We start from the raw sequence: 286,641 nt of genomic DNA on the forward strand, positions 1-286,641 counted from the left end.
TCAGAAGAAGCAAAGGTAGTACAACAGACCATTGCAAATGATGGATTTTGGAAGGACTTGGGGAAAGTGGTTGGCATATTAGAGCCAGTGGTGGCAGTACTGAGGATGGTTGATACAGAGAAGAAGCCTACTTTGAGCCACATTTATGCTGCCATCCAAAAAATGAAGGAAATGGTTAGAGTTGCTATACCTCGAGTGCAAAGTCCTACACTAACATCATTGATGAGCGGTGGGAGAAGCACTTGAGTCATCCATTGCATAAAGCTGGTGAGTTCAACATACTTTATACTTTAAATGTTATAACTTTTTTACATTTACATATTCAAAACCCTAAAGGCATTAAAGCCATTAAGTCACTAACAAATCATATTTGTCTTGCTTTTACCAAGATACTATTTGAATCCAAAGTATCACTACTCCCATGATCTTGGGCTAGACATAGAATTGTTAGAGGCGTTCAAGTCATTACTCGAAGTTGGAGCCCCATCCAAAGACACAAGTCGCTTGCAATGATGAAGTGAGAGTATGGGACTTTGGCACTTTGGTAGTTAGTTTATGAATGTAATTACTAAATAGGAAATACTAATGCCTCAAATTGAAAATAGATCAAATACTTCAGAGAGGCCTCAGCAAGTTTCGGTCGACTAGCTGCAGTGGAGGGTAGACAAAAGTCAGACCCTGGTAGGTGGCATGATATCACATTTATGAATTATAATTTTATCTCTTTAGAATGTACATATTCTTACTATTCTATATTTGTAATGCAGCCGACTGGTGGGTGCTTTATAGTACAAGTTCACCCAACCTGAGGAAGGTAGCAATGAGAGTGCTCTCACAAACTTGTTCATCCTCCGGATGTGAGCGCAACTGGAGTACATTCTCATTGATACATTCAAAGAGGCGGAACAAGTTGGGCAGCAAACGACTGGAGCAGCTTGTGTATGTGCAATACAATATGAGATTAAGGATGAGGCACATACGTGAAGGAATTGAGGCCAATGATAAAGAACCCATTGAACTGTCCAACATTTTTCAAGAGGACTCTGATGAAGATGAGGATCCCCTATTCCAGTGGGTGAGGGATCGTGGTACACCTGATATGGATCAGCCTGAGGGTAGGCCCGACCCCACCATTGCGTCTGTAACCGGCACTGATGTTGATGAATATATGTCGACGCAAAAGGGGCGTGCACATGCAGAGTCACCGAAACCTTTTGAGCCTGCTGTAGGAACTCCTGTTAATGATGATGATGGTGGTGATGATGACACTGGTGATGATGATGGTGATGGTGATGGTGATGGTGATGGTGATGCTGGTGGTGGTGGTGGTGAAGCTGCTGCTGCTAGTGGCATGCGGAGTGGCGGTTATTATGATGATCGTCATGAGGGGATGCGCGAGCAGTACGAGCAAGAAGTTGGAACGCAGGAGGACCCTATGCGTTTCACCGGTGAGTCTCAGTTTACGCATGCCACTCAAGATCAAGACCATGGTGGCCACCCTAAAACATACAACAGAAAGAAGGGTCGCAAACACTCACATCAGTCATATGCTCAGGAGGAGGACAACAGCAGTATGAACACCATGCTTACAAGTTTCGGAAGCATGAGTATAGATACTACTAGCGAGCATCACCATGGCAATCATCTCAAAGATCATCATGGCTATGACTATGGCCAGCAGAGTAATCGGTTCTCGATTATAGTGCCTATGGTCGGTATGGGCCGTCGGCCGTGAGTATGACAGCCAAAGCTCAGGTCGTGTTGGGTACACATTCCTAGTCCCAAACCAGCCATACATGCCTCAAACTCAATATGACAAGAGCAAGTGGATCTTACACCTCATACCAACTAGCCTCCCATGTACCCTAAGATAGGGAAATTGGTATATGTTGATCAGAAGACTTATATAGAAACTGTGTCACACTATTTGCAACACTATAGCAATTCCATGACATGGGAATCTATGTGGATCAATATGGGGATGAATTTCTTGTTCAATCTCATTTTATGTAACAAATTAAGTGAACATTGATGTAATGTACATTTTATTTCAATGTTTTGATTGATGTGTACTAATTAGAATGTTTTGATTGCTAATTTGCTATGTTTTACTAAATTATATGTAGATTAGGTTGTTTTAGTACGACTCGTCGCCTACCAACCTATGGTCCAAAGTGAAACTCATATTTGGACTTGTTTTTTGGCAAATCTGGGCATGCCATTGTGTTTAAATGGCCTGAAATAGGCTGGATACCAAGTTTCAGACCCAAAATGTGTACAACCCACTGAGTTGGGGTCCGAGTCCAAAAAAAAAAAATTGCATCAACTCGCCGAGATCTCGGCTCGACTCGGTTTCTGGCCTAGCCGAGATGCCACCGAGACCCGAGTTCTCGAACCTTGAACAAGATTGTCAGGCAGGACATCCCTGCTATATATAGGCTTTGGTTTATTTCCATTTTTCCATGTTTCTTCTTTTGCTAAAGCAGCTTCAATGTTATGTCCAAAGACATGATCATATATTCTCCGCCCATACTTCTCAAGATCATCACCTTCTCTTCGTTCAAAGACATCTTCAACATTTTCTGATGAGCAAGAAGCATCATTAGAACGCACATAAAGATCGTTCTCCAGATTCTTGTTACCAAACAACTTCGCAAAGAGCAAATCCTTTGCCCAGACAATACAATGAACAAACTGCAAATTTTAAGCAATGATGTCAATGTCAAAGCCTCATGAGCAGTTCTTAAAAATGAATTTCATTAAAAAGTATCCAACCACGGAATGCCTGCCTAGATTATATTATTGACCATAGATTCAATAATTGATGAGAAAATTACCCTCTAATAGAGAAATGAGAGTGAAAAAAAGGCCAAAACCAGAAAACACAAAGCAGTACAAGGAATACAAAGGAGAAACATAATTACAAAAACAAACACACATTAAGAAGTAACCAGAAAGGCCAAACGTCTGAAGGCTACCCTCAATATCAGCCAAATAATCAAAATATTATATATAAAGAAGTATTAAATCTAAGAGCCAAAAGAATTCCATTAGGAATTGCAAATGGTTATGGAGTTTTGTCATGTATTCAAGCCTGGCCTACCAGCCAGAGGAAAAAATAAATAAACAGAATCTAACCTACAAGCTGGCAGGTTTTATATTATTATAGTGAAAAACAAATAATCAACCAAATAATCAAAATCTGTCTGCAAGTCATCTCCTTAACCAGAAACTATCACTTGATATGACATATTAAGAGTACCACCACCACCCCCCCCCCCCCCAAGAAAAAAAAAAAAAGAAAGAAAGAAAAAAGATATGACATATTAACAATCTCCACAAGAATAAGTGGACATTCAACTGTAGAATTGATAAAAGAGACAACCCTACTTTCATCTATCACTAGAATTACATGCAGAGCCTCAATTGAACTAACAATAAGAATCTATTCTTCATTCAGTGATGAACTTTGAGATTTAAATAACAATACCAAATATAATAATTGTCAGAAATCCAAATGACTATTGCAGCATGAAAATAGATCACCCAAATTATTTGATGAAATGTGCAATCAATAACCAGGCATAAGAAGCTGCCTAATATTACACTCCAATACATAGACAATCAATTTTTAATAACATGAAGGAAAGTACAAGTAAATCAATGTGATTTTTCCACCAGTGAATACCTTTGATGGAGTACTGGTTATTGTGCAGACAGGATATGTTTTTGGAGTGGGTTTTGGCTGGCATTCATAGCGCTCAGTTTAACCTTTTACATGAACAGTAACCTGATCTCCTTACATTGGAAAACAAAGAATATCATCATTAGAGCCAGTTAGTCAAATCAACATAGCATGATTAACTTAGAATGTCAACAAGAAGTGCAGCAACATTTGAAACAATTACACCACAGAAGTGCAAATTCTAGAGTATTAAAATTGAAATCAGAGAGAAAAAAATGAGGGAGGTGAGAGGACTCTCTTCTGCTCTAAGTCAAGATAAGTATTGTTTAACTTGTAAGTTTTCCTCATAATGGATCGACAAACCAGATAGCATACGTGAAAAATTGAAATAGTAAAAATGAAAACCGAAAAAGAAAACTGTAAAAAATAATTTAGATCCAAGATTTTCTTCTGACCTTGCAAGAATTTTTCTTAGGCGGCCAAATCAACCCACTGGGGCCCCAAGACCAGTCACCAGCTCAACCAATCCTCCTGGTTATTAAAACACTGTAAATTATTTTAAAAATATGGCCCCATAAGGAAAATCTTTTCCATAAAAGAGTATGTTAACTATGATAATTCAACAGAGGAAGAATTTTAAAAAATATATAAATAAACATTATATACTGATCATATCTCACAAATTCACTAAGAAATTTATCAGTTCGCTAAAGTAGCCACAATGACTGGACAGTCAGCAAGTGAGTCCATTAATTGGAAATATGAGACTCTGATAATTTATTTCGACCCTTTATTTCTCCTAAAAGAAAAATAAGAAAGGTGCATAAAACCTCATCATTAATCCATTAACAAAAGGAGAAGAGGGCAGAATGATGAACTAGAAACACAAAATACAATATGAACCATCATCACCTGCCCTAAAAACCCAGTTGTGCCACTTTCAACTAAAGGAACCTCAGCTGCCAAGCAAAGGCGATTCACATGTCTCCTTGCATCTAAGTTATCAAGACCATTCAAAACAACACTTAATTGCTTAAAGAACTCCACATTGAAGTCAGGATTCTTGACATTTTGCATGGTAGGCTGTAATATATATATATATATATATTTATTTATATATATGGTGAATAAAAAAATTCATTACTAAAGAAGGGAACTAGAAGGGCTCCACAAGAAAGTGGGAGAAAGAAAAATAAAAATACAAGCAAGTCCCAGCTTAATCAAGAGGCAGCATGTGAAGGAATCAAAGAAACAGGGAGACCCTAGGAATCCACGATTAGCCTATTCTGTGGGAGTCCCTGATATTATTGGTCAGGGATGAAGAAATAAAGACGATTCCTCATCCAATATTATAAAAATAAAGAAATACCAGTAGTCTCTTAATTTAATTTTAACCCCACTCCCCTCCCCCCGCCCACTCTTTCATTTCATTGACACAATATGTGTTAGAAGTCATGTAACAGGGGTAGTTTAGGAACTAGTCTCATTACTAGTTGCCTTATTATGTAATTCTGTTTTATCTTCTTTATTTCTCTTGTACCTCCCTAGGGAGGTGGATGTAATTCTCTCCTTATTATGTTTGAATTAATATAGGTGTATGGAGAAGTCTCTCCAACACAATCGATTACAACCTAAATATTCTCTTGCTATCTTCTTCCTCCTCCACCTCCTTCCTTCTCTCTTCTTACCTCTTCAACCTAAAATCTAACTTGGTATCAGAGCAAGCTCAAGGTTTGAGAGTCGTGTTCAGTCCTGTTTCCATTCTTTCTCTTCTCTTTGAAATCCTTTGTGTCTAAGGATTCCAAAGAGGAGATTCCTGTGTACAGCTTTGCTTAAAGAGTATGGAATAGGTTCATTCTAGCCTCTTTTGATGATTGAAGGATCTACTTGAGCTGTTTTGAAGCTCTTTTGAAGATTTGAATCTCACACAGCTGCTGCTTCAAGTTCCGCCAGGTTCAGGTTGCAGGTTTTCTCCTTCCTTTTCTCGGACTGTTTTTGGGCCTTGGTCTGGTTCATTTGCATCGCCCTAGGACAACTATTATGATGGCTATGTTCTTCCTTGCTGTTTGAAGAAGCCATATGAGCAGATTTGTTTCTTTTGTGGGATCCTCTGTTCTGCCCAGGTAAACTCGAGAGAGTCTAGCCTTTTTTTTTCTTGCCTGTGAGCTGCAGTTTGATGCTCTCTTGGTTGAGGGATGTGTATGCACACCCTTTGTGAGGCCTTTCCTCTTGTTTGAAGTTGATACTACTCCTTGCAAGCGTTGTGGTACAGTATTATCAGGGACTGCCTGTTGGACTGATGTTGAAATGCACTAGAAGTGCTTGATTTAAGTCCTCCTTGAGATTTGCTACTAGGACTGCTTCGGCAGTGTGCTATCCTAGGCTGCTTATTAGACTTCTTACCTGTTTGGGTTGAGTGTGTACTCCCCACTTATCTTTGGTGTTCTTGTTTATTACCAAATTCCTTCCATCATGCCTAATTTGGATACATCTGTGCTTGGTACTGCTGATTCACAACCCCCTACTATTGTACCTCAGTTGGCTTATGAGAATACTCACCAACAGATTTCTTTTGTAAAACTTGATGGTACCAATTACCTAGATTGGTCACATTCTGTGAGACTTTCCCTTAGGAGTAGGGGCAAACTTGGATATATCACAGGTGCTATCAAAGCTCCCACAGCTGGTTCACCTACTTTTGATAAATGGGAGACTGAAAATTCTACAGTTATGACATGGTTTATCTTCTCCATGAAACCCGAGATTGGGAGAGGGTTTATAAGGAAGGAAACTACCAAAGCTATTTGGGATAGTGTCTCTGTGGCCTTTGACAGAGTAGGTGACACTGCCAAGGTCTATCAGCTCCATAAAAAAATTCACTCATTGAAACAGGGTGACCGTACTATTTCTGAGTAATACAGAGCATTCCTTAGTCTTGTGGAGGAGTATGATCACTACAGGGACCTTCATTTGACCAACCCAGAGGATGAAGCAAAAGTGTATCTGACTCTTGAAAAGGAGCGTGTCTTCTCTTTACTTAGTGGTCTGAGACCAGGCGGCTTACTATGGCACCACCACCAGCATCATCTGAGAGGTCAGCCCTCAATTCCAGTTCTATTCGAGACACCCGTGGAGGTGGTAGAGGCCCGGGGCCTAACCGTGAGGAAGCCAGTACTGTGGAGACAGTTGGTGCCAGTGGAGTTGGGCGAGACAGATTTAAGTGTGATCATTGTGGACGCACTGGACACACCAAGGATCGGTGTTGTCCCTCCATGGTCGTCCTCCTGGTACGTGTGGTCGTGGTGGCCGTAGAGGGGGGGCTCGAGCTCATTCCGTGACGACTGAGGCTGATGCTCCACAAGATGACTCTGCCTTTATGGATACAGTGGTTCGCAGGGTTGTGTCACAATTGAGCACATCTTCTACATCTAGTGTGACTGGCTCCTCATCATCCTCAGCTTTACAGGTCTCCACCTCAGCTTCTTCTGCTGCCCAGTCTTGGGTCATTGACTCTGGTGCCACAGACCACATGACTGGTACGTCTCATTATTATGATTCCTATACCATTTGCTCTGGTAAGGATAAGGTTAGGGTAGCTGATGGCTCCCTTTCCTCCATTTCTGGTAAAGGTAATATCCCTGTGACATCATCTATTTCCCTAAATTCTGTTCTTCATGTCCCTAACCTTACATTGAACCTTTTATCTGTGAGTCATCTGACTAAATCTCTCAACTGTTGTGTCACCTTTTTTCCTTCTCATTGTCTTTTTCAGGATTTGGTGACGAAGAGGATTATTGGTAGTGGACATGAGGAGCATGGCCTCTATCTTTTTTACCCTTTTTTGCCCACAGCTCAATCCTATGTGTGTGGCCGTAATGATAGTAGTTCTGTGGATTCTGTTATGTTATGGCATCGCCGTCTCGGTCATCCATCTTTTGTTGTAATGAGGAAACAATTGCCTCACTTAGTTTCTTCTATTGCCTCTTCTCATGTTTTTCAATGTAAACCATGTATGTTTGCCAAACATTGTCGGTCTTCATATCCTTATCATGGTAATAGAACTTTTGCTCCTTTTCATATTGTGCATACTGATGTTTGGGGTCCTTCCCCTACTACTTCTTTATTTGGCTATCGTTACTTTGTGTCATTTGTTGATGATTTTTCACGTGCCACATGGACTGTTCTTCTGAAGCACAAGAGTGATGTTTGTGATGCCTTTCAGAATTTTTACCAAATGATTCTTACTCATTTTGAGACTCGAATCAAAATTGTCCGATTTGACAAAGGGGGAGAGTACGTGTTTGGTGGCCTTCAAACCTTCTTTACTACTCATGGCATTATCCATCAGCTAACGTGTGTTGACACGTCCCAACAAAATGGGGTTGCTGAGAGGAAAAATCGCCATTTACTGGAGATCACCCATAGTCTCTTGTTCGGCATGCATGTCCCCAAGACCTTCTGGTCGGCGGCTCTTCTCACTGCCTCCTTTCTCATCAATCGTATGCCTACCAAGCTTCTTAATTTCAAATCTCCCTTGGACATCTTATCTCCCAAGGTCTCTGCTTTTTCTCTTCCTCCTAAAGTCTTTGGTTGTGTTTGTTATGTGCATGTTAACAAATCTGCTTGCACTAAACTTAACCCCAAAGCTCTCAAGTGTCTCTTCCTTGGGTACTCTTTTACTACCAAGGGCTACAAGTGTTATCACCCATCCTCCCGCCGCTGTCTCATTTCCAAGGATGTTACCTTTCTTAAGTATGTCCCTTTCTTTGTCCCTTCTCAACATCCTCTTCAGGGGGAGAATTGTGGGAGTGAACAGGCTTCTGATAATTTCTTCCTTTCTCCTCTACCTACATCTTCTTTTATGCTTGACATTGGAAAACACAGGACTGTAGATGTGGTTGAGATTAATGATCAACCAGGGGGGAATACTGAATTGGTTGTTGAAAGTGGGTCTGGTAAGGAAAAGGATTACCACATTACATACCAAAAATGTAAAGGCTTGCATAATACAAGAAAGAAGACCTTCCAAGAGTCCTCCTCAAATCCAGATCCACATCCTGAGATTCATTCCTCTCAATCAGGTGACACTCCTTCTCCTCCATTTGATTTGGACATTCCTATTGCTGTTAGGAAAGGGAAAAGAACTTGTACTAATCCTATATCCCAGTTTGTTTCCTATGATGCACTTTCTCCTACGAGTCTTGCCTTTATTACTGCTCTCTCTACTGCTTCTATTCCCAAGAATGTCATTGATGCTATGTCTGACCCAAAGTGGAGACAAGCCATGTCTGAGGAGATGATGGCACTTGAGAAGAATGGTACTTGGCAACTTGTGGATCTTCCCAAGGGACGTGTTCTAGTTGGATGCAGATGGATCTACACAATCAAGTATAAATCTGATGGCAGTATCGAGAGATAAAAAGCAAGGCTGGTGGCCAAGGGGTACAGTCAAGTCTATGGAATTGACTACCAGGAGATATTTGCTCCTGTGGCCAAGCATAACTCAATAAGAGTTCTTTTATCTTTGGCTGCCAATAAAGATTGGCCTTTATATCAGTTGGATGTGAAGAATGCCTTCCTTCATGGTGACTTGGAAGAGGAAGTGTACATGCAAACCCCTCCAGGCTTCAAGATGCCTTCAGCTGAAGGGAAAGTGTGCCTCCTTAAGAAGGCTCTATATGGTCTCAAACAGTCACCAAAAGCATGGTTTGAGCGTTTCCAACAGGCTATTCTGAAGAATGGATATTCCCAGAGCCAAGCTGATCACACTCTCTTTACCAAGCGAAGTAATGGTACTATCACAGCTCTTATTGTCTATGTTGATGATATCGTGGTCATAGGAAATGATACTGCTGAGATAGGTAATTTGAAGAGCTGCGTGGCACAGCAATTTGAAATCAAAGATCTGGGTCCCTTGAAGTACTTCTTAGGAATTGAAGTATCAAGGACCAAGAAAGGAATCAACATATGTCAGAGGAGGTTTATTCTTGATTTGTTGACAGAGACAAGGATGTTAGGCTGCAAACCAGCAAGTTCTCCTATTAAGCAGAATCACAAACTAGGAGAGGACTGTGGTCCTTCTCTTGTTGATGCGGGGAAGTATCAAAGGCTAGTGGGGAAGCTTATCTATCTCTCTATGACTCGGCCAGATATCTCTTATGCAGTGGGAGTTGTCAGCCAATTCATGCATGCTCCCAAGAGTGGCCATTTGGATGTTGTGTATCGCATTCTAAGGTATTTGAAGTCCTCTCCAGGGAAAGGACTGTTCCATGCAAGACACAATCACTTGAGAGTGAAAGGTTTCACAGATGCCGATTGGGCTGGTTCCATTACAGACGGGAGATCTACCTTCGACTATTGTACCTTTGTGGGAGGTAACTTAGTCACATGGAAGAGTAAGAAACAGCATGTTGTGGCCAGATCTAGTGCCGAGGCAGAATTTAGAGCTATGGCACACAGGGTGTGTGAACTCATCTTGCTAAAAAGACTGGTTCAAGAATTGGGATTTGACACTGAAGGTCCCATGAGGTTGTACTGTGACAACAAGGCTGCCATCAGTATTGCTCATAACCCTATTCAGCATGACCGGACTAAACACAATGAGGTTGATAGGCATTTCATCAGGGAGAAGATTGACTCTAGCTGTATTTGTACTCCTTTTGTGAAGACTGGTGATCAGTTGGCAGATATCTTCACCAAGGCTCTCGACTCTCCTCAGTTAAGTACTCTCCTAAGCAAGTTAGGAATGCACGATATATATTCTCCAGCTTGAGGGGGAGTGTTAGAAGTCATGTAACAGGGGTAGTTTAGGAACTAGTCTCATTACTAGTTGCCTTATTATGTGATTCTATTTTTTCTTCTTTATTTCTCTTATACCTCCCTAGGGAGGTGGATGTAATTCTCTCCTTATTATGTTTGAATTAATATAGGTGTATGGAGAAGTCTCTCCAACACAATCGATTACAACCTAAATATTCTCTTGCTATCTTCTTCCTCCTCCAACTTCTTCCTTCTCTCTTCTTACCTCTTCAACCTAAAATCTAACTCTATGTCCATATTTTGAAGAGTCTTCAATAATTTAGTTTAGACAGTGAAGTTGTATTTGTTCCATGTCTCTCAAAGAAAGAAGTGATATTATGAAGAGTCTTCAATCATTTAGTTTAGACAGTGAAGTTATTGACACCATGTAGCTGAGATTTCCCTGATTTTCTGTGCTATCCTCTTTCCTCTTTTTTTTTTTTTCATTTTCCATTACTCTCTTTTCTTATTCAATTTCTTCATTTTTCTCTTCATCCTCTTACTTTCCTTTCCCTTTGAGAGAACCTCAGTTTTCTCTACTTTATTTTGAAAGGATCCATGTAACCGACCTAATTTAGTTGGGATAAGGCTGAGTAGTTGTTGTTGTTGTTGTAGTGAAGTTGTATTTGTTCCATGTCTCTCAAAGAAGAAAAGTGATGGGGGGCCGGATGGGAGAAGGAAAAAGTTGCAGGGGAGGGGAAAGAGATCACACAATCACACACTCCCACAGAGTAATCCCAATAAACTTCTATTCAATTCACTGTTCCCAATTTTGGGTTAAATGCAAGTATTTAAAGAGAGCAATAACAAGACTCCTAGTTAGACTATGAAACTAAAAATAACAACTTGCAATTCAACTCTAATTCCTACGTATTCAACCTAAAACAAATAAAATACTTAAAATAAATAACTGAATAAATAAAGTAATTCCAACCCTTGTTGGACCAAAAACCATTGGACCGGTTCTGTCTACGTTGGGGTCTCTAAAGCATATCATGCTGGTCCAACCAGCCAAGTGATATTGCATCAATTCTCATCCTCTGAAAAGAACTCAACTTCGTCGAGTTTGGAAAAGGACCAAGGAGGCCGTCTAAAGCAGCATGCTGGAGGAGGAACGATCCCACTACTTTCTTGAGTTTAATGTCAAGGAGATCCTTACCAGGAAGAAACTTCATGGTTTTGTTGTTGTGCTTGAAGGAGTAGGTATTCGCATATCCGCAATGTTGTGCCTTCTTATCAAACAACCACGGTCAACCAAGAATAATATGACACACCTTCAGAGGGAGGACGTCACATTGTACAGTATCCACGAATCCTCCAATACTTATCTGTAACCTTGAGATTAGTGTTGTTCACCCATGCGGTTTTGTAAGGAGTTGGATGTGGCTTTGTCTACAAACCCAATTTACGAACGTCTTCAGAGACGACATTAGTGTAACCACCTCCATCAATCACCAAACTACATAACTAGTCGTTGCGCCTTCACACGGATGTCACTCCTCATCACTATCATTGTCATTGACTTCACCTAGTCCACACTTTGGGGGTAAATCAATTGTCTCAACACCAAGGTGCTCTTTTAGAACATAAAGGATAAAAGAATCCTTATCAATATAAGCCACCAAACGGTTGGGACACTGAGCAATGACATGTCTATATCCTTTGCAACTGTGTTGTTCAAGGAAGAAATGAGATTGATGGAAAGGGAAGAAAGAGAAATGAGATTTATCTCAGATCTGATCACAAATTTGATTATTGGGCCTACTTGAATTTGAGATCCTTAATCCAGATGTTTTGCACCAACAAGATCTCTAGTTACCTATTTGAAATTAATTTCTTACACGAAGAAAACTCAAATTTAAATAGAGTTCGTTCTTTTCCTTTTCTTTTCTAAAAATCTTGTGGAGAGCTTTTATATAATGGATTAGTAGTTGAAGTTGTTGGGCGGTTAAGCAGCATCACACAAATAAACTCAGTGCAGCGGAGATGATGATGTTGAGATGGATGAGTGACAAAACTAGGAAGGATAAAGTAAGAAATGGTCATATTAGAGCTGGTTTGGGAGTAACTCCGATACATGATAAGCTACGAGAAAGTAGAAAGTAGTTTGAGGTGGCATGACCATGTTCAACGGGGGCCATTGGATGCTCCAGTACGAAGGAGTGATTTGATTCAGATTGAAGGAACTAAAAGGGCCAAGGGCAGACCTAAAATGACCTTAGGAGAAGTGGTGAGGAAAGACATGCATAGCTTAGGCCTTATATCAAGTATGACCTCGAATAGAGTTGATTGGAGGGCAAGGATCCATGTAGCCGACACCATTTTGTCGAGATAAGGCTGGGTTGTTGTTGTTGTTGTATCAGTAGTTGAAGTTGGAATCTAAGGCAAGGAAACGAGCCCTCAAGGTTTAAAGTATCGGTATCGGGTATTGTATCGGTCAGGTGATTTTAAGAGACGTATCGTATCGTATCGTTTCGTTTCGGAGATACGTATCGAACAATACAAATACGCATCGAAATTGTCAAGATACACATGGAAATACACTTTTGGAACAAAAAACAATATAAATAAGCAATATATAATAAGTGTCATGCATAAAACCTAAAATGGTGAATAATGTATAACCAAACAAGTGCATTAAATTGAAATTGTTATAAAAGATGAAGTTTCTCACATGTTGTAATCGTCTATAGCCATGAAGAGTATTCGATAATGCAAAGGATGATGTTGTAGCACTCCTTGATTCATTTTTTAGTTTAAAAGTGTGAAAAACCAAGATTAAATGCAAGATTTTAGACTCTTGATTGAGAGTTTTCCTTCATTTTTTCGTTAAATTAGGAATTGTATCAAGTCTGTGAGTGAAAATGGATTTTTTTATGGAATGTATCAATGGTATCGGTATGTATTGGTGTGTATCCGTATGTATCGGTGTGTATCAGTATATATTGGTACGTATCGGTGATGTATCGGTATGTATCGAGCCGTATCGGCCGATACGTATCAAACCACCCACTGAACCCTTTACTGGACGTATCGATGGTATCGATACGTATCGGTTGTATCGTATCGTATCGGTCGATACATTTCGATACAATTCGAGACAGTTCAAATTTTGAAAAAAAGGAGACGTATCGGTCCGTATCGTATCGTATTGGTCGATACTTTAAACCATGCGAGCCCTAGTCTTAACTTTCCTCCTCTTCCTCTGCGTTTGCAATGCTGTCGTCTCTCTCCATGGATGGGCCAAATTAAAAGACACCCCCTCCCGAAAAAAAAGAATAGTACTAAGGAAGAAAGCACATGGAGAGGCAACCAATGACCCTGACCTATTTATTTTACTTATTACTAGCTAGCAACTTGAAGCTCTTTCTAGTCTCCACAACAGGAGATAATTTTACTGAAACAAGCTGTGACTATAACAGCATATAATAGGTTAATGCATAGTAACATAATGAATGCTTAAGATTAGTCTAGAAGTAGATCAATGGTTGAGATTAAAATAGGTGAGTATAACTTCTCAGCACTATCGAGCTGCTACCGCTCACCCATATATATATATATAGAAAGAGAGAGAGAGAGAGAGAACCATGACACCAAATAACACCCCCAAATAACCAGCTGTTTAGTAGCAGATACAGAATTTATAGTTCAACTTTTTCCTCTTAATAAAAAATATCAATGAAAAACTAAAGGGAAACCAAAATTAGAGAGGGCCCTCCAAGCACTCGTTTTGGAAAGGTCATCCACCCTTGCTTGCTCATCTAAAAACCCAGAAGGAAAATTCCAGTGGAGATTTTTGCCCCCTAATTCCTCTCCGTCAGAATTTTTACTTGGTGTTAGTGCTAGCGTGGAAGGAAAAAACCCACATGAATCCTTGATAATTTAAAGCATGCAGCACTAAATTAATGTCAGCAGGAAAAACAAAAAACAATAATAAAGCACTAAATTTCCGTAACCCACCCATAACACTTCCCAACACCCTAACGACTGTGCCAATGGAAGAAAAACAAAATTTCGTTCACTAAACCCTAGAACCAGTCAAAATTAAAATGTTAACCCAACACCCTCACACCCCCCCCCCCCCACAAAAAAAAAAAAGCCGAGACGGAGAGGAAGCAAACTCACTATATGGATGTCTCCGAAACCAGATAAAGCGAGAGTTTTAAGAAGCTCGCAACCGATGCCGCCTGCCCCAACCATCAGCACTTTCGCGTTCTGCATGATAAAGGTTCAAATTTTTTAACTGGGTCGACTAATAAGTCTTATCTGATACTCTGATTGATACATCTCTGTAAGGCGAAAACGAAGCCATTAAGGTGAAATAAAAGAACTATAGAGCGAGTACCTTGATTGCATGACGCTGTTGCTCCGACGCCCGCCATTGAGGCAAGTTTGAGAAATGGGATAAACAAAAACAAGCGAGATATGCCAACTGAGAGTTGAAGAAGTAATCTAAAAAAAAATTAACGTTCAGTTAATATAGTCAAAGTGAAAAGAGGGGAGAGAATAGAATCTCAAGGGTCGTTCGACCAAATGCTTCGCAGAAAGCGCGCCTAAAAAATACATAAGAGCCTCTCTCTCTCTCTCTTCTCTTCTCTTCTCTGAGACACCCAACGCACTTCCTCTCACTTTCGTATTTCACCCATTTTGTGATAAAGCAGGAAAAAATATAGAGATTTATTTGGAGGAAATTAGTTAGAACCGATTTCTCCCTACCCTATCACAAAATGAAAAACTTAGGTGTTTCCTCATGGTATTAAATGGATATCCCTAATTCCATTATATTGGATTTGACTGGATTAGCTACTACCATCATCGTGGGTTTAAAAACCTGAAATTGGGATCCGGATTGGTCCCGGCAGATTCTAAATTGATCGGCCGAATCAGAATCAGTCAGGAATCGGGTCGGGTCAGTGAGGAATAGATAAGAACCAGCCCAAATATAAAATATGCCCTAACCCTAATTTTTGAAGGGAGATGAGCCAAGTCAATTTGGCCAGAACCGGGATCAAACAAGGTAGATATCTTTCTCCATTAATTACTTGATTGAGTTTTCTTTTGGATCATCTAAGGTGAATGAGAATCTATTTACCACGACCGGCTCAGAAGGAGAATATTTTGGAGAACATATTAAAATCATATAAGGGTTTGTCATTTGTGAATCCTAGAAGGCCAGAATGGTGTGGTGCACATTCCAACGGACCAGTCCAGTGAAGGAAAACTTTCTCATTAAGTGAGTCAAGCCAGCCAAGCACAGCCCCATTCTATGCCAATTACCAAGCCTGACACATTGGATATACTCGCTTGTTGATGCTTGATGGCTCGACTAAGTCACATGTATGATTTGGTATATAATAATAATGGAGAAAGTTTTGGTGCACAGCAACCCATCAGAGAAAATGGTGCCCACGTGATATATCTAGTGGGGCTAAAACTTTATAGACAGCTTAATTTTCCGCGTTGAAGGTGTAAGGCCAGCAATGTCTTCAATAGGGCTTCGAAATCGTGCCATTTGATTTTTAGTTTCATTTCTTGATCAAATTAGGTTTTGAAAATTAGTAGTCTAACTGATTATTAATTTTTTTGGGGAAAAAAGTGTTGCCTGGTCATATAGCCCCCTGCCTCAGCACAAGGACCAATGATATTACACCTAAAGGCACTGGTATGGATGAGATACTCAATTTCATCGGAGGTGGAATGGTCTTTTCGTGCACTTATCTATCTAAGCACAAGAACCACGCGATCCATTAGTGTTCTCCTACCCAATTTTTGTTAAAATATATTCACCAATTTGATTGTTATTAAATGTACTCCATTACATATCTCAATTTCTAGATTTAGGATTTATGCATTGTTAATCATGTTATTGTATTTCCTTACCTTGTTTTCATTGCCCTCCTTTCTAGGTCAAACCCAATCTTTCTCAAGTAAAAGCTTTCACATATTTTCTCAAGAAGAGAGAGTGAGAGAGGGTGTTGGAGCATCAATTAAATATAACCTGAAACCAGACAAGCTTCAAGGGGTGTCTATGCAAGTACATGGATGTTCAAATGCATGCACGAAGCTTTCACTAAACTTTTTTTTTTTCCAGTAATCTCACAAACCACACGCCAATCTCAAAAGGTGAACCAATTTTTGGAACCATGGAATGGCGGATAGACACAACACACACCACACTCACATCGGACTAAATCTTCTGCAGTGCAGGCATCTGGCAGTGCACTACAATGCGGCCCTAAGAGCTCAACACATGGAAGAAGCTTCATCCCATGGTTCGAGCTCGATGCAAGACAGTTTTTTTTTTTTTTCATTCTTCTCAAGCTTGGCACCATTGGATGTCGCATCTTCCACATGTCAAGCTCTCAAGCCAGCATTGCAGTGCACCGCCAGATTAGGGCACTGCGGAGGATTTTTTTCCCACTCACATCCAATGTGGGACTAAATCCACGCACACAATGCACACAATGCAATATTTTTTTTTTTGGTAATCACACAAACCACACGCCAATCCCAAAAAGGTTAACCAACATTTAGGACCGCAGAATGGCGGATATACACAATACACCACACTCACACACCCGATGATCCCACCATACACATTAGTAAATATAGGAAGTTATGAGGAGATCCTGAAATTTTACCAAAAGAATAAGATCATTAGAAATTACCCTTTTTTCCTTCCTCCTACTTTTCATTTGGAAAATCCCAAAATGGTTTTATTTGGAGGTTTATTGCCATTTACTATGAAAGATAAATTAGAAGACCATTATAGATCAAAATTGAACAATTTTTATTAAGTGGGGGTCCAACAAAAAATACATGGCCAATCTTAGTTGAGTACAAGGAGAGGGAAGGTAAATGAATGAATTTGAGTTTGGAATTTTAAACATGGCCAATCTTGACCATTTCCTAGATACTCTAGGATCAGATTTTCCACATCATCCTTCCATGTGGCATAACAGGTTTGCAGTCAAGAGATTCCCTCTTGGCGATGTTGTCAAGAGAATATTTTTCTTTTAAATTTATCATTAAAAAAAAAATTAAATTATAATAATCATAAGATATAGCACAGTAACCAACAACCTTTCTATTTATAGATGACAATAAGTCCCTTGGACAATATTAGGAAACAAATAGTTTAGAAGGAAAAACACATAAATGTTAGAGAGAGAGACTTCACAAACTGTTATTTTGAAGTAAACCCAACAATTGATCTACTTTTAGTGGTTTGGTTAAATGAAAATCCATTCCAGACTGGACAATCTTAGTTGCTTCCTCCGCTGTTGCATGGGCTGTTAATGCTACAATGGGGATGTGAATACCATACCTCCTCTCCTCCAAGCGTATCATTGTAGTTGCTTCATACCCATCCATTATTGGCATCTGATAAATAAGAAAGTAGTGCAAAAATATTTTAAAAAAATAGTTTATATAAAAGAAATCAGATAGGAAAGATATATATAATTTGCAACAAATTCAATTACAAATATACAATCAATAAATTTAAATACAACCAATAAATTTAAATACAACAAGAAATTAGAAAAATAAGTGTATCTATTGAATTCTCTTAATAATGAAGAACCTAACAGCATTCTCAAATTTTCCCTAAAGGAGTTACTGATAGTGACTGATGGAATCATAATATATTATGAGAAATGAGTCATTAATACTAATTCTGATACTCTAGAAGATAACCTATAGAGCCCTCAAAGTATATAATTCTCATTTGGCAGACTACTATTAAGAAAAGAGAAAGAAAAATATCAATTACTGCATATGAATTAAAAGTATAGGATTGAACTTCCATAGACGAATACTAAACATGCACAGATAAAAAATAACATAGTAAATTATAGCGAAAATGATTAAAGGAAGAATTACAGAAGGAAAGAAGCTTTTGTCCTTTTTTTTTTATCATAGGATTTGAGAAATTTTTTATTTTATGATTTTAATCATAATTTCTCTTCCAACATAGTAGGTAACTTCTTTTTATCCTATTTAGCTTAAATAACCACTCAACAGATTCAACTAATTTTGTTTGGTGTACCTATTTTACAAATGACACCAATCACTTTAAGTGTTTATATTATCTTTTTCTATCAACAGAAGGAAGCATATAAATATTTACCTCGCAATCCATGAATATCAAATCATAAGGAAGAATTTTATCAGCTGCCTTTGTACTTGAATTTGTTTCAGCTAGTGCCTTAGAAACCTGTTCTAATGCCTCTTCCCCATTCACACAAGAATCAACCGTTGCACCAAGACGAAAAAGAATAGCAATAGCCACTTTGCGCAAAACCTCAACATCTTCAGCAACCAATACTTTCTTTCCACTCAAGGGTTTGTCATTTCCTTCTTGTGAGTAATACTCATGTTGGGATTGCATAAGTTGTGATTTAGATTTGCGATAAGGTTTTCCAGCAGATGGACCAGGATCCAAATTTATCTGTGCGACTAGTTCCTCTTTCGGTTTCACTAAATCACCTTTGGCATTTCCCCCAAATTCTGGTAGAATTCTAAGCAATTGATACAAACGAGAACCGTGGAGTGGTTTTGATACCACATATTCATAATGAACTAGTTTATCCTCTTGAAGGCCTTGCGCATGAGAGGTACCAGTAATTGGTTTGTCTAACCAAATAACCTTACAACGTGTATTATAGAGTTCTTCATTAAAATTAGCAATAACTGAATGCATCTCTAAAAAGGGCCCTGTATCAACATCAATCACAAGTAATATGAAGCTGGTATTTCTGAAACTTAACTTTTTGTGTCGAGTAGGGATAAAATCACTTCCATCTTTTGCTAGTACCTTAGATCTGTAGTTAATAGGTGATCCATACTCAGATTTTCCTGAAGAGCTAAGATGGTTGAGGTTTAATCTGTGTTTAATAGTCTCAAGGGTAGGAAAAAGATGTTCCCATCGATTAACAATGGACACTTTTATGCCGAGGCTTTCAATTATCCTTTGAGAGATTCTTCTCCTTTCATCACTTTGAATTAAGAGTACCACATGAGAGCTATCAAACTTAGAAGTTTGGCGCCGAATATGTAGCCCTGAATTTTGCTTTAAATCATTTGAGATGTGACTACTTTGTAATGTATTCTCTTCTCCGGTACTAGTAACAGTTGTAGCTCCACATCTAGTAAGAAAGACACTGAATCTAAAACAAGTGCCTCTTTCACAATGTTCTTTATCCATGATACGGATTTCACCACCCATTAAACGTACCTGTTACATAAAACTAGAAAAAATTAAGCTCAAATAAATCGAAATCAAGTAATAATTTACATACCAACTTAACTAATAATCAAGCATATTCAAACATTTCTCCGTTAAGTGTTGCAAAAATAATTCAACAAATTTATAAAGTAAGAGTAATCCATCAAACATTTGAATAAAAGAGACTTAGTTCATACTCATAAATAAACTATCAAATTATATTTCTTTTGACATACCAATGACTGAACAATGCCAAGTCCTAGTCCATGGCCTCCTTGTCCCAGTGCTGTTTCTTTAACTTGGACAAAATTCTCAAAGACATAGCTCTGCTTCTCCTTCGGAATTCCCTTACCAGTATCATTCACCTCAAATACAAATTCCATTGTATTTGGATTCTGCTGCATCGGATGAAGAACATTGAAGTCATTATAAGCCTTCCTATTCTTGTAAACCAACTGTGACAAACACCTCCACATGCTATTATGATTGGAATCAAGTATGGAGTTTGCTAAGCTTGCTTTCTTTACCCAAGCCCGAAGTGAGACATGCCCCTCAGTTGTAAACTTTACAGCATTGCTAAGTAGGTTACTTAGGATTTGCTTATGTTTTCCACGATCACCTTTAACGATAGAGAACTTGAAAACGGAGTCATCACAAGGATCAAAAACCACATCAATGTCTTTCCTTATACCAACATTATAGTATACATCTACCACATCTTCTAAAAGTTCTACCAAATTAAATTCATCCTCCACAAGTTGCATTTTTCCAGCTTCAATTTTACTTATATCTAAGATAGAATTTAATATTCCTGAGAACATAGTAGCCACAAAAAAGTCATCATCAATATGTAAGCTTCAAAAAATTACTTTATAAATAGAAATGTTGGAAAGCAGAAAAAAAATAATGTATGACTGACCAAATTTGTGTTTGTTGTTAAGCAGTTATGAAGCGGTATATAGCCAAGAAGGGATGATGCCCTAGAGTTTGTGTAAATGTTATATGCCCCGTCCCACTTTTACAGTTTACTTCTTTATTATTATTCTACTGTTTCTTCTAGGATCCATGTAGCCGACCCTATTAAGTTGGGATAAGGCTATGATGTTGTTGTTGTTGTTGTGTAGGTCTGTGCATGATTCAATTACATTGGATTGTGTTAAGTAAGTGAAGCAGATCTTATCTCCTATAACAATCAACAACTAAATAACATATTGTTTGAGGATCCTAGTAACAAATTAACATGTGTGTATAATAATAATAAGGGCGTACCCAGTGCACGAGGCTCCTGCCACTGCAGGGTCTGGACTTTGGAGAGGGTCATAGTGCACGCAGCCTTACCCCCGCTTTGCGGAGAGGCTGTTTCCAGTAACATGTGTATAATATAACAAAAAATCCATTCATAAACTCTATTTATTAGATTTTTTTAGCAAATTATCATCAATAAATTGAACATAAAATCTTGGTTGAAAAATATAGAAGATTTGGTCAATAGACTTACCTAAAAGATCCTCTACACAATTATTAATTTGCACCAGGTTCATCTTCAACTTTGATCTAGGATGAACCTCTTCATAACAAAATTCAATCAAACCAGTAATGGTTGCCAAGGCAGCACGTACATCATGGCTTGCACTAGCAAAAGCAAGGCTCTTGTTCATACTTTTTCTTTCTGCTTGTTGAGTTGCCTCCATTTGCTTTATCAATTTGGCACGTAATAAGATTTCTCGTCTTGCTGCTCTTATAGTTAAGAACAAAATAAAAGAAATAGAGATAACCATGGATAGGAGCATCACTAACAAAAGGGGAAGTGCTAGTTTGAAATCCATACGAAAAAGACCCATTAATCTCTCACGAGAAATAGCATATAAATACACCTATAAAACAAAAACAAGAATATCGTAAAAACACTTGTTTTTCCTGCATGGAAAGAAATAGTGTATAAATCTACTGTGAATGAATTTCAATTAGTGTGGATTTATACATTTTCACTTTATTTCAAAGAAAAGTAGAAAAAACAAAAGAAACTCTATCTACTTTAGTAGGCTTCATTTTTTGATTAATTTTGAACCAACCAATCTCTTAAAATCACAAATCAAATTGAAGTTATCATTACATGCAACTCATCAGGCAGGCACAATAAAATGTACAACATGAGTTTTGTATAGTTTGTTGCATTAGTTGAGAATTTGATTCCATCTACAACACATTTAATATAGAAATCAATCATCTAGAAGATTATGCTTTGATAATTTCTATTTATCAGCTTTATACGTATATGGAATGGCACAATACAACCATGGAACAACGTCTTGCCGAGATCTCCGAGATATCTCGGTTTTTTGAAGGTCCAAGATGAGACAGAAGACGAGTTAAGGAAACAACATTGACTCGAGATCTCGATATAATCTCGGTATTTTACATTAATTATATGCTTTCTAATACTAAATTATGTGTAGAATAGGGCCTATTAGTACGTCGTAGACTACCAACCTAGGGTGTGAAATCAAACTCCTATTTGGTCTTTGATATTTCAAAATTTGAAAGTGCCATTGTGTTTAAATGGCCTAAAATAGGTTGTATACCAAGTTTCATGACCTAACTAGGTCAAAAACCCACCAAAACCTGGCTTCGACTTCAAAAAAAATTTGCACCAACTCGCCGAGAGCTCGGCCCAACTCGATTTTCTGCCTGGCCGAAAACCAGGTCTGAAATCGAGACCTTGAACCATGAATACAGCAAGAACTCAGCCTTATCCCAACTAAATGGGATCGGCTATGGAATGGCACAATATGAAAATAAAATTTACCAAAATTCTTATATAAAGTTATCGAGGGGTTTTTTTTTTTGGGGGGGGGGATAAATTTCAAAAGTGGAGACCCAATGCCATGGCTCAGTTCTAGGGATTTCTACGCAAGGATCTGAAAGAAAATAACAACGTATTCTAGATAATAAGAGACATTAAGCATCCCCATCCAGCCTCCTCTCTCCCCCGTCCCAACCCATCTCTTGTTGCTCTATCACACAACCCATGCCCTCCACTAAATATAGCCACCACCCTCCCTTGAGCTCTTCTGCCCATAGCCACCGAGATGCCTTCTACCCTATCAGATGGCCAACAAGTGCTAGCGTACAAGATTCTATTACACCCTGCTAGTGTGTAGGTCCTCTCCTCTAAATAGTTACAATGTCAAAAAGAGTAAATGATGAAGTCAATCATTACATTTATGAAAGTAAATAAATTGAAGGAATTGTCTTATGAATAAGAAAGCCCAATTTGTTCAATGCAATTATCAATGGCATGTGAAAGAAAATCAAAGAAATAATTTTAATCAGTATAAAATTCTAACAATGACATGACACCAGAATATTCTAGTAACTAAAATCTAATTGATGCTTTAAAATAACAAATAGATTGTTTGATAAAAGAAAAAATATATGCATGGAATCTTATGACAAGAAATCAATAGATTTACATGAAATATTAGCAACCTGACTTATCGAATCTCCAGTTTGTTTCATAAGTTTATTGCTTACAGGTCCACTATGAGCGGGTGCATCCCCATATTCAGTGGCCAAGTACAACTCCCTATCATGAAAGTAGATACTAGAGAAGGAACTCATGATATCCATTAAAGAAAAGCCGAGAGACACCACGCCTATTCCATCCATAGTAGCAGTGTGAAGCAAAAGAAGAGTTTGATCTTTGTTCCATTTTTTCTCTAATTTATACCCATATGCACTACTCAAGGCTTCTTGAAACCAACTTCCGTTAACATTGACTACTGAATTCATACACTTTGCTTCTCCATATCGCTTCCCAGTGTGACTATTTATAGGTTGCCTATACCAGCTTGTGACTGCAGCATTTGGAGTAACCACAGTTGAACTATGTGAAATGTTAAAATATATGGCGAGAGTTTGATTGCCTTCATGGAGATATGAGAATACAAGACCATCTCTTCCAATGTATGAAATTTGAGATAAGTTTGGGAATGTTGAAACTGCTAAAAACAGGCTAGGTGCCACCTACAATAAGTAATAGTAGTTGTTATCTTCATTGCATTTACATATAACACAACTTATATTATGAAATTGGAAGTGATACTAACCTTAGTAATGTAGTCCTAGATAGGTAGGAGACCTACTAGGAGCCAGACAATAGGATCAATAGCAAAAGGAGTTGTTGGTTTGGACAGCCCTAGGATTTAGGATGGGAATTTGGGAATGGGTCTTATAGGGCTTTAGTATGCAGGTCTAGGGTGTTATTTTGGTATAAAGAAGTTAGGGTTTGGATGAGTTACGAAATTCTACAATTTAGGGCAGAATTGGATTTAGGGTTTTGATGGACATTTTGGGCTGCAACTGAGATCGAGTAGAGGGATAAGGATGGACAGATTTTAGAGTGAGGCTAGGGTTATGGGAATCGATTAGGGTTAGGTGGAGGATTAAAAAGAGGAATGAAATTGCAGAATTATAAAACTACTTACTTGAATTAACACTGATCTCCAACAGTAGCAGATTGAAGAAAAGCTAAGAGAGGACCTCCCAATCTATAAGATGCAAGGAGTCACTGGGGATTCCAGTCCTTCAACCTTGATATTACTCACAAGGGGGGTCTTGATATGACACACAAGACAGTCTCTGAAGAGAGAAAAAGCAGTAGCAAAGATAGCAGCAAAACAATATTTTTTATTAATCAAATTCGTATTCAATTCTAGTCTCCCTTACAAAGTCGCAAACCTTCCAAGTTCAAAAACCTCAAATACTGTGACCCAAATTATGAGATAAACCAACATAATGAAATCAAGACTATAAGCATCGAGGATTCACTGCATTAGGTTGTCTCATCCCTGTCAACAATTACTTCCCTTGAAGCTGAATTACAGTGTCAAAGCTGAACGCTTCACCAGGTTCAAATGTAGATTCAAGCTCTTCGAAGCTCTAATTAACTCTCAAATCACTTGTGACTTTCAGACCTTTCTTTTCTACATAATCAGCAACAGTTGAATTGATTATTTTCTTGATTACTTCCATGTATACTTTTGAATGTCCGAGTATGTGAAGGAGGACATCATTGGGAATATTGGGAGTTTTTCCTCCTTTTACTCTTTGGAAGCCAGGAATAGATTGTGTTGCAGAAACCATCTCGGAGAAAACATCGTCAAATATAGCTTGTGTTTTGGCTCCATATACATCTACTTTTATCTTTAGCTCTGTAACCTTAGAGGTAGCAGTGGTTGTAACAGAGAAGTCTTCAAAAGGAGCAGTGGAAACATTTTCTGCTGATACAGCAGAAGCAGAGGCAGAAAATCTGCAACTTGCCCTTGAAAAACATTCTAGGACAATATTAGTCATTCCAAGAGAGCAAGAGGCTCGTCGGGGAAAACACCTTGAAATGCCAATGTCCATTATTTTCTTTTGACATGTTGTCTTAGGGCTTATTAGGGAATTGAAGGAAAGGGTCTTAACGGCTAACTCCATTTGTTCATAGGGACAGACCCCATTCACACCTCTTTTCGTAAACTCCTGATGCCTCTGTCTATCAAGTTCTCTCTCTCTCTCTCTCGCCCCCACCAACAATTAATTAATACATTTTCTTTATTTGTTTCAGAATATCAAGTGTAGGTGTTGTCCTCTCACTGTTTATAATCAGGGATTGGAATGAAGCCTAAATCATCAGTAATTCTGCAACCTATTTGTTTGCTCACAGCTCTAGTGCTTCCTTTATAACCATTATTTTTCTTTCTTTAAATATTTGAGTTATTACCTTTCTATAAGATATAAAACTGAAAACTAATTTGGCTACACTCTTTTAACATTGAAATGAAGGTATTGGTGATTTTCTTGATTCCCAATCTACTAATTACAATTTGTTATGTTATGGCTACTTGAACTGAGCACACCATTGAGAAGGTCTTTGAGAGTTTTCAAAATGGTTCATTATCAGAAATTAGAATTATAGAAAGATCATTTCACCTATTTAATTCTTCAGCTTTGGATTTGGTTAGAGTGCTAACTGCGCCACTCAATGGGACCGATTTTTCGTTTTCCACAGTTGAGACTAAGTGATGCAGGTTCATCAAAGAAATTGGCTCATTTCTTTAGAAATAGACCTAAGGTTGGGTTATATATATGTTCGGCCTTTATTCCCAAGGGTTTTCTATGTATTAAGCCACTTTAATGAGCCTAAACTAGAGGTACATAGGTTGCATACGGGATTAGCCCAATACTTAGTTTATTTTTATGTTTTTTAATTAAACCGGTTCAAATTGGTTGCATCCAATTGGTTCAATTTAAGTGATCATGTGACTTGGTTAAGTGGTCATGTGACAACTTAAGTGGTCATGTGACAACTTAAGTGGTCATGTGATGTAAGTTGGGCTGGATTAGGACTCTATAAGTCCAGCCATGTTTTGAGTCTATTTCTTTTAGTATTTCAGTTTTCTAGTCAGTTTAAGTTACCTAATAGGTTAGAGATAGGGTTAGGCCTTTCCTTTTTAGTGTCTAAGTTTATTTTTGAGTCTTCTATATAAGTTTGTAAGGGAGACCAGCATTGAATACGAATTTGATTAATAAAAAATATTGTTTTGCTGTTGTTTCTCTCTTCAGAGACTGTCTTGTGTGTCATATCAAGACCCCCCTTGTGAGTAATATCAAGGTTGAAGAACTGGAATCCCCAGTGACTCCTTGCATCTTGTAGATCGGGAGGTCCTCTCTTAGCTTTTCTTCAATCTGCTACTGTTGGAGATCAGTGTTAATTCAAGTAAGTAGTTTTATAATTCTGCAATTTCATTCCTCTTCTTAATCCTCCACTTAACCCTAATCGATTCCCATGCCCCTAACCTCACTCTAAAATCTGTCCAGCCTTATCCCTCCACTCGATCTCAATTGCAGCCCAATCTGTCCATCAAAACCCTAAATCTAATTCTACCCTAAATTGCATAATTTCGTAACTCATCCAAACCCTAACTTCTTTATACCAAAATAACCCCCTAGACATACATATTAAAGCCATATAAGACCCATTCCCAAATTCCCATCCTAAACCCTATAATTAACCTAAATCCTAGGGTTGTCCATTCGAACCAGCAACCCCTTTTACTATTGATCCTGTTGTCTGGCTCCTAGTAGGTCTCTTACCTATCTAGGACTACATTATTTGGTATCAGAGCCATGGATGAATAGGGCCAGCCCATTACTTTCGTCTCCATCGACTCTTTGAACAAAATTCTGGAGATGCTTCAGCAGTTTCATGATGGTCAAAGGGCTATAAGTGAAACGTTGCAGTGAATTGAGCAACATCAAACTACTCCAGTAAGGAACAATAACATACCAATGGAAAATGACATATATCAATTACACTCTCAAGTTCACCGACCTCATAGAAGGCACAGGGAAGAAAGGTATAGAGCTCACAAGGAATACAGGTATAGAGAATACAAATTTGCATTGCTAAAGGAAGTGTAAGAACCATGGATTCCAAAAATCCACATCCCCCAACAAGGGGTTTCCACGTGCAAACCGAATCCCGCCGGTGAACCCTAAAGCAAGGACCCTGATCCCTCCTAAGAGGGGAAATGGGTAATATTGAAGCTGCCACCTAGAAGGAGTCTAGGACCCATATATGTTCCCACTAGGGGAAAGACTAATGACTCAATGGATAAAGGCTGAGGTCTAACCAGGTTGTTGGGTAAGTGTCAAGTTACGGACTGGGAAGGTGTTAAGCACCCAGTTCGCCCGGCCCAAAGCCGGTCATCCTTCTTTTGACCAATTGCTTGGAGAAATCTTGCTTGCAACGCTAAAACTAATTATTCTAGATCCAGGTCATACTAAAATTGGGCACCTAAGACTAGGTATCTATGTACAGACCGGGTAAACCTACACCAAGTTCCTATATCATCCTACCCTAGAGTATTTAAAATGATTAAATCGACATAACAAACAATTAAGCTAATTGAAAAAGGTGAATATATACAATCTAATCACATTAGCACATGCAATATATAGCTAAATTATTCTAATTTGGCTAGACATGGCATGCATGGAACTCACATAATTGAAACATGCAAATCTACTTATCCTACTCATGTCAAATAAGCAAAAGGAATTTCTAAACACCATGGGCTAGATGAAGGGCTAGCCCAAATCCCATCCGACACATTCGCGTCCCAAGAAGTCCCAATACATTTCGTGTTTCAACTCATGGCCACCGGACAGGTTCTTCCCTTCTCACACGTTCCAATTCTAAGGCCGACCAAAAGGCATCGAGTGGTACAACCGCGAGATCCCACTTCAAATGGTAACAAGCACTCAAACCCAAGTGTGGGTTATAGCCTCCCCACTCTCTACCTAATCTTGGCCGATTGACCAATGCCCAAACCAACAAAGCCAAATGACCCCAAGTCAAAATGGGCCTAAGTTGGAAATGCGGCCCACACCCAAACCATGTCTTGTAATTTCAAGCTCAAACCCATTTCTTAATTAATTGATTTATCAATATTGGAGGTCCAACCTGATCCTAGGCCCAAAATCACACTCAAATTCATTCACATTGAATTAATTTTTTTAAAACCGAACATGGTGGGCCCAATCTTTCATGATGCAGCCCATTACTTAACCAGATTCAAACTCTTCCATTTTAAAATCCAACCCATATTTGAAATCTCATAAACACATGAATACTGATAAACAAAACAAAATTGGCACATCAGCCTAGGCCCAAACACCAAGGCAGGCCCATAACCTGATTCAAATCAGTTCAGCCATATTTTTTTCATTATTGATTTTGTCTGCTTCATATTATTGCTAAATGCATTTAAAAAAAGGTTAACAGAGAGGGTCAAAATCAGGGGGGTTGGGGGATGGCAGCAGCAAATAACAACATTTCATGGATTCAAGAATGAGCAAAAACAAAGAACATGAAGCAGGGAAATGGGGACAGATTACACATATGAATTAGAATGAAATAGAGTAAATAAAATGGGGATAAAATATACCTGAGGGTCTTCATGTGACTCCACGATGCAATCGACAGTGAACTCGAGATCAAAAGATAAAAACTTATTACAAATTGGGGATTAAAAGGAGGGAAGGGGGTTTGATTACAATCCAATATGAACAAATAAAAAGCCAAACAAAATGAAAACGACAGTTAAAGTAGTGCTAGTAGGATCACTTGAATTACAATAACCCTTCACGAACTGCTCCATTGTCCTCTTCATAAATGCTGCAGACGTATCTTCCAAATGAATTGACAAATACCAGAAATGGAAGTGGGTAAAGGGATCGTTAACCTCAGGGAGAATGGACAGAGAATAGATGGGTGGGGTTTGATATGGAATAAAAAACCAGAAAATAGGAATGGAAGATAGAGAAGTGGGTTCGGTGGAGACTAGAAGAGGGAAATAGATTTGAATGGAAGGAGAAGTGTAAAGGAAAGTGGGGTTTGAAGATAGGAAATAGGAAACGGATGAAAAGAAAGAAGAAAAAAATAAATAAATAGAAGGAGATGGGTTCGGCTATTGCAGATACAGGTGGAGGTTAAAGGATAAAGAAAGAACAAAATAAAATAAAGAAGAAGAAGGAGATGAAAGGAATCGATGCAGCAGTTCCCCTTGGCTCGGCGAGGTCCCACCCTCCCTATCTCAGACCTGTGTTCTCCCTTCTTGTATTCCGTTATGTTTCTTCAAAACCAGTCAAGCCACTCCCTCCCGAGTGCTCTCTCTCTCTTTTTTCTTATTTTCTCACTCCGTTTTTCTCTCATCCTTTCACTCTCTGTTTTTCTTTCTTTCTTTCTTCTGTTCTTTCCTTTTTTCCACTCCCTGAATTCTCTCCCTGCTTTTTCTCTTTGCTCTTTTTTTGTATTTTTTTCACTCTCTGGTTTCCTACTTAGAATGACGATGACCCCTCTCTGTTTTCTTCTTTCCTTCTCCCCCCTCTGCCTATCCTTTTCTCTCATTATTCCTCCTCTCTTTTTCCGTTCCTTTCCTTTTTTGGCAATCCTCCCTCTCCTTAATGACGGCTGTCCTTTCCTTTAAAAATTCCCTTCTTTTCTTGCTTGATTTTTCTCTCCCCTCGTCAATGACGGCTGCAATCCCCTCCTATTCGGATTTTTCCATCTCTTTCCATTTTAAACCTCTTTCTTATCCACTTTAGGGTTAGGTAGTTCTTTCTCATTTTACCCCTCTTTTAGGTTTTAGATTTAGATATCTCCTTTAAAATAACTTTCCCATTTTACCTCCTATTTTAGGTTTTAGATATCTTTTTCTTAAAAACTTTCCAATTTTACCCCTCTCTCTGTTTAGGTTTTAGATATCTCTTTTTTAAGAGCTTTCCCATTTTACCCATCTTTTTTTTTAAAAAAATTTTGGACTTGGCACCAATGGGCTTTTCCTTGGGCCAAGTTCACACATTCTCTCCTTTTTTTGTATTTTTGATGTGTCTGAGATAGAAATCGCCGGTCCTCCGTATATCGTTATTGCCAAGGGGTGAAAAAAATCAAGTGTCTACACCATGCAAAAGGGATTGACTGAATATACTATAATGCCGACTGCCTACTTGACGCACCACTATAGGAAAATAGATATACAATAGATAGGACAATGAACAAACAGAGTGGTAATTAAGGCATTCAAAGACACTCACAAGCAAATATATGCATAAATAAAAAAATAATGTTGAAAAGTATTGGCATGTAATTCAAACGCAAACACAAATATGTCGTACCTCCACACCAAATTAAAAGATATTGCTACCACTACAGTCGAGTAAATTATAATAAAGTTGGTGCCCTGGTAAGTGTAGGTATGCAAGTGTAGTCAATTCCAGCTATCACTACTACATATAAGAGTTGACCTAGCCAGATATATGAAGTAGGTTGTAGGCAAGTAAATAAACCACTAATCTGTAGAAAAATACAAGATAATGCCAAAGTGACAATTAAGTGTAGAGTAAGTGTGAATAAAGGTGTACAGTGATCAAGAAATTGCAAGTGGTAATTTAAGTGCAGGTGTCAGTGTATGTGTAACTATAAATATAGGCTAAAGAAATATCCCTTATTGCTCAGGTTATTCGAAACCAGCAACCGAGCACCAAAAAGAGTGGAGCAGAGGCGGAGGGTCCAGCGTATCACAGGTGGTGGGTATAAGTCGAACAGGAAGGTTCGAACAATAAGATGAGATCGGCTAGAGAAGTAGGGAGCCAAATCAGTAGGTGTGAATCTGTTCACCTCTCCCAATTTTCTAAGAGTGCAAAATCAGAATGTTGGTCAAAAGAGGGTTCGAGGGTTCGATGTAAGAAACAGAGAGGGTCGATGGTTAGGGGGAAAACGAGGTAAAAGAGAGAAAATTGATGGGTAGTCGCGTGAGGGCAAAGAGGGAATATGAGGGTGAGTTGGGGTCAGAGAGACGAGTGAGGCCAAGAAAAATCTGGGGTAGTTGATGTTCTGTAAGAGAAAGGCAAAGGGAGTGAGAGGCGATGGGTATAGGGAATGGATGTGGGTGAGAGCTGATGGGTAAAGGAGATGGATGGGAGTGAGGTCAGGGAGAGTAAAAAAGGAAATCGTATACAAGTTAGTAGCAGTGGGCTCAAAGACACACTCACTATTAGAATCGTAGACAGGTTAACCATCGGTGGGTTTGTAAAAAAAACAGAAAAAGAAGAAGAAAAAAATGAAAAGAAGAAAAGAAATAGAATCGTATACAGGGAGCGTGATACCGTGGTGTGCTGGGATCATAGTTGTCATGGCATCACCATATCGCCGTCATGGCGTCATATCGTTGGAGAAATTGGCATATCGACCACCGATATGGATGATGTAAGAATATCGATCGATATGGCCTCCATGTCGTCGCCTTGACGCCGCCATGGACGCCATACCACGACATATGGCCATATCGGGCGACATGGTTGTTTCAAATTATAAAACTTAATTTTTTAACAATAAATTTTTTTGACCATTTTTTATTTTAATGTTTTTTCCTTAACATAAAAAAAAATAAAAAAAAAATCAAATAGAAAACACTAATACACTATTGACTAATACACAATCACATATTCACATCAACAAATTTTTTTTTTCATTTAGCTGGGTTGTTTATTAGCTTTATTCACTCAATATAAATTACATTCTTGTAATTGTTTTTTTGTTTTATTACTTTTATAGTCACTTTCATATGAATCATACTCAACTCTCATGATTTTTCAACTTTATTATCAGCAAGACTATTGCTATCAATTATTTGATAATCCATGATTTCATATACACTAATGGATATTACACTATCATGAATTAAACCATAGTAGATTAGTAGTACACTTTCATGTTAATTTTTGATGTTATAGGGTATATATTATAGCATACTAAATGACATTAAAAATAGAGAAAATAAAAAATAAAACATGGTCGATATGATCGCCATGGCGGACGACATGTCGATATATCGATATGACACCCCTCCACCGACTTGGATTGCCGTGACGATGTGACAACTATTGCTGGGATTAGGATTGGGTTCTGGTAGTGAGAGATACTGTGGGTGGGTTTGGGAAGAAAGGGAGAGAATCGTGGAAAGGGATAATCCGGCGGTGGGTTTGGGGGAGAGAGATCAGTGATAGAGCCGAGGGGGTTTAATGGGCAAAGTCAAGGGAGGAGATGAAGGGAGTGGGGTATACTTACCTGCGAGAGACCTCGTCGACCGCTGCTGCCTGAGGGGATGGGGGTGGGATTCAACCGTTCATGAATGGAATATGCATGATCAAGTATTGCTTGAGTTTGAATAAACCAAGCTATGCCTAGAATAATCAGTAAATAAATACCTGAAAAAGGAGAATCACAAAAAGAGGGTTTTGGAGGTGGAACTCGACTCAGGAGAAGGAGAAAAATTACCTTTACAAATCGTTTTCCAGAAGAAGAACGGATATTGTTGCAGGAAAGAGTATTCAAAAGTCTCCTACCTTCTTCCTCTTTTACTCTCTTGGCATATCTTTGTTCCTCTATAATCTAGATTTTTCTGCCCAGGTTCATTTCCCCTTAAAAAATTGTGAAAGCCATGAAGATTTTGCTAAGATCTTTATTTATTGTTGAGATCTCAGGTCTCAGTTTCCTTATCCAAAACAAATCCCCTTTCTCCAAAATCATGATGATCTTCCCTGCCATCCTTGGAGAGATTTTCTCTATATGGTTCTTTTCCAGATCGTGAGAGATCACTCTCTCTCCCCCTCTCCCCTTTTCTTATAGGTTCCATCTCCCTCTTTAAAATCGGATTTTGGCGCGGTGAAGGGAGGATAAAAAAAATCAGGAAAATTACAAGATTACACAATATTGAGTTTCTCATGTATGTTTTTTTTTGGACCATTTTACCCCTAAGTTCTACCTTCTCCAATCACCATATCTGTCACACTCCCATCCCAACAAGGGATAAAATACTATAAAAGGGGTTTGACTATGATGCTTTCCCAACATCCTAACCACTTTCAGGATCTCGATGCAATGGCTTACCTCACAGTCCCACAAATGAGAATCAGAACTAATATCAGAATAACGGAAGACTCAAAATAAATACCGCTGATTCTCATTTAGGGGATAACTACAGTGATATTACACATATAAAAAGTTATCTTTGAGTACAATACTTGGCCTAAAAGTTATTACAGTAAAAGATGATTTGAAATACAAGGAAGAGAGAACATTACATTAAAATGCAATAACATATGCAGCATGAAATAAAGAAAATATTTAAAGTATCAACATCCATAATCCAATTTTCGAATCCGCATCGACCAAGTCTTCCATCGCACCTCAATATAGTACTACCTGCAACACATTCTAAAAAGAAGGGTTCCCCGAGGGGTGACCTTCCACTAACCCAATGAGCAGAAAGTTGAACTACACACACAACAAATATGACATTAAAGAATATTTTAGAAGATTTGAGAAGAGAAAGGTTGACAAGGAAAGAACTGTAAGAGTTTCTCAATTCCTTGACTATGACATTGAAGAATATTTTAAATATTTGGGTTGGAAAAATACCTTAGTTTATGTTGATCCCTGCTATCCTGACCTTGCCAGACACTTTTACTGTAATCTTAGAACCCAAATAGTGAATGATAGGCTTGCCATCACATCCCTAGTAAAGGATGTTCCCATCATGTTCACTTATAAAGATCTAGGAGAGATCATGGGAATTCTCACCTTAGGAGATATGAGATATCTTCCTCCCAAAGGGGATGCCAAGACTTTTATGAATGTAGATGAAATTTATAGTGCCATCATGAAAGACTATGTTGGGTTTGAACCAACTGTTAAAGCTATCCAACTTCATGAACTACCTAGGATGATCAGTTTCATTGTAAGCTACAACATCTTGCCTAAAGGAGGCCATAGAGACCAAGTCAATCCCTTTCAAGCCTACATTACTTGGTGTCTTATCACTACCAATCCTATCAATCTTCCATACTTGATTATGAAGACCATGAAACACTGTACAGTACCTCATTACAGGGGAAACCTTCCATATGCCAGACTCATAACTGCCATCCTTAAGTTCCATGAGGTGGATCTCTCTGGGGAATTCATTGACCCCAAGATGCTTGACATTGACTCATCCACCATCAAGAAGATGAAGCTGGGTTTTGTTGCGGCTCCTCCTTCACACCAAGCCCAAAGGAAGCAAGCTACCCAACATGTCACAGGTGAAGAAGCAGAGTCACAAGAAGAGGACGACAGTGAGGATGAAGACTATGTTGGTGAACCCTCAGGAGACTATATCACCAGAGGAGAATTTTTAAGTTTTTGCCAACAACTTAACACCCGCCTGAAGGGCTTTGATGATCACTTCACCTCTCTCCACAAAGATCAAGAAGAGATTCTTCGCATCCAAAAGGAGAACCAAGTGATCTTACAGCGTCTCAATCTGCATTTCTTTCCTCCTCCTCCACAGTAGAGACAGTTGACATCACCGACTTTATATTAGAACTCTTGATATGTACTTTTGTGGCATACTTTTAAAACATGGAACATCTATTTTGAAGCATGTGATACTTTTAAAATTAACACTTTATTGGGCTTCATATTATTTGCTCTCTGTTCTTCTAACCATGCAGAAAGTCATTTTCTTAGGGGGAGCCACCCTAAGATTGTTTTTGCTTGTTCTTGGTTACTAGCACTGGCTCAGGGGGAGCTACTCATGCTCTACACCTCCTTTTTGCGTTGACAAAAGGGGGAGAAGTTATTATGATTCAAATATTCATAATATGTGATAATGCATATATGATATGCATATTTATCTTTACCTTGAATTATGATTCAAATAATCATATGATGTATGATAATGCATATTCATCTTGAGTTACATGCCTACATAAGTAATGCATATATTGATCTTGAATTACATGCATACATGAGTAATGCATATTTTGAATCACATGTTTGTCATCATCAAAAAGGGAGAGATTGTTGGAAAACACATTCCTCCATAAACTGATTTTGATGATAACAAACATTAAGATTAATACTAATATTTCAATCTTTAAGCAAGCTTCATAGTCAGACGTTGGAAGCATCAAGCATCCAGGAAAGACTTGATCAATGGAGCTCACAACAGAAGGTTAAGGAAAAGAAGAAATTTGAAGATTGAAGAACATCTTTTAAAGGAAGCCAAGAATTAACAAGACAAAGACTCTCCAAGAAGATTCAAGTGCATTAGAACACATTTCTTTACATGTGCATATCACATTGCACACACATTGCATTCACATGTAAGAGACCCTAGGAGGAACTCATTCCCATACCCTAGACTCAAGAAACATGGCCATTAAAGTGTTGGACAAAAACCTATGAAGTCCCAAGCAAGCTGGACCAAAAATCCCCTTGACAGACAATCAAAAATAGGACAACTGTCTGTCGGTCGACCTACAGACTCTGTCGATCGACCTACAGAATATAAAAAACACACACCTGTTTTCAGTAGCCTGTCGGTTGCAACCGACAGAATTATAGGTCGATCGACACTTGTAGGTTGATCCATAGGTCGACCGACAACCCCAAACTTGGCCTTAACGGCTAGTTTTTGATGGTCGATCGACAACCTTTATAGGTCGATCGATAGTCTAAAAATATGACTGTTTTATATCCGTTGGAGAACAAACAAACTCTAACTTTTGGCTTTATAAAACACATCCAAACAAGAAACAAAACACATCTTTTAATAGAAAAAGTGCATAGTATATTTGTGAAAGTACAAAAGTGAAAACTTGTCATTGAGCTAAATTATTCAATTCAAGCTCTTCAAAGAGATCTTACCAAGCTCTTAACTCTCCACTCTCTCCAACTCATGATGTCAAGAAAAATCATCTAGGAGACTCAAGGTGCATCATTGTCATTCATATCATTGAGCACCATCACTCAAAGGGTAAAAGTGTCACTATTCTTTGATAAGTATTTATACCATACTTCTATTGTATTTACTTGTTTGTGCTTTTGATTTGATAAAGCATTGTTGTATTAATCTAGACCGTACTTAGATTAGTACAAGGACCCTCTCATCCTTAAGAGATTGAAAGGATACTCTTGTCCTGGAACTAAGATTGTAAGGATCCTCTTATCCTGTTAAAAAGAGTTGTAAATGTGTCATTTTCCCACCTATTGTATTGAAAGGGAAATACTAGTGAAATTCTCTCAAGGTTGAGAGGAGTGGATGTAGGCTAAGTTAGTCGAACCACTATAAATCTTGTGTCTCATTTAATTTTGCTTTTTATATTTAATATAAGTGTACAACCAATCGAAAAAGAGGCAAAATCCACTAGAGGTAACCTAGTCACCCCTCTCTAGGTTACCCAACAATTGGTATCAAAGCGGGAGCTCAAAACTAAGATAATATTTGTCTTTATATTGTGCTAAAAATGATCCATGACATCATCATCATCTACACACCAAATTGAGGGGCTCAACACTTCTAGGCCACCATACTTTGATGGTGAATGATTTGTCTACTGGAAGTGTAGGTTCAAAAATTATGTGTGTGCTCATGATATTGATGTATAAACTGTGATTGAGGAAGGTCCCTTCCAAATCACAAAAGAAGTTGGAGGAAAAATTATACCTAAGGAGAAATCCGAATGGACATCATCGGATAAATGGATAAAACACACATACAACAAAACTACAAAGCTATTGTATTCCTACAATGTGCTCTTAGTGAAAAGGAATTCAATAGAACTAGTATGTGTAACACGGCTAAGGAGATGTTTGATACTCTTGTGGTTACCTATGAAGGAACATCACAAGTTAAACAACTCAAAATTGACAAGCTTATTCATGAATATGAATTGTTTAAAATGCTTGATGATGAAAGTGTTTCTAACATGTTTACTAACATTGTTAACAAGTTGAAAAGCTTAGAAAAGGAATACACCAAAGCAGAGAATGTAAGAAAGATCTTGAGATCACTACCCTCCAAGTGGAGACCAATGGTGATCGCCATTAAATAAGCAAAAGATCTAGAGGTCCTACACATTGATGAATTGATGGGTACTCTACAAACCCATGAAGTTGAACTCCTTGAAGATGATAAAGTCATAGAAGTAAAAGAACCAAGGAGAAAGTCCATCGCACTCAAGACCTCTTGTGAATCCAAAGAAGAAGAAAGCGATGAAGAGGATTTAGAGAAGAAATCTCTCTAATCACAAGGAAGTTTCAAAAATTCCTAAGAAAGAGAGGAGGAAGATTCTACAAAGGACAACCATCAAAAGAAAACAAAGGTAAAATATACACAAAGGAAAAACCTTTCAATACTAATAAGGACATTGTGTGTTATGAATGTAGAAAGTCCAGACACTTCAAAACCGAGTGCCCCAAGCTAAAAGGAAAGGAAAGTAGAAAGAAAAAGGCTTACACCGCCGAGATATCATGGGATTCAAGTGATAGTGAAGAAAAAAATAATGAATCCGATGAAGAGACCGTCAATTTGGCACTAATGGCTCACGACAATGATGATGATGAGGTAAACTCTCCCTATCATAGCTCCTTGTCGGTTTACAATGATGATTTAGAATATGAAGAACTTCAAGAGGCCTTTGAAGAACTTTATAATGTAAGTCTCCAAGAGGAAGCTTCTAAAAAGGCCTTAGAAAAAGAAGTAGCCAATCTTCTTCACAAAATTGATGAGTTGACTTCACATGCCCACAACCTAGAAGAAGAAAATAAGAATCTAACATCCACATTGCACACCTTTACTAAGGTTCAAAAGACCTTAGATACATTATTAGGAAACCCACAAAAGGGACCTCAAAATAAAGAAGGTCTAGGCTATGATGGTAAAAGACCACATCAAGCCAAAGGAAAGGGAAAGATGAGAACTCCAAGACGGAAAAAATCAAACCAAGGCCAAACCTCACATCCCATTGTATGTGAAAAATGTCATTTACCCGGGCATGAAACTTGCATCAGTGCCTATATTGATGGTAAGGTGATATATAAAGAACCTGATACAAAAAGGAAGCATCATGCATTCTACTATACTTCTCAAAAGAGGACCAACAAATCTCAAAGAGAATTTGTGCCACAAAGGCAATATCCCAAGCCTAAGCCATTTCAACCATATAGGCAAAATACTTCATATATGTCATATGCACCCCAAAGACCTCAAAATCACTATAGACCAAACACATACACTAGGCCCCATGATCACCAAATGGCCTATATCAACAATAAGTCTTACACATCACAAAATTACTATATTCCATATAGACACTATGAATTTCAAGGGCCAAGAAGAACCCAAAGATCATATGGACATCAAAAACCTATATCTCTCACACATACAACACAAAATCAAAATTCTAGAAGAGCTTGGATCCCTAAGGGTATGATCGATCCTAACCTCAATGGACCCATGAGATTATGGGGACCAACATATAATTGATTGCTTTTGTAGGTATGCTTGAAGAGCAAGGAAGCAATTGAATGGTATATTGATAGTGGATGCTTCAAGCATATGACGGCTAACCCCAATCTATTCACCAAGCTAAACAAGTACAATGGAGGAATGGTGACATTTGGGGACAATAGCAAAGGAAAAATCATTGGCATCGGTGAAATCACCATTGGAGGTACAATCATATCCAATGTATGCCTAGTTGACAATTTAAAGTATAATTTGCTTAGTGTGAGTCAACTATGTAATATAGGATATAGTGTCATTTTCAAAACCTCTCATTGCTTAGTAAAAAATTCAAATGATAAGACTATCTTGAAGGGAATTAGGAAACATAATATCTATATCTGCTTATTGGATGAAGAAAATTCTAGTAATACATGTCTTATGTCAAATGATGTTGATCACTACCTATGGCATAGAAAATTAGGACATGTTAATGGAAAAGTAATTAAGACCATTGCATCTAAGAATTTAGTCAGAAACTTATCCAAACTTAAATTTGAAAAAGACAATGTATGTGATGTTTGTCAAAGAGGAAAACAAACCAAGGTATCTCATAAATCTAAAAATGAAGTGTCTACCACTAGACCCTTAGAACTACTACACTTGGACTTGTTTGGACCTATTACTACACCTAGCCTAGATGGTTCAAGATACACCTTTGTAATAGTTGATGATTTCTCTCGCTTCACATGGACTCTATTTTTAAAACATAAAGATGAAGCCTTTGATGAATTTGCATCTCTATGTAAGAGAATACAAAACCAAAAGGGATATCTCATAACAACCATTAGAAGTGATCATGGAGGAGAATTTGACAATCTCAACCAATTTGGGAGTTATTGCAATGAACAAGGCATAACCCATAACTTATTCGCTCCTAAAACACCTCAATCCAATGGGGTGGTTGAAAGAAAGAATAAATCACTCCAAGAGACCGCTAGAACAATGATAAATGAATACTCTCTTCCAAAATATTTTTGGGCCGAAGCAATCAATACGGCTTGCTATGTGTTAAATCGTGTATTAATTAGACCTATATTACTCAAAACACCCTATGAACTCTATCATAATAAATTACCTAAAGTTGATTACTTTAAAGTGTTTGGGTGTATATGCTATATATTGAATACTAAGGATAACTTAGGAAAATTTGATGCTAAAGTCGATGATGGCATTTTCCTTGGATACTCTTCAAATAGTCGAGCCTATAGAGTTTTCAATAAGAAAAACTTGATTATTGAAGAATCAATGAATATAAAATTTGATGAGTCTCTTCCTAAAGATAGACACAAGCCATTGGTTGATGATGATGATACATTTGTTGAGATTAGGGAGAGCATAGAAAATTTCTCTCTAAGAGAACCCGAAGACCAACCAAAGGATCTACCCAAAGAGGTTAGACCTTGGAAAGACCATCCCTTGGATCATGTCATTGGAGACTTAGACAAAGGAATCCAAACTAGATCTAAAACTCAAGACATTTGCAACAATGTTGCCTTCATATCCAAAATTGAACCTAAAAACATAAAAGAAGCATTGGAAGATAGTGATTGGATAGTAGCTATGCAAAAAGAGCTCCATCAATTTGAAAGAAACAATGTTTGGGAGCTTGTCCCAAAACCCAAAAATCATTCTATTATAGGAGCCAAATGGGTGTTTAGAAACAAACTTGATGAAGATGGATCAATCATTAGAATCAAAGCTAGATTAGTTGCCAAAGGATATAATCAACAAGAAAGGATAGATTTTGATGAAACCTATGCACCGGTAGTAAGACTGGAATCTATTAGAATGCTACTTGCTTTTGCATGCCATAAAAATTTTAAGCTGTACCAAATGGATGTCAAAAGTGCTTTTTTAAATGGTTTTATCATGGAGAAAGTATATGTTGCACAACCTCCCAGATTTGAAGATACAAAATATTCGGATCATGTCTTCAAACTTAACAAAGCTCTCTATGGACTCAAACAAGCTCCTAGAGCTTGGTATGAGAGATTGAATGAATTCCTAATCCAAAGTGGATTTCATATAGGTAAGGTTGATATAACTTTGTTTGTGAAACATAAAGGAAAAGACTCTATTATTGTGCAAATATATGTTGATGATATTATATTTGGATCCACTAATGAAAATCTTTGTGTTGAATTTAACAAATGCATGAGTGATGAATTTGAAATGAGTTTGATGGGTGAACTAAATTTTTTCTTAGGACTTCAAATTAAGCAAACCAAAAATGGAATCTTTATATGTCAAACTAAATACACTAAAGAACTTCTCAAGAAATTTGATTTTGATGGACAAAAGTCATCTAGCACCCCCATGAGTAAAGCTATCTAAAGATGAGGAAGGTACTCCCATAGACCCTACACGCTATAGAGGCATGATTGGCAGCCTTCTATATCTCACTGCTAGTAGGCCGGACATCATGTTTAGCGTGTGTGCTTGTGCAAGATTCCAAGCCAACCCAATGCAATCCCACTTTAGTGCCGTTAAAAGGATCTTTAAATATCTTAAAGGTACTAAAATGTAGGATTATGGTACCCAATGAACCAAAATTTTAATTTAATAAGCTTTTCGGATGCCGACTTTGCAGGGTGCCATCTTGATCGCAAGAGTACAAGTGACACATGTCACTTCTTAGGATCTTGCTTGGTTTAATGGTTTAGCAAGAAACAAAACTCTGTTGCTCTTTCCACTACTGAAGCCGAGTACATTGCGGCCGGTAAGTGTTGTGGCCAAGTCCTTTGGATGAGGCAAACTCTCATGGACTATGGGATACATTTTGATTCATCCCTAATTAATTGCGACAATACAAGTGCAATCAATTTAAGCAAAAATCCCATTCTCCATTCAAGAGCCAAACATATTGATATTAGGCATCACTTTCTTAGAGAGACAGTTCAAAAAGGGGAAATTGTTCTAAAATACATTGAAACTGAAAACCAACTTGTAGACATCCTCACCAAGCCATTAAGTGAAGAGAGATTCTGCTATTTGAGGAGAGAACTCGGGATCTGCAACCCTTTTGAGTAAAGTGAAATCCTCAAAAAGGCCAAAAATTAGGCTGCTAGAGAATTCGGGCTAAAATCCCATAAAATCCCTATTTTTGACCTGCGTCGGCCGACCGACGCACTCGTGTAGGTCGACCGACACGAAAAAAATTCGTTTTTAAACAAGAACCGAGAGGATTCTTTTCATTTCCCTCTTCTTTTGTTCGAGAACTCTCCTCTCCAAAACCCTTTTTCTCTGAACTCCAAGGCAAAACCCTGTAAAATTCCTTAAGATTTCACCAAATCCAAGCACCAAATCACTCTTCCTACACAATCTACCCACTTCTAACCCAAAAATCTCTATTTCTCTCAAATCTCTAAAGCCCTAGGTTTCAAATGGCTTCAAAGCAAAGCAAGGGCAAGCAACCAAAGAAGAAAACCAAAGTTGGAGAGAGCTCTGCAGCATATGACAAGTCTCTCTTCATCTCAGAAGAAGCCTCCATTCTCTGGGGAAGATTTGAGAAAAGAAAGGTTGACAAGGAAAGAACTGTAAGAGTTTCTCAATTCCTTCACTATGACATTGAAGAATATTTAAAATATTTGGGTTGGGAAAATACCTTAGTTTATGTTGATCCCTGCTATCCTGACCTTGCCAGACACTTTTACTGTAATCTTAGAACCCAAATAGTGAATGATAGGCTTGCCATCACATCCCTAGTAAAGGGTATTCCCATCATGTTCACTTATGAAGATCTAGGAGAGATCATGGGAATCCCCACCTTAGGAGATGTGAGATATCTTCCTCCCAAAGGGGATGCCAAGACCTTTATGAATGTAGATGAAATTTATTGTGCCATTATGAAAGACTATGTTGGGTTTGAACCAACTGTTAAAGCTATCCAACTTCATGAACTACCTAGGATGATCAGTTTCATTGTAAGCTACAACATCTTGCCCAAAGGAGGCCATAAAGACCAAGTCAATCCCTTTCAAGCCTACATTACTTGGTGTCTTGTCACTGCTAATCCTATCAATCTTCCATACTTGATTATGAAGACCATGGAACAGTGTGCAGTACCTCATTACAGGGGAAACCTTCCATATGGCAGACTCATAACTGCCATCCTTAAGTTCCATGAGGTGGATCTCTCTGGGGAATTCATTGACCCCAAGATGCTTGACATTGACTCATCCACCATCAAGAAGATGAAGCTGGGTTTTGTTGCGGCTCCTCCTTCACACCAAGCCCGAAGGAAGCGAGCTACCCAACATGTCACAGGTGAAGAAGCAGAGTCACAAGAAGAGGACGACAGTGAGGATGAAGACTATGTTGGTGAACCCTCAGGAGACTATGTCACCAGAGGAGAATTTTCAAGTTTTTGCCAACAACTTGACACCCGCCTGAAGGGCTTTGATGATCACTTCACCTCTCGCCACAAAGATTAAGAAGAGATTCTTCGCATCCAAAAGGAGAACCAAGTGATCTTGTAGCGTCTAAATCTGCATTTCTTTCCTCCTCATCCACAGTAGAGATAGTTGACATCACTGACTTTATATTAGAACTCTTGATATGTACTTTTGTGGCATACTTTTAAAACATGGAACTTCTATTTTGAAGCATGTGATACTTTTAAAATTAACACTTTATTGGGCTTCATATTATTTGCTCTCTGTTCTTCTAACCATGCAGGAAGTTATTTTCTTAGGGGGAGCCACCCTAAGATTATTTTTGCTTGTTCTTGGTTACTAGCACTGGCTCAGGGGGAGCTACTCATGCTCTACACCTCCTTTTTGCGTTGACAAAAGGGGGAGAAGTTATTATGATTCAAATATTCATAATATGTGATAATGCATATATGATATGCATATTTATCTTTACCTTGAATTATGATTCAAATAATCATATGATGTATGATAATGCATATTCATCTTGAGTTACATGCCTACATAAGTAATGCATATATTTATCTTGAATTGCATGCATACATGAGTAATGCATATTTTGAATCACATGTTTGTCATCATCAAAAAGGGAGAGATTGTTGGAAAACACATTCCTCCATAAACTGATTTTGATGATAACAAACATTAAGATTAATACTAATATTTCAATCTTTAAGCAAGCTTCATAGTTAGACGTTGGAAGCATCAAGCATCCAGGAAAGACTTGATCAACGGAGCTCACAACAGAAGAGTTAAGGAAAAGAAGAAATTTGAAGATTGAAGAACATCTTTTAAAGGAAGCCAAGAATTAACAAGACAAAGACTCTCCAAGAATATTTAAGTGCATTAGAACACATTTCTTTACATGTGCATATCACATTGCACACACATTGCATTTACATGTAAGAGACCCTAGGAGGAACTCATTCCCATGCCCTAGACTCAAGAAACATGGCCATTAAAGTGTTGGACAAAAACCTATGAAGTCCCAAGCAAGCTGGACCAAAAATCCCCTTGACAGACAATCAAAAATAGGACAACTATTTGTCGGTCGACCTACAGACTCTGTCGGTCAACCTACAGATTCTGTCGGTCGACCTACAGACTCTGTCGGTCAACCTACAGACTCTGTTGGTCGACCAACAGAATATAAAAAACACACACCTGTTTTCAGTAGCCTGTCGGTTGCAACCGACAGAATTATAGGTCGACCGACACTTGTAGGTCGATCCATAGGTCGACTGACACTTGTAGGTCGATCCATAGGTCGACCGACAGCCCCAAACTTGGCCTTAACGGCTAGTTTTTCAACAGCTAGTTTTTTATGGTCGACCGACAACCTTTATAGGTCGACCGATAATTTAAAAATATGACTATTTTATATCCGTTGGAGAACAAACAAACTCTAACTTTTGGCTTTATAAAACACATCCAAACAAGAAACAAAACACATCTTTTAATAGAAAAAGTGCATAATACATTTGTGAAAGTACAAAAGTGAAAACTTGTCATTGAGCTAAATTATTTAATTCAAGCTCTTCAAAGAGATCTTACCAAGCTCTTAACTCTCCACTCTCTCCAACTCATGCCATCAAGGAGAATCATCTAGGAGACTCAAGGTGCATCACTGTCATTCATATCATTGAGCACCATCACTCAAAGGGTAAAAGTGTCACTACTCTTTGATAGGTATTTATACCAAACTTCTATTGTATTTACTTATTTATGCTTTTGATTTGATAAAGCATTGTTGTATTAATCTAGACCGTACTTAGATTAGTACAAGGACCCTCTCATCCTTAAGAGATTGAAAGGATACTCTTGTCCTGGAACTAAGATTGTAAGGATCCTCTTATCCTGTTAAAAAGAGTTGTAAATATGTCATTTCCCCACCTATTGTATTGAAAGGGAAATACTAGTGGAATTCTCTCAAGGTTGAGAGAAGTGGATGTAGGCTAAGTTAGCCGAACCACTATAAATCTTGTGCTTCATTTACTTTTACTTTTTATATTTAATATAAGTGTGCAACCAATCGAAAAAGAGGTAAAATCCACTAGTGGTAACTTATTCACCCCCTCTAGGTTACCCAACAATGTCAACCTCATGTTACCAAGAAAACCCGCGAGACCGGACTTACTCACCGAGTTGTCGCAGCCCTAATACAAACCCTGTCCTAGCGTCACCTAAGTATGGCGATGACTTCACGGTAGGCTACCCGAAATACAATCGGGACCCATGGGTTTGCGCGACACCTACACCCCTGTCGGAAGGGTCGTAGTACTGGGTACATCACTTCCTAGCCAGCAAACAACTATTGAATGCAATATTTATATTTACAATCCCACACTGTGCAAGTATAGCCTGGAGATCGAGTCCATAGTGCCTAATTCGGAGGTCACTATCCTCTCATCTCTCCAGCTTACACCCAAAGTCAGGTCAAGTACTAAAATAACACAGGTAGCATCATCAATAAACGGTACCATAATTACAAATAATGGTGTCATAAACAGATGGTATTCTGACAATGTCAACCCCATGTTACCAAGGAAACCCGCGAGATCAGACTCATTCACCGAGTTGTCTGCGAGCCCCCAATACAAACCCCGTCCTAGCGTCACCGAAGTACGGTAATGGCTTCACGGTGGGCTATCCCAAAATACGGTCGAGACCCATGGGTTTGCCCGACACCTAAACCCTTGTCGGAAGGGTCGTAGTACTGGGTACATCACTTCCTAGCCAGCAAACAACTATTGAATGCGATATTTATATTTACAATCCCACACTGTGTGAGTGTAGCCTGGAGATCGAGTCCATAGTGCCTAATCCAGAGGTCACTATCCTCTCGTCTCTTCAGCTTACACCCACACCAAATAACAATACGGTGGGTGTGATACCGAAGTAACGGTCGGTCGGTCACCACCCAAATCAAATTCATCAATCAATCAATAAGGAGAGTTATAAACATAAAGTATTCTATAATGTCCATATTTTATTCTCATAAATATCAATATGCATAGTGATCATGTTCCTTCCTTATAATATCCAATTCCATTAATTTAAACAAATAAAGGTGAAGCAAACATGCATACCATACACACATTCAACCAACATGCACATCTAGTTGATGCCTAATGAGAAACACGCAGTAAAATAGTTCAAGTGTTCGATCCACTCACTATCGTTGAAGCATAGGTAATCTTATCTTCCATGTAGTGTATGGTCCTCCTGTACGCGTACGCTAGCCTAGCATGTCATCATACAAGTGTACAATAGGTGAGAGAATGTCAGGGTCCAAGGTTTGAAGTCAAAACTCCAATTTAGTACCAATTTGGCCTAGGCGGATCATGCACCTAGTGGATGATGGCATCATCCGCCAGTCTGGCGGACTATACAGGCAGTGTGGCCTTTAAATAAAACAGGCGGGCTGTGCTCAATTTTACCCTGGCGGACAATGGCATCGTCTGCCAGCTGTATCGTCCACCAGAACCTGAAAGTATAGAAAATGTCTTGGATTGATTCCAAACCCTGGTTAATGGCCATGGGATTGGTTGGGACCTATGGGTTAATGTATTAGGCCTCCAAATGAGCCATTAAACATGTACATTGGATCCTAATTAGGCCCCAAGGCATAGATTGTGTGTTCAGTGCTCAAAACCTCAAAATGAAGGTCTATAGAAGGGGGTTTCATGGCATCTCAGCCAAAGGCAAGGGAATGGGGTGTTCAAGGGTTCCAAATGGTGCTCTAGGCATCCAATTAGGTAAATAAACTAATTAGAAATAGAAACCCTATGGTTTGGTAGGTGATTGGATGGATTCCAACATCAAGAATCCTCAAATTGGAGGTTCTTCAAGAGGGTTTCATGGCAATTAAGCCATGGGACTGAGGATGGGTGATTCTAGGTCAATAGTTGATGTCTTTAACATCAAATAGAAGGGGTAAAGCATTTAGAGCAAAAATCCCCATGATCTGAACTAATATTGATCATTAACTCATCTACAACTAAGAGAAAGTAATAGAAATAGAGAGGGAAAGGGTTGCTTACAATGGGGAATCAATGGAACAGCAAAGGGGAGGTGTTCTTGAGCTTGGAATGGCTCAATCTTCTTCTCCTCTTTGAGCTCCAAGGTTGGAATGGGTTCCAATGGAGCTGGAAAGAAGATAGACCTCATAAATGGTGCAAAGATGGATTTGGGACAGCAAGGGAGTGATCTTCTTCCTTCTTCTTTCCTCTTTCTCCTTCTTCTTCCTCCTTCACTCTTTCCTTCTTGCTTCCCACGCTCTCTCTCTTCTCTTAGGTGTTGGAGATAGGAAAAATGAGAGGGGGGGCTGCGGTTTCCACCTATTTTGATAAGGATCCAAAGGTGTGTTTGGTTGGGGGTTGATTTGGGGCTTGAAATGGGTTTTAAAACACCATAGAATCCAAATAGGTCTTAGGTCTATGGTCTTAGGGTTTAGTTAGGTCATTTGGACCACAAATAGTCTAAATCAAAGCAAGATGAAACTAGACCGAAATAACATCATTTTTGTACTTGGCGGACTATGTGCATCGTCCGCCGGTTTCCCAGGCATGAGCCTCTGGGTCAAAATACAACAGACCTCTGCCCACTATTTTGGCCATAAATTTATCGATACATAACAAAATGATGCGATTAGAAATGCGTTGTAAACTAGACTTAAAGGGCTACATTTTTCATGAAGAAATCATTGATCAAATCAGAAGGGAAGGACCTCGAAATTGGGTTCAAATATTTTTTTAGTGCGTTGACAGCAGACCAGAATTTGAATCGACTCCGACGATCTTCTCTACTTCCAGGATGTTAGGGTAACGGTTTAAAAGGGGTTCAAATTGGGGTTGTTATATATACAGGGAGGACATAAAAGAGTATCAATAATACACATAGAAGCCAAGGCAATGATCAGGAACCAAATCATGTAAAATGAGCAAACAACAAGGTACAAGGTCTAAGTCTAAAGCTTGCCTAGTCATGGTCTTTCTTCGAGACTTTGAAGAGCTGTATAAGCTACGTAACAACACATACACAAGTATTATTAGTACGAGTTGGGCCACGGGTGTAACACGTGAGATCAAAGAGGGATTATGGGGGTGAGTTGGGGTCAGAGAGACGAGTGAGGCCAAGAAAAATCTGGGGTAGTTGATGTTCTGTAAGAGAAAGGCAAAGGGAGTGAGAGGCGATGGGTACAGGGAATGGATGAGGGTGAGAGCTGATGAGTAAAGGAGATGGATGGGAGTGAGGTCAGGGAGAGAAAAAAAGGAAATCGTATACAGGTTAGTGGTAGTGGGCTCAAAGAGACACTCACTATTAGAATCGTAGACAGGTTAACTGTCGGTGGGTTTGTAAAAAAAAGGAAGAAGAAGAAGAAAAAAAAAGAAAAGAAGAAAAGAAATAGAATCCTATACAGGGACCATGATACCATGGTGTGCTGGGAATCCTAGGATTAGGATTGGGTGCCGGTAGTGAGAGACACTATGGGTGGGTTTGGAAAGAAAGGGAGAGAATCGTGGAAAGGGATAATCCGGCGGTGGGTTTGGGGGAGAGAGATCAGTGATAGAGCCGAGGGGGTTTAATGGACAAAGTCAGGGGAGGCGATGAAGGGAGTGGATTATACTTACCTACAAGAGACCTCGTCGACCGCCGCTGCCTAAGGGGATGGGGGTGGGATTCGACCGTTCATGAATGGAATATGCATAATCAGGTATTGCTTGAGTTTGAATAAACTAAGCTAAGCCTAGAATAATCAATAAATAAATACCTGAAAAAGGAGAATAAAAAAAAGAGGGTTTTGGAGGTGGAACTCGACTCAGGAGAAGGAGAAAAATTACCTTTACAAATCGTTTCCAGAAGAAGAACGGATATAGTTGCAGGGATGAGTATTCAAAAGTCTCCAACCTTCTTCCTTTTTTACTCTCTTGGCATATCTTTGTTCTTCTGTAATCTGGATTTTTCTGCCCAGGTTCATTTCCCCTTCAAAAATCGTGAAAGCCATAAAGATTTTGCTGAGATCTTGGTTTATTGTTGAGATCTCAGGTCTCATTTTCCTTATCCAAAACAAATCCCCCTTCTCCAAAATCATGAAGATCTTCCCTGCCATCCTTGGAGAGATTTTCTCTATATGGTTCTTTTCCAGATCGTGAGAGATCACTCTCTCTCCCCCTCTCCCCTTTTCTTATAGGTTCCATCTCCCTCTTTAAAATCGGATTTTGGCGCAGTGAAGGGAGGTTAAATTCATATCCGACCAATATGCATTACTTTAAATAAATGCCACTTGGCTTGAATAGCCTTTAAATCATGTCACTTGGCTTGAACCGTCAATTAATTAGAATAAATTAAGTCTTATCAGATCTTATGGATTTAATATCCAAGTAAATCAATAAAATAGAAAAATCTCAAATATTCCATTGAACAAATTATCAATGAATAAGATGCAACATGCATAAAATTAAATTGCCAAAATGTCAAATGAGCTGGTTACAAAAACATTGCATCACAGAGATAATATTAGAAAAGCTAAGGCCATGTTGCCTTATACTTGGTCTACTTAGATAGACTATACCACCACCTAGGTTGGACGGCCATTCAGTCCAATTTAATCTTGGTCTTAACTGTGATACTTGATCCAATCTTTAAATAACTGGCTTGTACATCCAACTGAGACGATCAATTTAGGTCTCCATTGGATTACTAATTTGAACTACTCAAATAAGCCTTGGTTTAGTCCAAGTGGATCAGGCACAAGTTTAATCTCAATTATTTAATTGGATAACCATACTTAGATAAAAAATCCAATGTCGAGTTCTTACCCAATGGTATTGCCAAATCCAAAACCATGACTAATAATAATCAAAATGTAACATATAAAATATTCAATTTTCATTTTGAAAATCAACTTGATCATAAGCCCTTGCACTATAAAATATTTATGAACAAACTCATGTGAGTAAATTTGAATCCAAATGAACCGCAAACAAATTTACCGTCCAAATCTTTTACTTGCTGCTCATGCTTATAAGATAAAATTCAACTCACATGGCCTTGGTGTTATCCAAGTTTCAATAACTTTTCCTTAAACAACCAAGGAGACTTATCATATGTAAATTCAAGAAGCAATCACATGAATTATATATATATATTTGCCTTTGCCATCGTACCTGTCCAAATTTAGACAAATTCAATATACACAACCATTAGATCCTCTTTGTCTAACAATCACAATGTTAGAATTCAAGGTAAACCACCATGGTTAGCCATATCAATGATTCAAGTTTACTTTTAGGTAAGCCTAAAGGAGTATATGGTTAATATTCCAATTAGAAAATTCAACAAAATCAATTCCATCACAGATTGGGATCAAAATAATTCGTTGAAAAACCTTACACCAGGTGCACGATATATTGGTTTAAAATAAAAATTTTCCCAACTATTAAGCAAACAACACTCTTTCATATTCAACAATACAAATATATACAGTCACTCTAAGCAATAAAGCTATGGCCATAGCTATTAGATAAATTATGATTAGGTCAGTGGCCTGGGCTGTTGAGAAAATCGTCATCCTTGAAAACATTTGGATTTAGAAGCTATACTTCATATACTTTTTTTTTAATACTTGCATTGTATATGAAAGACAATCCTAAAATCTTAATGATCAAATTTCTTTCAAACAAATCATGTATAATAAATGATCCAAAATTTGTTCCATAATGACCATTACTATGACTGAAATAAATCCAATTTAATGACCAAAGTCTTTCAACCATTGCAACAATCTCAAATCCGGAGAAAGATGATCCAATTGATGAACATCAATTGAGTTACCAATGATGGTATAAAAAACCGAAACCCCATATATATCACATATATTTTGGTCTTATTTTTATTTGAACCATCAACTAGTTCAACGTATCAATGTCGGTGATAAACTTTAAATTATCCACCATTGACACAAGGGTACTAACCATATAAAACTTTTAGTCTCTCAGTAAACTGTCTCTACAGTCTTAAGAATTATAGGAAATTATATGTCAGAATATTGAGAGATCAAACATAAATGAGTTGAAAGTTATTTTTACCGCAAGAGCTTTCAAACAATTATTTGAACTGCCTCTTTCAGGAACCTGTAACAAAAAATTATGTTAGAAAATTTACGGGTTGAGTCGTGTCACTTGACACTGTCCTTAAGACCGTAGATGCCCATATGGTGCAACCGGGAATATGCAAATCGGCCTCCAAGATAAAACAGCCCATTGGCTGCCCCAGTAATCGTGCACTCGACTACTAGACCCCTTCGAGTACTACAGGACTGTGCTCAAACTAAAAGGAAAATACTTATAATAGTATTACTTCCAAAACTCAACAAAATAATGAGAATAAATAATACCATGCAATACATGCATGCACATAACACAAGGGGAATTCATCCCAAGAGAGACTTGATCAATCTCCATAGGGATTTGATTAATCTTAAGAAGACTTGATTACTCTCAAGAAGGACTTGATTCGTTTATTGCTCCTTAAAAAGGATAAGCCCTTCTCTCTATTTATATTGGTAGGAATATACATTGAGAAGGAAGAATAAAGAGATATCTTTAAGAAGAGGAATTAAGATGAGAATTAAGAGTATGGATTTACTAATCTATTAACATAATAGAGTTTTCTTTTCTCAAGAAGCTTCAAAGGAAAACTACGTAGCACCTTAAGAATCAACATGAAGAGACATAAATGTCTCCAAAAAGAACTGAAATGATAAGTAAATAAAGAGATAAATATAATAAAACTGATTTTGTATTTAAACCTATTGTGAATCTTAATTTATTTTAAAAACTTCATTTAAAATCAACATGCAGTCTATGACAGATGACATATTTGCTTCTCTTTTTGTAGCAGTTCATGTGTAACAATTTGTAAGACACCCATAAGCACATAAATGACATGCAGAGGCATAATGTATATAAACGGGAAAAGAAGAGCAGTGATGGATGACGAGTTTATGATTTAACGTCAGATTTCACCAATGGATCAACCACATTGACAAACTAATGTCGTCGGACCCCTGAATTGACATTCTTCACCATTATTTGACTTGTGGGTATCTACTAAAATTTGCAGCCTCTTTTTGTTTTCTATTAAATAGCTTCTGATAATTTATACTTAGATTGATAATGAAGTACATAAAAACTGCCCTGAGAAGCTGTGATTTGTTTGACATGCAACACTTGTTTCACTTCCTTCCCCCCCCCCCAATACCCCTTTTCCCCATCTTTGGCTATTGTTTTGCAGGGAATTGATTCACAGATGTTTTGGATTAAACTACTTATATGGCCATGCTGTTGTGCACAGGACGAGGTAGTGAACTAGTCTACTGGAATCAAACCAAACTCCTATGGTGGGTCATGATGATGGTAGTATCCCAGGGTACGGGCAGCAGGATTTTTACGTAGTAACAGTATGCTTTCTCAGCAGAAATATCATCTCATTATATTAGAACAGTACAGGAGAATCTATGGAAATTGGCAGGTAACCATTACAGAACAAACACATTAAAAGCATTCAGTCATTTATAGAATGATTTTTGTTTCAAAAACTACAAAAGGATGCTGTAGAAAGAATACACGTCCTTTGGGTATCTACAATGAGCCATGAAGGTGGGAGACCTATACAAAAGCTGGGAGGAATCAAGAAGCAGGTGGTTTACCAAATGAATTGTTAATATGGGAGTTACAACATAGGTTTCCATTTCAAACGATTTGTGGTAATGATTTACAAAGTTGCCTCATTGGTGTGAGTTGTCTCGCTAGTGGAAGGGGCGCATGTGCTCTGATCAATGTCCCATTCTCTTGATATTCCTAGAAATACAAAGTGTTTCAGTGGAAGTTATAATGCAACATAATTTTGAATATAATAGCAATCAATGTTAAGACATATTTTGGTGATACAGTATAGGAAAGACAAATTAGAGATTTCAATGTTGATTAAATTCCATGGGACTGTATGTCAACAGTCACAATTATGAGGAGCATTCATCTAGCTGCAAAGTCGGCCTTTAGAATGTAATATCTTCGCTTAAATGATACATTATAGTCATTCATCAAAGGATATAAATAGATTCACAATGTGATGCAGTCACAAATTAAAAACGAAGGTTGTTCTGCTATTGGTTGGGCATGGATTTTCCTTCTAATGGGTTTTGACTGTAATGGGCATAATTTCAAGGTCAAAATATGAGGTATTATGAGGGAGCACAAATTTAGATTACTTTCCAAACCTTGGGGTCCTTGATAAGTATTAGGAAGTCTAGTTTCCATTCTTTTCTCTAAGAATGGAAGTTAAGGTAGGAGCGCTTAAGTAGATAGGAATTTTTTTCCCCTTGCACACGAGTCCATCTATATAAAGGGCATAACTATTATAGTTTTAGAGGATCAATGGAGTGGTTTCATGGAATTGTGGAGAGGGAAATGGGTCTCTTATCCTATGGTTTGATGGGCAAACCTCTGATCTGTTTGTGGCAAACAGACTCTCTCCTTCTCTTCTCTTTTCTTCATCTTCATCAAGGTTCTGTTCACACTCCCATGACTGTATCTAACAAGTTGTTAATTTCTTTCATTGCTTATAGTTAACCTTATTCACTTCTAAACTTTTTCTTCACCACCTTTCCTTATAGTTCAGCTTTAAAAATCCAAAACCATAGGCTATCCTACATCACAATATTTAAGGGGAGAAAGGTACAAACAACCATCACACACACACACACACACACACACATACCAAAAAAAAAAAAGAATACTAGATAGTGTTGTGGAGAGCTAGTACATGCATCTATAAGATACTCAATTTCAACATTGCAATCAATCCTGTTGTAATGGTTCCAAAAGGGACTATGTCAAACCCTGCCCCTGTCTGGCTGGAATTTTGATTGAAGGACAGGAACCCTTGACATGGCATCTAAGCACACTGTGGAGTATCACCCTAGTGATTGAATTTAATGGAGAACCCCTAAGGATGTCCTCCTACATACCTGTCCGAAGATGGATTGTTGATCCTTGTAGTTGCATTGCCCACAGCATAATGTACTGCTTGGACTCCAGGTATTCTCTCTCCTCTCCATGAATGTGGGTCCCACCCCTAAAAATTTATGTAAAAGGCCTTTGGTGACATGTGGGTGCAAGGCCCTGACCCTGGGTCAAACCCCTGTACAAGCCCATAGAGAAACAGCCTTGCTGTAATCTCTGGGCGATGCAGACATCCCCAGAGACATCGCCCAGAGTGGAAAAATGCAATATTTTAATGATCAGATGTGTGGGGACCACCCATAATGGACATGGGCACCCTCCATAGGTTGAGGGGAGTCTAGGGGTCACCTCATACCCTTGGACCCTTGTGGACCCCACCAGAGAGCCCAGAAAGACTGAAAAACAGCTTAAAAATGCATTTTCAAAAGAGGCCTAGGCAGCCAAACAGGCCCCAGTGAGAGGCTGGCCTATAAATAGGTGGCCTTAGGCTCATTTTAGAGCTTTGGTTACTGTTGAAATCGTGGGGAGAAGGAGAAGAAAGAAAAGAGAGAAAAGAGAAGGAAGGGAAGAAGAAAGGAAGGGAAGGAAGAGGAGAGAAGCAGCCCTACCTCCAAGGCTCAGTTCGAGCAGCCCCTCTGAACATTCCAGGTATAAATTCATACCTCTGAGAAGCTGTTCTATTGCTGCTACTGTTCACCACCTTATCTCTCTGTGTTTTTTAAGCCTTTTTGGCCATTGGTAGCCCAGAACAGCTGGGGGCTACCATGGACCATCTCAGATCCAACATGCAAGCATGGTGCATGAAGGATCTGAGCATTTTGACCCTGTTTTATTGGTTGTTCGTCACCTGAGACCAAAACCCAGGCTGTAATACCCTGATTTTGGACTAGGGGTAATTTGATCTTTTTACCTAATGCAGGATTAGAGTAAGCTGAAATGTAGGAACTTGGACTAGCTGGAGGAGCACACATGCATGCATGGTAAGTAGGGTGCCCTAGTGTAACACCCTCATTTTGATTTTATTCTTTGCCTAAGTGTAGAATTAGGGTTTTGTTTATAAAATATATAATTTGATTTGGAAAATAATTCATAGTTAGTAACCTAGCCTAGTGCTTAGACATTTAATTCAATTTGTTAAAGGTCTAAGGTTCTATTCTTTAGAGGAACAATTAAATATTTTATTTTTTTTATAATTTTATATGACTTAGAATGGGCTTCCACAATTCTAACTTGGGAGGTCCTAGATTTTAGCTAGGAATGTATTATGGACTGATAAGGAAAGGTGAAGTGGCAATCTCCAATTGATTGGAAACTCAAACTTGTAGAAAGAAAGTCTTCCTAAAATAAAATTCCAACACAAAAAAGAACTTTAACTAAAATTAAATTACCTAATCTAAAATTTTAATTTAAAAATCTTAAGTCAAGATTTCTTTTAAAATATTTTCATTGGAGGGCAAGTAAACAGATGTAGTGAGAGACAAAATTGGATTCTTCCCACCTTCTTTCTTGTTAGGGTTAAATCCCCATAACTAAATCTCAATCCTCATTCCCTTTATCATAAATTTAAGAGAGAGAGCCAGAGGGAGAGAGGAAAATTCGTGCACTATAGAGAGGAAGAGAAGAAAAAGAAGAGAGAAGAAGAAGAAGGAGATTCGAACTATGTAGAACCAACAACTTGGCGTTCAATTTCGTCCATTTTTAGGGCCGAATTAGAAAAATCTTATTTCCCAATAAAACGTAGCCCCATCTCTTATCTTTGCAACTCAACTTAAATCAGCCCAAACGGAGATCGGAGTAGAGAGATATTACTGATTTACTGAAGGTAGATCATTCTATGAAAAATCTATGTTTCCCAAATCCGAGTTTATGCAATATAGTAATGTTGATTTCATCATTACCTTAATCATAGGACTCCATTAAAGTGGTTCTAAATTAAGAAGACATATATCAACAGTATTGAAGCATTGATTTGAGGCCACTTATAGAACCCCTAGTCGCTTCACATAAGGTGAGTAGATCTTCAACCATTATACTTGATATTTTGTCTTCATATAAAAGTTGTTTTAAAACATTGTTTTAATATTTGGAATTTAGTTTTAAATTGAGATTTATCATGTTGAAAACATATTTCATTCATGCTTTTACTCAATTAAATTGTTCACACATGATTGCTTGCAAGGAATGGTGATTTCCTTATGATTTAATTCATATATGTGTGTGAAGAATTTTTAATAATGTCATGTTTATAGACTAATGAATCCAATGCCTATTTGTTGATAGTATGATGAAGGTCTATGAATGATTCTTCATGATTATAACTTAATGCATGATATTTTTGGATGATGCATAAAAATCCGATTTTGTTTAGGGTTTACTTTTAAATTTTCATTGATGTTATTGTTGGATAAGTGATTGCGAAGATTTTGTTCCCTATTATTGTTCTTCACTTTATGTATTGATATGTTGATGAAAGTTACTGTTTTCAAATTTTATTTTTATTCTTTTCAATAGCATGTGTTAGGGTGGAATTGAGGAGTCATGACCCTAAGTTCCGAACTTGGATGTATAGCTTTAATTATAAGCAAACCCTTGATTGTTATTTTATTATTTACCTTACCGACATTGATGGATATGTTGGGGCAAGGATAAGTTGGCAAATTTTTAAGCTACGGACTTACCCTTATTGGAGTTATATGGGCTACTAGAAAGAGGAGTGATGATAAAAAAACTCTCCAAGAGGGCTATGGCAAGTTTGGTCACTAATTTCTCCATTAATTTCTTGATGTTGAGAGGGGATAGTGTTGTTGTGGTTGATCATAACTGGAGTTCATACGCCGCTATCATGAGGGCCTTGACTAGTGTATGGTAACTAGCTCACACTAATCTATTAGGGAGTAATGTATTTGTTATTTTACATTCTTTTGATATATCTTTCATTGATTGTTGTCATATATACTTTTCATTATAGTAGTGGTGATAAGCAAATATGGTTATGATCATTTTTTTTTTTTTTGGATTTATATATACATATTATTGTATGTCTTCACATTTTGTATTACTTGTGCATGTTTTTCACACCTGTATAGTTGTTGTGGATTTACTTGCTAAGCTTTTTTTGAAACTTACCCTTACCACTTTTCAGATGAACAACTTTATGAATGCAAACCTGGATGTGAGGATGAACTAGAGGAGGAGGTCCAAGGAGACGAAGCGTTCAGATTAGAAGAAGACAACTACTATTAGAAACTTTACACTTTCTTTCAATTTTAGAAGAACTTATTATTTGTTTAAGTTTAATTTAATTTTGGGATTGTAACCTTTATTTAAGAATTTTAAGTTTAATTTGAAAGTTGTAATAGCTTAGTTTGACTACCCTATTTTAGTTGAAGTCTTAATCTATATATTTTAGATATGTGTTTGTGTTTTGGTTCTACTCCGGTTTATATCTCCTTGACATAAACGATCTTGTGGACCATCAATGTCCCTAAACCGTTAGGGTGGTTTTAGGGGCGTTACACAGTGGTATCAGAGCACATTAGGTTTGACTTAGGATAGGATATGAACTAGAAACATGAACATAGAACACTAAATTCAAACACATAAGAACTTAGAAACACTGAAACTTTGGATTTGAACACTAGCAGAAAATTTTCAGAATTCACTGTGTAGGAATCCAAAATTTCATAACATTTTAGACACACTTAGAAATTGAAATTACACCTGAAATGTTTACTGTAAGTACCTAGATATGCCTAGGAAAAGTCCACAAAATTTCAGCTAAATTGTAGTTATTTTTCTAGGTCAAATAAATTTTGTATTTCAGACCGTACAGTTGCTATCAAAACCTAAAAACTAATAAAGATGATGATAGCAGAGAGACTTAGAAGTGGAATTTTAATTTAAAATTTTTACAATAGTTTCCTTAATGAGTATACTTTCTACTATAAAAAGATTGGAATCTATTGGATTTGGAGAGAGTACTTTACACATTGTTTATCAGGGTTTGGTTAGAATCTGCCAGATTTGGAAACCTGATTTTGGAGAGACTAGAAACCTAGGTTAGGAAAACATTCTTAAAGGGATTTTTAGATATGTTTTAAAACTCTAAGTTAGGTTTCTTAGAAATTTGGTTTCATCAGGTTTAAAATCTCAGAAGTATTAATTTCCCAATTTCTACTATGAATGGACAGAATTGGAGAAGACAGAAATTTTAATGAGTTGGAATTTGGGGGTGAGTTGTTGATCTTTTGTATTTGGTCATAATGCTTCCGTAAAAAGCAAGACAGAGTGCTGAAAATCTTCCACCACCACCAACTAAGGATGAACATTGATTTTTGAAATCACATGAAAATTATTGGAGATGACTTCTAGTGAACCCTGAACTTAGAAACTGGTGAGCATAGAGACATTAAACATAGATTGAAACTCTCTGGTATTTTGCAGTGGACTTGAACTGTGGAGTGGGAGTGATATATTTTCTTTACCATTTGAGGAGACTTTTGTGGTAGACACTGTAGATTCATCTTGTCAAGTATAGATAGAAGGTGAAGTTATGTCAGTCGATTTGATCCTTTTTTTTTAAGTGACAAAATTTGATGTCTTACTTGACATGAATTGATTATCTTCCTTCTATGCTAGTGTTTAATTTTTTTGCCGGAACAATTTTGTTTGGTACGAAGGATAAGTTAAGGCCTAGAGTTTTGGAACCCTCCAAGATTAAAGAACACATAATTTCGAGGATGAAATATTTTTAATGGAGGGGAGGATGTGATACCCTGGAAATTTTTGAAAACTTATTAGTGGAACATGCAAAAATAATAAAAAAAATAATAATAAAAAAAAATAAAAAAATAAAAAAACTGACTTATATTGTGGGGTGCATGTATGCGAGATTAAGTGATTTATGATTCTGGTTGGTTCACACAAAATAACTTGAATGGTTTCAGCTTGAGTGATTCCATATGGATAAATATCGAATGGTTAAGGACCAAGTCAATTATGGATCAATTTATTGGTTAGTCCAACTCAAGTGTGAGTGATGCAGGTATAGCAAAGTTTATTTTGGATCTTTGATATAGACTATGATTGAATAAATAAAGATATAGAGATAACCTCCAAGAAGCTTAAAGTTTTATTTGGCCGAATTTGCATATTACATCAGTGGTTCAAGAATAATAAGATTGATTTTGGTTCAGTTTAGTGATACAAATGTTTAACCAAGAATCAAGTTACCATGTTGGATATTATTTATTTTGGTCAATAGATTTAGTCTGATCAAAGTCGAATTTTTGGAGTCTGATTTAGTAAATTGGTTAAATTTCTAAACATAATGTCTTGACTAATAATTGATGGGCAGTCAGAGAGAGTGACTCCGATTTCAAGGAAACACCCATTTGCTGTGGATCACAAGGGGCAAGTCCCATATAATCGCACCATTTTATATATACTTCTCTAGAGGAATCATGATATTCAAAAGACTTTGTGGGAAAAAGGGGATGAAATGCGATGCAAGTATCCACAACTGTTTAGAGATCTAAATATTTAAATTTCAAGGACGAAAATTTTTAAGGAAGGTGGATTGTAATATCCCGACATAATGGGGAGATCCAAATATGTAAATTTCGAGGACGAAATTGTTTTTTAAAAAGGGTGGATTGTAATATCCCGACATAATGGGAAGATCCAAATATGTAAATTTCGAGGACGAAATTTTGTTAAGGGGTAGAGAATTGTAATACCTTGATTTTGAACTAGGGGTAATTTGGTCTTTTTACCTAATGTAGGATTAGAGTAAGCTGAAATGTAAGAAATTGGACTAGCTGGAGGAGGACACATGCATGCATGGTAAGTAGGGTGCCCTAGTGTAACATCCTCATTTTGAGTTTATTCTTTGCCTAAGTGTAGAATTAGGGTTTTGTTTATAAAATATATAATTTGATTTGGAAAATAATTCATAGTTAGTAACCTAGCCTAGTGCTTAGACATTTAATTCAATTTGTTAGAGGTTTGAGGTTCTATTCTTTAGAAGAACAATTAAATATTTTATTTTTTTTTTAATTTTATATGGCTTAGAATGGGCTTCTACGATTCTAGATAAGGAAAGGTGAGGTGGCAATCTCCAATTGATTGGAAACTCAAACTTGTAGAAAGAAAGTCTTCCTAAAATAAAATCCCAATACAAAAAAGAATTTTAACTAAAATTAAGTTACCTAATCTAAAATTTTAATTTAAAAATCTTAAGTCAATATTCCTTTTGAAATATTTTCATTGGAGGGCAAGTAAACAGATGTAGTCAGACACAAAATTAGATTCTTCCCACCTTCTTTCTTGTTAGGGTTAAATCCCCATAACTAAATCTCAATCCTCATTCCCTTTATCATAAATTTAAGAGAGAGAGCCAGAGGGAGAGAGGAAAATTCGTACACTATAGAGAGGAAGAGAAGAAAAAGAAGAGAGAAGAAGAAGAAGGAAGGAGAAGAAGGAGATTCGGACTGTGCAGAACCATCAACTTGGCGTCCAATTTTATCCATTTTTTTAACCGAATTAGAAAATTCTTACTTCACAATAAAACGTAGCCCCATCTCTTATATTTGCAACTCAACTTGAATCAGCCAAATGGAGATCAGAGTAGAGAAATGTCGCTGATTTACTGAAGGTAGATCATTCTGTGAAAAATCAGTGTTTCCCAAATCCGAGTTTATACAATATAGCGATGTTGATTTCATCATTACCTTAATCATAGGACTCCATTAAAGTGGTTCTGAATTAGGAAGACATACATCAACATTATTGAAGCATTGATTTGAGGCCACTTATAGAAACTCTAGTCGCTTCACATAAGGTGAGTAGATCTTCAACCATTATACTTGATATTTTCTCTTCATATAAAAGTTGTTTTAAAACAATGTTTTAAATCTGGAATTTAGTTTTAAATTGAGATTTATCATGTTGAAAACATATTTCATTCATGTTTTTACTCAATTAAATTGTTCATATATGATTGCTTGCAAGGAATGGTGATTTTCTTATGATTTAATTCACATATGTGTGTGCAAAATTTTTAATAATGTCATATTTATAGACTAATGAATCCAATGCCTATTTGTTGATAATATGATGAAGGTCTATGAATGATTCTTCATGATTATAACTTAATACATGATATTTTTGGATGATGCATAAAAATCCAATTTTATTTAGGGTTTACTTTTAAATTTTCATTGATGTTATTGTTGGATAAGTGATTGCGAAGATTTTGTTCCCTGTTATTGTTCTTCACTTTATGTATTGATATGTTGATGAAAGTTACTGTTTTTAAATTTTATTTTTATTCTTTTCAATAGCATGTGTTAGGGTGGAATTGAGGAGTCATGACGCTAAGTTTCGAACTTGGATGTATAGCTTTAATTATAGGCAAACCCTTGATTGTTATTTTGTTGTTTACCTTACCGACATTGATGGATATGTTGGGGTAAAGATAAGTTGACAAATTTTTGAGCTACGGACTTACCCTTATTGGAGTTATATGGGCTACTAGAAAGAGGAGTGATGATAAAAAAACTCTCCAAGAGGGCTGGGGCAAGTTTGGTCACTAGTTTCTCCATTAGTTTCTTGATGTTGAGAGGGGACAGTGTTGTTGTGGTTGATCATAACTGGAGTTCATACGCCGCTATCATGAGGGTCTTGACCAGTGTATGATAACTAGTTCACACTAGTCTATTAGGGAGTGATGTGTTTGTTATTTTTTGTTCTTTCGATATATCTTTCATTGATTGTTGTCATATATACTTTTCATTACAGGAGTGGTGATAAGCAAATATGGTTATGATCATTTTGTTTTGTTTTTTTTTTTGGATTTATATATGCATATTATTGTATGTCTTTACATTTTGTATTACTTGTGCATGTTTTTCACACCTGTATAGTTGTTGTGGATTTACTTGCTAAGTTTTTCCCGAAGCTTACCCTTACCACTTTTCAGATGAACAACTTTATGAATGCAAACCTGGATGTGAGGATGTACTAGAAGAGGAAGGCCAAGAGGACGAAGCGTTCAGATTAGAAGAAGACAACTACTATTAGAAACTTTACACTTTCTTTCAATTTTAGAAGAACTTATTATTTGTTTAAGTTTAATTTAATTTTGGGATAGTAACCTTTATTTAAGAATTTTAAGTTTAATTTGAAAGTTGTAATAGCTTAGTTTGACTACCTTATTTTAGTTGAAGTCTTAATCTATATATTTTAGATATGTGTTTGTGTTTTGGTTCTACTCCGGTTCATATCTCCTTGACATAAACGATCTTGTGGATCGTCAATGTCCCTAAACCGCTAGGGTGGTTTTGGAGGGCGTTACACAGGATGTGCCAGATTGCACTGCATTGTTACACCAAGAACAAACAGTCTGGGCTCAGATCTATGTGCTCTGACTGCATGCAGCCTAGACATGGATTGTAACAGCTTTAGATCACTGTATTATACATAAATCAAGCCTTGCATGCAGCCATAGCCTTGGTTTGCAGCTGAGATATGCTGGGTTACTATTCACTGGGCTGTCTGGGCAGCTCCTGGCAGCCAAGTGGTGGGCCCAGGTAAAAATCCATGGGTTCCAGTGCAAAGTGCACCCCGGGGGGGTCCATGATGACCTAACATGCATGGGAGGATGATAAGAGCACAGTCCATGGTCAAAAACCTTGGAATCTCAGCCTGTTCACGTTGTATACAGGCTCTGGGAGATGCAGACATCGCCCAGTGAATGGAAATTGGCAATTTTGCTGATCTGACTTGGGGATCTTCACCCATGGACCATAAATCAATGTAGGGAGGTGGTAAATGACAAAAATACCCCTCCCCACATATGTCTACATGTATGAATACTTTGGGTACCCAAGTGGGCCCCGTAAGGCTTGGAAACCTTGTCTGTGTTGGTTCTGCAGCACTGCTAAGTTGGAATCAGTGTTGTGTGGTTATTTGGACCTAGAAACATGTACTACTATGGTAAATGATCATTCTACCCCTAAGTCACAATCTCTGGATGATGCACCGGGACATAGGCCTAAGGCCTAGAGAATTCCAAGTGATGTTCAATTATGCACCGAGTTAACCCAGTGAGCTTAGATCAACCCTAGGACATCCATAAATAGTTTGGAATATTAAATAACGTATTTTTTATTTATATCTAGGGTTTGATCCCGCGCTCGAGGCCTACAGCCAGACTATAGCCGGAACTGAAACTACAACTGAATTCCTAGAACCAGACCCAGGTGAATGAAATATTATTGTGTATGTATGTGTAACAGTATTATTATGCCGGCAATTAAATTCTTAAATTATATTGCTTGTTACTTAATTAAATTCAATTTCTCAAATATTACACATCGTGTGACTGTTGATCAATCCTGCTTGAATATTTCATGATGATTGTGAATGATAGACTAGATGTCGTAGTCGGCTTGGAAATGAAGCCGGTGGTAGCCCGTAGTATGGGATACGGTTGACACCGCCTAACTCATACGAAGCCATATAGACATGGGGCTAGAGTTTCATCACCTGTGCTACGCACCCTTGCCAACAGGGGTTAATGTGTTGGATAACTGTGAGGACTACTGTAAAACCTCGGGCGTTTACGCCAGGAAGCCTCAGCTCAGCTGGGATGCCCCAGGGCAAATATGTCAGGAAGCCTCGAGCTACATGTTTGGGAAGCACCAATAGGTGAATTATGGCTATATGCCAAACAAAGTTTATGCACTGGTAAGGTGAATTGATATTAAATCGGTTACCTCACATGTTTAATCTAGAGGGCCGATCGGGCTGACCTGGGTAGGGAGATGCTAGAGCCGGCTGGTTCTCTCCGACAACTCAATGGGTATATCGCGGGAAAGGGTAACTAAGCCCACACCAGGGATATATGTATTGGGGATTATTGTAGCACAAACCTGACTTAGCTGTATTGTTAGGTGACTAATAATTAATCTGGACTTGCATATCATGTAGGATCATGTGGATTGTGGTTGCATATGCATGCATGATGATATGTTTTACTCACGGGCTCAGTGGGGCTCACACTCTGTTATATATGTTTTCTATTAGATGATTCTGCAGGTGGATGCCACTGTGGCATGGAGGGTCATTACCAGGAGGAGAGCCCTTGTGATTATGATGATATTGGTGTGGACCCCGACAGAGGTCATACCGATGATGCGAGCGTTCTCAGTGGTTATTGATGAAGACCAGTGAGGGGCGCTTTTGATGCTTTTTATCTTGGGGACTCCTTTTTGCTTTTGACAGGAGTTTATCCCCATTCCTGTTTCTTGTTTAGGTTCTTCTTTTCTTTTTGGGGTTGAGTTCTCTCGCCCTGTATATATATGTACTTTCTTTTCACTTATGTATATGTCAGCTTCACTTTTCAGTTTGTGGGTTGTTGATGAGCACATTTATGCGTGAAATCTTAGGGCATAAAGCATACATTTTACCACATTGGACAGAGTTACTTTGGTGCTTTCTTGTGCTTTTCAAGTTTTGGGCTATTCTGGACTATCGGGAGCTGCATGTCCCAAGTTACATGTAAAGTTGCCATTTTTCTTTCTATGGCTGTAAAGATGACTAAATTTGGAGCAAGTTGGACGTGACGGAACGTAAGTACGCATTCGTCTAGCCCACCGTACAGTTGATTGTTCTTTTTAGCCCAAGAAAGAATAATGGGTCAGAAAGGAGCTGTAATGCAAGCCCATAGTCATTCTACCACTGCCCAAGGACATTTTTGACATTATAGAAGATATTTCTAAGCAATGGTGGAGATCTACTGCAAGTACAGGGCCGTTTCGATAATTTTGCATTCTTGAAGAGAGAGGACTGCTACCTACATGGAGAGACCCACACTGCCACTAGATTCCATAGTTTTGAAGGCCCACAAGGTGTCCACGATTTTTTTGGGCTGCATTTAATGCCCCACGATTTTTAGAGGACACATTGGAGATTTTGTTATTTGGTTAAGTGGAATCCTTGTCATCACTATCCTATTCATCACTCTCTCTCTCTCTTCCAACTTTTCAAGGGCACTTTTGGAAGTCTACTTAGGATAGATTTATTTTGAAAGATATTTTCTCATGTTTGGAAGGTTGAAAAGTCAAAGATGCTTTGATCTCATTGCTTGGAGAAGATATCTACAAAGAAAAGGAAGCACAAGTTAGAATTAGAAATTTACTTTTCTAGAAATAGAAGGTTTATGTAAACAATATTCTCTTCTCTCCCTCTTTCTATTTATATTTTTTTTCTTGGGGATCAAGCATTGTAAAGGAGGAAGGAGAAGAGAATCTTCTCTTATTTTTGGATTCCCTTCTCACACTCTCTCTCCTCTCCACAATTTTTAGAAGGAGAGGAGCTCCTCCCCCTCTTCTCTCTTCTTTTATTTCTTCTCTCCTTCCCCCTATAAATACCCCTAGCCCCTCTCTTGTAAAGTGCTTAAATTTTTAGTGAAATTTCTTCTCTTCTTTTCCTTCTAAATTGTGATCTTTGGCTTTCTAGTTTTTAGTTTTGATTTCATAAGATTAGTTCTTTCAAGTTTTTAGTTTTGATTTCATAAGATTAGTTCTTTCAAGTTTTTAGTTTTGATTTCATAAGATTAGTTCTTTCAAGTTCGTAGTTTTGATTTCATAAGTCTAGTTCTTTCAAGTTCTTAGTTTTGATTTCATAAGTCTAGTTTAATGGTTGTAATAGATTTTGCTTAAATGTCTTCAATATGGTTGTAATAGTTTTAGTTTAAAACTTCCTAGTCTAAGTTCCTATGTTGATGATAAGACTTGGAGATTTAGAACAGGAAGCCACGGTAAGTTTATTTAAGTATTCATGCAAGCAAGTTCAATCCTGTTCAAGCACATCAAGGTATCTCATTCTCTAAACCCTTAATCTCATTCTCCCTCTCCTCTATCTCTCTCTATCTTCTTCATCTTCTCCCTCTATTTCTTTTATTTTTTTTATATGGTTGTGGTTTGTGGATGCACTTTTATTCCCTTATTCCTTTTTATGTTGTTATTATGTATGGCTGCATTTTTATTCCTTTCAATTTACGTTAGTTTGATAGGTTAGATGCTCATGTGTTAGGACGCCAATTTAATCCCTTAATTTTATTTATGAGTTAGGATGCATTAATTTTCATTAGTTTAATTAGTTTAATTTAACACTTTAATTTGGTTCACTTTGCATTATTTTTAAGTTAGTTAAATAGAGTGGCGTATATCTTCTCGTGTTCGACCTGTAGCTACGATTGATACGTACACTTGCGGTATTATTTTAACTCAAACAGTTGTACTGAGGAATGTATCAAACTTACATATGTATATATATATCACAATCATTTCCCGTATCGCTACGTTTTCTCTTTTGTTATTATAATTGTAGTTTATCTGCAGCACTCTGATCTTACTTGTAGTAATGTGACGAATGTGACACCGTGAATGTATTAACTGCTTCTAGATCCGTGGGATTTGGTGGATTGCCGTTATGCAATTCGGGTCACCTACCTAATCCTCCCAGGGGGTGGTTTGGGGTGTGACAGACTATGCCATGAATGCCATCAAAGACTAGAACCCTTTGTTTTTTTTTTTTCTTTTTTTTTTGGGGGGAGAGGGGGCAGCATTTGCTGTTTTAAGAAATAGAGATGATTTATAGTTAAACTAGCAGATCATTACTAGTACCATTTCTTTCCATCATTAGACTTTAAAGTGGTAATCCATATGCTTAATTTATCACTTGTTGCTTGTTAGGACTGATATTTAAAATTTTTCTTTCCTTCATTCCATTCAACATAAGTCCATCACTTAAATTAAAGTAGACATAATTAAACCATCTGTCTATCCCGCATCCATTTATTTGGCTTCAAAGCTGATTGAGTGTTCATTTTACATTATTGAAATCAATTCAAATTTTTTTCCAGTTTTTATTTTGGTTATCTACCCAAAGAGTTTGTAAATATTTAGTTACCTTGCCTGCTCTAAATAGATAAGGGATATTTTATTTTTCTTCTTCTTTTTCCCTTTCGCTCTCTCTTTTTTTTCTCTATCAAGTATAGAACCATGGATTGAACCCACCACCTTAAGTTTGCAACCAGCATGTAACTATGTTGCGTGTGGAAACCTTCGATGCTTGGTTCGCCCACGGATGAGCCTGCAAAGACCAAGTGATGAGCACTAGAGAGCCGGTGTGGCTCCGGCCTAGGACTCTCCGATGCTAAAGTTAGATCACCAGTGCAACAGCATAACAGCTAGTAAAAGATCTCGAATGGTGCTCCATACCTGGGTATTTATAGAGTGAGGATGAGATTAGGCGGTTGGGAGAGTCCTAGTATGGTAGGAGTCCTTCTTTTGGAAGGCTCTCTCGCGTAGAGCGGAGTGGAGAGCTATTTTCGAGGTCGGGCTCTTATTAAGGTAAGAGTCCATGTAAAGTATAATTTCGTATTGCGCCGGGATCGTGGCTCAATCCTTATCCCGTGATTCCCGGGATGTGCTGATGTGGCCCCGTGATCCCTGGTGGGACGTTCTGGTAGCTTCTATGTAGGAGGGCTCGGCCTGGGAGGTCGACCTCAGAGCTCGGCTTAGGAGCTCACCCCCCGGCCTGTATGACCTGAGGGTCATCACTAGTTGTGTGAGCTTGGCCGCGATATGGTGCTCCAATCAAGACCGACCTGAGTAGGCTCGGACCGTGGGGTCGACGGGCTTGCTGCTCAACCGCGATGGGGGATCTCTGGGTTGGTACTGGTCCGTCGTGCCATGCGGCCAGAGATCGGCCGAAGAGCTCGGCCCACTGGGTCGGCCTCGTCGGACCCGTACGAGTTCGGCTCAGCGTCTGTTGACTTGGATGTGTCCGACGAGCTCGGCCAATCAGTAAGGTTCATCGAAGATCGGGTCGGCCCGGTCTTCGACCGAGCTCGGTTCGGCCATGTGGCAGCTTCTGATTGGTGGGGTGTTTTATGCCTTATCATAGGCCCCCCACTCATCAGGGATCGGCTCGGCACTGATGAGTGAAGTTTCCTGGTCTGCTCATCTGAAAGATTCTTGCGGCTGAGCTAAGCTCATTTTGTTGGGGATTTGACATCGTACGATCTAACAATTGGGCGTCAGTGCCACATCAGAAAAGTCATTATGGTAGGCTCGGGAATTCGAATCGTCCTTTGATCTGGACCGTTGAATTGTGCTGAGCTCTCCTTGGCCGTTGGATCAGTTCAGCCCCAGAGTTATAAATAGGCGACTCCTCCCAGTTCATTCTTCACTGTTCCAAGTTATTGACTTCTCGACAAGCTCGGATTTCGTAGCTCTGCAGCGCTCGGTGCTTTCTGGTTCGTGATCAGCTCGGCTTTTGCTTCGCTCGTCTTCAGCTCGTCTTCAGCTCTTGTTCAACCAGTAAGTCCTCTCCGCCCAGTATGTCAGTTGGTAGTAGTCACATGGGCGAGCTGCTCGTCGGGGCGGCAGAGGGAGCGAGTCTGAGCTGAGAGCTCCCCACTCGTTCTCCCACAGTAGACTTGTTGGGCTCGACTTCAGACGAGCCCGATGTAGTGGAGCCTCGTTAGGCCGAGGTTACCGAGCCTCCGTTGCCAATGGAGTCCGGCCTCGTGGCCCAACCAATTATCGGGGACCGAGCCGAGAGCTCTGGATCGTCCTCGTCCGATGATGACGAGTCAAGTGAGGGCGATTCTTCAGAAGTAGGGGTCGGTTTGGTCAGCTCGTCCGCTGACGCCCCTGAGCTCGAAGAAGGGAGTGTCGACACCATTTCGAGCACGATCACGGATGTCAACCTCAACTATCTCAGGACGACCTATGCTATCCCCGAGGACATCCAGCTCCGAGCTCCTAACCCAGGGGAGATGGCCTGCTATATCAGGCCCTGCGAGGTGGCTTTGTACGAGCTGCCTTTCAAGTACGCGTTCAGGCTCCCCATCCTCGGCCTGGTGGACCAGATCTTGGACCACTTCCACCTGTCCCCAGGTCAGCTGGTGCCGAACTCTTGGCTGGCTGTGTACGGCTTCTACGCCCTATTTTGTTAGATGGGCCTAGGTGCAAGCGTGGCGCTTTTCTCTCGGCTCTTTTTCTTGAAGAAGTCTCCCGAGAAGGGGTGGTACTATTTCAGCCGCCGATCTGGGAAGAGTGCAGCCCTGGGTGGCCACAAGTTTTTGGTCAGTACGTCTAGCTTCAATAAGCATTGGAAGCCTCACTTTTTCTTTGCTTCCATTCCAAACAGCCCTCTCTGAGCCGAGTGGAAGGAGATCAACTTGAACTACGTCAACAGGGTACTGCCCTTGACCAAGAATGAGCTGACCTTGCTCGACTTGATCCCCCAGCGTCCTCCCCTCGATGTCCTCCAGCTTTAGGACGAGGGGTTCCTTCAATGGTGGCATATGACCCCTGGTAGGAGTCTGAGCCGGGCCTGTTTCTGCCGCCCGAGCTGACCCCTTTACTTAGTCTTCTTTTCTTTTTTGGTTTGTTTTTTACGTTTTATTTTTCTTGCTGTGGTCGGCCATATTCCCCCAATGGATACAGCTCGACTAAGGGCCGAGACCATTGCGGACCGGAGGAAGAAAAACACCGAGAAGAAGTCCTAGGGCGAGTCTTCCAAGGTCCCCAAGGGCAAGGCCGTGTTGCAAAGCCCGCCAGACGCCGTGGTCGGCCTTGAGGCCTAGAAGAGTACGGACGCTGTGGGGTCTCCAAGGAAAGGGAAGGGCCGAAAAGGCGAGAAGAGCCCGTCGAGAGATACCAAGCGTCAGAAGCTCTCAGTCAATCTGACGAGTGGTGGCCTTCTGCCCGTGGCCTCACCCCCAAACATCTCCTGATATGTCTTGGGGAGGGCCTTGGCCAGCAACGTTCCGGTGAGGCCGACCTGGCCCCTCTTCCTAGGGGACTCGGCATTGACGTCAGCCGCGCATGCCAAGGAATGGCTAGATGCAGGTCAGCTACCGACTGACAGGGAGAAGCTCGAGGCACTGTCCAACCCCGAGCTCCTCTCCACCCTGTTTCAGGACTTTAATATGGTTAGTTTCCCGTTCGGCTCTTGTGATTAGATCCGACCTGTGTAACCCGATCTGATTTTTGTTCTAATGCTTTCTTGCAGGGCTTCGCCAAGACAGTGGAGACCATGCTTCTTTTTTAGCGGCTCTTGACCGAGAACCACTCCCTAGGCGTCCAGTGTAAAAAGACTTACCAGGATGCTCAGGATGCCGTTCAGAGGCGTCGGGAGACTCAAGAGAAGCTTACTGCCACTGAGGCCGAGGTAAAGAGCTCTAGGGCCAAGGTGGCCAAGCAGAAGGAGAAGGTCAAGGCTCTGTAGGCTCAGCTCGACGAGGTGAGGGAGAAGGCCAAGGAGGACCTGGCCCTGGCTCGGGACGAGGCGATCAACGACTACCTCCAATCGAAGGAGTATGCTGACGTGTGCCATAAGATCAGGAAGCCTCCTTATGCCAAGGGCTTTGAGGCAGGCCGGGCTGATCTCTTAGCCAAGATTAAGGCGGCCAATCCCGATCTCAATCTCTCACGTTTTGACGACGATGCGACTACTTTTGCTGAGGAGTTGGGAGATGAGGAGGGAGCCGAGGTCACACAGGCTCTGCCAACTGAGGACCCTATGCAGGCCGACCCCCTCGCCCTCGACGCTGAGCCCCAAGACCTCCTTGCCGAGCATACCACCGTGGATGTCACCGAGGTATCCTCCAAGTCTACTGCCAAGGAGATTGAGATGTAATTTTTTTTTGGGGGCCGAACTGCCCACCCTGTAACCATGCCGAGCACTCGGCTTATACTGAATGAAAATCTCTTTTTCTCAAAATTTGTCCAAGTGTTTTAGCTCGGCAATTTTAGCCTGCTTTTCCTTGTGTATGTTGTTCCACTTGATGCTGTGGCCGAGCTGACGACCCGTTCCGTTAGTCGAGCTTAAGGAATTGGCTGTTTTTTAGCCGTGCTTTACTGGGTCGTCGGTTCGGCCATGCCATGTCCAAGGTCAGGATGACTTTCGCCTTGGTTAATTACTTTGCTGTTCCAAGCGATCAAATCAAATCGGCTATCATATAAGTGGCTGCGTGGCCGAGCAGCCTTCCTGGCTAAGCGTAATGCCTTAGCTTAGTTTTAGACCTTGTTCAGCTTGGCCATGGGGAGAGTTTGCTCTTGTTGGTTCAGACATCGGCCAGTCTTTGTGGGCTGGTCTTAAGACTTGGTTGCCGACCTATAAGGGTCAGTCTTTAAGGTCTGCCAGGTCTATGAGGACCGGTTTTATGACTTGGTTGCCGACCTATGAGGGTCGGTCTTTGAGGTCGGCCAGGTCTATGAGGACCGGTCTTATGACTTGGTTGCCGACCTATGAGGGTCGGTCTTTGAGGTCTGCCAGGTCTATGAGGACCGGTCTTATGACTTGTTGCCGACCTATGAGGGTCGGTCTTTAAGGTCAGCCAGGTCTATGAGGACCGATCTTACAACTTGGTCCGCTTGACGTGTTGCAAGTGCGTTAAGCAAGTGGAGAAAAGACTTTATTTCATTAAATCAAGAATGTCGAGGCCGAAGCCGAATACATAATGCTTGTCATGAGCTGTGCTGAGCAAAATACTTAAGAAAATTATTGAAAAAATTTCTTCAAATTTTCCGAGTTCTAAGGTCTCGGTATCTTCTTGCCCCCCGGAGTCTGCAAGTGATACGTCCCTGGGCGAATTTGCTTGGAGACTATGTACGGGCCTTCCCAATTTGGTGCTAACTTTCCTTGCTGCCTTGGCTGGGATGTACTGAGTTTCCTGAGGACGAGGTCCCCTTGACGGAAGGGCCGCTCTTTTACTCTTGAGTCATAGTACTTTGCCATCCTCTGTTGGTATGCCGTGTTCCGGGGTAGGGCATTTTCTCGAATTTCATCTAGGAAGTCAAAGTTGGCTCTCAGCCCATCTTCATAAGTCTTCTCATCGAAGTTGAGCACTCGGTATGACGATGCCATAACTTCGACCGGGGCGAGGGCTTCGGTCCCATAAGCTAGGCGAAAAGGGCTCTCCCCAGTTGGTGTCCTTTTCGTCGTCCTATATGCCCATAGAACACTTGGGAGCTCTTCCACCCATCTTCCTTTGGCCTCATCTAACCTTCTCTTAATGCCGGTGAGTAATGTTTGGTTAGACACTTCTACTTGTCCATTTGCTTGTGGATGAGCTACTGAGACGGGTCGAAAGTCAATGTAGAAGTGTTCGCAGAACTCTCGGAAGGCCGAGTTGTTGAACTGCGTGCCATTATCTGTGATGAGCACTTTTGGTAGTCCGAACCGGTAGATGACCTTATCTCTGAAGAACTTCTCCATGTTCTTCTCGGTGATGGTTGCTAGGGGCTCGGCTTTGACCCACTTAGTGAAGTAATCGATCGCCATCACCATGTACTTCCTATTTCTCGATGCCGGGGCAAAATCTCCGAGAATATCCATCCCCTACATAGCGAAAGGGATTGGGCTCAGCATTGAGGTCAGCTTTGTTGCTGGTCGGCTCGGAATTGGTGCAAACAGCTGGCACTTCTCGCACGTCTTCACATACCTCATGGCCTCTTCTTGCATTCTTGGCCAATAGAATCCTTGCCGAAGTATCTTGTATGCCAGAGCTTGGCCACCCATGTGACTCCCGCATTTTCCCTCATGTACTTCGGCCAAGGTGTACTCGGCTCCCTTCGGTCCAAGGCATCAAACAAGAGGTGCCGAGATTGCACTTTTATAAAGCACTCCATCGATCATGGTGTACTTGGCAGCTCGGATCTTGACCTTTCTTGCTTCGTCTCGGTTCTCCGGGAGCTGGTCATTCTCCAAGTAGTTGACAATGGGGTCCAACCAGGTCGGCCCGTCCTCTTCAATGTGCTTTATGCTTTCTTCTTGCAAAGATGGCTTCTCTAAGATCTCTATGTACACTGATCGGCTCAGATATTGAAGGTCGGCCTTGGCCAACTTTGACAGGGAGTCAGTCGCGGCATTCTCTTTTCTCGGTATTCGGGTCATCTCAAAGTGTTTGAGTTCAGGTATCAGATCCCGTGCTCGGCTCAAGTAAGCTATCATCCTTTCGTCTTTCGCCTCATAGTCTACACTGACCTGGTTGACCACGAGTTGGGAGTCTCCTTGCACCTTCAATCGCTTTACGCCCACTGTCTTGCTAACTCGAAGTCCAGCTAGGAGGGCTTCGTACTCGGCCTCATTGTTCGAGGCGGGAAACTTAAACCGTAGGGCATATTGAATCCGAAACCCCTCGGGGCTCACCAGGATCAGGCCAGCTCCGCTTCCTCCGGAGTTGCTCGAGCCGTCGACATTCATGGTCCAGATCGGGTCGGCCTTAGCCCTAGCCTCTTCTGTTGTCTTCTCTTCCCCGACTTCGAGGTCGGGCCATGTGCACTCGACGATGAAGTTGGCAAGGGCTTGTCCTTTTATCGTTGTCCTTGGACTATAGCTTATATCGTACTCACTCAGCTCGACCGCCCAGGTAACCAGCCGACCCAAAACGTCGAGCTTGTGTAATATTTTCTTGAGTGGCTGGTCGGTCAGTACCGCGATCGGATGAGCTTGGAAGTACGGCCTTAGCTTTCTTGCGGTTGTGAGGAGAGCGAATGCTACTTTCTCAAACCTGGAGTATCTCATCTCGGCGTCGACAAGAACATGGCTGATGTAGTATATAGGCTTCTGAGCTCGGCCTTCTTCCCTAACCAACACCGCGCTGACCGTCACCGGGGTGGCGGCTAACTAAACTTGAAGCTCCTCTTTTGGCTCTGGTCGGCTGAGAAGGGGCAGGTTCTCCAAGTATTTCTTCAGTTCTTCAAAAGCTTGTTGGCATTCGTCCTACCAGACAAAGTCCTTCGGGCTCCGGATGTTATTGAGGGCCTTAAAAAATGGCAGACACTTGTCGCCCGACCTCGACATGAATCGTGCCAACGCCGCCACTCGCCAGTTTAGCCTTTATACTTCTCGGATCGTCCTCGGAGGGCTCATCTCTTGGATGGCCTTGATTTTTGCCGGATTGGCTTCGATGCCTCTGACAGAGACCATGAAGCCGATGAACTTTCCCAAGGTCACGCCGAATGCACACTTGGCGGGGTTCAGCTTCATTTGGTTTCTCCTCAATACGCCGAAGGCTTCTTCCAGGTCGGCCAAGTGGTGCTCGGCCCTCAAGCTCTTCACTAACATGTCGTCCACATAGACTTCCACGTTTCTTCCAATCTGCTCGCGGAATATATAGTTCACGAGCCACTGGTATGTCACTCCGGCGTTTTTCAATCCGAACGGCATGACCTTGTAGCAAAAATTTTCTTGGTCAGTTCGGAATGCCATGTATGGCTCATCCTCCTCGTGCATCATGATTTGGTTGTAGCCGAAATATGCGTCCATAAAGCTCAGCATCTCGTGGCCTGCCGTGGCATCGATCAAGATGTCGATCCGAGGTAGGGGGTACTCATCTTTTGGACAAGCCTTGTTGAGGTCGGTGTAGTCGACACACATTCTCCATTTCCCATTCGGCTTGGGGACCATAACGACGTTAGCCAACCAGGTCGAGAATTTTTCTTCTCGAATGAACCCTGATCGACGGAGCTTCTCCACCTCTTTTTTTATCGCAGCTTGCCGATTAAGGGCGTAGTTCCTTCTCTTCTGCTAGATTTGCTTTCGGCTCGGATCCACGTGGAGTCAGTGCTCAGCTATATGCCTTAGTATGCCTGGCATGTCGGCAACCGACCAGGCGAAGACATCAGTGTTCGCCTTTAAGAAACTTCTGAGTTGATTCCTTTGATCCTCGTCCAGCAATGATCCGAGCTGGACCACCTTTGCTGGGTCTTGATCGTTGAGGGGGAATGGGGTCAGGTCTTCCACGGGTCGTCATCTCCTTTTGATGAGCTCATCTCGCTGATCCTCAGGGAGGTGCTCAATGCACATTGCCATTCCTCGGATATTGCCCTTGTTTTGTTTGACAAAAGTAGCATAACACTCCCGTGCCTTCTTCTGGTCACCTCGAACTTCACCGATACTATTCTCAGTAGGGAACTTCATCTTCAAGTACGTTGATGAGATGATGGCTTGGAGAGCGGTCAATGATGGGCAGCCGAGTATGGCAATGAAAGCCACTACCGACCGTACTACCATGAATTTGACCTGGATCATCGCCTGGCATGGAGCTTGTCCGATCGTGACCAGTAGGTCGATTGAGCCCTTGATTGTCGCGGCAGCTCCTGAGAACCCGTGAAGTGAGGTGCCCTCCGGTTTGAGCGCTTCTTCTCCGAAGCCAAATTATCGGTACGCGTCTAGCGACATAAGGTCCACGGATGCGTCGGTATCGACCAATACTTGATGGACGGGTCTCTTCACGATTTCTACCTGCACTACTAAAGCGTCATCATGAGGCAAACTTATACCTTCGAGGTCGGCCTCGGAGAAGGAGATCGTCGCCGCTGGCTTGAGTTTCTTGGTGGGCATCTCGACGACTCTGATGAACCGCGCGTTTGCCTTAGCCTTTCGAGTAGACTCTTGTCCGGGCCCTCCGAGGATAGTGTATATGGGTGCTCCCTTATCACTGCTCGGCCCGGATCCGTCCTCTTTCTTCTCAACTCGGGCTTTATCTCCATCTCGCTCGGCTCGCCTATTTTCGGGCCTCGGCTCGGCTCTTCTTTGATCGCAATCTTCAGGTCACCGACCCCCACGTTCTTCTCGGCCTCCCTTGACATATCGCTTCAGGTGTCCCGCTTTTATCAGCTCTTCGATTTCTCTTTTCAGCTGATAGCAATCCTCGGTGTCGTGACCGGTGTCCTTGTGGAATTGACAATACTTGTTGGGATTCCTAGATGACCCAGCTTGCATCGATCAGGGCCGGCGGATGTACCTGTCATCCTGTATTTGCATCAAAATCTCCTTGCGCAAGGTATTCAGTGGGGTATAATCGGGGCTCCAAGCTCGGTCCGATCTCTCAGCTCGGCGATCCATCCTGGGCCGCTTGTCCTCCTTGCGGTCATCGGTCGTTGGCCTTTTCTTATCGGCTCGGCCTTTGTTTCCCTTTCGGGCTTGGAGCACCTCAGCCATATCTGCAAATTCATTACACCTCTCCAAGAGCTCGGCCAGGTTTCTGGTCGGCTTTCGGGCCAAGTCCTTGATGAGGTCCATGTCAGCGAGTCCGTTGCTCATTGCAGTATGGGCCGTGGCCTCATCCAAATCCTTGATGTCTAAGGATTCCTTGTTGAAGCGGGAGACAAATGCTCGGATCGACTCATCAGACCTTTGCTTCACGCTGAGGAGGTTGACCGTCGTCTTCTTGTGTTTCATACTACTCTGGAAGCGCAAGACGAAGGCTCGACAGAGCTGAGCGAAGCTTGTTATGGAGTTCGATGGCAACCAGGAGAACCATGAAGTCGCCGCGCCTTTGAGGGATGCAGGGAAAGACCGACAAGAAACAATCTCGGTTCCCCCGTACATGGTCATCATCGCATTAAAGTAGTTGATATGATTCATCGGGTCGGTCGTCCCATCATACCGATCGAAGGGAGGAGGTTTGAACCCGGTTGGCAGTGGCGCGGTCATGATCTGCGGAGGATAAGGGTGTCGCCCGACTAACGAATAGGCGTCCGGGGTCACCTGTTTTTTCAATCCCTCCACCTGCTCAGCTAAGTCTCGTAGCCGCCTTTCCAACTCGGTTTCAGGTGCTCGGCCGCTCGGCTCATCCACCCGGTATAAATTGTTTTGTTCACTCGGCCTAGGTTGGCCATTTTGCTCTTCAGCCCGAGGTCGGTATGCTCGGTCGTCCCGCTGTGGTCGGCCATTCTGGTCGGCTCGGTCAGCACCATCCCTCCTTACTCTTCTTTCCACTTGGAAATTGGACCCACGGGGGCTCCTCTGTTGCTCTTCTCGAGGAGGCGGGCTTTGACGCCAAGGGATATGGTGAGATCCTTCTCCTTGTCTCGCAACACGTCTCCCACTTGGCTCGTTCCCTTGCTCTCGGACTCCCCTCGGCTGCCCATCTTCTCCGAACCATCCAGAAAATACCGACCTCCTCGCTACCGAGCCTGTTGGTTCTATTTCTTGCCCTGTCCCCGAGCTTCGATGATGCTCTTGTTCATCCCGTCGAGCGCCTCTGCTAAGGCGCAGAGGAGGAGTCTTCTGATGAGACGGGTGTGATGACGTGGCCCGGCTAGGCTCTGCCCTATGCTGACCACCATTCTGGTGCAAGTTTCTCTCTACGCGCACCAGGGCTGGAGGGGGCGCGACCAGTGGTTGGCCCATCAGCCCACCCCGGGCCATCTGGTTCATGAAAGTAAGCAGCATCTCGTTGGTGTGGAGCATCTACAGCTACAAGTCCATAACTTTCCGATTATTTATCAGGGCTTCGAGGTCCAAATTTTCCGATAAGGGCAGCGGCGCTGGTAGGCCCAGCCCGTTCAAGTTTGGCTCGACCTGTACCCGGTCAGCCGCTGCTGTGTCTAGCACACTTTCGCCATTCCCACCCTCTGGTGGGGGAATGGGATTGACCGCGGCGCCCGTGATGGGCTGCGCACCCCCTGCCCAAGGGGGTCTTCCGGTCGCACCCTGTCGCGAGGCTTCAGGGGGCGGTGATCGCCTCGCCTACACAACGGGTTGTAGCTCATCCCCACGGGAAGTCGAGCCATGCTACCCTGATCTCGTGTGCACCATTATTGTTGCTCTTAAAGTTGGTAGAAACGACGATGACTTGCTGATGTCGTTCCCACAGACGGCGCCAAATCTGTTGCGTGTGGAAACCTCCGATGCTTAGTTCGCCCACGGATGAGCCTGCAAAGACCAAGTGATGAGCACAAGAGAGCCGGTGTGGCTCCGGCCTAGGACTCTCCGATGCTAAATTTAGATCACTAGTGCAACAACGTAACAGCTAGTAAAAAGTGAGATCTCGAATGGTGCTTCATACCTGGGTATTTATAGAGTGAGGATGAGATGAGGCGGTTGGGATGAACATAAAGTGTTTAGATCACATATAAATCTCTCTGCACCTAAAAATCCTCAGTTCTTTTAAGCCATGTGGATTGACGATGTGACAATCAAACTAATGTGGTTCTGATTTAGAAGTTAAAACCAGTACCAAAACAGGATCGATACAGAGTATAATTTCCATAATTAAGAGAAAACTCAGAAAACACAATCAACAAATCAATCGGCATATAGGGCTGGTCGAGTGGCCCTCTTTATGGGTAGAACCAATGCTGAAGATCTCAGCCAGATCCAGTGGTCAGATCTGCTGATGCAGACTACTCCTAGTGGAATTAGGATAGGTCAAAACCAGTCAAACTATGAGTCAAATGACTGATCAATATACAGAGCTAATATGACCAATAGAAAATCAATTTGTGATATTGAATTCAGGCATAACAGACCAGTATTAATCAGATATAGAATAGCTTTCAAATATCAATACCCAACACCTACTTGAATTAGGACTTCAGAATTTATGCAGCAGATTCAGAAACTAAGACTAGAATACTGATTAGAAGTTAGAACATTGTCAATAAGAGTTTTTTGAAGTCAGAATTGAAATCAGGTCTGTAAAATCTTGATTTCCAACAATCCTACTGAGAACAGGAATGCTAATATTGCATGAACAAAATTGAAACAGAATGCGGAAAACAGAATAGATATCTTAAGAAGAATCAAAATAAAGAACAGCAATAGCTGGGCTTCCCACCGCAAGGTACTGATTGGGTTCACATCTTGATTCACCAGAAGGAAGGCACACCACAATAGGCAGCAGAGACAAGATTTTCCAATCATCAAAATCATGGGCTAATGAGCGCCAATTCTTTAATTTATAAAAACTGTAAGTAGAGTTGGAGTCAAGCTAGGAAACCCCCTAGCTGACTCCTTACAACTTAGCCAATCCTTTTTAGATTCTAAATAGCCTTTAAAAGAATGTTGACCCAAACTTAAAAAATAAAAGAATTGTAAAAAAGAACTCTGTGGGGGATCATGCACGCTATGCCCAGGCACAGAGGGGGGCAAAATGACCACCCCGCCCCCCATGATTCTTCCGCTCACACTCCCATTGACCCCCATCCACATGCACACATGGGCCACGCTCTCCCACAGGAAACATGTCCCCTAAAAAAAAATATCCATTTAAACTGAACCAATTGAACCACCGGTTCAACCTGGACAAATTAAAACACTTTAAAATAGAAAATCAACACTTAATCAATTAAAAAAAAAGTGGACCCAAGTCTTTAAAATAGGCTAGGCCATGCTAAGCCCAATATTTGTTGAACGTCCTATGCTAGTAAGGTCTTCAGTTCTACATCACAAACCATCCATTTGACAAACAATCCTCTAGATTGGACAAATTCAGCCAAAGTCCCCACCACATATAAAATTCACCCCAGGTGACAACTGTTAAAGCTCTAATTTTTTTTAAAGAAATCCCCTAAAAGAGGTCTTTTGTCTGGTGTCTGCTAGGGCATAATTGAACTGAAACTGGACACCTAAGGAAAGCCCAATCTGGAATACATGAAACCTTTTTGGACTTCTTGTTGTGTGTTGATATACATTATTGTAACCTTTACTTGACAGCTCGAGTTTTTGGGACAAGTGGTTACAACATGGTAACAGAGCCAAGAGGTCAAGTTATTAATCCCAAATAAGTGTGAGGGATTTGTGTGATGTGTTGTTATGCCCCTTGGTGCCACATGATGGTGTCACGTGCAGAGCTGTGTGAGTGTGTGGGCCTGCACATGTGGGGGAGTGGGGGGTGTTGTGTATTGATATACATTGTTGTAGCCCTTAACAGCTTGAGCTTTTGGGATAAGCAGTTGTAATAGGGGTTCTATGTAAGCTACTATATCCTGCATGATATGGGAGATGGGAAGAAAACCAAGCCGCTGTTGCAAGTACTTGACAGAATCTGATCTGTATGAAAGCAAGCACATCCCAATCAAGAGTCACAGATTTCCTAAGAGTTGACTCATTGACCACGTCAGAGCATAGAGTGACAGTTTATGGGGGAGTGGTGGCACTCTAACAATGATCAGCTCATTAGTTTCATTTACAGAGCTCTCTTACTTTTGGGCTTCAAGGATGTTTTGATAACATGATGTGCTGCTAGTGGAGGTCTTTTAACCTCCACTTGTTACCACTAAACAACGAAGCCAGGAGTGGGAGGAAGGTCTTAAACCCCCAACATCAGCCTTAGCAAGGCTATGCTCTTCCATTAAACTATTTCCACCAGCTCTGGTAGTGGGAAAGCACTACTGAGCCATTCACGTATCACTTGATATGGACAACTTCTGTTTTTCCACTAGACCACACTCTTGACCTTTGATCGAGCTACAAGCACAAGCAGGTAGGCAGCTAGGGAATTCCCTATTACATCAGTTGCTATAATCATGCATCCATTACAGAACCCTGAAATAAAGCAGAAACAACTTATACCCCCTCTAAACCAGTTCCAGTACTAGATGGCCAAGAAAAACATATATGTGTACCTTATTCCAGACCATCAACTTTGGAATTGATGCCACATCCAGTTCCGACAGAACTTTTTCAACATCATCTATCTGTTGCTGTACTAGTGGGTGGCTGAACATGATGGATGATAATGATCATCCTTAGTCAATCTTATCCACAGAGTTATCAAGTTTTACCTAATATCCACGACATGGACTCAAAGTGAAGACTCTGATATTTCCTCTAGGGTTGCTCTGAAAGCAGTCGCCTGTGAAAACAAGAGAAACTTGAAAGATATTCATGACTTCATACTACTAACTATAGTTTGAAACAATCAACCGAATCATCACTACAACTAGGTAACAAATTACAAAATCTATTAGAGAGAGATTGTATATTGCAAGAAAAAGGACAAAAGTGATGAGATTTGTTTTGAAATTGTGCAAGAGCTCACAAGTGTAGTTGGTAGCTTTTGGATGAATCCAACAGTATCTGTTAAAAGAAACTCCTTCCCGTTCTTCGTCTGTATCATATATAAAGAAGCAAGCATATCATGTTATTGTTTACAGAGTAATGTTGAATGTAAAATGTCATCCCATTAATAAATTGCATGGAAATTTTCAAAATGGGTTAACACTTTTGTGACGGTATCTAGGGTAAGAAATCAGCACATGCACGAGCAAAGAAAAGAGAAAGGAGAAGGATGAGAGAAACCGAGAGAGGAAAAAGGAAGCTCATAGTTAGGTTTATTCTAAACCGTGGCCAGCATATGTATTTATAGCTAATAAAATCTGAAATTACAAACCATAGATAGCTAGACTTATGTATAATTACACATAAGTCCTTAGTAAGAAAAGAACATACTAAATCCTTCTCTACAATAGACAATAACTAATAAACAACAGTCACAACTAATAACCAAAGACCACTACTAACAATCACAAGAGCAGGAAATAAGACAGATGTTGTAATAGCATCAATAGCAGCAATGGATCAAATCAAAGTAGTAGCGTCCACAGGCGGCTTTGAATCACCCACCGAAATACAGGGAATAAAATTCCAGCAACACAAGAAATGTTATATTAAAAAAACCCAAACCACAAGATGTCACCAACAATCCAAAGATCAAAAACAGCCGATAGAACAAAAGTCACGGCAGCCAACTACCAGCAAAATAATATAAAGCCACCTGGAATATAAAATTCCAGAAAAGAAGACAATATCCCAAAGGCGTAGGGTGTGAACACACCCACCACACAGAGAAGAAACTCCTTCAAATTGCTGGGAGCTACGATGATCAGACACGGCTGAGATTTGGGGGCACCTTTTCAACAGTATAGAGCAAGGACCAACCTTCTCTTATAATCTTGCTACTCTATTTAGAGAGTTCAGAGGAACAGTTGCACTGTCGTCTGATCTATCTTTATAGGGAACGCATATAGTTATAATCAAGGATTTCTTTCAGGTATTTACAAACTCTTAAAGTTATTTCTATCTTTTTTCACTCTCTCTTTATATAAAATTCTTGAGATAAACCCATATATCTTTGGGAAGTTGATTTTATCGGCATAAGACCATTTGTTGGTAGCTTACAATAGTTCCTTCTGCAACCAAAGACGGTTTTAGGTACCAACTCAAGGTTTTTATGGAGTCAGTTGATTTTTTAGTTTCTTCTGGAGGAACAGTTGATAAATCCTTATATGATCATAGCTTACATATAGTCAAAAATAACAAAAATATAGATTCTGCTTGTAATGCTATTAATATGCTGATAGATATTACTACTACTTATTTTAAAAGTATTGATAAAAAAAATCAATAAAATAGACTTCGATATTACATCTATTGGATCTATTATAGATCTAGACCTAAAAGAGCAAACCAAAGCTCAAATGCAAACTTTGTCCGATCAACTATCGGTCTTTGTTGATGGATATGTTTTCCCAAATAACGCTCATCGTACTAATTTATTTTATGGAAACACCATAAACGTTTTCAAAGAAGATACCTCAAACCATTCATTTGAAGAATCTGATTTTAATCCGTTAAAAGAAATAATGGATTGCTGGAAAAAAAGTTTTATAGATGAAAATGACCCGGATGAGAAAAATAAGCTCTTATCCATGATGCAAGAACTTTATTCTGAACATGAAACCTTGTTCAGCTTGCACGAATATCAAATCTTTTCGGATGAATTAGACACTGAAACTATTCAGGCTGAGACTGATGAATCGAAATCTAGTTCATCATCTAACGCAGAAGATGAACAAGAACAGGACCCAAAAGGAAAAAGGAAGGTCGGTTCTTCTGATCATCTAAACCAAGATGACCTATTTCGACCACAAATGGGATTACGATCCAATTTTGGTCAAAACCTATCTGAATAAGTAAAACATACTTCTGAAGACGAGCCTACCCCAACTACACAACGACGGGATGATCTAAACAAACAACATGTCGCCTCGGGAGGCACATATTTAGATTTAACTGACATTGCTTATAAAAACTATGAGCAAATAATAGATGAATGGACTCAATCTTTGGCTATTATCATAACCAATCACAAAGCATCATGGGCTAAAGAAAAGTTTATAGATTATATAGCTGGAACCGTTCAAGGAGACATCTTACAATTCATTAGAAAATGGGAAGATTCTGATGAGGGTAAAGTTGAAAGAACAGCTTTACTAGGAGATTTAATAACTCCAAAAAAAATACTTCATAATATTACTGCTATAATTAAAAGAGAATTTTGTGGAACGTCCTCACAAAATGCTTTTATAAAAGATATAAATTATATATTATCTAAATTAAAAGGGTAATTATTAACGTAACAAGGGTCTATTATTTATCCAAACATAACAAGACAGCTATTACCCTGTTCAAACTATAGTTTAGGACGCAGTTGGAAATAATTTTGTAAGGATCCTAGCGTAAAATCACATTCATTGCTGAAAAATCCAGAAAACCCAAGAATATTAGATTATTTTTTTAATAAAGGGTTTAAATGTAATTCTGCACTACCCATATCTCTCCTCTCTCACTCCTCCCTCATCTCTTGTGTCTCTTTCTTTCTTCTTTCTTCTTTCTTCTTTTTCTTCTTCGGCGAACACCACCGTCACACCTGCATCTCCTGTCACTCTCATACAACCACCCCACTCCCCAAGTTTAAATCCACTCCATTTTTGTCCTTTCCAAAATAACCTCCTGCCGGTCCAAACGAAGCCAACCCAACAACTCCCAAGCCATTTCCTCTCTCTCTTAAATTAACCCAACTCAGACTCCATGAAAATTAACTAATAATTTCTTTGCTGCTACTATTTTGCCCCCTACCATTGGAATGAGTTTCAAGCTTCCCGAAATTTCTGACTTCTGAAGATGAAGAAAGGAACAGGAGTACGAAACTGCTCAATTAGGAGAAATTAGACACAATGGTGATAGATGAAGAAACCAACAACCCATGCAAGTAAAGGTCCCGAGAGACAAATCCAGCATCTGTTTTCCCCATAGAAAACCAAAAAAAGAAAAGCACTAAAATATTAGAGGGGGGGTGGAAGAAGAAGAAGTGAAGAAACAGGGGAATAGAGCAGAACTGTGTAAAAACAAAGAAATGGAAGAGACCCGATCTTTCATTTAGTGAGATATAAACCATTTTTCCATCTTTTAATATCATGAGATTATTATCCCCAAACAAATGAGAATACCCTTCATCGAATGACAAGATGGGTAGATTTTGATTCTTAGGAGTTGCAGAAGCCAGAACCATCACAGACAAAATCAAAAAAAATCCCAAACGAAAACCCATCAATTTTTTTTTCTTTCCCCCTTACAGTGCTATCCGTAAACTCCTGTTTTCCTATATAATTAATCTCTCCCACTTTCGTCTTTTTTTCTTTTGTTCTTCACAAGGAGCTTGACCTCTATAGTAATGGCAATCAGCCCAGAAAAGGGAGTGACACCGTGAGAGATAGAGAGCGAGAGCGAGAAGGTGGGAAGTGAGAAATTGTCCTTATGTTCTATAGTGGTGTCAACAATTTGAGTGTCCGTGTTCGTCTTTCACCCCAAATCCCTCTGGAATTCGATAGTTTCTCGTCGAAAACGCACTCGAAAGAGCATAACAAAACTGGTCTTCTTCCTGTTCTTCTTCTTCTTCGATCATGTACGTAGTAAAGGAAGAAATCCCACATTCTAAATTGAAGACTCATTTGCCCCTTTGGCTGGAATTGGAGTCTTCGGTCCCAGAGAGTTGGTGGGAGTAGGAGGTTATTTTGGAAAGGACAAAAATGGAGTGGATTTAAATCAGGGGAGTGGGGCGGTTGGAGTGAGAGTGAGAGAGGAGTCGTAGGTGTGACGGTGGTGTTCGCCGGAGAAGAAAAAGAAGAAGGAAAAAAGAAAGAGAAACGAGGGATGGGAAGGAGTGAGAGAGAAGAGAGAACATTAGGTTAGCTTAGGGTTGAGTTGGGTTAAGCTTGAAAACTCTCATCCGTTAGATCAGCTAGGAAGAGAGAAATTGCATTCGTGTATTAGGGAAGCAGTGTATGTTGTTAAATGACAGAAATATCTTTTTAAAATATCATTTTACATTATAAATATGAGATTTTAATAAAATAATGAAATGTCCAAATTGTCCTTATTAATGATACTTATTTGTTTTATTTTTTATTATATAATAGTCTTTTCACCTTTTTGTTACATTTGGAAAAGTAACCCACCCTTGTTACGCTAATAACAACCCAAATTAAAACTATGTAGTATGGTTGAATTTGATTCTTTTGCTAAAACATATCAAAAGAACTATCATCTCCTCGACTCAAAGGAATCCAAATTTTGGATCGAACAATTTTTCTACAAATTAGTACCTCCTTGGGATGAAATATGGCATTCCTCCTATCCTAAATATTATACTAAATCAGGTAGTACTGATACTTTAGGAAATCGAATTAACTTTGTTCATCGACAGCTAATAACTCATTGTTTAGAAGCAAAAGCTACTAAACAAATAAAAAAGATGCTTACAGCTACCCTATGTAACTCTCTTCTTATAGATAATTGAGAATTCGGTTGCAAACCCATTCCTCATAGATCAGTTAAACCTTTTAACAAAAATAGGTTTAAAAAATTTAGATGGACTAGATATGATAAAAACATGCCAAAACCCCCTTATCATAAGAGACAAAGATTTATTAGAAAAAAAAATATTAACAAAAAAGCTACTACTCCTAAAAAAGGATGTAAGTGTTATATTTGTCAAGAATTAGGACATTACGCAAACTCTTGCCCAAACAAGGAAAAAGGGGCACGTAAAATGGTTAAATTTATTAAAGAAAATGATTACGAAGTCTGTTATGAAAATGATATTTCAGATTTTGAAAATATTTTATTTAATATAAATAGTAAAATTGATTTTGACTCAGAAGATGAGTTAATTTTCATTCTTAATGAAGAGTCAAATCAAGTTTTATCTTCTTCCAAAAAAACTGAAGAAATTGAAGTATTCAAATCAGTACCTGAACAAGAAATGAATACTATTCCTTTATCTGATCTAGTACATGAAGACTTTGTTTTTTATTTAAATACTTTTCAAAAGTTAAAACTGATTAAAAAAGAAGATATTTATAAGTTTTCTAAGTTAAACTTCTGGTCAAAAAGATATATTGATCACGCTAGTGGAAACACCACAGCTAAAGCAACAGATGAAGCCAATCTAGAAATTCCTATATTTAATAAAGAAAAATTTTTGAGATTATATAAAAAACATCCTCAAATAAAGTATATACATATAGGAGTTATTCAGATTGAAATAACAGCTTTATTTCGGTAGGGAATAGATACTCCTATTTTAATGGCTGTTTTGGACAAACGACTCATTGAAGATCCGATTTCTGCCCTGATCGGAGCATGGAATCAAATCTTGCTATTGGAACAGTTAGGTTTAGAATAAAACCAAATTATTTCATATATGTTACAGATCCTAATATTGAGGAATTTGTTGTTTTAAGAATTAAAACCCAAGGAATAGGTATGAAATCCAATAGTCATAACCTGTCCATCAGCTAAAAATCCTGGCATGAGTTAACAAATGTTATATAAACTTCTATACACCCAATTGATAAAAGAATTGTTGAAGTCTTTGAACCAAAATCATTTGACACAGAGATTTAACTAAGGCTTATTAATTGGACAGATTTAAGATTGCCAAAACAATGGCTTATAAAAGATATAATACCACCTCAAAGATCTTTAGAATACCACACCATGAATATTCAAGCTTCAGGAGGAAATCTTTATTTTAATAGAAGAGATAAAAAGTTTCTAACTAGAACTTTATCTGAAAGAAAAGATAAAGATCCGGCAAACGTTATTGGATATGAATTAGGTAAAATACTACTATACTCAAGGCAACCTAACAAATCTTCAAATATTAATAATGTTGAATAAATCAACACATTAATTATGTTTACACAAGTAATTATAGATAATGAAGAACTTATTTTTTCTGATCACCAGGAAAAAAAGAGACATACATATGTCGCTGCTTTATTTGATTTGCCAAAATATAAATCATATAAATTGGATGTCTTAATAAATACAGGAGCAACAACATGATGATGTAGATGGAATGCATTTCCAATGAAAAAATGGGTAAAGTTAGATAAACCTATGAGCACTATAGCGGTTTCTGGAAAACCAACAACAATTATATATAAAGCTAGTAATATTCCTATTATTCTAGAAAAACAAAAGTTTTTAATCCCAAAAATTCTATGTTTTCCTTTTATGCATGGAGATCTTATTCTAAGAAATAATTTCATACATGAATATTTACCTATTACAATAAATACTAATTCGATTTCTTTAACCTTAAAGAAAACTATTATAGATATTCCCCTAAACCAGGATCATAAATATCGTTGTGACACAGTATTTACACCAACTCCTGCAGTCCACCAAATTTTCCAGATCAATGAACAACATTGACTTTTTCCAAAATTAAAAGAAATTTTTGATGAAAATCCTTTAAAATTATGGGCAAAAAACCCTAGATTTTGTTCTCTTAAACTTAATAATCCTAATAAAGTCATCAGGATTAATCCTCTTCTTTATGTCAAACAAGATATTGAAGAATTCGATCTTCAATTAAAAGAACTCTTATCCAAATGATTGATTGAAAAAACAATAAGTCCACACTCAAGCTCAGCTTTTATGGTATGAAACCATGCTAAGAATAAGAGAAGTAAAGCAAGGATGGTAATCAACTATCATGCTTTAAATCAACATTTAATTTTTTATGAATATTTTATCCCTCGAAAAGATGTTCTTATAGATAAAATAAGAGATGCAAAAATTTACAAACACAAATTTTGTGTTGTTTACATAGATGATATTTTGGTCTTCTCTAAAACCATGGAAGAACATAAAAATCATTTGTTAATTATTACCGATATATTTAAAAAACATGGAATAATTCTTAGTCCAAAAAAGATTGAAGTAGAACAAACTTCAATAGAATTTCTTGGATTAATTCTAACTCAAGATGGAATCTAATTACAAGGCCACATCCTTCTCAAAATCAAGGATTTTCCTGAACATATTCAAGATAAAAAACAATTACAAAGTTTTTTAGGAATATTAAATTACGGTAGAAATTTTATCAAAAATCTTTCTAAAAAAGAAAAACCATTACAATAAAAGTTGAAAAACAATCAACCTTTTACTTGGACTGATTCGGATATTAACTTAGTCAAATCTATTAAATCTGAATCACAGATTTATCACCTATATATTTTCCTAAATCAGAAGACTATATGATACTTGAAACAGATGCTTCTAATGAACACTGGGGAGCTGTTTTAAAATGTAAACCGCATAAAAATTCTAAATAAGAAGAAGTTTACGGATACAATTCTGAAAAATTTAAACCTAATGAAATAAAATATATAATTTATGAAAAAGAATTATTAGCCATAAAAATGGAATTAAAAGATTTAAATTACATTTAGCTTCTGAAAAATTTCTAATTAGAACAGATAACCAAGCTGTTAAAGATTTCTTAAAAGCTAAAAAACGTGAAGAAAATCCAAGAAGAGTAAATTGGTATATTTACATTTGTCAATTTCCTTTTGAAATTGAATTTACCAAAGGAACTAATAATACTCTTGCTGATTTTTGTAGCAGGGAGCATAGTACATCTAGCCATGGCAAACATGCCACCGGACAAGGGAAAGGACAAAGGCAAACAACCTTGGATCCAACCAAAAAAGAATAAAAAAGGCAATTACCATTTATGCCATTTAACTCTGGACGGGGTGTCATAATTAATGACTCACCTCCACAGCAAGCTCAAAGGTAGCCAACCTAGATTCTCCTTTAAGTCATAACCAATGACTCATACTCTTGTTTTCCAGATCCAATATGCCCAAAACCCCTGGTCAAGCTACTGGCATGATATTTCCTATGTTGAAGCATTACAAATACAGAACAAATTGAGCATTCAAAAAATAGGGAAATACTTCACCTAATACTCTCCCATTCACTGAAATTTAACCAGTTTCAGATTTCTTTAACCCTAATCTTCCTATTGAAATTTACAAAGAAATCAATGGAGCTTGGAAAGCACATGTTACTGAACAGAAAAAACTGTTTCATAAACATCTCAGTTTGTTTTCAACCAAATTTGCAAATCATTTCCAAAAAGATCTTGATTTCCAAAAGCTTATTCTCAAAATTGTTAAAAAAACAAATTGGGACGATGACTTTTCTTTTGAGAAAATAAATAATTTTCTTGAAATATCCGAATCAGTCCAAGCTGTTTGAATACCCTTGAAATGCTCTTTATAACCAACTAATATTGAAATCGATAATCAATTCACTTATTCATAACCTTATACTCAATGATTTTTTTATCGGTCTCATTTGGTTTGGTTTTCGGTTTGTTATCGATTGGTTCGTTGTGGGCAGGTTTTCAACCGGTCCCGTCATACCCCAGCCCAAAACCAATCCAATAAGGATCGGTTCAGTTTGGTCTGGGTTTTTTCAATCGGTTTCAGTCGGCCTTAACAGTTCAGGCTAGGTTTTGACACCCTTATCTGTGCCAGAGCGCAGGCTGTGCCCAGGCACATGGGGGTGGGCACAATGACCACCCTGCCCCCTGAGTGGCAGGCCTATGTGCCTGGCGCAGCCTGCGCTGCGACAAAGAGAACATTCTCTCTTTTTTAATTTTCGTAGGGAATGGAGAGGTACTTTCATGCACTAGGTGGCGTTCTTTTTCCCAAAAAGTAAATATGCAGTAAGTAGAGACAATAGTGATAATTATTAACCTATTTTAAGTTTTGGGAAAATTTCACGAACACCCCCTAAAAGTATCCAATATCTCATAAACTTACTTAGTCAAAAAGGCACAAACTACCCTTATTTTATGAAGATATATGAACTTAGTCCACTCCGTTAGGCTTTTAGGGTTAAGTTGCTGTTAGTTTTATCAAAATGGCCAAATTACCCTTAAAAAGGATAAATGTACCATAATACCCCTTAAGGGTAAAACCCTCTTTTACCCAAAAAACAAAACACTTCATCGTTTTACCATAGCTGGGTTAAAGGAAGAAGACGATAGAACTGTGTAGACAATGAGCTTCGACGCCATTGCTGGACCCATCTCTATGCTCGAAAGACGAAGAAGGAAAAACACCAACACAAGTATGTTTTCCCCCTTCAATCTTTCCTATTGTTTTAATCTTCTTAAAAAGATTCTGATATTTAGGGTTTTAAATATTCATGAAACCGCAGGCATTCGAGTTTGATCATGGGTGAAATCCGTAACCTAATCGTGTCACCTTCGTCTTATCCGTGTGTAATATTCCATTGAGGTAATTTTTTACCTTCTTTTAACATTCCATTGAGGTAATTTTTTTCCATTATGATCCATGGAAGCTGAAATTCAGTTCGACTCCTATCCATTGGAGTATATGTGAAGCCCATAATCCCTCCTACAAAAATGCTTGATGACTGTTTGGAGAGGGAACTGGTTAAGATGTGAAGTAATGCATTGTTTAACAGTGGAATTAGGCACCTAGTAATCTGAGTTTGTCTTACATTAATAATGTTCCTCAAGGCCTTTAGACTTAAAGCTTTGCTTCACAAATATTGCTTCACCTAGTAATCCAATATTTAAAACCTAGTTTTCAGTTACATCTGACCATTATCTTCAGCTTGAGGTATACTTAAGAGATACTAGGGAAGGACCCGGGCATAAAGATAGCCACACTAGTAGTGGCCCGACACAAGCAGACAGCTGTGCTTGAACAGTTTGCATATTGAACCCCTAATTTCTTCCTTCAGAGAACACTGCACAAAACATCAAAGAATACTGGAATGCTTACCACAGTGGAAAGCATCTCCATGGAAACTATGTAGAATAAATCTCCTGCATAACCTAGAGGCTCCTATGCAGATAAAAAATTCAAAAAGTGCACTAAAGTTTATTGGTTTTACACATGGGCATGCAATCTCTTTTGAATGTTATTTTATCACCATTTGAAGATTGTGCATCTTGATCACTAAGTGAGCTCCAAGCTATGGTAAATTGGAAAATAGACATACTAAATTAATGGCCTTAACAAACAAAAAAACAAGCATATGTTGTTCAGTTAGTCTTGCAGCCAGTGATTTATTTATTCAAATACAGTTTGACTGGATGAAAATTGATATAAAGCATGCAATTTCAACTAATTTGTGCAGTATAGTGAGATAAGCTGTTGAGCATTAGATCAACTTGGTTTGGCTTAGTAGGACTCTAGGAGGGATAAATGGAGCATACATCCTCAAATGAAGTCATTTTGTTTCAGCAGCCTGTCTGCTGCACATCAGTTCCAGTACATGTAATGCCTATAAATGGTTGATGTAGCCTTCCAGTTCATATTCTCCTTGGAATATTGCAAATCCCTTCTGTTGATGTCCTTGAAAATGAGTTCTATAACCTCCATCCTGTATCTAATTTATTGGTAAAAAATGGTGCTTGTTGATCTCTCTGTTACAGTACTTAAGGTTTAGTGGTTTTGACTGCTTTTTATGTTCTGTAAAGTATTAATGAATGTACAAATACTATCTTATTTCATCCCCATTGGTGTTAAATGGAGGTAGCTAATATCTTCTCCATTTTCTTCAGTATGAGTACACAATACACTTGGCATTTAAAGCTTAAGGATCTTATATATACTATTCATGGTGCCCTTAAACCAGCACTTCTAAAGTTGAAATAAATAACAATAATCAAATCAATAACAACAGATTCGTGTTAGTATCATATAGACTTCACATAACAGTCTTCTATTATAATCATCCATGTGAGAGGTCCAAACACTTCTTGTTGGTATCATTACAGACTTCACATAACAGTCATAGTTTAAAATATAAGCATTCCATTAAATTTCATACATGGACTTTGCACTTCTTGTTGGTATCACATAAAGTTTTCTTATTAATTATCTGAAATAGAATAAATGTGATTAGAGTTGTAAATTTTCTTTTTATATTTTTCCTATTTTCTTTGTTTCCTTTCTGTTTGCTATTTCAGAGTATAAGAAATGAGTACAACAGAGTGGACAAGATTGATATGTTATTATAAAGGGATAACAAGTGAAAAGTTAGTAGACCCAGACAAGTATGGGTACTTAGATATGATGTCAAATATATACAACACGGTTATCAGGGATGATGCACTGGTTGGGTATGATGTCAATTTCTCTATTAAATGTATATTACCTGACCCCTCAGAAGATATGGACATTGCCTCTGATCGGAATATCATGACAATGTTTAGATTGTGTAAGGATGTGGATATGGTCAAATTCTTTGTATATGATATGGAAGTTGGCCCAAGCCCCACAGAAATGTATAAGGTCAATGGTTTTCCAGGTGAAGTGGTTCCAAGAACAAGAGATCCAAGGGGTACAGCTGGATCTAGTAAGGCTGGGAAACACCCTATTAGAAGGGGTGGTGGTAATTCTGGTAGTAGGGCTTGTGCTAGTGATATTGATGAGAGGATTATATCAGACTCATCAATGCCAGCTACTATCAATGTTGATGAAGAATCTGATTTTGGATATGATGATGAGGATATGGATTCTGAATATAGTAGAGAGTTAGAAATTGACAATTCAGGTGATGATACATCAAATGACAATGATGAGGCATTTGCTGATGAAGGGAATGAAGGGATTGAAGGTTTGAATGTAGATGAGGAGTTTGATGACAACTTGGATGAGTGGGACATGGCAGATGATAACATAGGTATTGTTGATGGAGGTAAAGATTATAACTTACATTCAGTGTTTGAAGATATCAAACAATTCAGATCTGCCCTTCAACAATTTGCAATAAAATGTGGCTTTAATATTTTGAGATTGAAGAATGAGAGGAAGAGGGTCACAGCAATATGTGCTTCTGATGGGTGTCCATGGAGGGTACATGCATCACTTACTAGTGATGGAGTAACCTTCATGATCAACTCAATAGGACCAGCCCATACATGTGCAACTGTATCTTCTAATTCCAATGTAACATCTGGTTGGATAATAAAAGTACTTTCAGCCAGGTTTAGAGAAGAGCCTGACATGACAATTAAGAGTATGATGACATCCATACAATAACAATTTGGAGTTGTAGTACATAAGCTACAGTGTTACAAAGCAAAATAGATTGCCAAGGGAGAGCATTGGGGTAACCATATAGCTGCATACTCCAAATTGCCAGCATATTGTGAGATGTTATTAAACAAAAATCCTGGTACTGTAGTTTTGTTGCATCCAGAAGTAAGGCATGACTTCAATGAAGACCCAACTTTCTAGAGATTGTTTATTTGTTTGGATGCTTGTAAGAAGGGGTTTGTGAGTGAATGCAGACCTTTTATAGGTCTAGATGGATGTCATCTGAAGGGAAGATATGGTGGAATTATGTTGTCTGCTGTCTCTGTTGATGGGAACAATTGCTTGTTTTTCCTTGCATTTGCTATTACTGAAATAGAGAACACAACAACTTGGGAGTTTTTTCTGCACAGTTTAGCTGATGAACTGCAGGGTTCTATGGATTTCATGAACCTAACATTTATGACAAATAAGCAGAAGGTATGTTTTTTAAAGACTACCTTTCTTTTTTATATTTAAGCTTACATTATATATTCAATTGAATATTACATACTCTAAATTGTTTTATATCTTTGTCTTTTGTAGGGTCTTATACATGCTATCAGCAGTATATTTCCAGGTGCTCACCATAGAACTTGCTGTAGGCATCTCTACAGTAATTTCAAAGCCTCCTTTCCTGGATTGTTATTGAAGTCACTATTTTGGAAAGCAGCACAAGCAAGCTTTGCATGGGTTTATGAGAGAGCAATTGAAAAGATAAAAGACACTAATGTGGAAGCTCATAATTGGTTGCTTAGGAATCCCCCTAGTACATGGTCTAGACATGCTTTTGATAGTGGGGTAAAATGTGATCATGTTATTAATAACATGACAGAGTCTTTGAACAGTTGGATAGGGCCAATGAGAAATAAGACTATTCTAAGCCTAATCGATGATATTAGGGGAAAATTGATGATTAGACTACGAAAAAAGTATATCTTTGCTTGCTCTATTGAAGGAAAGGTAACACCATCTGTGAAGAAGAAGCTGAAATTGATTGTGAGTGATGCAAGGTTTTGTCACGCCCAATTTGCTGGAGAAAATCAGTATGAAGTCACCGATGGAAGTACAAGATTTACAATGAATTTGAGTACTCAACATTATGATTATGGAGTTTGGAGGATTTCAGGAATCCCTTGTAAGCATGCAGCAGCATGCATTCGAGAGTAGAGGAGAGAACCAGAAGATTTATGTGACTCCTATTACAGTGTAGATAAACTTAAGCTTGCATACAGGGAGATAATTTCACCTATGCCAAATTTGAAATAGTTCACAGTTAATACATCTATGCTAAATGGTGTTCTCCAACCTCCTAAATTGAAGAGGAGGCCAGGTAGACCTTGAAGAAACAGGAAACGGGAACCGGGTGAGCCTGACCGTACAGAGTTTAGGAGGAAAAATCAGTCTGTTAGATGTGGTCATTGCAAAGAAGTGGGCCATAATAGTAGGGGTTGCCAACAAGGACCAACAGCTAGTCAGATAATCATTGATCAACAAATCCTAATTTTTTTGTAATTTTCATTCAAATAAATCTGGCTATGGATTTGATCACTTACTTGGTATCCAAACCTTTTTGAAGATAAGCCAAAGGAGTGCCACTGTGAATGTCTCTCAAAGAGTGACAAGGTTTCAAGCCTCTGCTACAACTCCTATGACTAATCAAGCCAAGAAAAGAGCAAGAATGACAACCAGGAATGAAAGGAAAAGGGCAGCTAGGAGAACAGGGGAAGGTTCAGCTGGTGCTCAAGTAAAAAAACAAACTCTAATTAGTGTAAACCTTATGCCTAGTAAACTCCATTTATTATTGTGGGGGAACACAGTGGAAGCTAGTACTTAGTATTATTTAACAATGCCACTCACTGGTCTATGACTGGTTAACTCTTTAACTCCATTTTTTTGTGAGTTATGAGTTGATGGCAGGCTGCATCATTTCTTTATCTGCAGTTGGACGGAAGTCTAAGTCTTATGGAAGTGATTCAGGTGAAGAGAACATGTCTAAGAAAGATTTGGCCCTACATCAAGCCCTGGATCAGATAACAAATGCCTTTGGAAAGGGAGCAATCATGTGGCTTGGCCGCTCAGTTTCTCCTAGACATGTTCCTGTTGTGTCTACAGGATCTTTTGCTTTGGATATGGCATTGGGGATTGGTGGACTCCCAAAGGTAAATCTGTCTGTGCCCCCTGGACTGCGATCCGTTGCTACTCAGAGTGAGGTTCTTTAGTGCTCATACCGTTTTAATTCTTCTCTAATTTATCTCTATTCCATCTGGTTGAATGCTCTCCATGTTGAATGAGCATATCCTTAAAGTATTTTTAAAGAGAAATGAAGGGATTGGATGATTTCCCTTCTTATGATTTTTAGTTATAATGATTCAGTATTTGGTATTGATCAGAGGCCAGTACTATTTCACAGTTTCGCTTCCCATGTCTTCACTTATCATTTTCTCTTCTAGTAACAAATCAACAGTTGTTTCCGTCTTAAATTCAAAACCTATTGGCTAGAATGAATAATGGCATCGCATTTTGATCTTTGCCTCTTACCATTTCATTGTCTTAAAAGGGATTTCATTTGAGGGGAAAAGGGAAATTTGAGAGCAATGCCATGGCATAGGAAAATAAAAATTAAAGAAAAGGTTCCAGCTTGTAGAGTTAATTGTTCTAATTTCTAGACTATGACACAATCCCTGCATTATTGAATTAAAGAAGGCTTTCTCACTTACAGCCGGAGAAGGGATATCCTTTTCTTACTTTTTTGGCACACCGGCCCCATAGAGAGTGAGAGAGAGACCACATGGGATCCACGGGAAATAAAGAGTAACGTAGCCGAGCCATATTGACTGACTAAGTTGAATTTATGTCTCAATTCCCAAATCCTTGTGTTTGATTTCAAATTAAATTCCTTCCGAGTAGTCCCATTCATTCTCTTGCAAGAGTTGAGCATCGAACCTTCCTTATTCCCCAACCAGAGAGAGAAAGAGAGAGAGACATGGCTGCAGCAAAAATAGTTGCACTCAATTTCAGTTCCTTTTAAGTCAAATCTAAAGCTATTCCATATTACATATAATCCATATTCTACCCAAAGGCAGACACAAAATCCATATCAATACATAAATGTGCACTGTTTGTCCCAAAAGAGTATCATTAAAACTTTACAGCTTCAAAAGCAATGCAACTATCATAGCAACCAAGAATATTAGAATATTAACTCTACATAGTAGTTTTTCTTCCAACTTCTCCATCCGCTTCAGTGCATTCTTTGTTTTGCAGATGTCTTCCTTGATACTTTGTAAGTCTGGAATTCTTTCAACTACATCTGTTTGTGGGTTGTCACTGGGCACAGTCATTGCTCTTGGTCCTTGTATGGGTTCACACCAAGAGAAAAAATTACAGCCACCTCCTCCAAGGATACTCTGTGCAGCATTGGTATAGCCTACTCGGGTTCTCTGAAGACTGTGAAATTATTACTGCTGCTCTTCTTCTACAAAAACACCTCAAGTTCACATACATCAAGTAACCCTCATTGTTGTTATTCACACTTGTATTTGACATTGTTTATCTGCAAAATAAACAAAATAAGACTCAATAGAATTGGAAATATCAATATAAATGATATCAATTTATCTGAGTAATGGGGTCTTTAAAGTTGGACAGCAATAAAGTTGGACAACAATAGTATTCTTTTCATAATATTTTTTAAAGTTGGACATCAATAAAGTTGGACAGTCATAAGTTCATACTTGTGTGAACCTTTGAATAATTTATTTCACTACAAAAGAACAAGTGTGACCACTGTCATAGTAAGCTTTTTTCACTCTGTGGTTGAGGTTCTCACGGTTCTCCTCTCATCTCACTTCACAAGTTTCTCATGACCTTCACCATGACCTAGAAGGATTCATCTTTACACTTTTTAGGTAAACAAAAATGATCCCTCACTATACAAGAGCCAGCCAATAAATATTGATACTGTGAGCTAAATTCCTACTACATCCAGATGAAGTGAACCAAGCCTTTAGCCACCAAAACTGCTGTCACATACTTAATCCCCATCTCTTGCAATCTCCTCTTAACAAAGCCAATGTCGGTGCACTAATTAACCAGCTAGCAAGTAAAGATTAGTTCTTTTCATATTTAAAACAAGGTTAATTAGTTCATCAAATCTAACTAATTTCATATGGAAATTGAGGAGATAAGCAGTGGTTTATCACTTCCCCTCCTTTCATTGAATCCTATATCCTTGTTGTGTAGATCTGTGTCAACTTCTGCTGCATTTTATGAAGAGGTCTTGGGTTTTGTTGTCATCAAACGACCCTCTTCTTTCCATGGTACTAAATCTCGTTTCGTTTCGGTGTTTCGGTCTGACCGAAATTTCTGAGATACCGAAATTTCGTCGAAATCTCGGTCGAAATATGGTATTTTTCTGTGGGTGTAAAATGCCAAAAATGTCCGAGATTTTCAAAATTTTCGAAACGAGATGATCGAAATTACCGAGATTTTCAAAATTTTCGAAACAAGATGACCGAAATTTCCAAAATTTCATTGAAATTTCCGAAATATTCGAAATATTGCATTTTTTCATTTCGGACTTGCATTTCGTTTCGGACAGGTCGAGATACTCAAAATATTCGATATCTCGACCGAAATTTCGCGAGTTTTAGTACTATGCTTCTTTCAATTTTAATGGAGCCTGGTTACTTTAACTTCAAAATTCTCTCTGATTCCAATCCAAATATATAGTAATCTTTTCTTGATTTTTATCTAAGGTTGTTCATTTATAGAGTTGGGATACACTTGCTTGAGAAGAATTCTTCTAACGAGTATGATATGCTGTTTCCCTACCCTCTGTTCTTGCCCTGCGTTTAAATCTGTTAACTTCTATCTATGAATGTCAAATTTTATCAATTAAAGGCCTGAATTACTTGTCCTACTGACGGATTTCCATGGGAAAAAAATCCAAGATTTGAGAAGCTTCCTTGATGTTTCCTTCTCCTTACAACACAACAAGATCAGATTTTGAAACTATGTTCACATTTATTTATCATGAAAAGATGAAGTTGGTATGTGGAAACAATGATGGCAAAACGTTAAATCTTGAAAAAGAGAATCAATATTTAACACTAAACATCAAAATGATTAGATTATTATGCAATACAAATGGAAATACAATAATCCAGAACACAAATACCTTTATAGAACAGTTTAATGGAACCCTAGGTCAGTAGTTCACATACAATTTCTTGTTTTCCCTTTCTACAGATGGATGATGATTAGTTGCTGCAAGCAATCGTCGCCGGAGAAGAAATCGCAGGACAGGAATTTCGACAATGCTCGAAGAAATCGCCGGAGAACAGAGCTTGAATAAATTGCCGGAGAACAAAGCTGGACAAAGTTGTTCTTTGCGCTCCAACAGGAAGAATCTGGTGCTTCCCTAGTAAATTTTCCCTAAAAATTACTAAGAGGGTAAAATAGACATTTTTTTACTTTGGGTGATACTAGGAGGGTAAAATTGACATTTTATCTTGGAGGCCACCTTGCTTAACGTTAGGGGGAAGTTTGCTATTTTGACCAAGCATGGTAAGTTTCTGATATATTGGATACATTTACATTTAGGGGGTGTCTGTAAAATTTTCCCTTAAGTTTTTAACGTCAACTGTAAACATAAATTGGGCCACATAAAGAAAAAAATGGAAAGCAAACAAAGGAAAGAGAAGAAGTGAAAAAACATCACGGTCAATTTGTGGTCTGATGATGATCGCCACTTAGCCCTTTATGCCCTAGAGGCCCAGACTCGAGAGCCCGATTCCTTCCTCCAAAATTTTCCCACACTAAAGATATTTTCTTCTGCTTTTCTCTTCCTTGCCCCTTCCGCTGCACACGAAGTATAGATTTTCTGCAATTCAACCAAAATTGGGATTTTTATTGGTTGAGGTAAGTCGGTTTTCCTTTTCCTTTTTCATCTCTCTCTCTCTCTCTCTCTCTGTCGCTTTTGTATAACCATCGATTGTTTGGAACAGAACATAGCCTAGTATACATTTAGTCTGTTGTTGCAATCGATTTGATCGATCAAGTACTATTTTTTCCTTGTTTTAGAACTGTAAACCATGCTAATTTCTTTTGAACTAAGATTCTTTCTCTCTCTTCTTCGGTGGTGGTTTCGGATTGTCTTTTTGTCTGTGTGTGTGCCCGAAAGTTTGTATGGAAGATTTTGGCAGTTGGGCTTTTAGGAAGGTTGTGTAAATGTGTACATTAATTTAATTTTGGAAGGGTCTATTGACTCTATTTTACTTGTGCAACACTAGAAGGGGATTAGCTTCAATTTTGAAAGGGTCTATTGACTCTATTTTACTTGTGCGACATTATAAGGGGATTAGCTTCCTAATTTGTTTTTTAAGTTCAAGACATTGTGATGATAACGAATAAACCGCTGATGGAAAAGTTTGACAAGGAGAAAGCTGAAGATAATTGGTCATTTGCAGAACTAGGACCTCCAAGGCTCAATCTTTATTTGATTTCCCAAAAGTTGCTTGCGAATGCAATCTTTTATTTATATATATATATATATATATATTTTTAAAATTTTCGTCCAGTACTTAATCCAACAGCTAATGAAATAATGTAGAAATGATTTCAAGTCACTGTCAGTCCACAAATGCTTAGGCATACAGTATTAAGCTAATTGATCAGTCTTAAGTAGGTTGACCCTCAACTAGTCGTAGCTTAGTTGGTTGTACTTGCGTGTTGAGTTTCACACTTCAGGAGCTAGCAAATTGCTCTAGTAAAGCCTGCTGGTTTTCTGTATCTCAAGCATGGATTAAAAAAAAAAAAAAAAAACCAAAAAAAAATCTGCAAGAAGCCTTACCCAACACATCAAAGGAAAATCCCACGTGTGGTGCCTATCTAATATCTTTGCCCGTATGGTCAGCAATAGAGTAGCGACATGGGTCTGTACATTCCTTCCCCCTGCCAGCAACCTTGTTCTCCAGTTTGGAATTCTAGAAATCTTTCTTGATGATTAATGCATGTAGCCTCATGAATTCAAGATAAGCCCACTTGATGAGCCTGTGAATAATAGAATTGTGGTGATTTTTGGCTATTCCTTCCCCTTGCCAGCAACCTTGTTTTTCAGTTTGGAATTCTGGAGATCTTTCTTGATGATTGATGCATGTAGCCTCATGAATTCAAGATAAGCCCACTTGACGAGCCTGTGAGTAATAGAATGGTGGTGCTTTTTGATTGTTTGAGAACCCAAATTGTTTGATGTTAAATGGCAACAACGATCATCATGAAACTGTGCATGGAGGTCGTTGAGAACTGTAAGCAGGCTTAGTTATAAATAGAACTTAACTATCCCTTTGGGTTGTTGCTTAGAGCATTGCTTGTCAACTTGATTTTTCATGTGATATGGCTGTAGAGCTTCACCAACCTGATGAATGTGGGGGGCACCCAGTACATGAGAAAAGGTAACCACTATAAGCAACCTTGGAGGGTTCATTCTATTAGGTACCTATAGCATTCAGTCCAGGGAAGCCAAATTACGCAGTGGTTAAGCTGACTAATGATTCACCTTGAGTATTTGTAAGCAATGATTGGGTCATTGTATTGACCATATGCCTGATGATGATGTGCAACATTCTTCTATATGTAACTTGCTACTTTGCAACTCGAAGTGTAATAACAATGTGATGTGGGACAAAACCAAAATGCCTGTGGGTACACACTAACAAAAACAATTCTGCGAACAAACTGAACTAAGAACCAAGATGGAAACATGGTCTATTGTTTTTTGAAATTTGAATTCAGATCAGAAAGTCTGATATGGAATTACAAGAAAATCCTTGTCAATTTTATTTAATCAATGTAGAAATTTGATGAAGCAACAGAAACAGATGCTTTTGTGTTGACACTGCTTGTAAAGCCAAGAAACAGTGCATGGGCCTTTTTAAAATTGTCTTTGTGTTTGTGTGTTCAGAAAACTGCATGCTGTTTCTGAATTCAGATCAGAAAGTCTGATATAGAATTACAAGAAAATCCTTGTCAATTTTATTTAATCAATGAAGAAATTTGATTAAGCAACAGAAACAGATGCTTATGTGTTGACACTGCTTGTAAAGTCAAGAAACAGTGCAAGGGCTGACACAGGCGGAAGGTTCAGATCTGTAATAGAGAGATCAGATCTAGTTTATAGGGAGGTTTATGATAAAGGGAGAAGACGAGGTTTTAAGACCAGATTCTGATCTTGGATGAAGAGAGAAGAAGGGACGAGAGATGAGAGAGAGTATCATGAGAGAGAGGAGAAGAGATGAGATTGAGAGGGGGAGAGATAGAAGGTGATCAAACACACTCGCTGATTTCCAATGAAATCCAATATTCAATTCATTCTTCAAATCTTCCTTTTATTGTTTGATTACACGAGTATATAAAGAAACTCAAGCATTAATCACCTAGAAGCTCTCTCCATTAAAGCATTAAATTACCTTGAAACTAAGACCAAGTGAAATTAATTACTTACACAAACTTTTGGACGCCTACATAAAAAACTTAAAAGACCCAACTTGAAAACTGAAAAGTCTAATTAAAGCATCTAGAAAAAAGAAATCAACTCATTAACTAAGCCTAGGAAAATGAAAAGACACATTGGAATATGAAAAGGCACTTTAAGAAAATAAAACTCGTTTGGTGGCTCTTTGGAGTTGACTTAATGGGCCCCACCAGCAATAATATCACTGGAACTAACCCTAGCCAGGTTAACCCAAGGCTGGGCTTAATTGGGGCTGGTTCTTGGCCTTGCGGTACGGGTCTAGTTTTGATGTGGACTAAAACAGCATGAGGAATCTTCTTCAGGCTTGATACTGCATCAATTCCCCCGATGTTAGAAAAAACTTGTCCACGAATTTTGGTCAAGTGAGAAATCAGCTTGATATGATGGATATCCGTCTTCAGCCCATAGTAATGCTCTGGCAACTCTCTAAAGTCGTATATATAGTCGTGCAAGCTTGGTTCACGGTCTTTGAAAGATTTGGGTGGAAAAATAAAATCAATATGTTCGACCTCTAGTTCACGTTCAGCAAAGAAGGGAGTAACTAGAGCAGTGTTTGGAGTGACATCATCAACAATTATAGTTTCTGGGTTGGTTTCAATGGTGGCTTCCACAGTAGAATCTACCAACATTACTTCAGTAGGAGCTTCTTTCACTGGATCTGCCTCAGGTGTTGACTCGGTTGGCTCTTCATGGTTTTGCACTGATGTAGTCACCTCTGGCTGTGGTCCTTTCAGAACTTGAGTTTTGGACAGATGCAAAGGCCTTAGGATACATATGTTGTTAAGAGGATCAACTTCACCTCTGCGCTCTTCCAACCAATCACGACCCACTTGGATAATTCTCTTTGAACTAGGAAAAGTTCGACACCAAGCACTGTCATAATATGTGGAAAGTCCAAATTCAACAAGGACTCGATCGTTAGGTGTGACGACTGTCTCACCTGTTTGAGATAACATATCCACCACGGGTTATGAAATAAAGTTGTCTTGTTGCTTTTCATTAACAAGTAATATACCTGTTTCCCCATTGGGCAGACCAACTCTGATTTTGAAAGTGTAGGGAGGAGAATCAAGAACATTCTCACACACAACCATAGCTTTGTTAGGTTAGGCTTTGACGCAGGCGGAAGGTTCAGATCTGTAATAGAGAGATCAGATCTAGTTTATAGGGAGGTTAGGGATATGATAAAGGGAGAAGACGAGGTTTTAAGATCAGATTCTGATTTTGGATGAAGAGAGAAGAAGAGACGAGAGATGAGAGGGAGTACCGTTGAGAGAGAGGAGAAGAGATGAGATTGAGAGGGGGAGAGATAGAGGGTGATCAAACACACTTGCTGATTTCCAATGAAATCCAATATTCAATTCATTCTTCAAATCTTCCTTTCATTGTTTGATTACATGAGTATATAAAGAAAATAAAAATGACTCTTGGACTCAAGCATTAATCACCTAGAAGCTATCTCCAATAAAGCATTAAATTACCTAGAAACTAATACCAAGTAAAATTAATTACTTATTCAAACTTTTGGACTCCTACATAAAAAACTTAAAAGATCCAACTTGAAAACTGAAAAGTCTAATTAAAGCTCCTAGAAAAAAGAAATCAACTCATTAACTAAGCCTAGGAAAATGAAAAGACACATTGGAATATGAAAAAGCACTTTAAGAAAATTAAACTTGTCTGGTGGCTCTTTGGAGTCGACTTAATGGGCCCCACCAGCAATAATAACACAGGGACTAACCCTGGCCAGGTTAACCCAAGGCTGGGCTTAATTGTGGCTGGTTCTTGGCCCTGCGGTTTCGGTCTAGTTTTGATGTGGAACTGCATGAGGAATCTTCTTCAGGCTTGATACTGCATCAAGGGCCTTTTTAAAATTGTCTGTATGTTCAAAAAACTGCATGCTATTTTGGATTTGATGGATCAGGTAATCTATTTTCCTTATTTTGGGATATAGCAATAAAGTGCTTGCTACTTTTATTTCTAATATGATTTTTTTCCCCCTTCTTGTTATGTTGTTCTTTGTAAGTGATCTTTAGAATGGGAAGCAAAATTTTTTTTTTTTCCGGTATACCAAAAAAAGAACAAAAATAGCCACAAAAAACATTAAAAAAGGAAGACAACTCCCAAACTTGCTGAACATCATTCCAATCATAGTTGTTCCGAAGCCCTTTCAGAACCACTCCACCGAAATTATGCCAATTTTGCACAAATTTTTACTCCTAATAGTTACAAAGCAAACTTGGGAGTATCAACTTGATTTCATTGCATGTGGATAATTGGATCGTAGTTACATTTAGTGAAACTTGTGTATTTTCTGGTTTTGCAATTTTTATTTGTTCTGGATGGTGCTATGTTATTTTAATGATACAGTTTGATAACTCTTAGTTATATAGAATATTATTCTCACAAAAAAAAATGATTTTCTTCTTTTCTTCGATAGGCAGCAAGTCAAATGTTTTTGTTGATATAAATATTGATGAAATTACCTTGATCAACTCAAAGATATCTACGCATTGGCAAATGTTGCGTGGTGGATGTTGAATGATTTTCTCTATGGACCTAAATGCCTCCCCATTACCTGAAGAAGATGATGAAGAGGTCTTTGAAGAACACGAAGAGGTCTTTGAAGATCACGAAGAGGTCTTTGAAGATCACGAAGACCGCGTTGAAGGAGGACTTGCAGTGGAAGAACATGTAGAGACTGCAGTTGAAACCTTTCGCAGAGTACTGCTCTTTCTTTTTCCATCTTTGTGGAGTAAGATGATATAATTATGTGCCAAGATGTTGAATGTGCTTAGCTTCCTTTCATTCTGACTCTACTGATCTAAACTTAAAACTAATGAAATGCTTGTTTAGTGGCGCATTGTATGTTTTGGATGGTTTATGAAGATTTTTGCTAATTATTAGTGAGATTATTTTGATTTTTCTGTGGATTACTACTGTAGTTGAAACTTTCTGACTAAAGGGGCATTACTTCAGGCCATTGAATGTATTTCTTCCTTACGTCTATAGTGATCTGAAATATAAAATATGTTCCCTTACATAGTATGATCTACATTATAGACCATCGGCTATTCATAAGATATATTCTTTAGTTTCAATACTGGCTATATCGCTTTGATGATTTTGTTGGTGGATTATTATTATTGGTGTTATTATTTTATTATTTTTATTAGTATTATTCTTTTGCTTGTCAATTCCCTTAATTGATTAACAATTTCCCACATGTGCCATGGTATTCTCCATGTTCATAGGTTGGTGATGCAGGAAAACAATGTTAATCATAAACTGATGTATGTGTGGGGCTAATTGAGCAGAACAGCTTCTCTTGGGGAAGATCAGCCTGTTATCCCTGAAGTAACTTTTATATATTGTACCTTGAAACAAAAGGAAATTAAGTATTTTATTGCATTATTAAAAAAAGAAAGAAAAAGAAATAGGAATATATTGCTCTGTGGCTCAAAACGATCTGAAATACAACTGAAGAAATGACAGAAAAATGTCAGAAACGGGGATAAAGAAGGAAAGATAATCATCCGCGCCCCCATAAAGATGGAAGATTTTCTATAGAAATTCACCTTTGGGGATATTTGTTCAGTAAGAATTAACTATGAATTATAATAGCAGGACGTGTCTTTCAAAGTATGGAAATTGCTAGAAAACATTCTTTTCTTGATTTAAATTTTTTTTCCTTTAATGAAGAAACATGAATACATAAAAAAAAGAAGAAAAAGGCTAGGATGTTTTCCCTTTAGACACAGAAAGGGTGAAAATTTCATCTTCCCATTATGTCATTAGAGGAGAACTCCAACCTAGTAGGGAGGTGAATAGGTGATATAGCCTTCAAACCTTATTGCTACCCAGTGCATGTCTATCTTGAACAGTTGGACTCCTAATTAAATGAACTCAAACACAGAAATCCCATCGTAGATTATATAATGCTACCAGGATCGATTGGTCTTGAGGGTCAGATTGGTCTTGACTGAACCTGATATGGATCTGTCTGGATTATCAAGCCAAACTGCAGATTGGCTGATCCTCACTTGAAGTTAGCTTGAATTGGCTGATCTCACTTGAAGTTAGCTTGATTTGCTTGTTCTCACTTGGAGTTAGCTTGGATTGGCTGATCCTAGTTAAGGCTATTTTTTTTAATGTTGTGCTACAGCTAAGGCTAACTTAGTTCACCCTTGATGTGTCCTGGTTCAGTCTGGGTGATTTCGACATGGAAACTTGGAGTTGTTAGATCTTAGTTCATAGTTGAGTATCTTTTGAAATGAAAATAAACAATGCTAAACAGGTAAGATTCCCCACTTGAAGAAAAAACCTGAAAAGAAGTTGCAGAAAGTAGTATGTAGACACAATTTAAGTTTCTGTAAGTTAGAAAAAGAGCAACTCAAGAATTAAAAAATATTACTGAAACCATCTAAGAAATAACAATAATCTGAATATATATGCCAGCCTAGAGAGTGATCTCTCCATGGCCTTTGATTGTCTGCCATGTGGCACTTCTGCTGGAACTCAAACTTTTGACCTATTGGCGACATGTGCCTCTGGTTATTTGCAAAGTGTTAGCTGAAACACGTTACCATGGATAGAAATAAATTTTATAAAAAGGTTGGGAAAGTCAATTTTTCTTGAAACCAGTTGGACCAGGTTATGAAACAAGGGTTTCTAATTTGAACTATGACCAGTAAAAATAATCGCTAAGAAAGGAGTAAGCTAGAAATGTAAACCAATAATAAGAATGCCTTGTCACTAGGCACAAGGCTGCTACCCTGGGAATACAACAACAAGGATAAATCACCTATGATTCTTATTCCATATTGTAAATGACAGAAAAGTAGAAGAAAGGAAGAAACGAACAAAGAAGAAAAGAGAGAAGAATGAGGGAGAAGGTCTGGCTCTCTAAAATTGAGAGAGATAACAGAAAGTATCTTTATATATAGGTTGCTTTACAGGACTGCTTTACAGGGGTAAAACAGAAACAAAAAGAAAGGAGGGGAAGCCACTCTTGGTATTAGCACCAGCTTGCTGACGCTAATTCCGAGAGTGGATTTATACCACTTTTACCCTCCAGTCTATACATCTAACACATGTTATTACCATACAATGGCCACCCAATGAGAGCGCTGCATGTGGCCTTCACAAGAATATTCAGCCAGATCAACCGGTTGGGTCGTGCCCGCATTAGACCCGCTCAGAAGGTCCAAACACCCACTCTATGAAGTAGGAAGAAGCTGGCATGCCTACTAGGTCAGCTAGCCTCCCTAAGGCAACTCCACATACTCAAACACCTCCTTACCCACTAAGTGTGGTTATTCAGCAAAGGCCTTAGCACATCGCCACACACTAAGCGTGGTTATGCAACAAAAGCCTTGGCACATCATCTCCCACTAAGTATGGTTATCCATCGAAGGAAACCACTCTCCACGCCTCCATGGCATTAATGAGTATTTAATGATGCTTACCAAACAAGGCTCCCAGACATGCGGGAGGCCTTATCAGATAGGGACTCTCCATATCTCCATAAAAAGAACACTCCACCTCCTGACGAGAGGAGGGCTACACCATGGGTCAAATCAGGACCGTTATGCTACCACATCGGCAAAAAGGAATCAACCCTATAAATGAGAGGTAACACCCCATGCAAGGGGATCACATTCTTGAAACTGATGCAAACCTAAAAGGCTTGCCAAGATCGAAAATTGGTAGAGAATAGGGTTTTGATCTGAACTTGGTTTGGTTAGGCTAGGGTTGATTAGGGTGATTGACTGCTGGTTCTAATGAAAGATAAAGAAAAGGCCATTGCTAGAGGGTTATAAAAAGAGGGTTATGGATGGGGTTTTAAGGGCTGAAAAGGTTGCAAATGGAAGAAGGGTGCAGGGACAGATTGTAGGATAGTTTGAAGAGCTTACTTGGAGATGGACTGCTGTACTTGATAGCCTTAAAACTGAAATAGTAGAAGGATAAATAAATCAGACAACTAGTCTCTTACTAGTGTCCCACCATATGAGTCCCACCTAGGCCACTTGATAAACTCACAAGCATGTTCACAAAGAGAAGAAGACTAAGTCTTTTTTTTTTTTTTGAAGAATTCTGGAATGCCAAAGCAGCCTTCCATGATTTGAATTTAGAAGGGAGGAAGGAGTTCCAAAAATCCCTTAGATACATGTAAGTAATTAATGGACTGTTGGTATTCCCAACTTAGGCTATCTTTGGTATAGTTTTTATTTTTGATTTTTGCCTTAAAAAACGTTTTTGGTTGTGTTTGGTATCGTTTATGGAGCCTGTTTCTATTTAAAAAAGATTGAAAAAAATCAAAAACCAAAAACGACTCTTGACCCATTTTTGTGTTTTGGCCAAAAGCTATTTTTGTTCTATTTTTTCGCTCAATGTTAATGAACATGTGCTTATATGTCACAAAAGTGGGGGTAAAAACGTCATTCGGTTTTGTTATTAGAAAGTCAAGCCCCACTCCCCCTCTCTTCTTCTTATTCTTCGTCGTCTTCTTCTCACCCTCTTCCCTGCAAGCATTCCCTGCTCATCGGCTCCCCACCCCTTCCCCTACAACCCCCCCCCCCCCCCCCATTCATTCTCCCTCCCCCACAAATGTCCTATCTTCCTCTCCCGCCTCAACCCTTGCAACCCCTCCCCCAATCTCCCATTTTCTTCTTCCTGTCCCCTTTCACTTCTCCTCCTTCGTTCCTGGGTTGCAGAGAAAACGGAGACCAGATCTGTTACTCCCAATCCGGCTCAGCTTCTCGTACGAGGAGGAGGGAGAGGACTCTCCTTGCACGGTAATGAATTGACATGTGGCTCATACAAAATCGGAAACCCACTCGTGTGCTTTGTTGTTGTTCTTTATTTTTTTAATATTCAATTCCATCTTTTCGTTCTTCCCTCATCTTCTTTCTTGAGAAAAAAAAAAGGAAAACTTCTTCTTCTTTCCAGCACCTGCAACCTCAGTCTTTCTCTCCTTCTCTGCATCACCCACACACCATACCCCATCCATTCTCTTCCCGTCTCAGTATCTTCCTCACGCCCCCATCCAACATCTGATTTCCTCTCCCTTCCTATATAGAACAGACCCTTGTACTTTGATGAAGAAAAAAGAGATTGACAGAGAAGAGATGATTAGGAAGATGAGAAGCTCCTTGGGATGGAGCTGCCTGGAGAACAAACCAGAATTGCCATTAAGAAACAAACCAGGTTTGCCATTAAGAAACGCTCAACGAAAACCTCGATCTGAATATTGGTAACAGATCATCATCCAGAGAGAAGAAAAGAATGGGTTCTGAAAAGAAAAGTTTTTCTTTCTTTCTTTCAAAGAAAAAGCTAAAAATTTGGAGAGAAATTGTATTCAAGATGGGATAAACAGTATTACAGCGTGAAGAAATCTAATATTTTGTTTGAGTTCTGAAGATTCTTATCCGGACCCTTTCTAATTTGTCCAGCCTTAAAAAGAATGACTTGGGATTGGAATTTTGGAAGCCATGGATGGGGCGGTGGTCAAAGAAGAAGAAGAGGAAGTGGAAAAATTGAATATAAAAAAAGTGATACAAACCGGTGATTTTACAGTGCAAAACAAAAAATTAGTGGGAGAGAGAGAGATGAACACCACAACCGCAGAACTCCATTCCCATAAATCCCTCATCTCGGGTCTCTATTCACTCCATTATCAATGTTCTACTGTACAAATCCATCTCTGATCCATTCATCCATGAATATGATTTTTATGCTTTGCAATTTAACTCAAAGGGCTTGGGAAGCTGAAGGAGTTATAAAGAAGGTGGGTGAAGGGAACATCTCTTAACCTTTTTTTTCAAAAAACCATTTTGTACATAGGGATACCAAACCAATTTCTTCAAAAAAACCATTTTATGTCTATTGGTTACCAAACCATTTTTATGTTTTGATCAAAAACGGTTTTCATTAATGATTTATGTTAAATTGGCAAAAATAAAACAGAAAAATGATACCAAAGATAGCCTTAGTGGAGTACCCATTACATAGAAAACATCCCCCCATGCATCTTGGAACCATAAACAAGAACCTAGGAACTAGAAACAAGAAAACAATAAATTATCTAGGAAGTTTGAAAACACTTGTACCTAGAAACATGAAAGGACTCTTAAATAAACCTAGGAAATATGAAAATAAGCTACTACTAAGCCTAATCCCGTATGCCTTCCTTGTACCCATATTTTAGGCCCATTAAAGTGGCCCATTACAAAGAAAACACATAGAATCAAAGGCCCAATGTATGCGTAACCCCACCCAAGGCTTATTTCCAATAAAATAAGCCCATAATGTGACTTCTCTGCATCAGAAACTCTTATTGTTTCATCTGATTGCTAGAGAGACCTGACTTAGGCATCAGAGAGTCCCCTGCCGGTATTCCACCGGAACTAATCTCCTTTGTTTGTTTGTTGCCTTGTGCAGGTCCCATCCTCAGAGGACCCACTGGAGGTTTCTTGACGCAACACCATACAAAAACGAAAAACATAAGGCTTAATTTCATTTCATTAACTAAACACACCAAATAAAGTTGTTTACAGTCATATATAGATCAGCCATTCCAAAATGAGTGTTGACTTTTACTCGGACAAAATCCTAAACTGACTAGAAATAGATTCTCTTTAATAATAGTCTTAATGTGAATTTGAGCACAATATCACTTGTATGTTGGAACTGTTGCATTTTTTTATAACAATTTTATTAGGTACACGGAATTTGAGTACAGTATCACTGGTATGTTGGAATTGTTGCATTTTTTTATGATAATTTTATAAGGTACATGGCTAGAAGAAAACTTTACATCTAACAGTTAAAGCTTCAATGGATCGATTCTAATGGAAGATTAAGGAGTTAACAGCAAGGAGGAAGGAGAAGGGAAGAAGAGAAGAAGAGTTGGGAGAGAATCAGTTGTGTGTTGAGAGATTCTCAACACACATATTACTTCATTAATAAACTCTTCTAAATTACACAAACCTCCCTAGGGAGGTAAAAGGAAATAAAACAAGAACAAGAAAAATACAACTTGGTCATGTCTTCTAACTAGACAATGACATACTACCCTTATACAAGATATTCCAACAACTCTAACGCTCCCCCTCAAGCTGGAGAATAAATGTCATACATTCCCGGCTTGCACAATAGGGTACTAAATAGACTAGGAGTGAGACCCTTGGTGAAGATATATGCTACTTGATCACCCGTCTTCACAAAGGGAGTACAAGTGCACCCAGAATCCAGCTTCTCTTTGATGAAGTGACGATCAACCTCAATATGCTTGGTTCGATCATGTTGAACCGGATTATGGGCAATGCTTATGGCATCTTTGTTGTCACAATAAAGTCTCATTGGCCCTTCAGTTTCAAAGCTCAAGTCTTGAAGAAGCCTCTTAAGTCACATAAGCTCACACACTCCATGAGCCATGGCCCTAAACTCGGCTTCTGCACTGGATCTAGCTACAACTGGTTGTTTCTTGCTCCTCCAGGTAACTAGATTACCACCCACAAAGGTACAGTATCCAGAAGTGGATCTCCTGTCAGAGACTGAACCAGCCCAATCAGCATCTGTGTAGCCTTTAATCTACAAATGGTCATGCTTGGCAAATAGAGGACCTTTTCTTGGACAGGATTTCAAATATCTAATGATGCGATACACTGCATCCAGATGTCCACTCCTGGGAGCATGCATGAATTGACTGACCACCCCAACTGCATAAGAGATGTCTGTTCGAGTCAAGGAGAGATAGATTAGTTTCCCAACTAATCTTTGGTACTTACATGCATCTATAAGAGAAGAGCCACATTCATCACCAAGTTTATGATTCGGATCAATGGGGGAAGTGGCTGGTTTGCACCCCATCATCCTTGTCTCTTTCAGAAGATCCAAGACAAATTTCCTTTGGCAAATATTGATTCCTTTCCTTGATCTAGATACTTCAATCCCCAAGAAGTATTTCAAGAGTCCAAGGTCTTTGATCTCAAACTGTTTAGCCAGATAAGGCTTCAATCTGTTTATCTCAGCAACATCATTCCCAGTTACCACTATGTCATCAACATAGACAATGAGGGCTGTAACTAAACCATTACACCTTCTGATAAACAAGGTGTGGTCAGCTCGACTCTGATAATACCCATTCGTTAGAATGGCTTGTCTAAATCTTTCAAACCAGGCCTTAGGGGACTGCTTGAGACCATAGAGAGCTTTCTTCAAGAGACACACTTTCCCTTCAGCTGAGGGACACTTAAAACCAGGTGGAGGCTGCATGTACACTTCTTCTGCTAAATCTCCATGAAGAAATGCATTCTTCACATCTAATTGGTACATTGGCCAATCTTTATTGGCTGTCGCTGAAAGAAGAACCCTGATTGAGTTATGCTTGGCTACAGGGGCAAAAGTCTCCTAGTAGTCAATGCTGTACACTTGACTATACCCTTTTGCAACCAGCCTAGCTTTGTACCTTTCCACTGTACCATCAGATTTATACTTGATTGTATAGACCCATCTGCATCCAACTGGAGTTCTCCCCCTGGGAAGATCAACAAGTGTCCAAGTATTGTTTTTCTCTAGAGCCACCATTTCCTCAGTCATTGCTTGCATCCATTTTGGATCGGATAAGGCCTCTGTGACATTTTTGGGAATGGAAGAAGACTCTAGGGCAGTGGAAAAAGCAATACCTGTAGGAGAAATGGAGTCATAGCAATGGGAAGATCTAATTTAGAAGGAGGGGAATTACCTGACTGAGGATGTGGATCCAAAGAGGGGTTTTGGCAGGGTTGCTTATACCATGGTTGCTTCCCTTTTCCCTTTAACAAGCATTCACCTGTTGTGAATACACCATCTTCTTTGAATCTTATTCCCTTGTATTCTGTTTTCCTGCTAGCATCACCACCACTACTAGCATCAATATCAACAACACCATCAACATTAGCATCATCAACAACATCCACTTCTTTGTACTTTCCAATATCAAATAGGAATGGGGAGGTGGAGGTAGGCAAGGGAGATAGGAAGGGAATGACATCAGTATTCTGTTCACTGCTAGTACTCTCCCCCTGAATAGAATGTTGAGGGGAAGAAAAATAAGGGATAGACTCAAAGAAGGTGACATCTTTGGAGAGAAGTCGCCTTCGGGAAGGAGGATGGTGGCACTTATGCCCTTTGGTTGAATCAGAGTAGCCCAAGAAGATGCACTTGAGAGCTTTGGGATCAAGCTTGGTACTGGCTGATTTGTTGATATGAACATAACAGACACAACCAAAGACTCTTGGAGTCAAGGAGAAAACTGAGGATTGAGGAGAAAGAAGAGCTAGGGGGGACTTGGAGCCAAGGAGAGGAGTTGGCATCCGATTAATAAGAAAGGCAGCGGTAAGAAGTGCATCAGACCAGAAAGTCTTAGGCACATGCATACCAAAGAGAAGACCACTGGTGACTTCTAGCAAATGGCGGTTTTTGCGCTTAGTCACCCCATTTTGCTGTGGGGTGTCAACACAAGCCAATTGATGGATGATGCCATTATCAGTAAAGAACTGTTGGAGCCCCCCATACATGTACTCACCCCCCTTATCAGACCTAACAAGTTGGATTCGAGTACCGAATTGAGTACGGATAAGTTGATAAAAATCCTTAAAGGCATCACAAACATCACTCTTTTGTTTCAACAAAACAGTCCAAGTAGACCGAGAATAGTCATCCACAAATGAAACAAAGTAACGAAATCCAGACAAAGAAGTAGTAGGGGAAGGCCCCCAAACATCAGTATGAACAAGAGAAAAAGGTGCAGTAGATCTATTACCACGATAAGGATAAGAAGTACGACAATGTTTAGCAAAAATACAAGATTCACACTGAAAAACATAAGATGAAGGGAAAGAAGTAAACAAGTGGGGTAACTGTCTCCTCATAACAACAAAAGTGGGATGACCCAAACGGTGATGCCAAAGCATTGCAGACTCCAAAGTACTACGGTCACTTTGACCACAAACATAAGCTGCAGCAGTAGATTGAGCAGGTAACCGTGGCTCAAGAAGGTAGAGTCCTCCTTTCTCAGTCCCACTGCCAATAACCCTCTTTGTCTCCAAATCCTGAAATACACAATAGGAAGGAAAGAAAGTAATACAACAATGTAAGGATTTGGTGGGATGACTCACGGATAATAGGTTAGTAGCAAAATCAGGAACATGAAGGACAGACTCAAGGGAAATAGAAGGAGTAACTGCACATTACCCTTACTAGAGACAGAAGAAAAGGAACCATCAGCAACCCTTACCTTGTCCTGGCCAGAGCAAATGGAGTAGGAATCAAAGTACTGTGACATACTAGTCATGTGATCAGAGGCTCCAGAGTCAATGATCCAGGTGGGTGTAGTAGAAGGAGCAGATGAGACCTGCAGAGCTGAGGCAGAAGTAGTAGATCCTCCAGAGGTAGAACCAGTAGCGGACCCTCCAAGGTGAGACATCAGCCGACGGAAAGCTGCAATATCATCCTGTGAGGGGGAATCAGGAGCCGGCTGGGGTCCAGGTGGGTCAGACTCAGATGTCACAGAGTGAGCCCGAGCTCCACCTCGCTTGCCTCCACGGGCACTAGATGAACCACCACGCATCCCAGGGGGTTGTCCATGTAGATCCCAACACCTGTCCTTTGTGTGTTCAAGCTTGCCACAATGATCACATTTGAATCGCTCACGGTGATCTCCACGAGGTGGCCCTTGGCCTTTTCCCCCACTTTTCCAGTCTCTGTGGGAACTAGAAATAAGAGCAGATCTCTTTGTGGATGGTGCAACATCCATAGTGGTTCTCCTGGTTTCCTCACTTTGCAAGTAGCTGCACATTTCATCCAGAGATGGAAAGGGATATCTGCCTAAGATTTGCAGGCGAAGAGGCTCATACTCTGGGTTAAGACCACCAAGCAAAATAAGGGTCCTTTCCTTTTCTTGGCTTCTGTAGACCTTTGCCTGATCATCAGAATTGGACAACTGGAGGTTGTTATAGTGATCATATTCCTCCCACAAGCTAATAACAGAGTTGTAGTACTCTGATATACTCCTATCACCCTGTTTCATATGGATGATCTTTTGGAGGATTTGATACACCTTTGTTGCATCTCCAACTCTGTCAAAAACTTTGGGGAAATTGTACCAGATATCTTTCGCAGTCTTCTTACTCATAAACCTCCTACCTATCTCAGGTTTCATGGAGAATATCAGCCAAGTCATAACAGTGAAGTTCTCAGTCTCCCACTTTCGATAGCCTGGATCAGTTGTAGCAGGAGCTGTGATAGACCCAATAATGTATCCCAACATTCCCCTACTGCGTAGGGACAACTTCACAGATCGGGACCAATCCAAGTAGTTGGTATTATCCAACTTCACAACAGAGATTTGGGTGTTGGAGTTATCAAAGGAAGCCATGGTTGGGAACCCATAGTACTAAATCTCGCGAAACCTCGATCGAGATTTCGAATATTTCGAAAATCTCGACCAGGGCAAAACGAAATGGTACCTCGAATAAAAAAAATACCAAATCTCGGTCGAGATTTCGATTATCTCGTGATATCTCTAGATATTGGTACATATCTCGTGAGATATCGAGATTCTCTTGTCAAAACACCTAGTACAAAAGGCAGAAACTCATTAGTCTCGATCGAAATTTCGACTGAGACTAACAAGGCTGCTCTTTTGTGGTTTGTTTCTTCTGTTTTCTTCAGTCTTCAAACTCTTTTTGTTGATTTGTGTACCGATCTTCGAATCTATGCCGGAACCACTTGGAGAACACAAGATTCAAACTTCTTAAGTTGTTAACTTGTTATTGACTTAATGTACTAAATATTATGACTTACGTTATGACTTATGAGTCATTCACTTTATGTTTCCAACTTCCAAGTCAATTTACATGTTTAAATTGCTTATTAATCATTAATTTATTATGTCCTCTAGAACTTAAAGTCTTAAACAATGTGTATGTATAATTAACTAAGTTATATATTAGGGTTCAACCATACATTGCCAATCAATGGTCCAAAACACCACTTTGGGTGACTATTTTTGCAATTTGAACATTTAAATGTGTTTATATAGCCTAAAATAGGGTTTCCATGAAGTTTAAGGCCTTAACTTGGCCTACAACCCGCCGAAATGACCTACTGAAACATACCCAAAAAATGCAAAATTTCGACCGAAATATTCGAAATTGCGGATATTTCGGTCAGCCCAAAACACCGAAACGAAACGAGTTTTCAAACTATTCAATCCAAGTAGTTGGTATTATCCAACTTCACAACAGAGATTTGGGTGTTGGGGTTATCAAAGGAAGCCATGGTTGGGAACCCACTACTCAGGCTGCTAGCTGTAGTAGGTCCACTGACTTCAGAATCTTGTCCAGACACAATAGACATAATAGGCAAACACTTCAACAATCAAAACAGTGTTTTTGCTCAAGTGGGGAGTATACTCAACCCAAACAAAGGAGGCAAACCAATACACAAATAAAGCTCAATCAACCAAATCACTAGGCTGAGACCAAGCCTAGAAAACAGCAGGCATACAGAGAGCAAAAAACAAGCATAACTCAAACCAAATCCTTCTAACAGCCAATGAACTTCAGTTCATAACACCTAACAAGTGTACCAAGATGCACACATTCCATTCTCAGCAACAAACAAGCATCCGATGCAGCAATCTTAAAAAAAAAGGTCAAACAAGAAGCAGAAACAGAGCTGCTAATACCTGTACAGCAGCAAAAAAGGCAGTAGCAGTCTTCCAATCTTCCACCTTCAAGAACAAGCTCTTAGGGCTTCAAAACAACACTCCCATACGACTTGAATGAGTCAAGTTCCAAGGCAAACCAAGCTGTCAAAGGCAGAATCGAACTTGAAATAGCCCACTGCTGGCGGAAAAAAACAGAGTTTGCTTCCAATGCTTCACAACAGTTGGGAGTTAAATACCCTTCCTCTCAACAACCAAGAGGTTAGGGGTCTGAGACAGCTTCCCTAGGCGATTCAAAAGCACTAGGTCTCACTCCAAGAGATGGAGCGAAGAAGGAGAACCAGGGCAAATGCTTCACAGGCTGGCGGTAGCTAGACAGGCATCTTCCAAAGCTTCAAAACACTTCAACAGCTCCTAAAACTCCCTCCATATGGACTTGGTTTGAAGAATACTACTCCCAAGACTGTAGGAAGTATAGTATCTCACATATACAGCCTCTAATGGAACCCCTTTTACATTTATAGGGTTCCAAAGAGAGGAGAAGACAACCACTGAGCTGAGCCGACTCTCAAACTAGAGATGCTAGCTCTGATACCAAGTTAAAGCTTCAATGGATCGATTTTAATGAAAGATTAAGGAGTTAACAGCAAGGAGGAAGGAGAAGGGAAGAAGAGAAGAAAAGTTGGGAGAGAATCAGTTGTGTGTTGAGAGATTCTCAACACACATATTACTTCATTAATAAACTCTTCTAAATTATCCAGGCATCCCTAGGGAGGTAAAAAGAAATAAAACAAGAACAAGAAAAATACAACTTGGTCATGTCTTCTAACTAGACAATGACAGAACTACCCATATACAAGATATTCTAACAACTCTAACACTAACATGAGATATACAAACACACTAACCCCTCATGCACAAAACTACCCCCAAAGGGTCCTATATCAGTGATATCTCATTCCACAATTGGATAGTTAACCTATTTACCTCCCCATATTTTTGTGCAATTGCATAATTGGAACAGTTGCAAAATTAAATTTCTTTTTCTTTATTAATTGTTGCCATTTCTGTGCTTTTTTGTTGATTTTGATCTTATTTCATTAGGAGCGTGAAGAACGACGCCAACGATTGAAAAGGGAATACCAAGATGAGGGCCCAAAACCCTCTTTACAGCAGCCTAAAATGGATCCTGTTGTTCCGACTAAAAGACCTAGATCTTATGACAGATACAAGCCTCCATCTGGTAGGTTTGTATTTTAATTGTTATTGGGAGATGTACCCATTCATATTCCTTTGTAATCCCATGATAAAATGGGGATTGATGAGTGATGCTTTCATGTTATTATTGTCTTCTGGAATACTTGATGGTTGATTCCATGTTGTTTTTTTTGGGCAGATTACTGAATATAGCTACACAGTATTCATGGTTGTGCTATATTTGTTGCAGATTTTCTCACCCAAGTTGAAACTGGTGGTTCTTGCTTAATTTTAGAATCTATGTGCATAGATAGGAGTGTGGGTGCCAGAATTTGATATTGACAGTTCTATATTTGCTTCCCCCCCTCACCTGAACTGATGGTTCTTGCTGTGGCATGTGAGATTCTATTTACATTGACAAGGGTGTGGGTGTGAGAATTGGACATGGGCACGAAGTTGCCCGACTTGACAAGCACCAAGGTGTACAATATAGGGACTTTGTACATTCTGTTGTCAATTAAAGGAACAAAATCGGAATTTAATTCCTAGAATTAATGGATTGTCAAAATTGGAGTTAAATTCCTAGTTGTAATGGATTATTTATTCAGTTGATTATGCTTCTGTTAGTGAACATAATCTTCTTCTTCATTGTTTAGCTTCTGTCATTTATTTCATATTTAAGTTATGAAGCTGGTCAACATTTCTCTCAATTTCTTTACCTACCTCAACTATAGTTTTACTCACATGTCATTATTTTACAGGTTGGGTGGATTGTCCTCCTTATGGGAAGTCCATAGATAACATAATCCCTTCTAAAGTTCCTCTTGGGGAGTCTTTCAATAGCTCTGTTGCTCCTGGTAAAAGATACTCCCTCAGACAAGTGGTTCATCTACAAACAGTGGCAGGCAGAGAGGTAATGATGCAGTGGCTCTAGAGTGGTTGGACCGATATGACTGGTTTTTGGAAATTCAATCCCAAGCAAAACCTGCCCAACCCGGGTTTTTGGACCAACAAGGGTTGGTAGGGTTTTTGGGTTTATTTTGTAATTTTTATTCTTTATTTTGGTATGTTTTACTTTGAGTAGGTTACGTAGGACGTAGAGTTCAATTCCATTTTAGTCTTAGAGTTTGAATAGGAGTGATTGTTCCTTTTGATTCCTTTCTTTATATATTTGGATGTAACCAATGAAGAGAATCAATTGAATGAACTTATTGAGTTGAGTTGCAGTACCGTGACTTATTGGAGTCGAGAGCTGACTGTGTGTGTGTTGCTTTCCCTCTTTCCCATCGATCTATTCCTTTCCTTCTATCAGGTATCTGCTTTTTATCGTATCTTTCTCTCTCTTTCCATGACCGTTTTCCTTGTTCTTCTTTGTTTCTCTGCCTGTCCTGCCTAGCATTACCCACAGCCAAATATATCCACTCATTGAACTCCCTTCTTGCCTTCTCCTTCTACGGTTTAAGGAAAATTTTCTTTACCCATGTGTGACTCAAACCCTAGAATATCACTCCCAAAATCCCCACCTGCTGAGATTGAAGACGGAACATTAGGTGGTTCTACAGGTTACCTCCAACCTTATTTTCAGTCCTTCGGTATCATCCTGGTGATTGCCGTTGTTATCTCTGTTGGAGTATAATCAAATGGTCTTCCCCTCATCGAACTACCCCTAAAATCTTGGCGCCAACAGAAAGATCCCACAGAGTTCTCTCCTTCGATGAAATCTGGTTTCCGCCTCTAAGTTTTGTCTGGAGGTAGGAGATATCTCCACCCCCCTTTCTCAATATCGTATTTCCCTTTAGTCTTTATTACCTAAATTACCCCTTCCCTTTATCCTTAATTCACTTATGTCCTTTACTTTTGATTTCAATTTTATCCCTATTTAATAAATGCTATTTCCCTTTGTGTCATTAGCCTTTTTATTTACCGAGTGACCCCTTGATGGATCTGGTTAACTACCAGATTGTCACTCCCCCTTACAAACCTAGGAATATTTATTGTTTGCTATTACACTCTTAAATTGAGTTTGCTATTATTTTGGGCCCACAGCGAACCCAAATGGTTTTCGAACCCCATGATCGCATCAATTGGTATCAGATCTGAATATCCTCCTCCATGCCTTGAATCATGGTGGCAATAGTGAGTTTTTCCAACAACTTAACTCCTAGAAAGATGAATAAGGGAAGGTATTGCCAACGTCACAGATCGTGTAGATATCCTCAACTCAACAGTCAGTTCCCTCCAGACTATGATGGCATTCATGCTAGCTTCTATTGACTAACTGTTGTCTTTAGATAAAGTAAAGACTTCCATTCAATCTGGGGATTCTTCCAACTCCATCTTAGATGGCCTCTTCTCATGTTGCACCACCACTGCTGCTGCCATATCATACACCACTACCGTCCACACTTTGCACAATCACCACCTCCAACATATTGGGTTGGCCGACATTTTGATGATGCTCGCTATGGAGCTGAAAGAGGAGCCAAATTAGATGTCCTTGATTTCTTCAAGGATAACAACCAGAGCAATACTTGGACTGGGTTCACAGTTTGACGGTATTCTTCAGATGGTACGGGTTGACTAAGACCGGGAAGATTCTATTTGTTGAGGCCAAACTGAATGGCACAACTTGAGTCTGGCGGATCAAGTACCAACAGCAGAATCAAACTCAAGGCATTGGGTTAGTCCCTATTTGGGCTGAGATGAGCGAAGCCATGAACCAGAGATTCCGGCCTACCAACTACAAGCAGTGCATGCACCTAAAAAGTTCTCACAGTTGAGACATGACAAAATAACAGTAGTATGTCTGTATCTGGCCAGATTTTAGCCACTCGATATGATTTTGAGTGGGATGGTAGGGTGTTTTGGGTTTATTTTGTTATGTTTTACTTTGAGTAGGTTACCTACGTGATGGAGTTCAATTCCATTTTAGGTTTGCGTTTAAATAGGATTCATTGTTCACTTTTATGTCCTTTTTCTTGATATATATATATATATATGGATGTAACCAATGAAGATAATGAATTGAATGAACTTATTGAGTTGAGTTACAGTATGTGACTTATTGGAGTCGAGAGCAGACACAGTGTGTTGCTGTTAGCTAACCATTCCCCATCGATCTATTTCTTTCCCTCTATCAGGTAACTACATTCCATCTTCTTCTCTCTCTTTTCCGTTACTGTTTTCCTTTTGTTTTTTGTCTCTCTTCCTGTCCTTCCCTAGCGTTACCCATAGCTAACCATAATTGAACTCCCTTCTTTCCTTCTCTCTCCTTCTACGGCTTAGGGAGAATCTTCCTTGCCCATATGCGACCCCAAACCCTAGAATATCACTCCCAAAACCCCCACCTGCTGTGAGATCGAACAAGGAACATTCACTGGTTCTACATGTTACTGCCAGCCCTAGTTTCAGTCTTCCGATGTCATCCTGGTGATTGTCGTTTGGATCTCTGTTGGAGTGTAATCAAGTACTCTTCTTCTCATCGAACTACCCCTTAAACCTCGGCACCAACATAGAACCCACGAAGGAGTTCTCTCCTTTGAAGAAATCTGGTTTCTGCCTCAGTTGTGTCTGGAGGTAGGATGCCTCCTGGAGGTAGGAGCCAACCTTCTCCCCTTTTCTTGATATCTTGATTCCCTTCAGTCTTTATTACCTAATTTACCCCTCCTCGTTATCCCTATTTCCTTTATATCCTTTATTTACTTTTGATTCCAAGTTTATCCCTATTCAATAAAATTACCAGATTGCCACTCCCCCTTATAAGCCTAGGAATATATACTTTTTTGCCACCACTCTCTTAAATTGCATTTTCTATTTCTATTATTCTATTGGGCCCACAGTGAACCCAAACAGGGTTTTCGAACTTGGGATCACATCAGGTAAGTAAACCGCAGTTCGAGAACTCGTATCTCGGTACCAACTCGGTCCTTGGAAAACCGAGTCGAGTCAAGATCTCGCCGAGTTGGTGCATTTTTCTTTTCGACTCGAAGCCTCAACTCGGTTGGTTTTAGACCTAGTTTGGGTCTGAAACTTTGTATTCAGCCTATTTTAGGCCATTTAAATACAATGACACTATCAGATTTTGCAAAAACAAAGTCCAAATATGAGTTTCACTTCGGACCATAGGTTGGTAGGCGTCGAGGGCGACGACATACTAAAATACCCTACTCTACACATAATTTAATAATAGAAAGCAATCAAAACATTCAATTAATGTAAAACAACTTTGATAAGCATTAGAAATCTTAAAGTGTACAATACATTAATCTTTAAACAAATGTTACATAAAATGTGATATGTTAATGTAATCAACTCCAACCATATCGATATAGAGTTCCCATGTCATAGTGTTGCTGTAGTTTTGCACATAGTTTGCCAAAGCACTCATATAAGTGTTGTCATTACCTTATTCCAACTCCCTTATCCTAGGGTATAGAAGAGGCGAAGGCGGTTGGGTTGAGGCGTTAGATCCACTGCTACTGTCATATTGAGGCATGTATGGGTATGGCTGGTTTAGGACTGGGAATATGGGCCCAAAACCAGACCCAGTGTTTTGATTGTCAAACTCATGTGTTGACTGCCCAAACTGACCATAGCCACTATATTCGGAACCGGTGCTCTCCTGGCCATAATTATAGTCATGATGAGGCTGAGATGAATGCCACGATTGTCGCTCACTAGTAGTATCTATACTCATGCTTTCGAAACTTGCAAACATGTGTTCATACTCATGTCATCATCCTGAGCCTATGATTGTTGCGACCCTTTTTTCTCTTGTATGTAGCGTGGCTACCAAGGTCTCGATCTTGTGTGGTATGCGTAAACTTAGACTCGTGTGACGCAGAGGGTCCGCCTGCGTTCCTACCTCATGCTGGTACTGCTCGCGCATCCCCTCATGACAATCATCATAATAACCATCACTTTGCATGCCACCACCACCACCAGCAGGGTCATCACCATCACCACCACCACCATCATCATCATCATCATCAGCAGCAGCACTTCCTATTGCAGCCTTAAAAGGTCTCAGTGACTCTAAATGTGCACGCCCCTCTTGCGACAGTCATCAACATTTGTACCGGTTATGGACGCAATGGTGGGGTCGGGCCTACCCCCAAGTTGATCCATATCTGGTGTACCACGGTTCCTCACCCGCTGGAATAGGGGATCCTCATCATCATCAGAGTGCTCCTGGAAAATGTTGGCTAGTTCGATGGGTTCTTTATCATTGGTGTCCATTCCTTCACATATGTGGCTCATCCTTAATCTCATATTGTAATGCACATACACCAGATCTCCAGTCATTTGCTACCCAATCTGTTCCGCCTCTTTGAGTGGATCAATGAGAATGTACTCCAATTGCGCTTGCATCCAGAGGATGAACAAGTTTGTGAGAGCACTCTCACTGCTATCTTCCTCAGGTTGGGTGAACTTGTACCATAAAGCACCCATCAGTCGGCTGCATAACAAATATAGAATATTAAGAATATGTACATTCTAAAGGGATAAAATTATAATTCATAAATGTAATGTCATGCCATCTACCAGGGTTTGACTTTTGTCTACCCTCTACTGCAACTTTTCGACTGAAATTTGCTGAGGCCTCTCTGAAGTTTTGGATCTGTTTTCATTTCAAATTTCAAACATTGTTAGTGGCATTAATTAGTATTTACTACTTAGTAATTACATTCCTGTACTTACTACCAAAGTACCAAGTCCCATACTCTCACCTCATCATTGCACTCAGCCTGTGTCTTGGCATTGGGCTCCAACTTCTCAATAACATTTTGAACCACCACTAACAACTCTGTCTAGCCCAAGATTATGTGAGTATTGATACTTTGGATTCAGATAGTATGCTGGTAAACTGGAAACCAAGAATAAAACTTGTTAGTGACTTAATGCTTTTGAGTTTGAATATGTAAATGTAAAAACTCATATAAAGTGTAAAGTACGTTGAGTGTTGAATTCACTAGCTGTATGCAATGGATGACTCAAGTGCTTCTCCCACCGCGCATCAATGATGTTAGTGTATGACCTTGCACTTCGGGGTATCACAGCTCTGACCATTTCCTTCATCTTCTGAAGAGCAGCATAAATATGGGGCAAGGTAGGCTTCTTCTCTGTATCAACCATCCTTAGTACTGCCACTACTGGCTTTAATATGGCAACAACTTTATGCAGGTCCTTCCAGAATTGGTCACTTGCAATGGTATGTTGTGCTGCCCTCCCTTCTTCTGAATTAGACCCATTCCAACCAAACCACTGTTCACTTGCAAACATAGACCTCAGACCTATCACCTTCGTCTGAAAGCTCTTCAATGCAATGTAATTGGTGGCAAATCGAGAGACACCAGACCTTACTAAATCGTCGTTGCATTTTTCCCTCAACATGGCTAAAGCATAACCATGGTTATGTATACAAAAGTGGTCACTTGTTTTGCCCTATTGACCACACTTGCCACCAAAGTTTTCTTCCTCATGTCTTTCAATATTAAATCAATGGAATGTGCTGCACATGGAGTCCAAAAGAGGCGGATTCTCTTACTCTTCTTGTTCATCAACTTCTCTCCAGTCTTTTTAAACTTAGAACCCTTATCCCTCACAATTTGGATAACGTTCTTTGGTCCTATCTCATCCACCACTAGCTTCAGTTCCTTATACAAGTATAATGCATCCTTTACATGCTTTGATGCATCGACAGACTTCAAGAATACTGTCTTCCCATTGCAACTCACCATGAAATTGATAATGGACTGTCTAGTAGTCCAGTCCAACCATCAACCATAAGGGTAACCCCATACATCTCCCACCTTGGGTTCAGACCCTCAATGTACTCTTTTAGCTCCTTTACCTTCTGAGGCAAATATACATTATATAAGTCATATGGTGAAGGCCCCTTCCATTCTGGGCCAACCCTCCCTGCAGCGTCAAGGAATGCATGATAGTATGTTCCGGAATGCCATTCTATAACATGAATTTGCTTAAGGCTTTCCGTGCTTCGTCTTGTTTACCACCAAACACTTGCGGGATGGTTGGCTGGTAGGCATCATGCTGCCTAAAAATAAATGGATCTTGCTAAAAAATGGGATCTGGGGAATGTGCTCGTGGTCGGGTTGGGGGCCGTGGGATCTGTCTTGTGCCAGTGCTTCTCCTCCTCTCATCTTGTTGCACTGGCGCTCCACCAGCTCCTCTTGCCTGCTCATATCTTCTTATATTTGTATAATGCAAAATTCGTCTACTCTCTTCCAAAGTCTGCTGTTAAATTCTCCACTCAGCCTTTGATTCAAACTCACTAGGTTTATGTTTATATTCAGTATCATCTCCTCCATGGATCTCTACACCAGGCCTCTCTAACACTGCCTCATCAAACTCGGTTTTTTGTCTTTCCCTCTCAGCTTTCTTTGCTCGTCCTCCACTCAAGTGTTGGGCATAGCCACTATCACTCGGCTCGGAATATTTCAGCATGAGGCAACGTCCTTACTTGTACCAGCCAAATGTTGTTTTAACCTAGTGGCTCCTCCAGATAGCAACTTTCCACAATAGTTACACTTGTACTTTTTCTTATCCACGGACATCGGGATTCCATGTTGCCGTGCTATATCCCCCATTGTGTACGAAAGTCTTACTTTTTACATTGTTACATAAAAAAGCATATATTAGTAACTATTAAAGACTTAAAGTAATGTATTAAAGACTTAAAGTATTGTATTTCATAACTATTAAACATAATGTTAAGCTACTGGAACAATCAAATAGCTATCTCTTATTTATCCCCTAACCCTAGTATTTATTTTTTAATTAAAAATAAAATTTAGAATTTTTATTAAAAATATTTATACCTTAAAGTATAAAATATTATAATGTAATGATTTATTTGACACCATTTGAAGTTGGACATTATGTACATATGTTGTGCATAATTTTCCAACAAAAACAGGTATTTTTCCTTAATATTATATATATTTTTTATAATTTCAATAATATATTTATTAATTCTGAAAAATAAAATAAATTTTTTAATGGGTGAAAAAATAAAATGACTCCATGAGGTTGTAGAGCATCCAAAGTTGTCCAACATACATGAAAATCACTTCCAAACAATCACTATTCATCCTATTTTTTTCAATTTCTTTTTTTAAAAAAATAAATGTTTTTTTTTGCAGAAAATATAATAAAAAAAATAATAACAGAAAAAAATTCGGACACCATCAAGTGATAGATCGTCCAAAGTTGTGTAACATATCTGAAAATGACATGAATCTGCCAAAGATTGAACAATTTAAAAAAAAAAAAAAGATTTGGGAAAAAATAGTTTACCTTTGAAAAATCCTTCAAATTTGTGATGAATCTTGCAAAAGTGGAGTTGAATCTTCAAATGTGCAGCTGAATCATAGTTCAAGGCTTGAAATCCATCCAAAAAATGAAATAACAAAGTAGTTTTGGGAAGAAGAAAGAATTTTTGGGGTTTTGGACAGAAATTGCCGAGATATGGTGAGTTCTATCGAGTTAGGTGGGTTATTTAAGTGGTACATGGGTAAACATATGGGCCGAAACCGAGATCGAACCGAGATCCGAGATCGCGAGATCTCGGCGAGATATTGCACTTTTATGTACCGTATTCCATCTCGTCTCGGTTTCTTAGAAAACCGAGAAACTCGCCGAGATCTCGCAGAGTCGAGACGAGTTTTAGAACTATGAGTAAAACTTGTAAGTTTTCTGCTATTGTATATTCAAAATGCTTTTCTTTGCATGCAAAAGCAATCTCGCTTCTTATGTTTGCTGCCAAATAGGAGACTAGTCACTAATCATTCACTTTGTGACTCATGATGTCACACTTTCTAGTGTGCATGTACTTAAGTCTTAGCGGCATCTTAAACTATGTTAGTGCTGCATTTCTTGACTTTTTCTACAGCTGTACTGATGATGCAGGCAGATCTACAAAACCTGTGGGTAATGAGCTTGCTCACCATGGACAAAGCTGGGGTTTTACCATCAAGACTTGGAAGAAACCATTCCCTGAACTTTAACCTGAAGAACTAGGCCATTCCTCCCAAAATATGATGTTTAAAATGGTTTATAAACAGCTACATGAGTTGACTTGACTGTTACTAGGATTCTTAACTTGATTCTGATTACAATCTTAGCAACTCCCAAAAGTTCTTAGCCACTTCCCTAAAGATAGTAATCTTGTCAGATTGACACTCCTTCAGAATGTTGGCCAAGACTTTCTAAATATGGCTCGGAAGTGTGAGATGATGGTCGCATGGAAAAGTTAGCTCAATTACCTTTCAAACAACTCCAAAATCACGCATAACAAAAAAGTTTTGACCATTCCAAATTAAGCCTAATAAATGTGATGGCAATAACCAATTTCCTGTAATACAATGCCCCAAACGCCAAAACCGATCCAATGGTTTATCGATCATAGGGAATTATCTCTCTAGGATGCTCTCGCATTATGAATGAAATCAAAGAAGAGATCAGTGCAATTAGGGAAGATTAAATACAGATTGAGTCATCTGACCATCATATTTGATGAAGAATGGTAGCAGAAGTTAATAAATGAAATTTCTGACTAGAATAAGAAGTAGATTAGTATAAATTGAATGAAATTGATAGAAGAAATGGTGAAATAGGAGGGAGAAAGTGAGGATGTCGATAGGTGTTGGGAGGAAAGAAAATAGAAGATTGCAACAAATAGGTGAGAATATTGTAGGGGAGAGAAGCGTATGGCCATGGCAGAATTTGATGAGAGAGAGACCTGTTGAACAGTTTCAGCCCCTTGTTGAACAATCGATGGGACTAGGCAACCATGCATTCAAAACGATTTAAAAAACTCAAAATCCCGTTAGCTAGTAGTAACACATCAAGATTGATATATTACATCAAAGACAATATCTAATCTAGATAGAAACTCCCACTAACATCCATATTGACTAAGGGCTCTTAATATAAAAATTAACTCAAACTGTTTGAATTAAAACTGACTGCATGTTTTTTTTTTTGTTTGGGGGGGGGGGTGTTGATGTACTCGTTCCTACATGTTAGGCCTCAATGTGATGCAAAGGAATACTCTCACAATCAGAATGGAAGAAAAGATATGGATTCGCGCAATTTAAGAATATAAGTACTTGGAAGTAATTAGAATAAGTATCCCATAAATGATCAAAATTGCAGTATCCCATTTGGTGATGGTGTTGATCAGATATAAATGGGTGGGCGACTGATGATAAGTAGTTTAATAGAGATTTTTTTTTACCAGTAACGATAATCTTAATTGCAAAGCAACCTAAGGCGTTTGATATGTGTGAAAGCACTGAGGTTGTCTCCTGAGGTTGAGTGGTTTAGAGCTTAGATAGAAAGGAGGATGATGGGTTTCTAGTAGCCCATCATGTATCATCAAGCGGCACAAAGCATAGGGGCACAACCATAGTTGTCGCGGCGACGAGGCGACCCAAGGCGTTGGAGGGGCACCTAGGCGATGAGGTGCCCGCCTAGCATTCAGTATATGACTATATGTAATATAGCAATGATAATTTTTATAACTATGTTTATATGCAACATAGAAGTCATATTAATGCAATATGGTATAATTATGCTAGTAATGACCTAATATGAGAAAATCAACATATGATAAACGAAGCATAAGATATAATATAAGCATATTCATAAAAAAACAAAACAATAAATATAAATCAATGTAAACTCGTGAAGTGTCAACAAGCCCAAGAAAGAGCATGAATGATGTAGATTTCCTACGACTTGGTTGGTTGGATCTTGGTCGGTTTGGTTCATTAAACCAGTTCTTTGACTCAAACCAAACCATGTGTGGGATTCATGAAAATCTAGATTTTTGGGCCAGTTGGTATCTTGCGGCTTCTTTTTCAGGAATATTATCTCCAGCCACAAGTTTCCTATTTTTTAGCGAACTAAAATTTCCATCTTTATATCCTGTGTATGAAGGAATTAGAGCTCCTTAAACCCAGTTGAAGACAGATTTGGCAGGATATAAAGTAGCTTATCTTCGCCCAAATATGCTCCTTGCGTGGAAGATTATTGTAGGGCCCAGCTTAGGGATACTTGTAGGTTACTCCTGATTTTTAGGATCTCATTAAATTGTAGATGTGTTCTTAATTTAGTAGTTATTTCAGTCTTTTATTGTAATCAGGTTACTATATAAAACCTGCGTTGGAATTAGGAAGTTTCTATTTCTTTGTTCTCTTACATATTATATAAAAAGAGGAAAAGGGGGTTTCAGCCATGAACAGTTTGAGTTATGAATAAATTTAGCTTTACCTCTTTGGGTCGGTGTTGATGTAGCTCCAGCCCTATTGTGGTGAAGCAGTAGGATGGGATTGGTGGTGAATCCATTCCTGTAGCCCAAGTGGTGAAGCCTTGGTCATATCTCTTTTTATTTCTTCTTTCATATGTTTAAAAAAAAAAAGAAGAGAAATGTGTTAGAAAAATTCTGTTATCAGTATTGGTCTATATATGATCCTATTGCAATTGATCTCCCACTGGTTCGAGAAAAAAGGACTCTACATTACTAAATGCCTAGGTGACTCCTTGACAATTATCGGCACAACAACACATAACACAAGCCCCTTGCACTTACCAGGGATCGAACACCTGACCTCCTGACTCTAATACCATGTTTCAACTGCTTATCCCAAAAGCTCGAGCTGTTAATTAAGGGCTACAATATCATAGTTCTAAATCTCGCTGAGATCTCCGCGAAATCTCGTAAACACTTGAGAAACTCGAGCTTGTTGAGACAAAATATAGTCCGAAATATCAAACATGCATTAACTCGACCGAAATTATGGTGAGATTTCGACACTTTTGTACCGTCTCGCTGAGATGGTACAAAGTGCCTTATAAAAAGACACAAACTCGACCAGATTTCAAAATTTCAAAGTAAACTTGACAGAGAAGGGGGAAAGCCTTGGTTCTTGTTTTTTTGCCACATCATTACTCCATACTACTGGGATACACTACTGGGGGTTGCCACATCACTACGAAGAGATCGACCATGAGTGGACTCAATCCAGCACGTCATAGTTCATATCAGTAGGCAGTCACATACTCATAGTATTGTATTGTTGAGACTTGGGAGTTGGGATGTGGAAGACTCGGGTAATAAGGTGTCTATAACTTATGTATTGTTCACTGTACTTGGGTTGGGTGTCTATGTAATATGTATTGTTCACACTTCACTGTACATTATAGTTTGCAGTAGAAACTTTAAGTCTTCAACTATTTCTTAAATAATCATTCAATATTATGCGTGTTCATCCATTATTGCATAATTTAATTGTTTTACTTGCCAATTATGTCTCATAGCACTCAAACAATGTGTAGAATAGACAATTTTATATTAATGGTTCGACGTTTACTGCCAACCAAGGATGCAAATCCAAAACACCAAATTGGCTCTTTTTTTTTACACTCTGAAGATTGAAATATGTTTATTAAACCCAAAACAAGTTCCCCTTAAAGTTTCGGAGCCAACTGTGACATCCACCACCCCCCCCCCCAAAAAAAAAAAAAAAAAAAAAAAAAAAACTCGCCAAGATCTCAGCCGTCTCGACCTCGACACCAAGTCGAGACGTGTTTTCGAACTATGGCTACAATAATGTATATCAACACACAACAACAAAAACTAAAGAATAGCAGTACAGAAATCAATGTAACAGAATAAAACCAGTAAAGCAAAACAGAATCATAGAAAATAGAAACTATAGAATGCACAGGGTGTGCAGTTCTTACCTTTTTGCAGGAGAAGAAAAAGAAATAGAAGAACAGAAAGAACTGACCCAAAACAGGGAAAGAAAGAAGAAAATATAAGATGATAATTGATTCAGGAGTCCCACCTGAGTCACAGACTTGACATCCCACAAAAGTCCTCCCTTGGACTCCGCCAAATCTCACCAGAATCTGCTGCATCCCAGTGTAAAAAGTGTTGTATCTCACAGAATCAAAGCCAAAGCTTCTATTAATCTTCAAAATCGTTGTGTTTGCTCTAGCCTTTACATCTTATGTGTAGAACTAAACTGACCAGATAAGGCAGCAAACAGAATTAGAAACGATCCCTAAAATAGAAATAAACCAAAAATGAAACTGACCTAAACAAGACTGGATTTATAGTGACCTAATCTAGCCCAACTATTATAATATTAGTTCAAGAAAATAAAGAAATAAAATCCAAACACAGTCTGATGTGAGCAGTTACACATGAATAATAGCACGTGAGTAGTAATGCGTGAAAAATAACTCATGCCAAATTTGAACCAGCGAACTGGTTCAGAATCAAACCAGACCAAACCAAACTGCAGGAAAGTCTTTTCTTCCTCTTCTTTCTGGCTGAATACTGCATTAGAGAAAAGAACGTACGCCTGCTGTGATTGTCAAGCCATGGTTCGCTCATTCTCAAACAGTAATGTACAGAACTGTTCCATTATATGACAAATGAACTCTTTAGACTGATATGTAGCACACTTCCTGGCTTTATTATGACTTATTCTTTCAAATTGGAATTCTAAATGGAAACACTATTTAATTAATAATTGATATTAATCCTAAATTGACTCGAAAAAATCCTGCTTGATTTCATCAAAACTTCATCAAATTGGAACTCAAGATCGAATCAACTATTGGTAACCTTTAAGCAGAAAAGGCCTTCAACTAGGATTCCTCTTGCCACTTTAAAAAAATCTGAATTAAAGGGACTGAAAGGAGTGGCTCATGTATGGGACCACTTGCTTTACTAAGCTACGAAAAGATTCCTCCGGTTGGGCATAAGTCTGACCTGCATCGTAATGCTTTCTTCTTTTTCACTTTAAGGGCTTTTCCATGAATCCTGTTAAATTCACTCCACTACTTTTCCAAAATTAAATTTCATTATGTGTTTTGCAATCTCTTATTTTCATTTCCTTTGGTGTCAAGTTTTTGTGGTATATTAAGAAATCTTAGTTGCTTGTAGGAATTATAGAAACTTTACTGACAAATGATGCCACCAAGATTTGTTAGCCCCTGTCTTTGTAAAAATATGTCTATGTTTTTGTTAACAGTTTGGTTTTTCTTGTAAGGCTTCTTAGTCATTTCAATGTTATTAGTTATCCTCTTCACTTTGAGATTTTACATCTCCGTTCTGTACTTCTGTTAACCTTGCCTCTATTATGCTTTCTGCAGCTTGGTCTAGTGATTGATCTGACAAACACCACTCGATACTATTCACCGGCAGATTTTAAGAAACAAGGTATTAAGCATGTTAAGGTGAGGATAAAGCGTTCTACAGATCTGCTCCTAATTTTTCTTTTTAAATCTGATCATTGTAACTGAATAAGGTCATAAAATTTGTTCTCATGTAGATTGCATGCAAAGGAAGGGATTCTGTGCCTGATAATGAGAGTGTAAATAACTTTGTGTATGAGGTGAGACTCTTTGGTCCTTGTTCTTTTATCTATGATTTTAATCCATAATTTAGCCTTTGTCTGGAAGGAGCAAGAACATGGCAAAGGCTCCAACCAACGTCTGAAATTAGCCTTGGCACATTTACTTGACCTGCACCAGCAGTTGACCACCTGAAATTGGGTGGTGACTCCTCTTTGCAATTTGCTAAAACATGGAAAGATCTCTTTCACTAGCTATGGTGCCCACTTGACCAGGTTGTTTTATGCAAATTTACCTAGTTCGGGGTAAATACTAGAAAGCATTATACATTATAGGTTATACTTGAAGACATCCTTAGACTTTAATGCAGGCAAGGGATCAAAAGACCAAATTAGGTTTGTGGATAATGGACTCAAGGGAATTTGAAGTAGAAAACTTAAACGGAACTTGAACAAGGTGTAATAGTCGAGAAAGGAAGAAAATAGCATAATGAATGAAGGGATTAATAGAAGAAAATATGCAGCAAGCTAGAAAGGCAAACGGGCAATAAGAATACCACGTCACTGGGCCAATTCCCTGTGAAAACAGCAATGAGGAAGGAGAAATCACCCATGATTCTTACTTCGTACCAAAAAACTACACTCTAATGTTCAGTCTTATTAACTCAACACACCAAGTCCATTGTTACCTCCCTTTTCAGAGAATAGTTCGGTTCATACGATATCAGATGCAATCCTTAACAGGCGTATGGTTTAACAGGGCAACCAATCTGATGAAAAGGTCTTAATTTAGTGGCAAGGAACTCATATTGAACATGCTAAATGTGAACGTTATAAATCTTTGAAGGAGCATTATCTTGATGTTCACATTGAGGACACGTTGAATTCCAAGATGAAGGAAAGATAAAAACCTCTCTATTCCATTGTACAAACCTGATTTACAAATACACGTGGTAGTGATGCAGGACAATCTCATAAATGGGCTTATTTTACTGAGAATAAGCCTTGGGTTGGGTTCTAAATGTCCTGAGCCATTGGTCCACTGGGATTTGATTGTAATTGGCCACATTAATGGGCCTAGAATAAGAGTAGAGTTAGGAATACATGATTTACTAGTTAGTTAAGTTGGAGTCAGAGTCCTAGTGTCTCAAGTATGAATCATATTTGAAGTGCTAGAGTTATTAGGAAATCTGGTTGGATTTATTTTATGGTTTATGTTATGCTTTTAGAGTCCTGGTAATGCAATCTTAAAATCCAGATTATGGATCTCAGATGCAAGCAGGGCCAATGATCAGATCATGTGATTAAATCTGAGATAAAGGAAGCAATTGTGTTGCTATTGAAAGAATTCAGATCGATAGGAGGGGAGGACGGAGAGATGAGATTGATCTTCTTGTGGAGAAGAAGAGAAGGGTGAGAGAAGAGAGAGGAGAGAGAGAGGGAAGAGAGAGGAAATTGTTGCGGGGGGGGGGGGAGAGGAGAGAGTAGAGAGATCAGGAGGGGATGGGGAGCTGTCACGCATTAATTTTCAAAATAGAATTTTAATCCATTCAAAAATTTCCTTGGGGAATTGGGTTTACAATATTTAAACAAGAATAAACCAGAATTTTGGCAAGCTCGATTAGATCTTTACACCCTCCATACCCATGTGTATGTCATATGTGACACATCTTCAGTCTCATATTATAATGCAGATACACCAATTGCTCCAATCGTTCATAACCCAAGTGGTTCCAGCTCTTGGAGTGGATGAGTGAGAATGTACTCTAGTTGCTTATATCTAGAGGCGGAACATGTCTGAGAAAGCACCTTTATTGCTATCTTTCTCAAGTTGGCTGCATCACTCCCATTGAGCACCCACCAGTCACCTACGTTAAAGTATTAAGATTATTCATGTTAAGCGATTGTACTGTGTACATATGTATACGAATGGATTGAATGGAGACAAAACGACAAAAAATGTAGTGGGCCTACTAGGAGCTGTGGTTTCTCGACCAGACTTTGTGGCTGCCCAACCGAAAGTCTCAAAAGTGTCCCTGAAGGTCTTTATCTATGCTCATTTCAAACATTGGTAATGTTTATTTTAATGCAAAGTCGAGTAATTACATTCCTTCTGAATACTTGACAAACTACGGAGTGTTGTCTCAATCTTGCACCTCGACTATATAGTTGGATTTGGCTCCAACTTGGCGACCACATTGGTGTAGATCCCACGACTGGCCAGAAGAAGAAGAAGAAGAAGAACCAGCCCATCAAACCAGTCCTGGGCCAGAACTGGACCAGCTCGAGCCAGCCCAGCTGGCCTTCTAGAAGACCCAAGTTGCAGCCCCACGATTTTGACTAGACTAGTCTTTGACCAGTCAAATCCCCAGCTGCTAGTTTCTAATTTATTTAGTTTCTATTTTAGTGTCCTTTCTTTTTGTTTTAGAAGGCTGGATTATAAAGCCTCAGTAGTTTCTAATTCTAGTTAGTGTCTATTTTCAATAAGTTGCCATTGACACTATTTGCTAGGTTTTAGTACTTTCTATTTCCAGTTAGTTTCTATTCTTCTACCTTCTATTTTGTAAGCTTGCCTAAGCTATTAATAGTCTCCCTATTGTAAGGAAGGATCACAATTGAATAATAGAATTTTGAGGCCATGATTGTCATCGGTTATGGGAGAACATTCCCTGTTCAACAGCTGGGGCAGCTGTGGGTGAGAGACCCAGGGCTGAGAAAGCCCATCCCTACCCCCTTTATCTTGTTCTCTTATTTTCTCTTACTCTACTCGATCTCCCCTTGTGCTGCTGTTACTTGTGTCTGTAACAATTACTGCTGGAGAGCCTCTTGAAGACCAGAATCAAACTTCCAATCAAACCCAGATCTATTGCTGCTGTATCCAACTTAAAGAAGGCCCTGCACACCCCGCGACTCCGCTATTCTACCCAGTTTCTCCATCAACTTCAGGTTCTAATAACTCTGCTACAAGGCTTCTGAATTAGCAGAGGCTTGGAGGGTTGAATAGGCTACAACCTTCTAATTTTGACTCCATCTCATATCTCAGTTGTTAGCCATCAGAATAGGCTGAGATTTGGAGCACAGATCCTTCACACCTCCTGCTCCACCCGATCCTTGTTGTGGTTCCTATCTCCTACTGCTGCTGCCTCTGCAACTCTTCACTTGAGCTAGGGTTTTGACCTCTTTAAGACCTGCTGCTGTGTCTATTTTATTTTCCCTGTTTGAACAACCAAGGTTCTCTCTATTACAGCCTTTGTTTTGAGCCTTCTATTTGTTGCCGTTACTTCTGAAACCCTACTTTGATTCTCAGATTTATTTGATTGTTTCCTCCTACCTAACTTTGAATCTCTTTACTGGAGTTTATTGGAGTTTGAGGACTATTATTGGGACAGTCTGCTGCATCTATCAGTACTTGATCCATTCCAAGTCAACGCTTATATTGGTAGTTGGGATTGAGAGAATATGCTGGGAATGATCTTGTCAATGCTTATAAAAATGTAAATTAAGTTCCCTAAAATAAAATATATAATACTCGCCAGCCTATGCAATAAATGCATCAAGTGCTCCTCCGATCGATCCTCAATAATCTTCAGGTATGCATTCCACCACATGGCAGCACTGCTCTCATGTGTTCCTTCATCATCTCAATGGCTGCTTACATGTGTGGCAAGGTAGGCTTCTTCTCAGAGTCGACCATCCTCATTACCTTTACCACTGACTCTAGTATAAGACTGACCTTCTTCATGTCATATCAGAACTGGTCACTGGATATAGTCTCTTGTGCTGCCCTACCCTGTGGCGAACCCGACTCTCTCCAACTAAACCAATCCTCTAAAGCAAACATGGACCTCAGATGATGCAGATTTATCACCAAATTGGGCTTCTTAGCTTAGCAATAAGTCTAGGGTTGGGTTATATACATGTTGAGCCTTTGATCCCATGGGTTTTCTATGTAATAGGCCACTTTTATGGGCCTAAAATATGGGTAATTAGGTTGCATACGGGATTCCTTAGTTTTATTTTTGTCATTAGTGGTCATGTGATCACTTAAGTGATCATGTGACTTGGTTAAATGGTCATGTGACTATTTAAGTTGGGCTGGCTTAGGACTCTATAAGTCCAGCCATGTTTTGATCTATTTCCTTTGTTATTTTACTTTCCTAGTCAGTTTAGGTTACCTAATAGGTTAAGGATTGAGTTAGGCCTTTTCTTTTTAGTGTAGGAGTCTATTTTTGAGTCTTTTATATACAGTTGTAGGGGGCCAAGTATTGAAGACGAATTTTGACATTAATGAAAAGCTTTTTGCTGCTCTTCTTCTCCATTGAAGATTTTTGTCTTGTGTTTGATCAAGGCTGGTGGGATCGATGTTTGATCCGATTGACACCTTGCAGTGGGATGCGCGGGTGGTTCGTTGGTGGGATTGGTGATTGATCCAATCAACACCTTGCGATGTGAAGCCTGGGTGGTTCTTTTGAAGCTCTCATTCAAGTTCTAGTTCAAGTTTTGACTTTTATTCAAGATCTACAATTAAACAAGCTGCTTCCAAGGAAATTCTGCAACTATAGTAAGTTTGAATCATTCCCCAACCCCTACCGTTCTTCTAATCCTCTCACAGCCCAAATCCTAAACTCCTCCTTTTTGTTTTCAATTTTTCCAAGACCTAAATCCATCACAGACCTAACCAGCCATCAAAACCCTCCCATATTTGGATCGAATTCTTCTCTCACCCATTGGGAAACTCGATCCAGGTCTGGTCCACTTTTGACCACTCTAAACCCTAGATTTTATCTTCTTCCTCTTTTCAATAACCCAAAACCCTAACTCTAACCTTGCTGCCAATTCATTCCAGCATACTTCCCCTCATCAAGGTACTAAAACTCGGGTCTCGGTACCAACTCGGCCCTTGGAAAAACCGAGTCGAGTCGAGATCTCGCCGAGTTGGTGCATTTTTTTTTTGACTCGAAGCCTCAATACGGTGGGTTTTAGATCTAGTTTGGGTCTGAAACTTGGTATTCAGCCTATTTTAGGCCATTTAAACTCAATGACACTATCAGATTTTGCAAAAACAAAGTCTAAATTTGAGTTTCAATTCGGACCATAGGTTGGTAGGCGACGACGTACTAAAATACCCTACTCTAGACATAATTTAGTAATAGAAAGCAAGCAAAACATTCAATTAATAGCTAAACAACTTTAATAAGAATTAGAAATGTTAAAGTGATACATCAAACTGTTTAACAGTGTTACAACTATCATCACATAAAATGACTTTGGATCAAGTATTCAGTCCCCGCTAGTGTCACATAGTCTTGCCATGACATAGTGTTGCTGTAATGTTGCATATAGTGCTCCACAACAAGCATATAAGAGTTCTGTCGAGTTAGGTAAGTAAATACATAGTAGATGGGTCATTTCCATGGGTCAACCCGAGATCCGAGATCTCGCCGAGATTTGTCGAGTTTTGTCAAGTTAGGTAAGTAAATACATAGTAGAATGGTCATTTCCATAGGTCAACCCGAGATCTCGGCGAGATATTGCACTTTTATGTACTGTATGCCATCTCGTCTCGGTTTCTTAGAAAACCGAGACGAGAGCCAAGATCTTGCCTAGTTGAGACGAGTTTTAGAACTATGCCCCTCATTAAAACTTAATGTTACCTTCATCAAACCCTAACCCGAATCTGACCAAAATCACCTGTTTTGACCTGATCGAACTACATGTTCAGTTCAAATCATGTTTATTGGCTCGTAGTTTGATTATTTAAAAGGAATATATTATCAGACCCACCATCTTTGCCTCAAAGCTCTTTAATGCAATCTAGTTGGTGGCTAATCAAGTAATGTTAGGTCTCACCATATCTCCACCATACTTCTCCCTCAGTAACTAAAAAACATATCCAAGGTTGTAGACAAATGTGGTAATTTGTCTTGCCTGCTCATCCACACCTGCTACCATGGATCTCTTTCCCATGTCTTTAAGCATGAGGTCAATGCAATGGGCTGCACATGTTGTTCAAAAGAGATGGCACCATAGTTGTCAAGGCGTCCAGGCGCCTTGGACGCCTTTGTCGAATTGGGCGGCTTGGACACCTTGGTTTTGGACCCTCTCCAATGCCTTGGGTCACCTAGGCACCATACCAACTATGGGTGGCGCTTTCTATTGTGCATCAATCTGTCACCAACCTTCTTAAAGTTGCTCCCTGTCCATCACTACTTGGACAACGTTTTGTATCCCACCCCCTGTACCACATCTTTAATCAACTAGTAGATATATTTTGCATCCTTCTCCTTGGATGTGTCCATTGACTTTAGGAAGATGGTCCTACCATCACAATAGTCCATTAAGTTGATGATGGACTGTCTAGCTAGTCCAGTCCAACCATCACACACACAACACTCTATAGCTCTCCCATGTCATTCGTAAAACAATCTGAAAGGCGCACGATAGGCTCTGATGGCGCAGGTTTAGGGTAGGTTTTTTTTCATGTGGTTTTGCGAATGGCGGCTCCCACCAAGGAGGAGCTGCCCTTTGATCCCCCACCTCGCTTTGGGTTTGCTGCTGGTGGGCCTGCATCCTTTGCCTCTGTGGTGGCTAAATCGTTGTCGTTGCCACCGGTGGATCTAGAAATTAAAAAACCCTCATCCTATTTCGGGTGCCCTGCGATCTTCTTCTCAAAGGAGGAATTGGATATATCGGAAAGGGCGTTCGCGACTGCACTCGTTGCCAAGTGCAGCTATGGGAAGCCATCGCTATTTGTGATCAAGGATACCATTCGGAAGTCTCTGCACCTGCAAGGGGATGTGGTGGTGTCTACCTTGGACCCTCGGCATGTGCTTTTGCGCTTCTCTGTTCAGGCTGACTTCGTCAGGGTCTGGATGAAGGAACAATTACACATTCAGGGTTTCCTCTTTCGCTTCATGAAGTGGACTGCGGATTTCGTTTCAGGTTGGGAGTCCCCCTTTGCGCCGGTGCGGATCTCGTTGCCAGGGCTGCCGGTGAATCTGTATCAGGGAAACTTTCTGAGGTCAATCGCAGGGGCTGTTGGCAGAGTTTTGAAGGTGGATGGGGCTACGGCTAATTGCACACGCACGGTTGCAGCCTGTGTGCATTGAGGTGGACTTGCTTGTCACTTTGCCGGCGAAGATTTGGGTGGGCTGTGGCGCTAACGGCTTCCATCAATCGGTCGTGTATGAGAGATTGCCATCATATTGTGCTTCATGTTCGAAGATTGGGCATCTGCAGGAGGTGTGCAGGAAACCTAAGCGACAGTGGCCGGCCGGAGTCGCAGTTGCCAAGCCGGCAGAAGCAGCGACGATTGAAGTCGTGGGGGAGGACAGGAACAGCGATGGGATTTTCATCCCGCGTGGGGAGGGAACATCCTCTGGGGCTGTTCGAGTGGGAGGGGAGCTTCCTGATCAGCGACAGGCCAGAGCTTCTCGTTGGAAAAATGGTCGATGGCGGCAGGTGGCGACAACGACAGTGAATGTTCAGCTGCAGGGGTGCTTTGTGGGCGCTGATATGGGGGAACGATTGGAGGGCCAGGTGGATTGTCCTAAAACCAGTGTTGAGGTGATCTGTCCTGAAACCAGCGAGGAGGTGGTTGGTGCTTCTAATGGGGGTCTTGCACCCAGTAGGCTAGGCGATGGGGTTGCTCTGGTTTTGGCGTCGCAGAACCTGGAGGATGAGGGTGTTGAGGAGGGCGGGACTGCGGTGGCAGTGGAGCTTCTGTTGGAACAAGGGGGCGAGGAGGCTGTTTCGTGCCGAGGAGGGGTGAGGCCTTGCTCGGTTTGGCCTTGTGGTGTCGCAGTACCTTTCTTCGAGGGGGCTCAGCTCCGGTGACCTCGAGGGACGACTGGCAGGCGTCGATCTCAGGGCAGGTTAGTCGTGTGGAGATGGTTGAGAATCTCAGGTCCTTTCATGCTACGCTCCCTAAGAGGGTGAACAGGCTGGTGGGAAGACTATCCAAGACTCATATTGGTCACACTCCTAGTGTTGTGAGGGGGTCAGAGCTGCCCACTGATTCAGCAGCAGGTGCCCACAATGGTAGAAGAAGAGTGCAACCGAGAGCTACGCTCCTAAATGCAGCCGTGGTGTACAAGCGCAAGAAAATTAAGAAAGCTGCGGCTGTTAGGAGGGCTTGAGAAGGAGCCCAACGTCGTGTCACGAGATCGATGAGGTCGACAATGGAAGCTGCAAGCATTGCCAAATGAATTGTATCTTCTGGAATGCTAGGGGGATTGGAAACAAGCCTACGTGTAGGCGTTTGAAGGCTCTTGTGAGTTTGAACAAAGTGGATTTGGTAGCAGTTGCAGAACCTAAAGCACAGGTTTCTAAGGCGCAGGTGGTGCGGAGGAGGATTGGAATGGACTCAGTTCATTGTTCGGATAGGTTTTGGATTTTTTGGAGGTCGGCAGTGCAGGTGAGAGTGGTGGAAGAACATGGTCAGTTCCTTACTCTGGAATGTGTAGGGGGAAGTGCATGCTCTTTTATTGTTACATTCGTACACGGCCTCTGCTCGAGGTTGGAAAGATAGGAGTTGTGGGAGAGGTTTGAGGCGTACTCCCTTTCGTTTCCTTACCATGGGCTGTAGGGGGTGATTTCAATGCTGTGGCGACTCCTCTTGAGAAGGTGGGCGGTAGGCCGGCGTGCTCTTTATCTATGGAGGAGTTTGGGGGCTTTGTAAACAGGGCGGCCCTTTTTGATGCAGGGTACGTTGGAAACATCTTCACTTGATCCAACAACTAGGATGGCGCAGGAAGGGTGATGGCTTGGTTGGATAGATTCTTAGTAAATGCGGCTTGGGCGAGTGCTTTTTTCAGGTGCTCAGTGACTCACTTTAACCGGACTTGTTCGGACCATGCGCCTCTTGGTCTCTCGTTCGGGGCGGACACCCAGCATCCCATGTCAGGCTTCAAGTTTCAGCAGATGTGGCTCCGACACCCAGAGTTTCAGGCCTTTGTCAAGGGCCAGTGGGAAAAGCCGGTGCTGGGCACGGCCTTGTGTGTGCTATTCTTGAAGCTTAAAGGGCTTTGCATTGCTCTTCACAGGTGGAATAAGGAGGTATTCGGCAACATACATCAACGGGTTAGGGATGCTGAGGACACGGTTAGCAGGGCTGAATCTGAGTTGGATATGCGGGTTGATGATGACTCCAGGGTGGCCCTGGGGGCGGCTAGGGATAACCAACAGGAAGTGCTGTTGCAAGAGGAGATTTTCTGGAGGCAAAAATCCAGAGTTACTTGGCTTAAGGAGGGGGACCGTAACACAAAGTTCTTCCACTCCACGGTTAATGTAAGGAGGAGGGTTGCAGGTGTGCATCTCTGATATGGAGGGGGTGCAGGAGGAAGCGGTTCTACACTTTTTAGACATCTTTACGTCGCAGGGCTGTGTGGTGGACGAGGGGCTTCTTTCAGTGATCCCTACGGTGGTGACGGAGGCTGATAATACTTCTCTGTTAGCTGCCCCCTCCCTGGAGGAAGTTAGGAGTGCGGTCTTTGCCTTGTCCTGTGACAGTGCGCCAGGCCCGGATGGCTTCTCGGGGCATTTCTTTACGGCCTGTTGGGCTGTGGTGGGGCATGATGTGTGGGCTGCTGTCCAGGATTTTTTGCAGGTGGTACTCTTCCCAGAAGCTTTACCGCCGCCAACTTGGTCCTGATTCCAAAGAAAGACAACCCGGAGGTGATGGCGGACTTGAGGCCTATTAGCCTGTGCAATTTCTCCTACAAGGTCATTGCGAAGATCATGACATCTAGGCTTGCAGGGCTGCTGCCAACTCTGGTGGCGGAAGAGCAGGGTGCTTTTGTTCAGGGGCGGTGCATCCATGACAACATTTCCATTGTGCAAGAGGTGACTCATGAGCTGAACAGGAAGGCGAGGGGTGGGAATGTGATTTTAAAATTGGATATGGCTAAGGCCTATGACCGACTGGAGTGGGACTTCCTGTGGAGGGTCCTCTCTAAATTTGGCTTCTGCAGGGACTGGATCAATCTGATCAAGAAGACGGTCGAGAACTGTTGGTTCTCTGTTGTGCTGGCAAGAAGGCAATCGGGCTTCTTCAAGTCTACCAGGGGGGTGCGACAGGGAGACCCATTGTCACCAACGCTGTTCATTTTGGCAGAGGAGGTGCTTAGCAGGGGGATCAAGGAGTTGTTTGTTGAGGGGCACGCCTCCTATTTCAGGCTCCCGAGAGGGTGCCCGGGGATATCTTATAGCTTGTTTGCAGATGACACCATAATTTTCTCCAGGGGGCTGAAGAGTTCGTTAAGACAGATCATGGGTTTTCTTAACAGGTATGAAGGTTTTTTTGGTCAGCTGGTCAACAAGCAGAAGAGTTGCTTTGTGGTTGGGACTAAAGCCTCACCGGCCCTAGCTAGGATGGTGGGGGTGGTCACTAGCTTCACTCAGAAAGCCTTGCCAATCACCTATTTGGGCGCCCCTCTACACTGCGGAAGGCTTAAAATCAATTTCTTTGATGGCTTGGTGGATAAAGTTTGCAGCAAGGTAGCAGGATGGAAGGGGAGACTTCTCTCAGCTGGGGGACGGGTCACTCTCCTGAAGCATGTTCTATCCTCCATTCCCATCCATGTCCTTGCCACGTTGGATCCCCCTAGAGCTGTTCTGCAGAGGTTATATGGCATCTTTGCTGATTTTCTTTGGGGAAGCATAGATTGGGGAAAGCGTAAGCATTGGGTTAGCTGGCAGAAAGTGTGCAGGCCGTTGGGGGAAGGGGGCCTTGGTGTTAGGTTGTTGGAGGACGTTGGCCTATCTCTGAGGCTTAAGGGGCTGTGGAGGGTCCTAGCGGATCATTCTCTCTGGAGCAAGTTCTTCAGAGCCAAATTCTTCAAGGGACTTCATGTTTCTCTGGCGGAGACTCAGGGGGTGAGCTCAAGATCTTGGAGGAATGCTCTGGCCTTTAGGGGGCTGCTGTTGGAGAGATCTAGGTGGCTGATTGGTACAAGGGATGTCTTCTTCTGGCTGGACATCTGGTCTGGGGCTGGTCCGTTGATTGATGCAGTGGACAATGGTCTTCTGGTAGATGTGGACTTGCGTGTAAAGGATGCTCTGGAAGAGGATGGCTCGTGGAAGCAAGGTTTGTTGGACCATATTGATGATGAGGCTATCAGGAATGACATCATCGCAGGTAACTTTCACATTTCTGACAGGACAGATGTCCTAGTGTGGGGCCCGGCAAGTGATTGCTGTTTTTTGACCAAGTCAGTTTGGAACGAAATCCGGAGTGTAGCACTGGCTGTTCCTTATGCTAAGTGGATTTGGAACCCATCTCTACCTGTGAAGGTGGCATTTTTCGCTTGGCAGCTGCTGAATGGCAAGATACCGACGGAGGTTACCCTTATGTCGGTGGGGATCCCGCTGGCTTCTAGGTGTTTCTGCTGTGGGAACCCCATGAGGGAGACGACAGATCATTGCTTGGTTACTGGTGGAACTGCCTCCAAGGTGTGGGGTTACTTCTCCCATTTGTTTGACATTGTGCTTCTCCCCGGCCAGGAAGTTAGGAGCCGGATTGCTCTTTGGCATGGGTTGGCTAGCTACCGCTTCCTCAGTGACTTTATCACAGCTCTGTTACCCGCTCTGATTGTTTGGGAGCTCTGGAAAGAAAGAAACAATAGAAAACATGGGGAACCCAGACGGACTGCTCTCACGATTATTGGACGCATTAATAGCTGGGTGAGAGAGCTACCATTACCTACTAAGATTGAAAGACGGGGGTCTACGCGGGACGGACTGATTCTGTAGTGTTTCGACCTTGTGGCACCGCCAGCCAAGGTCGTTCGCCCCGTCCCTGTTTATTGGTGCCCTTGTTTCTCTACGGTCAAGCTTAATGTGGATGGGGCCTGTAGGGGCAACCCTGGAGATGGGGGGGGGGGTGGTGTTATTCGGGACACGGCTGGAGCGGTCCTAGCAGCGTTCTCACACTTTTACGGGAGATGCACCAACTCTATTGCTGAACTGAGAGCCTTAAGGGATGATCTACGATTATGCCAAGAGCTGGGTTACAAAGACTTGATTGTAAATTCAGATTTGGCCACCACGGTTAGACAAGTAAACCTTAAGAGGTGCAGGCTGTGGCAAGGGTGGTACTTATTTCATGAGATTCTAGAGCTTGTCGAAGAGATGAGGGCCTCTGTGGCTTTTGCCTTCCGGGAGAGCAACAGGGCTGCTGATTGTTTGGCCAAGTGGGCTTGTGACACTAGGTTTTCTATTAGTTTTCAGCAGGGCAATATACCAGTGGAAGGGTTTCATTGTATTATTAGGGAGGATAGAGAGGGCCTGCCTATCCTTAAGAGTATAGCCCCACTTTTGGCTTTGCTGTAAGGGCTGTCTGGTTCGGATTTTTTGGTTTTATGAGCCTGTTGGCTTATTGGGCTGGGGTAAGGCGGAACGTCCCCCCCTGTATTCTTTATTCTTTTCTGAATTAATAAAACTTTGGGGCTGGCCTGGGTCCCAGGGAAGTTCGGGTTTAAAAAAAAAAAAAAAAAAAAAAAAAGAAAGCTCTCCTATGGCCCCTTCAATGTATCAATGTGCTCTTCCAGCTTCTTTTGTTAAGGCTAGTAGGCATTCATCAAATAATATGTATTGGGCCCCTTTACTCCTTGGCTGGCCTTCCTCACAGTGTCAAGCATGCCCTGGTTGTATGGTCCCTCAATGGCATTACTGGGATGCTATAAGAAGGAAAACTGCGAAGCGGCATTGCCCACTTTACCTTCCAATCAGACTAGACTTGCTTAAGTTTTCTCTTTTTGGTATCTTGAGTCCTAAATATGACAGGATCCAGTTGAAGGACCTCAATAGGATCATCATTATCATCTGATATTGGTGGTGAGGCTGCCTTCACACACTGTGATCTCCTGAAAGGAAACTCCCCATGCTCTGCTTCTTCCTCCTTCCCCTGCCTCTAGTGCAGCTGCTCTAGAACCAGAGCTGGTAGAGGTACCAGCTCCTATTCCCATCTCTGCAGCACTAACCCACTCCACCTGATGTGTGATTCAGCTTGCTGCCTGAGCCTGCCGGCCCGTATTTGTCTACTCTATGCCTCTGTCTCCATATCAGCAGGCATATAATCACTATTACAATAATCAGAGTCAGCCCCTGATATTGGTGGGTGTCTCTCGAGCACTGCCTCGTCAAGCTCTTCTCTTGCCCTTTGCTTTTCCAACTTCCTTTGCCTTCCTCCTGACATCAGGGTTGCCATGGCCTTTTGTACCTCAATAGGGCCCTGGAGCATTTGGCCATATCTTTGTGGCCACTAGCTAGATGCCACTTCAGTCTAGTGCCCCCCCTGAATTTATTATCTTGCCACAATATTTACATTGTGACCTTTTCTTATCATTTCATACAGGTACTCTATGCTTCCATATTGTGTCTCTTCTTCCACTGTTAGCCATTGTGCAATTTCTTAGTTCTTACGCTGTTGCATAAAAAAAATGCATACATTATTAGCTATTCTACATCATTTAAAACTTCTAAAACAATCAAACAACTATCTCCTATTTTTTTCCTAACTCATATTTTTCTCAATTAAAAATAATTGGGAAAAAGAACGCTGCCCGGCAGCGTCCCCTACACCCTTTCACATGGAGCATTAAAATGACCACCCCCCTCCCCTTGGATACCCGTGGGCGTGCTCCCATGGGCCCCCACTGCCTGGCAACAAATCCCTAAATAGTTTTTATAATTTTTTTGAAATAATAATACTATAATTCATCAAAAAATAATAATGGAATGAGACATTAATCATCATCTTCAGTTGTAAATACAGTAACAATACTTTCATAAATTTTAAGAAATTTCAAACCAAAACAGAAATTATTATAATAAATTTTGAGACCAAAACAAAAAAACAAATACCTAGACTCCGTGAGGCCTAGATTGGCCAATGGTGTCTAACATGTACAAAATTGAGCTCCAAACACTGTATGAACCCTATTTCTTTCAAGAAAATCAAAATTTTCCCCAGATAATTTAAAACTTATTTTGAAAGCAGAAAATAAATTCCAGCTACAGTGTGTAATATATAAAAAAATTGAAAGCCAACTGCCATGTATTTATCTTATTCTTTGGAAAAATTAATTTTTGGAAAAGTGATATACTTCCAACTTTGAGTCTTGCACAAATCTTTCAACAACACAGCAAATTGTCGCTTCCAATGTGTTCCTCTACTGCCTAAGTACTCGTTCCAAGCTTATACTACAGTGATTTGGCCAAGAAATCACAAAAAATAGTTTTTTTCGCCTTGTTGAAATCTGACAAACGACTCTGCTTTTATTGTAAAAGCAGAGTAACAATTTGCCCGAAATTTTGGCGAAATGCCAAAATGTTGGTCGAAACCTGGACATTTTTAAGTATTGCATGGTAGTTCGTTTCCATACTTGTCGATACCAAAATATTTCGCATGCTTTCCCTAAATCTTGGCGAAATCTTGAACTTTGGTCAGAGTTACCATCATTGGACTAGTCAAGACACAACTTCAACAATTGTTCCTGTTTTAAGTCCGGGTTCAACCATTAGTCTAGTCTAGGCCAAAGTAGTGGAGGAATTGGTAGAACTTAGGATTACTAAATACTAATAATAAACCAATAAAGCAAATCCTAAGTACTAGAAACTAAGAATCTATTCTTCAATACTTGATGCCGTTGATGCTCGATTTCCATATCACTTGTGATCTTATGTGATCTCCATAGAATGTCATCTCCACTTGATAGCTCTTGGATATTGCCGTTGGTGCTTGTAGCTCAGTGATCAATGCTTGCTTGGTTTCTTGCAGACTTGATACCTCAGAGGAGTTGCCCGGAGTGATGCTTACTCATCAGTATGGTCCTTTGAATGACATCCGGCAAAGCATACACATTTGAGACCTAGCTTTTTCATCACTCTGACAAAATGTTAGAATCACCAAAACAATATTATCAAGATGCAATATTCGAACATATAGGTGACTCAATATCCTTTTATACAACACCCATATTATGTAAAGGAGAGATATTTTGACCATCCTAAAGTGTCCTCAATGAACACTGATGGAAATAACCCAATTGCCTGTGATGTGATATTCGCAATCACCACAGCTAACCCAATTTTCTGTGGAGGATATCTGAACCACTCTATTAGGTCATTGGGATGCTCCTACATTAATTTTTTTCTTGGAATTACTTTTTGTCTCAAACGTTTTTGGGAGGGAGAACTTGTGATTCATTAGGAACATTGATGTGAGGTCAAAGGGGGGGGTGGATAAGAGAGCGGGGCCCCAAATTGGTCAATTCCTTGCTTGGGTATTATAACTGTGAGCTGAACGCAAACAAGGGAAACCAAAATTTGCAGCAATTTGTTGTTCAGAAATTTTGAAAACCCTTACCTAATGACCCTCTGTCCAACTACTTGAGTAGGGTACATGAATTCTGTTCCACCATTTCACTCAATGTAAGTAAACTCGGATTTTAACGCATTGAATTGGCACTATGTTTATAATGCAATCTGGGGTTTGAAAACCATGCCTCAGATCACTTATGGGCCCACCCAATCAACAGAAAACAAATTGTTAAAGGGGGATGTCGATTTTGTAAATTAACCAGAATTTTAAAGGGATTGTTGGGTAGGCAAATATGGGAGGGACAAGAAAGGAGCTAAGTAATAAAGAATAAAGATAATCTTTGTAATTTTGGGAAAGAAGGAATTTGGTGCCATATAAAATAACAGCCCCAAGGTTGTCTTCAACCTCACGATAGGGAGAAAGAAGCGGAAAGACCAGTCATGCTTCTAGTGAGTTAACTCACTGGTTTGGTCTCGGAATGGTCTGGAATTTCTGGAGGAGGTTGGTAAGTGAACAACCTATTGATTCAAACTGAATAGCTAAAAAATCAACCAACAATCGAGTACTTAGTTCTGAAATCAAGGGTTGGCGGTAGAAACAAAACTAGCAATGATTTCAGACTTGCTCCAACCTCAACTCACGAACCAATCCAGCCAACCAGACTCCTTCCTTGGGCGTCTCAACCGCCACCATGTACTCTGCCTCTGTGGTGGACAATGCAACTGTGGACTGAAGCATCATCCTCCACAAGATAGGTCCACCAGCTAATGTAAACACATACCCTGTTGTAGACCTCCTCTTGCTTAAGTCATCAGCATAATCAGAATCAACATATCTTGCCAACTCTGTGGAACTTCCCTTACCACTGATCATATTACTTAAATCTTTAGTCTTGCTCAGATATCTAAAGATCCACTTTATTGCATTTCAATGCTCCTTCCTTGGATTACTCATGTATTGACTGACAACCTAACTAGATGAGACAAATCCGGCCTGCTACATTCCATAGCATATATGAGACTCCTAACTGCGCTAGCATAGGGAGCTTGAGATATCTGCTCCACCTCCTCATGTGTTGTAAGGCATTGCTTTCAGATAACTTGAAGTGGCTTACTAACAGGTGCTAACTGGCATAGAACTAAAACTCCCGAGATCTCGGTTTTTCAAGACCTCGAGACGAGATCTCATGCGATATGAAAAAGTACCCCAATTCGAGCGAGATATCGAGATCTTGACCCAAACTCCTTTATATGTGTGCTAGACCTTGAGATCTCGGCGCGATCTCGGTGGGAAATCTTGGTATACAGACTCCTATCTATGCAAAACTTGGTATATAGACACTTATTTATGCCAGAAACCAAGACAAACACTTATTTATGCCTAACGTCATTTAGGTAAATGTTTTGGTATTTGTATTTCATTTACTTAAGATATTATTCATAAATAAGCAATTATCCCCTATTTGAATCCAATAAAAATAGTTGAAAAATCAAATTCCAAAAGAGGAAAATAGTCAACCCCCCAGTTCAAGAACAAAAATTGGATTTTCGGTGGTAGGTGCAATTTTCAACTTTCTAATGCTGGGGTTTTTTTCAAATCTAAAAATTCCATAAATCTTAAAATGGTAAAACATTGCTAAAAACCAAAAGTGCGGTAAAATATTCATTTGTTTTGATGTCCAAAAAAATATTTTCATTCAGAGCAATTTTGACAGCATTCGCGCACATCAAATTAAGTTTGATCGGTTCATAACTCCTTCATTACAAATCAGATTTAAAGAATCTTGGACTTGTTGGAAAGCTTTGTTTTGAAAGTTTTCCAACAAATCCAAGATTGCTTAAATCTGATTTATATACCGGTCAAACTTAATTTGGTGTGCGGGAATACTGTCAAAATCGCTCTGTATGAAAACATTTTTTTGGACATCAAAACAAATGAATATTTTACCGCACTTTTGGTTTTTAGCAATGTTTTTCGATATTAAGATTTATGGATTTTTTAGACTTGAGAAAAACCCCAACATTAGAAAGTTGAAAATTGCATTTACCACCGAAAATCCAGTTTTTGTTCTTGAACTAGGGGGGTTGACTTTTTTTCCTTTTGGAATTTGATTTTTTAACTATTTATATTAGATTCAAATAGGGGGTATTTGATTATTTATGAATAATATCTTAAGTTAATGAAATTCAAATGCAAAAATAAGTGTTTGTCCTGTGTCTGTCCTGGTTTCTGGCATAAGTGTCTATATTGGTTTCCCACTAAGTGAAACTCCTATTTGGACTTTGTTTTTTGCAAAATCTGATAGTGCCATTGTGTTTAAATGATCTAAAATAGGCTGAGTACCATGTTTCCGACCCAAACTAGGTCTAAAACCCATCAAAACCAACATTCAAGTTGAAAAAAAAAACACCAACCCGACTGTGATCTCGAGTCAACTTGGTTTTTTCCAAGGTTGAAATCTGGTCGAGGTCCGAGTTTTAGTTCCTTACTAACCAGTTTAGCCTTTTCTATGTTGAAATGCTTTGACACCTTTTCAACATACCTCTTCTGAGTTACCCAAAGTTTACCTGCACCTCAATGTCTAAGGATTTCCATGCCAAGGATCTTTTCTGTAACACCAAAATCCTTCATCTCAATTCACTTTTCAACAGATTTTAGAGAGAAGATATTATGTTTGTTCTTGGCAGCAATGATCATGTTATCAACATAAAGCATCAAAAGAATAATAGAATTATCACTAGACATTTTATAATGCACACTCACTTGTGTACCCAATCTGCACCATGTAGGAGTCAAAGCGCTTGTACCACTGCCTAGGAAATTTCTCAAGACCAAAAAGCGACTTCTTAAACAGGCATACATGACACAATCGAACAAAAGGATCAACGTCGAGGCCTTCAGCCCCCACGACCTCTTAACGGCCCTTCAGGATCAACCCACTAATGCGAGCGACGGAATACAAGACATCATACCCCCAACAAATAACTCTAATCAAATGGCCTGGTTTGGGTAAAAAATTGGTTCAATGATGAATCAGACCCTTTCCTCTTCTTCATTCTATTTGCATCAGTTTCTCCTTGCTAGTCATTAATTCTTTGTTGGACATGGTTGAATACTTGAACATTTCAATTGACTTTACTTTGTCTTGTTACCTTGATGCCGGGTGAGTGAGCATACATGCTCAACTAGGAAATCTTGGGTGGTACTTGGTTATGTATCTAGCTCAACAGGGTTTCAGGTGAATCAAGATGGTAGAGGATGGGTCTTGAATTAAAAGTAAGGTTTGTTACTTCTATGAAAAATGTGGTTGCGGTAATGAATTGAAATGCTATATTTGTTTTAGAGGCATGAAATTTTGATGTTGAGGCTAGATGATGGTGGTGGTTTCTTGAAAAGAAATTTGGCTGGGTGAAAGAGGGGTATGTTGGCTTGGGTTTGTAAAGTGATTATGGTGTCCTTTACTAGAATTTTGGTAATTTTCTTCACTGGGTTAAAGGTAAGAGAGAGGGAGGCTTGAAATTCTGATGTTGGGGCTAGATGTTGGTGGTGGCTTCTTGAAAAGAAATGTGGCTGGGTGAAAGAGAGGTATGTTGGCTTGGGTTTGTAAAGTGATTATGGTGTCTTTTGCGAGAGAGACCACAACTTTGTAATCAGTCCTACTCCAGCCATAAAAGTATGATTTATAACAAGTACGATTTATTGGGGTTTACACGCTGCTGTAGTTGAAAGAAATAATGGAAGGGACTTAAGAAATGAAAATGGGGTTGGGAGAAATATGATAATTAAATAGGGATAGTTTGCTTAGGCAAATAGTTTGAAAGAGAGGAGTGGATAGAAGAAGAAAGAGAAGGTCATCTTGGCTTCATACCATCTTGAATTGCATAGCATCACTCATGCTTTCATTCCTTCCTTGCTTATCTTCTATCTCCAAATAGTCTTTTTAAACCCCAAAAAGAAAAAAAGAACCTAATAACTACTTTTCCAGCAATAACTACTCTCTAACAACTACTTCTCCAGCAATAACTCCCTAATGGCATTAGTACACAACAATTGTGGCCCCAAATAAAAATACAACAAAATAATAAAAAGAACTACACATAATGCTTGTCATTTATCCATAAGGAATTGACATGTGGCTACATAAATCCTTGAGTGATGTCCTCATCACAGAGAGAGAGAGAGAGAGAGAGAGAGAGGCTCACCCACTGATGCATCTTTTGGTCAATGAACTCTCCTACTCTGAAAGATGTGAGATTATTGTCAGTCCCTAGATGTTATCATCGAAGCTTCAATCTTGTGCAATGAACCAACAATAAAATATAATGATAAAGAGGATGGTTGTTGTGTTCTGAACACACTTTTGTCCTCATGATTCACTTGAATATGAGCATTATACAACCTTCAAACAGCATGAAACCTTTCAGTTCCAATTGAAGATCCCTGTCCACTTTAACAACATCCTTCAATGTCTCCCTTCTTATTTATGATTAAAGCAAGATTGTGAAAGTTGTCAATTTGGGTCAATAATGTACCTGGACTCTGGGAGTATTACCCTTGTCTGGTATGTGTGAACATGAAAAGTGAGAAGAGATTTAGCTATTCATAAACATAATACTTAAACTTGGGGCAAATAATTTTGATGCAGGAACACATAATTTTTTGCAAAAGGGTTTCTACAGCATGGGGATTTCAATCTCCTTTGTAACAATTACAGAATTATGTATAAGTAATTTTAAAATACTTACGAAAAAGTTCTTGGGCCCTGAATATTTTTTTTTTGTGTTTTTTAAATATTTTATGATAATAGATGTTGGATTTTGACCATCCCACCCATATCCATGTAATACAACTTGGGGTTATCTCTGAAGTATCATTCTTAACCATTCCTTCATTTTTACCTTACTGTTTACTGAAATTGTTTGCTTTCTAATTTGGTTTAGCTTACTCATATTTACACCTTACAAATGTACTGCACTTAAAGATTGAAATCTGATTATGCTGAGTATTTGGAATTAATGTCAGGTCTTCCAGTTTCTTTTCCGCCAGAAACAATCAAAAAAGCGGCATATTCTTGTTCATTGTACTCATGGGCATAATCGCACAGGCTATATGATCGTTCATTTTCTTATGCGTTCACAACCAATTTCTGTGACTGAGGTGAGCAATGTGTCTTGCTCTGATTCTTTGTTTGCATGTTCCGCTTATAAGCATATTTGTTTAACGACTGTGTTGGTTGGTTTCTCTGCAGGCAATACAAAGATTTGCTAGCGCACGCCCACCAGGAATATATAAACAAGACTATATCGATGCATTATACACTTTCTATCATGAAAGGAAACCTGAAACAGTCATTTGCCCACCAACCCCAGAGTGGAAGAGGGCTTCTGATTTTGATCTGAATGGTGAAGCTGTGCCAGATGAGGATGATGATGGTGGTATAGCTGTTTCTTTGCATGTATGCATTATCTGGAGAGAATAATTTAATTCCTACCTACTTTATCATTTTGTTCCTTTATTAGAAGTCTTCAGTCAAGGTGGATAAGTACAGTGCAATAGGTGTTTAATTTCAAGATCTATGTATATTTTTTTATAATTTTCTTTCTGTATGTACACATGTTTGAGATGTTAATGTAGCTATATCTATGCATAGAATCTTTTAAAATAATTATCTAGACTTATGGAAATCAAATTTATCAATAATAGGCAAGATGTTAAATAGGTGATAGGCTTTGTAAGTTGATTTTTTTATTTTTTATTAATTGATTCATAGGGGTCATGTTGGGAAAATGATGTCGAAAATGGATGCGCTATTTAAGCCCTGAAATTCCACAGACTGGCATATGTAGCTTATCTGTAGTTTTCATGTTCAAGGTTGCAAAGTTCTTTGAAGTTTCTTTAATCTTGCCAATTGATAATTAATTCTTTGTAGCAGGAGGACCATGTAGAAAGTGAAGTAATGACAAATGATGATGTCCTGGGAGATGCAATACCTGCAGACCAGCAAGATGCAATGCGACAATTCTGTTATCATACACTTAAATTGGTTACAGGGGTAGGCCCCCTGAGGATTTCTCTCTCTCTCTAACGCGTTCGGGTGTAATAGATACATCACAGTTCAAGACTTACATTGTCAGATTTATTTCTTGTTATTTATTATTATTGTTTTTATGGGGGGAGGTATATGTGACCTCGTGCCTGGGATGTAATACACCCAGCAGTTTGCTCAAGGCTGGAGCTCTTCCCTTTAGCTCAACTATTACACCTTGAACCCCATCCCTGCTTCAACATTAATCACCACCATAGTTGTCAAGGCGTCCAGGTGCTTTGGTCGCCTTGATTTTGGACCCTCTCCAACGGCTTGGGTCGTCTAGATGCAGTGACAACTATAGTGGTCTAACTTTGGGTGTCCAATTGTACCAGTTACGACATATTTCATCCTATCATTGTTCACAGAAAAAAGGTTGTTTGACCCCTATTTTTATTTCATTTTTGCTTCTTCACATGGTAAGGTTATTATTTTTGTATGCATGTGTTCAAATATGTTTATGCAATATTATCAATACCAAAAAAGTTTGCTTCTTCTGGTCTTTAGGCAAAACGAATCTTGCAATTCCCGGGCTCGCACCCAGTATCTCTCAACAGGTTTGATTTCACACATCCTTATTGGTTTTAACTTATAATGATTTACTTATCCAATTTTGGTTTACATTATGGAATAAATGCATGTCTTGACAAGTTATTGTCTTCATTGAGCTGTAACTGTAAGTTGTTCTTGTCAAGCTTATCATTGGGTTGATATGGCATTTATTATAGGCGGAATGAGAGTGGTTGTCTCTATTTATATTTCGGATACTGTTCAGTGCAATATACAGTTATTCTCCCTTATAGTCGCGTGGCTGCACTTTTTTTTTTTTGGGGTGAATAAATAATGTATTACCAAAGCCCAAGGGGTGCGAGGGAGAAGAAAGGGGGGAGGGGAATATACAAAGGGAGGAGAGGGGGGGGAAGAAACAGACCCAACTAGCGGGTTCTCAAGAGAGTGCTATCCAAGCCCCAGGACACAACAATATGCCTGTTCCTTGGGGAATCCAAAAGGGCCTTCAAAGGCAGAACAACAAGCTTGGAGGATACATAAAAAAAGATGGCTTTCCAAATCAAGTCGAACGAACGAGAATTGGAGGTCCATCTCCGAAGGTTCCTCTCCATCCAAATGTGGTACATGACAGCACCAAACACAAGCTTACCTATAGTGTCGCAAATAGTGTGCCCAGGGTAAGTCATGTCCAACCATAACTATTCTCTAGCAAAGGGGAGGGGTCTCCTATTGCGAGGCCATATAAGCGAAAGGGCTTTTTTCCAGATGGTAGAAGAAAAAGGGCACTCAAAGAAAAGGTGGTCAATGTCTTCCTGACCGGTCCAACAAAAGATACAAGAGGGAGATACCGGGATTCTTCGGTGGAGGAGGAAGGCTTGGGTTGGGAGGCAATGGTTGAGGGTTCTCCAGGCTAGGAAGCTGTACTTATTACGTCACGTTTTGAATTTAATCTTTAACTCACTAAACATTCATTTAGGACACTACATGTGCGATTTGTGCCATTTGGCCTTATGGATACAAAGATGCCATTTGTTGATTCCACTGTAAGGAACTCTGTATAGGGATCTCCTTATCAAACTTATGGAACAGTTTTCTGTGTGTATAAAAGATAATACTGTGTATATAACTTTAGTTGCACAAGTCTGCCTGCTAGTTTCTTGGTAATTGAAATAATATCCTATGGCAAGTGGTTTTATGGGTCGGCAAACCCATATGAATTGTGATGGTGGCATTTGTAGTTATGCATCGTGGAAGGCTGATGTGGCAATTCCTTCAGTTGAATATCTAAGGAGTGTTTGGATTGGCCCACCTGACAAATTCAATCATGTATCCTCCCATATAACGGAAACCCCTCCCATAGGTGCCCATGGACCCCCTTCATAGTCCCTTACATCCTCTTCATGTTCCTTTACTTTTTAATGATTTGTTTTGCCTCATGATCAACTAATTGTAGATGAAACTTAGTTCACTGTCTGGTTTCAATTCTGATTCTCAACTCTGCCAATTCTGAAAATTGCAGAATTATGTTTTGATGCAAATTTTGCACTCCAATCATTGTTTAAGAACTCAGTAAACTGTCAGTTTCGACCGAGATATCTCGGTTTTGCAAGAAATTGAGACGAAACCAATGCTCGAAACCACATGTTGCATGGTTTTGACACTGTTTTGGCCATATTTTGGTAATTTCGTAAGTTTCAACTTGAATACCTATATAAATTCACTTATCCCCATTGAAACTTGAGGAAACCTGGCTCGAAACCAGGACATGCACTTATTTATGCCAAATATCATTTACTTAAGATATTATTCATAAATAAGCAAATACCCTTTTATTTGAATCCAATAAAAAAAATTAAAAAAATCAAATTCTAAAAGGATAAAAGGTCAACCCCCAGTTCAAGAACAAAATCTGGATTTTAGACTGTAGGTGCAATTTTCAACTTTTAAATGCTGGGGTTCTTCTCAAATTCAAAAATTCCATAAATCTTGATATGACGAAACACTGCAAAAAACCAAAAGAGCAGTAACTATTCATTTGTTTTAATATCTAAAAATTTATTTCAATTTAGAGCGTTTTTAAACAACATTCGCGCGCACCAAATTAAGTTTGACCGGAGCATAATTCCTTCAATATAAATCAGATTTAGCAATCTTGGATTTGTTGGAAAGCTTTCCAACAAATAATGTAAGATTAGAATACTAGTCCCAAATAACCCACAAAACCAAATTAGAAACAGGGTCAGAATTAGAAGGTTAGGGTTTCAAACTAAACCAGCCATGGGAATGCAACCACACTTGGATCGATTGAAGCTTATATGGAGGGAAAGCATTGCTGAAAGTTTCACTCAATTCTGATGGCGGACTTGGAGATATGGAAGTAACACCAAATTAGAAGGTTAAGACCTATAAGCCAACCAGCCATCAGTTTGGGCTTAAGTTTGGATCGAGTGGAGGCCTTGTTGAGGGGAAGCTCTGCAGCAAGTTTGATTTAATTCTGATGGACACAGGTGGATTTATAAGGGTGGAGTGACAATAGAAGGTTATGACTATGTGATGCAGGTCCAAGCATCCGGAAGAAGAAGAAGCGGCCCTAGACATAGGGCTGATTGTTGGAGCCTTAGTTTTATTTTTTTAGTTTTCTATATTTAATTTTTTTTTTGTAAACTTAAATTGAACCGGTCCAACCATGGTTCAATTTAAGTGACTCTTTCCTATTGGGTAGAATTTGTTTTATTTCTATTGGTTCTTAGAGAACCTTTTAAGTTATTTAATTAAGTTGTCCCCCCTCCACGATTTCTAAGAGGGTAGGACGACTTGTTTTTGTATTAGGAATCAGATCTAGGATTCTCATTCCGGATCTGAATATGTGTAAGGCCATTGGCCCTTTGACTATAAATAAGAGTAATCGTGGGATGCTCCCCCACAGTTCAATTTTCAAAATAATTTTCTGCTATTGCTGCCATTGTTGCTGCTGCTTTGCTCCCCAGTGAGTGTTTGCCTTGTGGATCTCAAGATGAAGGGATTGGTGGACTCCAGTCGACTCCTTGCATCTGTTCAGATCGGGAGGCTCTTCTACAAGCTGATTCAAGTTGCTGCTATTGAGTTCCTGCAAAACCAGTAAATTATTTAAATTTTCCTGCAACTACCTTTCTTTTTCCTCATCCTCCAACCTAAGCCTACATCCCCATGATCGATTCCCATAACCCTACCTTCATCTAAACCCTGTCCAGCCCAATTCCTTCCATCAATTATAACCAAACTTCATCCACAGCAATTTCACCCTCCCCCTAACACTCGACAGCAGCCTCTCTCCCATCCTTCCATTAAACCCTAGAATTCCCCAACATCCTCTAAACCCAAAACCCTTGAATTTCTAGATCAGACACTTCTACCCATCCATTCAACTCCATATTCTGATCGAGTGTCCTTCCCCATCATTGGGAAACTCAACCAGAACCCTAGCCCTAAACTCCCATTACAAACCCTAAAAACTACCTCACTTCCCTTACCCAAAAACCCAAACCTGAAACCTTAATTTCATTAAATTCAAATTTTCATCCAGATCCTACAAAACCTATACCATTAAACTCCTACAACCCTGCCTACCTTTACCAAATAAAATCCCATTCACTTTACCTAAGCCCAACCCTAATTCTGTCCAGAATTTCCAACCCTGCCCCAATCGGCCAGCAGGTTTTGAAGATTCTGATTCATCTGGCTCCTAGTAGACCTTTGTCTATCTAGGACTACATTACTATGGGACAATCCAGCCAGCAGAACAGGCCAGAACTGGGATTGCGTGGTGTGGTTCTATGCTCAAAAGCCCAGTGGATTTTGATGGAGGGATGTGGAGATATCCAACTCAGATGTTGCAGCAGAGAGACAACTAGCAGGAGCTGCATCAGCAGCAGCCATGGAATGTTGGAGATGATTGCAGCGTTTGATTGACCATCACAGCAATGGTATTAATCAACTGAGAACAGCAGCAGCACAAAGATCAATTGCACGGGTAGAGAAGATAGGGAAGATAAGAAAATAGAAGGTAAAGGGAGATAAGGAGATTCGGCTCTCTCAGCCCTAGGGGTTTTGGCTCTCACCAGCTAGGCTTATTAGCTTTTCATCCACACAATAGGACAATAAAACTATGCACAAAAGGCATATTCTCATTCATCATAATCGTTGGTGGGGGGGCCTCTAAGGGCATTACATATTTATGGGCAGTCTAGGCAGCTATGTTTGCCTTACGAGAGAAAATTAGAAACATGCAAGAAAAAGGAAACAAACTGAAAATAAGAACTTCTAAATAAAAGTTAACCTACTTTCTAAATCTGAAATTAGAAACTAAACTTAGCTAAGGTTGCTTAATAGAAAAACACAAAATATCTAAGAGAATAATTCTGAAAATAGAAACTAAACCAAACTCTTAAATCCTCACGCATAGACAAAATTGACCCTTCTAAAAAGTCTTCACTCGATCTAGTCTTGTGCCCCACAGGATCTTCTAGTAGTATTCATACCAAGGCAGTATAGGGACTGTGACACCGTTCACGTGAACAGTAACATGAACAATGTTTTGGCCTCTTTCATATTTCAATCTAAATTAACAAAGCTTTCAAACAAATCCAAGATTGCTTTAATCTGATTTATATTGAAGGAGTTATGTTCCGGTCAAACCTTATTTGATACCATCTCCAAGAACAATATACACTATCAAACTTCGGTCAAAACCACAAGTATTACTTGGAGTGTTCTCTTGTGAAACTAATGCATGGATAAGGTTCAAAATATGAAATAGGCAGCACAACAAGAATCAGGCAAAAAACAACTTTTGGGCCTTAAAACCAAGGTTTTGAGTTGTCATGGAGAAAGTACCAGGTTTCGACATGGGAAATCTCGGTTATGGCTGGTTGAAGCCTGTGTCAGCACCGAGTGTTTGAACCTTGACTGGAGAATTGCATTTCAGCGTTTGGATGGCATAATCTGCACATAATTCTCATAACATTAGAAGTCAACAAATGAAAAATAAAATAGAAAAAAGGAAAAAAAATTAGAAAAATATAACACCAGTGGCCTAAAATCCTATCTCACAGTATCTACTTGGCAGATGAAAAAAAAAGAAAAGAAAATAGCATGCATCCCAAGCCTATGGTCCTGTTTTACCCTTTCATTAAGAAAGGCCTAGCCAGCAAACTACGGCTCTACTACAACATAGGGCGCCCTTTTGCGCTATGAAGTTGTTTGGTTGTCTAACTCTGTTGCTGCTTCTCCAAGAAAAATGCAATAGCCTTTAGTAGACTTCCGATCATCTTGGCTCCTTGCCCAATCAGTGTCAGCATATGCTAATAATCAAAGAGAAGACGTAGAGGAAAGGAGGAGACCCGGCCCCATACCATTAACCATTGATCAACTAAAGAAATAATCTCTATTTGTGTCCCAACCCAAAAGGCTATTTCTTTGCTGCAAGTCTGAATGTAACTTTTGGCAATCAAGCGAGCTTTCAGCTGCTCAACAGATCCATTAGGAGGATAGTTGACAATGTACACCAAATGAAATCGCACACGCTCCTTATTCTGCTTGTTCTGGTTTATTAGTTCTGATATTGTTACTTGGTATCAGAGCACTAATAATTCAGGAGATCATCTTCTTCAATCCTGGTTTTGATTGGAGACATGGTGTTGGTCCGCATTGCTCCTAAAAGATTCGCATGGGCTTCAACATAAAGTTGCGTCTTTGGAAGATGGGTCCATACAAGGTGTTGAAGAAAGTTGGGCCTAATGCTTATGTGCTTGAGCTTCCACAAATAAGTAGGGTAAAAGGAAACAGAACAATTCAGTGACTTGTTCTGCGAGCAACCATCATTTGCATTCTTTTAGGCTTTCCCTATCAAATTGAAAGTCAGAATAGAAGAGATGCACTGGTCCAACTCTCAACCTGGTGAGCAGAATATGTGGGATCATTGTTTCGTATATCTTTTTTTCCCCGGAAAGAAAAAGGACAATGAAAACCAATAAAAGGAATTAATGAAGTACGAGAGCTAGAACTTTAGACATAGTTAGACAAAGAAAAACATCTAAAATAGGCACATGTAAGCTGGGCTGACGCCTCTACTGTGGGGGAGATGAGTACGCACAAATTAATCGGTATCTATGGTGAGGGCAAGATTGGAGAATGGTATTGCAAAGTATATCCGAAAAATTGTCAAAATAAACAAAGGGAGTGCTGAGTAGGGTATGAAAATACCAGAAGAAGTAGACATCGCCAAAAGAGATTGACCTGAAGAAACATCTCAAGGGGGTGAAGGCTGGCCAGGATTTAGCGAAAGACAGTGGAAACTAGTGTCCACGTAGTGGTCCACTACCAAACAAAAGCAATGTAGAAGTGCAATCATGTACCCAAATGCATATATACACTAATTGAAAGGGCCTATACATTAAATACATACTACGCTGACAATCAGTATCACGAAACAATCATGATTCAAATGCATGCACCAAGGAATAGCCTTAGTAATCGACATTGTGGAAGCAGGAGGGAAGATCAAGGACCACCAACAATGGAACGAGCCTATGTTATCCGCTTATTGTGGGCGGAGGGCCACGGTAGACTAGAAAGCGTAACCACCATTCAATCTAATCTTAAGTTCGACATAAACAAGTAATAAGCTAAAGGCAGCTTGTCTCGCTCTCCTCACTAAAACATACCCAATCGGGATAGTCATCGAACTACTTTGAGATCTTTTCCTCGTTGGCTTGTCTTAACTCTGTTCATGTGCTTATATCCTTGGCTGTTAGTCTTGACTGACCTCTGTTTCAACTTGAGGTCTTTGAGAAAAACCCCAGCATTTTAAAGTTGAAAATATCACCTACCGTCAAAAATCCAGTTTTTGTTCTTGAACTGGGGGGTTTACTTTTTGTCATTTTGGAATTTTATTTTTTTAACTTTTTTTATTGGATTCAAATAGGGGGTATTTGTTTATTATGAATATGTTGGTTGAACCGTGGGTCAGAGAGGGGAAATAAAAGAATGGAATTGATTGATTTAATGAGAGAAAGACCCCTTCTATTTATAATAGAGGGGAAGTTACAACTTACATAAGCTAGGCGATGTGGGACTAAACCCACACAGCCAACTAAACACTTAATAACATAAAATACCTCCAAAAGGACCAGAATACCCCCATGGTATTCTGGAGTACATCATTCTAACACTCCCCCTCAAGCTGGATTGTACAAATAAGAAAGAAGGAAGATCCAGCTTAGACTAAAAGAAGAAAAAAACTCTAAAAGAAAAAAACTCTCTCCATAACAATGCTAACACTCCCCCTCAAGTTGGAGCATACAAGGTACTAATGCCCAACTTGAATGAAAAATGGGAAAAATAAGTTGTAGCAGAATCCAGCTCCAAAAGGAATGCAGCTCCCAAATAGACCTTCAAGAACTTGAAAAAAACAGACATTTAAACTTGGGCAGACTTGATCAATCGTTACCAATCTTCAATAATTGTCCAGGGATGAATCTCTGAATGATAATCTTGAAGGTAAGTAACTAGGGCAGCAAGCAGATGAGTCAGGCAGCAATAAAGACCAAGCAGCGGAGACAACCTAACTGTAGACCTCATAGGGGCAGGCAATAACCAAACATTTTCAAAACTTTTAACACTAGCCTCCCCCTTACGGCAAACGTAACCCAATAACAAGGTAGATACTTATTGGCAATGGTGAAACCTCTGACCTTCTATGGTTTGCACCAAGTGTCCCTGCATGTTCTGCTCTCTGCAATGGCTGCAGGTATACTGTATATAATCCCCCCCTCACGTGTAGTGCACGTGGACATAAGAGAGATTAGGTTAGAGATGGGGCAAAACATAACATTCCAGAATGGTTCAGTGGCTGCCAAGAGTAATGGAAAAAAAGAAGAAATGGTAAAGAAGAGAATACCATTAACTTCCAAGGGTGTTGTGGGTAATGCCGAAGGTATGTTTGGGGAGGCTGTGAAAGAAAAACAGTAGTGGGATAATGGAGTAGGATTAACTTGGGTAACATAGAAAGCTCCAACCATCTTCAATCAATCAAACAAACACTTTGAATGGAAACCCCTGCAGGGGAGAAACTCCTAACCCCAATATTCAGATCTGAAAAATATACAAATCTGATTCGAAGTAAGAAAATGCTCCAATTGTCAAGGCTTGTTCAATCTTCAAATAGGGAAGGGCAATTGTGCAAAAGATTCTATGGTAGAAACTCCCACATGCTAGACAGTACTAAGAAGATATCCGGACAACAATGAATGGAAGTAGCCTCAACAAAACTGGATCAGATCTGAATCAGTAACAATGCTAGTTTTCAAGCTCCAAAGTATGCCGGATATTAACCAGAAAAGCTCCACATAGCTGAATAGTTTCGTAGGTGCAACCAAAAAAGCGTGGAACACATTGTGGTAATCCCAAATAGGCTGATCTCCAGGATAGCAGATTCTTGTCTTCAATAACGAAAGAAATTCGATCTCCAACAAGAGGAAACACAGTCACAATTATAGGGCAGCAGTAACACATCAACCAGTCATGCTTACAGAAGCCAATCAATAACACCAGACAGGTAGGTAGTGAAACTAAAAAATAACCAGCAAAATAAGATAAATAACCAGACACATCCATAGGCAGTTGAAGCAGCCAGCCATAGAGTAATAAGTAAGTGAAATAGGTAAGTGAAATAGGTTGTAAATTGAAGAAACCAAGCCAATAGAATGAACCGTAATAATTTTTTTTTTTTACTAAAAACCTGATGTAAGATGCTGAATAATGGGCTGAATACTCCTTTGATGTTGATAAAACTCTCCTCAAAAAATTAGCAACTGTGGACTGCCCTACCCCCTTAGATCGATTATAGCCAGGGTTTTGTAAAAAACCCTGAAAGGGAATATAGATTGTAGGGAAGGGGCTTCAATAAAAGAGAGGATGACTTGTCAAAGGTGCTGGCATATTGTCATACATGCTGACCACCATGGCTGGAATGGATCTCCAGTTCGAATGACCAATCTCCTTGGTAATTGAGACCTGATCTTCATGTGGGAGAAATACCAAAAAATTGCAGAAAAGGAGGGCAGCAACAATCTTGTGCAGTAGACCTTCTTCAAGCCACAAATAGTTGAAGTAGAATGTCCTTCCTAATGTTAGAAACATCAACAAAAAATTCCAAAAGCAGCAAACAACCCTAACCCTAAAATCGATATGGCTCAGGGTTTTGAAAAAAACCTGAAGAGTAGGATCGATTGGGGTTAGGGGTCTTCAAAATACTTGGAAAGTGGCAAAGACTGAGGTAGAGCGCTCTCTGCAGGTGGAGTAATCATCCCTCAAAAAAGGCAGCAAGAATTCAAACCTGCACCCCTAAGGTCGATTTCAATTAGGGTTTTAACAGGGAACCATAAAAGGCAGGGTGAGAAGATTTTGCTGTAGGGACTGATCCAGCCATCAGATTATGTTCAAACTGTGGCCGATTAGGGCTTGAATTAGGTGGAAAATATCCATGAAATATTGGCTGCATCTAACAAAGGAAACCCTAATATCGATTGGAGTCAGGGTTTTTCAAAACCCTGACAAGATGAGATCGATTCGGGTAGGGGTTGGAATAAATAATAATTGATGGAGAGAAAGAAAAGAGGGAAGTTAGGTGTAGGAATAGGGTAACATAGGGCTGGAAAAAGGCTGCACAGGGTTTTCCTCTATTAGAGGATCAGATTTATCGAGATCTGATCTCCAAGAAGGGGGAATCCCAAAATCGCAGAAGAGGCTTCCAGCTCTTTTTTTAATAAAAAACGATAGGAGTGAAAGGGGGGCAGCACTAAATCATCGATATTATGCCTACCTCATTAGTGCTGCCCTTGTTTTTGGGCTGAAAGGGAGAAAAACAGAAGCAGGAAAAAACGAGAAAAGGGAGAAGAAGAGGAGAGATCGATTGGAGGAAAAGAAGGGAGAAAATAGGGTTTTTCTCTCTAACCTAGATCAGACCAGCTCTGATACCATGTTGGTTGAACCGTGGGTCAGAGAGGGGAAATAAAAGAATGGAATTGATTGATTTAATGAGAGAAAGACCCCTTCTATTTATAATAGAGGGGAAGTTACAACTTACATAAGCTAGGCGATGTGGGACTAAACCCACACAGCCAACTAAACACTTAATAACATAAAATACCTCCAAAAGGACCAGAATACCCCCATGGTATTCTGGAGTACATCATTCTAACAGAATAATAACTTAAGTACAATATGTACTGAAATGATATTTGGCATAAATAAGTGTCAAAACCTGGTTCAATACCAATTAAACCAATGCAAGGCGCCCTACAATAAAGCGGCAGCCACCTAGGCACCTATTACGTCTAGGCGGCGCCTGACAACTATGGCATGCTCTAGTTGTAATGTGAACAACTATGAAGTTATAAGTTATAAGTATGTGGACCTAGGCTCACGGTAGGATCATTCTGAATCCTACCGTGAGCTCTTGGGTTCCCCTCTTTTCTTCCATCGTGCTCTCTCTTCTCTCTCTTTCTTCTTCTTGCTCTTGTAGATACTGATTTCCTGGTTCTTATATTGTTACAGAGATCAAATTGGTAGAGTGGGGAGAGAGGTTCTGAGGTTGTCGATGTGGCTAATAGGAGAGAGGTGTTGGTAGACTAAAGAAAGAATTTTAGGATTGGGTCTGAGTAAGAAATTTAGACTTAAAGGAAATTGTTATAATAAAATAACGGAGAGAAATATTAGGACATAAGAAATAGAAGTAAAGGGGGGAGAGAGAGAGAGAGATAAGATGAAAATAGTTAGCGCGAGGAGAGAAATAAATATTGAGAAAAACAAGAGAGAAAATATTTGATCAACTAACCTGCCAATCCCAATTAATTTGCTACCAGCAAACTATCTTAAAACAATCTGTTATCAACACACATTGTTTTTGGGAAATTTACACGTACTTTCCCTGAGGTAAGGCCTAATTACAGATCCACCCATGAGTTTTGAATATTTACGCGTACCACCCCTGCTTTCCAAAAATAATTAATAAGTAAACCCACTCCGTTAACTTAGGACTAAAATCGTTAGAATCATAGTTATCAAGGCGTCAAGGCGACCATGGCGTTTGAGGGCCTTCCTAAGCGCCTTGGCGATAGGGCGGCCGCAAGGCGTCGCCTTGGCGAACAAGGCGTTTTAGTGTTCTTTTTTTATATAACCATTTTATTAGGCACAAATAGCATATTAATTTTTATATAATTCTACTTATATACTAAATAAATATGAAAGAATTGAAGTATATAATCAAGGAATTGCAAAATAGCATAATCATAGAATTACAAAATCACAGAATAAATAGTTACATAACCACAGATTGCATAACTTACAATAACAAATGCATTTCATAAATTATACTAAGGAATGCACAATTTACATTGAATCACGGAAATTACAGCAACAGCCACTCCAGCAGCAGCCAAAGCCACCGGCCACCACTAGTAGAAGCCAGCCATAGAAGAATAATGGGTATAGGAGAATAAGAAAAATAAAAAAAATAGAAGATGGTCAGACACGGAACAAAGAAGAGGAAGAAGCTAGAAGAATAAAAGGAAAAAATGCAGCTGCCAAAGCCACCGACCTGTGGCCTGAAGAAGTGAAGAAGTGCTGCTGGCCGGAAGAAGAGAAGAACTGAAACCGAAAAAAAAGGACACTTGCTGCTGGCCGGAAGATGCTGCCGGAATGCCGGAGTAAAGGAAGCAGTGGTGCCGGAAGATGTAAAAGGTCACCGCTGCAAAAGGAAGAAACACAGAGAAGGTTAGAAGAGAAGGGAGACTTTAGAAGAAGGAAAAAAAAGGCACAACACTTCCCGTGGAAGCTGGAGATGTCGCCGTGGGGGTGGAGACTGGAGACAGGGTACTGGAGATGTCGCCGGTGGGGGTGGAGGCTGGAGATGGTTAGAGAAAGGGTTTAGACTTTAGAAGATAGAGGTTTAGAAGGAAAAAGAAAAAAATAAAGCACAATACTTACCTTTAAGGCTGGAGATGTCGGACGCCGGGGACGTTGAGGCCGGATCGATGTCGAATGGGGACTGAGAGGGACTGAGGAGTGAGGTCTGAGGGTGTCGAGAGTGAGTCTGAGGGTCGCCCTCGCCGCTGCTTCTTTTTCTCCTTTTCTCTTTCGCAGGTTGTCTTTCTTCTTCTCTTTTGGTTATGGGTGAGACGGTGAGAGTGAGGACTTTCGTTTTTGTTTGGCTTAGGTGATTCCATGTAACACAATATACAGAAATAATGTATACAAGCCTATGAAAATATAAGAAATAGAATAAAACTCTACATGTTTTAATTTTGTTTTGTTTTTAAATGATTCGGTGTATCGCAGTGTAAGAAAATCTTATACACAAAACCAATAAAAATATAGAAAATAGAATAAAATGCAAAAAATATAATAAAATAATGAAATAACGCCTTTCCACTAAGGCGCCTAAACGCCTTGACCCTTCAAAACCGCTAGGGCGCCTTGGCGACGCCTTAATAACTATGGTTAGAATTTATCATATATTGACCAAATTGCCCTTCCTGCTAAAAACGTTAGAATTTAAGGTCTCTATGCAGAACTCCATGCTCATGGCACATCCTAACAACTTCAGACTCCGTTCGGGCCACAGTCGTCGCTGCATGCTCGCTGTACTGTCCCCTTGCCACGATCCGATCAAAGAGCTCACCACTGACTTTCGTATTTATCATTTTTTAGAAGCAGACATTTAGAGAACTAACCTATGTAACAGCAGGTTTGAAGACAGAAGCGCAGAAGGACATGAAACTTGTTCCAGAGGAGATTAGTGCTATGGTTCTTATTAAGATGAAAGAGACAGTAGGGCAGAGATGCCTGGGGCATGGTTGGATTCTAAAATATCACATAGCCATTCCACATCTCATTCATGAGCATTCTCAAGCACACCCAAAAAAAAAAACTAAAAAAACTCAAAAAGCAATGATTTTTCATCCAAAGCAACCCAAAACTGGAGCTACCTTCCTGCACAACATCCTCCAAATACATCAATCCTTCACAGTAACCTCTTCCAATGCTTAGAAACAAAACTCACAGATATCATTTACACCCAAACATCATGATACATGTATCAAAAGAATCGTCCTTCCAACAACCTTCTTTTTCTTTTTCCAAAGAAATGAATTATTCAAACATCAATAAAACCCAGAGCAAAGAGTGAAAAGAAGGAGCCTCTACCCATTTGTAAATACTTAAAACACCAGAATAGGTGAGAAAAAGCCAACAAATCCAGAGCTTCTAAGTTCTAACACAATCCCTCAATCCCATAAATGCTAAAAAGTTGCATGAACTCGACAACAGATACTCCACTGTTAAACCCTAACAAAATGTTCTTGCAGTATTTTTGGCCAAAAAATGATAATGCTTATCAGCTATCTCAGCGACAGAGAAACCCTAGTTTCTTTTCCACATAAAGTCGAAGCTCAAAGAAGTCTGGAATTTGAATTGTAGAGGAAGGGAGCTTTCTTCACTTGAAAACAGAAATGTCGCTTGTGAAATAATCTCAACTCTCAAATCCGTCAGGCTGGTGTTTCAGGATGAGGCAGAGGCTGGGGAGGTTTCTAAGATCGCGATTTAACGCAGGTACGTCATGTTGTCTGGTGGGGCTTGGTGAGGCGGGCAGTATTGATGCAGGGTGAGATGCAGCGGTGCAGAGCAGGGGTTCTGGGTGAAGTCGCGGATAAGGAGGCAGCAGTGCCCCTCTGCTGTGGCTGTTTGTCTGCCGGTGATGCTCCCATTCTCGTCTTGGAGGCTGGTTGATGTTGCGTTGAGATAATTGGTTTAGGGTTTGTGGTTGCCTTCCTGGAATTGACTTGGTTGCCCTTCTCTTTCTATTGGGCTTCGTTGTCTGTCCTTGTGCCCATGCCAGCTTTTGAGTTTTGTAGGCCTAGCCTCCTCTCAGGAGGTGGGCCTTGTAATTTGTTTGTAGCTTGCACGCTCTTTGTGCCCTTGTACGCTCTTTCCCCCCCCCCCCCTTTCTTTCCTTCGGTCATGAATTTATTTTTCATCCAAAAAAAAAAAAAGGTGTTCAGGGGCTGGTGATTTTGGGAGATGCAGGGGTTACAAGGTTGGGGTGATGTTTGGATGGGCTGTAGCATGGAGCGATGGTGCCATGGCGCAATGGCACCGGCTTGTTGCGATGGTACGACTGGCAGGGGTGTGATGCCCAGGGCGATGGACAGAGCAGGGATGTTGAGTTGCGTAGGGCATTCGAGTGTAATAGAGAGATCAGCAGGGTGGAAGAGGAGTCCCATGGCCTGTTGATTCCAACCCAAGATCACCCAAAACAGAGATCCAGAAAGTTTCCTCACCTCCTTACCAAACGAAGAAGAAGAAGAGGACAATAATGTCATTCTACCCTATCAAGGGTATATTGGTCATAAAATGTCTAAAACACTCTTACCGTTACAAATAACTGGAACAACTAACGGAGTGGGTTTACTTATTAATTATTTTGGAAAGCAGGGGAGGTACACATAAATATCCAAAACTCATGGGTGGATCTGTTATTATACCTCAGGGGAGGTACGTGTAAATTTCCCTTTTTTGGGGGGGGGGGATTACATCTATTTTTTATAGAAAAAATATAAGATTCAAAATACTTACTTGATTAGGACTCTAGACAGCTAACACACTAACTCTACTAACTAAGTAGACAAGGACTAACATAGAAACCAATCTAAACTAACATTCCTAAACAACTTAAGCTTGGACTGTTGATATAGGGCCCACAACTAACAACAACAACCCAAATTAATTGTGTCAGCTACATGGATCCAATAAGAGACAAATGATTAAAACTAACGTAGTAAAAAAAAGGGGGGGGGGACATACCACCTCGACATAAACTCTAGGGCATCGACCCTTCTTAGCTATGTACCGCTTCTTAACTGCCCAACATTCTGTTCTAGGTCTGGAAGAGGTGTGAATAATAAACAGCATCACAACCATGGTTCAAAATGTTAGAGGCAAGGAACTCAGCCTTATTCCAACTTAATGGGATCGGCTCCATGGATCCGAGCAAAAACAAACTCAGCCTTATCCCAATTTAATGGGGTCGGCTCCATGGATAGGTCATACTTGGGACAAGCCTGAGGCTAAGCATGTCATTTCTCACAACTCCTATGGTGAATTTAGGTCTGCCCCTAGGTCTTTTAGCTCCTTCAATCAGAAATTCGGAATCAGATCACTCCTTATTGGGGGCATCCCCAGGCCTCCTTTGGTCATGGCCATGCCACCTTTTTTTTTTTTGGTGAATAAATAACGTATTACCAACGAGAAGAAGGAAAGAAAAAGAGGGGGGGGGAATATACAGAGGGAGGAGAGGGGGAAGGGGTAGTTATCCAACTAACGAGTTCTCAAAAAAGAGCTATCTAAACCCCAGGATACAACAATATGCCTGTTCCTTGGGGTGTCCGGAAGGGCCTTCAAAGGCAAAACACCAAGTTTGGAGGAGACGTCAAAGAAGATGGCTTTCCAAATCAAGTCGAACGAACGAGAATTGGAGGTCCATCTCCTAAGGTTCCTTTCCATCCAAATGTGATATAGGGCCGCACCAAACACAAGCTTGCCAATAGTGTCATATATAGTTTGCCCAGGAAAACCCATGTCCAGCCAAAGCCACTCTCTAGCAAAGGGGAGGGGTCTCCTTCTGTGAGGCCATATAAAAGAAGGGGCTTTTTTCTAGATGGTAGAAGAGAAGGGGCAGTCAAAGAAGAGGTGGTCTATGTGTTCATGGCCGGTCCAGCAAAAGATACAAGAGGGGGAAACTGGGATTCTTCTGTGAAGAAGGAAATCTTGGGTTGGGAGGCAAAAATTGAGGGTTCTCTAGGCTAGGAAGCTATGGCGAGGGATGTGACCTTTGAACCAGACTAGCTTGTGCCAAATGACAGACGGGGCTTGGGATCTAGCTAGGTTCCAGGCAGAACTGAAAGTGAAGAGGCTTTTTGGAGAGGGAAGCCAAATGATCTTGTCCGCCATACCACCTTAAACGACTTTCTCGGAGCTTGTTATTGTTCGGGGCAACTCCCAGATCCGCTCTAATATGCGCATTCCTAACTTTATCCTTCCTAGTTTTGCCACACATCCATCTTAACATCCTCATCTCTGTTACATGTAGCTTCTCTACATGACACTTCTTAACTGCCCAACATTCTGCCCCATACATCATAGCCGGTCGCACAATAGTCCTATAGAATTTTACTTAAGCTATAAGGGAATATGCTGGTCACAAAACACTCCGGACGTACCACTTTAATTCTCTATGAAACATCATCCTCTATGTCACCTTTATTTATGGTTGACCCCAAATATCTAAAATAGTCACTTTACGGTATCTCTCTCTCCTCAATTCTCGCCACCTCCTCTAGTGTGACTAAAGGTACTCATCATTTACTCTGTCTTCGATCTGCTAATCTTAAAACCACTTGTTTCCAAGCTTGATCTTCATAGCTCCAACTTAGCGTTAATCCCCGCTTTTGTCTCATCCACTAAAATGATATCATCGGCGAAGAGCATACACTAGGGGACCCCGTCTAGTATGCTCTTTGTTAACTCATCCATGATAAGCACAAACAAATAGGGGCTTAAGGCCAATCCCTGATGTAACCCAATCATAATTGGGAATTCCTTGCCTTGACCTCCTATAGTTCTCACTCATAACCATGCCCTCATACATGTCCTTAATTATATTCATGTATGTACTCGACACCCCTCTTAACTAGGATATGAGGAATTGAATCTCTAGGGACTTTATCATATGCCTTTTCTCGGTCAATAAATACCATGTGAAGATCCTTCTTATGGGCTCTATAATTTTCCATGATAAGCATGTACAATGCACGGTCCTTACAGATGGCGCCCCCAGGATTGGAGAATTGGAGCTAAACATGTACATCATTGGTATCAATTCTTATTCTCGGCCAAACTGACTATTAGAATTAAAACCAAATGTGCCCTTAGACGTGTGGAGGGGACCTTGGGGTTTACCTACCCACAAAACTTTAGTACACCATCCAACTTGCCACGTGGTAAAACTAGGTGCCATTCAGCTATCTTGTTTGGATTTTACCATGTCCTCTTTTTCTTGTATGGGCTTAAGTTTTCATTTTTCTAACCATAAATAAATTGTTGCTGATATTGTTTCATCTGAATAGTTGTGTCATACTCAATGTGCAATATGTGTGCTGATATCTAGCTTGAATTGTTTTGAATATTTGCTCTAGTCAGTTATCTAATATAACATTCTTCTGCTCCTTTTATCACACAATTTGTTGTTAGTTTTCTTCTTTCTGGTATTTACATGTGTTCTTCTAATGATTTCCTATAAATTAATCATGTAAAGAGACATTTGTATATTCGAGTGAATACATAGGATCTTTCCTTCTCAACCCTTGATTTTGGGTTATTTTCTCATTTTCATAGTATTGCATTTTGTTATATATAATGCAGGGACAATTTACAATTGTTAAGGCAACGGTATTACTATGCAACATGGAAAGCTGATGGAACACGCTACATGATGCTTTTAACATATGATGGATGTTACTTGATCGATAGAAACTTTTGTTTTCGAAGGGTGCAGATGCGGTTTCCAACAAGAAGCACAAATGAGGTCAGTATATTGCTGTCAGGAAGGGTTTCTGTTTTTATGTTATTTAAGGAAGAGTTGTGCCTATCATCATAATCTGACTTGCAAAATTTTCCTTTTAAGGGTCTAGCCGAGAAGACTCACAACTTAACATTACTTGATGGTGAGATGATAGTAGACACTGTTCCAGAAACTCAGAAGCAGGAGAGAAGATACTTGATCTATGATATGATGGCAATTAATGGAGTGTCTGTTGTAGAGGTTAGATATACAAAAATTTCCCTGAGTGTGGCAATAAATCACAGAATTAACAAAGGTTATTTCCCACGACAGGACTTAAACACCAAATGGCATTTAAGTCCTGCCATCATGTAATTTCAAGTGTTCTCTGACTTGCAAATATTTATCTCTTTCCTTTTTGGTGATTATATTGTATTACTGCTTTTTGCTCTTTGATTACACATGCAAAGTATAATGTTTGATCAGCAAAATATCATGCAGCGGCCCTTCTATGAAAGGTGGAAGATGCTTGAGAAAGAAGTGATTGAACTTCGAAATGTTGAACGCCAGCATATACATCATAGTAGATATCATTACTACAAATATGACCTGGAACCATTTAGAGTATGTAAAAATAGAGTTACACATTATCAACTGATGTAGTGTTCATTCCCAACTTTATACATTCTTAACAGGGATTATTGACTGCCTATTGAATCAGGTGAGGAGAAAGTATTTTTGGTTGCTATCTACTGTTAATAAGGTTTTAAAGGAATTTATCCCAACGCTTTCACATGCAGCAGATGGTCTTATCTTTCAGGTATTAATGATATATGTTGGCATCTACCAATAATGGTCTTATCTTTCAGGTATTAATGATATATGTTGGCATCTACCAATAATGTATCTGTTAATGCAGATGTGATGTTCCTTTCCTGTTTTCTATTTCCTTTGTTTTTAATCAATAACTGCCGAGGATATAATACACCCATAAAATCTAATGGGGTTGGTTTCTCACATCAAACTAATGAACAGGCGAATTGTGAACTATGATAGCCAGCCCAGATACATAGGCATGCTTTGCGGTACATGTATTTGCATGATAACATATTGGTACCAACATCACATCCTGCATGGTTACTTCAGGAATATGGATTTCTCATCCAAACAGATAACATGCTCTGTTCTCCTAATGCCTAAAATGTTTTTTTCCCTGCTTTGTTAACTATATAAATGGTATATTCTAACAAAAATGACAAAACTTTATAAATATTGGACTTCTCATTGAAAATGGGAAGATATAAATACTAATGAAGGATATTGATGCAGTTGCATTAGACATTAATCCTGTATGGATGCATATGTAAAAGTGTAGAAGGCCCCCAAGGTGCAGTTGGCCAGTAGCTGGACTTTTTATTTTCTCAGGTTTCATTGTAATGGGCCTAATTTATTATCCCATAAAGTTGGGGTCAAGTTAGTACACGGGATTTAGTTAGAATATTTAATAGCTTCTAAGAGTTCTGTATTGTGTGTGTGTGTGTGTGTGGAGATTATTTGAATAAAGAATGAGTTTTTTAATGAGTTTTGAAATTATTGAGGCTTATGGGATGGTATCCCAGGCCCTATTTCTTCTTTTCTCTTCTTCTCCATTGTTAGTTTCTGTAAATCTCCTCTCTATTTCAATCTAGTCCTGATTCTATTCTAAGCATAGAGATCCTTTTTATTTTTTTGAATTCCTACTCCAACTAGGAATTTTCTGAAACTTCAAAATTAACCATTTAATATCAATTCTATTTCCATACATAGCAATTGATTTCTGTTCTGAACCTTCTTATGGTTTCAAAATTCAAATTTTGAAACTGATTTCCTGTTTTCCTACTACAAATCTGATTTCAATTTAATATATTTCAAGTTCTGATTTGTGGTTCTGATTTCTTACTTAACCCCTTTAACCGAATTCTGTTTTACATGCCTAATTTGTCCATCGAATTCTGCAACTTTCCAAAATTACTCCATATGTGTGAATCTGTCCTTCAGATTTAGATAATCTTTTGCATACCTGTTATTTTGGTTGATTAGAGCAATCTACTAGAATTTTTTGCATATCAAATTTCTTTTGATTGAGTTATTCAATCTTCTCCGAGTCTGGTCCTCATTCCTATATCTATGAATCCTATTGTAAGCTAATCTTTTACTGTATTTTACTGGTTCGAGATTAGCACTGTGTTAGATATGCTTAGAAAGAAGTAAAATCTTAGTTCTAGTAAATTGGATGAGATACTCATACCAAACTCTTTGTTATGGATTTCTACATATACGGAGTCCTATCTCCAATACTTATAGAAATATCTGCGTTTATATCCGTATCTGGATATTAGACAGCAATCTGACATTTACGTAACTCCTTTAGTTTCAGTCGCAAGATGAACATACCTGGTTGCTGTAGTGACTCTATGCCACTGATATTCATGCTGTGATTCCTGGTTAGTTGAAAATTCTGTTGTTCAGGGGAAGCTAGTGTTGCTTGATCATGGTGAGCACATACGAATATACGATTTGGGATCCTCTTGGTCTTGGGGATGACTTGTGAAAGGTACTAATATAGATTGAAGTATGAAGAAGAGAGGAACCAAAATAGGATTCAGCAAAAAGTTACTGTTCATGTGAACAGTGTCACAGACATACAGCCATAGTGTGGGAATGTTTCTAGAAGACTGATTTACTTCTATTTTTATTTCCTATGCTGATTGTTCAACAAGCAAGCAAGTTAGTTTTAGTAAGTCTTTGTTTTATTAAGTTGAAGTTAGGCAAGTAGTTTCCTAATTCTAGGTGCTAAAGCGTAATGGACCTAATGCTTTTGTGCTCGAGTTGCCTGCTGATATGAGCGTGAGCAATGTCTTCAACATGGCTGATTTACATCTCTATGTGGGACATCATTCAGATGATGGTGATTCTGACCATAAGCTGAGATTGCCGCAACTCAAATCACCCACTGAAGACATCATTGAAGAGGTCTTGGATGACATGGACAAAACCACACAACATGGCAGCAGTTACCATGCTTTCCTTGTCAAGTGGAAAGGTTGGGCACACCATGACAGCACTTGGATTCACGCCTACGACTTCAAGCAGTTCGACCATGAGTTATAGGAGCGATACATGTCCTTTACCCATTCGTCGAAGAGGAATGATTTCAAGCCAGGGAAAGCTGATGCAGATCTGAAGACCTATGTTTGAAAGAAGAGGTCCAAGCTGTCCAAGTAGGTAGTTAGTAGTTTTTATTTAGTTTTATGTTGATGTAATTATTGTTTTTGATGTAATTATTGTTTTTATACTTAGTAGTTTTTATACTTAGTTTTATTTTGATGTAATTATTGTTTTTAAATTGAACCGGGTCCAATTATTGGTTCAATTTGAGTCAGGTTGGTTTAGTGGTCATGTGATCACTTGAGTGATCATGTGACTTGGTTTAGTCCTTCAGTGGTCATGTGATCACTTAAGTGACCATGTGACTGACTTTATCTATTTATATTTTTAGGTCATCCACTCCTCTCCAAGGTTTCATAGGGAGGAAGTATTTGTAATTAGGTTGGCTAGGAGAATCTTGCCTTGTCCTAGGCTGATTAGGATATGGCTTTAAGCCTTTAAATAAACAGATTTTGTGGGGCTCCTCTTTACCACACAATTTTGAAAAATCTCAACTCCAAGCTGCTGCTGCAACTTGTCTTCTTCAAGAAAAAATTGTCTTGTGTTTGATCAAGTCTGACGGAATTGGTGTTTGATCCGATTGACACCTTGCGGTGGGAAGCCCGGGTAGTTCAAATTGGTTACTCTCTTCTCCTTTGCTGTTGCATTCAAGTTCTAGTTCAAGTTCTGGTTTCAAGAGTTATTCTACCTCAACAAAGTTCTGTTCAAGTTTGTTCTTCAATCTACAAGTGTGAACCTGAATCAAACCCTAACCACTCTCTTCTTCTCCTCTGGACCACCCATAACCTGCCCAACATAACCTAATCATCAGAATATTACCAAACCTTGACTGAGTGTTCCTCCAGACCTTTGGAAGACTCGATCCAAACCTGATCCTATTTTGCCCACTGTAACCCCAAAATCTCCATTCATCTCTTTCCAAAACCTAACCCTAACTTGACCAACCTTGCTGCCGATTCTGTTCAGGAGCCTTAGACTGGTTTTTGTTAATGAGACCTTCACTAGAAGACTTCCCTACATCAATTTACCTTAACCTTACCTTCAAACCCTAGACCTCACTATACCCTAACCCTAAAATTGGCCTTTTCCATTAATTTAACTCTAATTGAAACCTCACTATACCCTATCCCTAAATCTGACATTTTCCATTAATTTAACTCTAATCAAATGTCCCTATGAAGAACAGACCCTGGTTTTGGCTTCTAGTTATATTCAATCTAGAACTACATTAAATTGGTATCAGGGGCTCAGGGCTATGGAGGGGGAAGACTCAACGCTATTACTAGCACCCGATCCTATGACTAAGGTTACCGAAATGTCTCAGCAATTAGCAGCTGAACAGAGAACTATTAGTGAAAGGTTGCAACAACTTGAGGGATGTCAAGTTACACCAATACAGAATAGTAATCCTACCACTAGAAGAAGACAGATATCAAGTTCAATCCCAAATCCATCGCCCTAATAGAAGGAGCAGTGAAGAACGAGAACAACCTAGAACCCAAAGGCTAGGCCTACTTTTGAAGAACATGTGAGATCTTATTTTAATGCTGATACTGGTAGTCCTCATCAATGTTTTGATGATACACAAAAGGTCAAGCTCGAGTTGAAGGAATACTATGGCAGGTATGATCCATAGGTATCTTCTACACTCGTATGCATTATGGAGATCACACTCAATAGGTATTAGTTGATAGTGGCAGCTGTGTTAATGTAATTACTGAAGCTTTTGTGAAAAGAGCAAGGTTGATGACTTAGAAGCACCCAGGTACACACCGCTGCTGCAAATGGACACCATGGAAAGGAAGCCATGACGAACCCTGATATCTCTGAGGCAGCTGCAGTCTATTTCATTGCTCAGTTCCTTTACAGCTTCATCATTACTCTGAAGATGTTTGGTGTGATGTTATACCTATGAGGCTCACTGATGTTTCACTCGGGAGGCCTTGGATGTATTACAATGATGTTATGGTTTAAGCAAGAAGAATCAATGTGTATTCCAACATAAGGGACAGCATACTGTGTTCCACCTAGTTAACATACTAGCTAAAATGTGCCAAAGGAGGTCCTTGAGAACTAATCAGAAGAGTACAGGCACTGAGAAAAAGTTACTGGCCATTCCACAAAAGGAGTTTGAGCACACCAGCCAAGATTCTGGTATGGTAGCTTTAGTCACTAAAGGACATAGTTGTCACGGCACCTAGGCGAACCACTGCGTTGGAGGTCTGTCTAAGCGCTTAGGTACCTAGGCACCCGCCTAGGCGGTCTAAGCGCCCTAGTATTATTTTAATATATTGAATATATCTAGTAGACTAGTACAGTAATGATATAATTTTTTTTTTATCAAGAATGAATACTATAAGTAACATTAAGAGACAAAAAAGGACACTTTAACATTTATTCTAACATTTATAAGGTCCCTCAAAGTGGAGCCTAAAGTGAGTCTCGGGATTAGGCTCTGAAGCTAATCCCGAGACCCTGTTTTGGCCCACGACATGTATTCTAACATTTATAAATACAAATAAAAATGATATTTGGCATAAATAAGTGCCAGAACCTGGTCCGATACCAATTAAACCAGTGCAAGGCATCTTGCACTATGGCGGCATTCGCCTAGGCTCCTAGAGATCTGCCTGGACGCCTAGGCGAAGCCTTGACAATTATGGCTGTTCCCTGTAGTCTCTGTATTCTCTGTTCCTTCTATTAGGATGACGAACTTGGGATTGTCCTTGATATCTGTCTTCTTTGAGTGGTGGAATGCTATCCCTTACTAGAGTGGTTTGGTGTTGTTTAATTTGCTGAAACCTTTCGTTCATAGCTCTCTAATCATCGCTTATTTCTTCATATATTGCCCTTTATTCAATAGAGAACTTTTGAAACAACTTAACCATTGCAGCCATAGGATCGGGTGCTGCTGGGCCACTGGCAGCAATGGTCTTATCATGTTCATCCATGGCTCTGATACCACTTAATTTAGTCCTAAATTGGTAGAAGGCCAACTAGGAGCTAATAAACCAGGATCTGTTATGAACAGGTGAATCGGCTAGGTTAAAATAGGGTTTTTGGTGAAATTAGGGTTAGGGTTTGGTTAGGGTTAAGATTTGATGTATGAGTTATGTCAAGTCAAGGTAGGGTAGTCTAACAGTGAAGGTCCTGAGATGTTTTAATGGAGGGAAGTATACTGATTTGAATTAACAACAATTTAGGGTTAGGGAAGGGTTATTGAAAAGTGTAAAATAGGGGAATTTAGGGTTTAGAGTGAGGGGATGGGGCTAGGGTTTGGATACTATAGGGGCAGGGGTGGAGAGTTTGATCTAAAAAAGGAGGGATTTTGCTGGCTGGTTTGGTCTGGACAGAATTTAGTTTATGGGAAAGTAAAAAACAAAAGGGGGGAAACTAGGGTTGGGGCTGTAGAGGATTAGAAGGAGGAGGGGGGGGGGATGTGGATCACTTCTAACTTACTGTTTTTGCAGAAACTCTCTGGCAGCAGCTTGTTGGAAGTTGAAACTTGAATAAAAATCAGATCTTGGACAGAAACTTGAAAGTATAACTTGAGAGGAACCACTCGGGCTTCACACTGCTAAGTGTCGATTGGATCAAACACCAATCCCACCAACGAACCACCCCCACCGCAAGGTGTCAAACACTGATGCCTTGGTTAAACACAAGACAAAAATCTACAATGGGAAGAAGAGCAACAAAAGCTTTTCATTAATATCAAAATTCGTGTTCAGTACTTGCCCCCCTTACAATCTTTGTATAAAAGACTCAAAAATAGAGTCCTATATTAAAAAGGAAAGGCATAACCCAATTCTTTACCTATTAGGTAACCTAAACTGACTAAGAAACTAAAATACTAAAGGAAATAGATTCAAAACATGGCTAGACTTATAGAGTCCTAATCCAGCTCAACTTAAATAATAATTAAATAATCACATGACTACTTAGCCAAGTCACATGATCACTTAAGTGATCATATGACCACTAACCAAATAAAAAGAAATCTACTAATTAATCCCGTATGTAACCTTATTACCCATAGTTTAGGCCCATAAAAGTGGTTTATTACATTGAAAACCCATGGGATCAAAGGCCCAACATGTATATAACCTAACCCTAGACTTATTCCCATCAAAATAAGCCTCTTTTGGTGATGTATCTGCATCAATCTATATAAAGGGGCCATCAGTTATAATATTCAACAGTTTTAATCAATGAATTTGCAGCTTGCTTGCTTGAGATCTGAGAGAGATCTTTTTTTCAACAGCTGAGATAGCTATGGGTGAGAGGCCCAAGGCTGAGTAATGTAGAAGGAGTTCAACTAAGAACCACTCTACAGTAGGATCAATATAGTTGCAGCAGAACACCAAAATAGAAACTAAATCAGAATTAGTAACTTAGTGAATAAGGACCAAACCAGCAGCAGGAATGGCTCCAAAGTAGGATCGAGTGAAGGCCTAGGCAAGGGTGGTGTGGTCTAAATATCAGCCAATTCTAATGGTTGGTCGTGAAGTTATTGAAGTCTGAAGTTTGCAGCAGATTTTGGGCAGAACTGAGATCGCAGGTGCAGCAGTCCCTTCACTTGATTGTGTAAACAGCAGCGGTAGTACTTGGTGATGATTGTGGATTAATTCATGTCTTCAAAGAGTTCTCCAGCAGCAGTTTATTGCAGTAAGAGATGGCAGCAACAGTGGGGGTCGATTGGAAGAACAAAAAAGGAAAATAGAAGGATAGAAAGGGGGATAGGGATAGGAGGGGGTAGGCTATCTCAGCCTGGGGTCTCTCACCCACAGCTATCGTAGCTGTTGAACACAAGTCTTTCCAAGACCAAACACTTGCAAGCAAGCAGTAGAAATTTCATTAATCAAGTCTGAATTCTAGTACAACTGATGGGGCCTATTTATAGCTTGGCCTAAGCTTTACAAAAATAGAAAGTTGAAAATTAGAAAGTAATGAAAAAGGAAACTACTAGAAGCCTCTTACAAGAGAATATTGAGGCTTGTACACCAAGTAATCTAAGACTTTACTAAGACAGACTTAACTAAGTAAACAGAAATAAAATTAGACAGTTAACAAAAATAGAAACTTAAGTAAATAGTAACTAACTAAATCAGCAATAAAATCTTCCTTCTCTTGCTATCTTTAGTGGGGGTCCATAGAATCTCAAATATTTCCTTGGATTTCCTTCTCCATGCAAGGCTTTTGGACCCACAGCACTGTTCACGTGAAGAGTAACTCGGGTACTGTACTGTTCACGTGAATAGTAATGCATGGTAAAATCTTCCTTCTCTTGCTATCTTCAATGGGGGCCCATAGAATCTCAAATATTTCTTTGTATTCTCCATGCAAGGCTTCTAGACCCACAACACTGTTCACGTGAAGAGTAACTCGGGTACTGTATTGTTTACATGAATAGTAATGCATGAACAGTAACTTTTTCCGGAATTTTATTTTAGTCCTCTTTATGCATCGATCTACATTACTGAGATAGTCATCTATCCCCAACCCCCTCCTATCCTTCTATCCCTTCTTCTCCTTCACTATTTTCTGTTTTATTTATCTTCTATTATATTATTCCTTTTTTTTTGGGTAAATAAGAAATTCATTACCAAAGAGGAAAGAAAAAAAACAACCCTAAAATGGGAGGGAGAATAAAAGAAAAGCCAACAGCCAAAGACTCAAACAGGGGAGTCCGAGACTCGAAGAGAGATAGAGGGTAGGCCCCAAGATACAACAATAAGCCTGTTCCTTGGGGTGTCATTACAAATAAAGGGAGCAGCTGATCTAAGTTTGGCTTTAGTTTCAAAGGAGATGGAATCCCAAATCTGTTGGTGAGATCACCACCAAATTCTGGAAATTACGTTCCATCCAAATATGATTGATGACAGCACAAAAAGCCAGCTTTCCAACCGCATCATAGAGGGTAGAGCCGCCAAAAGTCATATCAACCCAAAGCCATTCTTTGTCAAATGGAAGAATCCGACGGTTTCTTGGCCAGCATTTTGCAAGGATGCCTTTCCAGATGGAAGAGGAGAAAGGGCATGCAAAGGAGAGGTGGTTGGAATTAGGGGTGCAAGTTTGGCCCTGTCGGCCCGAACCCGCCCTGGCCCACCCTGAGCCCGAACAGGGCTTGGGCTGAGATATTTAACCTTGAGGGCGGGTCAGGGTTGGAAATTTTTGGCCCTGAGTCAGGGTTGAGGCCTCAGGCTAAGTCTGGCCCGGCCCGGCCCGACCCTGTTTTAAGTTATAGTATAAAATATATATATTGATAATATATATATATTATAAACTAAACGTCACCCACATTTTGTTACATGATATATTATATAGGAAGATAGTATGTGATATAATACATTTTATTATAGTATTATTTTACGTAAAATTGATAATTTTCTCCCCGGCCCATTCTAGTCCAGTCCATGCATTTCCTTCCCCCTCCCCATGATCAAGGCCAATCAGGGTCAGCTCGGACCAACCCTGAGGGCGGGTCAAGGTTGGATTTTTCAGGCTCTGAGTCAGGGTCGGGTCGGGTCGAGTCTGGGCCCAGCTAAGGGGACTCAGGGTTGGGCTAGGGTTTTATAAAGTCCGGCCCAACCCGACCCTATTGCAGCCCTAGTTGGAATCCTCAATCGCATTCCAAAAGACTGCAATTTAGGGGAATAGTGATGTGCCGATGGCGAAGAAAGCACTGCGATGGAAGGCAGTTGGAAAAGACTCTCCAGGCCGTAAAGTAGTGACAGGGAATATGGTGCTTGAACCAAACAAGTTTCCTCCAAGAAGCTAATGATCGACGAGTTCGAATGAGATCCCAAGCAGCTTTGGAGCTAAAATGACCCGAAGAGTTTGGCAACCAAGTAACACAACCTCCTCTATGATGGGGTCTTCTAATAATGGCTGAAACTCTTGATCCAGCCAGCCAATCCAGCCCCGGTTTTGTCAGTATCCTTTTAATTCTGAGATCTGTTGATATCTCAGCATCTAGCCATCACTTGTGGATGAGATTTTGAAGGTTCATTCAACCCAATAAGACCTACCTTCGATTGGTCTCCCAGCTCCATCTGAGTTTCTGAGTTTACTAAATCTGTTGCTGGTTAGTTTTTCATTAATTTCAATCTTATGTTGTCAGTTAATGTTGCTGATGTGGTTATATAACGATCCTACTGTTGAGTGGTTCTTAGTTGAACTCACTTTTACATTAGGTACTATTTCTCAAAACTTGGCCTAGTACTATGCTGAAATGGAGCAACCATGCTCCCTTCCAGTGATACAAGCCTTGATGACCAAAGCATCAGCATTTCATTGTTGAGATCCTTCAGATGTTTAAAAATACCTCGTTTGGAGAAGATGAGGATGGTAGTCTCATGGGACTCGTCGTTCTTTGGACCAGGAAATGATTCTATGAATGTCCCTAACAACAAGCTTCAAGTTCTTCTTTGTCAACTTCCCTGGGCGTGGTCAACTGGTGTTCAAAATCTTCAAGTGGTAGCCACATCAAAGGGAAAGAGAATGGTCCATACACCTTTGAAATTAGCTGGGGAACTTTTTCCGTACCAGGGAAATTGAACAGTTGTACAAGTAGGCAGTAGAAGGCTGCAGTCTAGAGGATCTGCTACTTGGGCAGCGACAGAGGTAGGGAAACACTTGTCATAAATCCATGTTGCATGAATTCCTTAATGATTTTTGTTTTGGGTTGAGGGTATGGAGTGTCTGACATGGCTCTTTAATCCTACATAGATCCCATCTACTGAGGAAGCTCCGATTGGATCTCTTGAGGTTCTTGCTCGGCATCATTGGATAAGGCTTAGCTGAACTGAGTTGAGTTCAGTTGTTTAATAATGCCTTCACTCTTTGTTCTTCTTTCGAGTCTGTCTACAGTTAATGTTCCTTTCCTCTTACTCTGTTTTCTATCAAAATATTCTACTTGATCAAAAAATAAAAGAGGGATATACATCACAAAGCAGTATATTACAGGAAGTACATTGTTCAATATTCAAATTATGTTGAACTTCTGGATGATTGCTGAGCATTCAAGCCTCTTTCTCTTGTACATTACTGTGAATTTGTAGATATAAACCTTTTGACAGCTTACGTTGAATTGCAACTTCAATTTATCATAAGGAATAATTGAACATTAAATATTACTAGAGCAATCGATCAAAATTATTCCATTATTTTGTTTTATGGCTATTGTTATTGATTGCCTTTCTCTGCCAGGGATGGGATGATCCTTATGTTCCTCGTACCCATGAAGGCCTCTTAAAGTGGAAATACCCTGAAATGAACTCAGTTGATTTTCTCTTTGAGGTTTGTTCTATTAACTTTGTTATGTTATGCTCGGCGTTTCTCTAGGATAGACATTTTACATTGCTGTTTTGTGTTGCCTAAAAATAAGAAGTGCATGTTTGGACAGATGGAAGAAGATAGACAACTACTTTATCTTCATGAACGAGGAAATAGGAAGCTAATGGAAGGGAATCGAGTTGTGTTTGAAGGTTGATGTGAATTTTCTTTAATTCCTTGTATTTTTTAGAATGCAAGTCTTCTATATCTAAGAATTTTGGTGCTTATGATTGACACACTGTATAGCATAATATGTTTCTCTTTTTAGACTCCTGTTGCAGCTGGTATTGAGCTTCATGCCCTAATCTTTGCAGGTGCATCAGACCCCTCTGCATTTTCAGGGAAGATTATAGAGTGTTCCTGGGATTCTGAAGAAGAGGTATGGCTATGTATGCGCATCAGGACAGACAAAGCAACACCAAATGACTTCAATACCTACAAGAAGGTACATAAAATCACGATTTTCAAGTCTGGTATGTTGTAGTTAAACATGATTTGGGTATTGCACTAAGCTGCTTGTTTGATTAAGAACAGGTGCTGCGAAGCATAAAGGATAATATCACCGAGGATGTCTTGTTAAATGAAATTGGTGAGATTGTTCGTCTACCCATGTATGCAGATAGGATACGGAATGATAGCAAAGCAGCCCAAATGCACCACCAACACTCAAATTCAGCTCGACGAAGATGATGGAAATTGATGTACTCAATGTTGATGGTGTTTACAGAAAATAGTGATGATGCTGCACTGCTGTAGTATGTGTAATTATTATTCAATTTATACCCCTAGGTGTAGCCTCAAAGCGTGGGCTCACACTGGTGAGTTGCATGATCTAGTGGTGGTTACATGCAAGTCTGATTGGTCCATTCCTGTTGGTGTTTTAAGATTGGAAGTAGCTATTTAGTGTTGCAACTTGCCATGTATATTTGCAATTCTTTGTAAGTAGTGATAGTGATTGCAAGCATAGTTCGAAATTTCAGTCTCCTCTCGCCATTTTGGGTTGGTCAAAATTTTTGAAATATTTCGAAATTTGGGTGAAATGTTTTTTTTTTTTTTGCCATATTTCAGCACTTCTTCTTGGTGGGTTTTTGGTCATATTAAAGCCTGATACTTCATGTACAGTCTTATTTAAGCTAAATAAACACATTTAATCATTCATATTGTTAAAAAATGAACTGAAAGTGGTGTTTTGGTTTTGCACCATTGATTGGCAGTATACGGTCAAACCCTATTGTATAAATAGTTAAATACATATTGTTTTAATTATTAAAACACATAATAAGAAATTTAAACGAAATATTGAAACAAAAATAAAGTTAAATATAGATTTTAGTTTAAACGTAAAACTCATAAAGTCACAGGTGTTTAAGTTCATATGTTATAATTCATAATCTGCATAATAGTCAATAGTTCAATATTAAATACACAAAGTCCCAACTCACAAGACTCACAACTTTCATAAAACAAATCCTAGTAATAATTGTTATGCTTTCTTGGATCAACCCTCATGCTTCGTTAGAGTTAATGTCCATTGTTCTCTGTCTGAAGGATATACGTGGGTCACGGTACAGTTTGGGAGAAGAAACGAGTGTAGTCATCAACAATTGTTATGTAAATGGAGTCATCAACATATTAGAGGTAACCTATCCTAGGATAAAGATTACCAATCTGTGAAGAAGAACCATGATTACTCACTGATCTAGTATGATGTGATGTCGGTGCTGGTAGTATGTACGGTTGGTGAGTTGGGTAGTTAGGGTATATAAAGATGTCGTCCATAAAAGATGATCCAGTACGTCTTTGGGACTGGGGTTGGGAGTCATAGTCCCCCCTATCCCAATGAACTGCCCATATCCATATGAATGTGATGTACTATAATCTGATGACGATGGAGTGATAGGAGATGTTTCCGACATGTTTTCGGCGGCGATCTATCGAAAATGATGAAGAACAAGAGTTTCCCCAATAAAGAATGGCTTGGAAGAGGTTTGGAAGACCAAAAAAAAAAAAAAAAAAAAGCAACAAAAGCACTCTGCAACATCTCGGTCACCAGCGAGATATTGCTTTTATACGTAAGTTTAAAGAGTCACGCGCATAGGAATGTAGCAGTTTCGGAAATATTTTGGTTACATGTTGATGAAATTTTAACATTTTTCATTTCGGAAGCCCGATAGTGTCAAAATTTATGAAATTTGCCAAAATTTTGAACCATGATTGCAAGATCAGTTAAGAGCCAACTAGCTTTTTTAGCAAACCTTCTAAAGTTTCAGTTCTGTTTATCTTTCCATTGTTTTATTTATGGTAAAAAGATCATTGCATTGCTCAACCAGGAAAGGTTTCCTGTGCAGCCACCTCATAAAGGTTTTCGAAAAAAGGGGAGTGAACCAGATTTCTGTGAAAATTTTCCAGTAAGGTATGATGAATAATTTCAATCAGACGAGTTATTGAATGTTTAAAACTGCAGCAATTGAAAAAATAAAAATAAAAAAAATGATTGATTTCAGATATTGGCAAGTTTTCAACATCTCTAGGTGTTACAATGACCATTAAATAAAAAAGTTGGTTGCTTGAGTGAAGTACATTCTTACAAAGCTTGCATGTAGGTTGTTACACTATCTCTCAAATGTTCAGTAATGTACTTGTACTCATGGAATGAGGTATTGATATTGTTGTCCGGATTATTATCGATGCTGAAATCTCGATCCCTGGTCAATCCTCGATCAGGAATTGGTATCGGATCAAGGGTAGAATCGTATAAAAATATACTTGTTTAGTGAAAACTAGGGATAAAATTGACTGATCCAAGCCGATATAGGTCAATCCGGATCAGTATCGAATTGGTAGCGGTGGAGATCGATACCATCCCCTATACTAATATCTCAATCCTTGCTTGTACCTTAACTCCAAAATTGCAGGACAATGTGAAATTTGATTGATTTCTTCACCATTCCAATGAAAAAATTCGACATTAATCTCATTTCCCCAATAAATACAAGCAAAATGGGCAAAGGGTTTCCTAGACTGGTAGGTACAAATGGTGTGGAAAGAAAACTTTAGACAACTATAACGTACCAAATACGGGTAATTCTTTCTTACTATAGAGAGCTTAAAAAAAATTGAGCTCCAAATAACAAAATTGGTTAATTGGAATATGGGTGGGGATTCTAAAGTCATTTAAGGAGAGTCAGACCAAATATTGACATTAGATCCAGTACCTATCCTCAAAAATAGCAGTTTTTGAAACTCTGCTCACAGTACCATCGAGTTCATGCTTTACTAAATTAGTATGCTATGTTTATGGTTGGGACTTATTAATGAACTGCTATTGAGATCACCCTTGTTTGTGTCAGTTCCATGATTCTGGATTCTCTACCCATATGGGGTGGATGAGGAGGGCCAATGAAGTGGAATCTCCACCCCTCTGATATAGGCATCAAAGGGGGTCAGATGGGGTGGGTAAGGGCCAATGAAGTAGAATCTCCTTCTCGTGGCATTGAACTTTGAAGAGTACAACATATAAAGTTGTTCCTCAGTTTTTGAGGACTCGTAATTAGAGGTTTATACAACCATGGAGGAAAAAAAGCTTCATTTTTTTAGGTAACGAAAAAACAAAAATCCTATAGAACAGCTTTTGTTGAAATTTAAAAAAAAAAAATTATAAATTAAATCATTGAACCTAAAAGAACATTTGAAGTAGTCAAGATTCTATATATCTACTAAACTACAAAAGTAATTGATAATTAAAAGAGGGATTACACACTTCTGAAACATTGGCCTCATACGTTCTCTGAAGATTGAATTGGAGAAGTGTTCTCCAAAGCAATCTTAGGAGAAACTTTCTCTTTCTTGGAAGGATACAAAAGATAATGTTGGAACATGAAGAGAAGGTCGAAGAAGATAGATACCAAGGACAGTAGAGTCTTCCCTATATTCCCATAGAAGTTAACCCAAGAATCTTGGTCTATAGACTGCATGGCCATCTGGGCATAGTTCATCAGACCTCCAAATAAATCAAGTAAGATGTTTCCAATGCTCCATCCTTGTGTGCTCTTTCTCTTATAGTTCATATAAGCTTGGGGAATGTATTTGATAAGAGTCATAGCCACTTGAATTTCACCGAAGACAGAGATGAGCCAAAACCAAGAATGGTGTGGCAGAGCTATGAATAAACAGATAGCAGCAGAACACCATGCAGCACAAGTTAGTAAAATACAAGTCTTAGAGACTTTCTGGTCTCCGCGTTCATAGATTAATACTTGGAACAGAGTGATTGCTGTCAACAGAACAGCATGGATTGAGAAAGCAACATCATTTGCAGCAACAGGAATCATCTGTCCATGGCCGTATTTGTTTAGGTATTGTCTTTGGACAACATGGCTAAAGAAGAGAGAGGTGTTGTAGATGAGATACGATGAGTGCTTGGTTAAATTCAGAACCAGGAAGTCGAAATTCAGCCCCACAACACTTTTAAAAACAAGATTTAAACAAGAAATAACAAAACATATGAGATATAGAATCAAATCAAATCAAATTGAAACAATGGATGTGAAACTAGAAACTAATTGAAACAAAATGGGAAAAAAAGGTACGTACGTACCCTTTTCTTCTGTAATTCAGGATAACTTGTGGGTAGAAACTAAAGGACCAGGAGAAGAAAGCAATCCAACCGAACAAGTTGTAAGCAATCTTTAGCGAATGAGATTTCCAGGAAACCATTTTTTCTTTCTTTCTTTCCTGTGATGCACCAAAGTAAAAAAGAAGTAAAAGTCTGATTTCAAGTAGAGAATTACAGAAGTTTACACAGAGAGAGAGGATCACAGAATGTTAATTAGTAGCTAGAAACCGATACAAAGTCAAATCATTATAAAGCTGAAAAACAGTAAACAGGCTTCAGCTCTGAAAGAGATTTTTAATCTTTTCGAGGAAGCAAAACGAAGTAAAGCCAGAGACAAAAAAAAAAAAAAAAGACAAATTCATTCAACACAAGCTCCTTAGATGGTGTTTTGGGCATATATGAAGCTTTTTCTCCTTTACCTTTATAACCGAAGTGATTCAATTTATTTGTGAAGCAGAGAGCCAATTTATCTTAGATGATTGATCGTTAGAACTCTGAGGCAAAGTAAGTTCTAAGTTGATCAATGATTTATAATTTCCTACATCGTGTGCCTCTCTTGCCTCTTGACTTTGCATCATCACTCATGGGGTGCAGTGCTGCAACAGATTTGAAGGGTAGTGGAAGTGGGAGTGGGAGTTAGTTGCACACCCAATTTGACTAACTTTTATAAAAGCTTAAAAGGATCATAATGGAAACAGATTTTTTTTCTCTTTTACGATGAATGGAGATGATTTATCTTTACCAAATTCCTATAACCTTCCCCCCCCCCCCCCCTACACCAAAAAAAAGTTTATTACCAAATTCTCGCCATGTTTGGGTAAGATGAATCACATCATTAGGGTGTTACCTTGTTACACCCGTGCCCAAAATTCGGACTAATTTGGAATCTTAATAATAGGTGCAGCGGTATCGGCAACTGTCAACACTAGTGACCTTGGGCTGTCACACCCAAGGATTTACTTATTGATAAAAAAAGATTTAATATTGATAAAAAGGACGGAAAATACATTGACTGTGGTAGAATTGTCGACTTCTCTCCGTGCACGTGCCGTGTTGTGAAGGTAGTCAAGAGAGGTGCCCGAATCCCCATCTGGATAATTAGTGATGAGTGACTAATCATGAATAATCTAATTCAACCATGCATGGTAGCAAATGACATTTGATAAGTATAATTCATTTCATTAATGCCCTAGGATGTGTACGAGTGCACCGGAGAAAGTCCTGGCTTAATCGGAGTTAAAACAAGTCAGTCGAACCTTCAAATTTTGATTCGTTAGATGTGGGCTCCACTTGGACCTAAGATGGACCTACCCCTACACGACCCTAATCTAGCCCAAGGGTATTTATGTCATTGCACCCTAAGTGTTGACCAACCATGGGCCACCTAGGTCATGTTACCCATTTATGTAGTTTAGATGAATTGTGTCTAGCACCCAGCCAAACAGGCCTAGTGAGGTTTTAAGTTTACAAACAGGTCTAAGCTTCTCCCATTTCACACATTTGCTAACCCCAACCAAGGAGAAGGGAGAATCGTGGAGGAGAAGAAGGAGAGGAGCTACCCTTCCTCAAGCTTACCCCTACCCTCTTGGTGAGTTCATCTCTCTCTCCACCTTCCTAATTTAGAAATGGGTTTTAGGGCTTTCTATACTGGGAAATATATGGGTAGAGACCTAGGGATGCATATGAAGCTATGTTTAGGACCTCTATGGGAGGCTTTGCACTCCATTGGGTACCCTCAACCTCTCCCCCATACCATGCCAATACTTCTTTGAAAGGAAACAACCTAAAACTAGGGTTTGGTGGGATTAAACCAGGGATAAGATCATACACCATGAATGAGGATGATCCATTGGACCATATATAATCATCCCCATACGTGTGGGGAAGCTCCCCAAACAAATCCCCCAACTTATTGTGAGCTCAAAACCTCAAGAACCCCAAAAATTTGAGCTGAAACATGATTACGGGGCTGCACAGGCAGGAGTTCCCAACTCCACCGGCCGGAGTTCCCAATTCCACCAGCAGGAAGGTTCCTGAAGCCATCTGTCAGTCAGGTGGTTAACACCTTTCGGACTCTCTCTACCTCTCACTAGCAGGTGTCACCGGCAGGAAGCCCTGTAGACTGCATCTGCCGGTGAACCTTATTGTTCCTGCCAGTCAGTCTGACCTCTGCCCGCTTTTCGGTCATAACTCAGTCGATACATAACTAAGTGACGCGATTGGGAATGCATTGTAAAATATAATTAAAGGGATAAATTTCATATGAAAAAAACTTTGACCGAATTGGAGGGGAAGGCCCTTGAAAGTGGGTTCAAAGCTGGCTGTTGTGCATTGATAGCTTTAGTAGAACTAAATTTACTCTGGTGACCTCGCCTACTTCGAGGATGTTTAAATAGGGGTTTTGAGGGATTTTAATGGGGGTAGTCCACAACTATTAACATATTCTAATCATGTTAAATTAGATAGATAACTTCAACCGTCCTGAGAGGTTGTATGGGTACGCGTAGATCGGATTTTGGTTAGAATCACTGAGTCGAGACGACAGGTGAGTGGGTTAGGCAATCGACTTATTTTATGGAGTGTTTGATAGTATGTAACTTATGAATGCCATTCATGCATCTAAATGTGCTGTGATGATCATATCATGATATGATAGCTTAGGTGTTGATACTCACTATGTTTGCCCTTATCATGCTTTAATATTATCTTGTATGCGATCTCGTTTGTATTTATGATTCTTTATGTTTATGATGGTTTGTTATGTGTGTGTGCGAATGGTATTTGGAAATGGGATTCGGGAGCCGATGGAATGCGGGCCCAGGATTGCCCTACGGATAAGTAGATCATGATCATGTAGACTAGGCGTTGGAAATGGGATACGGTGAGCCAATGGGAATTTCGGGTACTGTAGTCTCGTACTACTGTTTCATTTACTTTATTTAATTGTTGCATTAGAGATATCTATTGCATTAAGGTTGGATACGGGATACGATGAGCTAATGGGAATGTCAGGCATCGTAATCTCGTACTCTAGTGTATGGGTGTGCATACCGAGGTGACAAGTGGATGGGGCTTGATGGGAATGCTGGCACCATGATCACGGCCTTAGGGATACGCACATGTACACGCCACCATACATGTAGTTGTTGATGGCTAGGTTCTTACTACCCCTTGCACTACGACCGTTGCCGACAGGGTTTAGGTGTCAGACAACCCACCGGGTAAGCTTGATGATGATTTGTCGAGGTACCTTTTCCGTAGCACGATGTGATTCTACCGGGCGGACCGAGTTCCGGTCTTGATGGGAATGTCGAGACCGAACGATAGTATTGGGTTGTCACAGGCTCTATAGGTTTCTTCCGCAACTCAAGTTTGGCATCGCCGGATAGTCATCCGTTTTATGGCTCCGGGGCCGGGAATGCTACCTATGGTGTTTTAGTAGTGCCTTACCTGACTTAGTTGTATTGTTAGCTGGAATCAATAAAACGAACCTCATGCATTCATGTGTATTGTTCATTCATTATTATTACTGTGTATGCTTGCATGGCTTAACTGCTCATTGGGCTCAATGGAGCTCACCCCTTGAGGAAATCTTCTTTTTAGAAAGTGATGCAAGTTTTATGGTACCCGACGGTGGCAGAGGACATGGTGAAAGGATGTGGATGCGAAAGTTTTGATCTATGATAGTTGATGCGATGGTTTCCATTTCTTAATTTCTTTTTGATATTATGTCATTTGATATAACGATTTTATTTTCCATTGTCCTTGTGAAATGACATTTAATGTATTTACTTTTAAATTTAGTATCTTATATGTTCAAAATGCTAACGATCAATTACAATTCTCCTTATGCAATTATTATCACTTTAGTTCACCCTTACTGAGAATCAATGGAATATTTATAAGCTTTTCGCAACTCTGATGTTATTTATGATTCTTGGTTGTGTGACTGTGAGGTAAGCTATTGTATCTGTGATCCTGGAGGATTGTTTGGGATGGCGGTAAGCATCCTAGTAGCATTCCTATGGTATTTTGAGTCGGGTTGTTACACACCTTGGGGTGAAACAAGGCCGGGTTGGGCCGGGTTTTCTAAAACCCCAACCCAACCCTAAGTCCTCTTAGTTCAGCCCAAGCCCAACCTCGCCCTAGGTCAGGTTGAGATATCTCAGCCCAGGCCCAACCCAGCCCGACCCTGATTGACCTTGATTGGGCTAGGCTAGGCCGAGTTGGACCAGATTGACCCTATTTTTGCAACCCCAAGTGACCCTTCTCTTTTCCATTTGTGTTGTCTAATGCATTAAAAAATGAGAAACATGTGATTGGGTATTGGTTTGTTCATAGTCAATTGACTATTAGATTTTTCTTTGGGATAAAAAGCTTAGTCCAATCTTAAAATTTTAACTACTTTCATTCGATAGATAATTAGACTTTTTTTTGGTAAACCAATAGATAATTAGATATTAAACAAAAATTGTAATATGTAACCACTAAATTTTAAAGCATAACCTAACACAGGGCCGGCCAGGACCGAGCTCAGCCCGAAGCCTCAATCCTGGCCCAGCCCGAACCTAACCCCAGGCCTGAAAATTCCAACTCTAACCCACCCTTAGGGTTGAAAAATCCAGCCCAGGCCTTGTTCTGGCTCAGGGCGGGCTTAGGCCGATAGGGCCAAACTTACACCCCTAGTGTTACTTGATACGATAACAAATGTAGAGAAAGAGGAACTATGAAATCTTGTTCGATCTCTACATACCCGTTAAGTTTCTCCAAAATAGACTCCACACCACAAATCCAAGGGAAATGATGGATCCCCTCAGGGAACACAACACTAGCAGAGAACCAAGACTGAGAATGAGAAATTCAGACTAGGGTTATTAGGGCTGCTGATGTATATATACAATGAATAGAATTAGGGGGTCACCTTAAGTAGCTAGCCCCTCATACTCAAACCCTAGCGGGTCCTTAGTCCCGTTGTTGTCCCTAGGTGGGCGCCTGGATCGGGTCTGGCCCGATCCGGTTACATCTCCCACACAGGACGTATCAACTCAATTATTCATCTAAGCCTCTCTCACAAATGTATCTCTTCATATATGAAATGTAGCGTATGACCTAACGAGATAGAACAAGGTACGAGTGCTATATCAAGTTTCCATCTAACTAACATAGCACACATCACTGACAAAGAATCTTGAAATACACCAAACGATCCAACTACATTAGATTCAGCACTCTTGATACCTCATGATGAGCAGTGCTAACCCCAAATGTGTAATGTACTTATCGAAAATGAAAACGATAAGTCGCGGCAAACAAAACAAAGGTATAACATCGAATGGTTTTTCTTGAGCCCCTACATGTCAATTTGACTATTCTCAATTGCTTTCCCAATCAAGTCTTACTAGACCATATCATCCATGATCCTAGGGAGTATGCTAAAGTAGTGCCATTGAGCATCCTCTTCGTGACATTATCTCATGCAATAAGGGTATCAATAGGGCCAACTAACTATGATCCATGTGGCTCACACAATGACGAAGCAGGGATCCATTCAGTCACTCCAACTCACAATTGACACAAGCACATATAGTATGATATGTATACTAAAGTAGTGACATTGAGCATCCTCTTCATGACATTATCTCATGCAATAAGGGTATCAATAGGGCCAACTAACTATGATCCATGTGGCTCACACAATGACGAAGCAGGGATCCATTCAGTCACTCCAACTCACAATTGACACAAGCACATATAGTATGATATGTATACTATCACGTAACTCCCACTGGAATGGGCATGCCACTCATAAAATAAATGCCATACTGTAGATAGTCGATCGTGGGGCAACACCTTGCGGGTGTCCCTCACTTTGGCATTGCTCCCTATTAGCAACTCAACATAAAGCTGTGACAAGATATGATGTCATGTCCGAGGTGCAGGGGAAGCACAATTTAAAATAAAAGGAAGGGAGTCACCGCCTAGGTTGTGAAGGGCCTAGAACCCTTAAGAGGTAGCCCAAATCCTGGTTAAAAGATAGGGTTACGATTGATTCCATATGATCTGGCCAGAGTATTGGTAAGAGGTTAAGTTACGGAGATGAGAAGGTTTTACGCACCCCACTCCGCCCGGATGTGCCAGTCTTGGTGCTAGATGCTAGGATTTAAAGATTCTCTCAAAATAAACTTTCCTATAAAAACATGCAAAGTTAATATACCATCATAATTTCATACATCATAAGAAATAAAAAAGGCCAACCAACATAAAATGGTAAAAATTACCAAAATGCCCATGGAGGGCAGAAATGTAGAAAATGCAAATAAAGTCATATTTAAATATCACCATTGATTAAAACACGACTAAATATATTAACATGCATATGAGATATTCCAAATATCTAAAATACAAACTAGCATAAAATTGTAAAAGTTACCAAAATGCCCCTAAGGGCAGAAATGCAGAAAATGCATGAAAATGTTATCTTATACCTAAAAAATATGTTTATTAGTTTTAAAACATGTAGCATAACTGGTAGGAGTCCCTATGGCGTCGTAAACAAATTTTTGCCGCAAAATGCCTTAAAGGCAAAATGGTAAAATATGTTAAAACAGACACTTAGTGGTGTTGCAGGCATCAAAAGTGATGTCAACTTAAGATGACAAGACATTCCAAATAGTGTTACCGAAATAAAATTTTGGGCCTGTAATTGCTAAATTTCCAAAATGCCTCTAAAGGGCAAAATGGCATTTTATGTGCAATTATGATGTATGATGGATATATATATATATGCATGGAAACTTTATAAAATACCTTAAAAAATATTAATATGTACACTAAAGAAGCTACTTTAATGGCCTACATTATGCCAAATTCAAAATGAAGAAAAGAGGTGAAAATACTTGGACACGATCTTCAATGAGGATCGGAGAAAGAAGAACTTTCGCGTACAAATTTTGGCGTAGCTTCGGCTCTATCAGATGAACTTTGTTGATGAAATCCGGGCGGAACCCCATCTTATCAAACGAACATTTGTTGACAAAATTCGGGCAAAACCTCGATGTATCAAGAGAACTTTGTTGAAATTCTGATCTGGACTTCTCTATCCCAAATCCTGTCTCACGCCGAAGCCTCAAGGTCTAGACTTATCTATGCAAAATTCTGTCTCAAGCCGAAGCCTCAAGGTCTGGACTTATCTATGCCAAATCTTGTCTTAGGCCAAAGCCTCAAGGTCTGGACTTCTCTATGTGTACTCCACATGGTCATATAATAGTCATTTCTCTTATCATTTAATAGTTCTCTTTTTCAGTCTTCTTATCTGTTATCAATTCTTTTAACTATTATCTTATCATTACAATTATAGATATATTCATATGTCAATAGTCATGCTCTTAATAACATTCTTTACGTTCTCTTTAACAATCAATTAAGAAATATGTAAATCATTTCATAAAGTATAATCCACACAAGTAGACATGGACATACACATATCTCTATCATAGAATCAGTCATATTGTACTATGATCAATACTAATTCATAGAACTCATCATTCATGCATTACAATCAATATTTAACCATTAATTGAGTTAGATTACTCACCTTAATACACTCAATCCAACATTGAACGCCAATAAATGAGCTCTCTAAGATTTCAAGTCAAGCGACCTATTGCAAAACATCACCCAAAAATTGGTCATAAACTGATGCAGGAAAGCTTTGCATCTTCTATTATTAGAAGTTCCTATCAGCCATCTCAGTAGTACCCTACATTAATTGGAATGTTTCTATTATGGAAAGTAGGGTACAGAGTTACACTTTCCTAATTGGAACAAGATTTTAATTATGGAAACCTTAGTTCACATAGTTTCTTATTTTAAGTGGTTCTTATTATGGAAGCATAGAATCTTCTACAGAATTATTTCCTATTGGATGATGATCCATAGGAAGGTTTAAAACTGAAAATTCCAATAGTGTGTCAAATTTGCCGATTGAGGAATCTCTATTTAAAAGAAGATTGGCATTCCATATTCATCAACGGAGATCTATATTCATATTCCAATCCTATCGTTAGAAGGTTTACTTTTTGGAAGGCGTGAAGCATGATCAAATCCAATAGTGAAGAATATCTTCAATACCCTATTTTCAGCAAGTGTTTGACTTGGAGGTCCGACATCAAAGTGGCCAAGCTGTGCAGCAACCTTAGTTCACGGTTTTGGGAGTGAATAGGGAATTGAATAGTCTATAAAGGAGGAACACTCAAACACTTGCCTGACATATGGACAGCACATTCCCAATCTTGTCTTATTTTTGGAATATTACCATCTCACCGACTTGGGATGAAATTTATGAAGGCAGCCATCATTGAGATGATTTGGAAGTGAGAGAAGAGCATGAAAGGACGATTTAGGTTGAAGGCCATTAAGTTCACGGATTCTTCAACAGTCCCCTTTCCTCTTTAGAATGCAATCCAGCATAAAGAGCTAATATCCATCATTATTATACTCTCTAACCATGAAACCAACAAACCATTTCAAAACCAAACGGAAATCAAAGAGTTTTACCTCAAATTTGAGCCATTTCTTGAGTAAATTGGGTCTAATCCTTCCTCTCAAGCTCTCCTCATCATTTTGGACCATCAATCTTCCAAATCCCTCTCTCTAAGACTTGATTCTAGCCAGATTCAGCCTTCTTCCAAGTTCTTCTTCTCTAAACTATCTCTTTCTCTTTCCATTCTCTGAAATGAGTTAAAAAATGAACTCTAAACCTCAGAATATAGCCTTATAAGCCTTAATGGCAATTTTGTAAATATTACAAAACTGCAAAACTTTCCCATTATATCCTCTAAAAAGTCCATCCCCAGTTCTCCACTAACCATTTTGACCATTAAAGTCTAGTGTCAATGGGTCTTTAAACGATCCACCCTAGAGGCCTTAACGACCGACCGCCGACCACCCATCAAACTCCCGCGACCCGGCGCCCCCCCCCCCCCCCCCCCCCCCCCCCCCCCCCCCCCCCCCCCCCCCCCCCCCCCCCCCCCCCCCCCCCCCCCCCCCCCCCCCCCCCCCCCCCCCCCCCCCCCCCCCCCCCCCCCCCCCCCCCCACCGTCCACGTGTCTCATTAGACCATGTTTTGTAACATGATCTCACTATGGACAACTAATAAATATGTTGAAAAAATGGCGTGTGTATAAACTCTCTCTCGTTGTACGTGTCCCGAATAGGCCGAAGCTTATAGGCTAACTAAATAACAATCTTGACTCTTTATGTCTGATCAAAATAGTAGATGATCTCTCTTTTATGGTTACATAGATAAAATAGTAGTTATCTCTGCAATTCTCTTTTTTTGTCAGAAAATACTTATATTAAGTATATAATATATATATATATATGTAATATTATATACCTATAATTATCAGGTCGGTCGGGCGGCGCTAGCGAGGATCTAAACCCGACCCTCCAGGTCGGACTATAACTAAACCCAAACCGCCTCGGTCAAAAATCGTCGCCGGGCCTGGCGGCGGGGTTGCCAGGCTTATTGACATCCCTATTAAAGTCTCTTGCCTGATTACTAAGTTCTTTTCTTTCCAGTCTTACCCTTAGCCAAAACTCCAAATATCAAAACAACCTTGAATCGCTTGATTTGAACCAATCCTCAAACCAAGGTGAACCAATCCTTGGTCCAACCCAAAAACTCAATTAAACTACATATAAGTCATATAGTCTATACATATAGTCCATAAACGCACATGACTTTAAAAATCTTAATTCCACTATAAACCATCAATCTTAAAATCAAATCATAAACCTTACAATATTAAGAAGTACTTAAAATACTCAAAATTAATAAAATATACCAAATACCATTAAAATAATATTATACAAATAATAGTCATATAAAAATCATAAAATAAATATTAAGCAATATATCTCATAATTAACAGTAAACATAGATAAAAGCAAGAGAAAATTACTTGGACACCCCCTGTACTATAGCCATTTTGCTTAGACTCCCCAAAGTTTAAAAAAATTACTTGAACACCCCCTGCACTTTACTATGTCTTTCAAGTAGCCCTGTCCGTTAGAGAATCACCGTTTGCTTGGGTTAAATATTTTTTAAATACCTAAACTACCCTTTAGGTATAGTGAAGTGACCTATTTACCCTTTTCTATCCTAAATGAATAACAATCCTTAATTCTATCTTCCGCCCTCCACTCTCCACTCTCCACTCTCCAATATCCACTATGATCCAATCCGTAAGGCGAGTTGCAGTCGCCGGAGTTGATGAACTAACCGTGTACCATCCTTGATGAAGTAACCAGAGTTGATGAAGTAAACCGTGCATCCTTGTGAGCATACCGCCGGTCAGGTAAGAAAACCCTAACCTGACTGAATCTCAATCTATCTCTATTCTTAGACCCTTGTGAGCATACCACCGGTCAGGTTTAGTCTCATGCCTGAATGTTTTCAGGGTTTTTCCTTGCCGAAAAAACCAACAATTAGCTTTCGCCCTTTTCTTGAATCAATACGATTTCTTCCCCATGAAAAAGGGATTTTACAATGAAAGCCTACGAGAGAAATTAGGTGACAATTCTCAATAGATACCACAAAGTAGGTGCACAAATTCAATTGGAAAGATCCTAATACAGTAAGAGATTCTGTTGTGAAGATGCTCTGTGGCAACCTATAACAAAACCTACATTCTTAGATGGTTTTTTTTTCTTCTGAAATTAATTGGTTTTAGTGGCTGAATATACAACATACACTAATGTTTTTTCTTCTGAAATTTTATTGTGAAGATTCTCTGTGGCAATCTAAATTGTTGGTGAGTAAAGGTTAACAGTTTCTTGGAACAACTCAATTTGTGTCTGTAGGGCTAAGATTATCCCCTGCATAACAGACCCATTGTGAGTTTTATGTCTAAAACCTCAAAATTTAAGGTAGTGTACCAACTTACAGCTGCAGTTCTTGTTTCTCTAGGGATACCAGCTGATCCAGCTGTTGCAAGACCTTCAGAATAACAACCAATCGACAAATCAGATCAGCCTCAAAGGTGAATTGAATTTAGGGCTGGTATGGAGGAAAAGTTGCCCAAAATTTCGTAGCAATCCAAGGGTTGGATGCAGAGATATGGGGACTAAATTCCAGAATTTAGCAACTAGGCTGTATCTTCCAATCAACAAAGTAAAACCTTACCAAACTAGCATCTATTTCTCCTAGTCTCTACTCATCATATAGAACATCATATATAAAAATCTACTTAATCTGATGGATAGATCTTATAATCGAGCAACTTCTTAAAATAGAATGTAGGAACTGTCCTCCAGCATGGACTACTTAAAGAGGACTTAGTCATGAGCCTAAACCTTGCCCATAAATTGGACCAAGCTCAACCCAAAGAGCTAGGCTCGATGGGCTAGGTTGCTGGCCTTTTTTCTCTTCTTCCTTCTTCGATCTTCATCATCCTTGGGCTCTATTCTGGGAAGAGCTAAGACGGCTAGCTTTACTTGTTATGATAGATAGATGGGTTCATTATTTATTACGATGGCTAGGCTGTTAGTCCTTCCATGTTTTTATTCTAAATTTGAATTATATTCTCTATTTAATATGATGTTCTTGATGGGTGTCCCTTTAATGTATTATGTTTTTTTTCCTCAATTGTCCAGCACTGAGTATGGAGTATCTAATTTATTTCCACTGGAATGGTATAGTGAAAAGAAAATTGTTTGACCCAGATAGATATGGGTATGTGGACATGGTCTTTGACATCTATAATTCAGTCATTGACCATGTCCCTGTAGGACATAATGTGAAATTCAAGGTCACAAGTATAATCTCGAGATAGGGTGAAGTGGAAGTGACAAATGATAACATTCTGTATCAGTATTTTACTTCTCATGGTTTGGATGACATAAATTTTTATGTTTATGATGTTAAAGCAAGTCCTTCTGACAGTGAGACTTATACAGTAAATGGGTTTCCCAATAGTATAGTGTACAGAGAAAGTCAAAGAGAAAAGGAAAGGTAAAGAGATATGGAAGTGGAATTTGATTCCATAGTTGATGATCATGGTCAGACTCCTTTGCTACGAGATAGTGTTTGGTGTAATAGGTTAAAGCATAATGTCAGAAGGGGTGGTGGTGTATGCAGGGCTATTTCAAATGCCAGCAACAGTGGTAGTGGTGATGGTAATGGTAGTATTATTGCCAGAGGTACTGCCGATGCCAAGTATCCTGATCATGGAAAAGCAATTGCAAAGACCAAGAGTATTACTGAACCAAGTGGAAAAGCTACTAGTACAAGCTTTGCAACTAGTAGTGGATTGAAAAAAACTACAAATATTGGTGAGACTTCTACTAGGAGGGTGACCAGGAGTGCTAGTAAGACTCCTACAAGGAGGGTGACCTGGAGTGCTAGTAAGACTCCTACAAGGAGTGCTATTAGAACTCTGACCAGGAGTGCTACCAGGAGTGATTCTTTGCAATATGCTAACTCTTCAAGTGATGACTAAGATTGGACACAACTCAGTGATGAGGGGAATGATGATGGGAGTCATGAGGATAAGGATGGTAATGATGTTCCAATTGAGATTGATGGTTTGATGGCTGATTCTGGTACAAAGGTGGTTCCTCCATGTGAGCTATCTGACTATGACTCTGAGGAGTTTTTGGGCCTGCACAAGGTATTGCTGTTGAAGGTAAGATAATGTTTGATATTGGTCATGTGTTTGCTGATGTATATGCATTTAGGCCCTCAAAAAATATGCAATACAAGAGGGTATTGAGGTTTTGAGAAGGAAGAATGAGAAACATAAAGTGTTTGCCTTGTGTAAAAGTTCTCGATGTCCTTGGAGAATATATGCCTCCCTTGCTGAAGATGGTAAAACATTTATGGTGAAGTCATATAATGGTTTACATACATGTGTAAAGTTGAGTACAAATAAGGATGCCACTTATAGATGGATAGGTGAGACCATTGCTCTTCTACTCAAGAATGACCCGGAAATGAAAGTGAAACCTTTAATGAATTTTTTGATTATGGAATATGGTCTGACAATTACTTATATGAAGTTGTGGAGGGCAAAAAGAATTGCTGAAGAAATCAACGAAGGTAACCATGCTCATTCTTATGCAATGTTACCAGATTATGCTAATTTGGTGTTAGAAAAGAATCCTGGGAGCATGTTCATTCTCAGATATGATTACAGGCAAGACATGTCTGAAAATCCAAGATTCAAGAGGCTTTTTGTTTGCTTCAAAGCATGTAGTGAAGGATTTTTGAGGGGATGTAGACCCTTTATAGGACTTGATGGCTGCCATCTGAAGGAAAAATATGGAGGGGTTTTATTATCAGCTATTTCTGTTGATGGGAACAACTCATTGTATCCTGTTGCGTTTGGAATAGTAGAGGTTGAATGCAAAAGTAGCAGGTTGTTTTTCCTAGAGATGTTAGCAGAGACTCTCCACAATGGTACAAATTATTTGATCTTTATGTCAGATAGACAAAAGGTAAAAAATCTAAGTTCATAGTTATGAATTTATTCAATTTTGTTGTCAAATGATTACCCATAAATGATTGACTTTGACTCTCTCTTTTTCAACTCATTGTAGGGACTGTCAGATGCCATTACTACAACATTTCCACATGCACATCAAAGGTGTTGTAGTAGACATTTATACCAAAATTTTAGGTCAAAATTTCCTGGATTGTTATTGAAGAATCATTTTTGGGCAACCTCGAGATCCTACTCTCAAACTGTGTTTGAAAGGAAAATGAATGCAGTCAAGGAGATTGATAATGATGCCTACCTGTGGTTGATGAGAAATAAGCCAGACATGTAGGCTAGACATACTTTTGACAATACAGCAAGAACTGACCATATTACAAATAATATGAGTGAGTCCTTCAACAACTGGATTACAGATCTGAGGAACAAACCAATTCTCATATTGGTTGATGAATTAAGGAGCAAACTGATGGACAGATTTTACAAAATGTATTCAAGGGGGTGCATCTATCATGATACAGTAACACCAAAAACTAGAAGCAAGTTAAATAAGGTCCAAGAAGAGTCTAGGAGCTTTCGAGTCCTACTAGCAGATGACTTTCAGTAAGAGGTGACAGACAACTTTGCAAGTAGATGTGTGGTCAATTTGAAAGATCGTACATGTTGTTGTAAAGTATGAGAGTCTACTGGTATGCCATGCAAACATGCAGCAACAACTATCTTACATAAAAGGGAGTTGCTTAAGACATATTGTGATGCATATTACACTATACAGAAGTATATGACAGCATACTCTGGGTTCATTGCCCCACTTCCTGCTCTGGATGGGTTGAGAGAAGATGTTATGAACTATGTAGTGCAACCTCCTAGTTTGAAAAGCATGTCTGGTAGACCCCATGTCAATAGAAAAAGGAAACAAGATGAAGCTCCTGCTGCTGAATTCAGAAAGAGGAGTCGAACTGTCAGATGTTACAACTGCAAGCAGTTGGGCCAGAATAAGAAGAAATGTGAGAGAGCACCAGTAAAGGACAAGAGAGCATCTAGTAGGACAAAGGCTGTTGTGCAAGTATAATTTCTTAATGTTTTATCCTATATTTATGTTTGAGCATACTATTTTGAGCCATGAAGTACTGGTGAGGTTTAATTTCATTCTATTATAGGAAAAAGGCCAGGGAGCACCAGTTAAGGACAGTAGAGCATCTAGTAGTAGGACTAAGGCTATTGTGCAGGTATATTTATTGTATTATTTTATCCTATAATGCATACTTATCTGAGCCATGAAGTACTGATGAGGTTTAATTTCATGCTAATATAGGACAAAGTCCAGAGAGAATCAGTGAAGGGAAAGAGAGGATCTAGTAGTAGGACTAAGGCTATTGTGCAGGTATATTTATTGGATTTTTTTTATCCTATAATGCACTGAGCCATGAAGTACTGATGAGGTTTAATTTCATGCTACTATAGGACAAAGTCCAGAGAGAATCAGTGAAAGAAAAGAGAGGATCTAGTACTAGAACAACTGGTGTGAAGGTATAATTTTGATTCAACAACTGTATTTGAGCATCTTTCAATACTTAAGGTTTTGACTGATGAAATTCATTTTCATGTAGAGAAAAACAAGAAGTGAGACCCAGACCCAAGAGGAGGCATGCAGCTCTCAGAGAGTTACTAGATCACAGACATCTAATGTGACCACAGCTGAGTGTCCAGAAGACAAGATAAGGGACAGAATGGTTGCCAAGATTGCAAGGAGGAAAGTAAAAAAATTAGAAAATAGGAATAAATGAAGAGTAGTTGTTGTTTATTTCAACCATTGGGAATGAATGTATTGTATTTAACGAACAAGACATAAATTTGGGTTTGTTTTATGGAATGTGTGTTTAATTCTCTTTAGGTAATGGAAGTTTATTTTGAGAATTGACATTAATGTAAGGTGACCTATAGATTGTGATATGGATGTTTAGTTCATGGATTCAACAGGTTGTTTTGTTTATGTATTCAATATGGATGTACTGACCTATGGATTGTGATATAGATTGGGAATGAGATGGTTTGTTCTTCTTCTTATTTGGATTCAACATAATGTTCAGTTCCCTTTTTTTTGTTAATTGGAGTCAGCGGGATGTCTTGTTATTGGATTGGGAAATGGATGATGAATATGGAGTGCATCCATTTCCCAATCCATTTACTTTGTTTTGCAACCAGGTAATGAAGTATCCCTTATATGAGCATTCCAACATAATATGTGGTTGCAATGAATATTTAGTAAGTTTGTCTAGGTAAGAGCTGTCCATTTCCAGAATATAAATGCCTTGATGGGATTACACAAACACCATAGAGAATCAGAAACAAAGTTGTGAACCAAGGAAACATTCTATTACTTCTCCAACCATTTCAATTCCATTTTAACACTCTCAAAAACATAAGTACCAGTGTCCACAAATGTTGTTCTTCATCATATTTTCACATTCACATTAATTTCACAATAATAGCTACAACAATTGTAGGTCAAACTACGGTCCATGGGATCATTATGGTTCACCATGGCAAACCAATATACTAAAAAATTAGGGTTTTGCACACCCTGGGTTATCCCATGGTGTCCCATGGGTGCCCCATTTTAATTTTAGGGTTTCCCATGGTTGCCCATGGGAACCCTGGTGCAACCCTGTTAGGGTTTCTCCTTCTCTGTTGTGTCCCATGTAATTATAGAACACAATAGGGATGGAAAAAAGCATCTCTAATCCATCACATGGCAAGAGGGATCCATCCCATACTCGAATGTGCAGTGAAAATAAATCGATTCGAGTTTCTTTCACATCCCATAAATATTAAATAATTAAAACTGAAGGAATCAATCAAGAATTGCTAACCTGGTGAGCCTCAAGTGTTACTCCTCCAATAGACAATGGTTCTTCCTCCAGTGAGCGCTCCAAGTAAACAGATTTGAACCTCCAATGGCGCTACTAAGGTTCTTCAAGCCAATCCCAGATGCTCTCAAATTCTTCAGCACAGATCTGGGTTTCTAAAACCCTGACTCTCAAACATAGATTAGAGAAACTAGAAGAAGAAGGAGAGAGATCACAAAAGGGACAGAGGGTGACCAAAATGCAGGAGAGGGGTCAAGCTGAAAGCGTAGAGCACACCCCCTTCTGCGTTTTTGGTCCCCTATATAGGCTTAGGGTTTTTCAAAAACCCTGAATGGACTAGAATTAATCCCAATGAGAGTCTCTCTCTCTCTCTCTCTCTCTCTCTCTCTCTCTCTCTCTCTCTCTCTCTCTCTCTCTCAGTTTGGCAGTTCTGTTTAGACTCAGAGTGTTACAAAAAAGGTGAAGAAGCAAAATCTAATAGGGAAAGTATTAATTAGTTACTTTATTTAATATTTATGGATAATTATAATTAGCACCATATCCATTAATTAAATAAAGAACCAATTAAAATAGCGAATTCCAGATAACTCCCTATATGATAACAAATTATCATAAATAACCCCCCACCAATCAACACCATCATTATGGAATCTAGGGCATGTACACAAGTACTGCCAAACCCCAATCCATAGTACATGTCCATATAAGAGCATTTGTGCATCTGATCAGGTCTCGCAAAACTCGATAAAACACTTTGTTCAAATAATTATATATAATCTATCCTTTTATGTAAAATAGATTTATGTAAAACCATTTCCAAAATGGCACTAGATTCAGATTCTGATCCGACCATACACAGACAGTCTCAATCTTGGTGTTCCCCTAATCGGGCAATGGTGACCATGTTGGATAACTCCTTCACTCACAAAGTGTTCACGCATTCCCAAAACACCGGCTTTGACTCGCTTGAGTCTCAGTCATTGATGAACCAAAGAATGCGACCACACTTTGCAGCGACAGGGTTCCCTCAGTCAAAGGGTGTCGGTGACACATGTCTATCCCTTCCTACATCTGGCAGTAATACATAAGGGAATCGACAAAGTAGATTCTTCACCAATGCACACATCAAACATGTGAGCACTTACATTCGTACCCTGACATCACATGTCTAGGCATACCTAATGCGATGACCATATGATACGGGTGCCCAGCCTAAACCCTTGTCATGACTACCATTTTAAGTAAAACTTACGGACACAAATTGCTCAAAAAGTTTATATCACATGTGATAATATTAAACTAAAATGTATAAAAGTTCAATACAAAGGTGAACCGGGTTGAACCGGATCGAATTGGGTTTGATGGACACACACTTGTCCAACAATCTCCCACTTGTACATCAAAGCCAATTCCCCATACATTTTAAACCCATGCCCTCCATGTGTTTCTCAAACACTCCTGAAGACAAACCCTTTGTCATGGCATCAGACACATTTTCAGTTGTGTCCACTTTGGAGATACTCACGTTGCCCTGCTGGATAATCTCTCTGATGAGATGATACTTTCATTGCACGTGCTTGTTCCTCTGATGAGCCCTAGGCTCCTTTGCTTGTGCAATGACCCCTCTGTTGTCACATAACAGGAGAATGGGGCCCTTAACAAGGTCAAGGACTACCTCTAAATCTAATAGAAATTTTTTCAGCCAAACACCTTCTTTTGCTGTATCACAAACTGCAAGATATTCTGCTTCAGTAGTGGAATCGACTGTAGACTTCTATTCGCACTCCTCCACACAATGACACCTCCACCCATTAGATATACCATCCCGGACGTGGATTTTCTGTCATTATTGTCAGTTTGGAAATCCGAATCTGTGTATCCCAATACTAACAACTGATCAGATCCAAAAACCAAGAAATATTCCTTAGTCCTTCTCAGGTACTTAAGGATATTCTTGACAGCACTCTAATGCTCACGTCCAGGGTTAGATTGATAACGACTTACCATACCTACTGCATAGGAAATGTCCGGCCTCGTACACAACATAGCGTACTTAAGACTCCCTACTGCTGAAGCATAGGAAATCCTTTTCATCTCTTCAATGTCCGTCTGAGATTGAGGACATTGAGATCTGGAAAGACTGACTCCATGTCGGAAGGGAACACTTCCCCTCTTGGAGTTCTCCATGCTAAATCTGACCAGGACTTTGTCTATATAGGTAGCCTGTGACAAGCCTAGCATCCTTCTCTGGCGATCTCTCACGAGTTTGATCCCAAGGATATAGCTAGCTTCACCAAGGTCTTTCATCAAAAACGTTGTGGATAACCATTGTTTTACTGATGAAAGAAAAACTATATCGTTACCAATCAAGAATATGTCATCTACGTATAAAACAAGAAAACATACTGCCCTCCCACTGATCTTCTTGTAAATGCATGGTTCATCCATATTTTGATCAAAACCAAACGATTTGATTGATTGATCAAACTTGATGTTCCAGCTCCTGGAAGCTTGCTTCAGCCCATAAATGGACCTCTACAATTTGCACACCTTTCTTTCTTCCTCCAAGGAAGAGAACCCCTCTGGCTGTTCCATGTATATTTTCTCTTGAAGGAACCCATTTAGAAATGCAGTATGCACATCCATCTGCCAGATCTCATAATCAAAGTGTGCAGTGATAGCCAATAAAATCCTGATGGATTTCATCGCCACTGGTGAAAAGGTTTCCTCATAGTCTATACCCTCTTTCTGGGTATAACCCTTTGCCACCAGTCTTGCTTTGAATCTTTCGACCTTTCCATCTGGGCCCTTATTCCTCTTGAAGATCCATTTACATCCAATCGACTTAACGCCAAGTGGTGGATAGACTAGAGTCCAGACCTTGTTGGAATGCATCGAATCGATTTCAGAGCGCATTGCCTCCAGCCACCTAGTAGCATCAACATCCTTTAGAGCCTTAGAGTATGTCATCGGATCATCATCCAATGCAACCGATACCATGTGAAACTCTTCCACTATTTTCTCTTCGGTTAGAAGAGTAAGCCTGGTGGGTGGTCTAATAGTCCTCCCACTGCGTCGAGGTTCTTCAGGTGTTGGTATTTCAGCGGGTATGTCAATTGGTCTCACTTTTGGAAGTGATGTTTCTGAGCTATCTGATAGCTCTTTAATGACTACTGGTTCGGACCTCTGGGTCATAATTTCTTCCTCCAAAAATGTGACGTGTTTACTTACAATAACCTTTTGGTCAATAAAAATAATAGCCTATCATGCCTTTGGGGTAGCCTAAGAAATAGCATCTTGAAGTCCTGGCTTCCAACTTGTCTGTCTGTTGCTTTCGCACATGTGCTATGCAACCCCATACCCTAAGGTGTTGAATACTAGGCTTGCGCCCTTTCCACAACTCAAAGGGTGTCTTGGCTACAGACTTGGATGGAACCCTATTCAAGATATAAATTGCCATCTCTAAAGCGTACCCCCAAAAAGAGAGAGGCAACTCACTATAAGTGAGCATCGTCCAGACCATATCCAATAGGGTCTGATTGTGTCGTTTGGATACACCATTTTGTTGTGGTGTGTTTGGATTAGTTAGTTGACTAACTATCCCTTGTGATATGAGATATTCTTTAAATTCATCCGATAGATACTCCCCTCCACGATCTGATCGTAAGGACTTGATGCGTTTATCGAGCTGTCTTTCAACCTCATCTTGGAATTCTTTGAATTTATCAAAGGCTTCCGATTTCCTACGCATCAAGTATATGTAACCATATCTAGAGTAATCATCGGTGAATGTGATAAAGTACTCATACCCATACCTTGCTTGTATGTTTATGGGTCCACACACGTCAGTGTGTATCAACTCCAACAGATTTGTGGCTTAGCACCTTTATTACTAAAGGGTTTCTTGGTCATTTTTCCTTGAAGGCATGACTCACATGTGGGGAATGATTCCACCCTCAGACTCTGTAAGGGACCATCCCTCACCAATCTACTGATTCAGTCCAAATTAATGTGACTTAATCTTAGATGTCACAAGTATGTTGAGTTCACTGGAGCTGCTTTCTGTTTCAAATCAACATTTAAAACAACATTCGTTCTAATAGGGCAATCTAGAAAGTACAAACCACTTTGCATATATTCGGATGCTATAAAGGAATTATTAAAACGAATAATTAATTTAGAATTAAAGGAGAAACTATATCTGTCCAAAACAAGTTTTGAAACTGAAATAATCTTCTTCTTAAAAGAGGGTACATAATAGCAATCCTTTAAAACTAAACTAGCAGAATTAAAATTCAAAACAAAAGTTCCCATAGCCATCCCCATGGTTTCAGCTCCAGTGCCCATCCAAAGATGCACCTCATTTCTTTCTAGGTTCCTTGTCTCCTTGAACCCCTGCAAATCATTGTAAATGTGAACAGTGGAACCACTATCCACCAACCAAAAATTGGTCGGTTCAAAAGATAAATTAGACTCATAAAGAACGTAAACATCACATGTACCTTCTTTAACAGCCTCTGTTTCATCCGGCTTCTTGTCTTTCAAAGTTGCCAGGTAAGCATGACAGTTCCTTTTCTAGTGACCCTCCTTCTTGCAATAGAAGCACTTGTCTTTGCCTTTATTGCCAGACTTCCTACCCTTGGTTTTCAGGGTCTTACCCTTATTTCCCTTTTTTCTTCTTCTTCCCATTTGAAGAAGGCTTTGCCTCAGTTGCATTGACCTCAACCTTGTCTTTTTTCAAGGATGCTTTCGCCTCTACCAATGCATTAGCAAGCTCGGTGAGCTCCATCTCCTTGTCAGACATCTTGAAGGACATCTTAAAGGTTGCATAGGCAGGGGTGAGTGACGCTAAGATCACATCAGTCTTGCATCGCAGGCTAAAATCAGTCCCCATGGATTCTAATTTTTCAAACAGATTGATAATTTTCATTACATGATCCATCACTAGAGTCCCCTGGGACATCTTGGTGTTGTGGATTTGACTCACCACATCAGAATGGGCGTGTGTTAACTGCCTGTTGAACAATTCAGCAAGCTTATCCATCTTACCCCTAGTAGTGCGTCTATCCTTGACCGAGTCCAGAATCGACTTTTTCAACGATCCTAAGATATAAAGTCATTCCTTGGAAACCCTCATGAGAAAATCCTGCATCTCTTCATTTGCCTCAAAATCGTTTGGGTCGGGTTGAGGAGGAACTTGTTCATCTAGAACTGTGTATAGTCCTTCAACAGTCAGGAGCAACTTAATAATCCGGTACCAATCAACATAGTTTGTACCATTAAGTTTGTATTCACTAATGAGTGTCAAAAGGTTGGGATTAATGGTAGCCATCGTATAATTATCTATACATGCACAAGTAAAAATCACATGCTAATTAACAACCATTGAAATTAATAAATTGAGCATACACACATCAATGGTCTTTCATGATTTGGGTTTCCCTCATAACCCAAAAGATGAATTGGATACCTACAACCCTTGCATGCATAACTTACCCTGTCGGGAGTCATTATACTCACCGTGGTAGTGTGGATTAAGCTGTTCGCCTCTTGGACTTCCAATATTTTTGACCACTTGGGTGTCATGTCCAGATCCTATCGGCTGACATACACCCAAGGCATGTACTTACCTATTGCATTAGTTATAATAATGGAATCATGAAAGATGGTCCACTATCGCAGTGCCCCTCACTATCCATACCCTAATGTATCTAGATAGAGGTAAATATAGATAAATGTGTGACAGAGGTCTTGACAATGTCCTGTCGGCTTATGCGGGGTCATGTCACACACTTTCTATATTTATCTTCAATAGGAGGCCATGAACATGTCTACCAATTAAGACTAGTCCATATCATACATGTATTATGAATAAAGAGGAATTAATTAATTCTCACATATCATGGAAAGTTTTAAACAATCATAATTAATCAACATTAATTAAAAGTGATTATGGGATGGCGGCATTTTTATCAGAAGCAATTAAAGAACCCTCCCAATAAAAATAACTAATAACTTGGGTGCATCAACCATGCCATGGATGCCACGCCTCGATCATCTCCTCCGCCCTATCACGTCTTCAAAGTAGGTGATTTGCATTTCCATAAGCTTTGAACGCCACATGTGGATCACCATCAATATGCCCTGGGAGTCCTAGCTCCTCTAAAATTACGATGAAAACCTAGGAAAAATCTATACATTTTCCTTCCATAATAATAAAGAAACCCCGCATGGAGAAACCAACCCACCATTTGGGCTGCCCATGGGGAGGAGTACATTTGTTTATAAAAAAAATGGGGGGAGAGAGAGAAAGAGAGAAACATCACATCCACCCATAACCCCATGTATCACATACATAAACAATCCATCCATTTTATTAGAATGTCATTCCCATAATCACATCATAACATAATTTCATGTATGGGCATTAAAACAAGGAAACCAAAATTAACATGGATTTATTCAATTATTGAACCACCACATCACATGTGATAACATGCATCCAAGCCCATAACATTAAAATCATAATTTTAATTGCAAGTGAGTGGAGGGAAGGATCTCTTCACCCATTTTCTTCCTCCAAAAAATAAAACAAAATAAAAATTCTGTTTTGAAAAATACCTTTTTTTTTTATTTATTAAAACAGAGGGGAATCAAGGAAGGGTGCATGCAGCCTGCTAGGGCAGGCCGCGTGCACCCATGCGCACAACCTGCAGGCCACACACCCACGGGCAGCAACCTAAAGCCACCACCTGTGAGCCTGCAGCTCGTAGGCAGCACCAGGCCGCGACAGTCGTGCCAGCATAGCTGTGTCGTTGCGTTGCCGCCGCGGGGCCGCACATGGGCAGCGCGCCTATGGGTAGGGAGAAAATAAACAAAGGGGGAGGGGGCGTGCGTAGAGGCTTGGCAGCATGCGCTCCCCCCCCCCCCCCTCACATACAATCATGATAAAAAATTTAAAATAAAAAAAAATTAATAATCACACCCTATTTGGATACATGTTTCAATAATTGGAATTAACATATAAAACCAAATCCATTATCACATGGGCAAGTTGTTACACTAACAACCTTGTAACTATCCATGTGCACATGGGAAGGTTGTTACAATAACCATAATATAACCACCCATGTGTAAACTTGCATCCCACTCATGATAATTATATTAACCATTAATTATCTAATATTCATGGGTGAGAAAGGTGGCTCTGATACCACACTGTAGGTCAAACTACGGTTCATGGGATCATTATGGTTCACCATGGCAAACCAATATACTGAAAAATTAGGGTTTTGCACACCCTGGGTTATCCCATGGTGTCCCATGGGTGCCCCATTTGACTTTTAGGGTTTCCCATGGTTGCCCATGGGAACCTTGGTGCATCCCTGTTAGGGTTTCTCCTTCCCTGTTGTGTCCAATGTAATTATAGAACACAATAGGGACGGAGAAAAGCATCTCTAATCCATCACATGGCAAGAGGGATCCATCCCATACTCGAATGCGCAGTAAAAATAAATCGATTCGAGTTTCTTTCACATCCCATAAATATTAAATAATTAAAACTGAAGGAATCAATCAAGAATTGCTAACTTGGTGAGCCTCAAGTGTTGCTCCTCCAATAGACAATGGTTCTTCCTCCAGTGAGTGCTCCAAGTAAACAGATTTGAACCTCCAATGGCGCTACTAAGGTTCTTCAAGCCAATCCCAGATGCTCTCAAATTCTTCAGCACAGATCTGGGTTTCTAAAACCCTGACTCTCAAACATAGATGAGAGAAACTAGAAGAAGAAGGAGAGAGATCACAAAAGGGACAGAGGGTGACCAAAACGCAGGAGAGGGGTCAAGCTGAAAGCGTAGAGCACACCCCCTTCTGCGTTTTTGGTCCCCTATATAGGCTTAGGGTTTTTCAAAAACCCTGAATGGACTAGAATTAATCCCAATGAGAGTCTGTCTCTCTCTCTCTCTCTCTCTCTCTCTCTCTCAGTTTGGCAGTTCTGTTTAGACTCAGAGTACTACAAAAAAGGTGAAGAAGCAGAATCTAATAGGGAAAGTATTAATTAGTTACTTTATTTAATATTTATGGATAATTACAATTAGCACCATATCCATTAATTAAATAAAGAACCAATTAAAATAGCGAATTCTAGATAACTCCTTATATGATAACAAATTATCATAAACAACCCCCCACCAATCAACACCATCATTATGGAATCTAGGGCATGTACACAAGTACTACCAAACCCCAATCCATAGTACATGTCCATATATGAGCGTTTGTGGATCTGATCGGGTCCCGTAAAACTCGATAAAATACTTTGTTCAAATAATTATATATAATCTATCATTTTATGTAAAATAGATTTTTGCAAAACCATTTCCAAAATGGCACTAGATCCAAATTTTGATCCGACCATACATAGACAGTCTCAATCTTGGTATACCTGGTTGAACCGGACCGAACCGGGTTTGTTGGACACACACTTGTCCAACAACAATTACAAGAAAGAAAACAAATACAAATTGACCAAAGCACTTAAGTGATTCATTGAACTTCTCCAACATCAGTAATCTCAACTTCACATTTTGCATCTCCTCATTTGATTGTTGCCTTTCAGGAGGATTGGGATTGTTCATTGGTGCTTCTATGACAGGAGAATCAGTAGGGTATGGGTTAATGGGATCACACCAAGAGATAAACCCACATTTATTATTAGGACCTCCACATGCATAATAAAGCTTATGCTTATTATCCACAGACTCTGATATCCTCACAACAACTCTTACTCCACATCTGCAAACCATATTAACATATTTTGGACCTTCATACCTCTTGTCACACACACTTGAAGAAGACATTATATCTGCAAAAAAAGAGTAACAGTTACAACTAAAGCAAAATTGATCCAATTTATTGAATATTGGAATGAACTGATGAAGGATCAACACATGCCAGAAGCAATTCGAGGGCTTCTCCCTTAAATCTACAGAGCACTGCAATCGTATGTGAAACCAAGTTAATTTATGAAGCTAATAAGAGATGCCCTCCAATTTGTACTGCAGCAGAAGGAATGAGAGAGGAATCAGAAAGAGCAGAGTAGAGAAGGGGAATGAAGGGCTTTGGGAGTCTCTCAGGGCCTGCCGTGGCTATAAATATTGCATCAAAACACAAGGGGATCAGAAAGAGCAGAGCAAAGAAGGGGATTAAAGGGCTTGGGGAGTCTCTTAGGGCCTGCCGTGGCTTTAAAGATTGAATCAAAACACTCGGCAACAAGGGTTTCTCTACGGTATCACAAACTGCTACAAAATATGGAAAGAATTTTTCCTATTGCCTTCCATCTTCAAGCATTTTTACTGGTTTTCTTGCATTCAGTACCCTAGCGGGTTCCTCTTCTACTGCTAAGTATACTCCACTGCTAACAGATCCGAATAACCCCTAATTTTTAATAAATGGCAGAACCATTATAGATTCTGGAACTGTCATCACTCGGTTGGCACCAACAGCCTATTTAGCTCCACTTCGTACAGCATTTCGTCTAGTAATGTTAAACTATACCCCTGCACCACCATATTCACTATTCGACACATACAAAACCTTGGGGATTTGCCCTAGTTTCAAATCGTCTGGGAGAGAGAGAGGTAAGGTAAAGCATATACAAACCTAATTAGAAGAGAGGAAAGGAAGAGAAATACCTTTATGAGAGTTGCAGTGGTCAATCTTGCCAGAAATTTGAGACTTTTCACTCTATCCTGTCGCCGGCGATGGAGCACTACCAAACACTGCCAAGCTTCTTCTCCAACGGTTCCAAGATGTTTGATTTCAATTTCTTAGTGTTTTTTAGGGTTAAAACATGTAAAGGGCAAGTATGTAATTTACACTTTATAAGTTTCAATATAAGGGCAAAAAAGACATTTCCATTCAAACTCTAACAGCAAACTAACAGCGTCAGGTTTTTGGGGGTGTCAAGTAATTTTTTCAAACGATGGTAATCGTAAGCAAAATGACTATAGTACAGGGGTGTCCAAGTAATTTTCCCTAAAAGCAATGAAACAAATAATACCTTAGCCATACAAAATACACCTGATCAACACAGGCTTCCTTCAAACAACAAATACCTGTCAGTACCACAAAAGAAACAAATTAATATGGATAAAATGCGGAGCATCACAGTAGTGGCCAGGGTCTTTAGTCCGTGTAGTCCTGTTATACATATGCCCCAATTTATACTTATTGTACTTGTGTGCATGTCGTACCATAGCTTGGGTAGCCCTTCGGAGTCCCGGAGGAAGAATTTGACTAGGTAAGCTTTAAACTTAGACTTTATAACTAAATCTTGCATGATTGGTTTTTGACCATTGTCTTAGCTTCTATGTATGTTAATTATACTCTTGCATGCCATTATTTCATGTACAAACACCCCGGACAAGAACCGCATACCATCTGGAGTTAATTCGATTTTGGTATGCTGTCAATACATCACAACCATCTTTAAACCCACTTTCGAGGGCTTTCTCTTATGATTGAGTCAAAGGTTTCTTCATTAAAAATGTATCCCTTTAAGTTTAGTTTACAGCTCATTTTGAATCGCATCATTTCGTTATGTATTGACCAAGCTATGGCTGAAATAGTGGGCTGAGGTCAGACCCTCAACAGCCCTACGGACGATGCAACAACATGATCCGCAGGACAGTCCACTCTATTCCTTGCAACCTTCTGCCTGCATGATCCACTGACCTACGGACGATGGATCCTTAGTCCGCAGCATGATCCACTGAGACCAAAAAATGCCCAGAAATATGATTTCATTTTTTGGTTCACTCATGCTCGAGCCAAGGGCTCAACCCCTGGTTATCTTAGACTATTTATGACCTAAATGACCTAACCAAACCCTAAGACCACTAACCTAAGACCTATTTGGACTCTAATGGGTTTTAAACACCTTTTTGGCCTTAAACCAAATCCCAACCAAACAAACCTTTAGATCCTTATCCCAATTAGGTAAAACCTTATCCCTCTCCTCATTTCTCTCATTCTAACACCTAAGAGAGGAGAGAAAACGTGGGAGACTAAAATAGAAGGAAGAAGTAGGAAGAAGAAAATGAAGTGAAGGAGGAGCCCTAACCTCCATTGAAGCCACCTTTGAGCTTCAACCTTCACCTCAGCCAACTTAGGAGCTGCCCTTGGACCTTGGAGCTCATGGAAGGAAGAGTTGCAGCCCAATCTCAGCCTAGAAGCTTACCCCCTTTGCTATCCTAAGCTAACCCCATTATAAGTAAGTTAATTCATGCAAGTTCTAGGTTTATCCATTTGGATTTGTTTGGAAACCATCCAATCCTTAACCAAACCCTTGGACTTCATACCCTACTGTAATGAGAGCTTCTATTTGATGTTAAAGGGATAAATAATTGACCTATAATCACCCATCCACAACCCCATGGCTTAGTTGCCATGAAATCCTCTTGAAGAACCTCCAATTTGAGGATACTTGATGATGGAACCTATCCAATCTTTAGCCAAATCATAGGGCTTCTTATTCTAATGTACTTAAACCTTCTATTTAGTATTATTGATATTAATTAGTGACCTCCAATGACTGGATACCAACTCTATGGCCAAACCACCATGAAACCTCATTATACAACCTCCAAATTGAGGATGCTTGATGTTAGAACCCAATCCCTCTTAGGAGATCTTAATTAGACTAAATTCCTATGTTTAATAGCATTTTAGGAGGCTAAGTATACCACCCCCAACAAGTTCCCTGCAAGCCCCATGACATTAGGCCAAAGCTGGACTCGAGTCTTGCTGAAAATTAGCAAAAGCCAAAATGGCTTATATTTTGCAGACATGATCCGTGGATCATCCGTAAAAGCCATAATGGCTTATATTTTGCTGTCTGAATTTAGGTTTTGTCCATAGATCCTCTCTCACCTATTCTACCCCTATAATATGATATTTTAGGGTAATCTATACCTATGGTAAGGGCGTACAAGTGCACAAGAACCGAGGACATACACTACGACGATTGTGAGTGGATAAGATACTTGGATTTTATGGAGTGTTTGACTTGTGAATGCCATTCATGCATGTGTTATATTGTATGTGCCTATCATGATCCGTCATTATGAATGATGGGATTTGGGTATGTAACTTCATTAAATACAAGAGTGGGACTAGATGATTTAGGATGTATATCATGCTGAATGCTAGATGCTTAGAGATGTACAATTATACTTGAACTGTTATAGTGAATGTGGCTATTGGATTTACGTTGAGACATAGATATGGGATGTGGTTTTATGATGATTATGCGATGAGATATGGATATGAATAGTGGTTATGTGTTGGATATGCAATGTTTATGTGATGAGTGTGAGTGATGGGATCCAAGTGTCACGAGTGGGCGTCGGACTTTGGATTGCCATGAGTTGTATGGGTATGTGACTAGGCCGATCGTTATTCGGTATGACATCGATCATACTCTCGCATGTGCACGTGTAAGCTAGAGGGGGTGAGAAGATAGCTGGGCCAATCGGTATTTTGGCACTATGGACTGGACCTCTGGCCTATACGCATGCATGCACCTTATCTATTTAGGCATATGGTTAGGATCATACTCAGCAGTGCTACACCCCTTACCAATAGGGGGAAAGGTGTTGGGTAGCCGGTGGTGACTTCTGACGGACTGGGGTGCCATTCTCAACAGACCACCGATATTTGGGTGAGAGCTTGGGCTATTTCGGGGGCTTGCGGACAACTCGGTGAAGGGGTCTGGTCTCGCAGGCTTTCAACCGCAACTCGGGTTGCTATCGCTAGATGGTCACCGTGTTTGACTCTCTGGGGATGCTACCTAAGGGATGTTGTAGTAGCATTTTACCCTAAAGACTTAGGTATTTTTTGTGTGATTGTAAATTGAATCTGATGTACGAATTGTTTTGGTGGTATGGGACAATGTGGGATTCGTCTATCATTTTTTGTTTGCGTCCTAGTGGATTGTGCATTCATGATTGACTGTGCATGCTTGTGTGATCTAATTGCTCACTGGGCTTGGTGGAAGCTCATCCCTCAAGGATCCTCTTTTTTGTAGATATGGATGTAGGATTGGTGGAACCGGAATGGTGATTCGGCGTATCAGTATTTTGGTGGCTAAGGTACTTGAAAGATGAGCACGAACTAGGGTGTATTTGTGAGGCCTATACTCGTGCTGTGGCTTAGTGTGGGCTTGAGGCCCATATGAGTTTTGAAATGATTATTGAAGGTTGATGTAATTAAATACAATTTTAACTTTTGGAATTTATTTACTTATGTTTATATATATATATATATATATATATTACTAGTTAATGTTTTACAACCTTTGAAATGTTGGAAGAAAATGCCAGTTACTATATGATATCACTTGTGTAGCTTCCGCACTCTGATAATCTATAGATGTTATATAGCTTTCGCACACACTCTGATTTGATTTATTATGTTGAATCGGTGACCTTTGTATGCAAAGTGTAGATCCTTGGGGTTAGTATGGAATACCTGGGGTATTCCAGTCACACGTCCTTAAGTGTAGGGAGCGGGGTGTGACAATAACACAATAATTATAGAGACAAATAGGGATGTATGATAAATAAGACAATGCTATTAATAATATATCCTTGCAGTCAATAAGAAGAAAAGAGAAAGTACATCTTAGTTCTCCCTTTCTCCTTGCTGCCCTACAACTAGAAACTAACCTAATGATTAACAAAGAGCATAACATACTAAGAAAATAAAATAGAAATCTTAAGTCTCATCTATTTGTTTCTTCTCTTTTACCCTTCTCCATGCTATTTATTTGGCCCTCTCTGATTCCTTTCTATGATTAAGGCCACCTTCTATGCCGCCCAATCTCTTATCAATTTCAATAAATTCCGAATCAACCATCGAATGCAGAGTAACAAATTTCTCATTTAACTGAGTCCTTAAGACCTTGTAGTGTTTTTTCATTCTTGGTTCCATGGAGGAGAAGCAATGCATCTTATAACCTCATCTAGGTGGGACAACGAATTTACATCACCCCACCACCTCTCCCCTCCATGGTCACCATCATGACTGTCATCATCTCCAGATTGTTCCCTCATCTCCTCTTCAGCCCTCTGGTTACTGGTACTCTGTTTAATGATAGCTCTAGACTACCCACTCGTCCTGCCATTTTTATATCCCTTAGTGTAGTATTATCGTGGAGGGTATTGCTTGGTCCTTCCCATTTGTCAATTAATGGCACTTGGAAGTGATGCAGCAACTTTGTGATTATGCAAGACCTGGATTAAGAAACCATACATGAGGCAACCACCATTGTGTTGTGTGTGAATTTGCAAGGATATTGTGCATTTAAGGGAGAAAATACAACAGAACAAGGGAATCGAAGGAATTTAAATTTCGGTCGAGTGTAGGTCCCAAATCTGAAGTAAATTTGTAGGTTTATGTTTGGAGCAACCTGCCTTACATTTAGGCAACCTATCACAACCCATACATGCTAAATCCTAACTGAATTGCAAAGAACGATCAATTTGGGGAAAAACCCTTAAAAGCCCTAATTTTCGGGTTGGAAAAGTCCAAAATTTGAGCATTGAGGTTTTGGAGAAGCAATCCTTACTAGATTAATTGATGTACCACCTTGTATTCAATGTTAAGGCACTCAAGCAATCATCACATTTAATCTTTTTGCCCTAAAACTTACCTACATTGTGAAATTAGGCAAAATCCCTAAGATCGTAGGTTTGAAATTGAGAAGGATTGATTGAGCATCAATGAAACATAAACCTAGTTCTATATGATTGAACACATCATACCTTTATGGAGTGTTTGGGTAGTAGTACAAAAGAAGGTAAGGCATTGCAAAGAATCCCGGATTTTTAATCCAAGGTGGAGAACTTGGGAGAGAAATTGCCAAAAGAGATTTAGAGTTGGTAGAACTCACCTTTTGTGTCAATGTAACTCATGCATTGCAAGCATCGACCGATCAGTGTACTTTTTCCATTAAAGTAAATCTTCTGAGATTCTATTTTGTGCGCATGAATTTAAATACTGTGACTCACCTGACCATGACACTACCCCACTCATGCATACTTTCAAATACTTTAATGATAAAATGCATGATGGAGATTAAATGTGAGTTTGACTTGGTTCCTCCTCCTAGGAATCAAGCATGGTTCACGCTCGCAAGAAGGCCACTAGGAACCCAACCTTCCCACGTCGGGAATCGATCGGGACATTTGATTCCACTGTTCCTGTCGTGCCACCTACGCTTACAACACAGGACGTTACTGCTATCATGGAGAGCATGATGCAATACTTCAAAGAACAACAACAACTGTTCCTAGACAATGCAGTCGCTTCAGTACAACAACAACAACATCTGCAGTTCATGGTTGATATGAATGCTTGGTTCCAATTTGCACATCGGGCACAAGCCGTGCCGGTGAATCCTTTAGTATCTGCTATACCATCTACGACCGACACCCCAAAGCGGGAGATTCGATGCTATAACTACAATAAAAGGGGGCATAAGTCCATAGATTGCATGTATCAAAGGCGTGGGCCTAGGTACGCACCATATCTGTAGGGTATCATTCCTATGTAGCCACAGTCGGACAACGGACCTCACAGAAGCATTTACCCCTCGACTACTGAGGGTGGAGGGTCATATTCAGGCATAGTGACAGTTACCTTACCCACCTCTAATGCTTTTGCATGCTTTGTTTCCCCTACATAACTAGTATGGCATCAATTTAATTCTTATGTATTAGACACCTTATGTATACACCTAACATCCACGCATGCATTGTCAACCCTTGAGCTTATCATTCAATTTAGTTATCCGTCGCCGTTAGTATGAACTTCGTTCTCTCCAAGGTTTCGCCGCCTAGTTTTGTTTTGAGTAAGAATTCTTTTCTATTTTTCTCGTAACCTTGCCTTTAGTACTGGAAGTGGTCTCGAGTACCCTTGGGTGAGCCTATGGCCCCATGCATCTCTCGGGAGTGCCATTCTTGGAACTTATAGTAACCATGCCAGAAGCGCTAAGAGTAGTCCCGAGTACCCTTGGGTGACCCTACCGAAAAAGTTAGAATTGACTTGGTAAATGGATCCAATCTATGGACCGTGTCATGTAGAAAGTCTAAGTTTTGTACCTGAACTCCAGGGATTGGTTAAAGGCTATTAGGCATGTAGTTGAATCCAGGTACAGCTATGCACCTGCAACCGTTGGTTAGTTAAAAAGGGCAATGCAGGTCGAATGTGAGGAAATATGAATTATACCAAGGAAATTGAGAGGAATATCAGATCTTGAGATTAAAGTTGATGAGAAGTTTATATCGGGTGTGGTTATAGCCTAGAACAGTCGGGAATAGGATGTAACTGAAACTGAAAGATTTAACAAAACTTTGTTCAACAATAAGTATGAGTGGAGTAATGGGTCACCAATGTCCCATCCGTATTTGGGAGTGAACAACATGGATTCCATCAATATTCCTATTCATTCTAAAGTTGAGTCGAGTAGTGGAGAAACCTAAAGTGGAGGTTATTATTGTTGAGCCATGTAAGTTAAATGAAATTTAGACTTGAGGCAATTCAGCCCAAACTGAGAAGCTAAGATGATTTTGGTGTAAGAATCCCCATCTATTCGAAGCTTTGCAAATGCCAAATTTTGGGGATAAAATTTCTTATAAGGCAGGGGGAATGTTACACTCTCACCCAAAATCCAGGGCTAATTTGATCCTTCATAGTGGGTGTTGCCCCGGTTACTGTTGACATCAGTGATTTGTTAGATGTTACAGTCAAGAGGTCAATTAGAAGTGATGACAACTCCTCGTGTACATGTCGTGGACGGGTTAACCAGTCACCCATACTCCTAAAGAAATAAATTGGAATGAGGCCAGCGAGCGACGTATATTGGGACTTGAGATGATCTAGGCTACTTGTGAGAAGGTAGATTTGTTGAGGGACCGTATCAAGGCGGCTTAGTTGGGGCAGAAGAGCTATGCCAGTGTTAGATGGAAAGACCTAGAGTTTGTTATTGGAGACCATGTACTTTCTTCGAGTATTACCCACTAAAGGAGTGATGTGGTGTGGGGAGAAAGGAACATTAAGCCTGAGATTCTTTGGATCATATGAGGTTTTGGTGCACAGCGGATAGCTAGCATGTAGTTTGACACTACCCCATCATTAGTAGGAGTTCACGATGTCTTTCACGTATCGATGTTGCGAAAGTACCTCCCAGCCCAACTCGTGTCTTGACTCAGGAGAAGTCCAAACTTACTACCAACTTAACTCATGAGAAGTAACCAGCCAAGATCTTGAACCAAAAGAAACTCCTTCTTCGCAACCGCCCCTTTACTTAGGTGAAGGTGCATTGAAACAGTCAATCCGATAAGGAAGCGTCTCGAGAGTTTGAGGTCGATTTGCAGGCAACATTCCCGTAATTCTTCATCCCATCTGGTAAGCCAAATTTTGAGGACGAAATTCTTATAAGGTAGGGGGGATGTTATACCCGTGCCCCAATCTGTACTTATTGTACTTGTGTGCATGTTGTAGCGTAGCTTGGGCAGCCCTTCGAAGTCCCGGAGGAAGACTTTGACTAGGTAAGCTTTAGACTTAGACTTTGTAACTAAATCTTGCATGATTGGTTCTTGACCATTGTCTTAGCTTCTATGTACGTTAATTATACTCTTGTATGCCCTCCTTTCATGTACAAACACCCTAGAGGAAAATCTCATGCCATCCGGAGTCAATTCGATTTTGGTATACTATAAATACATTACAGCCATCTTTGAACCCACAGGATGTAAGTCTTGCTAAAAAATAGCAAATCTGGGTTCAGTGGATGATGCTGCAGACAGGTGCAATACATGATCCGCAGAAGCCAGAATGGCTTATATTTTGCTGTCTGATTTTGGGTTTTGTCCACGGACCCTCTCTCACCTATTGTAACCCTGCAATATAAAATTTTAGGGTAATCTATACCTATGGCAAGGGCGTACACATGGACAAGAACCGAGGACATACACTACGACGATCGTGAATGAATTAGATACTTGGATTTTATGGAGTATTTGACTTGTGAATGCCATTCATGCAAGTGTTATATTATATGTGCCTATCATGATCCATCATTATGAATGATGGGATTTGGGTATGTAACTTCATTGAATGCTTGAGTGGGACTAAATGATTTAGGATGTATATCATGTTGAATTCTAGATGCTTAGAGATTTACAATTATACTTGAACTGTTATCATGAATGTGGATATTGGATTTGTGTTGAGACATGGATATGGGATGTGGTTTTATGATGATTAGGTGATGAGATGTGGATACAAATAATGGTTATATGTTGTCTACGCGATATTTATGTGATGAGTGTGAGTGATGCGATCGAAGTGCCATGAGTGGGCGCCAGACTTTGGATCGCCATGAGTTGTACGGGTTTGTGATTGGGCCAACTGTTATTCATCATCACATCCGTCGTACTCTCACATGTATACGTGTAAGCTAGAGGTGGCGAAAGGATTGTTCGGCCGACCGGTATTTGGGTACTATGGACTCGACCTCTGGCCTATACGTGTGCATACACCTTTATTTATTTAGGCATATGGTTAGGATCATACTCCCCAGTGTTACACCTCTTACCAACAGGGGGAAGGTGTTGGGTAACCGGTGGTGACTTTCGACGGACTGAGGTGCCATTCTCAATAGACCACCGATATTTCGGTGAGAGCTTAGGTTATTTCGGGGGCTTACGGACAACCTGGTGAGGGGGTCTGGTCTCGCAGGCTTCCAACCATAACTCGGGTTACTATCGTCGGAAAGTCATTGTGTTTAACTATCTGGGGATGCTACCTAAGGGATGTTGCACTAGCACTTTACCCCCAAAGACTTAGGCATTCTGTTTGTTAGGTTAATATTAATAAAATGAGCTCATTATATATTCTTTGATTGACTGTAAGCTGAGTCTGATATACGAATTGTCCTGGTGGTATGGGGCGTTGTGGGATTCGTCTATCATTTTTTGTTTGCGTCCTGGTGGATTGTGCATTCATGATTGTCTGTGTATGCTTGTGTGATCTAATTACTCACTGGGCTTGGTGGAAGCTCATCCCTCGAGGGTCCTTTTTTTTTAGATATGGATGCAGGATTGGTGGAACCGGCCAATGGTGATTCGACGTATCCGTACTTTGGTGGCTAAGGTACTTGGCGAAAATGAGCATGGACTAGGGTGTATTTGTGAGGTCAGTACTCTTGGTGTGGCTTAGTGCGGGCTTGAGGCCCATATGAATTTTGGAATGATTATTGAAGGTTGATGTAATTAAATACGATTTTAACTTTTAGAATTTATTTACTTATGTTTATATATATTGCTAGTTAATGTTTTACAAACCTAGAAATGTTGAAATATAATGCCACTTACTATATGATATCACCTGTGTAGCTTCTGCACTCTGATACTTATGTTATATAGCTTCCACACACACTCTGATTTGATTTGTTATGTGGAGTCGGTGACCCTTGTACTGCAAAGTATAGATCCTTGGGGTTAGTGTGGAATACCTGGGGTATTCCAATCACACGTCCCTAGGTGTAGGAAGCGGGGTGTGACAAGTCCCCTACCCTCCTCCTAAGTTGATGCACGAGCCAGAGCGTCTTTCAGAGGAGGATATGGCCATCAAGAGGGAGGAAATCGATGCTTAGGATTTCCTAGATCGGAGGGCGAACTACCAGGAATTCCTTATGAGAGAGACTGTATGTGTGCCCCTGACTGATGCTGGTCCTCAAGTGAGTCCTAAGCTATGCTTCTCTGAGCGATCCTCTGATCTTCCAATAGACCCTTCTCATGGCCCTGCATTGAGTGCAATGGATAATACTACTTTTATTGACCTTTCTTTTGATATTCCTCTGATCGGAAGTGAGGTCCCTTGGCTGCCATCTGGGTATCGACTGGCATATGCCAGGGACTATATTCCTAGTTTCCCTAGGTGGGCTCTTGATACTCAAGTACCAGGGATGAATGTTGTACTTCTCCACCCTATTGTCAATGATGAGGATATGGAGATGTCGATCCCTAATGACATTGTCAATATCCATACCTCCTTTCTTTAAAATATTATATTTTGAATTTTTTATTCAAACACATTGCTTCTTTGCAGGTCCATGTTATTTGGTATAATGATATGCAACAGATGATCTGCAGTCGAGACGCTATCATTTTCGCCCACCCTCAGGCTTTGCAGGGATAGGTACACAGTTTTTCTTGTACTGTATTTATATTCTCACGATGAAAACATTAGTAACAATAAAATCCTTTGTAGTGTGAGGAGATTATCAGGTTGAAGCAACAGATCGAGAGTCGCTCCTTAGAGATGAAGAGCATAACCTCCGCCTCTTCATATTTCTTAATAGAGAATGTGCACCTCCGGGAAGAGAATGCGTGTCTGCTGTAATATCCCGCACCTTGAACTGTCAATTTTATTATTATTTTATTTATCAAATTGACAGAATATTGGACGGATGGGGATCAGTCCTTGTATGATGTTGTTAGATTATGGTAAGTTTTCTATTTATTTATGAATTTACATTTGTTATGTTGATTTTTGGGCTTATGTATGATTGATGGTCTTATATTTATGTTATTTTATAGCCCATGATTCTATTTTTATAGACTATGATGTGATTTTATACACTATGGTTCTATTTTCATAGACTATGGTTAATGATAGATTAATGTATTCATGTGACCAAGGTATATGAGATATATTATTAAGTTCACCTATGATTATGGTTTAATGTTGGTTCATGTCTTGGTTCATTTTAAGTGATTTTGGTCTACTTCAATATTTGGTTAGAGAATCAAGGGTATAATAGGAAAGATACTAGCTAGATACCCTAAAATGACTCACTATTGGTTGGAGGGCTTAGGATAAAGATTATTGGATTGATTTTATGAGCATTCTCTTAAGAAACCCATGTATTTACAAGTTTGCCACTGACTATAAATATTCTTTATGAAGAAGTTTAGCCTCAAAAAAAGGTTTTTTCTTCACTTTACCAAATTAGATTACTTGAGTGAGAAGAGTGGGAAAATGGCTTGAAGATAATGGAATGAAGGTGGAAATGGTGGAATGACGGCTTATGATTGAAAATTGAAGTGAATAGTGAAGGATTAAAGCAAAAGATTGAGGAGGTGAAGTCATTCAAGGGATCTTGAGGTAATAGAACCTTGATTTTTTGTTTGGTTTCACCATAGGTAGTTAAAATATGATTTGGTTTCAAAGATTGTTGTTAGAATAGCTTAAATAAGAGGGTTATTGGTTGTATTTGATAGATATTGCAATCTAAGAAGTTTATCCCGTTTTGGGGAGGTTTTTGAGATATTTCTTAAGGTAAAGGTCATGAAAATGATTTGGTTTTGCAATCAAGTGAGGATTCATTCTATTGATGGTTGGAATGTCTTATTTAGGTCGTAATGAAGCTAGAAGTATAATAGATTGAAGAAATTCCACATTTTGATTGAGGGTTCAAGTGGAGAACCCTAAGTTTTGGTGTTTTTATTTAAGAAGAAGGTATAATCAATTTGGTTTCTTCATATGATCATGCATGAATTAGTTGAGCATTCTAGAATGTTTAGGATTCATGTTTTCATGGCTTTATGCATTGCATTTCATGTATAGAAGTTTGGGGATGAAACCCCCTGATTGGACCAATTTTCCATGGCTATTTTGCTCTTACGAGCAGAATTTTACAGGTGACGATCGATCAGTACTTGTCGGTTTGTCTAGAGGTCGACCAGACATCGACTGCTAGCTTTCTATTTCTGCCAGTCGATCCACCTGTTGACCAATACACAGATCGGTAGGAATAAAAGAGGATTTTTTAAAAAGATTTTTGCATGGTTTTGTTCCATAATTGGTTCAGTCCTTGGACACCAAAAATCACACATTGATTTAATGTTTTGGTGACTCTTAGGGCCACTCGAAGTTGACTAAAAGTTGAATGATTAGAAAGCGTTTGAAAAGTGAGTAGAATTACTCAATAGGTGTTCTATTATATGTTATTATGGATGATTGATTAAATGAATATACTTATGCTTATTATGTGTTAACATACCATGATGAAAGTTATATATATATATAGTGTATTATCGAATGAATGAACTTAGCATACCACATGTACTAAATTTGTAGTACTTCTTAAGATACTAAGTAGCATGAAAGTTGTAGAATATATGAATGAAAGATATGAAATGCATGATCATAAAAGGTAGTCGAGATGTTGCCTGGTATGGCAGGCGAATCATGGAAATGTTTGAAGGTGTACTTCGGTACCACGATCTATGATAATTAAAGGTGTACTTCGGTACCACGATCTATGATAATTAAAGGTGCACTTCGGTACCATGATCTATGATAATTAAAGGTGTACTTTGGCACCATGATCTGTAAAGCCATGATGAGCTGTCATGTATTTGAGAAGCGTTAAGGCTCAAGAAAGATATTCATGCATAATGTAAATTAAAGAATGATATCACATAAGAATGCGAGTACTTATGCGCTTACACCAAGATGATGTTATGAAGCTATGATTATCAGATGATATGACATACATGATGAATGATGTGATATGACATGTATGCTGAATGAATCCATGATCTTTATTTAAGTAATCTGATTCACCATGCTCATGTACTTGAGTAAGGTTATGTATATGATGTGTATGTAAACACTATTATTTAATTATGCTCATTGGGCTTTATTGCTCATACCACAATATATGCATTTTTATGTTATAGAACAGTGTAGCAAAGACAAAGGAAAAAGACCTGCAGATCTGGAGCAAGAGTGATCAAGAGTAATTTCTTTAGTTGTTGAACTCTCATTTTGAAGGTTATGGTCCTTGTGACCTTTGATGTAATTAAATAAGCTTTGATAGTACAATTTTCCTTTTATAGGTTAGATTGTAAGGTTTTGAACATAGTTTGCCATCAGTGTCACCCCCTTTGATGCGGGTTTTTGGTTGGGATCTTTTATGCACAACTTTGCATAGTTGACACTATGTACGTGATTCATTATGATGAATGTTTATAAGGTTTTGATCCCTTCCCTTCCTTATATTTCCGCTATTGTACTCTGATGATGGATTCTTCGCATTTGAGTTTATGGATATGGATATATTTTATATCAGCACTCTATTAACGATTCCGAACGGTACCAATGTCATGGGCCCCACTGGGTGGTCCGTTGGGACGGGGTCGTTACAGCTTATGGTATCAAAGCGAAGATTTATGAAAAACATATAGTTTGGGAACCTGATGGCATAGGAAGTTAAGTCTAGGACCTTAAGTTATTGAAGATCCTCCAGTGGCTCCTGAACTGCCAAAGCAACATGGGCCTCCAGAGTTTCAAAAATTCTTAGGGCAATAGGAGATCTAGCAGGAGTTATCCTGAAACAAACAGAACAAGCTCGACAAGTGAGCACTGGTGCCCGACAGCAGGATGTTGTAACTGATGGAATGAAAGTCATGAGGGATTTCAAGAAAATGAGTCCCATCCCATTTGTGGGAAAGAGTGTGGATCCTACAGATGCTATTGCATGGATTAGGGAGATGGAAAAGATCTTCCAAGTAATGAGGTGCTCAGAGGAGCATAAAGTTGAGTGTGCTGCATACATGCTTAAAGAGGAAGCCGATTAGTGGTGGTAGATGACTAGGCCTATTCTTGAGGCTAAGGGTGAAAATCTGACATGGGGAAGGTTTAAAGTAGCATTTCGTGATAAGTACTTTTCACCTTGTATTCGGCAGCAGAAGGTTATAGAGTTCATGAGGCTCACTCAAGGGACACAATCAGTGATGGCCTATAAAAGGAAATTTGAGGAATTGTCAAGGTTTGCTCCACACCTCGTCAGTATGGAGGATATGAAGGCCCGATAGTTTGAGCAAGGGCTGAGATCAAACATAAGAAAAACTGTAGCCACTTTGCAATTACCAACTTTTGTTGAAGTAATGCATAAGTCTCAAATCTATGAGGCTACATTACTCAAACTGAGGATGAGGGGCAAAAGAAGAAGTTCAAACCCAATGTCTTTGAGAAGAAATTTTACATGGGACATAAGAAGGAATTTAAGGGCCAGAAGCCTAAGGTGACTTGTCCCTAGTGTGGGAAGAATCATAGTAGAGAATGTCTCCAGGGAACACAATTTGCTTTAATTGTAGAAAAACTGGCCACATAGCCAAATATAGCCGAGTTAGAAACTTCCAACAAGGGCAGCAACCTCAGAATGCCCAAGGAAACCAATAAAGTAAGGAAAGAAAGGAACCTGGAGATGCACAAAAGCAGAGAGCTCCAGGGAGGGTGTTTACCATGACCACGAAGGATGCAGAGGCTTCACCATCTGTTGTCGCATGTAACAATATAATCCCTATTATGTATGATATGTACTATGTTACATGTATGTTATGATGCATGATTAATGTGATGTTCTATATCTATTGTTAATATGTTGTGTAGACACTGAAATTTTGCCACCACCCTTGGTAATGATGACAAACGAGACACGGATGGAAGGTATCACACCTATGACCCTTGAAAAACCCCAAATAACACATGAAAAACCCAAAAAGCCCATAAAAGTCCAAAAACAAAATACTGTGGGAATATCATAAGCACGGTGCCACAGAAGGGTTTCCACGAAGCCATTTAAGTGATTTTTACGAGGGTTCTTAAGCCATGGGTAGATCCTTTGTTTACCCTACTTGAAGAGTGAGTGCTCCCATCTCAGGTTAAGTCGTTATTCCGTTTGCATATGGGCAATAGAAATCTCTTTTACAACTGTTATTCCGTTTGTGTACAGGTAACGAAAAGATCCTTTCCATAAGCCATCATTCTACCCAAAGAGCCAGTGACGATTCATCCATTTGTCTCTACCAGAGCCTGGGGACTATCGACTGTCAGAAGCATTGTCATTTTTGCATAGAGGTATAATCATTGCATTTCATACCGTCATAATGTAGTCTTATTGAGTTTTTTGTATTAGTATACATAGTGTATATAGTGATGTGATGCATGTCATATAGTCATGTGTGAATATGTCGTAAGGAGAGAATATTCGATATTTAGCATCTACAATAGAAAGACCGGTTAAACCAGGCGAGGTGGGGTACTAATACCTTCCCATATTCGTAACTTGACCCCTTATCCATTCTCTAGATAGACCATATGGAATCACGTGATTCTGTTCGATAACTCAGACATAATCACAATCACTGGGTCCTAGGCCCTAATCCTAGGTGGTGACCCTATTTTTTTATGAAGCATGATTCCAATCCCCCATGAAGATATATCAGAATGATATGCCATGACAATGTGACAGAAAATTTGTCACCATAAGGCCATGAAATCCTGATCGACCTGACCGGGATGTCTCTCCTATGAGCATTTCCCCTGGCGAAGGACCCAAAAATTCAGGACCGCAGTAATTACAGTGGCGACTCCGCTGGGGAATAGTGGGTAAATACCCATTGTGGTCAAGCTTTCGAAAAATAGATTCTGCCAATGAACTCAAGAATGTTCTCTCCAGATTAGATTGTGTGATAACATGTATGACTAATTGCTTGTATGATGCTAACTGCATCATGTATAGTGTTCGAAGTGAAATCAAACGACGAGGATACTCCCCATTGTACCTTTACCCCCGGGGAGGTGAGGTACGCCATACTAAGTATTCTGAGATCGGATGATAGCCGCTCCCTGCACCACCTTCGTTCACACACACACGGCATAGGAACTCATTTAGCCATGTGGTTAGTCGTTGGACCCCATATGTAGTCATGGGTAATCTGCGGCGAAGCCACAACTCTTGATATGTACTTTACGAGTGTAGCATCACTGGCAAGAATAATCACTAGTGTGTTGTGGGGTGCTTTAGCCACTTAAAAAAGGCACTTGCAAGATTATTCTGAGATCATGTGACATATTCTCCAGGTATATCAAAAGAACCTCGTACCTAGGACTCACATAAGCGACAGGTATACCGATTTTGTCAGGGGTGACCTTTTTCTGTCTTGTTAACCTACCTGTATCATGCATCATGTAGAAAAATAGACCATATATGATTAGGATACGACACAAACTAACCAATAGCATGTTGTGGTCCTGATTAAAGATTACTCAATAATATAACTTGTCTTAATATAAGATGCCTTACGAAGAGTAAGAAATTCCATAGTCCTGCGATGGCCCTCGAAAAGATTGTGGGTAATCTAATCTTTTGGAATTGCCCAGAGATAATATGGAATCTTACCTGTCCCTCGAGAAATAGGTATTTCATATTAATATCATATATATCAATCGAAATCTTAAATGAGCCCTTTCTATTTCCATGCGATAAACCACTTTTGGCCTAAGAGATACCAAATAATGAAGTACTTGAGGTGTGATTTTCCCTGATCCTTCACACGAAAGGAATTTTTCGTGACAACAGATGTCACAGAGCTGCCCAAAGTAAAGGATAAGGTCACATCTTTGGATACCTAAGTAAAGGTGAGTCAAAGGCCGAAGGTGGATTGTCGTGTAAACAAACTTTTGTGCATCTTCTGTCTTGCCTATTTTTTCTCCTTCCTGTGCAAATAGGTCCCTCTCTTCTAGTATCTAAAATAGGCTGTTATTTCTTATGTAGATGCACAATTCTATACCAAAGAATGCTCCCATTACCTATATGGACCCGAAGTGACGGCAGACTAATTCAGATCAGTTTGCCATCATCTCCGGACACTCCGTCATCTTCTTCTGTTTCTAGTTCTTCAACTGAACTATCATTTGAAGTCAACAACATGGATCCCACTGACATTCATCATTCTGAAGGTCAAGTGGAACAACAAGTAGAGCGATCGCAGGCAGACATGATGGAAATGAGGCAGCTCATGGCATAATTATTGCAAGTAGTTCAAGAGCCCTCCAAAACAGAGATGACGCTCTTTTCCATGGAGCCCTAAATACGGAAGACCACTCCAAATATCTCCAAGACATCGGCTACGATAATAGTCAAAGAAGGGGAAGACGTTGTAGTCAGTGTATCACCCGACCCTCTTGAAATAAGATGACAAAAGAGAATGAGGGAAAAGGTTGAGAAGCTTGAAGTGGCAGTTAAGGGAAAAGGAAAAGAAAAAGTTGAAAACAAGCTGGTCTTCTTTCATAAAGGAGAGATACCCAAAGATTTTAAGTGGAAGTTGGACAAGTTTGACGGGTCAGGCGATCCTAAAGCCCATCTCAAAATCTTTACTACCGTGGCTAAATCTTGGGACCTTAAGCATTCTTGTAGTCCTTGACAGGGTCAACTTTGAGGTGGTTGACTCAATTAGACCGTACTCAGACCCAAACATGGTCATCAGTGGTGAAAGCTTTCACAAAGCAATATTCATACAACACTGAGACGGATATCACCAGAAGAGAATTGGAGACTTTAAGGCAAGAGTTGATTGAAGAATTCTCGAACTTCATCATGAGGTTTCGAGAAAAAGCTGCAAAGATGTGGAATCGTCCAACAGAGGAGGAACAGGTCGAGATAGTACTCAAAAATTTGTACAGAGAATACCATGACAAGATGTATTATCAGCACATCAAGACCTTTGAAGCTCTCATGGCTACTGGAAAGAATATTGAAGATAAGATATTAAAGAGAGATAAGCGCAAGGCGTGACCAAGGAAATGGTCGGATCCTATTCTGGGAGGAAAACCTCAAAGGCGAAAGGAGTAAATGCTCTAGGAACAAGTCAGCAATCAACAAAAGTGCAGATTGTGGCCGCAATTGCTCCACCCCTCGTGATCCAAGCCGAATCAGAACCTCCTAAAAGGACCTTCAATTTCGGGGGAATGACATCCACCATGCTTTTCACCAGACTAAAGAGAGAAGGAATGATTGGCACAGTCACATCCAGGCATGTTGACATGATGAATTTACCAACATGGTATAAGCCTAACTTATGTTGCCACTATCATGATCAGAAGGGACACCAGACAGATAAGTACATACATCTCAAGCATGCCATCCAAGACATGATAGATGTTGGAAAGATCGAGCTCCAAACAAAGCAACAACCGAATGTGGGTGCAAATCCTTTACCGTCCCATGGAGTAAACATGCTACAAGAAGAATTGGAGCAAGGGGATCCTGCTCTCCTAATCAAGCCTATCAAAGGAAAGAGGAAGCTGATGCATGCTCGTGTTTACAGGGCTACTCTTGTAGCAAGGAAGGAGGAAGAAATGTTAGGTTCTCGAGGAAGTCTCCCAAGAAGTGGATCGGCCTGATTCTCATTTTTACCATCCAAGGTCCCCATGTACTATACAGGTAGAATATCATTCCCCGCCAAAGAAGCCAGTACAACTCCTCCCAAAGGGATCCTATTCTCCTTAATCATTGACAGGATCGGTGAACAAGCTTGGAGACGAAGAGCGTAAGCTAGATCCAACAACATTGATTAGACCCAGAGGGCGAAAAGGGAAGGAGCAGTCCAAAGATGAAGAATGGTCCCTGTCATTTCGGGGAAAGAGTAGACAAGCCCGAAAGAGAAGGACTAAGAGAATGCAAGTGTGTGTTTACTATGCTAGAAAAAATTGCGGTGGCAAGAGGCGGGAAGGTGGACAACAATGCGATCATGACAAAGGAATGACATCCACCAAGCGACTACAAAAGTTGGATTTCTTGGAGAACGGTTTGAACGGTCTTGAACCAAAAGCACCTCTGCGGAAGTACGGGTTCACGGCCTATGAGATCAGTCACCTAGAACCAGAGCAAGAGTCCGATGATGAAGAGGACAGAGTAAGGAGCCATAGAAAGTGTGACACCTAAGATACTCAAGGCTGTGTTGGCATTAGTTATTGGACAATCCCAATTTGAAGAAGTTTCCCTCATTCAAATAGGAGGAAACGCGGATGATAGCAAAGAAGATGAAGAAGAAGCCGATTCCGCCAAAGTGTTTGAAAAATGGATAAACTATGCCGAAGAGAAGGTTTGTTCGGAACCTTCTGAAGATGAGCTCTTCGTGGAAGTAGAAGCAATAGGGTGGGTAAATAGCATTAGAGAGGATGATGATCACACCGATCCCACTGACCTTATCCAGCCTATCCCTTTGGAAAGTGATGAAGAAAGCAGAGATGATGAGGAAATAGGATCCCCTGAAGATCCTAGAGGAAACTCGTTCGTAACAGGAAGAGAATTCGATCGATGGGGCATGAACATTTACTATCAAGTAGAAGACATGCTAGAAATTGCCACCATGACTCAAGAAATTCTCTACAAAGCAACCTCCCAATTTCCAGACCTTGTGTGTAGCAATTTTGAGAAGCAATGTGAGGGACAAAAAAGGCCTAATGAAGATGATCTACTTCTTCGAGCATTGCATGAATTAAGAAACATGGCTTGGCTTGCCAATGCTCTAGCACAAGACTTGTTTGGGAAAACCTCCTCAAGATCTTATGCTCTTCTCAGACATAAATCCTTATTCTGGACCTCCCAAAAGGATTGAAGAATGAGAAACTTGGATCAATAATGTAAATACAGGAGATCCCTATTTTGACCCAACAGATGAGATCCGACCCATGGAGGTTGATGGGGAAGAAGGATCAAGTGATGAAGAATCACACGAGGAAGAAGAGGGTTAGATGAAGAAAATGCAGATGAAGAGGACTCAGATGAAGATGAAGAATTGAATGAAGAAAGCCAAGAAGAAGAGGGCGAGGAAGAGTCAGAAGAGAGTTATCAGCTTATAACTCCTCTCGACAAATGCAAGAATATCTGTGGTCCAACACCGTGGGATCTGCCATTCCAAGTAAACAGGATCCATAGAGATATTGACAAAATCCAAGAAATGCTCATGAAGTTGTATTCGTGAATGATAAATACTAGGAAGAGCTTCAACAGTTGGATCCGATTAGAGAACAATGGCCTCTGCCTCAAGCAATGCACAATCTGGAGAATTCTGTGACACTAACACTTGCTTTAGCACAAGATTTGTGCGGGACTCCTCCTTCGTCTCCTGATCGTGGTAGTGAAGAATACCACGAGTGGGCTCTAGCGCATGACGATTTCTTCCTCAACAATGTTAATGAGGAAAGTCAACTCAGTGATCCTACAGGAAATATCCATCCAGTCATTCCCTGTCTTGAAGAAAGTTCAGAATCCAATTTTGAAAGTTCTGACTCGCGAGAAGATGAAGAGGATCATCATTTGTATAAATCATTGGCTGAGGCAAGAGAGATGCATGAAGCAGGCACTGAAACCTTTCAGATGTTACACCAAATGATGTCTGAGAACCCAAGTGATCTTGGACAAATCCATTTACCGAAGCAAATCACTGAGAAACAAGAATCCTTGGCAAAAATCTTAAGTAAGGCACAAAAGGCTATTACAATCATGGAAGCTAGGATCAAGAAGAAAGTTGCAAAGCAAGAAGCAAAAAGGAAGAATTCTACTGTGGGAGCCATTATCATCACAGATAGTGACATAGAGGAAGACAATCTTTGCCCCTTTGAATCAATCATCAAGGAAAGGAAGCCCGAGGTGATGGAAACAAGAAGCGGGAAGAACTTCAAGAATAAAGGCCTGACAGTGGAGAAGCATCAGCCTGTCCAATCAAAGCCAAGCAGTGGTCAAATGAGCCAGAAAATCCAGTACTGAACCAGTTGAAGAAGGTGCAAGCTAATATCTCAATCTGGAGATTATTAATGGCTTTGCCAACTCATCGAGAGGCAGTGTTGAAGGCCCTCGCCAAGGTACAAGTTCCGATTGAGATGGGACCAGAAGAGTTATCTCATATAGTGGGAGCCACTTATGTAATCCAATCCTTACTCTTGTCTGATGATGATCTGCCACCAAGAGGAAAGAGTCATAACAGAGCCCTCTATATTACTGTGGAATGCAACCGAAACCAAGTCCCCCAAGTGTTTCTTTGCCTCTGCATCTCTGTACTCATGTTCGTCCTCTTTGAGACCATTGGTGAAGGTGATGGGAGAGAGGCTTAAAGGCATGGCTCTTTTTTTCTTTTGATTTTATCAAGGACAACAATAGGCTTAAAGTCATGGCTCTTTTTTTCTTTTGATTTTATCGAGGACAACAATAGCTATTTTACGAGTGATTTTACGGTCATTAATGGCGTAAAATTTTTCATGGTATTTTCCGGTAAATGAACAGAGTTTGATAAAATTTTCACTCAAGAAATTTTTTCAAATTAGAAAACAAACGTCTGAAAAACTAATTTACGATAAAATTTGTTTTACCGACTATTTTATGCCAAAACAAACGAAGCCATTATGGGAAAGAGAACGTTCCCTGGTCACATGCTATGCATAGTCCCTGAGCTTGACATAGGGCCACACAAAATGGCAATCGTGCCCCCAGGTATTTCCACATTTTCATAGGGTGTGATGGTCATTTTGAACGGCCCTATGTCTGGGCACAGGGGCCATGCGCCACATGAGACCAGGTAGTGACACCTAATTTCCCATAGAATCTCCGGAACTATACTAATATTTATTTTTTTTCTTACTGGGTGTTTGGGTCATTTCATTGCATTTGCCATGAACAACCTTGACACTTGCGGGGCGATGGAGGGGGACAAGTTCGGCTTCTTCGAGTTGAAAGCGGGCCAATAAACAAAATCTCACTTTATGAACCAATATGAAAGCTTGAGGCGTAGCTGGCTAGGAGCCTAGGACATGAGAAGAGTATTCCAACCCAGCCACGACAGGGTAAACATGAAGCTTTACTTGTAGAATGCTCTACTTTAGGCATGTAAGGAAGAATATCACCCCAATTTGCCTGCCCATCAATTTCCTCAATTCCCTCTAATAGAGGGAGGTGGACCCCACCCAAGTAGTATGTTCGAGCAGGGGATAGAGTGGTCATTTCTGCCACCCCCTCCCCCATTAGATGGAATTGAGGAAATTGACGGGCAGGCAACTTGGGGAGATACAAATTCAGGCAGGTAAGCAATCACTTTATGTTCGATTGACAAGAAAAACTGATAGACAAGAAACATTAAATCAATCATTGTGTCATCATGTTTTTATCTTATGTTTTTTTCTTTCTTTTCATTTCATTTCTTGACAACCAAACATATGCCTTAATGCTGAAATTGCACTGGGTTGCTAGCTCACACACGTATGGTTTTACTTAAATATTTTTTTGGCTGATACCTGGATAAGAGAAATGTTCCTGCTACCCCTACTGGCAGTCAAGAAAATGGAATAATTCATTTCCCCTTTGGTTTCATAAATACCCTCATAGGTTTTTTGTATTTTGAAAAATACCCTTTAAGATTCCATTTCCTTGGTTGCCAACAGGGTAACAGGAATATTCCTGTTGGATCTGGCTCCTCTCCTCCGACCTTCCCCACCTCCCTCCCTCCTACTAGACACAAACAGGGTAGGACCCACCAGCACAGACTGCTCAGGCAGGGGTTAGGGCGGTCCCTTTGCCCTTGTTTGTGTCTGGTAGGAGGGAGGTGAGGTAGGTCGTAAGAGGAGCTGGACACCATTCCTGCTACCCTAGTAGCAGCAAAATTTGGTTCGTTTTACTGGTATCATCATGTTGACAGAAACCCCTAGATCGACCAAAACTTTTGCAGCGACTATGACATCCACTGTTTTGGAATTGAAGGAAGCAGCAGTCTCCACAGAACTGACGGTTCAGAATGTAGGACACCGGAAAGAAGCTCTAGGGCTTCATTTAAGTTGCCTCGATTCAAAAACATTAGTTGGTTCTATTGAGATTGCTTTTTGGGTGTGGTTCCTTCCACCATCCTCCATATTCCAAATGCCCACAAGCTAATTGAAAATTTGACTTTGATATTTTTCTTATATCCAGTGAGTAAGGCTTTGAATTTGAATACCAGAATAAATGGATTTGAAATCAGATAGTGCCATATTTCCTTGGGCACGCTTCATTTACATCCCTCAGAGGCCAAGCATTGCCACTGCAATAATATGCAACCATAAAACCTGCATGACAAGATGATCTTAACTGTCCAACTAGATTGACTTCTGATTTGATACTTGCCCTCAATTCACGAACTCACCTAACTATATGGGAAAATGGTGCTCTCATGAAGATAACTTAATGTTTGGAATGCAATCTTACATGGATTACTCAATCTGTTCTCAGAAGGGCAATTGCCTTCAATATCATATGTTGCAAGGTTACAGGGCATTGAAAAACCATGTCTTATTGCACTAACTTTTTGCTGATGAAGTTTGGATGGTATAGTGAATGAGCTAGAACTTGGATGGCAGCTGGTGCCATGCTGGAAAGAGAGGTTTGGAAATGGGAATCAAACTTCAGGATCAGGCTAGCAAGTCCTGCCCTTAAAGCTCCTGGCTATAGAGAAACAGAATCTTATGGTAATTCTGAACAATAAATATCAGATCATCAATATTCATAAAAGTTGAAAGGCAGTAAGGTCCACCACCACTTGTAGAAAACTGTGGCAGATAATTTAAAATGGATGCAGGCTGTATTGATGATTTTCTGTTGCTTTTTGTGGCCTTGTATGGTCTGTTAAGGGCTTCTCATTCCCCACCCTCAACACAACCCCCCCCCCCACCCCCCCCAAAAAAAAAGAAAAGAAGATTGCTTATTCTTGTTTTGTTTTTAAGAGAATAAGTAGGAAAACCTTTTATACTGATTAACAGATGAAGTAACCAATGCACTACCATCGAAAATAGCCACGGATATTTAATATGAAGTGAATGGGTGCGAAATATTTTCGAAGTAAGATGTAACCATTAAAACTCTTACTCTCCTGTTTTCTTCGCCCTTCCTCTGTAAATATTAAAAAAAATATGGAAAAATAAAAACCTTCTCTACTGATGAAGTAACCAATGGACTACTATTTCAAATAATTCTCATTTTTAACTTTTTATCTTAGACTTTACAGAAGATACCAAGGACACACCAATGTCACTAGTGAACAACAATCTGTATAAACTGCAAAAGTCAAGCTCCTCTATGTGTCAAAACTGCTGCCTGAAGCTAAAAAATAAGTGCTCTTTTTGTACAACAAAAAAGCCGCTGAACTTTGTTCAGATTTTGTGTGACAAAGAAGCTGCAAAATTATGAATACTTACAGCTCGTCTCGTATTGGTTACAACTTACAACGCTGATAAACCATTTCATCGTAAACCACAACATATTCCCTGCAGACTAAACATATGAATATTATCCTGTTAGGGGACAAAGAGAAGTAGAAGACACATAAATCATACACCATTACTATACCACACCTAATATGTATCTTTTCTCTGAATATTTTAATTAACATGTGATTAGAATAATATTGGTGAAAACTTCAGAGCCAAAACACTTAAAGAAACAAGAGAACATACAAAATAGGGTTTTCACGTAGTGGTGAACCCTCCCTTTACAACTTCAATTCCCTTGGTTTTGACATCTGAATCCTGAAATTACATATAATTAAAAAAAGGGTTGGGTTTCTCTCGACAGGCACATCAAGAAAAATAAGTAGACACACACACCTATTTCTGCCACATGGCAGGTCAGATGGGGCTGAAATTGTGGACAAGTGGAACCCCCCCCCCCCACCCCCACCCCCCAGTCCCATACTCATACGTCAAGTTTCAGCCTAAAAGTAGTTAACCATGTGGCAAACTAAAAAGCATCGAAAAATTAAGGCCTATCAAAAGTGTGTACACAAATGTTTGGACTACTAAGGGATGCATGGACAAACGCGGGTGACTTAATGATAGAATTTAGGACTGGACTTTTACTTGTGATCAATCCAGGCCATTCCCTAGATATTCAATGGTCAGAATTGCAGAATCACCCTCCCATGTGGCACAACCAGTTGTGCTCATCGTATTTTTCTAGATGTGCTCGTCAAGAAAGCTTTGCCTTGAAAGAAAATATTTAAACTTAAGACACCCCTTCAGAAAATTACACATACAAAATTACAGATAGAAGAGCATTAACAAACTCCAGTCCACAACAGAAATAACAAGTACTCAGTACTATGACACCCTCCCTACTGCAACCAGCAACTCACCCATGGCTGAACGCGCATAGGTTGACAATGCATATGGGATGGGGAATATGGGACTGGGACCAAGCAAATAGCTAGTCAAACCCAAGAGAGCAATGAGGATAAAAGAAAACCATGTAACTGAAAAAAACCAACCCCCCAGAATCCAGTAACCAAACAATGGCTAGAAAGTAACCAGTGGAAAAGAGCTTAATATTGAGGGGTAAAGATCAGTTTGGTTAACTATTTATTAAGAGAAATTGTAAGGAAATCCAATCATACGGTGAACCTAAAGTGCTCCCATCCCATTCTTACATGACCTTCCAGTTAAAGACCAATAACACAAACCTATGATGAAGTGATACTGTCATCTGCATTGCCAACTTGCAATGACAGCCAATTTCCCTTGTGCTTTGCTGTTAACTTTGATCAATCATTCTCAGCAAAAAATAGTCTTCCTAAAGTCATAGATTCCAGGTGTCAATACAAATTATCTCCAAATTAAAACATAATAATTAGAATTAAAAACTCGAAAGGCCAATTTTATTCATCAGTTGACTTTTGGTTCACTAAGCTGATAACAATAGTAAAAATGGATAGCATTTCTCAAGGGATCTTTTAAATAATGAGTACCGTAGAGAGAATAATAGCACTACTAGAAAAAGAAAAAACTGAAAAATTACCTCTTCCCTACTTAGAGCTGTGAATTGCTGAGAAACGTAAGCATGCAACTTGCGTTTTGAAACATTTTATCCAGTGTCTGCCATACTGAACTATGAACTTCCAAAAGCTTCTCTGCTTTGTCCTGAAGTTTAGGCTGGCGCCTAACTGTTTCGCCATGTATCTGACAAGAACATATAGATATTACATCTTAACCCCAAGAAAAATTCTACAACCACCCACTTAATGTGTTACTTCCTAAAAGAACAAAGTAGCTATTTCCATTTTCTCTCTAGTTTTGACTAAGCGCTTTAGGATAGGGCAGATTTCCCTAAAAAAATATGCACTTATCATCTAAGAAAATCAATCATAACTCAGCCTGTGCTAAGATAGGACAACATGATATCAACATTTTGTCAACCACTGCCTACTTCACACTCATGCAGCTTGGTTAACTTCGTCCAAACTGGAGATATCCAATGATGAAGAACAACTAATTATGATGATCTTGAATTAACCATCCAGTTTGTTGCAATCATACAGATAAGAGATTAGTTTAACTGAACGTTCTGCAACATTATGATGTAGGATCTTTTAGGACCATTTGATCAGATAGATTTCCTACCAAAGATATATACTTAAAACTAAATTTTTTTGACTCTCCACATGTGTTCCATTTAAGCAGCACTGGCTGATAAAGCTGTTTCTGAAAACAGCTAATAACAGGAAATAGTTTCTCTTTCCCCATCTAGAGTCTAACCAAAACTACAGTGCTCAAAACAGAAAGTTTATCAATGAACAAAGAAAAAAGTTTATTTGGATGAACTTAAAGTCAATGGATACCTTGAGAAACAATCTAATTACTGCTTGAATGAACTCATAGTCTTTTCTACACGAAATCTCATGTATGAAGTAATCAAGTAGCAGCTCAATGGAATATAATTCAGATCTCTTTTCGGGCTCTTGCTGATCTTCATCATCTATAATCTGAAGCATCCGGAGCTCCAAATCTAATGTTGATGGAGATAAACCTTTGATGTAGTCCGTAAATGGTGAAACTGCAATTCAAAAACGGTAAGTAGGGAAAATCTTTCTCCAAAAGGGGGACGTAGGGGAACAAATTTGAATGTTGATCCAAAAAAGCAGTATTTTCTGGCAAATTATACACAAGTTTTGAAAAAAATCCATCATACTAGTTCATCCATAACTTTCCTGACTATACAGCCTAAGGATCCGCCACCAATGGGTGTGCCCTCTAGAAGTGTCTCCTTATGCTAACCATCTGGTCTACATAACTTTCCTGAGTATCCAAATTTGTTTTTAGTTGATCAAAATACTGTGAAAGATTGATGGTTGCAATCATCATATCAGGCTGAGCTCCAAAAATAAGTCTGGATCTCATCTATTTCTACGTAGTCCTTCACCGTTTACTGATTATAACAGATGAATAGATATTTCTAAAGATCCAAGCAAGATCATCGCAAGCAAACTTACAATTTTTCATTTCCGCAGAGGAAAGAAGCAATTGCAGAAATTGGGAGGTCTGTAGATCAGGTTTTCTTTTACTGCTCTCTATCTCATCATCTTTTTTCTCCTTCTCTTCGACAGCTGTGCCAGTAGGTTTGAACAATATGTCTCCAGAAAACGATGGGACTGATGGCAAGAAAAATGGAGCCTTTTCTGGCTTTTTGGGTGGCTCAATTGGTTTGTTGCGGACCTGGTCGTCAGAGAAATACCAACATGTATATAATTGTGACGGTCAAACAAAAAGAGCAACAATTAGGGTACGTACAAAGTGCTATAAACCTACAGTAAAAGTTCAAAAAAATATTTTTATTGATTTCTTAAGAGAGTTGGAAAGATAATTGGAAAAATAATATAAGCTATAGGCAAACCTTTATAATGTCCAAATTGATCAAGTTTTGCCACTGGCTCTTTGGCAACAATGAGAGAGTTACTAGATTAGGGATTTGATGATTCAAAAGTGACGCATAAGCACTGTCCTTAACATGTACTTTACCACCCACATGGTTCTCATGATTCTCCTCATCAGCTATTTCCTCTGAAGAGACAGCTGGTAACTTGACACTGACAACTTCTTTCCCACTAGCACAGAAATCCACATAAGAAGCTCCAGAGAACATGGCCTGGTTAACCCTGATAATTCCATTTTCAGTACTTCAGTGTTAGAGAACTACCAAACAAAATCAAGAATAGAGCCCCAGCAAAGATTTGTTGAATCTTAATAAAACTAAACATATCAATCATACGATACATGTAGGGAACTAGTATGGGTCAATTTTATCACAAAAATTAAGCGTCTTGAAAATTCATTTTTCTGGCCTTAGCATATTAGACCTCACCCCTGATCCTCAACAATAGAATTTGGCCCTTTATCCTCGTGAAGTAATTTGGAAGATCCCTGCCCCACCTACGTAAAAGGCTTTGGCTTGGGAATTTCATAGGATGAGGAAAATCTCTGTTTTCCCATATATAGAATAGATACAATTCCTACACAGCAAAGTTTCCATTTCTTGCAATCTCATTGGCTTCAATAAGTGATGGACACAGGAGTAGAACATAATTTAGTGTGCAAGAAACAGAGATATCAAATTTTTTCTTCGTCAAGCAGAGGACCAAGACCAACCATTCATAACTGTACTTCTAGGGAAATTTCAATTTCTTTTATGCCTTCAGAGTTTACTGAAACACACCATATTTTTCTTTGCATTATCTTTAGACCTTAGGAAAGCATTTATTGAGATACTCCCCCTTGTGGGATGTGGAGCATATGAGAGGAGCACATAACAGATTACTTAGGAACTGATGCAGATTATATGGAAAAGGTAGTTGATCTCAAACTGAGGGAAGCCAACTGGGCCCAAACTTCAAAAATTTCTAGAGATTTCTTTTGATATTATGAGGGGCAGGGGACTCTGATTACATGAGTGATGGCGTGATGCAGAGCTGAAGCACTACATCCGCAAGAAGAAGAACAAGAAGCTGCTGCCCAAGTAGTAGTAGTAGTGGTTCTATACTAAGGTTTTTTTAGAGCTTTTTATGTTTTTAAATTGAACCCACCCAACCTGGTTGAACCAGTGGTTCAATTTAAGTGACTTGAGTTGCCCCCTTTTTATTTTATGTAATTTTTTTTTGGGTCCACACCACACTCCTACGATTCAGAGAGGAGTGTAGATTAGTTGAAGTTGGCTAGCGGTGGTTTAGACTCCTAGGCTGAATAGGTGTAAGGCTTTAAGCCATCATTTAAATCAATAGAACCGCGGAGCTTCTCATTCTCCACTTTTGGAACTAAATTTGCTTGTGCAAGCTGCTGCTGATGCTTCTCTTCGACTCTTCCACTGTGAAGATTGCTTTGTGTCTGATAAAAGCTAGTGGGATTGGTGTGTGATCCAATCGACACCTTACGGTGTGAAGCCCATGTGGTTTGTACAAGCTCTCCTTCAAGATTTTCTTTCCAAGCCGCAATTTTTATTCAAGTTTCTGCTGCTGCCGATTGATCTCTGTCACTGCAAGTAAGAGTGACAGTATCCCGATCCCCATACTTCTTCTAAACCCTCCACAGCCCAACCCTAATTTTCCCCCTTTGTTTTCTTCAAATTCCCATAACCTAAATCATTTACAGACCAATCCACCCATCCATTACTGCCCAAATTTTGATCGAGTGCTCCTTTACCCCATTGGTACAATCGATCCCCTTTCCTATGATTCCCTTTCTCCATCATTTCGTGTTTTTGTTTCTTCTCTTTCTTCTGTTTGTATTCCTCAAAATTGGCAAGAAGCTTTATCAGATGGAAAGTGGAAAGCAACAATGATGGAAGAAATGGAAGCCTCAAATAAAAATGTGTTAGAGCTTATACTCAACACCCTATATCTCATGTTGTTTCCTAGGATTCTCTTTCTCCATCTTTTTGTGTTTTTGTTTCTTCTCTTTCTTTTGTTTGTCTTCCTCAAAATTGGTAGGAAGCTCTATTAGATGGAAAGTGGAAAGCAACAATGATGCAAGAAATAGAAGCCAGAAAGTAAAATGACACATGGGAGCTTGTTGTTCTTCCACCAAGGAAAAAGACTTGTTGGGTGTAAGTGGGTGCTTGTAGTGAAACAGAAGGTGGATGGCACTATGGATATATATAAAGCACGACTTGTGGCAAAAGGGTTTACTCAAACCTGTGGCATTGATTATTAGGAGACCTTTGCCCCGGTTGCAAAGCTGAACACTGTCCGAATTCTATTATCCTGTGCATTGAGTCTTGGATGGGATTTACAACTGGATGTGAAAAATGCTTTTCTTAATGGAGAACTTGATGAGGAGGTGTACATGGATATTCCACCAGGGTTCTCTTGAGAGAAGACCCAAGGAAAAGTGTGTAGATTAAAACGTGCACTTTATGGGCTGAAGCACTCACCTTGAGCATGGTTTGGCAGGTTTTATAAGGCGATGATTTCTGTAGGCTACAAACAGAGCAATGTTGATCACACTCTTTTTATCAAGAGAGTCCGTGAAAAAATCACTGTACTTATAGTCTACGTTGATGATATTGTGATAACCAGTAATGATGATGATGAAATAAACAGTTTGAAGAATTTTTTGGGATAGGAATTTAAGATTAAAGATCTAGGAAAATTGAAGTACTTCCTTGGAATTGAAGTTGCTCAGTCCTCCAAGGGCATCTTTCTCTCCCAAGGGAAGTATGTCCTAGACTTCTAGACTGAAACTGGCCTATTAGGATGTCACCCTTCAGATGCTCCTATGGATGCTAATGTTTGTCTTAAAGAAAAAGAGGCTGAACCTGTTGATAAAGGCCGGTATCAAAGGTTGGTAGGGAAGTTGATTTATCTCTCTCACACGTCCAGATATTGTTGTAGCTGTAAGCACTGTGAGTCAGTTCATGCATGATCCCTACTCTTCCCATATGGAGGTTGTTCTTCGTATTATTCACTACTTGAAGTCAGCTCCAGGCAAAGGCATTCTCCTGTCTCCTCATGACCACCTGCGGATTAAAGCCTATACTGATGCTGATTGGGCTGGTTCTCCTAACCGCAAGTCTATTTCTGTGTACTGTTCTTTTGTAGGTGGCAATCTTGTTACTTGGCGTAGCAAGAAGCAGAATGTGGTAGCTCGTTCCAGTGCTGAAGCAGAGTTTCATGCTATGACATAAGGTATTTGTGAGTTACTATGACTAAAGGGTTTGCTCCAAGACCTTGGTGTTCCTGTTCGTGTCCCTATGATGTTGTACTGTGACGACAAGGTTGTAATTAGCATAGCATATAATACAATACAACATGATCGTACCAAGCATGTTGAGGTGGATAGGCATTTCATCAAGGAGAAGTTGGAAGAAGGGCTGATTTGTATTCCTTTCATAGTTGTCATGGCGATCCAAGTCGGTGGAGGGGCATCACGTTGATATATCGACATGTCGCCCGCCATGGCAGAGCATGTCGACCATGTTTTATTTTTTATTTTCTCTATTTTTAATGTGTTAATAGATGTATACTCAACCATGTTTTATTTTTTCTCTGTTGTTTCTCAAGTTTTAAGGATGGCAATCTTGTAATTAAGCAGAATCTAAGAAAGGGCATAAAAGGGTTTTGATTTAATGACTAAGGGTAAACTTGGAGGGATGTGTAAAGTATGGACAAAGGGGAATAAAAGAAGAGAAGGGTACTTTAGGAAAAAGGCAAAAATAAGCGTTTGTAATAACCCACGATCGGATTATGGATTTATGGTTGTCTTCAACCTTACGACTTCAGCCGCGGATGGAAAACAGCGCAGTACGAAGGAGATAACTCCTTCAACTCTTCTTGGTCCAGTCTAAACCTTCAGGCGAAGAATCGCCACATCATGTTCTATCAATTCCAGCAAGAACTCACCATAGAAATCAACTAAACAAGGAGTATTTAATTCCTGGAATCAGATCTGGCGACTTCTGAGTTGCAAAACAGAGACAGAGAGACAGGAAGAAGAAATTGAAGAGGGAAAGAAGAAATAAAGAAGAAATCGAAGAGGGAAAGAAGAAATCGAAGAGGGAAAGAGAGACAGGAAGAAGTAATCGAAGAGGACGCCATGGCATAGGTCGCCATGCATGCTTCTCCAGCGCCGGCACCATGGCGACGCCATGACAACTATGATTCCTTTGTAAAGTCCGTTGATAAGCTTGCAGATATTTTCGCCGAGGGACTGTCTGGGAAGTTGTTTCATCCTTTTTAAGTCAAGTAGGGCATGATTGACATATTTGCTCCAACTTGAGGGGGAGGGTTGAATAATGTACACTAGAATACCATGAGGGTATTTTGGTGTTTTTGGGTTTCTATTCTTCTCATTTTATGTACTGCAGACTCTACTAGTTAGAGTCGGCTAAAGTAGGGACAGTTCTGTCCTTTAGGATGTAATCCTTATTTTATAAATACATGGCTTGTTTGGTCTAATAATAGATTATTCAAGCATTCTCCAATTTCCTGTTTGGTTAACAATACGAGGGAATCTTGAATTGTGAAAAACCATTGTCTATGTTTTGCCCGTAGGAATTCAATGGTTTTATTTTTATGTGCATGCATTTGATTATATCTTGTACATGTGTAGATATCGTACATTTGATTATACCCTTATCAATCACTACAAACTGAAAGGACCCAATTATAATGACTGGCATCGGAGTATTATGTTACTCTTGACTGAGGAACATCTGTCTGCAAATTTTGATGAAGTGGCCCCTCAGAAACCCGTTGATGATGATTTTGAACAGCATGAAGCCTACAAATGCATTCATTCATGTGATTTAAAGGCTATGTTATACATCCTTGGATCGATTGATAAATCAATCACTGACTCTGTGAAAGGCATAACCTCTGCCAAGGGTATGATGGATAAAGTCAAGGAACTTTTCAGTCAGACTGATGTGCATAAGCACCATGAGTTTGTTGGTCTTATCCATAATACCAAGATGAAAGAGGGAACTCCAGTCATCGATCATGTCTTGAAGATGAGAAATTTGTTCAAGAAGCTAGAAACCCTAGATACTTCCTTCACACTTAAGTACAAAAGAAATATGATCTTCAACTCTCCCCTCAGCATATAGCCCTTTTGTCTACAACTTCAACATGAATAGGTTGGATGCTGAGCTGACTGAGGTGGGTAATATGTTACAAGAGGTGGAGAAAGCACTTAAGAAGAAAAAGGGTGAGGTAAATGCCACAGAAGTCAAAGGTTCTAATTCCAAGAATAAAAGGAAGAAGAACAAAGCCAATAAGGGTAAGACCCTTAAGGGCAAGGGTAGAAAGATACAGAAGAAAAATGCAGAACCTGAGGGGAAATGCTTCTTTTGTGGAAAGGATGATCACTGGAAAAGAAACTATTGTGCTTACCTAGCTACTAAGAAGTCGGATGAAACCCCTAAAGAAGGTAATTTTACCAATCTTGTTGTTTATGAGTCAAACTTGTCTAGCAATCTAACTCTTGGTTGGTGGATATTGGATCCACTGTCCATATCTGCAATATGTTGCAGGGGTTCAAAGTGACAAAAAGACTGGATAAGAATGAAGTGCGTCTAAGGATGGGCACTGGAGCTCAAGCCATGGCGATGGCTGTTGGAGATATTAGTTTAGAATTTGATTCTAGTACTATTTTGTCAAAAAGGATTGTTATCACGTTCCTTCTTTTAAGAGGAACAGTATTTCAATCTCTATGTTAGTTAAAGACGGTTATAGTTTTCTTTAATGTTTCTCTAACAATTTGTTTGAACAAATTCATAGTTTCTGGATATATGCAAAATGGGTTGTATTTTCTAGATTCCCCTGTTAAAACAAATGAGGTTTCAAATGTCGATTGAAACCTAAGAGAGCTTTAGTGAGTACTACATACCTATAACATCTCAGGTTAGGTCATATTAACTTAGATAGGATTAACAGGTTGGGGACCATTAGAAAGTCTAAAAGTCAAACCTTACCCAACTTGTGAAATCGTGCCTTCAAGGCAAAATGACCAAGAAGCCTTTAGCAATAAAGTTAAGAGAGCCAGTTGTCTGTTAGAACTTATACATGCTGATGTGTGTGGACCCAATATTCAAGTGAGATATGGTTTCGAATACTTTGTGACTTTTATTGATGACTACTCTAGGTATGGTTATATTTACTTAATGCACAAAAAGTCTGAAACTTTTGAAAAGTATTTATCAGACTAGTTCAAAGGATATCACTTCAGACAGAATTGTGTCACAATTGACAAATGACAAACCCCAATACGCCACAACAAAATGGTGTGTTAGAAAGGTGCAATAGGACCTTGTTGGACATAGTCAGGACCATGCTCACTTTTAGTGAGCTACCTTTATCTTTTTGGGGGTATACTCTGGAGACTGCGATTTATATTTTGAATAGGGTACCGACCAAATCTGTACCTAAAACCCCATTTGAATTATGGTATGGGCGCAAGCCTAGCCTAAATCATTTTAGGGTTGGGGTTGTCCTACGCATGTCCGCAAGCCACAGACAAATAAGTTGGAACCCCGTACTTCTAGATGTTTTTTCTTGGGTTACCCCAAAGGCATGATAGTTTACAATTTCTATGACCCCACTGACCAAGAGGTCATCGTTAGTTGGCATATTACTTTCATAAAGGACGACTTAATCTCTACAAAAATTGAACCAGTGGTTGTAGAAGAATTGTCTTCTGAACCAGATTTGACAATCCCAGTAGATAACCCAGTTGATTTAAACCCTATACCAATCAACACTCAAGAGCCTCGACATAGTGGGAGGACCATTAGGCCACCCGAACGTTTCACTTTTCTTACAAAAGAAGAAAAGACTATGGAAGAGTTTCCCATGGTCTCCACTGAGAAGAATGATGATCCATATACTTATTCTAAGGCACTTAAAGATGTAGATGCAAATAAATGGCTGGAAGCTATACGCTCCAAAATCGATTCGATGCACTCAAACAATGTCTAGACTCTAGTCGATCCACCACAAGGCGTTAAGCCCATTGGATGTAAGTGGATCTTCAAAAGAAAGAGAGGTGTTGATGGGAACGTTGAAAGATTCAAGGCAAGATTGGTGGCTAAAGGATATACCCAACAAGATGGTGTGGATTATGATGAAACTTTTTCTCCAATAGCGATGATGAAATCAAATAGGATTTTATTGGCCATCGCAGCACACTTTGATTATTAAATTTGGCAGGTGGATGTACAAACTGCATTTCTGAATGAATTTCTCGAGGAACAAATCTACATGCATCAGCCAAAAGGGTTCTCTTCAAGTGTTGATGAGAACAAAGTGTACAAACTGCAGAGATCCATTTATGGTCTCAAGCAGGCTTCTAGAAGTTGGAACATCCGTTTTGACCAAACAGTCAAAACGTTTGGCTTTGAACAAAACATGGATGAACCATGCGTTTACAAGAAATTTAGTAAGAGTGCAGTTTGTTTACTATTACTGTACGTGGATGACATACTACTTATAGGAAATGATGTAGGTATGCTTTCATCTGTGAAGAAGTGGTTGTGCTCCACGTTCTTAATGAAAGACTTAGGCGAAGCTAGTTACATCCTTGAGATTAAGCTAGTGAGAGATCGCAAGAGAAGGATGTTGGGCTTGTCATAATCCACATAAATAGACAAAGTCTTGGTCAGGTTTAATATGGAGAACTCCACGAAAGGAAACGTTCCTTTCAGGCATGGAGTAAGCCTCTCCAAATCCCAATGCCCTCAATCTCAAAAGGACACAGAGGAGATGAAGAGAATTCCCTATGCTTCAGTAGTGGGAAGTCTCATGTACTCCATGTTGTGTACAAGGCTAGACATTTGCTATTCTATAGGGATTGTGAGTTGGTATCAGTCCAACCCTAGACGTGAGCATTGGAATGTTGTCAAGAATATCCTCAAGTATTTAAGAAATACTAACGATCATTTCTTGGTTTATGGGTTAGAACAGTTGTCAGTCGTAGGGTATACAGATTCAGATTTTCAGACTGATAAAGATGATAAAAAATCCACGTTGGGGATGATTTTCATGATGGGTGGTGGAGGTGTTATATGGAGGAGTGCAAAACAAAAGTCTACGGCCGATTCTACCATTAAGGCTGAATACATTGCAGCTAGTGATGCAACCAAAGAAGCAGTTTAGTTGAAGAAATTCTTGAGAGATCTTAGTGTACCCGAGCTTGTCAAAGATCCAATTCCATAGCATTTTGACAACAAAGGTGCAATAGCTCAAGCAAAGGAGCCTAGGGTTCATCAGAGGAACAAGCATGTGTAGCGGAAATATCACCTAATTAGGGAGATCATCCAACAGGGTGATGTAGCTATCATGAAAGTTGACTCAGCAGACAATGTGTCGGATCCCATGACCAAAGGCTTAGCACCAGTTGTGTTTTTGAAACATGTAGATTCTATGCATGTAAGGCATATGGGAGATTGGCTTTGATGTACAAGTGGGAGATTGTTGGATGTGTCCATCAAACCTGGTTCATATTAATGAAATGTTTATTTTATTTCACGCATGGCATGTATTGGGCTTGTAAGTTGTTCTCTGGGTTTTCACCCAAAATAGATATCAGCTAAGGACAAGACCGGACATCCCATTCATATGGTTGTCACATTGTATGTTACCAAAAATGAGTTTTCGGTGCATAAATGCGGCTGTACACATACTGTGTAAAGAAAATAATCTAGTAAGAATCTCGCATGTGCTATTGCCAGTTGTGTGAGAACGAGATTCGTACCTGTCATTTGACCTTTGACTTGAGAGATCCTATTCGTTGCAATGTTGGGTCATTTGTTTTGGTAAGCCAATGGTTGATGTCCTACGGAATATATAGCGGCGCACTGGACATGTGGTCACGCATTGTTAATGAAAGAGATGCTCAACATAGAATCCACTACCAATTCGGGAATATCAAGGAGAAAAAAAGTTTGTGATGGATCGAATAAAAATCTGGTACCAGTGTCGTTTTTGTAAATTGTTTACAAAACTATTTTGTAACATGAAAAATAATTATTTATGTATTTAAATTTATTTGAAATATTTTTTGGGCATCCGATCACGATCACAGAATCGGTCTTATTTGCAAATTAAAGAGTTTAATTGTGCAAGAAAATTTTTGGGAATATTAAATTGGTTATGTTGGAGTAGATAAGGGTAGATAGGTCCTTTATGTCTTTTATTATTGTTCTTTATTATTTCCGTATGATGTAAGGGCAGTTTTGTCCTTAAGTATTTATTATTATATAAGACATTAAGTGACCTGCGATAGACCATTGAGTTCTACCGCAGGTCCATCCTCTCTTTTGGATTTGTGGCTTCTTCTTCCTTTCTCCTCTTCCTTCTTCTCCATTTTTCTTCTTCTAATCTGATTGTATAATTTCTGATATTATATTATGGTATCAAAGCTTGTTTAATCAGATTGGAGCCCACCCTCACAATTCTCTTATGAGTTACCTTTATCGTTTTTTGCTTGTGGTGTGCAGCCACCTATTGTTGCTATCTCTATGATGTAATCACACTCCTTCGAAGGATTAATGGAGTGATTTCTATTGTTACCTACCTTACTTAATGACTGATTGGAGGTTTCCCTCAAATACACTTAAAGATTGTAGAGATTGATGTCAGGAGAAAACCCTAACAATTATCAATTTTCCCTGGGAAGTTTGTTATTCAAGTTTTTTTCTTCCAGTCTACTTCTACATGGTGTGCAGTACTTTTGGAGGTTATTACAATGCTGTTTGACTGATAGTGCTGCTTATTTGAAGATTTTCTACTTCTTCCCAAAAACCTTGACACTGGGATCGATTTTAGCCTTATTTCTGGTCTTGGCTGCTTCTATTTGCTGTGGTATTGTTGCTGTCGATTACTTCTGCCTTGACTACAATTAGTTACCCTTATTACCTGCTGCTGGTTTTGGTTGCTACTTCCTTACTTATCCTACTTCAGAATCGATTACCTTGGGGCTTGTCCTTATCGAGTTTTCTGAAGGTTGTCTACTATGGCTGATTTGAAGACCCTCCATGACAATGTCAATGTTCAGATTACCTCTATAAAGTTGAAAGGGAATTCCAACTACTTATTGTGGGCACAAGCTGTCCGAGTTTACATCATAGCTAAGGACAAACTTAGCTACATTACTTCTCCTCGTGAACCTGATTCTAAGGAGTACAACACTTGGAATAAAGAGAATGCTATTATTTTGATCTGGTAATGGAACAACATGGAGCCGGATATCGCTGCAAATGTAGTGTTTCATACCACGGCAAAGGGAGTCTGGGATGATCTCAAGGAGACCTACTCTCCAGAGAAGAGTATGACACGTTTGTTCGACCTTTACAAAAAGTTGTTTCAGTTTCAGCAGAGAGACAAGTCTCTCCAAGACTTTTACAGTGCCTTTAAAGGCATGGTTGAGGAACTAAATGTTTTCCAGCCTATTACTACTGACATTGAAAAGTTGAAGGCTCAACGGAACGAATTTTTTGTCTCTAACTACCAGAATGGGCTAAAAATCCGAGTCCTAAGTGATTCTTTTTTTTGGATTGAAAGGCTAAGACTTCATGGTTCTTATGGACCTAACTCATTGAAATTCCATCCAATAAAATGGAAGAATTATAAATCTCTAAAATAATACATAGGAATATCACAAATAGAGTCCTTCAAGAAAGGATCATACTCTTTAGGTAAGTATTCTTCTTCAATCTTTTCATTACATACTCGAATTTTTTTTTCGAGTACATCTAGAGTAACAAATCCTTTGTCTAGGGTTTCAATTCTATTTAAAAATTCCTTACTGAAGTTCTTCTTTTTTTCTTCATTGGTATAAACCCATTGATTATACAGTTCTTCAGGATATATTTTTTCTAGTGTGTACAAAGATATTTTTCTTTCTATCATTTCACAAAAAGTTGACAAACTGGGTGGATATGTAAAAGACATTCTTTGTTTTCCATCACTTCGACATGTATAAAAAAAATATTGTGACATTTCATTTCTTATAAGTTTCTGGCTTATTTAAGTCCTAGTCTCAAGGCTATCAAAGGACATTTGTTGGCTGGTGAATCTATCCCAACTTTGAATGACACTTTTTCTAGGCTGCAGCGTATTACCTCTCCTAGCTCCAAGCCTGACACTAACCCCAAGGAAAATTCTGCTTTTACAACTACTAGAGGCCATGGTAGAGGCCATGGTTCAGGGGGAGGACGTGGCTTTGGTGGTCGTAATTCTAGTGGGCAGCATATTGATAAAGCAGCCCGATTGTGTTCTTATTGTGGGAAGATAAACCACACTGTTGACACATGCTGGTCCAAGCATGGGAAACCCGAATGGTCTCAAAATTTGGCCAATTAGGCAATCATGCAGCTTTTGAAGATGGTACTGATTTTGTTGCACCTAGTGATACTAAGTCTGGTTCAACTATGAGAGATTCTTCTATCAACATCCGTGATGAGATTCAACAACTCATGCGACGCATCAAGAGTCTGGAATCATCCACTTCCACTTCTGGGGCATCCACCACCGCTGCCACTCTCGCTCATGCAGGTACATCTGCTGCTCTCTTTTCCATTGCTTCCACATCCTGGATCATTGATTCGGGGGCTTCAACTCACATGACTGGTAAGTCATCTGTTTTTAGCTCTATTTCTTATAGCTCTCATACCCCTCCTGTTATTGTGGCCAATGGTTCCTCCACTCCTATTACCTAACATGGTACTATTCCTCTTAATTCCAATATTTCTCTTTCGTTTGTCTTACATGTTCCCCAATTTCCCTTAAGCCTTCTTTTTGTTAGTCAACTTACAAAAAATTTGAATTGTTGCGTAACCTTATTTCCTTCTTACTGTGTTTTTCAGGATCTTCACACGAGGAAAACGATTGGTGGGGGATGTGTGAAAGATGGATTATATTATCTGAATGGTGCTGCCCCGTTTGCTTCAGCTGCAACGACTACTGTTGGTGGAGAGTCTCCATTTGAATGACATTGTAGGCTAGGACATTTAGCTTTGTCTAGGTTAAAAGTTGTTCTTCCCCAGTTTAAGTCTTTAAATAAATTAGAGTGTGAAGGCTGCGAGTTGGGCAAACCTCATCGTGCTACTTATCCCTCTCACCCTTTGCCCCGTAGTACTTCTTTATTTTCATTAGTGCATTGAGATGTGTGGGGCCCTTGTCGGGCAAGTAATGGACATGGTTTTCTGTATTTTGTGCCTTTTGTGGATGATTATTCCAGAACTACTTGGTTGTACCTTTTAAAGGATAGATCAGAATTCTTAACTGTGTTTCCTAATTTCTGCAATGAAATAAAAAATCAGTTTAATGCCTCTATAAAGGTTTTTCGGTCTGATAATGCTTTGGAGTTTGTTCAATTTGAGATATCCACTTTTTGTAATGCTAATAGGATCATTCATCAAACTAGTTGCTCCTATACTCCCCAACAAAATGGGGTAACAGAGCGCAAAAATAGGCACTTGCTTGAAGTTGTCAGGGCCCTCATGTTGCATATGCAGGTGCCCAAACATTTTTGGTGTGATGCAGTCCTTACTGCATGTTTTTTGATTAATAGAATGCCTTCTTCTGTTCTTGGTGACAAATCACCCGGATGCCGTCTTCTGTTCTTGGTAAAAAATCACCTTTTTCTATTTTGTTTCCCGGTGTTTCGAGTTTTAGTTTGCCTCCTAGAGTTTTTTGGTGTGTTTGCTTCGTTCATAATCTCCATCTCCATGGGGATAAATTGGACCCTCGGTCAACCAAATGTATCTTCCTGGGTTACTTTAGGACCCAGAAGGGATACAAGTGTTTGACCCTCTCACTAGAAGGCAATTTGTGAGTGCGGATGTCACCTTCTTCGAAGGTACATCTTATTTTTCTGCTCAGCCCACCGTGTTGTCTAACCCTCCTTCTATTCCTGCCATTATTCTATGACTACTCCACTACAAGTGTACCGGCGGAAGAGGCCTTTTGGGCAGCTCCATACGCATCAGACTCGCCCTTCTGCATCGCTTCTTGTACCTTCCACAACCTCTGGTGGAGATCCAATCTTACCTGTTCTTCCCGACTTACTAGCTGATCCGGATCCTGATGACTTACCCATTGCCACTCAGAAAGATAAACGTTCATGTACTAAAAAATCTTTAGTTACCTGTCCTATTCAGAATTTCGTCTCTTTATCTCATCTTCCGTCTTGCCCTCATAGTCTTGCTACTTCTTTATCCTCTTATACCATCCCTCGCACTCACATTGAGACTCCTACCAATCCTGCCTGGAAAAAGGCCATGGATGTGGAAATGGATGCTTTATTGACTCGACATACGTGGGAGTTGGTGGATTTACCTCCTGGGAAAGACCTAGTCAAGTGTCGTTGGGTGTACACTATTAAGTATCATTCTGATGGGTCTGTTGAGCAGCTCAAAGCCCGCCTGGTAGCTAAAGGGTATACCCAAACTTATGGTGTTTACTATTTTGAGACCTTCTCTCCTATGGCTAGATTGAATTCTGTTCGCCTCATTATTTCTCTGGTGGTGAACTTTGATTGGCCCTTATACCAGTAACATATCAAGAATGCTTTTCTTTATGGTAACCTTCTTGAAGAGGTCTATATGGAGCAATCTTCGGGCTATGTTGCTCAAGGGGAGAATAGTGGTCGTGTGTGTAGGCTGCACAAGGCCATTTATGGGCTGAAACAGTCTCCCTGTGCTTGGTTTGAGAATTTTAGTTCAGTTGTGACTGGGTTTGGCTTCACTCAGTGCTTCTCAGACCACTCTGTGTTTGTTCGTCGCCAAGGAGAGAAATTGGTGTTACTTGTTGTGTATGTTGATGGCATTATTGTGTCAGGGAATGATGAGAGTGGAATCATCGGGGTGAAAAATTACTTACAGCAGCACTTTCAAATTAAAGATTTGGGACAGCTTCACTACTTCCTTGGGATTGAAGTTATTCAAAGTAAAAAAGGAATCAGTCTGTCTCAAAGGAAGTATGTGTTAGATCTCTTGACTGAAACTGGTATGCTTGCTGCAAAACCAGTAGATATTCCTATGGATCCTAATCACAAGTTTGGCTCTGATGATGGTGAGGGTCTGAAGGATGTTCATTCCTACAGAAGCTTGATTGGGAAATTATTGTATTTGACAGTCAGTAGGCCAGATATTTCTAATGCTGTTGGTGTTCTCAGCCAGTTTATGCAGTCTCCTTGTAAGTCTCATTGGGATGCAGCCATTCAGATTCTTCGGTATTTGAAGAGGGCCCTGGGAAGGGGCTGATTTATCGACCCACTAAGCATATAGGGTTTGTTGCCTACTTTGATGCAGATTGAGCAGGTTCAACTAGTAACCGTAGATCTACTACTGGATATTGCACGTTCGTTGGGGGAAATCTAGTAACATGGCGGAGCAAGAAACAGACCACGATTGCCAGGTCCAGTGCTGAAGCGGAGTATAGAGCCATGGCCCATACCACTGCAGAGTTGATGTGGGTTAGGTCTCTCCTACTTGAGATGGGTTTTTCAGTTTCAACACCTATGAAGATGTTTTGTGACAACCAAGCAGACATCTATATTGCTAGTAACCCTGTTTTTTATGAAAGAACTAAGCATATACAGGTGGATTGTCACTTTGTTCGCAGTGCAGTTTTGAAGAAGCTTGTTGAGACACCATTTGTCTCTTCGTCTGATCAGATCGCTGATGTGTTCACCAAGTCCTTGTTTGCTCCTAGTTTTCGGTCTTGTTGTAACAAGCTGAACATGGGTGATATATATGCTCTAGCTTGACGGGGAGTGTTGGAGTAGATAAGGGTAGACAGGTCCTTTATGTCTTTTATTATTGTTCTTTATTATTTCCGCATGATGTAAGGGCAGTTTTGTCCTTAAGTATTTATTATTATATAAGACATTAAGTGACTTGCGAAAGAACATTGAGTTCTACCGCAGCTCCATCCTCTCTTTTGGATTTGTGGCTTCTTCTTCCTTTCTCCTCTTCCTTCTTCTTTATTTTTCTTCTTCTAATCTGATTGTATAATTTCTGATATTATATCAGGTTAATTATCTTTTTGCTTATGGCAAATAAATAAAATATTTTTAGATTTATATGGTTGGCCATAATTAAAAAGAAAGTAATCCCTTGCAGATTCTACCTCTTCCCATTATAGAAGCAAAGATGTTGTGCAACATAGCAAGTAGACAATCTCACCAAAATTGACAGTTATTGTTTTTTGGAAACTTTACTTGGAGTAGGCAAAAAGCAAGTTTTGATTTTAGAAACGTACTTGCACATGCCAACCCCACAAGGGGATTTATAAATATCAAAAAAGGAGAGAGGAGGGAATCCATGGTTTTGGGTCTCTCTCCTCTCTCCCACGTTTTCTCTCCCTACCCCTCTCTTGTGTGTGAGGTGTGAGTGCTCTTGGCATTTTTGTGAAAATCCAGTTTGGTAGTGTATTGTGTTGCTTCTTATTGCAATTGATCGGAGTATTCAAAGAGTTGAACAAGCCGATCCATCTTCTACTCGAGTGTGGAAGAACTACTATATAGAGGAGGAGCTTTGATTACGGCACTAAGGTAACCAAGGTTCTTCCCGTGTGAATTTTTTATTTATCGCGTTTCCGAATACGAATGCAAAAGCGATGTTCTTCAATCCGTTTCTGCTGCGCCATTGGTTTCAAACCAACATGGACTTTGTTCTTGGGCTGCCACTTACACAGGAAATGTATGACTCCATTATGGTAGTGGTCGATCAATTTATAAAGATTGATCATTTTATTCCTTATAGGAAGACACTTGATGCGTATCACATGGTAAATTGTTCAACGAAATAGTGCACATTCATGGGCTGCCAAGCACTAATGTCTCTAACAGGGATGTGAAATTTATGAGCTACTTCTGGAAAACACTGTGGTTGAAGACAACACACTAAGTTGTTCTCTATTGCTTTCCACCCACAAACTGATGGGCAAACGGAAGTGATCAACAAGAGCTTGGGGAACTTACTGAGAAGTTTAGTCAAAGATTATGAGAAGACATGGCCATCTATTCTAAACATAGCTGAGTTTGCTTACAAAAGTTCTGTTAACAGAACAACAGAGCGCACTCCTTTTGAGTTCTTACTGGGAATTCAGCCAAGACGTCTCATTGACCTTGTTCCACTACCCCCTCAAGCTAGGGTTAGTGTTGAAGCAGATGAATTCCTGTGCCACATCACAGAGGTGCATGCTGATGTTAGCAAAAGAATTGCTCTCAGCAATGAAATTTACAAGGTTAATGCTGATCGCCATCGACGGTATGTTGAGTTTAAGCTTGAAGATATGGTCCTGGTCAGAGTTAATCTAGAGAGACACCAACCGGGTGTCAAGAGCAACCTTCACCCGAATAAAATGGGACCATACAAGGTGCTGAAACGTATTGGACCCAATGCTGATGTGCTAGAGTTGTCTGCTGATATGGGTATAAGCAACGTCTTCAATGTGGCTGATTTGTATCTTTACATGGGACATCACTCAGATGATGGTAACTCCAAACACATGCTGAGGCTACCCCAACCCAAACCACCCACTGAAGACATCATTGAAGAAGTATTGGACGACATGCACAAGACCACTCAACATGGCAGCGGTTACCATGCTTTCCTTGTCAAGTGGAAAGGTCGCCCACACCAAGACAGCACATGGATTCATGCAGATGACTTCAAGAAGCTCGACCCTGAATTATATGATCATTATATGTCCTTCATCCATTCGTCAGAGACGATTGCTTTCAAGCCGGGGAGACCTAATGCAGTGTTGAAGCACTACATCTGCAACAAGCAGAAGAAGCTGCTGTCCAAGTAGAAGCAATAGTAGTTGTGGTTTGATACTAATTTTTTTAAGAGTTTTTATGTTTTTAAATTGAGCCGACCCAACCTGGTTGAACCAATAGCTCAATTTAAGTGACTCGAGTCACCCCCTTTTTAATTTATGTAATTTTCTTTTTTTAAGGTCCACACCACACTCCCACGATTTAGAGTGTAAAGTTTAAGTCGGCTAGGGGTGGTTTAGACCAAGGTTTAAAGTATCGGTATCGGGTATCGTATCAGGAAGGTGATTTTAAGAGACCTTATCACATCGTATCGGAGAGTATTAACCATAGTTGTCACGTCGTCACGCTGATCCAAGTCGGTGGAGGGGTGCCTAATTGATATATAGACAAGTCGCCTGCCATGGCATTGCCATGGCGATCATGTCGACCATGTTTTATTTTTTATTTTCTTTATTTTTAATGTCATTTAGTATGCTATAATATATACCTTGTAACATAAAAAATCAACATGAAAGTGTACTACTAATCTACTATGGTTTAATTCATGAAAGTGTAATATCCATTAGTGTACATGAAAGTATGAAACCAGGGATTGGCCTATCAAATAATTGATAGCAATAGTGTTGTTGATAATAAAGTTGAAAAATCAAATGTGAATATGTGCTTGCTGCTGTTGGTGTTGCTTTACCAAACAAAAAAATTGCTCTCTCCCTCTCTGTCTCTCTTTGTGTGTGTGTGTGGCTGTGTGCAAGGGAAGAAGAAAGAAAGAAATAAAAACCCCTTCTGTTTGACAGATTGACTGTGTGCAAGCATACAACGCAGGAAGAAGAAAAAAGAAAAGAAAAGAAAAGAAAAAAAAAAAAAAACCGTGTGTGTGACAGTGACACTGTGCAAGCCTGCAACTCTGCAAGGCAAGAAGGAGAAAAAAGACAGAAAAACCCCTCTCTGTCGACTCTCTCTATCTCACAACTCTCTCCCTCTCTGTCTCTCTCTGCGTGTGTGTCGACTGTGAGAGACTGAGAGTGGCCTTGGACTGTGTTACGTATAAAAAAATAAAAAAAAAATAGTCGCTGGAAGTGAAGAAGACGACTCTCTCTCTCTGTCTCTCGCTGGAGTGGCTGAAGAAGAACTGAAGAAGAAGAAGAAGAACTGAAGGAGAGAGTTGTTTGTCAGAGGACTAGGAGGAGAAGAATACGAAGAAGAACTACCAAATAAAAAAAAGGAGCTGGTTTTCATGCATGGTCGTGCATAAGACGAATCTTTTACACTGCTTTTTAATAACCGTCAGATTCAAGGGTTTTAATCTGAACCGTCTAAATGAAATATCCCTAAATACTCCTCCTATACAATAGGAGTTTCAAATACACATTTACGGCTGCCTTTTTATTTAGACAAAATTACTTGGCCACCCTCGGTACTATAGCCATTTTGCTTACGATTACCAACGTTTGAAACAATTACTTGACACCCCCTGAAACCTGACGGTGTTAGAGTTTAAATGGAAATGTCTATTTTACCCTTAGGGTAAATTACACCTCAGGTACCCAATATTTATGAAAAGGTCATTTTAGATGCCCAACTACTTCAACCACACCATCACCTCCACCTCCCCAACTACTTCCGCCATCGCCATTGCCTCAAGCCCCTCAACCCCTGGATTACGCTCGGTGCCAGACTTGGTGAACTTCCTTGATGTTGATGAAGACGAAACGATCACGGGAAAGCTGGAGTGGATGGGACAATTCCACCAGAGATCGGCGATGGTGCAGCTTCTAGTGAAAGTTGACGACGAAGCCCACTTGTCCGTTTCTGGTGGTGGAATAACCCTAATGGCTAGTTTCTTTACTTCGTTACAGGCCTTGAGAGAGCCATTGTTGAAGTTGTAAGAGAAGTAGAAGAAACCAGACCGATTTGGGCTCCACTGACCCCCAATAATAAAAAATAAACATACAAAATTGCATTAAAGAAACGAAACAAACAGGAAAATAAACAATTTAAGCATAGATATTTTGCTACTTTATACTATGAAAGAGGAACGGACTCACTTGACTAGTTTCGCTCGCGGATCCACCCATGCTATTACTTGCCCTTTTGATTTATTTTTCTATGGGACCCACATCCCCGTGTCCCAGACACCATAATGAGATCCTCGGATCAGATAGACCCCCATCCTCACCATTAATTGGTTAATTGGGCCATGAAAGTGGGCCCACAAGACTTAACTTAAATAAATAATAGGTTTTATACCCTAGCTTAAACCAAACAAACCTTAGAAGACAAATAGGTCTTATAAGGCTTAGGGCCAACCTAAACATGTCCTTATTAACTAGATGGACCTAATGGGTTATGACATGGGCCAAACAAGACCTAAGGCCTAATTAAACCCAAAAGACTAACTTGTGTTTTAGGGTACCTAAACAAACAAGACCTAAGGTCCCTTTTAACCCTTAAAAGATAAAATAAGCCTCATATTCCCTTATCTATCCCCCTCCCAAGCAAACCGTTGAGGAGAAGAGACAAGGAAGAAGAAGAAGTGGAAGTAGGAGAGGAATGAGAGGGGAAGGGAAGAAGATGGAGGCCATGCCAAGATGGCTAGCTTCCCCACATCTCCTCCTCTTGCTGTTCGGATAACGCTTGAAGAGAAGAAGAAAAAGAAGAGATGGAAAGGAAGGGAGGAAGGAAAAGGAGGTGAATCTTCAAGGCTAACTAGGGCTGGAATTGGAGCTCCTCTCACCAAGGTATGACCTAAACCCTTGGTACATCCCTCTTTCCATTTTTATTTTGATAGATTCCTTGAGCTTGAGCTAACCTAGGGTTCCATTTGGGACTCAAGGTAAAGCTCGACCCTTAGTTGGAGCTCAAATGGTACTGACCAAACCCTAAAAGAGGTTGCTAAGAGCTGCATTTCAGCCATTGTTGCTGAACCTTTGGTTCTAAACCATGAAACCCTATCTTTGGACCAAATAGGACCAAATCCTTATGAGATCTTGGATCCATGAGGTAAGCCTAGGTTCTAGTGATCCTAGAGAGGCCTAAGACACCCCCTCCATAACCCTGAGTGCAAGGTATACTCCAGGCTTCAAGCTGGAAGGAAAGCCCTTTGAAATCTTAAAAAATATTTCCAAAGGATTCACCAATCATGGTACCATCCGTCAGCCCGTCCAGTGTAACCCCAGTAACTGGACCTGAACGGATGAAGGAATAGATTTACTCTGTTGCCTCTGCTCGTGGGTCTGTTCCCTCTTGGGTATGTCTAGGGATCGAACAGATGCAAGGGCGGATCAAGATGGTGCATCCGTTCATGGATCCGCTCGCTCTCGGGTGTGTCTCAGAAATCAAATGGATGAAGGAACAGATCCATGCAAGATGTTCCATCAATGGATACGCTCCTCGTGTTTTGACCTTTTGGCCTGAATGGAGTCAGGGATGGACTCACCCTATTGCTTCCATCTGTGAGTCCGATCGTGCTATCTTGGTTGAAACTTGATTTTAACTTTAGGGGCATAACATGAGACCCCTCTATACACCTTTTAATGATTGTTTTTGTATTTTTAAGCTACCCAACTCGATGGATAGCTGGTGAACCGGTGAGATTCATGTCATCCACGCCGGATGACACCCGAGTTTGATGAGTGGATTTTGGGTGACTTTGTTGGATTTGAATATACATATTAAGCAAACTTGATCATGCTATTATATAAATATAAGCATTGTGCGCATTGCTTTATTTACCTCAAAGGTGACTGTGATATTATTCTGACCATTGTATCAAGTGACGGTGCCGGGTGTGCGGATACCGGAACCCCAATTTATTTAATTATGATCTTGTTAGTTGCCATCCTGATCTGTATGTGCCATGTCGTGCTGGTACCCGGGTACTAGATGGAATGGAATGTTGATGCACCCGGAATACCTCTTGGGATGATAGGACTTGCATGTAGTATATCTGTGGCTAGGATGCTTGCTCCCTTATGCTACGACCCTTGCCAACAGGGGTTTATGCGTTGGATAGTCTGAGCACCTGTTGCCTATGAAGGTGGGAGAGGCCAGGTCAAGGGTAGTGATGGCTATCGGGGTCTGCCATAGGGTCGTTTGATGGTTTCTACCAGCGTAGGCTCCCGTTTGATAATTGAGGTTTCATTGGGGTGATAAGTCAAGTGACCCTCAGTGTCTCCTGAGTTATCACAGTAGCATACACTTGACCTATAGAATTATGTGTTAGGTGGAAAATGAATCTAGCATTAGCATGTATCATATTGCTTGAAATTGTTTGTGTGTATGTATGTGCATTCCCCTTTGCTCCCTCACTAGCTAGTATAGCTAACCCCGTTGCGCAATCCCTTTTTAGTTGATATGCATGTAATCTCTTAATGAACATCGTTGGATGCGAATCAAGTGGAGCCGGTGGCTGTGACTTGGATATCGATGTACACTCAAGAATGGTACCCTAGTGGCGTGATTATTATTTAATTTCTATATTCATCCACAATAATGTATAAACTTTATGTTTAATTATAAAGAGAGAAATGAATGGTCACAAACATTTAAATTGTACTATATATTATCATTAGAGAACCGATGCTCTATAATTCACATGATTTAATTAAATTTCGCTTCTGCTAACTCTGTGATTGGAACGATTTATTCCATTTGGCTACGTTCCTTGCTGTTATCGTGACTTGATAATAGGGTGGCCTGTGGCTCGGGACACTATATCTGTGATCCTGGTAGGTATTGGGATGACACGTGTTATCCCAGTCACCCCCTTTATTATAAAATATCTTTCATCGGGTTGGGGGCATGATAGAGTAGTATCAAAGCAATGATGCTCTACACCGACCACAATCTGGCGTAAGCTCTTGATTTACTCTCCACAGTTAAGTTCCAAATTAAAATTTTCAAGAACATAAATGATTGTATGCAGACATAGGAAGAAGACTGATTGTGGTGAAACAAGAACCTAGAAGATAATAGGTAACCATGTGATTTAAGACTTAAAACATAGGCTGTCAATTGATAATCATGTTGATGTTTGGTTGGGCCTTGAGTGATTAATAGATGGGCAATTATATTTGATGATCCACAATAATCAATGATAACTCATAATTATCAACAATAATCCAAGTAAGAGGAATTAGTTAAATATATAAGCATATATATATATATATATATAGAGAGAGAGAGAGAGAGAGAGAGAACCAAGTTCAACTTCCAACATGTTCCAGTTCCCGCTAGGGAATGATTGTGATTCCCCCAACTAAAAATACATTATTTCATCTGTCCCAACTCAAAATATATGATTTTGTCCACCCAAACCAAAAGTACATACATCCACCATACTCAAAAGTTCCCAAATTAACTGATCAACATAGGGAAAGAGAAAAGAAAAGCAAGAAAACTAAAAGAAAAGAGTTTCAAATCCATCAAAAGACAAGAAGGAAAAGACTGATAAAAATAACTTCAAATTTGCTTGGAAAGAGAAATGGGCTAATCATCTGCACCATCGCCACCACCGTGACCAAGGAAGGTGTTGATGTATTTACTCCTCTCTCTATGCCCTCAAGACACTGAGCCTGACTGGAGACCTGCTTCTTGACATCATCGAAGCCCTCAAACATCCTCAGGTTCAATCATCTGATAGCCAGTAGAATGTCACCTCCACCTCCCCTTGGTGCACCAGAAGTCCCTGCAGCAAATGGCTCGGAGCCCATGAACCCGATGTCATTATCATCATCCTTATCATCAATATCTCTGGGTCCTCCACCCTCCCCATATCTGACCGGCTCCCCAGAACTGTTATAATCGCAATACAATCCCATCTTCTGTATTGTATTGAACCCAAAAGGCCCCTCAGTACTTGTTTCCTTGGGCTCATGGTCAAGATCAATCCCAGAATACAGAAAGACCCGAGTAAGCACTCTACCATATGGCAAAGTATTCTTGCGGGCAGGGTTTAACACCGCACGAGCCATATGTTGGATGATCACATATGGCAGAAAAATATGATGGCTAGTGTATAGGGAGTATGCTAGTACTGCTAACATCAGAGGAGGCTGGGTGCTGTGTGCCTTGGAAGGAGCCAAATTGGTCTTGGCTATAAATGTGAGAACTCGTTGCGAAGGAGGAAACCGGGAAAGGTCTTCATTCTCATCATACTTGTTGGTGAGTATCTTGAACAATTTTTTATTTTCTGCTGGAGACAAACACTTGTTAGGATCACTGCCTGGGGGATGATAAACCCTTTCACCCTCTGCAGAAACATCCAGAAGAATCCCCAACTCCACCTCATTGAAGGCAATAGTGACCCCCTTCACAAAGGAAGTCAACTTGAAGCCATCATCGTCCTCTTTGACTAACACCAAATTGGAATAAAATTCTCTGACCAATATGGGATAGTAGAGGTCTGGATGAGTCAGCATGCTACTCCATTCCAGCTTGTCGAATCTAGCACACACCTTGTAGGCCAGAAGCTCTTCCACCACTACATCTCTCTCCACTAAAATTTTTCTGCCATAGAGGTGTTCCCGAAATATTCCCTCGGTCTTTATCGAGAAAAACTGCCCCACATTGTATGCCGTAGGAATCGATGTCACTATAGCCAGATCCCTCTTTCTTTTCGGAGCCATGGCTAATTTCCTACACGCAGGACACCACCCAAGAAGGCAACAATAGTAAGCCAAATTGGAATAATGAGATATGATTGGCAAATAAAATTATAGAAGTGAAATGCCTATATGATATGGGGATTTGTTAGATGAGAAGGTTATACGAGGAGAAAATAAGAAATGAACACCATTAGAAATATGATTGATTTAAAGAAGAGAGACAAGAATATGAATGTATACAAGTCCATATGAAATTCCTAGGGCATGGATGTGAAAGAATGAGATCAATAGGGACAACATGTGCTTTTGGCTACTTTACATTCTAATCAGTACCAAACAAACAAATAATTGAGTGAAAGACCCCAACAAGAGACAAGGCAATACTACTATAGAGAAAAGGGGGATAAATACCAAGGATTTTACTAACAACCATATGAATAAGAAGTATGCTTGAGGATATGACAAGGGAATGATTTTCTATGAAGTTTTAGGGCATATAATGAATTAAACATGCACTTGCAGAGTTTCTTCCAAAGTATTGAGAATTTGAAGATTGTGTCCCAACTAAATACCTAGAAATAATTCAAGTAATTCAACTAGGCATGGCAGACATGACAAACAATCCCTAAAATTCTTGGAAAGACTTTTAAAACTCAATAAAAGATGCAATATTCATACAAGAATCCACTAACATAGTGCCATTGATCGATTAGGGCTTGATTCAACCCCAAAAATCCTAGTCTCAATCAATTTTGGCATAGTCTTGGTGTACATGGCCATGAAAATACAACCAAGATCAAAACACAATCACAAACCTAAGATGTTTATCCCAAATCCAAGAAAAAGGAAAGGAAATAATAGGCTGGTTTGGAATAGCTTGGCTTGAGTGATCAATAGAGACCTTGTAGAAGTGAAGGTCATTCATGACACTTCTCAGGCTATTGACAACTTTGTTCAAAATTTTGTTGGTCCGTCCAAACTTTACTTAGACTCATAGTTGGAGTCTCAGGTTGTGTTTAGACTTTCCAAATGACCTAGTATACCATGCCTAAGACTAGCCTACCCTTGTGAATTTACCTAGGTTACAGATACGTCCTTAGGGACATGAATGTAATTATAAAACTTATACTATGTATATATGTGAATTGAAAACAAAATAAAATAAATACATCCCTTAAGTCTTGGAGTGTGTGCTAGACTAACTTTCCTGCACTACAAACGAGACCTTGCCTTGACTTTACAATGTTAACTAGTTGAGCCCCGACCTTGGTCGAGTTGATCACGGGTTAGTGGGCAATAAATTTGAATATGACCGGGTAGGTTAACTATTAAAATCTACTTAAAGGAGTTGACTTAAACCAGAACTAGAAGGAGGTTGTTTGGCTCTCGAAAGAGAACCATTGTAGACTTTCTCCGATAGGTTGACCGGGTTGTAAAGTACAAGGTTGCGAAGGCTAAAACTAAAGGATGTAATAAGACCTTCTCCAACAATAGATATGAATGGGGTAATGGGTCACCAAATGCGTTCCCTCCATACTGGGAGTGAACAATAGGAGATTCCATTAATATTCCAAATCATTCTAAAATTGGGTTAGGTAATGAAATAACCCAAAGTGAAAGCATTCAATATGAACCCTATGAATTGAGACTAGATGAGGTTAAATCCTATAACTTAAGGATGACCAGAGTGTAATACCGACCTAATCTGGAAGATCTAAGGAACCTTCTGCTCCTTGTGGCTTAAATTACTAATTGAGGTCATGTTTCCCTAATATATTGCAACCATTGACTCTTAATCCAATGGAGCCCCAGGTCACTGTGAACTACACCCCCTGTGGTAATGTGACCCTATAAGGAAAAAGGAATTGTAAGTCCTGACTTGCCGTGTCAAATAGGCACTGCCCCACCTTGATTGAACCCTTGACTTAGTTCATGTAGTGGGTGACTTGAGGTGTCGTTATTTAACAGCCCTTACCCATTGAGACCCTAAGATGCGCCAAATTTTGGGGTCAAAATTTTTAATAAGGTTGGGGGGATGTTACACCCGCACCCGAAATATACCCAAATACCCCAGGGCAAATTAGACCTTACCAAAGGGTAATGCCATGGTGGCTATGGTCAACATCTATGACCTTAAACCTAATATTTTATTATAAGTGTTCCCTCGAAGTCTTGAGAGTACGGGTCAAAGCCCTGTAACTTTTCTTGAAGTTTGGGCCCTAACAGCAGCAACGGAGTCACAAACGGACTCACTTAACGGGTTTCGCTCGTGGATCCGCCCGTGCTGTTACTTGCCCTTTTGATTTATTTTCCTGTGGGATCCACATCCCCATGCCCCGGACACTATAATTAGATCCTCGGATCAGATAGACCCCCATCCTCACCATTAATTGATTAATTAGGCCATGAAAGTGGGCTCACAAGACTTAAATAAATAATGGGTTTTATACCCTAGCTTAAACCAAACAAACCTTAGAGGACAAATAGGTCTTATAAGGCTTAGGGCTAACCCAAACATGTCCTAATTAACTAGATGGACCTAATGGGTTATGACATGGGTCAAACAAGACCTAAAGCCTAATTAAACCCAAAAGACTAACTTGTGTTTTAGGGTACCTAAACAAACAAGACCTGAGGTCCCTTTTAACCCTTAAAGAGAAAACAAGCCCCATATTCCCTTATCTCTCCCCCTCCCAAGCAAATCGTGGAGGAGAAGAGACAAGGAAGAAGAAGAAGTGGAAGTAGGAGAGGAATAAGAGGGGGAGGGAAGAAGATGGAGGCCATGCCAAGATGGCTAGCTGCCCCACATCTCCTCCTCTTGTTGTCCGGACAAGGCTTGAAGAGATGAAGAAAAAGAAGAGATGGAAAGGAAGGGAGGAAGGAAAAGGAGGTGGATCTTCAAGATTGGCTAGGGCTAAAATTGGAGCTCCTCTCACCAAGGTATGACCTAAACCCTTGGTACACCCCTCTTTTCATTTTCATTTTGATAGATTCCTTGAGATTGAGCTAACCTAGGGTTCCATTTGGGACTCAAGGTGAAGCTCGGCCCTTAGTTGGACCTCAAATGGGGCTGACCAAACCCTAGAAGAGGTTGCTATGAGCTGCATTTCAACCATTGTTGATGAACCTTTGGTTCTAAACCATGAAACCCTACCTTTGGACCAAATAGGACCAAATCCTTATGAGATCTTGGGTCCATGAGGTATTTGAGTTTAAAATAATACCGCAAGCATACGGGTCAATCGTAGCTATGGGTTGAACACGAGGAGGTCAACCTTGAATAAATTTTTACTTTTAATTAAGGCGAAGTGTACAACTTACAAAATATGGACCAACCTATATATGGAAACTACCAATTATGAAAACTAGCAAATATAGAAGCAATTAAATTACCAAAGATAACAAATTAAAAATAGAAACTAGGGCAACCGCTAAGGGAATGGATGAATTAAAAGTAAGAAAGTCACTTAGGAATGGGTTTCACCATGAGAATTAGGGCAGATCAATGACTAGCATATTAGGGCAAAGAATGCATACAGCCTAGGTCTATAAGATAAGCGGCACGGCTCATATACGGCTAACATATCCTATGAAAATAGTGCTCATACGACATACAATGTAAACAAAAAAAAATACATGACCATAATGGTGTCATAATGGATACGACTAACGAACATGTATATAGTTCCCCTTGGAATGACATACAAGCTTTGGGCGGTTATCCATTGTAAGTCCAATATTGATCATGTTTATTAATCACATAAACAATGTTAGCCATCAATTCTTCCTTCTCTCATGTTTTCACCCACTCCCAAGAGGAGAGGTTTAGCTAGCCATGAAAGCAATGAAGAGGGAAGGAAGGATTGATGGAGAAAAAGACAGAGAAATTACTAAAACTAAAATTTGTAAGAAGAAGAACTTAGCTGAATCGAATAACTCCAATGAAGATGATTCTGTCACTTGCAGCCGCATCCAATATTGAAGAACAAATTACCAAAGTGTACAATGAAAATTACACATATGATCTTAAGGATGGGAAAATAAAAATTATCCTAACAATGATTCTAAAAATTAAAATTACATATGATAACCTAATTACATAAGATCTAAAACAAAAAATTAAAAAGAAGGGGATGAGAAATCAGGGATAAGGAAGAGGCCTGCTGTCAACTAAAAAGGGAAACTAAAATTTAGAAGGGAACTAAACGAAACTGGGACCCCTCTATATTCCCTGAGTCCGCTCGTGCTATCTTGGTTGAAACTTGATTTTGACTTTGGGAGCATAACATGGGACCCCTCTATACCCCCTTTAATGATTGCTTTTGTATTTTTAGGCTACCCAACTCGATGGATAGCGAGTGCACCGGTGAGATTCATGTCAACCACGCCGGGTGACACTCGAGTTCGGTGAGTGGGTTTTGGGTGACTTTGTTAGGTTTGAATATACATATTAAGCAAACTTGATCATACTATTATATAAATATAAGCATTGTGCGCATTGCATTATTTACCTCAAATGTGAATTGCTATGACTATGATATTATTCTCACTATTCTATCGGGTAACGGTGTCGGGTTTACCGGTACTGGAACCCCAATTTATTTAATTATAAAACTTGTTAGTTGCCATTCTGATCTGTATGTGCCGTGCTGTGCTGGTACCCGGGTACTAGATGGAATGGGACGTTGATGCACCCAAAATACCTCTTGGGACGATAGGACTTACATGTAATATATCTGTGGCTAGGATGCTTGCTACCTTATGGTACGACCCTTGCCAACAGGGGTTTATGTGTTGGATAGTCTGAGCACTTGTTGCCTGTGGAGCTGGGAGAGGTCAAGTCAGGAGTAGTGATGGCTATCAGGGTCTACCACTGAGTTGTCTGATGGCTTCTACCAGCGTAGGCTCCTGTGTGATAATTGAGGTTTCACTGGGGCGATAAGTCAAGTGACCCTCAGTGTCTCCCGAGTTATCACAGTACCATACACTTGACCTATAGAATTATGTGTTAGGTGAAAAATGAATCTAACATTAGCATATATCATATTGCTTGAAATTGTTTGTGTGTATGTATGTGCATTCCCCTTTGCTCCCTCACTAGTTAGTGTAGCTAATCTCATTGTGCAACTCCTTTTTAGTTGATATACAGGTAATCTCTTGATGAGCACCGTTGGATGTGAATCAAGTGGAACCGATAACTGTGACTTAGATGTCGATGTACACCCTAGAATGTTGCCCTAGTGGAGTGATTATTATTTAATTTATGTATTCATCCACAATCATGTATAAACTTTATGTTTAATTATAAGGAGAGAAATGAATGGTTACAAACATTTAAATTGTACTATGTGTTATCATTAGAGAACCGATGCTCTATAATTCACATGATTTAATTAAATTTCGCTTCCGCTAACTCTGTGATTGAAATGATTTATTCCATTTGGGTACATTCCTTACTGTTATCGTGACTTAATGACAGGGTGGACTGTGGCTCGGGACACTGTATCTGTGATCCTAGTAGGTATTAGGATGACACTTGTTATCCCAGTCACCCCCTTTATTGTAAAATATCTTTCATCGGGTTGGGGGCGTGACAATTTTGGTTGCAACAAGTGGCATTCCTAGGGCATCTAGTTTTCGCTAAGGGTATTGAAGTAGACCCCAACAAGGTGAAGTCTGTGGTTGATTGGGAGACACCCAAGAATGTAACAGACATTCACAGTTTCCTGGGCTTGGCTGGTTACTATAGAAGATTTATTGAGAACTTCTCAAGAATTTCAACTCCCATGACTCGACTGACTCGAAAACGAGTGAAGTTTGAGTGGTCTAGTGAGTGTGAGAAGAACTTTTAGGAATTGAAGCAAAGGTTGGTTTCTACTCCAGTACTCACCATTCCTAATGGTACTAGAGGGATGGTAGTTTACAACAATGCGTTAAAAATGGGCCTTGGATGTGTACTAATGCATGATGGGAAGGTGGTAGCCTATGCTTCACGACAATTGAAAGATTATGAAAAGAATTACCCAGCTCATGACTTGGAGTTGACGGCTTTAGTCTTTGCCTTGAAAATCTGGAGGCATTATTTGTATGGAGAAAAGAGCGAGATCTACAGTGACCACAAGAGCCTTAAGTACTTTTTCACCCAGAAGGAGCTCAACATGAGACAGAGGCGATGGTTGAAGCTGATGAAAGATTATAATTGCACTATCCACTACCATCCGGGTAAGGCAAATGTCGTAGTGGATGCCCTAAGCCAAAAATCTCAGACCTTGTTGCTGGCATCGTTGGCTATCAGTGAGAAACTCATTGAAGAAGCAAGGAAGATGGACCTGGAGTTACTGGTAGAGGGTGTTACCCTGTCCTTGGCAGCCCTATCAGTACAGTCAACATTGGTGGGAAGAATTCGGGCAGCCCAGGCGTTCGACAAAGGCTTTCAAGAGATTATTGAAGTTATTCAAGAAGACACACAATGGGAACTAGACTTTACATTGACTGAGGATGGCATCCTCATGTTTAGAGATCGGTTGTGTGTACCTAAGGAGGAGCAGCTGCTAAAAGGACATTCTGGCAGAAGCCCATAACACTTCGTATTCAATCCATCCAGGTAGCACCAAGATGTATCAAGATCTAAAGGGGCACTACTGGTGGAGCGAAATGAAGAAAGATGTGGCCGAGTTTGTGGCAAAATGCCTTACTTGCCAACAAGTGAAAGCTGATAGGCAGCGACCACATGGTCTACTGTAATCCCTGCCTAGGGGTATCAATTCCATATGGGTGGTCGTAGATAGATTGACAAAGACAGCCCACTTCATTCCCATGAAGGTCACATACTCGATGGACAGGTTCGCTTGCTTATACATCGATAATGTGGTTCGCCTATACGAAGTACCTGTCAGCATCATTTCTGATAGGGATCCCAAGTTTACTTCAAAGTTTTGGAGTGACTTTCAGAAGGCCATGGGGACCCGGTTGAGCTTCAGCACCGCATTCTATCCTCAGACGGACGGACAGTTGGAGAGGACCATACAGACATTGGAGGATATGATCCATGCTTATGCCATAGACATATAGGGCAGTTGGGATGAGCGCCTCTTGCTCATCAAGTTCACATATAATAATAGTTATCAAGCTACTATTGACATGGCACCATTCGAAGCCAAGTATGGGAAGAAATCCAGAACACCATTGTACTGGGATGAAGTTGGAGAGCGTCGGCTTTTGGGACCCGAATTAATTAAGGCAACTTGTGAGAAGGTTGATCTGATTAAGGAATGAATCAAGGCTGCCCAGTCCAGACAAAAGGGTTATGCAGACCAAAGGCGCAGGGACTTGGAATTCACTGCTGGAGACAAAGTGTTTCTCAAGGAATCTCCTACCAAGGGAGCGATGCAATTTAGCAAGAAAGGGAAGCTGAGTCCATGGTTTATTGGCCCGTATGAAATTCTTGCAAAGATTGAGCCGGTGGCATACCGATTAGCTCTTCCTCTTTCCTTGGCGGGTGTACACGATGTGTTCCATGTTTCCATGTTGCAAAAGTATATCCATGATCCGGGCCACATCCTATCACAAAAACCTCCAGAGCTTGCATCCGATATGACATACCCAGAAAGGATACTGGACAATAAAGGGCTTCACCTCCACAATCGTCCCCTCTCTTACTTAAAGATAAAGTGGTCTAATCACCCGATTGTGGAGGAGTCATGGGAATCCAAAGTAGAAATGCGGGCAAAGTATCCCTCCTTTCTTGACTTACAAGGTACATCAATTTTGAGGATGAAATTCTTGTAAGGTGTGGGGGATGTTATAACCGCACCCAGAACCTTAATATAAAATTATAATGTTGTGCCACGTAGGCGAGGCAGCAGCGTACGTCAGTGAATTATTTACGATGGTCGTCAAGCCAACTCATACGATCGTTGACCAAAGCACTGGACTCCCGATTGAAGAGAGGTTCCTTAAGCGAGACTGGGTAAGGTTTGTGGATGGCAATTTCCTAGATTGCCATCCTAGCACCTGCCCCAAAAGTGAAGAGGATTACAAGGAGAACCCCGGTGGTCCCGTGCATCAACAAGTGGTGCCTCTGTGCCATGTGCATTGAAAAGAGACTACTGTTTGGGGTCTGTGAACTGAGCTTGGATGAAAGGTGAGCAAATACCATAGGCATAGTCCTTACCCTAACACTCACATGGTCGGACCCTCCTCGAAGCCCTTGAAGTGCGGGTCAAAGCCCATAACATTTCTTAACTTACTCAGCCTTGATAGCTGGAATGGAACAATGAACGGAGCCACTGCTGGTGAGTCTGTTCGATCGTCCGTTCCAGCTATCAAGGTTGTTTAAGGGAATTTTGTATGTGGGACCCATAACCCCGCACTCCAGACATAGTGTCTATGCCCCCAGGAGTGGTAGGCCCCACTCTTGACCTTCACTTACATTGTTGGGCCACATAGGTGGGCCCACAAGGCTTAACTTAGACAAAAATAAGTTTCATAACTTGGGGTAGCCAAACAGGGCCTTAGGGCCATTTAACTAGCAATAAAGGCTTGCCTTCAAGGCTCATTCATTCCACTACACCAGCTCAAATCGTGGGAGGCTTGAGCATTGAAGGAAGGTAGAGAAAAAGGGGGGGAAACCTTAAATGCACAACTGATTGGAGGGAGCCTTGATCTCTCATTGGCCAAGGTGCGCTCATACCCCCTTCCCTCTCTTTCTTTAATCCATTTTTGTGGTTTGGGGATCTTCTAGGGAATGGGTTTTACCTAGGGTTCCACTTGGAACCCAAGGGTATGAACTTAGATGAGCAATGGGTTCCACTAATGGGTTCTACACCCCAATTACAAACCTATGAAGCCCCATTTCAACCTAGTTGTTGTCCAATGACTTCCCCAACTCTAAAACCCTAGAAACAAACAATGGGAGCTAAATACCTTGTGAGCCCTAGAATCAATGGAAGGTTGGGATCATTATTACCCTAGGAAGGCTTAGGACACCCCCTCCTAGCCCTTGTGGCTGATGAATCCCAAGGAAAAAGGCTGGGAGATGGAAACCTATGAAATCCTTGTGTTGCCTTAAATGGAACTAGTTATTGTGCTTCCGTTCGTGGTTCTATTCCATATAATTGGGTAACATGGTCGGGCGGAACAACGAATGGATCCAAGGAGTGATTCCATCCGTGGTTCCGTTCCTCCCAACAAAGCCTCAGTCCTGGGCGGAACATCGAACGGAACCATAAGAGTGATTCCATCCAATGTTTCATTCCCCTCGGTTTGGTCTCAGTCTTGGACGGAATGACGAACAGTCCTAGTGGTACGTTCCGTTTGTGGTTCTGTTCCATCTGTTTGAGCCCAAATGCCTGGGCGGATCCAAGGACGGACTCACCCTACTGCCTCCACCCTTGAATCCATTTGTGTTGTGTTTAATGAAATTACTAATTATTTTGGGAACTCCCCTTGGGGCCCCTCCTACACTTTCTTACTATGTTCACACCTCGCTAGGTAATCTAATTAATACGGGGGAGCATGTATCTAGGCAATCCGTAACAATCGCACCGAACAATACGTGGACGATGAGTGGGTTTGGACTTTGTTTGGGTTTGCCTATATGCATGTATACATTTAATAATATTGCTTGCATCATTATGATCATGCTTACATTATTGCATCTATCTCTTTTTGGATACTAATGATATGGATTATGGAATACATGTGATGTGACTTGAATCATATTAGTATGTAGGTTTCGATGTCGGATCAAACCGACACTAGGACCCAGGATTGAGAACTACTATTGCATATCATGATGGCCTGTATGCGCTATGTTGTACTGGTACCCGAGTGTTAGATGGAATGGGACGTCGATATACTCGGAATACCTCTCGACACGATAGGAAGCATGTAGTATAACTGTGGTTAGGACTTCGTTCCCTATGCTACGACCCTTACCAATAGGGGTTTAGGTGTTGGCTCACCAAAACACGTGATACCTGTGGAGAGTTAGAGAGGCCAGGTCAGGGGTAGTAATGGTTATTGGGGTCTGCCTCTTGGTGGTGATAACTATGGCCTGCACGAGCTCCCATGTGGTAATTGAGGTTGCATTGTGGCATCGAAAGGAAGGACCCATAGTGTATTCCCGAATTACCATAGTAGCATATACCTATTGACTTAGCATTGTGTGTTAGGTGGTAATTAGATTAATAATGGCGTACACCATGGACTATTGTGTTGTTGTGTGTATGTGCATCCCCATCCCCTCACTGGCTCAGTGGAGCTAACCCCCGAGTACATAATCTTTTTAGATGATGATATAGGTATTGGTTGTCTTGTTGGTCTTAAGGTAGAGCCCTCGAGATATGATGATATCGGCATTGGGGGTCCGAGACTATGGTCAAGGAACACAGCGACAGATGCCCGTGTGATGATTGTGCCTATGGGCCATGGTGATTCTTGGGACGTGGTCCCCTTTTGTTGACTTTTGGGCCTCGAGCCTCGTATAAACATTCATGTTATACTATATTTTGTATAGTTATGTCATGGTCAGTCGATGACGGTAACAAAACTGTATTATGCATCATTAGTCGGTTGAACATACTGTAACTACTACCTTTAAACGCTTCCGCTTATACATTTGATACTTGAGAATGTAATATTTATTTTCTTTTTGCACTCTGATATTGATGTTAGTTTAGGACTGTGGATTGGGACACTATATCTGTGATCCTGGTAGCTTAGTGGGATGACGTGTATCATCTCAATCACCCTTTTATTTATTATTATATTCCTTATTGGAATGGGGCGGTGACACAATGACTGTGACTGGAGGTTATCAAGAACACACTAATGATGTGTTCCTCAAAAGGAATGCAGGACTTGGTGATGATCGCCTTCGAATGCTCCTTCTCCAATGTCTATAACCTAAGCTTAGATGGAGAGATTTTCTTCCTCATCACAAGTTTTTTCTAAATAATGTGTTGTGCAAATTAGGATTTTAACTTTAGTCTCTCTTTTATAAGAGGGTTAATGATGAAGATCATAATCTAATAGACACGATCATCCCAAGTGGCGTGATCCTAAAGGGTAGCTTTTTAAGTTATCCTTAATTGTGCAAAAGGACAATCCTACCAAAGACGTGACCTGAAAACCCTCGATAGTAGAAACTTTTATTATATTTTTCCCCCACACAACAAACATCCGCAATGAACTTTACATGCATGGATTTAAATCACCGCCATAAACTATAATATATTGCACAACAATATGGGAGTGTCATGAGCAATGACCGGACATAAAAAGGTTTGAAAATATTTCTCAGATAATATTTGTTTAATATGACTATAATATAATCGATTTTGCAAACTCTTTACAAAATAAGTGTCTGGACCCAGACTACGACCAATCATTGTTAGACAACTCACTCACTTTGATGTTCTCCTTAATAAAAAAGCAATGAAAACCATATTAATCATCACTCCCATTCACATCATACCCAATGCACCGAGTGATCAGGTGTGCAGCCAATCATATCGATAGGCATAAACCATTGGCACACTACAACCGCACATGACATGAATTCAATGGTAAGTGCCTCTCAGGTAAGGGAAACGATAACTACTAGAGATTCCTATTGCCAAACACAATTGGTGGTGAACCATTTAGGAAGCTCTACGGATTAGTGTTAAAAACACATATGCACCTGTATCTATATTTCCATACAAATCTCCATTGGGGAAAAATATACAATACGGCAACCCTATAACAAAGTCTCCAAGTCTGTCCATAGTTGTGAACAAGTAAATGGTACTAATGGGCAATTGCACATAATATTAAATTATAATTAATTTATTTAATCTCATTAGCAGATACTTCTATAGAGTGGGTGTGTGTGTATTTATATTCCAATCATTTTTCTATTTATTTTTGTAGTCTGGTCACTCCAGGTCTATTATCATGTACATTCGAGACATTTTGGTCATTTTTCAGAAACGCCATTTTTTAGTTCTGGTATGTCATTACACTACTAGATTTTCCACTCATTTTTCCTTTTGTTTTTTTTATCTGGGACCCGGGGAAGCCCCTAAAACTTTATTAAAATCAATTAAGAAAAGACATACAAGGGGGGACTTAACCGCCTTACCTCATTCCAAGAGGAGCACAGAATTCTCGCAAACTCATTCAAGCACCCTAACCCTGACAGAAAGAAAACACAATATAAAAAAAAAAACAAAAACAAAAACCAACTACTGTTTGAGAACTGGTATACCAGCTTTGTCTTCCTGAATAATGCGACAAAGATCTGTCGGGAAATCATCTCCAACCTGAAAGAACGTGTTAGAAGCAGATTCACAGGTTAGATTAGCTAACCAATCAACTGCTCTGTTACCTTCCCTGTAGGAGAATGATATGATAGGATAGAAGGAATTACATAAGAAAAGGATTTCTTGAAACCAATACCAACCTTTCCAAACATTACACACCTTTTAGGAAACCGAGTGCACAATTGTGGATGAGTCTGAATTAATAAAAAAATCTGATAGACCAAATCTGCACATAACTTCAAGCCATCTCTCAACTCTCTTAATTCTACCACTGAATTAGTCCAGTCCTCATAGTAATTTGAGAAAGCTGTCCGCACAACACCATCCCTGTTTCTAATAATCCCTCCATCACCACCAAAACCACTCATTTTACCCCTAACATGCCTTTACGATGTCGAATTGTCTAGTCATCTTTCCCTCAACACATCGTTATGCTACAAAATAATCTACTTATTTTCCCTTCCATGCTGTTATGTAGCCAGATTTTCCTCAAAACCCCTATTTGCACCAGCCACCCAAAATGATTTCAAAACTCTAATAATGGTTTCAAATCGCATAAAATGGGTTGAAATAAATATAAAAATGAATATCATCAATCTTGTAGGAACGTATATGGTCTAGGAAGAACAGCCTTTGGTCGGGAAAACTGAGTGCCTAACACCTTCCCAGTCTGTAACTTGACACTTACCCCAACCTCTAAGTTGACTAGTGCCTATACGTTTGGAGTTCACTTTCTCCCAAGAAAGGGGGAAACATTTTCGGGTCCTAAACCCTTATCTAGGTGGTGACTCATGTAGGAAGAGAATAGAAACTCTTTGCCTTTCCCTCACCCATCCAGAAAGGGAGAGAGCCTGGTTCGGACCTCCTAGGTCCGCATTCCATTGCACCTACAAAGGAGGACTTGGATTTCTAATCTGGGATCATACATGTCAACCATAATACTATATCTCGCGATATATCGGTATCTTGGGCCTACCGAAATATCCGAAATTTGGCAAAATTTGACCGAAATATTGCATTTTTTCTGCAATATTTTGGGAGTCCATCTCGGTGGGTATTTGGCCATATCTAGGCCTGATACTTCATGGACACCCTTATTTAAGCTAAATAAACACATTTAAACCTTCATATTGCAAAAAAAAAATGAACTCAGAGTGGTGTTTTGGGTTTGCACCCTTGATTGACTGCATACGGTCGGACCCTGTTGTATAAAATAGTTAAATACATATTGTTTAAATACTAAAAGACATAATAAGAAATTTAAACAGAGTAATGAAACAAAAATAAAGTCAAATGTAGCCTTCAGTTTAAAGTTTAAACTCATAAAGTCATAAGCGCATAAGTCATAACTCATAAACTTCATAATAGTCAACAATTCAATACTCAATACACAAAGTATTTCTATGAAATTTACCGAAATGTACCGAAATTTACCAAAATATACTGCTCAATACATAGTATTTCTATGAAATATACCGAAATTTTGCCAAAATTTAAACTTTTTTCATTTCGGAAGCCCATCTCGTCTTGGCCCTACCGAAATTTCGCTATATATCGGCGATATATCGTGAAATTTTGTACCATGATGTCAACAACTAATGGTAGAGACAGACCGTAAAGAACTTTGTTCTTATATCACAGGAATGAATACCAATGTTCCTCTATATGTTCAACCTATAATTGAGAACATTATTCATGTAGCCACTTATTTTTTGTGAACGCAATTTCCAGTTTAGTTCTAGGGAGGTCAACATTGCAGTTGACTCCCTAGCTAGGAAGGTGTTGTCAATGTCAAGTATGACAATGTGGCCGAATTCCACTTTGTGGTTGACGGAACCTTGTAATTCGGCATCTACGAATATTTCTCATTCGAATGAATATACTTTTATCTAACTAAAAAATGTACTCCGAACCTCTGTTAGTTAAAATGGGAACGGCAAAAAAACGACATTCGGTACGGACATGTTTTAAACGGCTCAAAACTTAAACGGAACGGTAAAAAAAATGGTCAAACATTTCAAAAATGACAAAAAAAATAAAAAATGACGATAGACAGTACGGGTTTTAAACATTTTGATTTGAGAAATATGATACTTAAAAAAAGGCAATATATACACAAAAAGAAGAAAAAAAATTAAGTTAATTAAAACTCACATTGATATGGAACATAATTTCAATTCATTTTTCTCAATGACTATTAAACTTCGCATAATGGATGTTGGGTTAGTGCTCAAAATAGCATGTAATTGACTTGCATGCACGCCAATGTAGATTGTTTAATATAACATTTATGTGATACATTCCCCGATTTAAAGTACATAATTATACTTGGGTTAAATACACAGACCCCTTTAAAATGGACCCAATATTGCTCATGCACCCCTAAGATTCTGACAATTTCACACGCACCCCTTCAAAATTCTAGGTACATCCCTTACTTTTCAACCAAAAGCCATTTAATTCTACGCCGTTAATTTTAGGCGTTAAATGCTAACGTGAAGAAAGTAATGTACAATTATACCCTTTCTGGGGCTTAATTACCAAAATGCCCATAACTTAAAAAACCAAAAAAGACAGAAGCTGAAAAAGCAAAATACCCAAATCGCCCTTCTCACTTTCCCTTTCTCCCTTTCCCCTCCGAGATCGAAGAACAAGCCCTAAACCCTAGTTTTAGCTTAGCAGCGCCCCCCCTTCATCTTCTCCGATCGTTCAAATCGTTGGAGGATTGGAGCTAAGCGGCGCCGGCGATTATCCTCTCTGACTTCAACTCCCATAAATGACCATGCAACTTGCTGGAGACGATGGGGACGCCAATAACCTGCAACTTTGAAGCGGCAGAGCATTCATTTGGGCAAGTAATCATCTTCACATTACCCCCCCCTCTCTCTCTCTCTCTCTCTCTCTCTCTCTCTCTCTCATATGCAAAACAGAATAGCTAATGGAATGGTTGAAACACAAACCTTTATCTTTTGTATACTCTTTTCCCTTCCAGTGCTTGGTTTTTCATTGTCAATGTTTGAAAGTGCCAAAGATACGCTTATGTTCTGTAACCGTGACGCATGATGCTTGAACCCATTCATTTCAGTTCATGGTATTAACAGTTCTATGCATATTTTCCCTTCCAATGCTCGGGTTTTTCATTGTCAATGTTTGAAAGTGCCAAAGATACATATGACGTTCTTTCCCTTCCAATGTTGGGTTTTTCTAATTAGATTTTGCTCCCTGAAAATAGGAATTTATGATCAATTGCAGCACTTCTTATATTGTCTCTGTTTATTGGCTTCTGTATTAAAATGATGGGTGTAAAACCTGCCCATTTGGTTTGGATTTTCAATCTAAATCTGGGCTATTTAGTTGCTAAATGTGAAACGTGGTCATTGTAGCAATTTTTCTTCCAAATTTTTTTATTTGAAAACAACTTTTTACATATGTGTTGACTTTTGTTGGTACATTTGTAGAGAAAGAAAAGGAGTGAAACAGCTGATGATATCACCTCCTCCCAGAGGGTAACTAGATCCTAACAAAATTCGTGTACAACTGACCATTATTCAAAAGATCAAGATCATTTGGTGGTAAAAATGGCAAAAAAGGCTGCCAAAGAGAGAGAAAAACGAGCTGCCAAAAAACTCCAAGCACAACCACAACCACCCAGGTGAACTGCTATCTGATGAGTTGCAGGCCAACATAAGTGATTTTGTTCATTTACATTCAATTCTTAGACCTATCACATTTCGATTTATATGTATCAAGTGTTGGAGTTGAATTTGGGGAGCTTGAAGGGTTGAGGAGCAAAAGATGAACATGATGGCTTGCTGGTTTGCTTGATGCTGAGGGGATGAGGTGCTACTGGTTCAACCATTGATGAGGATAAGGGTTTCTGTCTAGGATAGGACTCACATAGTTGGGTTATTTAGGATAATGAGAATTATGGGTTTGTAATTTTATAACAGTTGGTTTGTATGACAGAAAACAGTTTGTTTGATGAAGATGAACCAATAGGTTTGATGTGTTGCGGTTGGTTTGATGTTTTATTTCAAGTGTTTGAATGAGATTTGAACTGAATGGTTGTTATATTGAATGATTGTCTTATTTGACATCAGGTTAAGTAGTTGTTGTTAATTTCATGTGATTGAATTGAATGGTATGATATCCACAGGTGTATAATTATCCTGTTTTAGGGGAAATGTTGTCCGTTTGAATAATGAACACTTTGATTAAGATTGGTAGATATCTAGTTCATTGCAACTGCATTGTTCTCTCATTACAGTAGAATAACCCTTACAACCAAATTTAGCCCTACACTATCAATTTGTAAGCCACCATCCCTATAAAGACTACAACAACAGTCATTAATACAACTTGACTAGTATACATCAGGGATGCATTGAACTTCTCCAACTGTTTCGCTCTAGTTTTCAAACTGTGCATCTCCTCCGATTGTCATAACTCATGAGAAATTGGATTGACCATTGATGCACCTATGGAAACACTAGTATTTCTGAGTTCAGTGATGGATTCACACCACTCCAAGAATTCTTTGCATTTATTTTCTCTAATCATCTCTAGGCAAGTATAATATAGTCTGTTTGGGTTCTTTTCAGATCCCAAAACCTTAATTGTAGCTTTTCCACCGCAGATATGACAATTCTTGTTAACATACTTGAGGTAGCCATCCTGGTTCCTATCATTCACATTACCAATAGACATTTTTCCCTGCAAAATATAGGCATCAAAATAAGTTGAATCTCATATTAAATCAAGTTGGAAATAAACCAGCTTTTTCCATAGTAAACCTCTAAGTACATCAAACACAACATCATATTCAGGTTTCTTGAGCCACACCAAGAATGTACATATTAGGTATCATAGGATTTTTTAACTTAAATTAAGCAAATGATTCATATATGGTTGGAGCTCTTTTGGCTGATAACAACTAAATGTGTCCGGCTGTGTTTTTTGAAAAAACTTCAATAAATGTGTCTTTGAATGCTAGAATTGATGGACCACACTCTTAGAAATTGTTTACTGTTTCCTGAGCTGTCTACAGGTTCCTACGGGTTGGGTAAAAAAACCCATGGGGTTACAGGTTACTTTGATTAATAGGGATCAGCCAACTGATACCAGAAGAGGCCCTCCAGCCAAGGGTTATGAATAATACAACTAGAGAAAGTTTTCTTTTTTTGCCCCTTTTTTGTCAAATAAGTTGGTCTTATTAAATACAATTTTAAAAGCAATTTGGGGCCAGAAATAGAGAGCAAAAGGTCACGGATGAGGGGAAAAACAGAGAGGGTAAAAGGAAAAAACCAAAAAAAGGAGCAGCAGGAGTAGAGAAGGAGCAGAAGGAGCAGAGAAGAAGTTACCTGCAGCAGGTGGTCGTTGCCGGAGCAAGTGGTCGTCGCCGGAGCAATGAAGTGGTCACGGAGTCGGGAGGTTGGCGCCTCGCCGGAGCAGCAAGTGCTTTGCACTATTTGTTTTCGTTTCTCTCTCCAAGTGGGTATGCATGGTAATATTGGTTGGGGTTAGGTTCTTAAGAAAATAGGGTAGGGCAAAAAGGTCTTTTCAAAGTATGAACAAATAGGTCAGGGCAATAAGATCTTTTCAAATTTTAGGAGTGGTTAGAAGAAAGGGTAGTTTGGTCAATAAAAAAAGTTTTAGCATTTAACACCTGAAATTTACGGCGTGGACTTGAATGGCTTTAAGTTGAAAAGTAGGGAGTGTACATGGAATTTTGAAGGGGTGCGTGTGGAATTTATCAGAACCTTAGGGGTGCATGAGGAATATTGGGTCCATTTTAGGGGGTGTGCGAATTTAACCCATTATACTTTGATTCTCAAATTAAATGGAGTATTGATATCTCTTGTTGAAAATTCCATCTCAATTAGAATACATGTAGTTTTATTGATTTTTTTGTGAAACAATGTACAAGTACAATGATTTTAATCCCACATCGATGAGATCTAGGAGGGAGAGGTCAAGGGTGGGCTTTAAAAGGTAGAGTAAGGGTGGGCTTTAAAAGGTAGAGTGTATTGTTACAAACTTACAATGTAAAAGACGGATTCAGATCCTCTACGGCCCTTGAAGAGCAGCGATCTAACCGGCCCTTGAAGCTCAGCTCGACATCTGTAAAAGTTGACATCAAACGGTTACTTTGATAAATTTTGAAAATTGTAGTTGGGAAATCGGTTCTAGTACTCGACCTTTGATGGACCAAAACCGGTCCGGGCTGGGCTGCTACAACTAAAACACAAATATTTGACGTACACACACCCATTTTCCGCCAAAAATCGATCGTCTTCCTTTGGTCTGCGAAAAACCTAGTTTTTTCTCTTCTTCCTGATCCTTCAATCGTGAAGACGAGGAACCCTAAACAACCGAAAAATCTGCATCTCTCATCTCTTCTTCCTCCCGTTTTATTTTCCCCTTCTTCCCAGCGTTTCTTGAAGTTCGGTGACGAAAAAACGCAGATCTCTCCCCTCCTTTGGTCTGCATCTCCTCTGACGACGGTCGACTGTGAACTCTGTGTCTCACTCTCTTAATTTCTCCATTCTATTGCTTAATAATTTCTCCTCTTAATTTCTTCCCAGCGAATCTCGAAGTCGGTGACGAAAAACGCAGATCTAATCTGGCGAACCAGTTCGATCGTCTTCCTCCAGTGGCTCTTTTGTCGAAATAGGTCTCTCTTAACTCCTCTGGTCCGGCGAAACAGAGTTGGTGCAAAACATGGCTGAATGGTTAAAATAATATTTTGATTATGCATACCCTTTAAAAGATCAACAATTTTGCCGTCTGGCTCAAAGCTAAATCTGTTGGAATATATGGTGTACCAGCAATCGTTCAGGGGTTTCGTTGTTGCCAATGCTGACTGTCATGATGTTTCATCAATCCGATACAAAGTGGTGCGTTGGGAGACTGGCTTTGCCTGGTTACCTTATGAACAACAACCATCAACATTTAGTCTGCATCAATTTGTGGGTGGGTTTTGCATCCACTCTGTTTTTATCTCCAATCTCAAAAGCTACTAAAGGAATAGGAGAACATTAAAATACCTTGAGAACAAAACCACCAAGCAAGTTTACAGGCCTTGGAAGCACATGCAAATGAAAATTCAGTCTTGATTTTGAAAAAATAAAGCACGAGCCAGTTCTTTTTTCTGACCCAAAAGAGGATGACAACTCCAATGACAATGGTCTAACTTTGAAGATTAGCTCACAAACAGAAACCTGAATCAAAGAAGAATGATTGAAGTTCAGAATTCAGAGTTTTAAGAAGTTGAATTCAACTATGATTTCTGAAATAGAGGGAGAAAACTCACTGAAAAAATAGAGAACTATAGCAAGTAATCAAGCAAATCAATGGCAAGTTCCAACAGGTTTCAATCAAGGGTCAAAGCTAAAACTGAACTTGAAATAAAGCATTAATTAGAGTCCTGATGGAGTAGTGGAGGTACCAAGAACTGTGGCAGAATTGTAAGTTCAATCCCATCATATGCACTTGCTCCAGGGGGTGAAAAAACAGAGAGGAAGAGGATGGAGCAGTAGATGAATTGTAAGTTCAATCCAAGCATATAGCACTATTTTACAAACAAGAAATGATAAAAAGCTAAAGTTAATGGGAGCAGCAAAGATGGCTTGCAAGCATTAGGGAAGCGGACAATTATTAGGGATGCAGGAATTGAATAACATTTGTTCCAAAACCAAATTTTGATATAGCTCAAGAGAAAGAGGCCAATTCAAGAAAAATGAGAGTGACCATTAACATTTTGATCCTATGCCAAGGTTGCGTCCACATCATAAATTTACCTCCTGCTACCCATATGGTCAGAACAACACAACATTCATTAACCGAAACAAAATCAAAATATAAATAAGTCAGCCCTGAATTGAGTAAAAAACTATGAATGAAAAGCAAAATAAATGAAAGAGAAACATATCAATAGCTAGTATCCATGTAAGATATGATTTGTTGGAAGTCACAAGAACACTAATCTCTGAGAGACAGCCTCTGCAGTATTTCTCCAACCTATCAGGTTAATGAATCAATCACTTTCTCATTTTATTCATTCACTCACAATGGCAAAGGGCTCATTCACTCAAAGGAGGAGGAATTTATTCTCTTTTTCTGCAGTTAGAGAGTCAGTAAATGGTATCCATGGCAACTTAAAAGAACTTGAGGATAGTCTTTTGTCCACCTTTTAAAAGACATAAAATCTGTTAGAACACTTAACTTCCATCAACCACACCACATCCAACTAAAGAGTTTATTGCCACATGAGTTTTACATGATCCACCTCCAAGGGTTCCCACATCTAATTTCTTCACTCTGTTCTTTCTTCTCTTCTCTTTTTCAATTTCTTTCTTGTCAATCAAGGATAAATCAATAGTCCAAGTTTCACTACAATCACCAAAAGCTTATAATCTAAAAAGAATTTCTAATGTTGTTCAAAACCAAATGTAAAAGTACTCCCAACATTCAGCACTCTAAAGCTCATATTCTTTAATTATCTTTCCTTCTTCATTGAACATTTCTTGAAGATCTCAAGGTACATGAGCAAGTGGTTTATGTTTTTCTTGCTGGGTGTAACCCCAGTTTCTCTTCCGTTTTGAGCTAAAAGTTTACACTAAATAGGAGTCCTGGTGGGTTCGAACCACCATCTACTGGGTGTAACCCCAGTTGCTCTTCCATTTTGAGCTAAAGACTCACCTACCTCCATAGAAAACAGTAAAAAATTACTCACTGAAGAATGCTTGAACATGATAAAATATGCATCATGATGCTCCTAGAACTCAATAAATCTTGACACGGTCCTTTAATTATTATCCAAAAGATATGGGGGGGATTGCAACAACTCAAAAACATCCTCTTCTAAGTTATGTAATGATAATAACAATAATGCTAATAACAGACAGCATAATTGCTTAGTCAAGCTAACAATCAATTACTTTGAACAATTAATAAGCGTTTAGAACACTTATCAAGCAACAATGAAGAATAAATTATTCAAGAGGGAGCTTATATGGTTTGATTTTAGAAGAAGTGCAAGCTGTTGCTACCATAGTTACAGCATAATGTAAATAAATTATTCAAGACCTAAAAAACCCTATTTCCTGGAAAT

General features: G+C 39.6%; 6 protein-coding genes, 1 long non-coding RNA gene and 1 pseudogene across 12 annotated transcripts; 2 read left to right on the top strand and 6 right to left on the bottom strand.

The window, feature by feature from the left end:
* The window catches only part of LOC122657340, an 11,854-nt pseudogene extending 7,079 nt beyond the window's left edge, over positions 1-4,775 (bottom strand).
* A 12,878-nt stretch (positions 4,776-17,653) lies between these two features.
* On the bottom strand, positions 17,654-23,342 carry LOC122659369 (histidine kinase CKI1-like). The gene is made up of 5 exons (XM_043854482.1): positions 23,202-23,342; positions 21,211-21,586; positions 19,949-20,523; positions 18,615-19,721; positions 17,654-17,866 (listed from the first exon to the last, which is right to left on the bottom strand). Exons 1-5 carry the CDS (start codon positions 23,340-23,342, stop codon positions 17,660-17,662), a joined length of 2,406 nt encoding a protein of 801 aa, XP_043710417.1. The 3' UTR covers positions 17,654-17,659.
* A 1,144-nt stretch (positions 23,343-24,486) lies between these two features.
* LOC122657648 lies at positions 24,487-25,206 on the bottom strand. Its single transcript, XM_043852417.1, has one exon. It carries the CDS (start codon positions 25,191-25,193, stop codon positions 24,654-24,656), a length of 540 nt encoding a protein of 179 aa, XP_043708352.1. The 5' UTR covers positions 25,194-25,206; the 3' UTR covers positions 24,487-24,653.
* A 40,206-nt stretch (positions 25,207-65,412) lies between these two features.
* On the bottom strand, positions 65,413-84,349 carry LOC122657816. Its single transcript, XR_006332367.1, has 3 exons — positions 84,138-84,349; positions 73,178-73,181; positions 65,413-65,423 (listed from the first exon to the last, which is right to left on the bottom strand). It is a non-coding gene; the product is annotated as an uncharacterized LOC122657816 (long non-coding RNA).
* A 19,809-nt stretch (positions 84,350-104,158) lies between these two features.
* On the top strand, positions 104,159-183,944 carry LOC122660064 (mRNA-capping enzyme-like). Of its 5 annotated transcripts, none has more exons than XM_043855236.1 (18): positions 104,159-104,453; positions 117,547-117,685; positions 118,401-118,552; positions 131,833-131,916; positions 132,012-132,074; positions 152,377-152,511; positions 152,603-152,809; positions 153,284-153,406; positions 153,947-153,996; positions 171,464-171,626; positions 171,726-171,863; positions 172,104-172,226; positions 172,324-172,408; positions 172,458-172,471; positions 183,021-183,110; positions 183,217-183,298; positions 183,461-183,591; positions 183,681-183,944. In XM_043855236.1, exons 1-18 carry the CDS (start codon positions 104,271-104,273, stop codon positions 183,834-183,836), a joined length of 2,118 nt encoding a protein of 705 aa, XP_043711171.1. In that variant the 5' UTR covers positions 104,159-104,270; the 3' UTR covers positions 183,837-183,944. The 5 variants fall into 5 exon arrangements, 4 of the variants coding, with proteins under 4 accessions (XP_043711171.1, XP_043711173.1, XP_043711170.1 ...); XM_043855238.1 differs by lacking the exon at positions 172,458-172,471 and having other exon boundaries at positions 104,159-104,327; positions 104,370-104,453; positions 172,324-172,422; XM_043855235.1 differs by lacking the exon at positions 172,458-172,471 and having other exon boundaries at positions 172,324-172,422.
* Positions 183,945-186,912: 2,968 nt separating this feature from the next.
* On the bottom strand, positions 186,913-187,878 carry LOC122659740 (cystinosin homolog). The gene is made up of 2 exons (XM_043854855.1): positions 187,744-187,878; positions 186,913-187,610 (listed from the first exon to the last, which is right to left on the bottom strand). Exons 1-2 carry the CDS (start codon positions 187,860-187,862, stop codon positions 186,923-186,925), a joined length of 807 nt encoding a protein of 268 aa, XP_043710790.1. The 5' UTR covers positions 187,863-187,878; the 3' UTR covers positions 186,913-186,922.
* Positions 187,879-238,053: 50,175 nt separating this feature from the next.
* LOC122657780 (U3 small nucleolar RNA-associated protein 21 homolog) lies at positions 238,054-242,015 on the bottom strand. Of its 2 annotated transcripts, XM_043852570.1 has the most exons (5): positions 241,734-242,015; positions 241,333-241,555; positions 240,682-240,896; positions 239,862-240,022; positions 238,054-238,245 (listed from the first exon to the last, which is right to left on the bottom strand). In XM_043852570.1, the coding sequence occupies exons 1-4, from the start codon at positions 241,980-241,982 to the stop codon at positions 239,873-239,875; spliced, it is 837 nt and encodes a 278-aa protein (XP_043708505.1). In that variant the 5' UTR covers positions 241,983-242,015; the 3' UTR covers positions 238,054-238,245; positions 239,862-239,872. The 2 variants fall into 2 exon arrangements, with proteins under 2 accessions (XP_043708505.1, XP_043708506.1); XM_043852571.1 differs by lacking the exon at positions 239,862-240,022.
* A 7,480-nt stretch (positions 242,016-249,495) lies between these two features.
* Positions 249,496-249,981, top strand: LOC122659371 (secreted RxLR effector protein 161-like). Its single transcript, XM_043854483.1, has one exon. The coding sequence runs from the start codon at positions 249,496-249,498 to the stop codon at positions 249,979-249,981; it is 486 nt and encodes a 161-aa protein (XP_043710418.1).
* The last annotated feature ends 36,660 nt before the right edge of the window (positions 249,982-286,641 follow it).

Source organism: Telopea speciosissima, chromosome 4 (assembly GCF_018873765.1).
Source record: "Telopea speciosissima isolate NSW1024214 ecotype Mountain lineage chromosome 4, Tspe_v1, whole genome shotgun sequence".
Classification (NCBI taxonomy): domain Eukaryota; kingdom Viridiplantae; phylum Streptophyta; class Magnoliopsida; order Proteales; family Proteaceae; genus Telopea; species Telopea speciosissima.

Coding starts and splice junctions, on each gene's coding strand:
- LOC122659369 (XM_043854482.1), bottom strand. CDS start 23,342: ATGGATATCATGAGTTCCTTCTCTAGTATCTACTTTCATGATAGGGAG. Junction 21,587..23,201: donor CTGGAGATTCGATAAGTCAG/GTTGCTAATATT, acceptor TTTGTTTTATAG/GTGTATTTATATGCTATTTC. Junction 20,524..21,210: donor TTGTGTAGAGGATCTTTTAG/GTAAGTCTATTG, acceptor CTATGTTCTCAG/GAATATTAAATTCTATCTTA.
- LOC122657648 (XM_043852417.1), bottom strand. CDS start 25,193: ATGGAGTTAGCCGTTAAGACCCTTTCCTTCAATTCCCTAATAAGCCCT.
- LOC122660064 (XM_043855235.1), top strand. CDS start 104,271: ATGATTTTCTCTATGGACCTAAATGCCTCCCCATTACCTGAAGAAGAT. Junction 131,917..132,011: donor AAGGTATTAAGCATGTTAAG/GTGAGGATAAAG, acceptor GTTCTCATGTAG/ATTGCATGCAAAGGAAGGGA. Junction 171,627..171,725: donor CAACAAGAAGCACAAATGAG/GTCAGTATATTG, acceptor TTTCCTTTTAAG/GGTCTAGCCGAGAAGACTCA.
- LOC122659371 (XM_043854483.1), top strand. CDS start 249,496: ATGGAGAACTCCACGAAAGGAAACGTTCCTTTCAGGCATGGAGTAAGC.
- LOC122659740 (XM_043854855.1), bottom strand. CDS start 187,862: ATGGTTTCCTGGAAATCTCATTCGCTAAAGATTGCTTACAACTTGTTC. Junction 187,611..187,743: donor CTGAATTACAGAAGAAAAGG/GTACGTACGTAC, acceptor TGTTTTTAAAAG/TGTTGTGGGGCTGAATTTCG.
- LOC122657780 (XM_043852570.1), bottom strand. CDS start 241,982: ATGTTCTCTGGAGCTTCTTATGTGGATTTCTGTGCTAGTGGGAAAGAA. Junction 241,556..241,733: donor TCAATTTGGACATTATAAAG/GTTTGCCTATAG, acceptor TCTGACGACCAG/GTCCGCAACAAACCAATTGA. Junction 240,023..240,681: donor TAATTAGATTGTTTCTCAAG/GTATCCATTGAC, acceptor TGTTCTTGTCAG/ATACATGGCGAAACAGTTAG.